A 243793-nucleotide genomic window follows, 5' to 3' on the forward strand; every position below is an offset into this window, starting at 1 on the left:
CGCTTGTCTTCAGCATCTCACTATAAAAACACGAAACATGGATGTGACAGAAACAGGAAATTATGAGGCTTTCTATCTTAGAATTGAAATTCCACAGGCAACACATAACTAACAATGAGGTAATTGCTTGAATATAGACCATAACAGGAGCAATACCCGTATTATGAAGAGGGATCAAATGATGATAACTAGAGTTTGTGGGATGTGCTTAGCCTTTGACTCTGCCTGATAGTTTTTAGGACTGTAACTAATCAAATAGCACCTGTTGGAAGCATCTGCAAAAAAAATAAAAATAAAACAAGCCATCCATGAAGTTTTTTTTCCAAATGAAACCAAACATTATGGCTCTGGTTACAATAGAGAGTTTTGTCTTCCCTTTATTTAATGGGAAGAAGGATTCTTTCAAAAATGGGGTTTACTTTCAAAAGAGCAGCATCTACACTGACTTTCTTCTTTTGAAAGAAACTCTTCTGAAATTCGAATATGCAAATAAGATGCTGAATATGCAAATTTATACCTCATTTGCATTTTCAGTTTGCCTCATTTGCATGACTCTTTCAAAGGAGGAATGCAAGTGTAAACACACCCAAAATGGGTTCAATCTCCAAAAAGGTATCAGCATCTAAGCATACCATTATTGGCACAGCAACTGTGTAAAGGAGGAAAAGAGTTACTTTTCCATCACTTTCCAGACCAAACCTCCCAACACCATTCTACCCCAAAACTCCTTTCGGATTTCTCCTTTATCCCCTGGAATTGTGTAGTTTATATAGTTCCCTTAAGTCTGAACGTACCTTATTCCAGACTCGTGCTACTGTCGTGGCTGCAACAGGACTACAATGCCCAGCAAACTCTTATCTGGAGGCCAGTGAAAGGCTGACTGGAAATGCCTCTAAATCAGCCTTGTTCCTCACTCCTGAAGAAACGGTGGTACCCCAGCCCACTTTGCTCCATAATACTTCAGTCTCAGACAGGCCCTCTCAGAGCTCTAGAGAGGCTCAAGCCCCTTCCAGCTTTTGAGGCCTCTAGCTATAATAAAAAGGGGAAAATGATGCCACATGAAAATAAAATAAGGCACCAAAAAGAGTGGAACATAATTTGATTTTTTTCTTTTAATTTAAGATATGCTTTTCTAGTCATCTTCTGTACAAATGCCCTAATTATTGAGGGAGGCCCATAAAAACATTTTGCAACACTTAAACAAATGTCAAAAAATTCGCATGTGAAGCCCTCTTTGAGCTCGCGGTCAATGCCAAATGGCCCTCCTGGCCCCCAACTTCTGATAGGGCTCTGAGACCAGGGCAAAAGTCAGAAACTGCATTATGTGTTCTTCCAAAACCCCAGCATCCTCCCTGAGACCACCTTCTCTCTTTACAATGATCACACCCCCCTTTACATAGCTGTTGCTCCTGGAACAGGGTAGTGCAGGCTCATAAGAGCTGACATTCAAACCTTGAAGGTCTAGTACATGCCTCTACATCACCAAATCAGAGTAAGTTTTATGGAGATTATGAAAAGAAAGTTTGTGCACTAAGCCAGCTGGCTGAAGTGATCTCAGATTTGATGCTCTGTCCCTAGTGTGAAAAGTTTATTTAATAATTACACTGTCTGGCATATGTTGTGACAACACAGTTCAGAAAAATATTCGTACTTCCTAGACATAGTCAAAAACTAAACCTTTTTTGTCCAACTTGGCACCCACCCCAGACTTCAGTGGTTCTGGTACAATACATCCTAATCCAAACTACTACAGGGTGGCAAAGAACTCATTGTAAAACTACTCTGCTTTGTCTCACTCTTTAGAAATAATAACAGCAACAAAACTTTGTAACAAAAATATTTTTCAGAACTTCCCTACTTTGGTATTGTAGATAAAATAGAACTTGGATATTCCAACCTGCTACTGGTTTTGAATACCAGGACTTGACCGAAACAAAACCACAACATCCTGCCTCTGTGTTTTTCAGAAAAAAAAATCATAGAATGAATGCTGAGGGGCAGTGTACTGCATATAATGAAAACCTTATAGTACAAATCTTGATTTCAGAGCTTTGTGGAATTAGCAACTAGGCATGCTGGTCAATAAGACTTGTAAATCTATCTACAGCATCTTTTAGATCAATTTCTCTTCTGATTTCTTGTACAATATTTAAAACCTGCCAAAACCCCAAGGCATTCTTTTCCTGCAGTGCCTTTAAAATAAACCGCTCAATCATCAGCAAACACTGCATACTTTCTTCCACAACCACAAATTGAGATACACATCTCCTAGAACTGGAAGGGACCATGGGAGGTCAGCTAGTGCAGTCCCCTGCCTCTTAGCAGGACCAAACACCATCCCGGGCATCTATTTACCCCAGTCCCTAAATGGCCTCCTCAAGGATAGAGCTCACATCCCTGAGTTTCACAGACCACTGCTCAAACCACTGAGCTATTCCTCACTCTTTTAAGTGCTGTTAAAGCTAAGGAGCTGAATGTTGAAAAAATTATGGCAAGTAACATCGCTCATAGTCCATTTTCACCCTTAGGTTGGGATTTTGTTGTTTGCTCTTATTTCCAAAATGGCTTCACTGGTGTATTTATACATGGAAAGAGGAAGAGAATAATTGCTATGTTATTTAAAGATATGTAGAATAAAGCAGCTCAGGTGTACGTCAAACTTTAATACCACCTAGAGTAGTTCTGGTGATATAAACTCAGGGCTTGTTTTAACAGCAGAATTAACTTAAATGTTGCCCCATCTACACATATTACCTACAACTCTGAACTCAAGATAGGCAACCCACCAGAGAGTATAAACCATTGCTTCAATTAGCACAACTCATCAGCTGCTAATACTCATGCAACTGGAATATTGTTTTGTACTGTGGTCTCTTGCTAGTACTAAGCTGACTCACATGTGTGTGACCTAACTTTGAAGTGAACACAAACCTTCACAGGGAAGTAGTTAACCACCATCTTCATAACTTGGAATGGGCTGACAGATAGTAACAGTAATCTATGCATGGCTAACAGATACTAAACACTCATGCTGTGGCCACACTAGCCCCTCCTTTCCCAAAACCAGATGGGAATAAGGGGTTTTCAAATTAGGGGGTCATTTTGAAGGCTCCCAGGCTACACTTGCCCCGTGCGTTTCGAAACCAGCAGTTTCGAAGCGCGCGCAGCTGCCGTTATGTTAATGAGGTGCTGCATATTCATGGTAGCGCGTCATTAGCGTATCCCAAAGTGCCACATTACCAGAGCCCCTTCGAAAGGAACGGCTAGTGTAGCTACAGCCTCAGAGAGGTAGCCGTGTTAATCACTATCGTCACAAAACAAAAAAAGCAGTTAAAGCTACAGGACATATTAAACGCTGATGACATATTTTAAGTCTTTTCAAACAGCAGCTGCTGCTGCTGCTCCCTGGTGGAGTGGGGTGAATGCTTCACAGTGGACATTTTATTTAATTTAGTCCCTTATACTAAATCTTCAAAAAGACAAATGTTTTCATTATTCAGAATTATTTGCTGAATAATGCAGAGGAACATATTGTAGATTATGTATTACTCTGAATTAGGTGCCAAGGCTATTGCTTACTCATGATTTGTAATTCACTAGTCAAACTAAGTGATTGGTCATGAAACTCACAATCGTTTTGCTGCACTCTGTCAGGACATTCCTAACCCCTAGAGTTTTCAAGGTAGCTGCACTAAAGTATGACTGTTCAAGCAAAAACATATTTACATCAATATTTGCAAAACACAGTTCTATGCACATTTTCATGATTTTTTTGCATGTATTAATTGCAGAGGATGGTAAATGAAAGGGGTTGCAAATACAGATTGGACCACTACACTCCAGATTTCCATCATCTGGCAACATCGGTTGTCTGGCATCCCTCTGGGCACAAGCACTCATGGGGAAAAGCCAGGCCCCATAGCCAACAACTCCTCCCTGGCTCTCCCAGAGCTTCCAGAGTGCCGCAAATGGCTCATTTGAGGCACCCAAGTTCAGGTAGTGAGGGAGAAGGGGGGGCGCAGGTTTGGACACTCAGAGAAAGAGATAGGACAGTAGAGGAGCACATCGTAACTCCAGAGGAGCACACCAAGCCCTGCAGCCTGAGGGCTGTGCTTCTAGCCCCAAGCTGTGGGTCTGTACAGCTACCCTGCCCTTCCATCAAGTGACTCCCCTCAGTCTCCACTCGGTCAGTGCTGGCCCTCTCTTGGGTCCAGAGCTGAGCACCACATCCAGCAGCAGCAAATGAGCCAGCACCATCCTCACCTGGTCCAGTAAATTTCCAGGTTTGGGACCTGTCAGGTTGCCAAGGTGCCAGACCAGGGAGATGCACCTTGTAATGAAAATTCAAATTAATGTTCTTTTATTGGGAAATATATATGTCAGTTTTTATCACCTTTCTATCTAGTTCTGCTCTGTACCGGTTGCTTCTAAAAATAAAATTGCTTTCCGGAAACAACCTTCAAAAGTTCTCATTAAACTTGGCTATGCTGACTTCACTTTCTGCTTGGTAAACTTACCTCAAAGTGCAACTTCCTGCTCTTGGGCTGACTATTACAGAAGACACAAATTAAAGAGATTAAGGGTGTGCACATCAAGTGCACCTCAGGGAGTTAAGTACTCTTGTTGAAAGCCAATGGGAATTCAGCTCCTCACTTCCCTTAGGCTGTCTATATGCTGGGTAGAAAGTGGTATATATAAAATGTTTCTTTTTATACAGGTGTAATTTTTTTAATATTGGGCAATAACAAATAATTGTGTCATTATTGATCTTTATAATGAGGTCACACCTGTATTTTAACAAATAATTACAATTTACCAAAATGGTACATTTCATGATTAATTTAGAATATTAAAATGTTTCATTTAAAATTCACTCATGGGGGGGTTACTTTGTAAAACTTAACTGAAAAAGACAAAGTCTTCAGGGTTTTTTCCCTCTCCTCTGTATCTCCCCACTTTTATTTCCCCTCCCTTTTTTTTCCTATTTGAGCACTGAGAAGGGAAGGATCAGCGAGGGGGGTGGAAAATGGAAGAGGAAATAAAGCAGGAAAAAAAACACACTAGATCTGAAAGCTAGAACACTTTTATTTTGGTCTCAAAAGCCTTTTGCTTGTTTCTTTGGAATAAAAATATGGAAAACTCCAGTGACCCGAAAAAATTCTGACAAAACTTTTGTTTTTGAAATTCATTTTCCATCTTCAGAATGTTTACAAACAACACGTGCCTGCAACGCTCAAGTGAGTATCTAGCAATTGCCTGGTTGGGAATATATTCTAAATATCGCTGAAAAATATGCTGAAAACAAATAGTGCAACATTTCCATGATTCTGCCCCATGCTGCATGAAGTATAGGGTGCACTATGCTGTTCTGGGATGGACTATTCAAACAATCCATGCAGCAATCATGCTGGTGAACTATGGTCAAGTAGTATTTAGCCATCACCTTTCCAGAGTCATATTATACACTCTGTTTTTTCTTAAAAAGTTCAATAAAGCTTCAAATAACCAACAATTTTGGCTTAAATACAACATAGGAAATGGAAAACAACATTTTAAAATTATTTTCATTGCGCAATGACATGTACCTCTCTCAGTCGTATGGTTGTCCATTTAATTTCTGGTTTTACCCTTTTCTCTTGCTGTAAGTGGAAGAAAGATGAAGTCAATTAAGTCTGAGTAGAAGGCACAGAAGTATACAGAAGCTGTGAATCTGGCTCAGAGTTACTTCATGAAAGGTCCGATTGGAGTCCTTATAAATAAGGTTTTTTTTATTGGTCTACGGTGAGTGTACTTTGAGAAATAGGTACTAAATCCTCAGAGGAATATGTAGGAGAAAGCAATGACTCCCCAAAGCGGGGAGAGGAATACTGAAATCTTATTCACAAAGCTTTGTTCCTTTTAACTGCTGGATGGCAAACATGCAAACTATGGAAAGAGCAGTGACAGACCACTGGTATTAATGGGGCCTGGATTGTTTCTTGAATGAAAGCAGAGTGCATACCTATAAAACCGGGATTTGACTATATAATTGAAGTTATTCCTGCACAAAGGTCTGATACAAGTAGGACATGGAAAATGGGGGAGTACCATTGCCCCCTCAGACTTCTGTGGAAGAACACAACTGTTTTAGGGTTCTAAGGCAGAATGTCCAAACAAGGTTTAATCTTCCTTTAGGTGACTCCTGCCTCTGCTTCTACTGGGAAAACACAAGCATGGTGCAGAGAACCACAAGTGAAAGGTAAGAGTAGCATTTTCAAGTATTAACAAGGGAAAAAATAGAGTTCTTGGGGTGACATTATTTTGCATTGATGCCAAAGCATGTGATGCTTGTCCACTTCAAAGGGGGTAAATGTTGTCTAGCTTCCTTTTCCCAGCTCAAAAACAAGAGCTGGACATTCCCTTCCATGTTCATTGAGAGAAGCGAGCAGAAACCACCAGAAATCAGACAAGGACAGACACAGAGACGAAGAAGCAGTAAGCCCCTGTGCTCCTCTCCCTAAATACAAACTGTTTGCAGGACAAGAGAGCTAGGTAATGTGGGGTTCTGTCACTGCCTGCACTGGCTCCACAACGTGCTTACCTCCAACCAGAAGTTACTGACAGGGAAATTCAGAGGAGTTATTGCTGATGACAGAAGGAACAGTAAATCCTGTCTCTTGCTGTTCTTTTGTGGGAGAGAAGAATTTAACCACTGGTCATGGAACAGTGCTTTCTAGGGTTTGGAGGCTACAGTGCCTGTCGCTTCCTGGTCTCACAGATTCAGCTATGTTGAGAGGAGCTTTCATAAGACGACAGCACCTCAGAGAGATGCTTGTCCCCTCTTTCTGGGCATGCCACCAAATGCATGGGTATGACCCCCTGGGCTTCAAGTGAAAAATAAGAACAGCATTTTGTGGGGAAAAAGAGCATTTCTAGACCTGCAGCAGAAACTCAGATGCCAGGGGTCAGTAAAGGCCAAGGAGAAGCTATAAAAGTAAAAACTTTTACTGGGGGCAGAGCTGTAAACAATATTTGATGGGTACATTTTTAATATAAAAGCAACAAATGGGTGAGTTGGGTCAAAAAGCGTGCCCTGAACCAGACCTTCTGTTTCTAATAAACATGTTATTGATTTTTGTAGGTGCTGGAGTTAACCTAGACAAATGACAGTGAGTTTCCTCAATATCCCCAGTGCTTTGTTATCCAAAACACCTGCCTACTCGTAATTAAAGTGCTTTAGAAAAAACAAAGAGACTGAAAAATCTGCTTGCATTTTTCCATCCATTACGTTCAGCTCATTTGGGCATGAAGTACAACACTTGATAGTGCACAATTTTGTGCTCTGAAAACCAAATTCATTCACATGTCTGTTACCTGTACTCACCCGCATTGTCCACTGAGGAAAAAATGTTCAACATGAAACAATATCATACCACAAAAGATCATCTCAAAGTAGTGGAATAATGTTGTGAAACACCCTGATGCTAACAATAACCGGAGCTGCAGCTATTGTGCTGTTAAAGGGATACTGTCAATTTTTTTTAAAATCACACTTCTGTATGGATTTTTATCTTCTGTTTTTACAGGTAACATCTAAGATTTCTGCAGCTGAAATTAGAGAGAAAAGTTATTTCTCTTCCTTTCTTTAGAGGCCTAGTGTTTGAGTATAAGAATGGGAACAAATCTCTTTGACTAATGCCTTAGTATATTTGCCCTCTATTTTGTCAGTGCCCATTTTCAGCCAGTCACATTTTTCCTATTATCTTAAGTAATTTGTACCTTTCTTCCACTGGCACCAGCCTTCTTTCCTCATTCATCCTATTTGATTCCATTATCTTGACCTTTAATTTCACTCCTTTTCTTACTCTTTGGGGTACGGCTACACTAGGCACTAACTTCAAAGTTAACTTCGAAGTTAGGTGCCACATCAAAGTAGCCAGTGGAGAGGCTACACACATTTACCCTTATTTCAAAGTTAACTTTGAAGTAGGAAGCCCAACTTCAAAGTCCTTACTCCATTCCCGGGAATGGAGTAGTGCCCTACTTTAAAGTTCAACTTCAACGTAGTGTGTGTGTGTGGATGCTCAACTGCGAAGTAAGTAACTTTGAAGTTATTTCTGTAGTAAAGACACAGCTTTTATGTTCTTCCTTCTTCTGTCACCGTTCTTCCTCAGGGTCACCCTCCCACCTCCTCTTCTACAACTCTCCTTTTCCTCACATCACTCAGTTCTTCCTCCCATGGAGGAAGAGAATACCCTGGGGAGTCTTATGTAGGAAAGACCTAAGTAAGAAGTTTCTTCTCAACCCCTCTCTGAAAGCCAGTGGAAGAATTGCCATCCTGGACGGTAGGTTTCTTCATTCCCTCTTGACTTTTCTTTCCTCCAGAATATAGAGTGGAGGGAAAGGTTTTCCCTGTCTCTCCATGTCTCATCAAGACAGAGGGACCTAAGCCCTAAAAAGTTTCTGAGAAGAAGCTTGATCCAGTGGATTGAGGTAGCGCTGGCGTTAAAGAATTTTGCATTCCACACTCTTCTGTTCGTGATCAGCAATGCACACTAAGGCAATTCACATCACTTCTTAGGGGATCACTTTTCTCAGTTGTGTAATAAGGATAAGACTTATCAACATGCATGGGGTGTCAGAAAGGTTAACTGGTATTTGTAAGTCAGAAGTGCTGGACATCAGGGTGCAGGAGTGTTACCATATACTCCGGCCTGAAGCAGTAGTCACAAATGAAATACATGGTTTCTGCCATCAGCACTCCCACAATAAAATCTGTTACACTGTGGCTGCACGCAGTCCTTTAAACATATGAAAAACTGGACTATCAATGTTGATCATTTTCTCCAGGCTAGGTCACTGCCAACAATGTGGATATCTGGTGGTGTGACCCAGCCAGAGAGTGGCTGGCTAGGGAAGTAGCCAACTCAGAGTGAAATGAGATAAGTGACTGGCAAAATGTATATTCCTGAGCTCTTATCATCCTGTCACATACAGAGAATAACAGATACAATACCCACTGGATACTTTACACTAACTGTTACAAAATACTGCAAGCTCTGTGAACTGGAAGAAAAGTATAGGGCAAATACCCAAACCATGTCTCCTTTCAGCGCAAAAGACCCATCCAGCCACATCTTGGCCTTGTGGCTCTTTGAATGAGCTTGCTTGAGCGTATGTGTCCTGCTTTGTTGGCATTGAAACCGTCTTGTGTGTCAGCATGAGGATGCAAGAAAGTGTCAAGGCAATTAGCTAGCCTAGATGCTCTTCTTCTCAGTAGGGGGGCATCAGCACAGAGGAGCTGTTTAAGCTGCAGTACTGCTTCATGCCATCTTCACTTTGTCTCGCATCACTTAGGAAAGTTCTTGAATAGAAGCAATGTAAGTAGCAATGCAGATGCTCTTAAATTAGTGCGGGCACTTGGTGGCACACCGCAAACATACACTAATGTTCTCCAGAACTGGTCCCTGAAGGTTGGTATTTGAAGACAGCTCCTTGCATGTGCCTATTTTCCATCTGTAGCAGAGAAGACACAAGCTATAGAGAAGCACAGTCAACAGCAGTACACACTGAAATTAATAAAACTTGGAAAGTAAAGCAGCAGGCTCCAGCTTAATAACCCCATGCAACATGTTGTCAAATGGGAGACTTGGTTCAGATTAGTTACCTTGGGTCATTTGTTCTGAGAATTAGCTAGGAGGGGGAGCATCATGGAGATAATGATCTTAGCCCTCGAGGGAAGAGTGCAACACACATGGCTCTTCAGCACACGCGCCCAGGCAAGGGCTGAGAATTCTTCAGCTGCTGCTTGTTTTCCCTGATGCTGGGTTGTTATACAGCGATACCCAAACTGGGGGCAGAGGAGATGGGCAGGGAAGGTGAGGAGTGATGGGATTGAAATGGAAATTACCTCCAGCTGAACTGAGGATGAACTCTTTATTGAAGGACTGAACCTTCCAGGCAAATCAATGAAAGCCAACAGCACGCAGCAGCTCACAGCACTGGGCCATAGTGACTGCCTTAGGGATGTGTGAGTCCTCTACAAAGACTTTAAGAAGCAATTGCCCACCCTGGAATCTCTGGTGGAGACAGGGCAAATGGGAGAGGGGTGAGCTTTTTCTTTGCCAGCCTAGAGAAAAGACTATGACCAGACTAAAAACCTGTGGGCCTACAAACGTCTTTCAGAATTCACCCCACTGAAGTGAATTGCATAAGGGCTGGTGCATCAAGATTTTACTATTAATAAAGATGATAGTCATAATAAAAAGTTGCTGCAGCACCGGGGTTCTCCCTGGGCTCTCAGTCACAGCACCCAAGCCTCAATTTCATCCACACTAATTCACCAGAGCTGACAGGGTGTTCCAGGATGACAATCCTCCAACTAAACAGAAGTCTTCCTCTTTCCCAGATCGGCAAAACTGGAGTCCAGGCAAGTCACAATGCAACCAAAGGTCTGTTTGTCCACACCAAACTAGTATTTTTCCTCTTCTTGGCCACTCTTCCTCCACTGCCAGGATTCCTAGATTTATGCCTATTATATCCAAGAGGGCAGAGCTTGTGAGGTCAGAAACACGGCCTTCTTTTTATCCCAAGTTTCAGTCCCCACATGCCACATGGAAGAGCAGACAACCAAGAGGAGCTAGGGAAGGTGCCAGACAGCAAAGCAAGTGGAATAGCATTAAGGATAATATTGCTTTTCCTATTCCAATACAGTCCCTCATTCAGCAATGAGAGGAAAGCTACTATTTCTGTGATACATTGTCGCATGACACTGATGAGCTTTTAAAAGTTACCCAGTTTTGGCAGGAGTCCTAAACTGCCAGGTGGCTTCAGATTTCAGAAAAAGTGCCTGGGACTCAAATCTTGAATCAGCCTCGAGATTTCTAGCTAATTGTAAGTGGAAAATCAGTTAATATGCATGGTCACCTAGAATGAGCACTCATGAGAACAGCCTCCTTTGTAAGAAACTTTACATTGTTTAGAGGTGACTGGTGGGGACTTAAAACTTTGTGGAAGAAAAGCAAAAGAGAATGGGGAAGTTTGAAGAGCACAGACATTGCAAGAACTGCAATGCAGAAAATGCGAGGGACACCAGAGATGTGAGTCAGTGCAATTGTCAAGAAACTGAATGAAATGCTGTTCCAGTGCACTCAGAAGAGGAGCAGTGTTGCAAAATCCACCTCCGGATTTCAAACCCCACTAAGTTTGAGACCATTCAGGGCTATGGTTTCAAGATTGTGTCATCCAGCCGTCTCAAGACAGGATATTGGGCTAGATGGACCTTTGGTCTGACCCAATATAGCTAGTGTCATGTGCTTATGTTCTTACATCTCTAAGTAACATGGCTGTTTTCAGAACCCTAGTGCATCTTCTTTCTACATTTCTTGTTCTGCCACCTTTGGGCATCCTCATTTTTCCTCTTTTCAGGGCTGATGCTTAGCTGTATACATGTGCCTAAAAAGCCTATTAAAATGGGATTAGTAAAAAAAAAAACAAAGAAAAATAGTGTTATAACAGATGGTAAAAAAAGGACTACATGCCAACAGCGAACACAATTACAAGATGTACCCAGCACGTCTCATGCATGGACATGAGCTAAGAACTACAGCAAATCTTTTAAGGCTTAAAATTAACTGGTTCAAAGACTCACCCATCAAAAAAGAACCCAGAGAGAGGTATGAGGCTGGCTGTTTGCAAGGGGCATTATAGTTGTCAAGGTCATAACATTTTATTATGGACTCAAGAAATAGACTGATAAATCCAGCAAGTCTTGGAAAACAGTTATAAAATTGCTTGATGTAATGGGAAAGGCTTTTTTCTCACCCCATCCCCTGCATCATGCTTCAGAAGCATACAAACCACAAAAGCCCCTTAGCAGTCCAAGACAGAATTGCCCCGTAAGGCTATTGTTAAGTATGGCAAAGTGGCCATCTCGTAGAACTACAGGATTGAAAAGGGACCCTGAGCAGTCTTTTAGTCCAGGTCCCTGCACTCAGGGCAGGGCTAAGTATATCCAGACCATCCTTGACAGGTATTTGTGTACCCTGTTCTTAAAAATTGCCAGTAACAGAGATTCCACAACTTCACTAAGCAATTTAATCCAGTGTTTGACCACTCTAAATTTTATGAAGTTTTCTTAACCTCCAACTTAAATGTCACTTGCTGAAATTTAGCCAATTGATTCCTGTCCTATTGTTAGAGAGAATATTTTTCTCCCATTTCCTTTTAACAGACATTTGTATACTTAAAAACTATTACCATGTTCCTCCTCAACTAAACAAAATCAATTTTTTCAACTTTCAGTCATAGATCCTGTTTTCTAGATTTTTCATCATTTTTGCTGCTCTTCTCTGGACTTTCTCCAATTTCCATATCTGTCCTGAAATGTGGCGTGCAGAACAGGACACAATATTCCAGTTGCATGTCAGATGCATCCAACAAAGTGGGTCTTTGGCCACGACTGCTTATGGTCCAAAAATCTATTAGTCTATAAGGTGCCACAGGACTTCTCATTCTTTTTGCAGATACAGACTAACATGGCCAGCCCTCTGATACTCTCAATATTCCAGCTGAGGCCCAGTCTTTGTGGAGTTGAGTGGATGAATACTTTGTGTGTCTTGCTTACAACACTGCTGCTAATACAGCCCAGAATCCTATTTGTGGGGTTTGCTTTTTTTGTGGGGTGGGGGTTACTCTGTTGCAGGGGGGCCTACAGAATTGCTGAGCCCCTGGGCAAGGTGCAGGTGTGTGTGTGGGCAGAGGAAGCAGCACCATGCTCCTAGGAGGGACAGGGCATTGGGCAGAAGGAGTGGAGCTGGGAGTTAGCATCACTCCACCAGCCCTCCAAGTGCCACCTGGGCTCCAGCTGCAAATTAAAGGCCCTGGACTGTGGCTGCTGCTTCTGCTGCAGTAGCAGCAATGACAGCCAGGAGCCCCAGGCTCTTTTGAATTGTTGAGCCCCAAGGCATTTGTCGCCTTTGTCCCCCCATCAACGGCCCCGCACGGTTGACTCATATTTAGTTTGTGGTTCACTATGACCCCCATATCCCTTTCCTTAGCACTCCTTCCTAGACAACCATTCCCCATTTTGTCTGTGTACAGCTGACTAGTCCACATAGGAAGGAACACTTGACATTTATCCTTATTGAAGCTCATCCTATTTACTTCAGACCATTTCTCCAGTTTGTCCAGATCATTTTGAATTTTAAGCCTGTCCTCCAAAGCACCTGCCACCCCACTCAGTTTGGGATCATCTGCAAATTTGATAAGTGTACTCTCTAGGCCATTAGATAAATCATTGATGAAGATATTGAAGCGAACCAGATCCAAAACCGACTCCTGCAGGACTTCACTTGATAGACCCTTCCAGCTTGATTCTGGACTACTGAGACATTTTCAAGCCCACTATACACTGTGGGCTTGTCTACACTAGCCCCCTCCTTTGAAGGGGTCACGGTAATCAGCCTGATCAGAGGAGGCTAATGAGGTTCTGCGATGCCCTCATCTAGTGTAGACCAGCCTACAGTAGCATGCTGAAGCAGGAGAGAAACGCTAGGAATGGAGTCATTATATGTAGCACTGTGAAGCCTCTAGTGAGGATGGGCTGCCCTGACTCAGGCTGCCAGGTCTACTTAAGCTATGCTGGAAGACTCACCAGCCTCTAGTAGCTGGTGCAGCAAGGGGACTGACTCAAGTTACTTCCTTATCCCTGCTTGCAGTGGGTTTGCACTTTCATGCACCTCCAACCACTCACTTGTTAAATTGTGCAGAAAGTTCTGCCTCTGAATACAAAATCAGAGCAGGTTTCCAAAAGTTCTGTTTACATCAAACCAATTCAGAGATTCAGCCCACACCATCATGCGCTGAACATGATATGAGTCTTTGGCCCTAAAGAGAAGACTAAAGCAGCAGCAGGATTTTTGGTGTTGCACATCAAATGTAAGGTCTCGACAACAGAATATTTTTATCGTAGTTGCTGCCAACATGTTAGAAGTGCGAATAAGAAAATAGCCTGTAAACATAAGACAAAAACAAAATGAACCAACTAGAGGTTCTCTAGACACTTACCATGTTAGTAAATAATCTTTATTTCAAATGCAGCAAGGGAAAATATTACATCATCTTCCTGCCATTCTGCACAAAGAGTCCCTGTTTGGGATCAGTGAATAGGAGTGTGCAGCCAGCATTCTTGTGATTGCCTGCAGGTTATGAATTTGGAAATTGGTAGAAAATTTCAGATTGAGCTTGAATATTTGCACTCATCTGAACTTTAATGTAACAGCCTAAAGGGAGTGTTGCTCTAAATTTTAAATCAGACTGAACCTGATGAAGGGCTAGACGTGATCCACAGGAAAAGGTCAGAAAAACGGTAAATGTGTATGTCGATGAGATCAGCGAGTGCTTTGATGCTGGTTTTACATTCCATCTGTGTATCTAGTTACACAGTACACAGAGCACTTCTGGTGCACTTCTGTTCTCGAAAACTCTACTGTGAACGTACGTGGAAAGAGACAGCATCTGGGCTACAGCACTGTAAAAGACTAGGATGAGTGGGATTGGTGGCTAACTGCACAGCAATTTCTTGTGCTTTCAGATGATGTTGAAAAAAACAGTTTAAAAAAAAAGGAAGCTGTCAGTTATTCAGGAACATTAACTCAGGCAGCATGAAACTAAAGACTTGCCTAGCTGACAGCAGCACATAATAGAGACCTTGACTAATCAGATATCATCATAATGGGGACAGAGATCATCTAAATGCAATGTGCAAAGGAATGCAGATTAATGTCTCCTTGGTCCACTCAGGGCAGATGTGTGATAAACAACAGCAAGTCCTGTGGCACCTTATAGACTAACAGATATTTTGGAGCATAAACTTTCATAGGCAAAGACCTGGTTCATCAGAAAGAGTCCCTTCGTCTTCGCCCATGAACACTTATGCTCCAAAATACCTGTTAGTCTATATCGTGCTGCAGGACTTCTTGCTGTTTTTGAAGACACAGACTAACTCAGCTACCCCACTGAGATGTGAAAGTCTCAAGGGGATCGCTCTGACCCAACATATCACCTGATGGGCTGATCATACAAACACTAAGAGCTGCTCAGTTCTGGGAAGGCTCAGTCCCAGGGACTTAAAGCCCCCACGTGCACAGTCCCAATGGGACCAGAACCCCAGCTATATCAACCTTCCTCTGCCTAAAAACTTTCTTCAGAGGAAGCTCAAAATTTGTTCTCTCCCTTTATCAATGAACAAGATATGCACAGCTGTTATCCCCACCCTGCCCCTGCCCCAGTAACCATTATTTACCCTGAGTTTAATAATAAACAAAAGTGATTGTATTATACATAAAAGCAGGACTGAAGAGGTTGCAGGTGATAACAGATCAAAGTAAGTTCCTAAGCAAAATAAAACAAACCATTCCAGCTAAGTTTAACACTCTAAGAAACTTGTTACCTGCAATTTCTTACCCTAACAGCAGTTTAAATCATCTTTTCTCACACAATAGACAGCCTCCCAGTTTGGGTCTGATCTTTCCCACGTACAGTCTTAGATGTTTCCAGCAGGCATCTTGGGGTAAGCGGAGGTGTCTATTGTTTCGTTCCCTGCCTTGCAAGAGATTTTGCCTAAGACAGGCAATTCTTTATATCCAGCTTTCAATCCTTTCATACCTCAGTGGAAAAGTACCACATCCAAAATGGGTTCCTGCTACATGTCTTGGAAGGACCAACCATAATCCAAGGCTTACAGCAGGGGTGGTGAATCCCTGGCCCACAGTCCAGATCTGAACCACTGCTTGCCTGGATCTGGACTGCATGGCTCAGGGGTCCCCTCCCCAGCATGTGGCCCATGGCAGGGTGGGGGCACCCTGATCCTTGCAGGCTGGAGTCAGTCAAGTCAGAGCTAGATCCAGCCCATGAGCTCCCACTCCCGGAGGAAGGGGCAGGAAGCAGCCCCATATGGCACCGCGGCTCCTGCTGCTGTGATTGGCCATAAATCCAGGGACATGCACAGCTCCATGTGTGTCCAGGGGTGCACCACAGAGAATTCCCCCCCACCCAGATTCCACACCTCTCGACAGCTCCTGTACTCCATCCCACCCAGATCCTCTCGCCCACCCACTTCCTGACCCCGCCGTCCCACCCTGCTCCAGCCCCTGCCTCCCAGACCCTCTGACTCATCCTGACTCCTCCCTTTCAGACCCCAAGCCTCCTGCACCCTTCCTCCCATCCACATCCTGCACCCTCAACCTAATCTCTGCACCCCCACCACCCAGACCACATCCCTCCTCTAGTTAGACCCCCCGCTGCCCCCAGACTGCTCCTGAACCCCTCCTTCCAGAACTCCACCCCCAGCCTGCTCCCGAACCCCTCCCTCCAGAACTCCACCCCCAGCCCGCTCCCGAACCCCTCCCTCCAGAACTCCACCCCCAGCCCGCTCCCGAACCCTCCCTCCAGAACTCCACCCCCAGCCCGCTCCCGAACCCTCCTTCCAGAACTCCACCCCCAGCCCGCTCCTGAACCCCTCCTTCCAGAACTCCACCCCCAGCCCACTCCTGAACCCCTCCTTCCAGAACTCCACCCCCAGCTTGCTCCCAAACCCCTCCTTCCAGAACTCCACCCCCAGCCCGCTCCCGAACCCCTCCTTCCAGAACTCCACCCCCACCCTGCTCCCGAACCCCTCCTTCAAGAACTCCACCCCCACCCTGCTCCCGAACCCCTCCTTCAAGAACTCCACCCCCAGCCCGCTCCTGAACCCCCTCCTTCCAGAACTCCACCCCCAGCCCGCTCCTGAAACCCTCCTTCCAGAACTCCACCCATAGCCTGCTCCCGAACCCCTCCTTCCAGAACTCCACCCCCAGCCCGCTCCCAAACCCCTCCTTCCAGAACTCCACCCCCAGCCCGCTCCCGAACCCCTCCTTCCAGAACTCCACCCCCACCCTGCTCCCAAACCCGTCCTTCAAGAACTCCACCCCCAGCCCGCTGCCAAACCCCTCCTTCAAGAACTCCACCCCCAGCCCACTCCTGAACCCCCTCCTTCCAGAACTCCACCCCCAGCCCGCTCCTGAAACCCTCCTTCCAGAACTCCACCCATAGCCTGCTCCCGACCCCCTCCTTCCAGAATTCCACCCCTAGCCTGCTCCCGAACCCCCTCCCTCCAGAACTCCACCCCCAGCCTGCTCCTGAACTCCCTTGTGCCCGGACCTCCCTGCACTCACAGCCCACTTCTGCACCTCCCTCCCTCCCAGATCATCCAATCCCCATCCTGCTCCTCCATCCACCCTCTTGCCCAGACCCCAGCCCCACTTTCAGGCAATGCCCTCCTGCACTGAACCCTTCATTAATGGCCCCACCTCAGAGTCTAGAGAGGCCCATAAAGTGCACTAGCCTGTCTCCCCTCAGCTTTGGGCCTTCTCACTTGTGTGGCCCTGACTGATTTTTCTGTGGGTCTGTGGCTCCTGACCCCAAAAAGTTCCCTCACTCCAGGCTTACAAGAAAAACTATTCACAGATTATTGTCTTGAGTACTGGCCCATTAAGTTTCATGAATACTGCAAATGGCCTTCATTAGCACATCTAGGCTACGTCTACACGTGAAGCCAACATCGAAATAGCTTATTTCGATGTAGCAACATCGAAATAGGCTATTTTGATGAGTAACGTCTACACGTCCTCCAGGGCTGGCAACGTCGATGTTCAACTTCGACGTTGCGCGGCACCACATCGAAATAGGTGCTGCGAGGGAACGTCTACACGCCAAAGTAGCACACAGCGAAATAAGGGTGCCAGGCACAGCTGCAGACAGGGTCACAGGGCGGACTCAAAAGCAAGCCGCTCCCTTAAAGGGCCCCTCCCAGACACAGTTGCACTAAACAACACAAGATACACAGAGCCTACAACTGGTTGCAGACCCTGTGCCTGCAGCATGGATCCCCAGCTGCCGCAGCAGCAGCCAGAAGCCCTGGGCTAAGGGCTGCTGCCCACGGTGACCATAGAGCCCCGCAGGGGCTGGAGAGAGAGCATCTCTCAACCCCCCAGCTGATGGCCGCCATGGCGGACCCCGCTATTTCGAAGTTGCGGGACGCGCAACGAGTACACGGTCCCTACTTCGACGTTGAACGTCGAAGTAGGGCGCTATTCCTATCCCCTCATGGGGTTAGCGACTTCGACGTCTCGCCACCTAACGTCGAAGTTAACTTCGAAATAGCGCCTGGAGCGTGTAGCCGTGACGGGCGCTATTTCGAAGTTAGTGCCGCTACTTCGAAGTAGCGTGCATGTGTAGACACGGCTCTAGATATATAAACAGGTTTGTATTTTATATTTCTAACTTCATACACAGGAATGATACATGAACACAAATAGAATATACATGTTGAGGCGATTACAAGCTCTCCAATGGTAGGTTTCATGCCACCTTTTGCATAAAGCGTATTCAAGCTAGGTATATTCCTATTAAAAATAAGTTTCAATGAACGCATGGGGGTACAACATCACAATATATTTATTTGAGAAATCACCAGTGAAAATGAAACTAGAAGAGATCTGTCACAACATTATGGAATACTCTCAGGAGAAGAAAGTCTACTGGTATAAGTACGAAGTGTACGAGGGACCACAGAAAAAAGGCAATGGTTTCATCAAACGTAAGGGTCAGTCAGCTGTACAGACCTGAAAAACAGATGTTTCTGCCGCCAGCATGATTAGGGAAAGCTCACCAGGCATTTGCAAATCTTCAGCTCCGTTTGCTCCAAGCACTGAGCACAGTTTCCAAGCTGAGTTTGAACTCTATAAATGGCCAGTGATTCCAATGTGCTCTACCTTCCAACCCACTGGAGCATGAATTCAGTGCCTTATGCCACCTCAGAACTCGGATCCCTTGTGTTAAAAGGGCATAAAGCATAAATCTCTGTCTCTGGTGGTTCTTGAGACTGGCCACTCAAGTCAGGTCAGAACAGATGTAGACGAAGAAAAGCTAGGAAGTGATGCAAATTATCTGACTTTAAAACACAGTATCATTAGTGGCTCAAATGATCCCCTCCCAGCACACTAAATAAAGGAGCCCTTTTAACAGTCTGCTGGGATGGGAACTACCGGGAGGCTGTGCGCCATTTCAAACCATAATGGCTGGGTTTGACACAGCACAGCCATTTTAAACTGCACTGGGCAGGGTATCTGTAACATGTGGTTCTTGTTCCCTTGTTTTAAACTATTGCGTACGGTGATACTTCTATGTGATTTGCAATGGGAACTGTGACAACATATGAATCATTAAACTAATCTTCATACTGGTAGCTCACCACCATCCTCTCCTCGATCTGCCTCAAGTAGTGGAGCCCAACAGTAAAGCAAGAATCGCCACACTTGCAGTTGTCATCTTGCACATTTGCCACAGGCCCCTCCGGCTTCTGTCCCTCAGAGCCTGGCTCCCCCAGCCCACCGCCAGGCCATGCCAGGCCCCAAGGCTGTGCCGCACTGAGCCCTGAAGCTGCACCACAGGCACCGGGGCCAAAGGAGTCGCAAGCTCCCAGCTGGTGCCACAGGCACCACACCTGAGAAACTATGGCAGAGGTCACCTCCACCAGAGCTGCCACGTGCTTGTTCACCAAGTGGTGGGGCTTGTACACGGAGGGGTGCCTCATGTGCTGCTCTCTTGAGCTGCTGATCCACAGTTCACCACTCTCCGCTCTCCCATTCGTCACAAGTGGCAAATGGGGAGCGTATTTGGACACTGTGGGCCTACAGTCTGGACTGCTGGCGTAGTTCATGGACCACCAATTCTTTCCTTGGCAGAGTCACTTTGTGATGATTTAGTGAAACACATTGGCCAAAGGACAAAACATGATAATGCAGATGATATTTGGATAACTTCAATATAGAAGAACCATAAACCAGCCGTCCACCCTCAAGTAAGTGACTGTGTCCTACAAACTGCTATATCTGTGACAAGCTCTATCTTGTGGTGGTGCTCTATGACAAGCACATCTCTTCACTTGGTTGGTCTTCAGCTTCAGCCTCTTCCACTTCCATCCATCCTGCAATGACACGTAAGTTCTGGCTATAAAACAAACCAGCTCATCTTCAGTGCAACGTCAAGAATAAACATAGAAATGTAAACACAGTAGAAATGCCTCGTTGTGTAAGAACCAGTATGGGCAAGAATGCATGTGTGTGAGTGTGTTATGCATTAAAACAAGACTATTTCAATGAGTGCTCATTGTTTGCAGGCTAGAAAGGTTGCACAGATGATCATTTCAGGTCTGTGTGTGATTAGACATATGAGTCTTAACCTGACATCTGCGTTACTCACAAAACAGCCATTGTAGCTATTGCAGAAATTCAGGAGCTACTGTGTATGCAAGCATGCAGCGGACAGGTACCACTTAGTGCCTCCGCTGGGCAGGCATGGTGCAGCGGTTATCTCTGATGGAGGCTGCAACTGCTAGGTGCTCCAGTGCTGCAATGGCCGGCCTCTTCCTTTGACGTGGCAGCCAGCCAGGTTACTTCCCAGGCTCTTCTCTTATGGGGCAGACCATAAACAAAACAAGGAGAATTAACACTAACCAGCTGTACTAGCCTGCCATAGGCACAAAAAAGCCTCCACTCACATCCTCCCTGCCACCAGGAAGGGAGCTTCAGGCAGCTGTTGGAAAAGGTCCTTACTTGCTTCTGGATCTGCGGGTGGAAGCTCTGTCCTCCTCACTGCTCTGCATCCCTTTTATCTCCATCTCCAGGCTGTGCATGTGTGGCAGGATGGGGCTGACTGAGAACAGAGCAGCTCTTTAACCCCTTGTCGCCTAGTGTGGGGTTTATATTCCCCACCACACAAACGTTCAGTGCCATTCAGCCACTTGATCAGAGATGATTCCGTTTACACTGGGTATTGAAATTAAATGATAGTCACATTCTATCGAGTTAGCAAGCTAGCTTTATGCAATTCCCATTGAGAACACTGGGAAATTACTGTAGCTGAACAGAGTTTCTCATACCATGACAATGCACAGAAAGACAAGTCACAAGCTATTGTAGCCCCCAGGATGTCTAAAAACATTCATTGCCCTGAAACCCTTGTAACAAAATGAGGCTTGAGAGGCAGTCTCACCTCTGTATTGTGGTGTTATGTGAGCTTGCGTTTTTTTTTAAATAAACGTAGCGGAGGGTTTTGTACAGAAAGGCTGGACAAAACGGATCTCTCCTGACAGCAGAGAATGAATAAATTCACATCGCGTCCATTCCGTATTGAATGTTTGCTAGGGTTTTTATCCGAGTCCAACTATTTACAGTGGCTCTAGTACTATGTAAAAGACTACAGCAAGCCTTTCCTAGGGGACTATATTACTATTTGGTTTTATATTTCTTTTGATGCTCCCAAAAAATCATGAGCTTCTTCAGAAGTGTCAGAGGGCATCCTGTTTCCTCCGCTGCAAATGACAAACCATGAATAACACACTCTGCTGGCTTTTTAAGAAGAGAACAAAAAACTCAAAATGCATATTTATTGCCAGTGACTCCAGCTGTTGCATTTGGCCTGTCTGTTCCTGCACGCCCCGATCTGTAATTGGTATCAACTAAACTGTGTTCTATACAACTACAGTGAATCTTCCAAATTAGTTGGTTTGGTAGGGAGAGAATAGCAGACGTGCATATAATCTCAGATCCTAATTCAAACCCAGTGTTGAAGGCACTGCCTTTGAAATGGCTGAAACTTTTAGATGGTTGCGTAGCGGGATTTCATCCCAGTGTCATCACAGCCTTGCAAAAATGCATGCCAGCATGTAAGCTACTTCACACCCACCCTTCCCGTGATGGTGTTGGGAATGAAGAAATGAATGACCTATTGCTCACCTGTCAAAAAGTATTTCTTGCCCACGGTGAGGCGCTGAATGGAATTTTGCAAGGCTGCATCAATGAGAACCACCCAGCTTGCCAGCAGTGTGCTCCCTGCACTAGGCCTTTGCAATTTAAACAATCAGACAAAAATATTAGAGGCAGAGTGTGCAATGCAAAGCTGATTTTATTTACGATGGGTAAATCACAGTGTTTCTTAGTAAGGTCAGTTATACCTGGTCAGGTTCCTGGAAGAAGTGAGCTGAAGAAGGGAGCTGAAGCCACAGAATGCTACCCCATTGATTACCGGGGCCAAAGGGAGCAAATTTATAGAAGAAAGCATAATAATGAGAGCGGCGGACTGTGTGCTTTCTGCTAGTCCCAACTTCACTGCACACTTCAGTCAGCGGTAGCCGTACAGGGCGTTCTGTGTGTGTTCACAGTGTTAAGTGGAACAAAACTTGTGGTGATAGATACATTTTTGGTAAGAGTAACTGTAATAACAGAAGTTAATTGGTTAAATAAAAAGGAACATGGAGGCGCTAGAGTGGCTCTTGCACAGAAATTTGCTAAGAACTAAATGGTGGGGAACCAATTAAGCATCATACTCCATAAGTTACAGCTCCCTATGGGATGGCTAAAATCTAACTATAATCCATAGGAAAATATACATCATCTGTGGGTTGGTCGTACAAAGAATTTGAAAATGTGCTACCCACACACACACCTATACTCAGCATTGCTTTTGTAGGGTGCAGCTAGCACAGGAGGGGGCTTTGGTAGCATTATGCAGACAAACTCCCATACTGAACGCTATGGCCATATATCACAGCAGTGTATGCCATGCAGGGAATGGGGCAGGACCCAGGACAGAATCTGCCTCTAAAAGTTTATGAGCCCAGTTCTGGAAACTCTTACTTATGCAAGTAATCCACTAAGTTCTCTATTAACCTAAACTATGGTTTCTATTCCTACAGCATCTATGCTATGTTTTCCTCTCTTTGTCAGCCTCTGGCTTCAATTTATTATCTCTTTACAGAGAGATTCCTGGGACAGCGGATAAGGTTATTGGACAGGTGGGTGGCCACTTCAGTTTGAATGCTGTGTAGCTGGGGCTATGGCTGATCAGCTAGAGCGGCAGTTCCATAGCCTTATCCTGCAAGTGAGGTTGCTTTGTCCTGGCTCTCTCAAGATGCATTGTCTCTGCTGGATGCAGCTGTCTCAGTGGCTTGTGGCTGATCCTGAGGCAGTCTCTGAGGTGACTACAAAGTCTTTCTGCGTGTATTGTAGATTTTGTGGTCACTCCAGTGGGGAATATATAGGCACCTACCAACAGTTAAACCAGAATATTTTTTACATTTTACATCTGAAGCCCTGCTCTTACATTCCTTTCCCAGAATGTTTAGCATTAGCTGTGGGTCTCATTCCTTGGGCATGGGAATGAGAGCCACATCTCTAAAGCAGGGGTGTTGGAACAGGTTATTTGGTAGGGGATGCTGATACTCCTTGAACCACACTGTAAATGCTGTGTATGACAGAAACCACTTCAAGCTGGTGGGGCAGCAGCAACTACATTGTGGAGGCTACATCCTTGGGGCTCTGGGAGGCACTGCAGAGAGAAGAGAAGCACACTTGACTAGCTGAATAGACAGCATTCACAATGACCTAAAACGAAATACATCATAGACAGAGAAATCCAAATGCATCATGATCTCAACAGCTACTGCCTTCTGAGACCCAGTTGCAGAATTGTAGTGCCACAGCATAATTAAAGAGCAATTCAGTTTTGCTGATTAAATGCGACTGAACTGCATTTTAGACATGATCCCAAATTGTACCTTCACCTTGGGCTTCCTAAGGACTCTAGTTTGGGAACACAGTTAAAGTGCACCCATCAATATTGTATGATCAAGCCATTTTTAAAAAATGCATTGGGGGAATATAGTTTTATAACCAGATCAGCCATCATGGAAGTTGTTACAGTGTAGATGGGATGAGAATAAGAACCATTGACCTCCTGGTCTTTAAGCAATCCATTATCATCATTATGAAAATCCCTGTATGCAGTAAACTCCCCATCTCACTGAGTTCATGCTCTCGCTGATACTCTTAAGTTCTCCCAAGACTCAAATGCACTCTCTCGCTCACCCTGCTTATTAATTTTACATGGCACTTTATGAGACAAGTTAATAATAAGATCCAAGTCATCCATTGTCCCGCTGTTGGGGAACCAAAACACACTGATGAAAAGCCTTGTGCCAACAGCAGCATAGTTCAGAAAATGCAGAGTTTACCCAGCTGTGTCAAAAGCTAACCAGCCTGCATCTCCTCCTCCTGGAAATTCTCCCCAGCTGCATTGAAGCAAGCAAATAATTCAGAGGACTTGTAACAATTAAAAGGAAAATTAAATTATATAAATTACTTTATTGCAATTCAGACTTCAGGATCAGAAGCTAGAATGCTGGTTATCTAACTATTGCAGATGGAGATTGATTAGTCTGAATTTAATGCACAGCAGCAGCTCTCCTACCTCAGAAAACAAGCTAGAAGAGGTGATGGTTAGCAGGAGAACACCTAACAGTGAAGAAAGTGAGAGACCCTTTTATTTACACAGTCTCAACCATGTCTCATTTCCTTGTTTCAACAGTACCACACCTGACCCCATCCCAAACTGGGCTTTTGGAAAACCATCATAACATTTTTATTTACTTCTACAACTGCTAAGTGAACTTAGGAAGAGTGGAAAGGGTTATGATAATCTTGGGGTGCCCCGGTAACAGCTCACAATGAATAACTTGTTCTGCAAACATAGCCTCTTCTCTATTTTTCAATTATTTTATCAAGACTAACTATTTAAAGTTTATTATGCAACTCTTCAGCAAAACATTTCTGTGAGCATGTTAGGCTTTGCTCACAAACTATTGCCACTCATAATCGGCCATTTGGGGTTATCTGAGTCTCATGGAGGTGTTTCTACTTCTAATTGGATGGCCTAATGTTAAAGAGTAGGTGCACCAACAGAGGAAATCATTGGCTTTTGACTCCTTCAGGGAGAAGGAATGGAGGATATGTTATGAGAAAAGGTTGATAAACAGCTCTATGGAATTTGAGGACATGTAATTTAATCCTACCAGATATTCTTTTGCAAAATAAACTCTATTATACTTGGCTATCTGTCCATCTGAGTATGTGTGTATATATAGCTGGGTAGCTTCCTGACAGCTTTATGAGTTATTTGGCAGACTTTATATTCAGTTCTCTCGTCACATTTATGCCAGGTAATTCTGGATGAGGTTTTATCTGGAAAGGTTACAGCTAAAACCTCGACTGCCTGGCTGAACTGATAGAATTTCCAGGGCCCTGGGTTCCATTTTATAGCCTATATCACAAACCAGTCAGTCACAACCATTCATCACCCCAATGGGAGGAGAAGGGGCATTCTTAGAACCATGCAAATTTCCTTTGGCCTGCTTTAGGGATGGGTCTCTGACCTGGAGCTGTGAAGAACACTGTTTCACACAGTATTTCACAAGCATACATAATACTTGTGTTGTAATATAATTTACTGTTATTCTGTTTTCTGTCATCATACAGCATGACTTGGGTGTCTGACCGGGTGTTCTTGGTCACAAAGAATTCAGTTACCTCTTGCTTGTTCCTGGCTTGGTTAAATGACTCAGGGCAAGGCCTTTGGTAGACTGGTTTGCAAAAACACTCTTTCAATATTGTCCCGCTCTCATGAATGATAATATTTTATTCTTACATATGACAAGTTATTTTCAAATTCCAGTCCTGGTTTCTTTCTCTTCTATCCCCATTCACCACAATCACTACCGACAACCAAAACTGTACATCTCAGGTGCACCTCTACACAGCCACGGCCATAAGCATGCGCTCTCTGTGTATGTCTTTGTGCCAGAGAGATTTCATAAAATGTCTGCCTGCTTAGTTAATGATAAATTCCTCTACTTGTGATTACCAGCAAATATTAGTAAAGACTGAACGTTCCCTAGCCCTTGGAACCGGCCTGGTCCGATACCAGGGAATTTGCTAGACCAGAGGAGATTAATGCTAGGCCTCCACTCTTGCCTGCTGCCTCTGGGGCACCAGCCCCATCCCTCCCCAGGGGCCTCAGGAATCCACTCCACCAGCAGACTGGGACTCCCCTCTGCCTGTCAGGGTTCTGCTCTGCTGCTCAGGATGGTAGAGCTGTGCTCTCAGCCGCAAACCACTACAGCCTGACTTTTCCTTGGTCTTGCAACACGTCTGGCCCCAGTGGACCTGTTTTTCCCAGTGAGTGCTCCAGCCATGGAGCACCCACTAGATGACCGACCAGGAGTGTTAGCACACTAGGGAAATCTAGATTCAACCTGAGTCACTGCAGGAGTGAAAGTGAAAAAGAGCCTGAGCTTGCCAAAGAGAGACATTTGCCACCAAATCTCCAAACATGGGCACCGCACGGACATAACCCCTTCCTGATGATGGGACACAGTCTACATTTTAACCTGACTGTTAAGACATGTTCCAGTGAATACACCAGACAGCATTTCACCCAAGAGGAGCCTGTCTCCATTCATACTGTGATACGAAAACACTCAATTTTTATAACATATGCAATCTGACACACCAAAACGTTTCTGTGCCTGGTTTCAGTATGTTGCCTAAGCCTCTTCAGGCCTACCGTGTCATTTTTCACCCTACAATCAAAAGAGTTGCTACTTGCACAGCTCAGCCAGGGAGCATGGCCTTCTCCTTTGATGTAAGCATACTTATTGACATGACAAAAGCCAGCTAGAGTAAACGCGCTGTCACAATGCTTTATTTAAGCGAAAGGGCAGACAATGTTACTGATCCCTGTGCGCTTCACTTAGGAAAATCTCGTGCCCGTATCTGCTCTGATTGAAAGCAGTCATAGGAATTTCATAATTTCAATGCTCCAATGTGTGCTTTAAATACGATATCATTCCTAGTCAAAAACGTACCAATGTATTACAAAAAACAAAACCCTTATTTTAAAAGCACTGATCTGATGAGTGACATATATAATAGTTTTATTGTCCTAAACCAATCATAATTCTGATCAATTCCACTATCTACCTCCTTTTCTTCTCTGACCCATGTACCCCTCTTGGTTTTCCACCCTTTCCAACAGACAGACAGGGAAAGAGGAAGAACCATCTGCTTCCAGCTTTGCTTCAACTCCCTGGTATAAGAACATAAAAATGGTCATGCTGGGTCAGACCAATGGGCCATCTATCCCAGTGTCCTGGCTTCTGACAGTGGCCAGTGCTAAATGCTCCAGCAAGAATGAACAGAACAGGGCAATTACTAAGTGTTTTCCAATCCCGGATCCTGGCAGCCAGACATTTAGGGACACCCAGAGCATACGTTGTGTCTATGACCATCTTGCGTAATAACCACTCACAAGAGAGACAAGCTGGGTGAGGTACCATCTTTTATTGCACCAACTGCTGTTGATGAAAGAGCGCTCTTCTGCAGGTCATGGCTCTCTCTTCCCTGAACTTATCTACTTATTTTTTTTTAACCCACTTATACTTTTGGCCTTTGCAACATTCCCTGGCAATGAGGTCTACAGGTTGATGTACAGTGTGAAGAAGTATTTCCTCTGGGTTTCTTTTGAAACTGCAGCTATTGATTTCACTGGGTAATCCCTGTTCCTTACACAGTATAAAAGGGTAAATACTCTCCTAATCACTGCATGCACAACATTCATGATTTTAAACATTTCCCACATTGTCATCACTTTTTCTGAGCTGAACAGTCGCAGTTTTTTTCATGTCTTCTCATTTGGAAGCGGTTCTGTAGTTCTATTCATTTTCATTATTCTTCACTTTTTCCTAGTCTATAGTATTGTTTTTGAGGTGGAATGAGCATCCCTGCCCTTCTGCCCTCTTCCTCCATGCACCTTCCCTTCCCTTGGCATCAGCTGAGTGAGCTGGAAGGGCTGAGCCAGTAAATTGAAAAATGCCTAGGCCTATCATATCCCTTGACACACTCAGACTTAGTCCGGAGGCTGGGAGTGGCTAGCTCCCTACAAAAAGTGATTTTTCCCCTTTCAGTATTCTCACCTTCTCATCAACTGTGGCCACATCCACACTGATTGAATTGGTCTCATTACCTCTGGTCCTCTGCATAAAAATGTAACACTCCCATTTTCGCATGTGTATATACCCCTGACAACATGAAGTTCTCACTTCATGCATCTGATGAAGGGAGCTACAGCCCATGAAAACTTATGTCCAAATAAATGTGTTAGTCTTTAAGGTGCCACAGGACTCTCCTGCGCACTGATGAAGTGAGTCTGTGCTCACGAAAGCTCATGCTCAAAACTTTTCTGTTAGTCTATAAGGTGCCACAGGACCCTTCGTTGCTGTTACAGGACTCCTTGTTATTTTAGCTATCGCAGTGTCTCTCAACTTTTTTTTTTTTTTTTACAAACTACCCTTTTCAAAAAAAAAAAACATATCCTCAGTACCTACAACTTTCAGTCACACATTTTTTTTTCTACCATTGCAACCCATTTGTTCAACTGTATCAGAGTAAGCTGTACTGCAGTGTAGTGTTACTGTTATGCTTAGTGGTCTAGAACTTCTGAAAACATTTTCTGAATAATTGCCCGAATATTACAGGGAAGTGTTTCTCACCCTTGCCAGATAAGGGTAGCTTTTCAGGAGTCTGATGGGAGCGCTCAAGACCAAAGTTTCACATCACTTTTAAAACCTACTTGCTTTCAAAATCGGACCTTAACATACGAAAGTGTTGCAACACACAAATACTGACAAATTGCTTACCTTTTCATGTGTACCATAAAATTATAAAATAAATGAATGAGAATATAAATACTGCATTTAAATCTAGATGTGTAAAACATGGAGCTGTACAAACAAGCCATTTTATGAAATTTGTACTGACTTTGACAATGCTTTTTACGTAAGCCTGTTGTAAAACCAGCTAGATGAATTGATGTACCCTCCTGGAAAACCTCTGAGTACCCCAAGGGTATAGGTACTGCTGGTTGAGAACCACTGAACGATAGGATTGTTTCCCTCCCATCCAGCTTCTGTCTCCTTACCTCCTCCAGTTCAGCCACTCTGGTCTCACACACTTGTACTGTGTCTCTGAAGGCCATGAGCTGAACGCACACATACCCATCTGCCCACAAGGCAGGTAATTGTACGTGCTGCATTTGGAACAGTAAACTGGATAGCTCCCACTCTGTTGCTGGCCTTCTGCCTGCATTATTTTTATTCTGGAGGGGTTGTTCAGTGTTTTTGGAGAGATACTGGCCTAAGGTTAGGGTATGGTTGGTAGGTGTACCTGCCCCTCACACTGCCTTGAAGTTCCATGTTGGCTGCTCCTGGTTGCTCACTCCTCTAGTCACTTAGGAACTAGCTTTCCAACCTCCTGTCCTTCCTGAATTAACCTCAGTCCCTTGCCAAGGGCTTGTAAAGTGGTTAGGGATCCAAGGATGGCAGGCTAAAGCCCTACTCATAAGAGCTAAGCCTCGTCTGACAGGTCACTTAGCTCGGCACACAAATTCCGCCCCCTCCACATTACAATCTTCATGCAAGCAAGCACATGACAATCAAGACAACAGCCTACCTCACCCCAACCATCACAATCTCTCCTCCCTGCACCGAGAACCTCATTACAAAACTCCTGGTAGTGGCTTCTGTTCACTGGCTCCCTGCTCCTTTAACAGCCAGAGTGCAAAATGGCCCCAGTGATTTCACCTCCCTGTGGGTGGCTGGAAGCACAAGTCTGCATGCCTCGACTTTCATTTTACCTGGTTACTCTGCTCCATGCCAGGCTACACCCCTGCAACATACAACCACCATACATTGGTGAGCTCTGTGTTCTCTGGTCTAGTCTAATCCCTTGGTGTGGACTAATAGAGTTTTCTGTGTCTTGGCTTCAGCCCAGCAAATAAAAGGTGCTGAGCAACTGCCTGGGTATCATCATGGCAAACTGCAAGTCCTAAGCCAGAGGCCTCATAGCAGCTTATCCACTGCCATCAACATTTCAGGCTAGAGGTCTCGACTCAGTAACCCCTGAGAATCCTGAGACCAACCTGTCAGAAAGACTGACCCAGTACTCTTACATAGGCCCTTCCTTAGCCGCTTGGGGCAGAGCTAATGACCTCTCAGAAGGCCATCCCTTAACATCAGTCCAAAAAGTTCAAGTTGGGAACCGGAGCCCTCAGAGAAATCAATGCCTTCAAATAAGCCCATCAAGACAGAAGCTGAATCAGTGACATCACAGATGTATAACGCCTGACATCAGGTCAATTCAGCTCAGCAGTGGCGGCTGCTGAACTAATAACTTCAGGGGGTTGCTTATGGACAGCAAACCAGAATGCTAGAGATTCGACTCAGAACCCTCAGAGAGTCTCCTACAACAGTGAAGGCAGAGGTAGCAGAGCCAAGCCTGAGCGGCCAAAAAAAAATCATATCAGGCTGAAAAAAATGTCCTGAGGTTTTAGAAAACAATACACTTTGTGTCTTAATTCACCCTCTGGTTTTTAACCTCTGAGGTCACATTTTCGAGCTGCTGCCCTGTAGCCCCAAGGGCTAGACATTTTTTAAGTAAAAATGAGATTCTCACATTATTACATAACTCCAGGAACTGGAATTTGAGGAAAAAGCACTCAATACCATGAGACCCAGGATAAAAATGTGAGTTGGTATCACTGTGTCTGCCTTCACATCAGACCAGCCAGCCAGATGAACTGGGCCAGTAATCCCACCACTTGGCATCAGCACAGCAAACTTGGAGGACACAGCTGATAAATTTAAAGATGCCTGGGCCTTTCACATCACCTCAGCAAGCTGAAATCACTTATCTAGTGATTCCACATAGGCCTGCACCTTGATGCAGACTCATAAAATGGAGAGTGCCAGCTAATAACTTCTGCATAGATTGTGCCTCACCTCCAGTCCAGCAAGCAGAAGATCGAGGCTTCTGTGAAGGTGTATGATTTCTCATCAGCCCAGCAGCCTAACATAGTAATCAGGGATTAAAAATAGGTTCTGTTAGAGACAAATATGGAGGTGATCCTTTTGGCTACACAGATGTTCACCCTAGTATCTCAGCACGTGTAATGATCGCCATAGACGTATCAAGAAACCTCTCCTCCCCCAGCTTATGTCTATACTTTCTAAGCACCGGAGAGGTTTTAGAAAAAGAGCAGTGGAGTACCTGGGAGGGAAAAGAGGACCAAGGGCAGGTCTACATTATAAACATTACACTGGTCAACTTACAGCCAGTGCAGCAGTTACTGTGTTGGTTCATTGCCAAACTGACCTCCTGGTCCTCATACTCACCAGAAGCACTTCCACCAACTTAAGAGGGGGTCGAGGGCAGTGTTCCCTTTAATTTTTCCATCTGTGGGTGGAATAAACTTTGTTATGTGCATGACGGCAAATGTGCATAGGCACCGCCAGTGGAAGCGCACGTTGCTGCTACAGACATTGTGGGCACTCTGCTCCTTAGCTGGGGGCCTTGGAATCTCTCCTGGACAGTGCCCCCTCCCTCCCCCACCCCAGCACTCAGCTTACAGGGAACACAGATCAAAGGGGCTGAGAGTCAGGCCAGGAGCCCAACTGCTCTTCTCAGCCTCAGCTCCCTGCTCCTGACTGGGAACGGGGCAACTGACCCAAAACCAGATGTGGCTTGCTCTACCTGGCTATCAGCTCCCTACTCCCCGCCAGGCGCACTGCAATGTGTAGTCACAACTGCCACAGGAGGGAAATCTTAACTGCTCAGAAAAGGCTGGCTTCATCAAAGTGGGAATAGTTTGGAAAAAGATTAGTAGCAAGATAATAGCATTCCTCTTCATTATTCCATCTGCTTCCTCCCTAGGTCTACTGCTTTTAAAACTAGGGAAATTAACCCTGGTGTCCTGGCTTAATTTCAATTCATGTGATCACGTTCAGCCTGCCTAACTCCCCTTGTTGTTTTCAGCACAGCCAATTTCGTTACCTGCCTTAAAGCTGTTGCATAATGCTACAAACCACCCACTGTTCAACACCTGCTATGTTCTGCCCCAGAGATGGCTGCATTTCAGTGGTGACAATGGAAAGATCCCATACCCACCTCACAGGGATGATGTAAGGCTTAATTAATGTTTGCAAAGTGCTTTGTGGAGCTCAGATGAAAGGCATTATAGTACGCAAAGCATTTTAATACTACATTGTGCTATTAGCTAATGTGGTGTTGTTTGTCTCCTTGCAGAGGAAAGTCAGAACCATTACAATTAGCAAGTAAATAACTAAGAGGAAAGTTAATAGAAAGGTTTTGTCTGGATAAGTGTGTAACAAATGCAGTAGTCTGATAATGCCAGTCAGAATACAAAGGATTAAAATGGTTACTCCATAATGTAATTATCCTCACAAAAGAGAACCAGGAAAGAAGCTAGAATGGCTTTCTGTGATTTATCAGACATACTCTACTTGATCAGTGAGTGAAACTGACAAAGCTCTGCTATTATACATTCAGGAAAGTATTGAAATTTCACTCCTGCAAATGGAAACTCAATTAGGTAACCAAAACATGACATTGCTATGTCATGGCAACATCTGCAGCGTTAGACATAATCCAGGGCTACTTCCATGCCACTGGAGATTCAAATGATTTGAAAAATAGAAATGACAACCTTTGCTTAAGGCAGAAGCCATAAGTCTTAGCCTGTTCCAGAGCAACACATGCATCTTTTAAAAACTCGGGGATTATCACAGTGGTGCCCATTAGCATCAACCTATTTAAGAACAGCCTGTTTTTCAGTTTTACAACTCAGCTGCAAATGTGGTATTTGGTTTACAAGGACTCAGTTCCTCTGCTTTTATACCTGTGTTTTAAAAAGTGTGTCAGCACATTTCCATCTCTTTCTGGCTATGTCTACACTTACTGGGAATGTGGACAGCTGCTACGCTATTTTAGGTGTGCCGATTGCATACCTAAAATCGATTTTGCAGCCATTGACATTGGCCTCAGTCCTCACTGCAGAATGTCAATGGGAACGCGCCTCCCGCCAACAATCCTTAATCCTTGCATCTTGCAAGGAGTTCCAGGGGCGACATTGAGCCCAGTATATGCCGCTTTGCACATGCACAAAGCGGCCCCCCAGAAGATCAAACCTAAGCGTTTGATCTTCCGTGGCCAGTGTAGACCTCTGTGCATGCACTTTGGCAGCCCAAATTGCTCTGAGTCAAAAGAATCATTGGCCTTTAGTCTGTGATGTACCACTAACCTTTGCAGGCTTGAGATCCCAGCCAGCTCCATCCTGTTCCTTAAAGCTTGAAAAGCAATTTTTCCTATGCAGTGCCTCAATTGCCTTCTGTGGGAATTGCAGCACTTCTGTTGAATAAGAATTTTACCCAGGCAAGGCCAGTGGATTCAAGCCCCCATACCACATCATGTCTATTTATATACAGACCTAGAGTAGGCTAATATGGTAAACAAGCAGTAATCTAAAACCCCCTTTATTGTGTATTTACAAAGGTTCTGTTAAAACAGATTCAACCAAAAATAAATGTGAAGTTGCAAAGAGCTTTGGTGTATTTTAATGCATTAGCTAAACACCACCAAGAGAAACAGAGCTGCCAAGAAGCAATTTGTTTAAGTTTTATCTTTCACGCTCACTGTTTATTTTAAGCGACTAAGGAGAAAACAAAGGAGCTTTAATGAAACCCCTCTCCATTTATGATAGCATGGCTGTTCTCTGCCTTCGCTCCCCTGTGCATCCTTCATGATTCTGAATCTCGGAGGATCCCTGTGTTTCTCTTACTTTAATGAACCCATCACTGAGGCTGCAAGTCTCACTCACCATACCATCAAGGAGGACTAGATTTCAATTGACTAGAACAGGGCCGGGCAAAATGCTGCCTGCCAAGCCACCAGCCTTAACCCACAGGAGCCTCTGTCAGGCTCCCGGCCTGCCCTGCCCCAGCTCTGCACTCAGAGCAGCTCTCTGAACACTCTCAATGTAGGGAAGAAGGAGAAAGAGGCTTTGCACTCTAGTCCCATCCCCCCCGAAAAATTTTGCAGGTCCCATTGTCCAGAAGCTACCAGTTTGCAGACAGACAGCACTCAGAGTATCCCTCCCCCACTCCAGGCTCACAGCATTCAGAGCCAGCCACATGTGGCCCCTGCAGCTGGTACAGGGGCACTGAAAGCAGGGACCCTGGCTGAGGAACCAGCTGGGCTTTTGCTGGGAGCCAACCAAATAAGCACCTCCTAGTCATAGCTTGCCTCTGGCACACAGCCTCTCCCTTCCCCCAGCCCTCTGCTCCTTCACCCATACCCCTTCCCAGACCCTGCATCCTCTCCCGGTCACAACCCAAATCCCTGAGCCCCCTCCTGCTTTCCTGCTCCAGGTCAACCCACCCCCCTCAGACCCTGCACTCCCTCCTACACCTCTCTTCTAGGTCACAACCCCCTCCCAGATCCTGTACCCCCACCTCCAGCCCGGTCACATCCCCTTACTCACCCAAACACCCTCCCAGATCCCACGCCCCCTCCTGCACCCCACACCATTAGCCCAACCTGCCATCTTCATTCATCCTCCGTCAAAGACACACCCCCCTCCACCTCCTCCATTAATAGCATGGAAGACTGGAACTCTTGACCACTTACCAAATTCTTGGCGTGCCCCCTTGAAAAATTATTGCCCACCCTGGATTAAAGGAAAGTGGGAGCCACTATTAAATTGTGCTAGGGAACCATGATCCCCACATTGTGCAGACCACACCATACACATAGCATGTCCAGCCCTCATGGACCAGCAGAAAAAAATTATGAGGGACCCAATTCTACTCTGTTAAATTTATGTAAAACACCGATTCAGCAAAGTACTTAAATCATGGGAGTAACACCACTGTCCAACAAGAGAATCTGCTAGTGCAGAACCTTGGGCGTGTGCATAAGTTCCCACTGAGGCAGGACTTCAATCAGTCGTAAATCCATTGTCTACAATGCATGGCTGTTGACACATGTCACTGGGCCCTGGGCCAGGGTGGGCTGCACTCAACGTCAGCCCCCTGGAAAGGCTGGGACACTGGGAGGGAGGAGCAGGGCTAGGGACAGCCAGCCCTCAGTGCTACCTGGATTGCACAGCACCTCCCCCATCCAGCCTTCAGCAGCGGTCAGACCATGCTGTGCAGGGTTCCAGCTGTCATTTAAAGGGCCTGGGGCTCCAGCCACTGCTACTGCTGCAGTAAAAGTGCCCCAGAGGACCAGTCTTAAGTTGCCAGGCCCCAGGGTAATTGACCCTCTGCCTCCCCCTGTCAGTGGCCCTGCTATGATGGGCTTTCATGAAGTTATTCTGGATTTATACCTGGTTACAAGCCTTAAGCAAACCAGATGTTCACTAGGAATATTTGTACCAGGCCAGTTCCTAGCACTGAAATTACTAGAGGAACTAGGAGTTGAGGAAGATGAAATCTGGTATTTAACTTCTGGAAACTAGCTCACTGAAATTATACACAACTATCATTGATTTGTGCTCCCGAATGCTGCCAGGGCTGTCCAGCTCCATTGTGCCACGTGTTAGTTACTGCAGCAAATATATTATGCAAAGAACACCCATGGGTCTGAAAACCCAGATATACCAAGAAGCTAGTCAAGGAACTAATTTCATACCAAATCCTAAATCCTTTTTTGCTATTTAATTTAATCAGTGCTTTAGTGTACATGGAGCTTTAAATTTCACCAATATTAAAAACGTCATAATTCCTTGCTCTTTCATAACATTGTCATCTCTGACTAACAACCATTTCACAAAATATTGCCTCATTTTCCACACAGGGAAACTAAGGCACAGGGGCTTTTCTAAAGTCACACAGCTAGGAAGGAATAGAGGTCTGCTGACTCTCATCTCTTGTGCAGTTTGAGATGTCCTGCCGCAGCACAGACAAGGACAGGCAGAGAAGAAAAGAGTGGCAAAAACTGCCCCAATGCCCTTCCAACAGCTACCACCACCTGCCCCTTCTGTGGTAAGATTTGTGGTTCCAGAATCAGGCTGGTCAGCCATCAATGAACTCATAAATAGAAGGGTGATGTGACGATGTCCGACTCATTACTGAGTGACCACCAAGAGAGAGCCTTTTCACTGGCCCATGCTGTCTCCTTAATCCTTGAAATCCTTTGCAATACTAGATGTCTGCTGTTCCTAATCTCCATTCTGTTTTATGCTCTAAACTGTCCTGTCTTTCCACCAGTCAATAAAATGTAGGTTTTTTTCATTTTTATCACATCCCACCCAGGAGTAGGAGGGACCAGCATTGCTGCTGATAAAGGACAACCTGGATGGATTGTAAATACCTCGTTGTGAGCAACCCAAGCAGTTCTGTGAAATTAACAATGTGTCAACCATGACAGAGATACACATTGCTATTTTTCAATTCAGGGGCACAAAATATGTAAACAGATGCATAAACCAGCAGTTTCTTGCTGGGATAAGTAGGGATGGTTCTATCGGATATATCCAATTAGATCATCTGCTCCATATGTCAGGTAAACAGATCATTTGGGTACAAAACAATACTTATGTAAAAGATGAAGTCACACACTGTCTGTTTGGACTCATCCATGACTAGTGAGCTGATTTCTTTACGGTATATACACTTACTGATGCAGTGTGCATACTTACTGATAGCTATTGTGCTTCCTACTTAATTCCTGATGAAAGCTCCGACATTGGAAAGTCCTCTTTTCTTTCACGTTGTAAATTACTACTTGTTCGCAGGCCTCTTTTACAGCTTGCATTTCCTGTTTCAGGAAGCTGATATGCTCACAAAATGAATGACATAAAACTTAGACCTGTACCATATCATTTCCTTGAGAAGCACCATCACTTGTTCTCATCTGAGGACAATGTGTATGGACTTTAATTATATGTAAGAGCCAGGAACTGACCAGTTTAAGATTCAAGGTTTAGATAAGGGATAAAAACAACAAACTGTGTTTACCATGTCAAACAATAAAAGACAGCACAATTTATAAATTAATCACTTGATCTGAGTGGGGCTTAAATAAAGGCAAATGATCAGGTTTTTCAGATGCTATGGTGTGGTAGGATAGCAAATGGTGATTTTTTTTAAGTTCACTCCTCTCATACCATGATCACCATTCCTTGGTCTCTCATAATCATTCATCTATGTTTCTCCATTGGGTTTTCTGCTATAATGAAGCCTAATTCACGTGTACCTCCAAAACTGCTCAATGGCCTGTCCAACTTCCCGTTATCTATTTATTTAGACACCTAATATAGGAGTTGCTCCTGAAATGAACACATGGTGGGGAAGCAGGATTGAAAACCCTATTTAATTTGAGTCTTCTGATATTTGGCTTTTTTTTAAGCCCCAGCTCCCGGAATCATGGGATCAAATGGAATCTCAGTTTTCATAATGAAAAGGCTCTAGCCTTCATGGAAGTCATATGCTGGAAAGTATGACTCCTACAACCTAATACTAGAAGGCAAATAAAATGAACCCAAAGTTTATTATTTTTAAAAATCCTATGAGTTTTTGAATACTTGGGGATGACCAAACTGGGTAGAGTCATAACAACATCTTAACAACCATCCCTTCCTATCCTCAAACAGAGATGTGACAGGCTGGATCATGGAAATCCCTGGGGGGTGTCCCCCCCAGCATGCTGATCAAGCTACTGATGCTCACCTTCCTGCTTTCTGGGGCTCTCCATCACTCTCTTCTGCTGGGCTCTCCCAACCAAGACACAGAGTTGGGGTTAATGCCCCCATGCAGAGCAACACAGACATTGAAACAGTTCATCTTAGGAGAGCTCAGCTATAAGGCTGTTGATAGCACCCAGGAAACCACACCCCAGAAAGGATCAACCCTCCCACAAATAAATTGATCTTACCCTGTGTAAATGTTTACATAGACAAAGCTCCTAAAGATGTCTGCCCCCTTTATAAATGAGAGATATGAACCTTGTTTGCTTCCCTCCTGGTAATTATTTACACTGGGCTTGAGAATAAACAAAAGCATTTCTATTAAGTGTAAAAATGGCTTTAAGTATTTGCAAAAGAAAACAAACAGATCAAATCAAGTTACTGCCTTAAAATAAACAAAAAACACCAGCTAATTTTAATACACTAAGGCTGTGTCTACACTAACAAGCTCTTTTGGAAAATCAGGCCCTTTTCTGAAAGAACACATGGATCATCCACACACAAAATGTGCTCTTTTGATCCAAACTTGAAAGAATGCAGCTCTTCTTCCAGAGGCCCTCTTCTGTTCCTCAATCAGACAGAGCACCGCCTTTCAAAAGGTTCTTTCAAAAAAAAACGTGTAGGTGCTCCAGAAGCCCATTTTCAAAAGAGCTGTCTTCATGGCATGGGATTTTTTGATCCCTGGCCCGTGGGATTGATCTTTTGATCTGCTTTTTTTTGTGTGTAAGCATTCTTTCAAAAGAAGATGCAGCCTAAGGGACTTGTTATATGCAAATTCTTACCCTAAACAGTTGTTCTTATCTCAGGCCAGAGCTGATCTTTTTCTGACCTGGACCCAGCAGCTTTGCCTTCACCCATTCCCTACAGGTCTTTGTTTCCAGAGCTCTTCATGTGTATCCTCTTAGGGTAGTCCAGTAGCACTTTAAAGACTAACTTTGTTAGCCTTTAAAGTGCTACTGGATTGCTTTTTTTGTTTTGATAGTATATAGACTAACACGGCTATTACGCTTAGGGTAGGGAAGCAACTTCAAAAGCCAGATGAAGACAAAAGACTGATAGCTTTCCATTCCTTAAGTAGACTTTCCCCCGGGGCAAGAACTCTTTGTCTATCATTCTCCACCCCTTTGAATGCTGAATTCAAGATGGAATCCATCATCACGTGGCATGGTCACGTGTCTTCCTAGGACCAAACACAGTTTGGAATTAAAGGGAAAACAAAAACCATTCACAGGACGTTGGTTTCAGAACTGAGTTCCTAAAGTATAACTAATGGCTTCATTAACACATTTAGGCTACGTCTACACGTGAAGCCTACATCGAAATAGGCTATTTCGATGAATAACGTCTACACGTCCTCCAGGGCTGGCAATGTCGATGTTCAACTTCGACGTTGCGCGGCACCACATCGAAATAGGCGCTGCGAGGGAACGTCTACACACCAAAGTAGCACACATCGAAATAAGGGTGCCAGGCACAGCTGCAGACAGGGTCACAGGGCGGACTCAACAGCAAGCTGCTCCCTTAAAGGGTCCCTCCCAGACACAGTTGCACTATACAACACAAGATACACAGAGCCTACAACTGGTTGCAGACCCTGTGCCTGCAGCATTGATCCCCAGCTGCCGCAGCAGCAGCCAGAAGCCCTGGGCTAAGGGCTGCTGCCCATGGTGACCATAGAGCCCCGCAGGGGCTGGAGAGAGAGCATCTCTCAAGCCCCCAGCTGATGGCCGCCATGGAGGACCTGGCAATTTCGACGTTGCGGGACACGGATCGTCTACACGGTCCCTACTTCGATGTTGAACGTCGAAATAGGGCGCTATTCCAATCCCGTCATGAGGTTAGCAACTTCGACGTCTCACCGCCTAACGTCGAAGTTAACTTCGAAATAGCGCCTGACGCGTGAAGCCGCGACGGGCGCTATTTCGAAGTTAGTGCCGCTACTTTGAAGTAGCGTGCACGTGTAGACACAGCTTTAGAGTTAAAAAGATTCACACTCCATATTTCAAGCTTTAAATACAAGACACACACAAGACTAACTTGAAAAATGAAGTTACATGACCTGTTTTGCATAAATCACCTTTGACTTATGCATATCCATATCTATAAACCTATTTCCTTAAAGGTCTGTCCCACAAGAGCTCATCACCAAATAAATCATTTTGTTAGTCTTTAAAGTGCTACATTTCTAGTGTTTTGTTTTATTTTCATAAAATTAGGTAGGCCCATAATAAGAGGTACCCTCATGTTTGTTACAGATGCTATGGTGACCTGGAGCAGTGGCCTGTGTATGTGTAGGTAGTCCATGGTGTCCAACGACGACGTCTTGAGTTTGCACAGGCTCATCGGTTGTGAACTCACATGTTGCTGAGGAGTCCACGCTTTGAGCGGCATGGGCATTCACAGTGGGGGCAAGGGAATTGTCTTTGCTCTGTTGGTGCAGCTGCTGTTGTCGCTTTCTTCCTTTCATGAGCATCAATGAGGCATACGCATCGCTGCTCTTCAAAGTTGTCATACGCATATCGTATGAGAGCACACCAGCCTGTTCGGTCTTTTGCATGCCGCTCTAGCTGATCTGGTTTTAAACCAGCATGAGCAATATTGGCCTTCACGCAGTCTTTATACCTCTTGGGAGGCCTACTTTGATTCCTTTTGCCCTGGGAGAGTTCATGGGAGAGGAGTTGCTTAGGGATTCTTGACTCCTCCATTCGTATGACGTGCCCTGTCCAGCGAATCTGGGCTTTCAGAACCACGGCTTCGATGCTTGTGGTTCCTGCTCTGTCCAGGACTTCCAGGTTTGTAACTCTGCCCTGCCATCGAATGTGCAGTATTGACCTCAGGCTGCGTGGGTGGAAGTGCTCCAGCAGTTTTATATGTTTTCTGTACAAGGTCCAGGTTTCACAGCCATACAGGAGACTGGTCAGGACTACAGCCTTGTACACTTTCAGTTTAGTGGACTTTCGGATATGGTGCTGATTCAACACTCGTGCTCTTAGACAGCTGAGTGCCCAGCTGCCCTGGCAGATTCTTGCATTGATTTCTTTGTCAAGGGAGCCATCGTTGGCTATCACACTGCCAAGATACTTGAACTCCTCTACTGTTTTGAACTCTGTTTCTTCAATAAAAATTGAAGCGGGGAGAGCAGCAGATCCTGGAGCAGGTTGAAACAGTACCTTGGTCTGTCCTAGGCTGATGGTCAAACCAAAGAGGCGAGTGGCATCAGCAAACGTTAACGATGAGCTGGAGATCAGATTCCTTGTGTGCCATAAGTGCGCAGTCGTCAGCAAAAAGGGCTTCAAGGATGAGCCTCTCAAGTGTCTTGGTTTTAGCATTCAGACAACGAAGGTTGAAAAGTGACTCATCAAGTCTGTATTTTCTGTAGACTCCATGGTCCAGGTCCCTAACTGCGTGGCTGAGGATGCACATGAAAAAGAGGTTCAATAACACTAGCACCAGCACATGCTCTTGCTTCACACCATTGGATATCTCAAATGGATCTGAGGAATCACCATTTGAAAGAACAAAGCCAGTCATGTTGTTGTGGAACAGGTGTATGAGGTTAACAAATCTTCTCAGGCAGCCAACTTTTGACAGGATAATCCACAGGGGTTCTCTGTTGACGGTGTCAAATGCCTTGGTCAGATATATAAAGACAGCGTACAGATCCAAGTTCTGCTCTATGCACTTTTCCTGGACCTGATGAACAGCAAAGATCATGTCAATGGTGCTGAGGCCAGGGCGAAAGCCACACTGTGCCTCTGGTAGGTTCTCCTCTTAGATGCTGGTGATCAGATGGTTGAGGATGACTCAAGCCAAGATCTTCCCAACAGTACAGAGAAGGGAGATGCCCCGGTAATTTCCACAGTCAGCTTTGCTGCCCTTGTTCTTAAAGAATGAGATGATTGTGGCATCCTTAAAGTCTTTGGGCATGTCTTCTTCTTCCCAGATGCTGATCAAGATGTTGTGAAAGGCTTCAAGTGACACTGGTTCTGCTCCTTTGAACACTTCAGCAGGGATACCATCCATCCCAGGGGCTTTGCCAGAGCTGGTCTGGCTGATTGCCTTTTTGACCTCATCCATTGTGGGGGGCAGGTCAAGATTGTCTATTGTGGGTTTCTGAGGGATCTGGTCTAGAGCCACAGGGTCAACAATGGAGGGTGTGTTGAGAAGGTTACTGACGTGTTCCCTCCACCTATTGTTGATGCTGTTCTTCTCCCTCTGAAGGGTCATGCCATCTAGAGACAAGACGGTGTAGTACTTGGCTTTGAAGATCCATATATAGCTTTGATAGCACTGAAGAACATCTTGGAGCTCTTGGTGTCAGCGTAGTATTGGACTTCATCAGCTTTACTCTCCCACCACTCATCTTGCATTTTGCTAAGTGCTGTTTGTGCCTGGCTCTGAAGATTTCTGAAAAAAATCACATTTGGAGATTGAGGATTGATCGTTTTGCCCACACAAGACTAACACACACAAGACTAACTTGAAAAATGACATTACATGACCTATTTTGCATAAATCACCTTTGAGTTATGCATATCCATATTTATAAACCTATTTCCATAAAGGTCTGTCCCACGAAAGCTCATCACCGAATAAATCATTTTGTTAGTCTTTAAAGTGCTACATTTCTGGTGTTTTGTTCTATTTTCATAAAGTTAGGTGGGCTTATAATAAGAGGTACCCTCATGTTTGTTACAGATGCTCTGGTGACCTGGAGCAGTGGCCTATATTGAAAACTTAACTGGCATCTAGGTTTAAGTACCACCCCCAGTCTGGAGCAACTCTCAGCAAGGACACTAGATATAGCAGAAAACTTCCTGGAGAGTGGATCAATATTTCTATATTATCAGGAGCAGACAGAAAAGGTTGAGCTGGGTAGAAGTTCTCAGCATGCTTCCGGTATGCAAAAATTGTGAAATGCATAGTCCCCTGGCACATTATTTTTCATTTGGATTGATTTAGTAGCACCCATAAGGCCTGTGAAAGGTCTACAGCTTATTGAATATTTGGCAGGTTTTTTTTTTTATTTTTCCCCCAACTGGTTCTTCACTCCCTAAATATTATTTGCATGTTAAGTTCTTTTAGCAGAGTTGGAGAAAGTAGATCAGACCAATGAGAGAGCTGTAAAGTATAAAAAGGCAAAAGAAGGCAGGTATCAAGGGCTGGTGGCTGGTACAGGCTTTGCAGTAACAGCTGCCTTTCACTGCTTCTTCCTGAGTCTGAGCTTGGGAGGTTGTGAAGAGATTCTTCAAATAAACGTGTCTCCTTCAATGACATGAACAGGAAAAGCATTATGCCTTAGGCTTTTGACGTGATTATTGGATACTTTTAGTTACCATAGTAATCTATTAACATGCTTAAAATGTCAATTAGATGCACAAAAGAAATCATCATGTTTTCCTCATGACCATATATTTCCACTCATTACACATACAGCTTCTATTAAAGCCTTACATGAACAGAACAAAAGAGATCTATTATGCTACTTTCCCTCTGCAGCCTTGGCACAGTGAAAAAGATTAAATTTTGCTCTTACTTGAACAGGTATCTTAAAATATAGGAATGCTGCAGACTGGAGAGATTTAAAACTTCCTGGTTCAACTTTTGAGCTACTATTTGCTAATTCACGGGCTGAAATTGAGGCCACCAGTCCAAAGCTATTGCTCTTGTCTACCGAGGGCAGAGGTATCAACAAAAGTTGGGGAGCACTTCTTCCATGATTGCTGGTCTTCCTCCCTCCAGAGCTTTCATAGCATGAGCCAGATTCATCCCCCTGTAATGCCCACGGACACCAAAACAAAACAGCAGTCATGTAATACTTTGAAGACGAACAATAAAATTTATTAGGTGATGAGTTTTCGTGGGGCAGACCCACTTCTTCAGATCTGGAGATAACGCTGTACTGGAAATAGTACTGAAAGTGAATTGGCATGATGGTTTTAAAGTGCTACATGACTGCTGTTTTGCTTTGTTAGGATACAGACTAACATGGCTACCTCTCTGTTACTACACAGAATTACAGAAAGCAGAAATTTGGTCCCATAGCTATAAATAAGCCATAACTCTAATCATGCACTTTTCTTTGTTACCTTGTCCTTTCAACTGGCTGTTGTAACAGGGAGACTTACCTTGAGAATCTGAATTACCAGAAAAAATATTTTTTGGGATTTGGGCAAGAATTCAGATACAACAGTGATTAGGGTCCTATAAAGGGTATCATAAAATCCATGGTATGCCCACATCTTGAATATTGCATACAGATGTGATCGCCTATCTTAAAAAGGAAAAAAAAAGATTTACTGGCATTGGAACAGATACAGAAAAGGGCAACAAAAAAGATTGGGGGGTTTGAAACAGGAAAGACTGGGACTTTTCATCTTAGAAAAAAGGAAACTAACAGGGGGATAGGCTGGAGGCCTATAAAATCATGACTGGTGTGGAAAAAGTGAATAAGGAAAAGTTATTTACTTGTTCCCATAACAAAAGAACTGGGGGTCACCAAATTAAATTAATGGGCAGCAGGTTTTAAAACTAACAAAAGGAAGCTTTTCTTCACCTAGTGCATGGTAGGCCTGTGGAACTCCTTGACAGAGGAGGTTGCGAAGACCAGGACTTTAACAGGGTTCAGAAAAGAACTAGATAAATGCATGGAGGTCAGGTCCATCAAGGGCTATTAGCCAGGATAGCTAGAAAGGGTGTCCCTGGCCTCTGATTGCCAGAGGCTGGAGATGGATGACAAGAGAAGGCTCACTTTGGTAATATCTGTTCTGTTTACTCCCGCTGGGGCATCTGGCATTGGCCTCTGTTGGAAGCCAGGGTACTGATGTAGATGGACCGTTGGTCTGATCCAGTGTGGCTGGTCTTATGTTCTATGTACTTAAAGACCTAAGCAGATGGAGCCAGTCCCAGACAGGCTTTAATCTCATCTCTTCGCGTCTCCAAGAAAGGAAGCCACTCTTTGCTGCGCTATACAATAACCAGTGACTATTTCCTGCCGCTTCCAAATGCAGCAACTCAGCTATGGTGGGGGACAATAGGTGCACACTCACGTGAGGGCACTCATACTCCAGCCAAACATCTTTGCAAGATAGTTTTTGAAAGTGCAGCAGCATAAGATAAAGACAAAAGTGAGTACCAACACTGAACACCACAGCTGTACAAAGTTGTGTACAGGGCTCCATTCAATCAGCTGCAGTGGGACTGAAGAGGCAGCGCAAATCCCAGAAATCATGACTCATGAAGTTCACTGAAAGCTTTAAAATGGCCTTTCTGCATCTCCCTTTGGCTTAATTGCTATTGCTGAAGGACCTATCATGGGACACCAGGAACATGGGATGCACCCACAGTAGATGGTTGTTGTCTTCCCTCTTGAGCACTCCAGATGTGGGGCTTGTCTACACTACCACCCTACTTCGAAGGGAGGATGGTAAGTAGGGTGTTGGGAGTTTATTAATGAAGTGCTGCAGTGCATTGCCATTTCTGATACCCAACTTGTGTGCATTTATTCTTTTCTGTAGGGACTGTCCAGTTTGTCCAATGTATATAGCAGAGGGGCACTGCTGGCACATGATGGCATATATTACATTGGTAGATGTGCAGCTGAATGAACCTGTGATGGTGTGACTGACCTGGTTAGGTCCTGTAATGGTGTCGCTGGTGTAGATATGTGGGCAGAGCTGGCACCGAGGTTCGTTGCATGGGTAGGTTCCTGAGGTAGAGTTGCTGTGGTGTGGTGTATAGTTGCTGGTGCCAGCAAGGTACAAAAGCCGGTAGGAGAGCACTTCAATCTCCCAGGACACACAGTAACAGATTTAAAAGTAGCTATCCTATAGCAAAAAAATTTTAAAACCAGACTCCAAAGAGAAACTGCTGAGCTGCATTTCATCTGCAAATTTGACATCCCCAGCTCAGGATTAAACAAAGACTGTGAATGGCTGGCTAAATACAAAAGCAGTTTCTCCTCTCTTGGTGTCCACACCTCCAGATCAACTGCTGGTAGTGGGCCTCACCGTCCCTGACTGAGTTAACATCATTATCTCCAGCCTTGCTCTGGCCTGCCTATTTATACCCGCCTCTGCAAATTTCCACTACCTGCAGATGACGAAGTGGGTCTTTGCCCACGAAAGCTTATGCTCATACATGTTTGTTAGTCTATAAGGTGCCACAGGACCCCTCGTTGCTTTTGCAGATCCAGACGAACACGGCTACCCCTGTGATACGTGGTTTTTACCTGACACAGGTATTTTGATCCAGTGACTGAGCTGACAGCAAGGAGCAACACCTGGTATCATCTTCTCTTACAGACAATTTTTCTTTCCCAGACTATACGTATCTGACACCCCCTCTGGGGGACATTCAGAATTTCCAGCTGAAAGCCTTGTTACTACTTCTAGTTAGGAGTCCCAATAAAATAGCCCATAAACTACAATTACTGTAGCAGCAGAGTGAAGTGTTCTCTAACATTGCTCTTATGTGCTTTGCCACAGTACAGGCTTTAAGTGTGAACCAGGCCAGCCTGTGCTACCAAAAAAAAGAGCGTAAACACTGTTTATATGGACATACTTAGATACGTTTGCACACCACAATGTGCTATTACTGAAAGCGCTAGTCATAGCTGCAGGCTGAGAAAGCAGCAGAATTCAGCACCTCTTACCACAATGATGGTTTCACAGCTCCCCACCCTATACTTGGTGCACTTGAACTTTAAAATAGAGATGTGTTTTGTAGCAGGCACAGCTATTTTTCAGTTACATCCTGCACTAGGAGAGCGCAGAGTGATTGACTCAGGTTGGAGGCGCTGGCGTGGCCAAACAAAAGAGCAGGATTTGTAAAGCAGTCTTTGTACCAAACCTGGAGATAATTGTAAGTGATTCAAAGGAAGTTAGCCAAATTTAAGTCTGGGACAATTCTTTTGGCTTTGACTGAATTGCATGACGGATGAATCTGAGCCTGCCAACTTACATTAGCATGACCAATGCCTTTGAACCAGTGTTTCCCAAACTAATTTGGCCATGGATCACTTTTGGGCTTGGAATATATTGACAGAACGCATACGAGACATACTTGGGTATGTTTGCACACCACAATGTGCTATTACTGAGAGCGCATTGACAGAATGCATAGTCAGTGGGGGGTGGGAGGGAACTGGGGGTGGGGGTTTCACACCAAAAAATTGCTGCACATAATGCTCAAAAGTTGATTTAAGAGTTAGATTTTTATTTTACAAGGAACAAAAAAACAAGAGAAAATCTGAATTACTAACTAATGTCCTTCTGATAGCAGGATGGTTAGCAACCCTATAATTCAGTAGAAAAATTAAAAATTAAGTACAATCAAAATATCAATATTACAGCCAAAAGAAAGATAGCTAGTGTCACTTTTTTTCACAAAAATAGAGAAGACAATATTGTTCAAAAAAGGACTGTCCTTTCTCAAAACTTCAATAACATTTTTATGGAAAAGACATGCAAAAAAATTAGGTATGGAAAATAATTTTAAATTTGGTGCGTTTATAAATTTATTTTTATTGAAAAGTACTAGAAAATAAAAACAAATAACAATTGACGGCTTTTTAGTGGGAGGAGTGGTTTTGCATCTCTGTTTCAGCATGTCATGTATAAAGACAACTATATTTTTAAAAATACCTACCATCTAAATACTATTCAAATACCTCAATATTTTTGATACACACAATTTCTTTTTTAATATTCCAGAAAGAAAAATATCACTAGCATCGAAATTTTTTCACAGAACACGTTCAGAGTGTGTGGAAAACCAGAGTTCTATGGAACACAATCTGGAAAATGCAGGTTTAAACTCATCTGTAGGTAAAGCACCACTTGTGACTCATGGAGGTGTAACTTACACCCCTCTACATGAAGGCAGAATGTGGCCTTCGAGCTACAATTTTTTAACCTGCACAAACTCTATAATTTGACAAAACGTTTTAGAAACAAAAACAAAGAAGTTTTATGATGATCTTTCATAGAGACATTTAGGAACCTGGCAGCACTAAACCCATTTTTTTCCTTAGTGACATGAGTTAAGTTTCTCTGAACACAATGAAATAAAACTAGTGCTTAATGTATATGATAAAGCTCCTACTAAAGTATGCAAGACCCAGTTCTATTCCTCTTTAGCTCCTTGACCTAGGAACTACCTTTTCGTCCTTTTTACAGTGCCCTGGTCCATGACTGGGGCTTTTAGCTATTACAGTAATATAAAATAACATAATACATCTATAGTATATAAATGCAGGCCTCCTGAATATGTGAACTGCTTCTTTCTAGTGCAGGACTAGTTAACCAACCATTGAGAGCTCTGATTCTATGCATTAGCAGGTTTATGGTCGCGAGTTAATTTCACCTGGTACTGAAAGGTACAACCACAGTGATTTACAGTATTCCACTGGGTTCTGACATTTAACCTACCAATAGAAAGAATACATAAATGCCTCTCGTTCCTCAATAGTGCTCTCATGTGTTTTTAAGAATTCTCTTCTCTGTTAGTTCCATAAGTTCTAGGCCTGGAGTAAAACCGTAGCTCTGAAGGAAACAGATTTTGTGATAAAGGCAAGACGAGCAGACAGTTAAATTACAGTGACTCTTCTGTCTAGGGGACAAATGTGTATCTAGCAGTTCTGGAAGTTTGTGTCACAGGCCCAGCAGTTGCACCTGAAAAGAAAACAACCACAACTTGATGTGGAAATAAAATGATTGAAAACATCTAAAAAGAAAGCCCCAATTTCATTGAGAAATAGTTTCTCCCTATCTCTGATTCAGATCATAAACACATATAGGCAGAGAGGCAAACCACAAAGCACAGCTACAAGCAAACACTCCAAGGAGTTCACAGGTTATCACAGGGGTGCGCCAAGTGGGGTCATGACATTTTGTAAGGGGCGGGGGGGCAGTACGATTGCTTCTCCCCACAGCTGCCACTGCCTCCCAAGTCCTCTGCTTTCTCCCCCACAGCCTCTGCAACTGCTGTCACCAAAGGACTGCCCACCCCACCGCTGCTGCACCGATCTGGTTGTTCAAAGGCCCTAAGGCAAGCAACAGGGCCAAGCCAGCAAGTTCCCAGCTAGGTAAGGTGTCTGCTTTGGTCCCTGCAGCCTGCATCACGCTAGCCCCCAGAAGTCCCCCAAGATGCTGGTGTGGAGTGAGTGCTGCCTGTGGGTGTGCAGGGCTGCCTTCAGCCTGGTGCTACCACCACTCATCAACATGGTGTAGCCCTGAGTCCCTTTGAGTTCCCCACATACCTCTTGGAGTCCTCCCCCCGTGCACCCTCCCACTTCAGGGCACTCCCACGAAGCCTCCTGCAACCCCTTCCTGAGCATTCCACCCACTTCCTGCATACCCTCCATATCCCTTCCTGTGGCCCTCCCACAGGTCGGGGGGGGGGGGCCCACCAGCGAATTGCAGGGTTGGAAAGTGGGGCCCAACATACAAAGTCTGCTCACCCCGGGTTACTAGACAAGCTTCTCAGAAGTGGCCATTGAAACAGAAACACCAGACCTTTGGAAGTTTGCCTGAAAGGACGATTTATTGGTTATAGCACTGGCCTATGACGCATGACTCAGGTTAATCCTCTGCATTGCCATCAGCTTCCTTTGTGAGCTTTGGGTAAGTCACTTATTTTCAGTTCCTCCTCTAGAGCAGAGAGGATTATTTCCCTGTCTCACAAGGATGATGTAAGAGACTCTTGGTGACAATGGGTAGCCAAGAGGTATATGCTGCAGAAGAGGCAAACATGTTTATCAGCATATTTGAGCACATAGACTCCTTTACTTGGATGGTATTGTCTTCCAACTTCTGTGTTCCTTTTCCATGGGTGCTAAAGGTAAGCTGTCTATTGACAGGTAGGTCATAGCCTTTGTAGCTCAGGCTAACATGACTCTTGCCTCATGAATGCTTGAAATGCCTGCTTTTTATGAGACAATTCTCTGACCCAAATTCAGTTCTGGAGTAAAGTAATTAAAACTCCCATTGAAGTTAGGGGTAGTTACATGCATTTATGTCATGGCTAATTTTAACCCTAAAAGCCTTCAAGTTTCTCTTTAAATGGGCTACAATTTAGCCTTCTATACTGTCCACAATAATGAAGCTTCTGTAGTAAGGATGTTCTCCTGAGACAGCGGTAATCAGTGGATATATCTCAAGTTCTTTCTCTCATTCTTCATTGTCCAATGCAATGGGGCAAACATCTCCTGGTGGAGGAGCTCATTATTAGCTGTCTGACTCTCACAGTTAAGCTATGTCTACACTAGCGGGCTTTGTCGACATACCCTCGGGGGCCTCCAGATTACCATGGCGTTCTGGCAACAGTAAATCAACAGCATGCAGCACTTTTGTCAACAGCAGTATCCCACTCCCCATGAGGAATAACACTTCTGCTGATGTTGACAGAGCTGTGACAGAATGCCAGTTTGGATGTTCAGGTGGGGGCGGGGGGGGGGCTTCAGGTGACAGGAAAGGTCTCCAAGGTGCCATGCAGGTGCCCTGGGGGACAATCTGGCCACAGCAATCACTGCTTTATGGTTGCCTCTGGCCCTTCTTAACACCACAGGGAGCCTGGGAAACCCTGTGGTGGGAAGCTGACAGTGTGAGAACAGCAGAGATATAAGTTGCTATGCAAACACTGCCACGCCCACACCTTTCCAGGCAGTGTTCTCCATGACACACCAGCAGGGAGCCCAAGACATGTCCCAGGCCCTCGAAGGCTCAGCTGGAGGGGTCCCAGGAGCCACCACCGGGCACCAAGAGGTGGACCCCTACTGAACTGGGCCTGAGGTACAGGCCCTCCTGGACCTGTGAGGTGAGGAGCTACTCCAAGACCCCCAAGGTGAAGCGCCGCAATGCCCAACCCTACATCTGGATGGCCACCACCCTTGGTGATGGCCCCTGCCCCCTGCAGCATGAAGGAGGTCTGGGGGCAGGTGAAGTAGCTCTGGCAGGGCTATGTCTGGGCCTGGGCTGCTGGCTTCCACTCTGGGCCAGGCCCCATCACCTGCCCCTACTACAAGGAGTTGGACATCCTGGGGGGGGGCACACATCATCTCCAACTTGCACCATTGACATGGCTTTGGAGCCCCCCTCCCCGCCCCCCCCCCACAATAGCCAGAGCCCTGCGAGGAGGAGCAGCAGGCCTCTGAGTTCCAACCCCCACTGGAGCTGGAGGCAGACACAGCCTTGGAGGTGAGCAGCAGCACCCTCATGAACCGGTCCCTGCCAGCCAGGTCATCTCTGGGTGTCTTTGGAGCTGGGTGAACATCCCATTGGTGAGTACCCCCCCCCTCCACGTCACACACCCCAGGACATGGGAGGCAGGTGCAGATGGGGCAGACCGTGAGCGTCGCCTGGCTGGCTCAGACAAGACCTCACACTGCAGTACCATTGTGTGGACCAATGTACAATGTCGTGTGCACCACCCAGACCCAGCAGACAGTCCATGAGCATGGGCACTAGCCTCCTGGGAGACTGGATGAGCTCCAGGCCATGTGGGTGGTGGGGATACTGCCAGCATCTGCCCTGGGTAGAAATAGGCTAGCCATAAGGGCGCCGGCCTGACCTCAGACACATAAAGGAGTGTGACAACCAGCACATGGGGATGCCTGCAGGTGCGAGGCAGCACCTTCTTCTGTGGACAGTGCTGTGAACCACAAGTATGTCTGTGTGGGCCCCAGGGGGGGCCAGGCTGCTTCCAGATCATGCACCACCCATGAGGGTTGCCAGACACCACCCCCTTTGCTGCTAGCCCATTTGCTGGGGGAGGGAGTGGGCACAGTGGTCAGCAGAGGCCCAGAGGTTCATGGCCCCCCATGACCTCCATAGACTGATGCCCCTCCTACCTCCATCCCAAGCCCCCCCCCCCACGGTACATATTTGAATGGTTTTGCACTTCACTTTATTGTAAATAGTTTATTTCACTGTTTCTTTTCCACACACTTTTTATTTGGTTCAGCAAACTAGTTCTTTGTGCACAACACCCACACCCCTCTTTACTGGGCAGGTGCTGGAGAGGGTGAGGGAGTGAAGGGGACAGAGTAGGTGGTGACAGGATAGGGTGGTGGAACTAAGGCCCCTGCTGTGGGGGCCTCGGGGGGGTTACTGGGGGGCTGTGAGAGACGGTCTTTCTCAGGGCCTCCAAGATCTGCACCCCGTTCCGATGGGCCTGCCAGCTGGGAGCTGCACCTAGCTACCTGTATCTGCAGCTGGTGTCTTCCCCACTTCTCCTCCATGATGTTGTGCAGGGCACAACACGTGGCCACAACTTCCAGGCAGGTGAGCAGGCACTGAGAACATGCCTTGAGGTGGCCGAAGTTGCATTAATGAGTTCCTGGGTTGGGTTCAGATGGCTGGCGTAAGGCTGCATGACCCATGGCCTGAGTGGGTAGGCCATCCCCCGCCCCCGCCCACCATGATGCACAGTGGCATGTGCACATGCCCAACTGCCAGCTCCCAGAGGGGGCCAGATGTGCCCCGCCCTCATCTTCTGTCACAGACCAGAGTTGTAGAACACGTGCCTGGCCCAACCCCCAACACAAATTTCTGTGAACTGTCCATGGTAGTCAACCAGAGCCTGGAGTACCATGGAGAAGTATCCCTTTTGGTTTATATACTTGGCCATGCCATGGTCTGGGGCACAGTTCTGGATGTGAGTCCTGTTGATAGCCCCAAAGCAGCTTGGTAACCCCAGGGTGGCAAATCTGGCCATGCCTGTGTCCCCATCTCCCTTTTACAAATGACCCTCTATAGCAGGATGGTGTTGATGGCTGTCATGACCTGCGAGGGACAGAATCTTTGGGCCCTGGCTGAGGTCCACATTCCCCTCCTCTCCCCTGAGCTCTCAGGGAGCCCCCTGCCTATGAAGCCACCCCCAGGGCAGCAGGGCTGTGTGAGGGTGGGATGGCATGCTCACCCAGGATGGGTCTTCCCCCAGCCCCATGCTTTGCACCCCCAACCCTGCTGCCCAAGGACCCCCTTGGGTAGGACTCCTCCCCCCACCCATGCCAGTACTGCAGCCTGAGAGTGCCTTACCTTCATGGGCTCCCAGAAGGGACTGCCAGCCATGCAGCCTTGTGTGGTAGTGTTCTGGCTGGCCATTTTGTCAGGAGAACTGCTGGGGAATCTGGCTGCTGTTGACAGAGCGGATCGAAAGCGATCTGCTGTGCTGTCTGGCTGCAATCTGTCAACAGAAGTTTTGTCAGAAGATATCCTCTTATAAAAACTTCTGTTGACAGATCACTGTAATCTAGACATAGGTCTAGAGTTTGGATGGGCGGGTAAGTGCTACCTTCTATCTACACCTCTCCTAAAAGAAAAGAACCCTTCAGTTTTTTAAATTAGGACAGTCAAAATAACTTATCTGTAGTCGTGAGTTCTGGATTTGTCTCTCTTATTTTAAAGATAATATTCTTCAGGCAGAGAACGCCCTTGAACATGGCAGAGGAAGTCATCAGATTAAAAAAAGGAAGAGGATCCAAGAGGGACCAAAGCTGTAGAGCCTATGGAAAGTGACTACTGTTGAATTACAATGGCTTGGTTGTCAGTAGCCTTGCATTTGACGTCATACAGCACGAAATCTCAGACTCTTTCCCTGCAGCTCCTTTAGACATCTACCTGGCACAAGCCTCACAACACAGCAAATTTTGGGGCCCAGTGGCAATGCTTTGACATTTTTGGTCATTAGTTGCTGTAAGATGCTTAAAGGTATCCAAACAAGGGAATGGAGGAATCACAGGAACAGGTGAAGTGAGGGAGATTTGAGGACACAGTCTAAATTTATTGCATGGCAAAAGCATTGCTTGGTGGGTCTCAGATTGAGTTCTGTTCCTTCATTCAACAAAACAAAGTGAAGGATGAGTAACTAGAAACTAAAGTGTGTCTAAGTTAAATAAATCCTAGAATGACAGCACAGCAGTGGTCAGCTCTGTGCAAAGTGTGGCTACAGTAACTGACATGTTCTATTCATTTGGTTTTAATTTGCAAGATGTTTTATATACATGTACATTCATTATTACCAGTGTTAAACACTAAGCAAAATCTACAGAATTTGGAACAGGGCAAAGAAACCCCAGGAAGTACACAGATGACTAATGTTGAAGGTGTTAATATTTCAGCCCAGGAGGATACAAAATAACTGATTTACAGGTTATTGCTGATACTCTGGTACTAAACAAGGACAAAGAAAAACATTTAGGCCCATAGTGAACAGCAGGCTCTACTGCACCAAGTATCATACACATACAAGAGGACAGTCTGTATGCATCTAACATTTTGCTATGAACAGAACTATTGTGCAAATTGACATGTTACTGGCATCTTCTATTATGCAAATGCTGTCTCAGGCTTGGTATAAGTGAGAGCTTACATTGAAGCCAGCCAGATTCTCACTCATTCTACAAAAGAGGACATTTTTATACAGTAAGGTTTGTGTGCATCTCCAACTCATACCAATTATGTATTTATTTTGCAGCAGATACTATATTAAGAATAGGGCACTCCTGTTAAAATGGAATATTTCCCTTCCCTAGCTCCCAGAAAGAGAACTGGCCACACAAATCAGGATTCATTAAGGTCATGAGAATTGCATCAGAACACTTCACAATGAGGGTTTCAGAAAACTGGGGGATCCTGGATTTTGACTGGTGAGTGAGAAGGCAGTGGTTCATAATACTGAACTGTTTTCCATATTGTAGAATACAGAATTTATACATGCACACTGAAAATAAATGTGAAAAAAATCTGTGCTGCCCATATATAAGGATTTTTCAAATTTTTTGTGTTAATCTAATTAAAGCCATTCCATGGACACAATGTATCAGGAAGCTCTACTTTCCATACTGGGAGATATGCCCAAACGAGCAGCTATTCTACAGACTAGGCACCTTTACTAGCAAGCAGCATTAACTCTTTGCCTGATGCCCTATTACTATCTTTTGTTTTATACAAAAACAAATAGAACTGAAATATTTGAAGAAGCTCCAAATTAATTTCCCAGTATACGATTGCTATAGAAATGACCATACAGTATTACACCAGGCATGAAAGTTGTGGCATTTAAACCGTGTAAGCTACACTTACATAATTCAACTGCAGTGACAGACACTATAAAAGGAGGCAGAATCATCTTTCAAAAAACTAATTTTAATCAAAACAAAAAATTGTTGATCATTAACAAGTTTATAAAACAGTGATTTAGTTACATAAATAAATTGATATCAGTGTATCAAATCTGAATTACTTTCAACTTCATGAGCATGTTTACATGGGTGATGAAGTACAACCTCTTTAACTATTATAATAAATAAAATGGAGAGCATGAAATAGTTTCGCTAAACAAAAATACCTACAAACATACCTCTAGCATGTTCGCTAAATGAAGGGAACAAGAGACACTGGACAACTTTTGCACCAAAACATAAAAAACTGCTTTAAAAAGCACAAGGATACAGAACCATCAGCTAAAGTAAAGACACTATACTGTAACCAAAGTTGGTATTTAATAATATAATGAACAGTTTGGTAGTTAGACCTCCAGTTTGGTTATTTTAAAGCATTAAGACAAGGCAAGATAGAAGGCTGCTTTTATTTGAGTATTCTAGAGAAAATAAAATATATTAAAAACAAACTGAAAATAGAACAGTCATACCTACACAACTTTCTGTCCTGCACAAAGTCAAAATACCTATGCAGCATATACATATATATACATACATATATATAAAATATTATATGTATATATATGTATATGTTATTTGTGCACAAAAGTTAGCTTATTATTAGCTTACTGCAAAGGCGTAATGTATCATGTCAATCATTTTGGAAAACATTTTGTCTTTTGTGTCAAAAAGGATATTTCTTTAAGTCTTTTAGGCTAGGAGGCACAAACCCCATTTCTGGCATACTGTATTCTTAATGCTAAGGCTTGCTGCTCTGGCTGTGTATTTTGTTGTCTCTCTTTACTATAGTGCCTGTTACAAGCATGTGTGTATGTGTGTATACATATACATATATATGCATACACAGGTTGCGTGTGTGTGTGTGTGTGTGTATTATATATATAAAATTTCCCCCAGTAGGTATCAGTCCAACCATGCAATCCAAAAGGTGGCTCTGCATAGATGCCCAGCATATAGTTCACCACCTGAGCCAACCCCGAAGCAAGGCGCACTTTAGTCCTTCTGATAGGTTTTTTTGTATGTTTGTTTAAAACCAAGCTACTGCAGCTTCAAGTATTTTGCATTACATAGAATTTTTTTTATAAATTAGTTAGTTATATTTTTTTCAATATTCAGACATATACTATAATATATATACAGTACAATAAATGCTCTCATTCTTTTTTTAATTTTTTTTTTTTGATAAATCCCTGAGAATGTATGTTGACAGTCGCTAAGTTTCCACATGCACAAGCATTGTGTGCCATGCTTCTGGATGAACAGCACTGCAAAGCCACGTGGTCAGCCTTCTAACTATTAGTATTTCATTTGTTGGTTTGTTTAATGATGCTGAAATGTAAGGATGATTTACAAAGGAGTAAAGCTGGATCCATTCGAGGTACTTATCACAGGATGGAGGTGTTTGGTTTGGTTTTTTAAAGCCATTGCAATATAGTTTTTTTTTTTTTGTTTGTTTCTGAGGCTGTGAACGTATACAGAAAGAACAGGAGAGCAATGTGGGCTTTTGCCACTTGACAACATAGACTCAGTGTAAACCAAACCTTTTTTTAACCTCTCTCTCATACAAAATAAGGGGAAAAAAAAGGAAAAAAAAATAAACACACAAACTTTCACAACATGACAATTTAGTTTGCAAACTCAATATAACTATACACATATAATACCGGTGTGGCTCTGTTTCTTTAAGTTAAAAAGGATACAAAGGCAGGCTCAAGTAAAAACAAACCACCCCCTCCCCACCACCCCCCAGCCCTCACACATTTTCGTCAACCAAACCGTTCACGAACCAACATCATCAGTTTCTTTTTGCCTTTGTAGATTTGCTTTAAGTTGTCGATAAACTGTGTAAACTGAATGTGTCCATCATGAGCCATTAAGAAAGTCTCTCGGGCCTTACTAAGGAACTCTATAAACTCACTATAGTGTCGAGGGCTGATGTGTGTGAGTCGTGAATGTGTTGTATTAATGTAGGCTCCAATCGTGGCATCCAGGAGTTGCCTTAAAGGGGCTTTGTCCAGTGACATGAGCTTACCAGAGTTCCTCCTTCCATGAAGTCCCACCATCCCAGGTGTGGTCAAAGTACACCTACGCAAAATGTCTGACAGCACTGTTGCACATTTGACACTTTTGACCACCAGAGGTATTATAGCTGCAAGCTCATTTTTCCCAAGGGAGTGGCTGAGCGCACATGCCCACAAAACGTCATTAATGGCAGGGTGTGTGTCCTGATTGTAACTCAGGTTGAGATGGTTCATGGCTAACGTGGCCAGCTTGTAGGCTCGCATAGGGTAACCACGATGTTCCATATACCGTGCTATAGTAAAAAGCTGCGTATAGCTCATGCCTTTTGTAGCAGCATCTAGAACAATTTGGTAAGCGGTCTCAAAAGCTATGTGATCCTTTTCACATAATGTTAGTGCAGAAAGGGCACAGTTTTGAGGATCCTTCATGGCACACTGTAGAGCAAGCGTCCTAGCACTGCTGGCCAATTTCTCCTGTTGATGGCAGTCTAGATGCAGGCGAACAATGGTGCTGTTGGACATCACTGTTGTAGCAACAATACTAGTGGCCTCAGTTGGCGTGAAAAGCGTAAACCAGTTCTGCATGATGCTATCCAGCGCATAAACACCTGAGAGAGACAGAGACAGGATCATCAACCATTGATACTCACTTGGATTCAATCAGAAACAGGCTTTCACCACGGCTTGAGTATTTTTTTGTTTGTTTGTTTGTTTTTTATTTGTTTTCCTCCAAATGAAGCCTAGTAGGTTATCAGTACTCCCAAACTTGCTATTTATGCAAACTCAAAGGAGATAACATGATGGGAAATGCACATTAAAATATGACTGTCATGCATTCCCTCTTTTAGAGTCATTGAAACTGTACAGAGAACTTGAAAAAGTCACATGATTAAGGTTTAATTTCCTTGGCATAACATCTAGTTTTGGGTGATATTTAAGATAATGATTTTTGGCTGTTAAGTGTTGACTTGTATGAGGAGACTGTTACAGAACTCAAACTTTCAATAGTTGACTAAGTAGCTCAAATCAATTCTCAAAATCTAACATATTTAGAGTTATTTAATGTTCCTTTCCTCTTTGTCAACAGTCACCTGATGGTAAGGCAAAATGCTTTAAACTATCTCAACTGCTCATATAACAAATGTCCGCTTCATTTGGTACTACAGCTGTTCTCAGGTTATGGGGTAGGCCTTGCAAAGGAGGTGAGGGACTGTTTGAAGGAAGGTGGGTGGCTTTTGGTTTTGGTGAAGAGCTCTGGCCCACGTGTCCAGGGTTCATGGAGAAAGACTGTGCATACCCAAGAGAATGGAAAAAGGGGATGGCCAGAGCCCTGGCACCTGGGCTTAAGGCTCTCATTCCTCTGCAATCCCTCACCAGGAGATGGTGAGGCTTTGGCTATCCCTGTGCTGGCAGGAGAACAAGTGTTTCACATTGCTATCCTTACTTCTGCTCTTCTACTGGTGGCAGTGCTGCCTTCAGAGCTGCACCCAGGCAGCAGCTGGTGCTCTCCTTTCTGCCTTCAGAGATGAGTGGTGCTGTATGTACTGGGTTGACTACAGACACGAAGAATGGGAGGGCAATCAAATATATTTGAGAACCACTGTACCACAGTATTCAATTACAAACAGGCTTTCAAGAACAATTATATATCAACTGATATGATCCATAACACCAGACCAGGAAGTTCTCTTCACAATACATGCTACCAATTTTTCTACTTGAAGTGCAATAGTACCATTTTATTGCTCTTGTGGGAGAGAATAATGACTGGTGGCTCCATAAATTGAAGATCATGGTCAATTAGCTTGCCTTAGTATGGCTAGATCCTATTTGCATATGCCTGGGGTCCTCAGAGCATCTGTTGGACTTTGTGTTCCTTGTGAACCCCTTATTCACGTGCAAGAGATTCAGTGCAGCCAGAGAATGCCAGATTTTCATTTAAATAGAAAGAATGCTTTACAAAACTCAGCTAATTCTCAAAGGTAGTCTGCATGATGCTTTAGGTTCTTAAGTGAATGTTTCTACCAGCATATGTGAGCTAATTTAATATGGCATGAAAAGAAGCATTTTATCTGTAGACAGGCAACTGAATAAGATGAGATATGCTTTAATCCATAGCACTATCTAGATTATAATGACCTTAGCCAAGATATAAAAGCAACAAAACACAGCAGCATTGCATGAATACGTGCAGGCACGCACCACCTTTTTGTTTGAGGGAAGAGAAAGGCAAACTGTACCTCTCAGGCTATCATCAGCATTCATTTCTCAGATAAGTAAAAGGCAAAGAAAAAGTAATCCTGGCCAGGAAAAGACAGTTAATGAAGTTCTAAAATACAAAGAGTGATCTCAGACAAAACCGACACAAATCCCTGAAAAGTGGGAACACGTTAAGTATGCTTTAATGGAGCAACACTAAGGACAATTAAAGAGGCTACATCTGTGGCAGTTACAGTGCCTTCATTACTGTAGAATCGTTGCACTTCAAAAATTTTAAGCCTCAACTCTCACGTAAGATTGGAAAGTATTATCCTCCTCATTTTACAAGTGGGGAACTGAGGCCACCAAGGAGACTACATGACTCACTATAGCCGTGTCTACACTAGCCCCAAACTTCACAATGGCCATGTAAATGGCCATTTTGAAGTTTACTAATGAAGTGCTGAAATACATATTCAGTGCCTCATTAGCATGCGGGCGGCCGCGGCACTTCGAAATTGACGTGGCTCGCTGCCACGCAGCTTGTCCCAAGGGGGCTCCTTTTCCAAAGGACCCTGCGTACTTTGAGGTCCCCTTATTCCCATCTGCTCACATGAATAAGGGGATTTCGAAGTAGGCGGGGTCCTTTCGAAAAGAAGCCCCGTCGGGACAAGCTGCGCAGTGGCGAGCCACGTCAATTTCGAAGTGCCGTGGCTGCCCGCATGCTAATAAGGTGCTGAATATGTATTTCAGCGCTTCATTAGTAAACGTCGAAATGGCCATTTACATGGCCATTTCGAAGTTTGGGGCTAGTGTAGACATAGCCTATGGGTGCGTCTACAGTAGGAACTAACTAACTTCGAAGTTAGGCACTACTTCCAAGTAGCCAGCAGAGAGTCTACATACATTTTCCCTTACTTCAAAGTTGACTTTGAAGTAGGGAGCCCAACTCTGAAGTCCTTACTCCATTCCTGGGAATGGAGTAGTGCCCTACTTTGAAGTTTGACTTGGAAGTAGGGTGTCTGAAGTGTGTTACTTCAAATTTGTACTTTGAAGAAAGCAACTTTGAAGTTATTTTTGTAGTGTAGACACAGCCTATATCTCATAAAAGAAGTCTGTGGAAAAGCAGGGAATATAACTTGCATCTCTTGACTAGCGCCATAACACCAAAGACTCTAATCACAAGGTTAGATTCAGTCATCCATACTTACGTTGAGTGATAACTTATTCTATACTGAAATCAACAGAGCTAGTTGCAGAGTATGCTACTTCTTAACATGTGTTCAGTCAGTGACCACAAGTCCACACAACTGTGCTGCACATGGGAAAAAAAGGCTAATTGCATCATTCTACATCTGGAAAGACAGAAGTATGCCAAAGCATTCAATAGTTGTTTGGGCTATGTCCGTTATCTCATACGCTCAAGAATACTGCTGGTTATCGCTATAGGAGCTTGTCCACACTACCACCTTCCTTTGAAGGAAGGATGGTAATTAGGGAGTTGGGAATTTACTAATGAAGTGCTGCCATGCATAGGCAGCACTTCATTAAGCAAATTCCCCCCCACAGCAACTTCCAAGTACCGGCACGCGTCTAGCCGCGGCGCACCCACTGGTAGTTCGAAGTGCTGGGGCATAAATTTCTGAACTCCTCAAAATTTTGAGGACTAAGGGGACTTCAAAGTTGCCCCGGCACTTCCAAGTACTAGCGGGTGAGCCATGGCTAGATGCGTGCCAGTACTTTGAAGTTTAAAACTTCGAAGTTGCCGTGAGGGGAATTTGCTTAATGAAGTGCTGCCTATGCAAAGCAGCACTTCATTAGTAAACTCCCAACACCCTAATTACCATCCTTCCTTCGAAGGAAAGTGGTAGTGTAGACACAGCCTAGGAAAAAGACTTAATCGGAAAACAATTTCCACAAGCCAAAAGAAAGTGATTTTTATTGACGCTAAAAATGTCAATCAAAGTGAAACCATCAAACCACTTAAGACAGGCTACTGAAGGCAGGACTCCTTGGACAATATCTGCAGAACGTACCTACTTCTGTTGCACACGTTACCAACCACCTCACCATCTCCCGCCGCCGCCAATTCAATGTTGATAATGTCATCCGCATCACCTATTTAAAAACAAACATGTATTTGATGGACACATAAGACAAAAGAATTCTGTGACAAAGCTGAGACAGACCACAAACAATTAAGAATCCAGGCTAGTTAGACAGAAACCTGATAGGATTTTTTGCAATTTTTCCATCAATAAATGTAATTATTTTGTTCAGATTTCAGAGTTGAAAAATGCTGACCAGCTCTGCTGGAAGGACAGATTATTTTCTGAACTACATTCTACGTCATATATTCATATTAAAACTGTAGATCTCTTGAGGCCAGATACAGGATTTTGTTTTCCTTCAAAATATAACCAAATGCTTCATTATAAAAAAAATATCTAGGATACTTGAGTATCAAAAGTGGTGTTAAAAAGATAATACGGTACTACATATATGCCTATTTTGAGAGGCTAGACATGCACTGTTTTCCTTAGACCCTCACTACTGTGATACATACTAGTATTACTGCTTAATGTGATCTGCTCTGCTGCTTAATTCTGCTAAGTCTCGAGTGATTGTTTTTGTTTCCAAAAATCAGTAATAATTTGACTTATCAGAATGAAATCTCAATTTAAAAGAAGCTCAACACACAAAGATGATCAAAATTCCATGAATGCTGCCTTCTCGTTTTTAAAGAAAGTATCTCAGTATTTCAAATCCACTTGCAAATATGCAATTTCTTTTTCACACATTTTTATATTTAAATTTGAATGTTCCAAAAGAATTGGAACTAATTTTATGAAGGATTGCTCCCGTACAAGCAAGTAAAACATGTTTATAATTTGCACTACCTGAAACTGTACTACAAGTTGTGTTAGCTAACTGTGTAGATCTCATAGAAATCCAAATGATAATAAGGAGTCCTCTACATAACAATGAAAATATCACTGAGAAAACAACATTCCCTTGTTGAGAAATATATAAATCTAAACAATACAAGCTGGGCAAGATAATACCTTTATTGGACTAACTTCTGTTGTGAAAGGGACAAGTTTTCAAGTAAGTCCAACAGAAGACACTACCTCACCCATCTTGTTTTGTTCATACATGGAGCAAAACTTCTGACATGAGAAGTTGCATCTGGCTGCAAGAAGGTCTAATCTCCTGACACCACACGGGGAGAAGTCTTTGCTATGGAGTTCTTGAGTTCTGCTTGTGCTGGCTATGTAATATCCACACATCTTATAAGCAATTATATTATTTGTATTACAGTAGCACCTAAGAGCCCAAGGAATGGCTGAAGACCTCATTGTGCTACATATAGTACAAACAGAAGACAAAGGCTGTCCCTGCCTATAGATCTTATGACTGTACTTGTCTGTAAGGTGAAGAGTTCTAGTGTATTATGCAGCATACCTACAAAACTACATATAGCCTCCTTGTACAGCTGGCTGGAATGTGTCCCACTGATTGTTCATGTAAAGCATGACTGCAGTATAGCTGATAATACTTAACCACTCTATCAGCTGGATGTAAGAAAAAAAGAACTCGAGAGCCCAGCAAAAGCCCAATCTCTTGAATTTCTGGGTAAAAAAATCTCAGTGTCAGCATTTTAGTGATTGAGCTGCCAATTTTTTGCAACCAGCTTAGACTGAAAATATTGAACATTGACTATGGCTGCGGGCAGGCAGGAGTACACCGTATGAGACAAGAACACATTCCTGGGTGCTGTCAGTTTCACAAGACATTCTGTAGCATTCTACTATCCGGTACTATAGAGGTCTATTTTTCAGATGTGCATATAGAGCTAAAGACATTGCTGAAGCCCTAACAACCATCAGTTCCAGGGAGATCATTACCGTACGATATGCATTCCAGTGTAGTACTTCTATTGCCCTAAGGACTATTTACGTAGCTTTCTTCTAGATGGAAAGCTCTGAGAATCTAAAAATGCTCCAAGGTCACTTTCCCCTCTTGCTCAGCCATAACTGTGTGGGTGACTTCTACTAGCTTTTCCTGAGCAGAGTGTTCAGAATAAAGTACATGTTTATGATACAGCATTTGCTAATTCCTGCTAGGAAGATGTCCTGGTCAGCCTATCATCAAAGTAAAGACACACATGGACACCCTGACATCTGAAGCATGCTGTCACTGCTGAAAGGCACTTGGTGAACACTCAAGATAACGCAGACTGACCAAATGGAAGGACCTGGCTTTGAAATGATGTCTTCCCACAACAAATCCAAAGTGTTTCAAATTGCTTGAGATGTGAAAATAAGCATCCTGTAGCACAAGAATCCCAAACCAGTCTTGTTTAGAATAACCCTGCCAGACAGTCCACAAGACTCAGCCTGTGGTGAAAGTACTCCAGGTAGCTAAGAAAAAGGACAGAAGCAGCTATTAGGTAGCTTAAATCTGGCCTGAGGTTGAGTATACGAACTAAACTCAAACCTGAGAGGCTGGCGGAGAAGATGAAGCAGCAGATGACCCTCCAGCTTACGGCATGAATGCTCAGCTTCTCTGGGGGCTGCTGTTGCCAGTGCTTTCTTTGAAATGAACCGGAATTAGAGGTTGGGTATGACTGTCTCTGCTATTGGAATGGCAGTAAGCCAAATCTCTTCTTAGGCGATCAGTGTATGCCAATTTTTTTCTTCAATTGTGTCTGTTCTTGAGCTAAAATAAATGAAGTCTCTTACCTCAGTTCTTGTTCAAGAACTTCAGGCAAATGTAATCATGAGTGATGCCTCAAAGTAATCATGGATACGACAGCTTTCGAGACAAGATACGCTTAAGTAATTGACAAACTTTTGGTAGTAGGGGCTTTGGGCCACTTCTCCTTTGATCAGGCACAAACTGTGACAAGTGAACTATTTCTTCCCTACGGACAACAGTGATATCCGGATATCACCACATGGCAGTTCATCATTTTAATTCTCAATGTGGTACAGGAGAAATTCTTTCTACCTAGGGTTCACCTTCTTATTCTTTCAGTCCAGAGGGGCTGAACAGACTTGATCTTTTAGCTGTGACAGTGGAAGCTGCCTTTCCACAAATAGCTGTCTGGGTCTGAAAGTAACTACAGCCATCAGGAATGAGCTCACACAAGAGGAAAGGGTGAAGCAGAGTCTCAATAATTCTCTCTAAATTTCTTGATCCATTCCTTGTGAGGGGAAGGGCAAAGAAAGCTATCTGGCTGGACATGACCTGATTCTGAATATGAGGAACTTTCACAGATGACAGTGATTTGGCTAAGTGAAAAGATGAGGGGGCTGAGACCAGAAAAGTACTAGTGGGAGCGTCCTGTCATCTCTAGGGAGGTCTGCATAGCTAAGGAAACTGGTTCAGCTTCATAAGATTTATCTTTTTCTTTCCTGGAGAAGGAGCAACCTGCCTCACTGACATATGCTTTTAACTTTTATTTCTAGGTGCAAAGGGTAACCTGTACAGTGCTGCCTGAAGGTCCTCTGATGATCACAGGAAACATGGGGTACATTATCAGGGTTCAAGCACAGAATCAATGACAGATATGGGGCAGCGTGGTCATATATGGTCTTGACTTTCAATACCACCCTTTGCTATGACTCTGACTTTGGAGGCCACAGCACTGGGAGCATGCTCTTGAACTTCAGAGTCAAGTATTGGCATTAGAATTTGGTTTTCAGAGGCAGGGCCTTGAGGACTGGCTCTTTATGCCGAGGCTGACACCTGCAAGTCCAACTGTTCTGTGCTTTGCTGGATGTGATCTTTCCACTGACTTGTGCCAAACAGAAGGGGCTAGTCTGGGAGACAGACAGAAGTGCTGTAATTTTTTCAGGCTTTTTAAACCATGCAGGGGCTTGAGTAGAAGCTAGTTGTCCATCATTTCATTACCATATTTTGGACTTTGAGGTTTAGGGTTGCACTGCTTATTGAAACAACAGCTTGTGGGAGATTCTGATGCCTCTTTCTGGCCCTGAGGACAGAGGTGTTATATACACAGCAATAGGATGTCCCCATTTATAGCACCGCCTGCCAACAAGTTCTCCAATGGATACTACTAGTAGGTTTTATTAGCCCAAGGTGCACCATCTGTTAATCCCCATGAGAAGGTAAGCAAGGAGGCCACCTGGGGAACAGTTTATTTTTCCCTACCGGTAACGAAATGCATTCACATTGCTTCCAAATACAACTTTTTAAAGAAGCACCCCTTGAAAAAACTGAACATTCAAATGCATTGGAGAAAAAATGTTTGACTCCAGCGCAACGTAAAGAAAAATGATCCAGTTAGACTAAAAGAGCATAAAAACGCCTGTCTGTGCTTTATGCCAGTTTTTCATCTTAATATTGGTCTGGTCTAAGTGCCTATGCAGCCCCAACATACAGGTTAGAGCAGCCAAAAGGGCTGGCTGCTCTAATTTACATAGATATGAAAGACAGCCTACTGGGTTTTCTTCAGCCCAAAATAACCAGATCACTTAGCTCTCTGGATATTCCTCCTCTCATGCTGAATATTATACTACTCTCAAATTGGAGTATTCCTTTAGAAAGCTGTTCTAATCTTGCACTGCACTGCTGTAAAAGGCTGAAGCTAGTGACACGTGCTACTCCTAAGTCTATATTTATCAGAGTAGTGTACAATTCAGTGAGGAGAAGGGGCTATGTTTGGACTGCATAAGCAGGTATAATTCTCTGTGACTTCGATGCAAGCTGCATCCATCACAGCAGGGCTCAATTTGGGCCAAGGACTCGCAGTCTCTTACTGCAGCAATAGGTAATTTTGGGAATACCTGAAGGCCTAACTCCAAAGAAACTTTCAAAAGAGTGATGTCTGGCAAACTGTCCATGAGTGTTGCTATTTTAAATGCATCCTGGGCAAGCTTGAAGATGTGGGATGAGGAGTGAATATTTTTCTGGATGGATTCTAATACTGTTTCCAGCCTCCGAACATCACCTGCAATGTAAAAACAAAACCACAAAACAAAACCAATTAGTTTACCTAAAAATAGTTACTAACCATGCAGATGTTACAACTACATGTGCCAGAACCACAGCAATATCAGCTAGTTTCAACTATACAAGTTCTTTTAAAAAGGGCTAAACTAAATGCACATATGAACAAAAAACCTGAGACAGCAAATATCCCTCCAGTGCCTGCTGATGTTAGCTCAGTAAATGTTACCAAGTTGTTCTAATCCAAGGTTCCTAGAACTGATCAGTCTAGTGCTGGGTCATACCATCTACCAACAACCAAACAAACTGAGTCAGACTTGAACCACTCTGTCTAGCTACTATCCAGCTGGTTTAGAAGTGCTAGCAAACCAAATGACAAACTTTAATTGTTCAATTGGTTGTTTCTTCTTCAAATACTTTTGAGATCAAAATTCAGATTCTGAAATGGCAGTTTTAAATTAACTTCATTCTGAATATGAAATAGAATATTGGAAAAGTATGTTGAATAAAAATACATATTCATTTTATTAACAACACTACCTTTGGCTGCTGTTAGCATAGTTGATGCCAACTCACACTGCTGAGACTCAATGTGACTTAATGTGAACCAACGGGGATAGCGGTTTGGAACAACTGATGCAATGTGGTGTGAGCGGGACATATCTCCTGATGGAGCTGTAGATTCCAATACTAGCAACCTGAAAATAGGAAAGAACACACAATCTTTTCACTCTATCATCATTGTAACTAGGGTTACTTATGAGCAATCACAAAGCCACAAGAGCACTCTGACTTCTTGTACAAAGTGTGCCCATTCAGGTGTAAAAGCTGTAGCGAGCGAGGTCCTTCCAACTAAATATTTAAAGTTGATTTGCCAAAACCCTAATTAACCATTAGTCACACATATCTGACACATGTGCCTTCTTAAGTATCATTATAGGAAAATCAGAATTTAGAATCAGAAGGGAAATTCCACTGTTCATTACTGAGAACCGTAGCCATTAGCTCAGTGATCCAAGTGGCTGAAATCTTTCACTTCCACTTCAGTCTGAACTGCAGCTCCCACAAATGAGATCAGACAAATTTAGTGACATGGAGAGCATGCAAATATTTCCCAATATGCCACACATGCCTTGTATGTGAGCTTCCTAACAGAAAAAGTGTACAATGAATAGCAGAGATTCTCAAACAGACTTCTGCATCTGAGGTAGAGTCAAAATCCAAAAGAAAAGATTACATTTTACTGAATTGCAATGCAACATTTCTTTTTCATTTTGTTCCTTGGCACACGAAGACTAGACAAAACATTTTACACAATAGCATGTCTAGAGGAAAGCCCCTAGTTTTCACGTATGGGACATTATTTCTCTCTTTTGAAATTACTTCTCTGATACCAATGCCTGATCCTGAGGCTACAATTTCCATGGGTTTACGTTAATCTACAACCATCACACTTACAAAGGAACATACATGTTCTGTGTAGGGACATTGAATGAAAGGTTTGGGAAAGTAGTTACAACAGAAAGGATCATCCACTATGCCTCATGACAAATTATGTGCTAGATAATCATCATTAGAAAAGATTAGGTTTTATTTTTTCTGAACAAGAATACTTGTCCTCTTTTTTTGTGCTCCAGATCACGAAAATTCTGGGTATATTTCAAGATGCAAAAGGTTAATGAAATATTGAACAACAACCACAAAAAGAAAAATCTCTCATGCAAAGCTCCATCTCTTAGCAAGAGTTAACAGACAAAGTCACTGTATTTATGATTGGCCAACTCTTATGTTTCCCTTCTTCTAGCTCCCCATCTATTTCCTTTCCTCTCACATCACTCTCTTTCTCTTCTCTGCTTGAGCAACAATGGAGGCCCAGAAATGGCTGTGCTGAGCATTTGTGCATTGTTTCCCATTTGACCACTTCTTGACTTTCTCCACTGCTCCAAAACCTACGAAATTGAGACACCCCAGTGATTTGGAATGCTCTGTCCCTATTCATGGAGTGCTCTTTGCAGATACAACTAAACTCCAGTGACCATTTAGGGAAGCAGGATGCAGGAAAAGTGACCTGCTGCCCTCTCAGCAGCGAAACCACCCCAGCTAAATCATCCTTCTTTTATGTCCCTTCCATTAGATAATGCTTGGGTCCCCAGCCCTTGGTCCAATGTGTCCAGTCTCCCCTTCAGCAAGCAGAGACTCCCTCCAATAATCCTAAGAACGAAATGGTTGGTAGCTCCAAAAAGCAGGTCCTCCCACTCTGGGTAGATTGTTATTGCTATTTTTTGCACTCAGTTAAACATTTGTTTGTTTTTGAAAGGAATGAATGGGAAGAGGAAGTAAATTGTCATTGCTCTGGTCAGGAAAGAATCTTTGAAATTCACTGTATTGAAACATTAGGTGATGTAACACATATATTGAAACAAGTTATCTGTTCCCATATGCAAGCTTTTGGGCTCTAAAAAGTCTTTCTGTTCTTTAGGTAACTGCAGCAGGGTATTTGCTTCCTTTTAAAGAATACAGAATCTATTTGTGATACCATTGAGATTTTAGAGAAACATGTCATCCCATTCTCTGCAGATTTCTGAAACATACAAGAGCAACTTCAATAGTCTTACAGAATGAAAAATGTCATTCTGAACCTATTCAAGGGTATTTACACTGTGTTTAAAAATAAACTCTTCAGTTAGTAAATTTTGTCAGGTAAGGGGAAGGAAAGAAAAGGAGGAAAAATTATTTGCATACACACGTGTACTCCCAAAGGTTACATGCAGAAAATGTGAAACCGATTATTAGGTTGCAAGCCCCCGAAAGGTCAGCTGTGTTCACGTGATATTCTTCATGAATTATAAAACATCACAACAGTCAAAACTGCAGCTGATAGGAAGGCCTCAATCAGATGCAGTCAAATATATTTATTATTCTGTACTTTTTTCAAATCTCATTTTAAAAAAAGCAATGAACTCTTTCATAAGCTTTTGTCTGAAGCTGCCTTCTGATTAAACATGACCTACAACGGATTACTCCCAAAATCCAGAAAATAAAATCTATTCCTAATTTGGGCCCAAATTCAGTGCTCACGATGCAAAGAAAACTCAGTGGATACCCAAGCAAAATCCATAATGGTTTTGAAAAAGGAAGTGTTCTACATGTACTGAAAGACTGTTAACTTGCTGCAGTTTGAGTTCTCTAAGTAGATTGCCTCTGGAGATCCACGTTCTTGTGTCAGATAGCTTGGTGCCACAAATACTAAAACGCCCAGACAACAGAAGATGTTGAGAGTAGCAGACCCAAGTATATAGAAGACCCAGCTAGATAGAAGGGACAGTGGCCCAATTCCCCTCTATTCCTTTCTGACCATTCAATATATTAAAGGAGAACTCCAGTAAATATGGAGAGTAGTTGGTGAGTATACAGAGACAGAATAAGGAGAACTCTAGTAACAGGCATGTAACCCTTTCTATCTATAGTAGACTGTGAAGACTTTTGTGCATGGGAGACTGACTAGCAGTCACACCACCTAGAGACAGGGCTAAGTTACTTTGACTTTGAAAATACCAGCTTGTGTGAATACTGAAGTACAGCTCTTCTGAATGGTACTAAAAGAAATAGGAAATATTTTCATTTCTCTCATGACCACCACCTGCATCGAAGGGAACAGGCCACCGGCTATCTGCTAATCAGCTAGTCCCTCTGCTTTATGGAAGGAGTCAGAGCTCTGGTATCACCATGACACCTACACTCATTTAAGTGTACAGTAAACCCTCAAGATATGCGCAATCAAGTTGTGTGTGTCTTGGGTTAATGCGACTGCTGCCCCAACAGAAGCGGGAACCCGCTCCTGTCAGGGGTGGCAGCCGCGAGTCAGGCGGACATCCCTGAGGGCAGTGAGGAAACCGTTCCTGTCAGGGGCAGCAGTCTGACTCTTGCCACCCCCGACAGGAGCAATTTCCTGCTTCTGTCAGGGGTGGTAGCTGCTGCTGTCAAAGATGGCCGAGTGCCGCCTCTGACAGGAGTGGTATCCTGGTGGGGGTGGGGGTGGGGCAGCCACAAGTCAGGCTGCCACTCCTCCCAGGAAACCGCTCCTGTCAGGGCAGCAGCTGTGAATCAGACTGTCGCATACAACAGGAGTAGTGTCTTGGTCTCCCGAATAGTGGAGAGCTGGGAATCAGGCAGCAGCCTGGCTCCCAGCTTCCCTCCACTTGCAGACCTGGGAAACTGGACAGGACAGCTGCCCTAGTTAGTTTCCTGGCTCCAAGGAGCAGAGGGGAGCCTGGAGCCAGGCTGCCCCTGGTTCCCGGCTCCCCTCCCCTGGCTGGAACCGGGAAACTGAACCGGGCAGCAGACTCGTTTAGTTTCCTGCCCTGTTCAGTTTACCCTCTCTGAAGAGGAGGGGAGCCGGGAGCCAAGTTGCTGCCTGATTCCCAGCTCCTTGCCATTTGCGGACAGGGCCCACAAGCGGCAGGGAGAAGGGAACCAGGGTGCTACTCTGGGAGCCATGAAACTGACCAGTCCTGTTGGGCTTGTCAGTTTCCCAGCTCCTGCAAGCCCAGGGGAGCTGGGAACCAGGCTCCCCTCCCCTTGCATGAAAATTCAAAGGTTTACTGTATTTATTTTTCTCAAGTCAATATAAAATAAGTTACTCTCTTTGGATTTGTACCAGCAGTTAGAAATATTTTTCCTCATATCACATAAGTGCTTCCTTTGTTTTTAGATTGATTAGAGAAAAATGGTATGTCCTGGAATTTTCTCATTAAAGGAATTCCTGGAAAGTGATGAGGTATGCAGTAAAAGACAGAACAGGGTGTGATGGGATCACATAACCTTTATTATTTGCAACACTCATGTCCCATTCACAATATAACAAATACTACCATAGTGGAACTTCAATTTTAGAACACCTAACGAAAAAGAGGCTGTCCATAACTCTGAACAATTACTACGATTTTTCTCCCAAACTTTTACAACTGCATGTTGACTTAATACAGCTTATCAATTTACTATTCAGAAGAAAAATGTTGCTCTCTCTTTTTTACCCCTTTACATTTAACACAGTAATGTACTATATTTGCTTTTTTCATTTATTTTATTTTATTTTTTTCCTGATTCTGCCCCTGCCTCATTGTGTGCTTCTGGTTCCAACTGAGGCATGAGGTCGTAACTCTGAGGTTCTATTGTACTATTAATAAAGTCAGACAGCAAAAGGAGAGAAAGATAACTAAGGTGACAGAGGGCCCAGTTCACCCATCAGAAGCTGCAGGTGGAGCCAGATGAGTTAATGAGAAGAAGTTCTCTCATGCTGACAACGCTCATCTCCACGGAACTGAGGGAAGAGCTTTTTAGTATTGTTCATACTGAGGTGGTGGTTGATAAAGTAGCAATTGCCTCTCAGACTGAAGAGATGCCTCATGCTAACATTGCTGAATCCTCAAGGATTTAGATATCAATTTGGTCTTCCTGAATCTCTTAAACATTATACCTGTTTTTCAATCCAAAAAGGTCAATGTCTTCAAAAAAAAACAAAACAAAACACCACATCTTCAGCCATGACTTACACTTCTGCAGAAAGTCCACGATCCTTACTCAGAAAGACAATGCATTACAGCTGTTGACACTGATCTTGCCAATACATCCAACATGTGGTACACTGCTTGGGGAGAGAGATATTCTGACTCTTTATGGTGGGCTTTAGTTTTTCAATTTTTTCATCAGGTAAGGAGTAAATGAAAGGAAGAACTTAAGCTCAGGTGTAAAAATGATCCCTGGCAAGCACTGTACGAAGTGACAGTGCAGCAACAGAAGTAGACTTGCATCTCAACCGGTCTAGTCTCCTAAAACTTTATTTTGGGGCATCAGAAAGCCTCCTGTAATTTAAATCCTAAGCTATTAGTGATTGATTCATGACCAGATAAACAGACATATTAAATAGTAGCAAATCAGCAGGGTCAGACGGTGGTCACTCAAGAGTTCTGAAGGAACTCATATGAAACTACAATGCTACTAACTATGCTACGTAACCTACTGGTTAAATCAGACTTTGTACCAGATGATTAGAAGGTAGCTAATATAATACTTAATTTTTAAAAAGGCTCCAAAGGTGATTCTGGCAACTACAGGTGTGTAAACTTAGTTTCAGTACCAGGCACATCAGTTGAAACCACAGTAAAAGAACAAAATTATCAGACACATAGATAAACATGGTATGTTGGGCAAGAGACAACATGGCTTTTGTAAAGGGAAATCATGCCTCACCAATCTATTAGAATTCTTTGAGAGCGTCAACAAGAACATGGACAATGGTGATCCAGTTGATATAGTATATTTGGACTTTTCTGAAAACTTTTGACAAGGTCCCACACTAAAGGCTCTTAAGCAAAGCAAGCAGTCATGGAATAACAAGGGAGGTCCACTCATGAATCAGCAACTGGTTAAAAGATAGGAAACAAAGTAAACTGTCAGTTTTCAAAGCTGAGAAAGATAATTAGCAGTGTCCCCCCAGGATATTACGGGACCAGAGATGTTCAGCATATTCATAAATTATCTGTAAAAAAGGGTAAACAGTGAGGTGGCAAGAGAGGGTGAGCACTGAGATGGCACAATTTGCAGATGATACAAAGTCACTCAAGAGAGTTAAGACCAAAGCTGATTACAAAGAGTTACAAAAAGGGTTCTGACACAAGTGGGTCTACAAAATGGTAGATGAAAATCAAATTTGATTAGTGCAAAATTATGCACATATGAAAATGTAACCCCAACTACGAATGCAAAACTATGGGGTCTAAATTAGCTATTATCACGACCAAAAGATCTTGGAGTCACTGTGGATCGTTCTGTAAAAAACATCTGCTTAATGTGCAGCATCAGCTGAAAAAGTTAATGTTAGGAACACAAACAGAAAATATCAAAATGCCACTACATAAATCCACGTTATTCCCACACCTTGAATACTCTGTGCAGTTGTCCATCTCAAACAGACATTTCTGAATTGGAAAGATATATAAAAGGGCAGCAAGAATGATTATAGGTATGAATAATTTCCACGTGGTGAGATTAAAGACATGAAACAGCTCATCTTAAAAAAATAAAAAGGGGAGAGACAACTAAAAGCAGATATATGACAGGTTTAAAAAATCCCCATCATAAATGGTGTGGAGAAAGTGAATAGGGAAGCATTATTTACCCCTTCACATAAGACAAGAATTAATGGCCACCCAACTAAATTAATAGGCAACAGGTTTAAAACACAGGAAAATACTTCTTCACACAATGCACAGTCAACCTATGGAACCTATTGCCAGGAGATATGGTGAAAGCAAAAGCATAAATGGGTTCAAAAAAAAGAATTAGATGAAGGGTAGGTTCATCAATGACTATTAACCTCACACTCTAGAGCTGTGGCCATACTTGGCCAAAACTTTGAAATGGTCATGCTAATGGCCAAACTGAAGAATACTAATGAGGCACTGAACTGAATATTCAGCACCTCATTAGCATTCGCATCCTGCCAGCTGTGGCACTTCTAAAGTGCTGCTTTTGAATGCACGCAGCTCGGCGTGGCTACATGGGGATCCCTTTTGAAAGGACCCCGCACATTTTGAAATCCCTTTATTCTCAGCTGAGAGGAATAAGGGGATTTCAAAATGTGCTGGGTCCTTTTGAAAAGGACCCCCATGTAGACGTGCCGAACTGCGCATGTTCAAAAGCAGCACTTTCGAAGTGCCACAGCCAGCAGCATGCGAATGCTAATGAGGTGCTGAATATTCAATTCAGCACCTCATTAGTATTCTTTGATTTCGCCATTAGTATGGCCATTTCAAAGCTTTGGCCAAGTGTGGCCACAACCTAAGTGTCCCTAAACCATCAGCTGTCAGAAGCAGAGATGACAGAAGATGGATCACTTGGAAGTGCCTTGCCCCATTCTTTCCTTCTGAAGCATTGGTGCTGGGCACTGTAAGAAAAAGATTTGAGCTAGATGGTCCATTGGTCTGACCCAGTAAGCTCATTCCTATGTTCAGAAACTTATAACTATTACTTTTGTAAATCCCATCATACTTACTTAGGAATATTTATACAAATGTCTAGGATTTTCTGGCATTTTGGAAAGCACTTAGCTTCAATGCAGATTGTAGCAGTGAGTTCCACCAGATTCACTGTGCATTGTATCAAAAAGGTATCCTGCTTTATCCATCTTAAATCTAATGCTTTTGAATTTCCTTTGTTCTATTTAAAATTTAAAAATAAATAAATACATAATCTCTAATTTACTAGAGAATGAACCATTTCCTGTTTTATATACATCCAACAGGTCACTTTCCCCATGGCCCCTCTCCTCTCTAAACTATATAGCTACTACATCCAAAATCATTTAAGTGAGTTGCAGCGTCAGTCACTCAAGAGCTCACTCCAAAATGCACACACATACACACACGTAATGCTCATAAGTGTTTTTAAATGCTGTGACCAGAACTGAATACTGCGTGCAAGCTAAGCAGACTCATTACTGAGTCACATAATGGAAGCACAATACACTTGAACCTCTTTAATCTGGCAACCCAGGGAAACAGGGTATGCCGGACCTAGGAATTTCTCGGACTACGGAGGTCAGGAGGGTTTGTGAAGGAGGTGGGCGAGGGGGCACTTACCTGGCACCCCACTCTGGGGCACATTTGGCTCCACGCCCCTCCCTGCTCCAAGGCACTGTGGAAAAACCTTTGGAGTGCACTGCTGTTCCTCCCGTTGGCAGAAGGGAGCTACTTCTTCCTCCTGCTGCCTGGGTCCCTACAATGCATGTTCCTGGACCAGGGAGATTCAACTATATTTTCAATATTAAACTCTTCCTAAACCTACAGATTTGTTTAGCTTTCTAACTACTGTTGCAAATTGTCAGATGTCACTGACTGGTGGGAGGAAGGGCAGCCAGCCGCCAGGCTCTAGCTGGAGGTTACCACTGGCTCTGGGCTTCGTCAGTGTGTGAAATTGACAAGAATGACAGACAACATAAACAATGCAGTGTCTACACAGACACCGAGTCACCCTAACTACACCGACACAAGCCCTGCACCTCTTGGGGAGGTGAGTTATTATAGCAGGATAGCAAGGCACTTATACCAGGGGGGAAAAGGCTGTAGTGCATACACTGACATATTTAGATAGATTAAGGCAACTTATGTCAAACTAAATCTGTACTGTAGACCAGGCCTTAGTTTAGGACTCAGAATTGGGTATAAGTAATTGAGATTTTTACTCACACACACTGAGTTTTATTTGTCAGAGTTGAGCAGACATCTGGTTTAACTACAGCCTCCTGTCATTCCTGGCTTCTTCAACCTCAATTTTTGTCATCTGCAACTCTTGCCATTTTATAGTTTGTACCATTCTCCAGATTGTTAATAAATTTATAAAAGCACCACTGCTAATATGAATCGTTGGGCGTCCCACTATTATCTTCATTTCATGTTAAAAATGGACCAGTTAATCATATTCCATTCTTTCTCTTAGCCAGCTTCCAATCTATGGCAGAAGTTTCAGAATTCATCTTTCAACCACTTAGCTTCATTAGCATCTTTTGAAAGACTCTATCAAACACTTTTTGATAGTTCAAACGCATTGATATGAATAGGTTTTTTTTTTTCCAATTTATCTGACAGCTGCAAGGAAATGCAATAATACACAAAAGCTGTGTCTACACGGGCCACTTACTTTTGAAAATACAAGGTCCTCTTTCGAAAGAGCGGAAGGAATGTTTACATGAACAATGTGCTCTTTCCAAAGGAAATTGGAGGAACGCGGCTCAGGCTTCTAAATCTGGATCCCTGTCCTGTATTAGGAAAAGCACCCCCTTTCAAAAATCTTTTTCAAAAGAAGGTACGTGTCGATGCTCCATGGCCAGCTCTTTCAAAAGAGGAGTCTGCCATGGTGCTGGCCAGCCGGAGGGCAGTGTTGTCCCCAAGGGCAGGGCCCTGAGGTTCCTGATCAGGGACTGTAACGCTGTCCTTTTCTCCTTTCACCTGCACCATTTGAGGTCCCACAGAGTCCTGTGCCCTCTGTGATGTCAAAGAGCCTCCTGGAGGTGGCGGAGAGGGGCCAGGAGCCTCCAGCAGCTCCACCATGCTGGGCCTGCAGCTGGAGAGTGCAGTGGTGTTTGGGGGAGGACACTGGCAGCCTCCGACATGCCGACGTGGCATAGCAATGCCTCTGGCTGGAGGAGGCTGTCCTGGCCTGGTGGATGTAGGCCTGGGACCACCTACAGTCCCACCTGGAGGGCATACATGAGACCCTCCAGGTGCACATGGGCAATGTGGCCCGCCTCCTGGCCCACCATGCTGCACTCCCCGCCGAGTCCCCCACCGCACCCTTCAGTCAACCCCCCATCCCATGCCCTATGTGCTAGTGCTTTCTACCCCACCCCAGCCCCACCACAGATCCTGAACCTGGGGAGGGAGAGGATCTCAGGGCCAACAGTACTCTCAGCCTGCTATTCCTACCCCTGAGTGACTCTCCCAGCTCTGGTCCCTCCCTGTCCCCCTCCCAGGTTAGCCCCCTCCCCCAACTATAAATTGGCCTGGTGACTGGCAGCAGCATCTGGCTGCTTATACCCGGGCCCAGACTCGGCCACCCACCCCTGGATGAAGGTGTCCCCCTTGCCCTCCACAATGTTGTGGTGAGTGCAGCAGCTGCCCACCACCAGCAGGATGTTGCGCATCCTGACATCCAGGCAGGAGAGGCACTACCACTGCCCCTTCACGCACCCAAAGGCCCGCTCCACGACATTGCAGGCCTGGTTGGGGGAAGGAGGGGGTGGAAGGCCTCCAGGGTGGGGTCAAGGTGGCCAATATAGGGCCACACAAGCCACAGCAATAGAGGGTACACAGCATCCACCACCATGCACAGTGGCATGATGGCATCCCCAATGGGGAGTTCCCACTGGGGGATGTAGGCCCCAGCCTCCATACACTGGCACAGGCCAGAATTCCAGAACACCTGGAAGTCCTGTGATCAGCCTGCCCAGCCCATGTATATGTCCATGAACTGGCCTTTGTGATCCACCAGGGCCTGGAGGACTAACAAGCAGTAGCCCTTATGATTAATATAGTGCTGATGCTGTGCGGCAGGGTGCAGATGGGAATGCACATCCCATCCAGGGCATCAAAACAGTTCAAGAACCCAAATGGTGAGAATCCCCTGAAGGCAGCGCCCAGGTCCCCTGACGTGGGCAACTCAATGGAGGAGCACCGCATTTATTGTCTGGATGACCTGCACGGGATGGAGGACATGCGCTCTCATGAGGGTGTGGCGGGGAGTTCCCAACCCCTGCACCCCTGCCCCCTCACGGCCCCCTGCCGCTGAGGGTCCCATTGCCCAGGAGCCCCCTCTTTGCTCCCCTTGGTGGGTGTGTGACCCAGGTCTAGTTTACCTCCATGAGGACAGCTCCAATGGTGGCCTTGCACACCCCAAACTGATGCTCCACTGAGTGGTAACTGTCCAAGGTGGCCAGTTTCCAGATTGCTATAGCAACCTGCTTCTTGAGGGGGACAGCAGGCTGCATGGTGGTGTCCTGGTGGCTCAGTGTGGGGGCGAGCCAGTGGCAGAGCTCCTGAAGGTCTCCCTGCTCATGCGGAAGCTCCACAGCCATCTGGCATTGTCCCATTGCCCCAGAAGCAGCCGCTCAGACCAGTCCAAGCTGCTGGGATGGCTCCACAGACACTGGGGCATCTGGGGGCGGGATCCAGGCTGGGGTGGAGAGCTCCATGTCCCTGGGGGAGCTGGTCAGACTCCCGAGGAGGAGGAGGTGGCCTCGATGACCGTGCAAAGGAGCTGTAGCACCGTGTTCTCGACATCTGCATTTAAAGCCAGGAGCAGATGCTCATTGTCCAAGCTGCTGAGTGCCAGGTTCTGCTTGGCTTGGGTAGCTCCGCAGGCCTTGGCTTGTGCAGGGCGGTGATGTTTGGGAGGGGCCCTTTAAGGAAGCGGCTGCCTGCGGGCCCCGGAAGGGCTTGGCAGCCATGCAACCCTGTCCATGGCATCTCTAGCTCTGTTCCTTCGAAAGAGAGAATGTTGCCATGTGGACGCTCCCTTTCAAAAGAACAGAGTGGTCTTTCGAAAGCACGGATTGAACCTTTGATCTGCTTTTGCTGTGTAGTCGTGCACTCCTGAAAGGCTAGATTTTGATTGCTGTCATTCAATTTTTAACCTTTCAAATGAGGGCTCCCGTGTAGACACAGCAAAAATGATTTTCTTTTGCAAAGTACTTCTGGCTTGTTCCCTCTAAACTGAGCTAATCTATTTGTATTTGTACAGCTGTCTTTAAATGTACCAGCTAGTTAACATCGTACTGCCTGATTTGGCTTCCTGGGAATTAAAGAACATTACTATCTCTGACAGAGCACTGGTAATCAGTAGCTCAACCTGTACCCTGGTCATTGTTTAACCAATTGGGCCCCAGTTGGGACCTGATTAAGGAATGGAGTTCCTGATTACCAGACTAGACTGGTGCTGGATAAGGAATGACCTAATCAGCCCACAGATCAAAGAGCACAGGGAGAAAGTTCAAGGGAGAACAAGCAGGAGACAAAAGAGAGAAAATAATTAAAAACAAAAACAAGAGATGACAGGGCCTGACAAAAGGGAATTCTCTGGAAGGAGACGCTTTTCTTCACCCACAGGAGGAGCGTAGTAAAGCAGGGATGGGGAGTAAATAGTATGAGTGCACTAGTAAGTACAGCGGGGTGGAATGAAATACTGTTGAAAGGACAAGCACACTGAGATCCCATCATATTGAACCCAGAATCTCTCTTTTTTTAAGTGGTTAAGTACCAGAGTACTTTACCTAGACAGAAGACTTAGGATAAAATACATTCCTAGTGGTTCTTGCACAGACTTCATACTTCTGATTAGTATTAAACTATTTGTATTGTAGTAATGTCCGGCGGCCCCCATCAGAATCACAGCCTTATTGAACTAGGCGCCGTACAAAGAAGAGACAGTGCCTGCTCTGAAAAGCTTACAAACTAAGACTGAAATTCAGTGACAAATGAGAATGCATCCATTTCTGTCTGAATATTTGTATGACAATTTCTAAGATACTCCAATCCCCAACCTAGAATTACTGATCCTAGGTCATTATCCTTTCTAATAACACATTTTGAAGAATATCTTTTTGACTAAAGTAAATTCTTGCAGCCTGTCACTTACACTCTTCTTTGTTCCCAACTTTGTTTCACTTCTGCAAACAAAATATTGCATGGGACTAACTCAAAGGTATCCTCTCTTCTTGTGTGCTCTGGAACTAGCTTCAGCAAGCAATTACTTACTATGTCAGACTTCTCTAAACCATGTCCCAAGCGATAGTTAACCAGTTGTGCAGATTGCTGAAGTGACTCACTACTCCTTCTTTAGATGTTTTGGCCCTCAACAACGTGCAGCAACTCTCCCAATCTCAGATCCAGAGACCAGGAGCACCACATCAGTACTAGAGCTGTATTTTTATGACCCAAGAATTGCCTCTTTATAGAGTCTACAGAAAGGATCAGTGCTTAAATTTCTTCATAGGTTTTGTTTGCAGTAGCATATTTCTAGGTAGCACTGAATCCATGACAATCCAGATAGGGCCCATTATTGCACTGCACTCGAATGGAGACTATCCATTCAGCCCATTCACACACAGCTGTACTGAGAGGTAAACCCAAAGCAAACTGAGCACATCCTTAGGCATGCACTTTCTGCAAATACTAAAAGTAGCTTGGATATTGGTCCTTCAGATGCTTTTTGCAGCCTGGAATCCAATTTATTCCAAATTTCAGTCCTATCATCTGTCTGGATGCGTACAAGTTTTTTTGTCTGCCTCAATACCATGTAAAGAAACCTGGTCTGCACTCATGCATCTGATGAAGTGGGTCTTTACCCACGAAAGCTTATGCTCCAAAATATCTGTTAGCCTATAAGGTGCCTCAGGGCTTCTTGTTGGTCTGGAGTACGACACACCATTATTTTCCTTAAAAAACTGTATTTTTAAATCGACTCCATGGAGTGAATTTGTCAAACAATAAAAGGGCCTGGGGAGAACAAACAGCCCTGCAGAACAAAATACACAGAAGAAGGTCCTGTCACCTGCCAACTTCAATGGTGAAGTAACTTGAAGCAATTTGAGTCATGAACCCCACAATTACCTTTCACACAGCATCCACATCAGCAAGAGGGATGCCATGATTGCATCACTCATTGGAGCAATCACTGCAGCAAGAGTGGGAATGTCAATGCACTTTACAAATAACTGATTTAACCCAACACCACTGAAGTAAGTAATTAATATGAATAGTTATGATTGCCTTTATGGATGAAAAACCTGAGGCATATAGATTAAAGTAAGTTGTCTTAAGCGTAACAGATCTGGTAGCAGAAGAGAGGTCTGACTTCCTCTCTTCAGCCACCAGACCTGCCTTCTCATAGGTTAATCAGTTTACAAAAAATTTTTCTGACTTGGAATTCTGCTTCTCTTTTTCTAGCTGAGGTCTGAATACGTACCGCATGGCTCTCAGTGCAGTTTTGTATGCCAATTCAGCATCATGAGGTAGGAGAGAGGTGAAGAGATACTTGGCAAATGTGTGCATTGGAACACTCTCTCGATGGATGATTTCACCTAAACCACTATATGGTCCAGCTGTGAGAAAGAGAGAGGGGTGGGGAGGGACATATTTTACAGATTGTTAAAAATAACACCACCACCTTTGGACCTTTAATAAAAAAAAAAAAAAAAAGTGTTTAAATTATAAACTGGTATTGTACCCAGAAAGAGAAATGCCCAACAAAAGGGGAAAATATTCCAATAGCCCTAGGATGCTGAGGGACTTACATATAATCAGACTCAAGCTCTTGCATGCCAGTGGTAGATAAAAACATAAAAGAAGAGGAATCCTGTTGGACTTTTCGGAAAAGTCAGAGGTCACAGACCTCTTCTCAATTTAGAGATTAATTTAAAATCTTTTTTCCTCAAGTCTATCTTTAAAATCTATCGTTTAAGTGACGTTACTTTAGGCAGTAGCCATATTAAAGAAAAGTACATGTTTTACACCGAGAATGGAGCCTCCCCAATAGCTGAATGACATGGAAGAAGTTACTGTTCAAATTTTGTTTAAACATCTAACACTTCTTGAGCAGCAGCAAAAGAAGACTGGAACACATTTTACACTAAGTCCCCAAAACATCAGTTTCTAACGAACAGATGCCAAATATCACAAGACTCATGATAAAAAAAATCATGACACAGCAACACTGAGGACTTACAGTTAAACCAAACAAAAAATTGAAGACGCACTCAACTGATGTGATTATAATTTTAAATCACTGCAGGTTTTCTTTATATGCTGACTCTGGTTGTGCCTACATTGTTTGAATGTACTGAATTCTTTGCAGTCAGGATTTCTCAGCACACAATAATGCAAGAACTGCCTACCCATTCTTCATAACTATGCACTCGACAAGCATATTGCTATTCATTTAACCTCTACAAAATTCCTGCTATGACCACTTGCTTATTGCTCTCAGAAATCACGAAGAGAAACAATTATCTGAAAGCCTATCCTTTCATTTACAAAATGTATAACAGTCACCAGGGAACGCTTGAGATGCTACTCCATCACACAAGGTCACAACACTAAGTAAATGGTGTAATTCCAATGTTCAGAAGTGCAAGCGATTGGAAGGACGTAAAGGAAGTACACAAACTATGTCTGCCACAGATCCTGGCAGATCTCCTGTTACTACCTTCAGAGGCCAGTTTGCTGTTTCACAGGCATAAGGGATGAGGAGGGGAGAAAACTCCAGAAACAGCTGGCAAGAATTCTGGCTCCTGTTTGGCTGGTCAGATGCTGGGATTTAGTGTAGCCTCAAAATTGTACTGGATTCTCATGTGTAATCTTTCATTCACAGTATTTTTCAATTTTACTGAACTATCTGTATGGAAAGATTTTTTCCCTCATTGTTCTGGGGCAGTGAATTTTACACCCACATTTAGTTATTTTTCCCCTCACCCTTTTCCCCCACAGCCATCACCACCAGAGCTGAAACAACAGATTTTTTTGATTCACTAAAACAAGCAGAGAATTTTTTTAAAAAAAACTTATGTTTCAGGCTGAACAAAAAAACCTGGGCTTCACTAAATAGAGTTCTTTTTTACTCTTCTAAAACCAGAAACAATTTCAAATACAGATGAGAAACTGAAACTATTTGGTAAAAATGCCCAAAAGGAATGCTTAGATTTTTTGAAAAGTATGGGTATTTTCCAACAAAAAAAAAAAAAAAAAATCACTTCAACCAATTAAACAAAATTTTGCAAAACTGTTTTACTCTACTCAAACACTCATTTTGCTGTGAAAAAAAATGATCCTGAAAAAATTCTGGATAAGGGATAGTCAACACAGATTTGTCTAAAACAAATCACATAAAACCAATTTAATTTCCTTCTTTGACAGAGATGCTTGTCTACTTGGTGGGGGAAAATGGCATACTTGATATATCTAGACTTCAGTAAGGTTTTTGAGGCAGCTCCCACATGATGGTCTAACAGGTAAACTAAGGAAATGCAATCTAAATAAAATTACTATCAGGTGAGTGTACAACTGGCTCAAAGAGCATCTTATCAATGGTTTGCTGCCAGACAAGGATTCGTCTAGTGAGTTTGTGCAGGTGTTAAGTCCTAGGCCTGGTACTATTCAATATTTTCATTAAAATGACTTGCATAATGGACTGTGCCTATAAAATCTGCAAACAACACCACACTGTGAAGGATTGCAAGCACTTTGGAGGGCAGGATTAGACTTCAAAATGACTCTGACAATTTGGAGGACTGAAATGAATCCAACAAGATGAAACTCGATAAGTGAGTGTAGTACTTCACATTTAGGAAAATTCAAATGTACAATTACGAAATGAAGAATAAATGCATAAGTGATAGTACTACTGGAAAAGACACTGGTGCAACATAATTAATTGAATGAGTCAATCCGGTGATGCAGTTGCAAAAAAGCCTCTCAGTTTGGGGTAACAGTAAGACCTCAGCTGTCCAAGTTCTGGGTACTGCCCTTTGGGAAACATGTGGACAAGTTGGAGAGAACCCAGAGGAGAACAAAAAAAAAAAAAAAAAAAAAAATAGAAAACCTGACCTATGAAGATAGGTTAAAAAATCTGGCACATTTAGTCTTGAGAAAAGACAACTGAGGGAGATCTGAGAACAGCCTTCAAGTACGGTAAGGGCTGTAATAATTGTTCTCCATGTCGACTGAAGGCAGCACAAGAAGTAATGGGTTTGACCTGCATCAAGGGAGATTTAAATTAGATCGCAGGAAAAGCTTTCTAACAATGAGAGTACTTGAGTGCCGGAACAGACTTCCAAGAAAGGTTGCTGAATACGTATCAGGGTTTAAACACACACCACTAGGGGATAGTTTAGGGTTATGTAGTCCTACCTCAGCATAGAAACCTGGATGTGATAACTTCTTAAGGACCATTCGGGCCCTACATTTCTACATTTCAAGGATTTCCTTTGAAGCCCTTTCCTCTTAAACACTCAACAAAGTATAAAAACCATTACACTGCTCACTAAAAAGGAGTCTGAAGCAATATATTTTAGGTCTTTTTAAAACTGAAGTCTTCATCTCAAAGCATGCAAGTAAATGAGTGTGCAATTTTGCACATTTTCAGCACTTATTAGAGTTGCAAATAACATAGTCATGACACTCATGTGATATGAAATGCACATACAGTTATTTTTCTCCACAAAATTTCAGCCACAAATAATCAGTTTATTTTTCACAATCCACCCTAAACATGAATACTTTTTATGTTTGGCTACGAACTTATGAATGTCACTTCTATCAGAACTATAACCAAAATGTGCAATTTTTGTTTCTGCACCAATGGCTTTAAAATGAGTCATTTGAGCCATATAATCTTGGACAGTGATAAAACCTTAGTTAATTTACAAGGGCGCCAGTTCTTTTCAAATTTCAAGACTGTTGCTATCAGAGAACAATTAATGCTTTATCCTTTTCAATGATGCTGTATTTTGAAGTAATTTGATTTTATAATTAGAGGTTTGAAGGAAGATCTTTAATTGGAGCTATTATACTTCTAAAAAAATCTTAAACTGTAAATAAGTCAACTTTGTTAATAGTTAATACGTATTTCAAGTTACCTTCTAATAGGAAGACTGCTTGCTTACGAAAGATCTTCACCAGTGTATCATCCAATTCAATTTCCTGTAGCTTAGAAATGAGCTGTTCTTCATTTCGACAAACCTTCTCTTGTGCATACAAGCCATCTGGCATTATTCGCTGCTGCCCCAGACCTATCAACGCTACTTCCACAGCCAGCGTTAAATAAGATTCCCCTTCTTCTAAGAATTTGTGTGAAGGCAGGTGCTGATACTCCAGAGATTTGCACTGTCCCAGGTTCTCTGTAAAGGGTTACATAATGAATGATATATCACAAAGCATTTTCATCAATAAGTGGCCTGCAATCTGATATTTAGAATTTTCTAACTGTTTTAATTACCAATTTTTAAAAAGTTAATTCACTAACTTTGAAAGGTGCCCCTAAAAGAATAAAATAAATAAATAAATAAATAAATAAATAAAATCACTACAGATTTGGTAACTATTTTCAAATATCTTTCTAACGGGTTAAAAAATACTTATTCTAGGTCTATTTTATATGTTTCTCAAGAAATTGAGCATTTTACTACCCTTCCTCTTCAATGAACTTTAAGGAAACATTTGCTTCAAAAGCAGAGCATTCTCTATGAACACATGGCATAGTGGATGAAGTAAATAATATTTTTAATGAGCGTTAACTGAAACCAATATTAGACATTGCTGATTACTTCAAGCTTGAAGAATGCCTGTCTTTTCACAGGGGGAGGGATAGCTTGGTGGCTTGAGTGTTGGCCTGCTAAACCCAGGGTTGTGAATTCAATCCTTAAAGGGGCCATTCAGGGATCTGGGGCAAATAGATTAGGTTTGTTGCTTTGGACAAATAAATACTAGATTCTACTTCTAAGGGATTACTGTAAGAATAAAAAAAAAGATGGAATATCTAGGTGTAATTCATGCTGTTTTACAGGGTTATATTACAGAACTAAACACAAAGGCTACATCTACATGGGCAGCCTCTATCGACAATACTGACCTTTTGTCGACAAAGCTCACAGAACATCTACATGCATAAAGCGCTCTGTCCACAGTTTGTCAACAAAACTCAGCTGTTCAGCCCATAGTGTTATGCCTCTCCCTCATCAGATAAAATGCCTCTGTCAACAGTGTTTTGTTGACAGAGGGGGCTTCCAGTTCTTTGGGCAGCCCTATTTGCAGAGCTTCCAGTCAGCTCTTCTGTTGAGAGGGGGCTGGGTAGTCTGGCTGCTCTCTGTCAGAGAGGGTTGCTCTTTCGAGCTGCATTTATGTGTAGATGTGATCTGTCGAAAGAGGTACTGCCGAGGTTTCTCTGTCGACAGCGTAGACATGATCATAATGAATCCTACTTAACGGACATCCAGGTTTAATGGACAGCCCTTCCCTCCCATTAGTCCACTAAATTGAGGGTTTACTGTACAGTAAATTTGCAGAAAAATGCATTTTTGTACACATGGATTTGGCTTGAATTTTGCCAACAGTTTTGGCTAAAAAGCCATGCAGAATTTTTTTCTGGCAGGTTGATCTGTTTTATTTTGACACTTTCAAAATAAACAGTTTCAACATTTCACTTTGAATCAGCATTTCTGGAAAAAATGGGTTTTTATTTGGCTGAGGAAAAATATTTAAAAAATTAGTCTAGGGTTTTTGGTTGAACTTGCTTTTCTTCAATAAACTTCTAATTCTGCACTCTCTACTTCTGGAAAAATTTTAAATTGGGAAAAGTAAATACAGCAAATACTTTTAACAACTTGACTTGCATTATATGCTTTCTAGTAAAAACTCTCTCGCAAAAGCAGTCTCCCTTCTCATTGATACAGTTGTCTTCTACTTTCTGATAGATACTCACCTGTAGTAACGATGGTTCTTTGAGATGTGTCCCCGTGGGTGCTCCACAATAGGTGTCGGGCTCGCCCGGCACCGCAGATCGGAAATCTTCCAGCAGTTTCTCTTGGATCGCGCATGCGCCAGCGCGCGCCGCCCCCCTGCGCGCCCCCGGCCGCGTGCACAAGCCGGTCCCCGCCAGTTCCTTGACCAACCGCCTTGGATGCTCCTGAAAAACACTAGACAGAGATCCGAAGTGGGGAGGATGGGCGGGTGGTGGAGCACCCACGGGGACACATCTCGAAGAACCATCGTTACTACAGGTGAGTAACTTCTCTTTCTTCTTCGAGTGGTCCCCGTGGATGCTCCACAATAGGTGACTACCCAGCAGTAACCCAAGTAAGGAGGTGGGTAATCGGTTTATGTGCAGCTTGCCCCCGAGAGGACTGCTGTCGACAGACGGGTATCCTCTCAGAATACCCAAGGCAGGGCATAATGCTTGGCGAAGGTGTCACAGGATGACCAGGTCGCCGCTCTACAGATGTCTGTTAACACGATGCCCTTGAATAAGGCTGTTGACGCCGCCACCGCCCTGTTGGAGTGAGCCCTGGGCGGGGCCAGCAAAGGAGTCTTTCGAAGTTCGAAGCACATTGTTATACAGGGCACAATGTGCTTTGAGATTCTCCAGGAAGAGAGACCTTCTCCTTTTGACCCAGGAGCGAGAGAGACTAGAAGCCTGTCCGTTTTCCAGAAGGACTTAGTTCTGTCTGTGTAGAAGGCCAACGCCCTCCTCACATTTAGGAGATGCAGAAGTGCCTCCTTGCCGGAGCTGTGAGGCTTCGGGTAAAACGAGGGTAAAACTATTGGCTCATTAAGATTGGACTCGGGAGAGACTTTTTTTTTTTTTTTTTTTTGGAACAAAGGCTGGGTGCAGCCTTAAGGTTACCGCCTACTTTGAGAATACTGTGCAGTGCGGTGTTGCCATCACTGCCGCGAGCTCACTCACCCTGCTGGCTGACATAGTTGCAAGGAGGAAGGTTGTTTTTATCGTAAGGAGACGTATGGGAACTGTGGCTAATGGTTCAAAAGGTGGACCTGATAGCGTGCTGAGCACCAAGCCCAAATTCCACGATGGTGGAAGCGGTTTCCGAGGGGGGTACAGGTTTACCAGCCCCTTCAAGAACCTGGTAATGATAGGATGGGCGAATATCATGGGCCCTTCCTCTGTATGCCGAAAAGGTTGATATAGCAGCGAGGTGGACCTTCAGCGAGGATAGAGAAAGCCCGCCTCTCTTGAGGTCCAATAAGTATTCTAATATTACAGGTATAAGAAAGTCAAGGGGAGCTAACTGCTTGGCGGAACACCAGGCTGTGAAATGAGTCCATTTGTGCTTGTAAGTCCTCCTGGTGGAGGTCCTTCGGCTACATTCCAGGACTTGTTGTGCTCCCTTTGTACATGTGCTCTTTAAGGAGCTGAGCCATGGATTAGCCATGCTTGTAGGTGCAGACCTTAAGGGTGCGGGTGCACTATGGACCCTTGAGCCCACGGGAGTAAGTCCGGCGCCACCGGTAGAGGGAGTGGTGGGCGGTCCGACATGCGCAGAAGCAAGGGAAACTATGAGTATCGTGCGAGCTCTCTCCCTTCTGGCTTTGTGCAAGACCTTGCGAATAAGCACTGTGGGGGAAACGCGTAAAGTAGGGAGCCCTTCCATGAAAAACATGAATGCATCCCCCAGGGACCCCTGCCCCACTCCTGCTCTGGAGCAGTGCTGGGGACACTTTTTTTTTTTTTTTTGTACTGGGTGGCAAACAGATCGATCTGGGGAAACCCCCATGTATGAAAAATGCGCTGTAGCAGATCGGAGTGGATCTGCCATTCGTGTGTGATTGCAAAGCGCCTGCTCAGCTGGTCTGCATTCACGTTGTGCGCGCCCAGCAAGTACGAGGCTTTCAACGTTATGTTGTTGGCAATGCACCAATTCCACAATCGGAGTGCTTCCGCACATAGGGCACGGGATCGTGCTCCTCCTTATCGATTGATGTAGATCATAGTGGAGGTATTGTCGGTATTGAATCCCGACTACTTTGCCATGCAGGTAATCTCAAAAATGTTTGCAGGCATTGAACACTGCTCTGAGCTCCAGTATGGATATGTGCAGTGTCTGTTCTGCAGGGGACCACAGCCCTTGCGTTACCCTGTCACCGATGTGCGCTCCCCATCCCATGTGGGAGGCGTCGGTAGTAAGAAAAATAGAAATTTGTGGTTGGTGAAAAGGCACCCCCACTAGCAGATTCTCGGGGTTTTCCCACCATGCCAGGGATCTGCGCACCTCTGTTGTGGGCGACACCACCCTGTGGAAAGTGTGGGATGCCGGTTTGTAAATGCTCGCCAGCCAATGCTACGGGCTTGGCATGTGCAACCTGGCATTCTGTACCACAAACGTCGCTGCCGCCATATGGCCCAGCAGCTGTAGGCACGGTAAGATCGGCACCGTGGGGCTGTATGTAATGACTTGCACCAGCGAACTGATTGCGTGGAAGTGGGTGTCGGGTAGGTACACCCTTGCTGTGATACAGTTTATGCGTGCCCCTATGAACTCTATATGTTGTGTGGGTTCGGACTTTGACTTTGCGAGGTTGATGACTAGGCCCAGCGAAGAAACGTGTCCGCTGTGACGCGTATCATGCGTGAGACCTCTGCCTTCGAAGTCCCTTTTAGCAGGCAGTCGCCCAGATATGGGAAAAATAAACACCCCCTGTCTGTGCAGGTAGGCTGACACCACTGCCAGGGTTTTGGTAAGACTCTGGGGGCCGAGGAGAGGCCAAACAGAAGAACCCTGTGCTGGAAGCGCTCCTGGCCGACCGTGAAGCGGAGGAAGCGTCTGTGTGCCGGGTGGATTGTTATATGAAAGTAAGCATCTCATAACTCAAGTGCTACAACCCAGTCTCCATTGTCCAGTGCCATGAGTATCAAGGCAACTGTGATCATCCGAAACCGTTGCTTGCGCAAGTAACAGTTGAGGCCCCGAAGATCTAAGATGGGCCTCCAGTGTCCCATTTTCTTCTCCGATAGGAAGTAGCGTGAATAAAAACCTTCCCCGGGAATTATTCCGGCACTCTTTCCACCGCACTTGTGAACATAAGATGGGTCACCTTCTGCTTGAGCCTCGCCTCGTGGCAGCGCCCCTGAGGTGAGGCCTGGTGGGAGGCTTCGTCGGTGGAAGCGACTGGGAGGGGATCGCGCAACCATGGCTATGATCTCCAGCACCCATATGTCTGTGGTGATCTTTTGCCATTGGGAGTGGAACGGTCTGAGGCGATGATGGCACATGAGATGAGAGTGGCATTGAGCGAGGGTATTGATAGTGCAGCCCCTGACATACCCATCAAACTTGTTGCCTTTGAGGCCTGACCTGAGGGCATACGGCTTTGTTGAGAACGTTGCCTAGGGGTTCTGTACCGTTGCCGCTATTGATAGCGCCCGTGGCCGTAGCCCCGTTGATATTGAGCACGCTGTGGTTGTAAGCGTAGCGTCTTTGCTGAGGACAAAATTTTCCCTCCTGTATGGGGGACTATAAATGCCCGAGCTTCTAAGTGTAGCTCTCGAGTCCTTACCGGAGTAAGGGACCGAGTCGGTTGAGTCTGCAAAACAGCTTTTGTGTATCAAAGGGAAGGTCCACGATCTTCGCCTGTAGGTCCCTCGAGATACCCGATGTCTAGGGCCAGGATTCTCTATGCATGACCACTGCTGTAGCCGTTGAGCGTGCCGCTGTGTCCGCCACGTCCAGGGCAATCTGGACTCCCGTCCGCGATGCTGCATAGCCCTCTTGAACAATCGCCTTTAACACCGGCTTTTTGTCTTCCGGGAGTGAATCCATGAGGGGAGTAAGCCCGGAGTAATTATCAAAATTATTGTTTGCTAGGTGTGCCCATAATTTGCCATTCTCAATAGCAGGATAGGAGAGGAATATACCTTCCTGCCAAACAGCTCTAGCTTCTTAGCATCTTTGTCTGATCCCCCGATTTGTACTGAGAAGCCTTTGACCTCTGCTGGGACGACCCGACCACCAAAGAATTTGGTTGTGGGTGACTGAAGAGGAACTTCATGCCCTCTGCTGGGACGAAGTATTTCTTAACCGCTCTCCCATTCGTAGGCGGAACAGAGGCCGGAGTCTGCCATATAGTAATGGCTGACTCCAGAATGGCTTCATCCAGCGGAACAGCAATTTTGGATGAAGCCGGGGGTCTCAGATTTTTCAGGAGTTTGTGATGTTTCTCCTGCACCTCTGCCGTTTAAATGTCATGCATGAAAGCCACCCTTTAAAACAGCTCCTGAAACTGTTTAAGGTCATCCTGGGGAGAGACATCCCCGGGGGCCATGGCCTCGTCTGGGGAGGATGAGGAGGAACCCCTAAGGTAAACCTCCCTTGAACCCTCGGGTTCCCGTGGGCGATGACACACTTGCTCGCTGGAGGATTGTGAAGGAAAGTCTCGGGGTTCTAAATTTAATTCCCCTTGAGACAACTGTGTTTCTGTCCCCGATCGGGAGCGCCCATGGGGGTATTGAGCAGCCGGGGGTGGGGACCTGCCCCTGGGTGCAGGCCTGTGGTTTGTCTGTGTCCAGCCTGATAGGGACGACCATGGCAGCATGGCAAGGGTCCGGAGATGGAGACCTGGACCACTCATGGGGTGTGTACCCCCAATGTCTGGGAGAGCGAGACCTCCGCGGTGACACCGATAGAGATGAAACTGGCTTGTGACAGTACTCCAGGGGGATCCAATCCCAGAAAATGGTGAAGGTGGCCCAAGCCGTGGTGACATCGGTTGGAGGAACGGAGAAGGCGGTTTTTTTTTTTTTTTCCTCCCCCTGATGGGCCGGTGGAGACACAGGCCTTCGGTGCGGCGTGTGTATCACAGGGGGAGGGCTTGGTGCTAACAGCAGCGCAGCCCTGTCCAGAAATGGACTGCCGTGCCGGGTTTTTGATGTTGCCTTGCCCCTCTGCTGCGGGGCCGGCACTGCCCCCTCCGCTGCCGGGAATCTCGGCCCCGCTGTTAGCACCGCGCTCGGCACTGTCAGCTGCGGTGCTGCGTGGGTATCCCCCTCCGGTGCCTGCAGGCTCCGTGCCTGGCACCCCTGCACCACTGGTGCCGCGGGGGTCTGTGCCGCCGCCTGAGTATGCGGCCGGTAGCTGTGTGCTCCGCTCGTCCTGCTCGCTGCAGATGCACGGCAAGGATTGAGCCAGGGAGAGTCTCCTCTGTTTCTGCACTGGGGGGGGGAGGTCAGAGCACAGTGAGAACGTGGCCGGGTAGCCTGCAATTCCCGCAGGCGTCAGATGCCTTCGCTATGCCCCACGGAGGCCGGCATAGCTTCACAGCATGACTCACGCTGTGTAAAACCTGAAGAGGCCATTGTGGTGAGTCCTTTATTGTTAAGAGGGTACTTAGCACTTAATCCGTGCCTTTCCTCCTCAAAGAGTGATCACCAGCCTGCGGCAGCGGGAGGCCTAATGGCCTCTCACGTCCGCTCTGTTCTTCTCCGCTCCTCCCTTTTTCCTTTTTGCTGGTATTCTCTTTGTCTTTGCTTTCTCTCTTCTTTCTTTTTTTTTTTGTTTAATAACCGAAAAAGAACAAATTACACGTGGAAAAAAAACACTAAGTAAACTGACTCTGGCCTTAGCCTGAGTTGAGTCCGTCTGCAGCCGATGGCAGTTGAGAAGGAACTGGCGGGGACCGGATCGTGCACGCGGCCAGGGGCGTGCAGGGGGGCGGCACGCACCGGCACATGCGCAATCCAGGAGAAACTGCTGGAAGATTTCCGATCTGCGGCGCTGGGCGAGCCCGACACCTATTGTGGAGCACTCATGGGGAACACTCGAAGAAGAACTCTCATTCTTACCTACTGCAACCTTAATATGCCCAGTCTATATGTGTAGCTGAGACAGTTGCATAAAGAACTGAATGGAAGCTCCCTACTGCTTTACAACATAAAACAAAAGCAATTTTACCTGTGAAGTCTGGGAAGCCATGGAAGCTTTCATCATCCACCCTGCAGGCTTCCATAAGGCTACTGAAGAGGGTGCCAACTGGATCCAATGGGTGCCCCACCCAGCCTTCAAGATTAGTTATTGAGGTTACTCCTTTGTGGAGGAGTTCTATAAATAAGTAATGTTAGAGAAACATAAAAAGATAGTTGAGTTTTAGCAATTAACACTAAAAACAAGACATTTTCCCAAGAACTCTGTCCAACATCCATAGAATTCACAATGTTTGATGTTAAGTATTCCATTTAGTTCTGTTCTGCTTCTTGCCGTCCCTTATAGACATGTAAAGGAAATCGAAGATCTCATGCTGCTCTATTTTCCGCATGCTCCAGAGGGTTGCACCATGGGTCAGAAGTACCAAAAAGACACTAGGAATGAAAACTGTTACTTGATAGCCATGTAGTCCTCTGAGTGGGGGAAAGGGAGGAAGCACCATAGCTGGAACGTTGTAGTAAAGAGGAAACACTTCTGTGAAATAAATGGCTGTTACAGCTTCATAATCCAGAAACAGTGCAACAGCATTTTTACATTCTAAGTGAATCTGATAGAGCTGAGAGAAATAATAAAAACATTTGAAGTGTTCCATTTTTATAAATAAAATATGAGCTTATCTTGCATCTAAATATTTATTAAAGTAATAAACTCAGGATGACAGCTTCTTTTAAAAAAATAGTCATGGGTTTAAATTAGGTATTGTAGGAAAGAAAAAAAACCTGCCCTTTAAATTGACCAAGTGTGGTTTCTTGTCATTCTTAAATTCAAGGCAACAAATTCCTCCATGGATACTTTGTTTCATAGCTGTCAACTATCAATCAATCAGAGCATGAAAAAAAAAATTATTGTTTAGCACAGAGAACTGAAGGAAATACAGCTGTGATAATAGAGGTTATAGGGTCCCCAAATTCCTTTTCTGCAAGCAACATTCCCATGACAGTAGCTTCCTTTTGATTGCAATTCTAAACTTACATTTCCCCTGGACATGTACGTACTGTGTAAACACGTGAGATTAGAGGCCATACCGGTGCAAAAAAAAATGTAACTGTATTAAACAAAAAAAAAAAACAAAAACCCAAACCCTCACGCAGTGTAATAATTGTGCTCTATTTCTCCACTCCAAATACCCTTGCAGATGCAACTTGCCCTGTTCTATTTCACCAGAAAAGCATCATCTCTTTAGAGTAATCAATAATATGCTATCAAAAAACCAAAAACATAACAAAAAAAACCTACCTAAAATAAAACATTTGTTCCACGAACAAGTAGTGTGTGTGAAAGTATACATTAAACCATAAAAAGATTACTGTAACAATCAAGGATTCCACTTGCCAACATTCTGACCCCTGAATGACAACCTTGTACTTGATTATACCTATTTTTTACTCTATTTATGATCTTCACTTGCCGTATCGCAACAATCAAAGGCTTCAATCCTCCAATCAAGCATCCACGCATTTAACTCAACTCATGTAGGATGTATTAGCAGGAATGTTGTAAACAAGACACAAGAAGTATGATAATTCCACTACTCTACTCTATGCTGCTCTACTTCAGCTGGGCTATCTTGTCCAGTTCTGAGTGCTATATATTGGGAAATAGGTGGACAAATTCGAGAAAGTCCAGAGAAGCGCAACAAAATGATTAAAGATCAAGAAAACAATCTATGGGGGAAGTTTTAAAAAACTGTTTTGATCTGGAGAAAAGACAATTGAGGGGGACATGACAGCTTTGGAGTAAATTGCCTAAGGAGGTTGTGGACAAAAAACACTTTTCAGAGATGGTCTAGATCAATGTTTTCTAAACTTTCTGAGACCATGGGAAAACCAAACAATATTTTTATGTGGAACACCTATGAACATTTTCTTAAAAAAAAAAAAAAAAAGTTGTTGTCAGACCCCCCTCACCCCCCAACAAACAAACAAAAACCAAAATTAAGTAATTTCATCAGGTAAAATACCAATGAAGAAGCAACATGGTATCACATTTTAAAAACAGAAAATATATACCATCAGTGTATGGTATCAAAAAGTGTCAGACACTCACAGCACACCTATGAGTTGTGCATGGAATACCAGCGTTCCATGGAACATAGTTTAAGAAATACTGGTCTAGAGAATGCTTAATCCTGCCCAATGTGCAGGGGCCTGGACTAGATGACCTCTCAAGGTCCTTTAGAGTCCTAGAATTCTATTTGAACAAACCCACTGGCATCAATGACACTACTTCATCATGAATAAACCTACATAAATCTGGTGTCTGTGTGACAGGGACATAAAACAAAACTAAGGGCAGGAGTCAAGTCTTCTCTTGCACTTATGAACGATGTCTAGCACATTCTTCAGTGCTCTGAAATATTACATAAAAACCCCAAAGGGAAAAAACCCCAAGAGTTACAATGTAAAAAAATAAAACACCTCAAAGTAAAACAGTGTTCTCAGCTGTTCTTACGCAGGACGGACCACAGTTGGAGCAACTGTCTCACGGACAACAACAACATCCCTATGGCAACTGCAGAATTGCTTCCATGGAAAACACGTTAGAAAATAATTTAGTATATTTTAGCTGTCTAGTTGGGCAATTTAGCAGCTGGAAATGAAAAACACTAGTAGCATGTGACTAGTCAGCTGCCTGCAGACCACCAGCAGATTCTCCACATAGCAACACTGATGTGCACTCTCCCTCTCTCTCTCTCTTTCACACACACACACACACACACACACCTGCACCCTTTATCTCAGTATGGAAAATGACAAAGCCAGGGGATGGTGAGTGAACATGTGCTACATGGTAAAATCTCACTGAAAATTATGACAAGTAATAGTAACAGTTATTTGCTCATACAGAGCTTTTTATCTAAGCCTGTCAAAATACTGCACAAACATTAATGAATATACTTTCACAGAGCCCATCAAAGATCAACAAGTACCGTTAGCCTGGTTTTACAGTGAGGGAAACTGATGGCACACTGCAACTGAAGGTTTACTTTTTCAGCCAAGTGTCTACCCAGGCTTCTCTTATACCTTCACATGTTTTTTTTTTTTTTTTGTACTAACACCTTCACCTGCTTTAAAAGTTTAAAAACACATGATTGCACACAGGTATCAGCATTCACCATGCACAGGTGGACAGGCAAACAAAAATGTAGATAAAGGGTCTAAAAAACGCCTTAAAACACAGGATTCCTTGGAAGACCTGAGAATGGAACTCAGATTTCCAGTTTCTATTGCTGTTCCATAACAAAACCACCCCTCTCCTCCCTGTATACGCAGTAGCCTGTTCAGGCCCAAGCCACACCATTACCTCTAACTTTCAACTCAGATTAATTTGAGCGGTCAAGGACCAAACAGGCCTTTTGGAGGCTGGACCCTTATGAGACAACTCCTTTAAAAATAAGGATGAGGTAACGTTGTGTGGGACAGTGCAAAATTACATTAGAGACAACAGCAGTGCTTAGACAAATTCTTTCCAGTAACATTAATTCAGCATCCTTCACAAGCACTAAAACTTATTTTGAGAGACTCATTCTACACTAGATATTTCTTCAATTATTTTGTTATCCTATCTCAAATATACATTGTTGAAGCTGAAATTTTCTGGGGGAAAAAGGGACAAACTAACAACTCTCCCCAACTTCCTCCCTCTGTCCAAAAATAAATAAATAAATGAATGAATGAATAAATAAAAAGCTCAAATCACACACAAAATGCTCAATTTTTTAAAAAAATAACACAAAAGCAATATTGGTATTGTGATTTGTCTGAATTTCCTGATCAGGATTTTCTTACACTAAGATCATTACAAAGAGAGACAGGAAGATACGGTCCCTTGCCCTAAAGAGCTTTCAATCTGATAAAAGGCTTAGCCATCCAAAACATGACACTTCTAAATGGCCAACTAAATTGGTAATGGAGAGTTACTAGAAGCCACCTCCCAATTCTTTAGCTTTTTATACACCTTTTACATGCAAAACTCCATACCAGTTTTCTGGTCACCCTTGTAATATCCTTTGCCCTTCTCTTTCGCCTGACATTTACCTTTCTTCTGAGTCCGGAACATGTCCAGCTGTTTCTGCTGCTGTCTTCTTAGTGTATTAACAATAGCTATTGCTAGCCTCAGTGCTTCTCTTGGGTATCCATGAGATCGTAATGCATCAACCCTTGCACAGGCTGTAGGAACATGTTCTAAAACAGAGAAGATAATTGGGAAAAAAAAAATACTTGCAGGCCCCTCTTTTTTATTATGCAGCTTGAAAGGTTATTTATTTATTTATAAGCTACGTGAAGGGACTTAAAAGGTTATTTCTGAATGAACATTTGAAGGGAAGCTCTGTTCCTATTTCCAGGCCTTCTATTCATCTTCCCATCACCCCCCAAAAATAATGCCATAGAAACTGAACAAAGCAGCAAGTCATGGAAACGTCTTTCCGGTTTAGCCACTTACCATGCCAGAGGGGCCACCCGTGAGAGTCAAAGAGCGAGTTTTCAGTGTCGTCATGGTAACAGTAGTTGGTGTATAAGTCGCTGCTGATAATGTGCTGTAAGTGGCTGTCCTGCCAGTGGAGATCGCATGCCTCGATAGCTCGAGTGAACACTGTCCGATGCGGTCTGTTTGATGAATCTGTCATTTTCACACATACAGAAAGCTGTCACCCACTTTTATTTATTCACTTTTGAATAAATCATTCACGCTGTTTTTCAGTCTTCCTGTCTCATTCATCCCCTCACACTTGTGGTACCCTGTCTCCTCAAGTAGTAAACCACAGATGACATAGTCCACATACTAAATACTAGATAAATCAGATGACATTTATTTCACTTATTCACTTTTCCTTCAAGAGGGAAAACAAAGATCTACAGTCATTAAACTAATGCTAAACAGTGCTTTGTAAAGACAGCTATCAAATCACCTTCTATTTTAGCAATGCATATTGAACACCCCTACTAGCCTGATTAAAAGGCCATTCATCACACTCCCCCTTTCTTCTTCAGGCCTGGGGGGGTCCGGTATCATTAGCTTCTACAATGTCACTTCAGCCACATAACTCTGCTGAACTACAGGCAGCATACTGGAGGAGAATTCAGACAGGTCTTGCTTTTTATTTTGTTTTTAAAGTGACAATGTGTGGTTCTAAGTATCAGAGGGGTAGCCATTTTAGTCTGTATCTGAAAAAGCAACAAGAAGTCCTGTGGCACCTTATAGCCTAATAGGTATGTTGGAGCATCAGCTTTCATGGGCAAAGACCTGCAAATTGCATCTGATGAAGTGGGTCTTTGCCCACGAAAGCTTATGCTCCAAAATGTCTTAGTCTAAGGTGCCACAGGACTTCTCAATCTAGTTCAAAATACATGATACTAAAAATTACAGTGCTGATCTGAATTTGTACTGAAAAATGCCACATGGCACCAGAATCCCATTGCTGCCATGATGCTGGTCAGAGCTGAAAGTAGCATAAGAAGTTGGGCTGAATGTTAGGAAATACACCAATAAAAAACTTTGTAGGGTGTTATGTGCTGAAGGCTGTCCTCCCCACCCCCATCTGCCTGGCCCATTTTTCCTGGCTACAAGTAGAGATTAAAAGCTAATCTGGAACTGAATGAAATCTGACAATTCCCTTCACAGGTTCTCTTTCAAGAGATTGCAATTGATTCATGAGAGATGCCTCTCCAGTTCACGCTTTTATCTTTTTCTTGCACAGGCATTAAATTTTGGTTTTCATAAAAATATTGAATCAACATGTGTTTCAAATATTGTAGACACGAGGCTTCCCAGAGCCATGGTTCTGTATTGCGAGATTATCTTTTTATATTAATAGAGGTCTCGTACACATGGAGAACATTTGTGCTACCTTGGTCCTTAGCAAAGCAGCATCCTTTGCCCAAGGAAGGCTGGAAGGGACATTTTTCAAAGCTGACCGTCTCTCCTAGATTAACCATAGGGACTGCTGCAGAGCAACAAGGCTCCTCCCCTGTTCAAGAAGAGTGTCTTGCCTCTGCAACAGTCCCAGTGCCAGGAATAGAACCGGGGATCTCGTGTCAATGCTGAGTGTTAACCACATGGTTGATCCCACAAATAGATGCTTCATTTTAACACATCTGATTTCAATAGGGTCTCTTTAAATAGATACTGAAAGCTTCACAACTGAAGAAAACATCTAGTTCAGAAAAGCACACCAACAGTGACAACAGCTTAAAGAGCAAGCAGAGATGATGAACTTTCAGTACAATTCACGAAATTAACCTCAATACAGCTAAACACAGAATAGATAAGACTAACTTTTTAAAACCAAAAATGGATGGAAACATTTTAGGATGCCTCTGTGTTCAAATATGTTACTAAGTAAATCCATTTAACAGCTCCCCTCCCCCCCAATATTCCTTGCAAAACTATCATTACAGAAATGTATTTATCCTCCCTTTACTTGATACTCGTCCATCCCAATCCCACCCCCAAAACAGAGAAAGTTACTTGTCCTAGGAAAGAAAATAGAATTTTGCAGGGATATATTCATATATCGGTTATAGCATATGTTACAATTAGTGCACCTGTTCAGACTCACCTTGGTTAGCATTTGCACCCTGAGGCAAAGCATTGGTTAAATTGGGCAGCTCGTTTCCATGGTTTCCATCTTCCCAGGGACAAACATCCACTCCGTTCCATTTTTTCAGCTGTTTTAGCCAACTGGCCTTCTGTTCCAACTTGCAGTGAGGATTCAAAACTATGCACATCCACAGAGCACCTGATTTTTTTAAAAAATGCACAATTATCTTTTCTATTCAGAGAGCAACAGCCAATGGCTAATTTTAAAAGCCTATGGAGTTTTACCAGATGGTATTTTAATATGGTCTGTTTTCCCCCCTGCAAAGCCACACTGCTAGCCTCCAAATGTTGTCTAATGCTAGAAGACAATGAGTTCCTGATTCAGCAAAATGGAATTAATGCAGCCCTTTTTCAACCGTCCCAAATAACATTATTAGAATATAGCAACTTTCTACTGAAATTCAACATAGAAAAAGATATAGTAGGACTTCAAATGAAGTATATAAAATATCAGTTTACAGGGAAAAAGAAAGAATCCATACCACCCATCCTTGTATTTTAATTCTAACAGAGGAAGCAAGAACATCAGTTTAAACAACGCAAAAAAGAAATGGCAGGAGTATTAAATAGAAAATATAATTCTATTTATATCCCCACTTTACACTGCAATAAAATATTCTGAAATTGACAAATATATTAAACACAAGTATGCCTACACTGTACATATTTTTATAAACACCCAGCCACCCACCCACCCCTCTCCACATCTTCTGGATGTATGAAAACATACCAAAAACTCACACCCAAAATCATTTTCAATCACATTTGGATTTGAGAAATTTAATACTCAAAATTGCATAATTTGTAATACAAAGACTTATTTTTACTGCTATTACTTCAGTAATTAGGTTGAATTGTTGAATTTGTTTTACATTCTCTCCTTACCTACCTCACAGACAAAGCTAATTGGTGCTGACACTTCACACATACCATCAGTTCAGAATCTGACTCCCTGACTCTGTAGCAGGACATCCAAAATACTTCTAGGCCTGTGGCAACAATTTTTAAAAGGAAGCATTTTTCTCTGGATCAGCTGTTTCTTTATCCACATGACCTCTGACAGCTGCATGAAGACATCTGAAAGTGCTGTCCAGCAACACTTCATTTGTACATTAATTATGTACTTTCCTTTCTATAGGAGATATACGGAATTGCCCCAAAACTTCATGACAGATGCTCAGAAGAGAGAATAAAGATCCAGCTGGCTCAGGTGGTTAGCCTCTAGTCGCCAAATAATAGCTTGTTAGTAGGCATCCTTCAGTCTGCACAGACTATGGATCGCGCCCTTTAAAGTTTCAATTTAAGACTTCATTTACAGTGTTTATTGTGACTATAAAGACCCACACGAGAGTGACAGTCCTTGCTGCATATCTCGCAGATGTAGTGGGTGTCTGGCAAGTCCTTATTGTGCTTTCTGTGTGCTCGCTTCTCCTCTGCTAGCTGTCTGATCTTCAACTCGCCCTTCTGAAGGCCCTTGTGTAACCCCTGCCTCCATCTGCCGTGGTCGTCTGCTAGTTCTTCCCAGTTGTCCAGCTCGATGTCTACCTCTCTGAGGTCTCTCTTGCAGACATCTTTGTAACGCAACTGGGGGCGTCCGGGGGGTCTTTTGCCAGAGGCTAGCTCATCATAAATGATGTCTTTTGGAATCCTTCCATCGTTCATCCTGTGGGCGTGGCCAAGCCAGCGGAGCCGACGCTGCCTGAGGAGGGTGTGCATGGTTGGGATTCCAGCTTGCTCGAGGACGGCTGTGTTGGTAACTCTGTCCTTCCATGATATTCCAAGGATGCGCCTGAGGCAGCGCAAGTGGAAGACGTTCAGCCTCTTTTCCTGGCGGGCGTACAGGGTCCAAGTCTCGCTGCCATAAAGGAGGGTGCTGAGGATGCAGGCTCTGTAGACTTGCATTTTGGTGTGAGTGTACAGCTTGTTGTTATTCCACACTCTCTTGCTGAGTCTGGACAGAGTTGTGGCCGCTTTTCCGATCCTCCTATTTAGCTCAGTCTCCAAGGACAGGGTGTCAGTGATGGTGGACCCGAGGTAAACGAGCTCGTGGACAACCTCTAACATATAGTTGTCAATGCTGATTGATGGGGATTCAGCAACATCTTGACCAAGTACATTTGTCTTCTTTAGGCTGATGGTAAGCCCAAAGTCCTTGCACGCTTTGGAGAACCGATCCAGCAGTTTTTGAAGCTGGTCTTCTGTGTGAGACACTACAGCAGCATCGTCTGCGAACAGCATGTCTCTGATGAGGACTTCTCGCACCTTAGTCTTAGCTCTCAGCCTTGCAAGGTTAAACAGTTTCCCATCAGATCTTGCATGCAGCAAGATGCCCTCTGTTGAAGATCCAAAGGCATGCTTCAGGAGGAGTGCGAAGAAGATCCGGAACAATGTCGGAGCAAGCACGCATCCTTGTTTGACGCCGCTCCTGATTCTGAAAGCATCCGATAATCCGATAATAGCTTGTTAACTAAGGAAGTAAATGTATACCTAGAACATAGGCCGTCACACTACATTGATTCCTATTAGCAATTCACCATGTTATATGCCACACGCCAGGGTAAGGGAGCAAATTCTTAACACTTATTAATGGTGAGCCAGTAGTAACTTCAGGACTGATCCTAAACTTACAACATAAGAATTGGATTTTCTATTATTCTAGCATAGCAGCTAAATAAAAAAGGGCAAGCACAAAATTTTAACCACTTTATGATTATTTTAATTTATTCAGCAAGGCTGCATAAACAGCACTGAGAATTACAGCCTATCCTACCACAAAAACTGATTTATGGTATGCAGGAATGCAGAAACCAATCAAAACCAGTCAATGAAAAGCAGGGAAACACCGGGAAAGTTAGTGAAGGCCTACCAGGGTGGAATATCAAAATATTTAATTTCAAGTCTTTAATTTCAAGAGGGCAGCTGGGTTGTGACTTTAATGCCTCAGTAGCTGTGTTCTCAGAAATATTTGATGTCTGTTAGATACAAGGGTTAATTATTATATTGACTCCTTTACACAGAAATCCACGTGTCATACCAGAGGTTATATTACATAATTTGATTAAATCCCACACTCAGAACTCCCCCACATGCCACTTAAAATGTTAACTCCCACTGACATCAATGAGATGTGTGTGTGTCAAGCTTGCAGGATTGGGCCTTCACACCACTTTCAAGATTAACAGATTTCCTTCAGGAGGAGTGTCAGAAGGAATTCCCCATCTGGAAGAGAGTTGAGCAGACAGACCCTGAGGTTCCACACCCACAGTACTACAAAGGGCAATGTTTTTGTGGTGGGGCATAATGCCAGAACCCCCACTCCTCACCCAGGGGGAAAGGAATGCAATGGATGGGGCTGTTTCTACCTTGTTTTTCTGGGGCAGCTGCTCCATTCTGGGTATTTCAAATTGACCGGTTCCTGTCCTAGTGTAAGCCGCTATTGCAGCGGGCTTCTAAGGAGGAAGATGTTTAGTCATGCCTGCTCTTTACCCATCAGCCAATCAGAAGGAGCCATGAAGCTGTTCTTCCTATTTCAAAACAGCAGCTGGTCTGCCTCTTCCTACTATGATGGACAAGCTTTAGGAGGCATCCTCTTAGATACCAAAGCAAAACACAGGGCTTATTCTGGTCTGGAAACTCCCAACTCCCTTCTACCTAACAGAATCCCACATGGGGCAATTCCTGACTGCCCCACCTCCCCATAACCACTGCTTATTACAGGTAACAGTCAAATAAACATAAAAAGAATTACTGTTTGTGTGGAAATATATCTTATCCCATCCCAGACTCAGGGAAAAAAAAAATTAATTGAGAAATATTTCAGCAGACTTCTTAATGAAAAGATTGCTGCGTACAAAAGAATCTGCACTAAAAATAGCACTCCTGTTCTCCAAATAGAATACTCCTACAATGAAGAGAAGTTGACCAGTGTGGCATAATGAAATCCAACTACCAACATGACCCACAACATAAACAACTGCTGCAATGAAGACCAATAAAAACCCAGTCAGAATATGTAGAAATAGAAAGGGACACAAACTAAACACTCCCTACAGTGGCCATATTCTTTCCCTCAGAACTCTGGAGGCATTTAGTCCAGGCGAGAGTCCCTCTCATACAGGACTTAAAACAGACACTCCAACCCCATACACTATGGAACAAAAAGTCAAGCCTGGAATCAGATGCTGTACTGCGTCCGACCTCTTTCCAATATGAAAATCTCCAAAATGCAAAGGCAAAAATATCACAAGCCAATATGCAATATTAAGTTTTTCCCTGAAGATGACTGGATGATAAGTCATGTTGGGACTGCAATATGATATTAATTCCACACAGGAACAAATATTAAAACTGTTACATCCCAGTGAGGCATTGTCTGTTCTGACTCCACAATAATCCTCTTGACCTGAATGAACCCAGCATTGCCACAACAGACCTTTGATTCAAAACAGTATCTTCAGGGATGTCCCACTGCCATTTGTCTCCAGTACATCTCATCCCACAGAAAGATATAACTGTTCTCTACAGTGCTTGGTTTCTTCATGCATACAGCCAAAGGCTAGCATAGCTACAGTCTCTCAACTGATACTCTACCCCAGAGCCAAGACTGCACAAATGGACAGTGTGTCCATGGTGACGCTGGATTTAAACAAGTAAAATAGAAAATAGCATTATTAAAGTGCTCAGTTACTTTAACAGTAGGTGCTGTAGTAATTAAACACTCACTCACGGCACACACGTATTCACAAACCATAAAAAAAAGGAAAAAGGCATGTATACAGACTCTCTTTAGTGATTAAGTATTACGTAGTTCTCATAAATCCTATTCCATCTCAGCCCTTCCCCAACAAATAGAAAAACCCCACCTAATTTTACTGGGTGGAAACAGCATGAGAAACTGAAACTTCAGCCTACAAGACAGGACTGATTATATTAGTAAAAATAAATCTGTTTTCTCTAAAATATTGTGAAGTTCTGTCACTGATAATAAACAGCTACGCTTGTGTCAGTATTTTCACAATAACCATTTTCAGTAGCTTATAATCACTTGTGTTTGATTGCTACAGACTGAAACCAGGAATAGGGTTTTAACCAAGCGCAATTTTTATTAAAATATATTACACTATTTAAATCAATGCTCTCATTTACAACATTAGAGCACAAGTATCTACACACAAGTTGCTGTTTTTGAATGTATAAAGTTTCTATGGTAGCTTAAGTCAAACTTCCATTTAAAAATTAAATTTCAAAAACTGTCAACCCAGATTAGAACCCAAGTGTCACATTTACTATTTTCCACTGTTAATCACCTGATTTCTTTGGTTAAGAGTGGCTACTGTACAGGGGGATTATGTCAGCCACATTGCCTCACCATACCCCTTTTGTGAGTCTATTGTGGAAGCATTGTTTTAGGATACTTACATGTTGTTACATACATGCCACATGGATGTTTAGAAAATTGAACTCATAAGCTTTCCACATATGAACTGGCTATAATGTCAGAAGTGGCCGTTAAGATAGGGAAAATATTTACATGTTTCACAACCTAAATGACTATACAGTATCATATAAACTTTATAATCCAAACATCCGATATAAACACTAAAGCCTGCATTAGAATAGCAACAAGGCTGTTAGCAAAATAATGGAGTCTAGCGTGTACCACTTTTCGTCCTCAAAGGCAAGTTCCCCACAGTCATTGGTAAAACCATCACCTTCCTACATGCAGTAAGAGGTCTTCATTAGAACAAAAAGTAATCAGAAGCCCCACTGGAGAATGATCCAATTAAACTACTGTTTTCATGGTATGGTGAAGATGGCTGAAGCACTTACTTTATCATAAGAACCCCAAGGAAAAGTACTTGCAGTATTCAGTCAGAACAGAATAGCAATTTTATTCATAAAAACAATTCCTTGATGCACTCTGGTTTTTCTACAGAGTCTTCAGAAAGAACCTGCAATGGGTGTTGTGTTTCTTGGAGAACAGAATGTTTCATTTTGCTCTAATTCATTCTATTACTGAATTAAACTTTGATGTATTGGTCTTGACAAGTGCTTCATGCTGATTGTATTGTGTATGATAGTATAATCACTCCCCATGCATTTTACACTAGCTGGCTGATTAATGCAATAGATTACCTGCAGCATTGTTATCTTCCGCACACTAAACTCTGTGCGTGTATGTGTTAGGGAGAGCACAGGTGTACTAGGAGGATGCAAAATGCACAGATTTCCAGTTAATTTCCTTCCCTTCTTCTCTTCCAAGACCATTCAACAGCCAACATTCCCAGTGTCACAGGAGCAAGTGCATTCTAGTGCAGAGAAATGGAATCTGAGTTCTATACTTACCTCTATTACTCACTCACTGAACCATGCACAAATTACTGAACTGTTTTGTGCTCGTATAAAAAAGCTTTAATGTGGACTCTGTCTCTAGCCTAAATTTCAGTGTCCTCAAATTTTAATACCTACGAAAACACCATGCACCTCATGATTTAACATAATTGTATCCCTTGTCCTCTTTTCTTACTTAGATGCTCTGTTCCATCATCCCTTACTAAATTTTACCTAGTTTATGCTCCTAGCCTGCAAACTAAACTGACCGCATGGAGCCCCACTGACTTAGCCTCTGGGACTCTACATAGGCGCTGTGGTCCACTTAAGCAATGCAAGGTGAGGTTTTGTTTTTTCAAGCAAAGCAGTGTGCAAGATCAGGACCAAAGATTGTCGTCTCCTCAGGGCACAGACTAGTTACATCTATCAAATTTCAGTAAAGGGACTTACTTATGATTCCTTACAAAAATTGTTCATTTTTATCATTTACACAACAAGGGGAACAGTTTTATTTACTGAGCTGGGAAAAAAACGCTGGAAAGTGTTTTCAAAGAAACCCACTGCTTTACTTGCCTGGCATTTGTGACCTTTTTTATTTCCTAGGTCACACACATTCAAAGTAAACTAACAGCTTTGCTAAGATAAGAGCAAACAAATGGTTATTAAAACCAGCATTTTGCTTACATAAGCGAACAGCACCAACAGAGATTCACTCAGTCCTTATCTCTGACAATACATAAAGGTGCTACAGGTTTAGCTGTACACTGCAGCGAAAGGCACGCGGTGTACACACTTGCCAACATGGCATGCAGATGTAGATAGAGTGAAAGGCTCTGGCGACAGCAGGACACTACTCTGCCAAAAAAGAGCTGGGTAGACAATAAGGTGCTGCTTGGGGATGTACAGAGCCAGGTTAAGGTATATACCTTAGGTTCAGGTGGGACTGGCATTACTCATCTAAGCCATGCTTTACAATCTGCACTGCCATTTACATCCATGTTCCGGTCCAGATGGGGTGGGGAGGCAAAGGGGGCAGTAGTCCCCAGGCCCAGCCTTTCAAGGGGGCCCAGAGGTCCAGCTGCCACCACTGCCAAAGTAGCAGCAGTGGCAGCTGCAAATCCAGGCCTCTTGGAATTGCTGTGGCCGTACAGCTCTGGTTCCGCAGGAGTGGGGTCAGAACCATGGTCCTGGCAGCATTGAGGACTGAATACCCCAGGCCCCGTCGCTTCCAAGGCTTGGAGCTGGACCACCCTCCCACCCTGTGCCAGGGCCAGCAGTGGCTCTCGGTGGCACTACTCCTGTTAGCTGGGTGTGCAACGTATGTACTACATTCTGCATAAGTGTAAATGTACCTATAGATTATAAAGGAACATGGTCAATGAGTCCTGCACCTTACAGAAGCCAGACCTTGCTGCATGGAGCTGTGACAGGTACTTCAGGATGACAGACATGGGGCCTGAGATGGTGGAGTATGGCCCCAAGAGCACCAGAATACAAACCACTTCCATTCTGCCAGGTAGGTGGCCCCATGGAAGGCTTTGTGCTTGTGAGCACATGAGGTCTATGGGGTTTAATCATGAAGCTGCCAGGCCATGAGGTGGAGAGATTGGTGGGAGACCAGGTCTGGGAACTGCAGCAAAGGGATTGGGGTGTCCACTGTAAGCTCCAGAAAAGTGGTGTACCAGTGCTCGCATGGTCACACCAGTTTTACCCGTAAAATGGCTGACCTGCCCATGCGGATTTTGAGCAGGCCCTTATGCACAAGTGAAAATGGTAGGAACATGTATCACGTATGATCCAACCATGACAGGAGAAAGGTGTCCTTGATGGAACCCTGGCTATAGTTCCAGAAGTAACAGAGGCTCTGGCACTTCTTGCTGTTCTGAGTGGCAAAGAGACTTTCGCTACCTCAAAGATGGCGAGAATGACATGTAGTCGGATGGACCATTCATGCTTGTGGAAAGACCTGCTGAGATAGTCTGCCAGCTCATTTTGTGATGCTGGGAGATATCTCGCTTTCAGGTAAATGGAGCAGACTGTGTAAAACTCTCACAGCTGGGGGCTTCTCAACATGGGGCCTGTTTTGTTGCCCTATCTTGCTTGTTTATGTAAAACACTGAAGATGTATTGCTCATCACAAGACACCCACACACCGACACCACAGGTGCGCCCAAAAGATGTGACATGCTAGCCAAGCTGCCCACACCTCACTGATATTGATGTGGAGTGAGAGCTCATCACAGGAGCAAAGACCCTGAGTCTGCAGGTCTCCCAGGTGCACGCCCCAACCCAGGGACACGGAGGATTGGGCTGTATAGAAGCAAATGACCTTGCACACCTCTTGCTGACTGAGCCACCAGTCAAGGACACGGAAGACCTGCACTGGACAGTTACCACCAAATCCAGATTATTGCACCCTGTGTGATAGGTCCCTCCTGGCTTGATTCGGGTGAGTTTGAGTCTCATCCTGGGTGCTGCATCACATATATGCAGGACACTAAGTGCCTGAGATGTCTCAGGCAGCCCCTTGCAGTTGTAGTGGGGTAAGATGTATGGTGTCTGAGACTGTTGAAAGCAGGACTCCGGAAGGAACACCCTGGCCTAAACAGATTCCCAGCACTGCTCCAATAAACTCTATCATTTGAGTCAGTACCAGGTTTGCCTTGAGGAGACATACCATATTGTCAAAGGTTAATTTCACCAGTCATTTCTAAGCACCCACTGGGCCCTTGGAGCACCCTGAAGCAGCCAATCCAAGTTTGGATATATCTGTACCTGCTGTCAACAAAGGGAGGCTGCGACAACTGACACATACGTGGTAAATACTCGGGGAGCTGTCAACAGGCTGAAGGGGATGATAATGAACTGGCAAATTTGACCACAAACCTGAGACACCATCTGTGATCAGGACATAGGGTTATGTGGAATTAAGTGTCCCTGAGATTGAGGGCAGTGTATCAGTCTCCTGGATCCAGAGATGGAATAATTGTGCTCAGTGAGACTATATGAAAACTACAGCTTTTTTTGAAGTGATTGAGACCTCAGAGGTCAAGGGTAGGTCTGAGATCCCTTTTGGCTTCAGGGATTAGGAAACAGGAGAGACTACCTTGCCCCTTGGGTCTTCAGGAACCACCTCCGCTGCCTCTGCAGTGAGAAGTGTTTGCACCTTCTGGATGAGCTGATCACGAGAAGGGCCCCTGAAGAGAGATGTGGACAGGGGTGGATGGGAGGGAAGGCAGGAAAGAACTGGAGAGAATAGCCCTCTTCAAATCATTCACAGGACCCAGTGGTCTGAAGTTATATGGGACCAAGAATAGTAGAAGTGGGATAGACAATTCAGGAAACAGGGATGAGGATCCAGTCTCTAGTCTGGCATGTAGTCCCCAGGCACATTCTCAAGGGGTCCACTTAGAGCCCAAACCGGTGCACACCTGCTTGTGCCTGCCATTCCTACTGGACTCCCTAAAAAGTCCTCTTGAGACAAGGTTGGTGGAGACGGTGAGAGGTCTCTGGTTTCAAATGTTTCAGTTGAGTAGCTGGGGTGTGTACCTTCAACATAACCCTCAAGTCTTTTAGCTTACACAGCCAGCCTCATGTCAGTTTTCTCCACAAAGTCCCACTTCAAAGGGCAGGTCCTAAAGGGTCTGCTGAACCTTGGACTGCAAACCCGAGGCCTGCTGCCATGAGCTCCTCCCACGGGCTATGCTGGAGAACAAGGTACCGAGTCTTCAAAGTCCAGTGAAAAGGTGCGTACCACCACCCTGTCTCCTCAACAGTAACCCCAAACGGCTCCCTGAATTCTGAGGGTAACAGCTCCCTCAATTTCAGTGTGGAGTTCTCGGAGCTGAAACTGTACCTGCTTAAGAATGCCTACTGGTTAGCAGTCCTGAGCTGTAAGTGCCCCACAGAATAGACCTTTCTGCCAAAAAGGTAGATTCTGGCCTGCAAAGACTTTTCCTGCAGCAGGTGTGTCATTTTACCCAAGCTGGTCAAAGTGAGTGTGGGGCACAGGGCACAGTCAAGCTGGGGCAGAGGCCAGCAACCTGTGGCTCTTTAAAGACCTTCTTACAGCTCTCTGCCCTGCTGTGGCTGAAATAATGTAACTAAACTGAATTGGTTTAAGGGCTTGCAGGATGGATCTGTCCATTAAACCAACTCAACTTAGTTCCATTATTTCAGCTGGCAGGGCAGGGAGCCGCCCTCGCTACAGGTGGGGGAAGTGAGCAGGAAAGTGGTGTGTGGGTGTGTGGGTGTGTGTTGGGGGGGGGGGGGGCAATTCTGACCCTGCTGGAGCTGCGCAACTGCGCTGAGAAGGAGGGAGAGGTGCCAGCCACAGAAGAGCAGTGGCGGTGTGTGGAGTTTGTCCTCTCAGGCAGGTTAATCCTGGGGGTGGGGAGGCAGATTTGGGGCTATTTTGTGTTCGCCCCCCCCACCCCCGAACATGTAAAAAATTGCTACCTAGCCCCCCATGAAAAAAGGTTAGCCACCCCTGCTCTGGACTTTGGATTAAGTCCTTGCTGTCTCTGCCTTTCCAATTCATTCACCGCTGACACTACCAATGAGCAGGTGTGTGCGCGAAGTGTGTACAAATATTTGTACCCCTTAAAGAGGATAAGTATTTCCTTTCTACACCCTTGGCTGTTGGTGAAAAGGAGGGCCAAGGTCTGCCACAAGGCCTTTGAGTTGGCCTGGATGGTCCTGATAAGTGGCAGGGCCTCTCTGCATAGACCTTCGGGGGCCAATATATCCATCAATCAGGTTGGCTGGCCTAGATCCCTGGCACCTCGACTCTATTACCACTGAGCCCTAGTGGGTACAAACAGCCATTATGCTGGCTGTCGCATTGTGCCCACATTGGGACATCTAAGGGCTACCCAGCACAGGTTCTTGCATAAAGAAGTCTAATATGCCTGAAAATCATTTTAATCTGAGGCTTCAACACACTTGTTAGTGCCTCAAATTCTTGATTTTGCAGCAGTCATTTTAAAACAAAATACATACATGAATCAGGTGACAAACAGCAGAAGTGAAAGTGAATGACAAAGTCACAAGGAAGAGGAGTGTCACAGACAATAGATATTGTGGAGAGTCATGGCTGCTATAGTTGTCAAAAGCAGTCATCCAAAGCTATGCCTTTCCTATGGCAAAAATCTGTTTACGGTACTAAAATCAGAAATAGTTTAGTAACTCCTGCAGCATAAATTAGTCTACGACACATTTATATTTGTTAGTGTACTAGTCTATGAAATGGCTGATATAATTTAATGGAAGTGCACATGAAGTGCAGACTTTTTTAAATAAAAAAAACAGCAAAACAACCAACTTAAGAGTGAGTGACAGTCTGCAACATATGGAGAGTGAAAAGGGATTTTTCTGTTCATGTTAGCACTTTATTCTTCAGTTAAAAATGCTGTACCAAATACTGGATTATTCTTAAGAGAAAGGAAGCAACATCAATATAAAAGCTGAGCTTAGTTTAAGGCATCTCACCACCTCAGGAATGCACAAATTTAACATTCTTCTTTCAAGTCCCTAAATTTAGTTGCCTGAATCCATACTTAGGCATCTAATTACAAGCAGCCTTATTTTCCAAAGGTGCTGGGCACTTACAACGCTCATTGACTTCAAAGGATGTAAAATGTCAATCGGAGCTTCAGATGCCCAGCGATCTTGGAAAAATAAAGCCACTTTTAATTCGGTACCTAAATATGGATATAAGCAACTAAACGTAGGCACTCAGGTTTGAAAATTATGGCCTACATCTGTCCATTGTAACACCACCATGAAATACATGGGAGAAAGGGAATCTTTCTGAAGTATACTAGTATGGTAAAAGATAATACTGGCCTTGGAGCTGCAGAAAAACAAAAAATACTGGAGTGACTATTTAGCCATTGTAAATCTTGTTCATGGTAGCATTTAAGTACTTGCTAAATTTGGAGTCAGGAAGGAATTTCTCTTGGGGCATATTGGCAGGAACCTTAACTGTTTTTGTCTTATTCTGAAGTACTGAGGAGAGGTCATCTGTTTGAAATAGCTGACATACCCATTTCAATTTCTTTCCTGTAACAGCATGGTGAAGAGCCACTACAGGCATTCCTATCTGCTACTTTAAGATTTCTGTTTAGCCTAGGTTAAAAATTATATCCAGCTTGGTTTGTCCACGATTATAATGCAAATTTTCTCCACAGAATACATGAAAGAACCTTCAAAGACAGGAAAATGTTCAACACCTTGAAGCAACTGTTTCCCCAGGGTAAAATAGTAATTAAACCCTAGCCAATTAAAACCCATAATGATAATGTGTTTAAATTAAATGCTAGTTTGGGAGCATAAAACTTACTAGAAAAAGTAAATTTAAAATGACCATTAAAAAGCACAAATGGTACAATTTCTCACCTGATTTGAATTTGTTCTAGATTTTTTTTTTAACTTCAAGATAGCAAGTTTTTCTAGTACTCCACAATATACACATAATATATTATGCACCTTTATGGCTGAAAAGTACATGTACACCTATTAACAGAATGTTAATATCAATACAAGTTAGTTTAACTACAGCACATCAAAACATTTTTACAAAACAACCCACCTGAAGCACAAAATACCAGTATCTATGAGTAAAAAACTACGAGCTAATCTATGAGGTAATAGGGACAGCAAAAGTCTTGCTACACAAAAGAGATACATGCTTGGGAGTAGCCCTTCCACTAGGAACAGTGACTCCTCACTTAACATGGCAGTTACATTCCTGACAAATGCTACTTTATAGCTGGGTCTACACTTTCCCCCAACTTCAAAGGGGGCAAGTTAATCAGGGTGATGGGAGACTACTAATGAAGTGCTGAGGTGAATATGCAGCACTTCCTTAAGCTAATTCTGGGGAGTAAAGGCAAAATTTTGGGGAGTGAAGGTACTTTGAAGTAGCGTGGGCACTTCGAAGTGCCTGCGGATACACACATGGCGGCGTTCTGAAGTTGTCACAGGGGAGAATTAGCCTAATGAAGTGCTGCATATTCACTGAAGCACTTAATTAGTAATCTCCCATCATCCTGATTACCATGCCCCCTCCAAAGTTGGGGGCAAGTGTAGACAAGCCCTAAAAGAAACAATGTTAAGCAAATCCTATTTTCCCATAAGAATTGATGTAAATATAGGGAGGGCTGGGTTCCAGAGAAATTTTTTAAGCAGATAAAAAACCAAGTCTATACATATTCACACATGCGGTGGACAGAAGTTGCTGCTTGAGGAGTCAAGCTCCCCAGCCTGTGGCCTTGCCCATACTCCAACCCTGCTCCTCCCAGGTTCTGTTTCCTTTCCACTGTCTCCCATGCCTCTCTGCCCACATATTCTAGCCAAATCCCAGAATCCAAAAAATAACAAATGACATTTGGAGGAAAAAACGCTCTTCTGAAATTTCTTTCTAAAGAAAATAGAGTTCATTTTCCATCATATGCTAGACAGAAGACTGGACATGCAGAAGGTACTTAATTAAAAGCACTACATTTGGGCATGAAAAACCAACAGGTCTTTTCATATAGCCTGAAGTTTGTCAAATTTATTTGCAAAATCTTACTAATCAGGGCTGTTGTCCAGATAAATACAACATTAAATATTATGAAATACATGATCCAGCCCATCTCTGTTTTATGTTTTCTTCATCAGTACACAAGCTGATTTTATGTTTTAAATATAGTTAAGCCTCCATAAAGTAATCATTCCACATTGCTACATATTAAAATTCACTGAAACAAAGATATTATTTTAAATTAACCAATGAGAGCAGTTTAGTGTGTTCATAATAACAAAGTTCATAGCTTTTTTGAAAAAAGAGAACACTAATTTTTGGGTGATTTTCAAAACATGTTTATGAAGTTCAACTGTAAGCTGATGTTAAAATAAATTTCCAAACATTTTAAGCACATCAAAGGATTTTAATAGAGTAAAGCACTGATTTTGCTGTAGGTGTCTCTTAAAACTAGTTCAAATAATCAGAAGTAAAAGGGAAACTCATTCGTCCAATCACAGAGAGGTAATCATGTTAAGTCTGTATCTTCACAAAACAAAAAAGCAGTCCTGTACCACTGACTAACAAAATTATTTATTAGATGATGAGCTTTCATGGGGCAGACCCCCTTCTTCAGATCTGGAAATAGCATCAGCACCCCTGTTTTCTTCATCTCCCTCCCCATGGCATGGGAAGCAGAAAGACGCCTGGGACCAGCTTCAAGACGGAGGGCAAGGAGCAGCATGGCAATTGGGTGAGGGGCAGGAGAACAGCTGGTGGCAGCTGCTCAGCTACATCCTGATTCTAAGCCCCCCCGTGAGCACAGGTTGCTCTTACAGAAAATCTTACAAGTAGTGACCACAGCAGGAGGCCAAACAACATTATAAGAATGCATTACACAAGTCTGAAAGAGCATGTGCTCTTGTAGATAAGCAACATAACATGTTGGGGACCATGTTGAGTAGGAGACATGAAGAGTTGCAGGGATACCTCCCACGTAAGCTTTACACTGTTGTAAGACATGAGAGTGCTTCACATTTAGCAATATTAGTCAATGAAGAGTAGTTGAACTGGTAGTTGAGGTTGGGATTGATACACGAAGGCCATGAGAGCAACCCCATTCCTGCTAATGTCAATGAAAACTGAGGGCATACCAGGAGCACCTCAAAGATCAGAATCAGAGGAGTAATCGTGTTAGTCTGCATCCACAAAAACAACAAGTAGTCCTGTGGCAACTTACAGAACAACAGATTTTTTGGGGCATAAGCTTTTGTGGGCAAAGACTCACTTCATCAGATGCATACAGACTTTCCATTGCTTTTTCAAAGATCAGAGCCATTGTAGGGAATAGACAAATCCCAGTGGTAAAATCTCAGCATCTTAACTAACTGAATAGCCATTTTCCTGTCTCACAATAGCAAGAACCCTCTTGGCAGACCCTCCCTCCCTGGGGTAGGGCACATGTGGAGAGCCATCGTGCCTTTGGTTCCATCAGGAAGTCGTCTTTTTTTGTTTTAAAAAAGTGAACTAAACATTGTTTTAAACATCAAAGTGAGGGGAAATCTACTAGAAATGTTTGTTTTGAAACATGCAAATTGTGTTTCTTTACTGCAAAGGCAGGAAAGCAGGTGGAAAAAGATACTGAAAATGGTGGATCTGAAAAAAAATCTGATCCTGTAATCTACGTGTTGACAAGCTGTTGGGCTCCATCACTCCATGAAGCAGTAGATACTTGTCTTGGATTCTTCTACTTGACTGCTTTCATCAGATTAAGCATCTGGGATTTAATTTAACAGTTTCAGCTTTATTAAGCTGTCACAAGAACGGCCCCACTTTGATAACAGTAGCTGCTCCAATTATGGCTTGGTTTAGGGTTGACAAGTATAATGATTCATTCGTGGCACATGAGAAGCAATAAAAGGTTGTTTTGCATTACAGTTTTAAAAATGTGGGCACTTTTTTCATTTAATTTGTCACTTAGCTTTTGCTAAGAGGACATTTAAATTGCAGTAAAAGGCAAATGGGGCTTTTAGTTTAAATGTAATCCCCATATTTAAATGATCTGTAATGGCGTAGTGTTCGAGTGGGAACACTATTGTCTCACAGTGGGCCCTGATGGTGACATGTGACATTTGTATTCAGGTCCTGTATTATCCATGTGGCTAAAGGGCTTCCAATTTCATTTCACAGCCAGAAGCCTGCAGAAAACACCAATTAACTTGCAGATCCCATTTGCCGACAAAACTCAGCTTCTTCTCGATGCCTGGCATCTGGCACTGCTCAGCATTTAATTCCAAAGCAAAGCCTTGAACCAATGTGATCCCTGGGCTGGGGCACAAAGTCAAATTTCCCCCTTTTATTAAGAAAGAAAATCTTTTCACTTCCATAGCTCAGAAGCAACTTTTATTTAATTTTTGATGGATGAATATTAGAGAATTATTACTGAAGTCAAACTGCGTGGACTTTTTAACCTAAGGATACAGATAATTCTTCCAGAGCAGGAAGAGGGCTGGCAGACCTTTTATTGAAATCAGAGAACTCGGTGCAACATGCACCAGCAGACATTTACTTGAGGGTACTATAACCATCTCCTTATTTCTCTATTTTATCAATGTTATTTAATGACAGACCAAAGGGGTTCATATACTAATTAATAAATTTGGCAATTTCACAGTGTTGCTCAATGTTAATTGAGGGTTAAACCTTCTGAAATCAGCATGCAGTATTTACCTACTGACTTACCACTTAAAACAGCATAATGCCAGATCAACACTCTGAAAAAGTTATCTATTTGCCTTTGCAGGAGGTGGGGTGTACTGAATGTATAAGTCATTAAAAGTTCTACCAATCGGTCTCGTCTTAAGAGAAGTAAATTAATCGTAACATGCTACATTTGTAATTTTGATCTCTCTAATGGAATGTATTTTAATTACACTGGAGACCCTTTCAGGAGTTTTTTGTTTTCATTGTATTCTTTCTAATCACTTTAAATAACAGCTTGCAGCTTAATTCTAGACCTACAATCCAGAACTCACCTGTGTGACCCTCCCAGGTATGTATGTTTTGGATGGTGTTAACCTTGCAATGTATGCCAGAATAATTAATAAATATTGTCCTGCCCACCAGCTCCAAAACTTAAGGGTCACTCCTGCTAGCACTGAAATCTAGAGGAATTTTACCACAGACGTGAATGGAAGCAGCAAGCCCTCTTCTCTGTCTAACTTCTTATTCCAATTACTATGCTAGTACCCATTGCAATAAAGGAGGCATTGATTAAGTTGTGATGAAAGGCTCATTACTCAAGTGACCCAATCATGGAATGAAGCTTATTACAGTAAGCTTAAAACCATATGCCCAAAATAAAATTGGAAAAAATGTCCATATGCCTAATGGTTTGTAGGCTACAAAATTAAGCAAGTCTTTTTTAAAAAAAACACATACTTCCACTGTATGTGCTAAAGTCTTTCATAATGACAATAAAAATGTTAATTATGACATCAAATAATCAAGACTCAGAGCTTAATCAACATACAATATTTTAAAAACCACTTGAATGTCACAAACGCTATCACAAATATTTGCTTCATAGATGGAAGGGGAAAATTCTAATTTGAATATACCATTCTGAAAGCAGAGCGCTGGGCAGACAAAAGGTATGTATGCTGTTATACCCTCACATACAGCATGCCTAGAGGAAAATAATCAGACATGCTTCTGATTTCAGGAGGGCTGATCAAATTTGCTATCTCTCAGCATCTGAATGAATTCTCCCTTCCCATTGTTGCCCAAACAATTAGCTGCTCCTCAGTACCACCTTACTTTTAATTCTGGAGCTCACCTGTTCTTCTTTCAGGCTTCCTAACACCCTTGTCTCCTTTGATGCTAATACTTCTCACTATTAAACACGTATACTCTTGAGTTAAACTAGCTTGAGGTAAAGCCCTTAGGGAAAACAAGACAATTGATAGTATCCACATGTCAGCAGGTTAAGACTACATATGATTAATTCTGAAGTTTCAGAGAACATTCCAGGCATCAACAGGAACAACCCCATTGATTTTGCTGACAACTGGAAAACTGGAAACATCTGATTTCCACAGTGTCCACTTGGTGCTACAGGAAAAGGAGAACTGTGACATTGGAGATAACTCAGCTACTCACTCACTCACTCCAGCTCATTTACGTATTTCAATGTCTTTGGTTGAGTCAGCAAATAAAACTGCAGGTCAAGACTGAAATGACTTGATAGATGAGGGAGTGCATGAGTTCAGAACTGACGTAGTGGAGAATACTTCAGATCAGGAGCTACTATGCCTAATTAGAAGTAAGGATGGCGATTTTCACTGTTACTGCCTGCATACTATGGTTGACTCAGACAAGATCCATTTTATCTTTGTCAAATTGTTGTAATTCATCTACACATGTCCTATTTGATGCTGTAGACAGACACATCTACTTGTAACACCAGATCGGCACTCTCAAGGGGTGACATGGCCAGTGCAGGGAGCGGAGTGAGGATGAAGGATACTACAGGAAAAAAGTAAATGATAGACTCGGGGTATGACCACACTACAGCTGCAGACTAGGAATTTCCTACATTGATTAAAGCATTTTTTCTCCACCAATGTAGTTAAACCATCTCTCTGAGAGGCAATAGCTAAGGTGACAGACTTACCTGAATCTACACCTGGTATTACAGCAACTTAACTATTACATTCAGAGCACAAAAAATTTCATAGCCCTGAGCAACATTATAGGGCAATCTAATTTTTAAGTGCAGACCATGCCTGAGTTACTCTTCGATGTCACAAAACAACTTCTCAGGCTCAGCATCAAATGGGCACCATCAAGAGGAAACCATTAAATGAAAGAGAATTAAGACAAGAGCAGAAAGCTCAGATGATTAAAAACTAAGGTTTAGTAGCAGCATCCTGTAAAATTGGCCCTACTCTACTTAATATTTTTATCATGACCCAGAAGAAAATAGTGAAATCAAGAATCAAACAACAACAACAACTGGGGGAGTGATAAATATTGGACAGGGCAGATTACTGATTCAGAGTGATCTGGATTGGTTTGATATACTGGCTGTAATCAAACAGTATGTGATTTAACATAAATAAATCTAAATATATACATGTACAAACAAAGAATGCAGGCCATATATGTAAAATGTGGGACTCTTATTCTGGGAAGCACATACGCTGAAAAAGATCTGCAATTCACAGTAGATAATCAGCTGAAATATGAACTCCCAGACTGATGTTATAGCCAGTAAAGCTAATGTGACCCTGCAATAAATAAGCAGGGAAATCTTGAATCAGACCAGAGAGGTTATTTTACTTCTGTATTTAACATTGGCATGACTGCTGTTGGAACACTGAGTATGGGTGCCCACAGTTCAAGAAAGGTATTGATATATTAAATAAGGTTCAAAGAAGAACCATGAGAATGATCAAAGGATTAGAAAACATACCTTACAGGGACAGACTCAAGTAGCTCAATCTATTTTGCTAAACAAACAGCAGGGTAAGGAAGACTGTATTCAAGTTGCACAAGTGTCTGCGTGGGGCCCTTCAATTCAGTGGAGAAAGGAACAACACAATCTGATGGCTGAAAGTTGAAGCTAGACAATTTCAGACTGGAAATAAAGGTATTGATTTTTGTCAGTGAGTGCAATTAACTACCACAACAATTTATGAAGATTGTGGTGGATTTGCTGTCACTGACAATTTTTAAATCAAGATTAGAGGTTTTTCTAAAGTTATGCACTAGGAATGGATTTTGGAGGTGTGCTATGGCGTATGTTATAAAGATGATCAGGCAGGGGATTGCAATGGTACTTTCTGGCCTTGGAATCCATGACACCTCTACATAACACACCATATCATTTTAATTTTTTGCATTTACCCAGTTCATCCCAGAGCTGCCTATATTTGTCAGTCATCGCAGTGCCTTGTTGCCTCCAAAGCGACAGACGTGGGTCAGCCATGAACTGTTCTGTTATTAATGTCAACATGCGCGCTCCATTAGAGTCTCTCATCTTTAACATCTCTCGCACCTAGGAAACAAACGGTCTCTTAATAAAAGCTGGAAAAAAGGAGAATTAAAATACTCGTTAAATAATGAAGTTTATGTTTAATTTCTCCTCCTCCTCTTTGAGACACCTATACTATTAAAAAACAAACTCACTATCAAACGTTTTAAATGAGAACTTTACTACCTGGAGTTCGTTCTTGAACCGTAACAATTATTTTAGATCTCTGTTAATGTTCCACAAATATCTATTCTGAACAATATAGACTTACATTAAAATGTATGTCCCCATGCATAATACAAATGGTTTTTCAAAACCTTGGGGGAAAATAGCTGGTGATGATAAACAAGTAGTTTTTAAGGCATATCAAAGTTATGCTCCACTGCTGGAGAATTTTAAGTAACATAATGCTGTACTAAAAAGTCCTAATTTATTTTGAACATGACTGCATTTTAATTAGTTAACTAAATCAAAATGGGCTAGACAGAAGAAAACAGAAAGGAAAGAGACCAAACAAACCCCTACCTTTGCAAAAAGCAAATTGAGTTGCTTCCCTGATCCATGGTATCCACCCTGGGAGAGGAAGAGTTTAACTTGCTCCTGGACTTGTTCTTCATCCAAGTGCCAACAGTTTTCATCATCTATGCTAGCACCTGCTGTTGGGTCAGGAGCACCTGCAAACAGCCAGAAAAATCCTGTACTTTACACAAAGATTATAGGTTCATGTAGGAGGAGGGATAAAGCAAAATATATCAGATGTACAGAGAAATTTTGGGATTTGGGATCTTTTCTGTTTGGCTACTACAGCTTTACACTATTTAAAATATTTTAAAGATTTTTCTCTGTACCCTGATCACTCTGAGGAAAGGAGAGAAAGGGGCTCCAGGTAATACTATTTAATAATTAAACCTGTTTAATGATGAAAACCTGTTTAATTACGAGAGGTTTTACAATAAGAAGTTTCTGTAATCTGACATTTTCTGTCTGTTCCATGCAAAAAACATACGGCATGCAATATCCAGCACGTCTACCAGCAGTTTTATACCTCTCCCTGATCACAGTGTTCTGTTGACCAAACTGCCATGTAGACACTCCGGGGCCCTTCTAACAACAGGCAGGGCTTCTGGTTCACCAGGCAGACCCGTTTGCAGAGCTTCTGGTCAGCCGTTCTGTCAAGAAAGGGCCAGGCAGTCTGGCTCCTCTCTGTCGACAGAGCAGATTGCTCTTTCAATCTGCTTTTATGTGTAGATGCAATCTGTCGACATAAGTTTTGCTGGGACATCCCTTCCAACAGTAACTTCTGTCGACACAGGATTTTTGTGTGGACATAGCCAAAGGGTTCCATGTTCGTGGTCCAAGTGAAATACTTTCAGTTACAAGATTCTTTTTCTTGCCAGAACTGCCAAAGCACCTTGAGGTTCTAAAACCATGCTGCTTTTTCCTTTCCCCCTCCTTGTAAACCTATGCCTATAAGAAAAACTTCTGCAAACCAACTTGCTTCCCTTAGTATTTCAACTGCAGTGTCTTCAAATAATGTCTTCCATGACACCTGTTAAACACCCAGTGCTTTCCATAAACTTGCGCAGATGTAAGTGATTGATACGTAGTGGACAATTCTGTTGATGGCCATGGAGTAGATCACCTCAGTTCCTCTAAACTGTAATAGCTCTGCAAGGCCAACTAAATGAAGAACTGCAAATGCAGTAGAAGAACTCATGAATAAGCAAACAAGCATGTATATACGGGGGGAATAGATCTCCTGATTAATAAGCATTTTACATACTCTATGCCCTCACTGCACAGTTAATTTGAGTACACATAGCTAGAGAGTTAAGTCCTTAAGTTAGCTTATTTTGAGTAGCCACGGTGAACAGCACTCACTTTAGATACACAGAGTAATTAGATTACTGAACAGTGACCGTGTAAGCAGTTGACAAGTTACGTTAATACAAGTTTTAGTCTGTAACAGATCAGGCAACCTGAATTGAAGGCACCAGCACACTCAAGCTTGTGGATGTGTGGATGTAACTCAAGTTGGGGCAGCACTCCTTTATGTGCAGACAAGTCCAGAGTCAAACGCATTTCTTACACCTGTCTAGATTAAAGATTTATAGGTAGGATGTTAGACCAGGGTAACCCTGCTGAAGAGCTAACACCTTCCACAACTCTAATCACAACAAAATAACTACTTTAGAACATACTGAACTGGTTGAATTAAAGGCTTTCCCTTGACCAGTTCTCTTGACTTTCCAAAGTACAACTGCTTTAGCTTTTTGCATTCTAGCAACTGTTCGCAATTCAGCTATGTAACTAGAAACATTTCACCTCTTAGGCTATGTCTAAACTAGGCAAAACAAGTCGACTGCACATATGCAATTCTAGATACGGCAATTGCATAGCTAAAAATGATATATCTGCATTCAGCTTATGTGGACGTCCCTACTGCAGGTTGTCAACCTCCCTTACGCATCATGAGGCATACACTCAATTCAACCCATACTCATCATTAGGAGTACATCAACTGTGACCCCTGACAGGTTACGCATCATGAGGCATACACTCAATTCAACCCATACTCATCATTAGGAGTACATCAACTGTGACCCCTGACAGGTTGATTTTGCATGTCCCTACCAGACTGGTGTGGAGAAAGTGAATAAGGAAAGTTGTTTATTTGTTCCCCTAGCATGAGAACTAAGGCTCGCCAGATGAAATGCAGGTTTAAAACAAACAGGAAGTATTTCTTCATACTATGCACAGTCAACCTGTGGAACTCCTTGCCAGAGGATATTGTGAAGACCAGGACTTTAAACAGGGTTCAAAAAAAACAAGATCAGTTCATAGGTCTATCAACAGCTATTAGCCAGGATGCATAGGAATGCTTTCCCTAGCCAAGGGGTCGGCAACAAAATAGCAAGGAGAGCCATTTATTCCAATTCTGTAAAAAAACCTCAGTAATTCAAGAGTCGCGATGCATGTAAAAATGAGCTGGTCCTTAACAAATAACATCAAACCAGACTTTTTTGTAACCCCTATTTTAAGAACAGTGCACACAATGATTTGTAATGTGATACATGTTTACTGCAGGATGTTCACAAACTTTTCGCATATTTTATTTCCTCACACTTTACGTGTGTGTTTTGTACAACTGTCTTCCAGACTTTCACTCCTGAGCGCACTCTCTCTGGAGGATGCTAGGTAGAGTTACCCAACATTCTGAGATCACATATCGTTTGCTATTTAGATATAAGTTATTCATTTTGGGGCTTTTAGCTGTTCACCATCTATCAAAAATAATCAGGAGAGATTTTTTTCCCCCACTTTGCATATATGGCATTGATAGCCACAAAGAAGTCCCTAAAGAGCCGCAGATTGCAGACCCCTATCCTAGCCTCTGTTTGTCAGAAGCTGGAAATGGGTGACAGAGGAGGGATCACTTGGTGATTGCCTGATCTGTTCCCTTTGTGGTATCTATCACTGGCCCCTGGTCAATTGGTCACAAGACAGGTACCGGACTAGATGGACCTTTGGTCTGACCCACTAGGACCGTTCTTATGTTCTTATTAACTGGGGTGTAGATGTTCTGGCTTGGGCTACAACATGGCCTCTGAGACATGATGAGGGACGAAGGTCCCAGTGTCGCAATTAAACACTGACTTATGGTGAGACACACAAGACTGAGTCATCTCAGGCAGGCCAGTCATTGTAACTGCAGCTACAGACCCATCTTTCTGTAACCAACACTATCAAAATAATACACTAAATGGAAACAAAGGTAACAATTCAAATAACTTTCATTCAGCATGTGCTGAGAAGTTTAGAACATAAGAACAAAAGAATGGCCATACTGGGTCACACCAAAGGTCCATCCAGCCCAGTATCCCGTCTGCCAACAGTGGCCAATGCCAGGTGCCCCAGAGGAGGAGAACAGAAGACAATGATCAAGTGATTTATCTCCTGCCATCCATCTCCTGCCCTTGTACTGAAGGCTAGGGCACCATACTTTACCCCTGGCTAATAGCCATTTATGCACCTAACCTGCAAAAATTTATCAAGCTCTTTTTTAAACCCTAATAGAGTCCTGGCCTTCACAGCCTCCTCCGGCAAGGAGTTCCACAGGTTGACTGTGTGCTGTGTGAAGAAAAATTTCCTTTTATTAGTTTTGAACCTATTACCCATCAATTTCATTTGGTGCCCCCTAGTTCTTGTATTATGGGAAAAGGTAAATAATTTTTCTATATTCACTTTCTCCACACCATTCATGATTTTATGTACCTCTATCATATCGCCCCTCAATTGCCTCTTTTCCAGACTGAAAAGTCCCAGTCTCTCTAGCCTCTCCCCATACGGGACCCGTTCCAAGCCCCTAATCATCTTAGTCGCCCTTTTCTGAACCTTTTCTAATGCCAATATATCTTTGAGGTGAGGAGACCACATCTGCACGCAGTACTCAAGATGTGGGCGTACCATAGTTTTATATAGGGGAAGTATGGTATCTTTTGTCTTATTATCTATCCCTTTTTTAATAATTCCTAACATCCTATTTGCTTTACTAACTGCCGCTGCACACTGCGTGGATGTCTTCAGAGAACTATCCACTATAACTCCAAGATCCCTTTCCTGATCTGTCGTAGCTAAATTTGACCTCATCATGTTGTATGTGTAATTTGGGTTATTTTTTCCAAATGTGCATTACCTTACACTTATCCACATTAAATTTCATTTGCCATTTTGCTGCCCAATCACTCAGTTTGCTGAGATCTTTTTGTAGTTCTTCACAATCCCTTTTGGTTTTGACTGTCCTGAACAACTTGGTGTCATCTGCAAACTTTGCCACCTCACTGCTTACCTCATTTTCTAGATCATTGATGAACAAGTTGAACAGGATCGGTCCCAGGACTGACCCCCTGGGGAACACCGCTAGTTACCCCCCTCCATTGTGAAAATTTACCATTTATTCCAACCCTTTGTTTTCTGTCTTTTAACCAATTCCCGATCCATGAAAGGATCTTTCCTCCTATCCCATGACCGCATAATTTACATAAAAGCCTTTGGTGTGGGACCGTGTCAAAGGCTTTCTGGAAATCTAGGTATATTATGTCCACTGGGTGCCCCTTGTCCGCATGTTTATTAACCCCTTCAAAGAATTCTAATAGATTAGTTAGACACGACTTCCCTCTGCAGAAACCATGCTGACTTTTGCCCAACAATTTGTGCTCTTCTACATGCCTTCCAATTTTATTCTTTACTATTGTTTCTACTAATTTGCCTGATACTGATGCTAGACTTATCGGTCTATAATTGCCAGGGTCTCCTCTGGAGCCTTTTTTAAATATTGGCGTTATATTGGCCGTCTTCCAGTCAATGGGTACCGAAGCGGATTTAAAGGATAGGTTACAAACCACTGTTAATAACGCCACAATTTCACATTTGAGTTCTTTCAGAACCCTTGAGGTTTAAAAAGAGGACAAGTTCTCCAGAGATTCTGAAATTAAAAATTACAACTTCAGTTCTTTGGATTTAATTTTTTCACGACCATTCTAGCTATGCCATGCATAAAAGCTTACAGATGGCTGAAAATCTGACTGAATCACTTGAAGCAAGTTCCTTCTCTCACTAGTGAAGAGGCACGTGGAAAACAGACAGAAATGTGTCTCATACTCAACTGCTAGTACCTCAGAAAGCCAAAATCTTACACAGCTTGGAGTTCCTAATGCCTGAGACCAAAAGAATAGGAATCTTGTGTGGACTGTATCTTTGTGTAGGTGTTTAAATTGAGAAAGACTGTGTCCTTGAATAAGAGCATACAACTCCCACTGCCTTCCGCGTGAGCTGTATAGTGCATATGAAGTGAAAAACTGAGCCCAGGACACTATGGAAACCAAGGAGTGAACAACTTGTCTCTAAAAGCGTTTCTCTTTATTCTTTTCATTTTGAGCACCTATCAATCCAGTGCACGACATGAAAGAAATGTTGATAAGTCTTCAGTTGCAGAAAATGAGATAAAAAGGGAAATCAAGCCACAGAAGAACAGGCAGCACAGCTGTTGCACTAACTCAAGTTTGCTGTATCACCTTGCAAAATAGCTTAAATATTTCATCGCTCTAAAACACACAAAGACAACGACTTAACGCTTTGGTCATTTACAAAGTACATAAAACAGAAAACTTGCTTTTAAATAAATTGTCTGACAAATTCAGACAAATTAGTTTTAGTTAGATTTAGTTGCATTAAAGCAATTTACTAAGCTGTCACAACTAAACTTCCCTATTTAGGGAAAAACAAATTTCCTTCTGGGATTTTACTGGTTACATTTTATCACAAGCTCGTAAGTCATTCTGTCCCATACTGCTGAATTTCAACAATACAACTGTAGATTCTCCAGTAATGACATTCTGCCACTGGAACATTGGTAACAGCTTGCCCACAACTACAACAACAACATTACCAGAGTGCCCCAGTGGAGGAGCAATGAATAGAGCAATATTGATAGAGAGTTCTCCCGGTGAAGGGGGAGCAACTAGGTGACCCCTGTGGTGAGTTTGTTGTTTTGTGCTTGGTTGTTTGACGTGAATAGTGTGGCCTGTTTAGGGGACTGTGCACTTGTCCTAGACTGACAGTTTGCTAGTGAGAGCCTTGCCTACCAAACTTTGCATCCTGATCACAAGGGGGCATGGCTAATTCAGAGAGAACAGTGGTTTTAAAAAACTGCTCCTAAGCAACCAGAGGAGATGGCAGAAAGAAACAGCAAACAGTGGATTTTCCAGAGAGAGAGAAATATGAGAGCCAGATATATCTAACGACCATGGTCTAAAGCCAGTGCTTTTTTTGTGCTGGTACTTGCCAGTACTGAGTACCAGCATCTCGGTAGCCACAGCCATTGGGACTGGCTGGGAAGTGGGGCGGACAGCCAGCTGAATACCAGCTCCTTTATTTAATTATTTATTTAAAAAAAGCAAAAAAAGGCACTGTCTAAACCTAAACAAATAATTCCCTCCCTCCATAAAGAAACACATACAACCCTCCCCCGGTCAAAAACAAAACAAAACAAAAAAACCAACACAACATCACCACCTTTGCAAGTGTAAAAATAATGAAGCACAAGTCCAGCAGAGTGTGGGCTATCCACTTTATTGCAGAGGATGAAGCCTGTTCAATAAGTTGCCATGTGGGCACGTGTGCACTTGATGCAAAGAGCTCATGGTCCTCAGAGATTATATATGGACTCATGAGAATAGAGTGGCTGAACTGCAGGAGCTGAGAGAGACATAGGTACATAGGTAAGCCTCCCTGTGACACAACAGTATGGTCTCACTCCCGAATGTGGCAGCTTTGTACTACTGCTGACTGTTTAACCCTTGTACTCCTCATGGAGCACAGGCCACCTACAAGTGCCTTCCACTTCACTCTGTCTTCGGACAAACATTGTCTTAGCAGCGCTGTGCTGGGGAGGCGAAAAAAAATTCTTGCGGAAGGACTACAAGCTGGAGAAGAGAGGCACGCGTGCACACACAGAGAGCGAGCGAGAGAGAGTTGGGACCCTCCTTCCAGATGTTGACAAGGCATCACTTCTCACTGAGGAGCTTCCTCTGAAGGAGGTGACCCCAGGTTATTAGAAAGATAGAGGCAACAGTAACAGGGGATTCCATTATTAAAAATGTTGAGAATTCAGATTGTGATGATAAAGAATACCGCCTAGTGAGCTTTCTGTCAGGTGCAAATGTTGCAGATCTCTCAAGACATCTAGACAGACATATGCAGTGCTGGGGAGAAATCAGTGACTGTGGTACATGCAGGTACCAACCACATAAGGAAAAGCAGAGAAGTAATGGAGGCCAAATTTAGGTTGCAAAAGCAAGAGACTCAAGTCCAAGATCCCCTTGTTACTATCCTCTGAAATGCTTCCAGTTCCATGTGCAGGGACAGTTAGAGAGGCAGAACTGCAAGGTCTCTATCCACAAATGAGATTGTGTTGGGAGGAGGATTAAGTACCAGAACGTTTTGGGGAAGCAGGATATTACACAGGAAAGATGGGCTCCATCTAAAACAAAGTGGAATCAGATTTCTGACATGTAAAACTAAGAAATACATAGAGGAGCTTTTAAAAACTAAGAGTTAGGGGAATGTTGACAGTGCATGAGGCAGCACATAGCCCAGATACACACATCTTTTAGGGTTATTTATAGCCCCAAAAAAAGGAGAGGACAGAAGTTGATAAACTACAGGCAGGAACGCAAGAGAAACAATTAAACTATGAGTTCCATTCAACTACTTTGCAAGAAGGCACGTAATTAAATACTGACAGTTGGCTTTTTTTTAATTAATTGCAAACAAATACTAGACATCTAAATAAAAAGAAGGGCAAACTTTTACTGTCCAGTATAATATGAGGACATGGATAGAAGCATAAAAATTCGTGGAATGATGATAATCAATGGGAGATGGTAAAACCAGGACACAAAATACATAGGAATGACAGAGTAGGTCATGCTAGTGGAGAAGCGGTACTATATGTAGAAGAAGGCATAGAATCAAATATAGTTCAAATTTTAAATAACTTTACTATAAAATCTCTATGGATAAAAATTTTGTGCTTGAATAATAAAAGGTGTAGCAGTAGAAATACACTTCCCAATCACTTGACCACAATGGTGACAATGATTGTGAAATACTCACAGACATTAGGTTGGGTACAAAAACAAAACCCAGTAACACGGGGATATTTCAGTTATTCCCATGTAGGCTAGTAACATGTAACCAAAGAGTGGGTTGCAGAGATACAACTTCTAGATGGAATTAATGTCTGCTTCCTAGAGCAGTTGAAGTAATAGCAACCATAATGTAATTAAATTTAACATCTCTCTGTAGGGAGAAAATATTAAAATAATACACCACAGAACCATTTAAGCTTCAAAAAAAGGTGATCTACACAGAAATGAGGAGACTAAAACAGAATAAAAGGAAACAGTAACAAGACTGAAATGCAAGCTGCATGGAAACTTTTTATAAAAGCCATAATAAAGGCTCATATTATATGCATACCTCCACATCTAAAAAAATAGTAAGAGAACTAAAAATGCCTTCTCTGTTTAGCCATGAAAAGAGGCATTTGCAGAGACAAACACAAAAAGATATCTTTTAAAAATTGGACTTGAAATCCTGAGAAAAATAGAAAGGAACAAACTCTGGCAACTGAAGAAGTGTAAAATATCATCAGGAAGCCCAGAAAGGATCTGAAGGGCAAATAGCAAAAAAACCCAAAAATTAAACAATAACCAAAAAAAAAAAAAAAAAAAAAAAAGAGAAAGAAGAGCCAGCGGAGAACTGAGGTGCTAAATATGTACTCAGGGAAGACAAGACTGATAAAATTAAAAACAGAACTAATTTAAAGAAAAAAAAGCCAACTAAAAGGTATGTCCACATCTTGAATACTGCATGCAGTTCTGTTCACTCCATCTCAAAATGAAGAGAGATATGGAACAACATTTACGAGAAGAGAGTAAAAAGAGTGGGACTTGTGGCTTATAAATGACGTAACTAAGAGAGGTATGACAAAGTTCTATAACATCATGGATGGTGTAGAAAAAGTGAGTAAGAATATGTAACTCTTCACATAACGTGAAAGAGGTTGGACCAATGAAATTAATACGCAGAATGTTTAAAATCAAAACAAAAAAAGAACTTTTCCACAGGTTGAATGTGAATGTGTAGCTCATTGTCAGAGGGATGTTGTGAAAGCCAAAAATATAAATGGTTTCAAGAAAGAAATAGGTAAATGTATAGGCCCTTTAATAGCTTTTACCCAAGATGGTCAAGGACACAACTCCATGCTCTGGGTATTAAAATCTCTTACTGCCAAACTGGGATTAGGGGAAAGGAGATGGCTCATTCACTAAATTCCCGTTTTATTCTGTTCACTCCCTCTCAAATGTCTGGTACTGTTCACTGTCAGAAGACGGGATACTGGTTTACATGAACCATTGCAGAGTAAGTATGTATGGTCTTTCTTACGTTCCAATTTCGGCTGGGTTGTGGTAGTATGAGTCTGAGTACAGCAGAGTGATCCTATCAAACCAGATCCCAGGGTTGTTGACATTTGGTTAAAACAACTCCATCTTCAGAGAGGTTATGAGGCTTGGAATGATCCCAGATTAGAACTGATCTGCCTTTTGTTGCTTTGAGTGGACTGACTCAAAAGTCTCCAGCTATAAGATCTCCAAGTGCACCCACACAAACAACAGGTAAGCATTCTGCAACGAAAGAGGAGTGTGCACTCAGGGGTAGGGTAAATGGAGGCAATTCTAATGCAAGTTAATAAAAGTTTTATTGATGACTATAAACTATATTTTTAAATAGTAACAGAGAGGAAGCCGTGGTAGTCTATATACTATCAAAACAAAAAAGCAGTCAAGCAGCACTTTAAAGACTAACAAAATAATTTATTAGGTGAGCTTTCGTGGGACAGACCCACTTCTTCAGACCATAGCCATACCAGAACAGACTCAATATTTAAGGCACAGACAACCAAAAATAGTAATCAAGGTTGAAGAAGAAGAAGAAGAAGAAGAAGAAGAGGGTCTGTCCCACGAAAGCTCACCTAATAAATTATTTTGTTAGTCTTTAAAGTGCTACTTGACTGCTTTTATATTTTTAAATTGAATGAACTGTCACCCTGCTCATTTAATTTAGTACTGACATACTGTCCATTCTACCACATTTCCTTAAGATAAGTAACTTGTTCATAATTAACATGTTTGATTGGACCCATTGTACAGATTCTTTTAAGATTGCTCCTGGAGGCTCCCAACACCTGCCATTAAATGTGCAGGGTATCCAGAGGGATTGCCATTTAATCTCCTTTGCAACTAAAAGGCCTGCTATAGAGTAAGGGGACTGAGGACTCCCACCTATTCAACATCACCCTGGGATATACAGTACCTCTTTTTCTGTCAACAGGTGCCCAGTCACACAGGTAGGTGTTGCCTGCCCTCCAGGAAGACGAGAGGTACATTATAAAGACAGCTGTGCAGCTGCCTAAGGTAGCACAAGGCCCAGACAATCATTGGCAAAGTCAGGGAAAGATAAAGACCCAATGCCAAGAGAATGCTTCTCTTTTGATTCAATGACTCCTGAATGCACAGTCCTTAAGTCTCTAACGAAGTATGTTTATTGTTGGAAGGAGCACAGAACAGAGACCCTGAAATTCTCAAATTTAATCCTGCCACTAACACCAACTCCCTTTCCCTATTTGTAAATTGGGGATAAATATTACTTATGTGTTTCAGGGGTGTCATGAGGATTAATTAGCATACATTTGAGCTTGGCAAGTGAAAAGCACTATCTAATTATACAAAATATAAAAACCCTGCAATTAAACGGTGTCAGTTTAGACACTCTCATATATTTGTTCTCTCCTCGCCTCAGGCTTAGTTAACTTATGTCATTACTGGTCTTTAAAATAGATCTTATTTAGTGCACTTATGGTAATCTTTCATTTTTATATGCGCATGTGCACAAACATTCAGTGAATGAATCAGGGAATACATTTTTAATTTATGCCTCTATGTCTTAAGAGAAATATTTATATTAAAAACATTGTACATGGCCAATGTTTCAAACGTTTGTTATGATATCCATGAACCAAATTATGTCAGAAAGATGATCATCCCTTGACCTTGCCGAAAACACCTCAAAACAACATGGCTTGAGATTCTGAATTAAGTTTAACCTCTGAACCGAACACAAGTGTACAAATTTCACTCCAGAAGAACGATATCTGACAGGAGAGTGAAACAAGGTACTTAGACTTCTCTTTCAAACCTGCAGTTACTAGGGTTGTTACTTTCTGGAGTCTGGCACAGGAAGAAAGGAAGCCTGTATAGGGCAACCACACAGATGCTCAAGGCTCCCACACACAGAGAGCTGCCCCACTCCCAACCCTAGTCTCCAGCCTGGTGGCCAGGGGAGGAACTGCCTTCACCTTGCCCCTCTACCCCAGCCCAAAGGCAATGGCAGCCTGGCCCCAGACCCTCACCTGCTGTGAGCCAGCCTTGGAGTTCCCCTGCCATGGCTGGAACAGCCAAGACTGCCCCTCCCTGCCCAGGCAGCCCAGACCTAGAGCACCCCCCTCCCGCCGATGTGGTCTGAACCTAACCCCTCACACATGCTCTGGCACCTCACCCTCTGTCCCTGCCACAGCCCTTGCACTCCAACCCTCTGTCCCAGCCCTGAACTCCTCATCCCTGGCCCCACCCAGAGCCCACACCTCCATGCAGAACCCTCACACTCCTGCACTCCAACCCCTGGCTTCAAGCCTGATCCCTTTGCCAGCCCCCCCCACACCACACGCATATGACCACCATACTGGTGAACACAACAAAAGTCATTTCTCACAGGGGCGGGAAAAATTAAAGGGAACACTGGTGCAGACTACTTAGGAACTGTCATCCATCAAATCTGATTGAAATCCAAACAAAATTTATGTTTCAAAACTGTACGCTCTCCACAGTCCTCACTGAAATGTAACCACATATATTCTATCTGTCAAACCTATGCAAACCACTTATTCAGAACCATGCTTCAGTACCTTCCACATAGATGCTTAAATTTGTGAAAATATTAAAAATTAACTGCAAATCATTGAACACTTCCAGTATCATCCATCGACAGAATTAAAGAAGAGGATGAGATGAAAGCAAGGAAATAAAACTTCAAATAAAATCATGCTTTAATTTGGAGTATGCAAAAATGGAATTGTTTGAGTCTATCTAAGTGCAGGGATTCTGTATGCTTACCAACACAACAGTCTAGTAATTAACTTTTGTAAGAGTACTCAGATTGAACCAAATTACTTTAGAAGCACCACTGAATTATATCAAATGAACACATTGTCAAATTAACTGTCACAATGATATTATATATTTTATCTTAAATGCTTCATACTTGTACCTGAATCACTTCATCTGCCAATAAATTACAAATACTTTTTGGGGAAGAGTACTTGTGCCTATTTAACTGTAGTCAGTGGTCCAGGAATACAGGAACTGCCACCCTGGATTAACAGCATGTTCCATCTAGTTGAATATCCAATAGTGGCTAAAAAAAAAGTCTTACATGAAGAGACAGAAAATATTTGGTCAGTGTATTTTAGAAAAGAAATTATTAAGAGGGAACCCCAAAATTCTGGGGAACAGGGGCCATCCGGAAGGGGGGTTTTCTTCCAGAAGATCCCCCAGGACCACGTGTCTGCACACATATTTTGGAGTCCGGAAGAGCTTCTTCCCGACTCCAAATCATGGGGCCATATGCTAATGAGCCATGGGACATCTACATCCACACCTCATTAGAATCTTCCAGATGGCTCATTACCATGCTGCTTCCAAATGAAGTGGCATCTGTGGATGTAGCCTGTGTGTCCTAGCATTTTTACCTGTTTTCTTAAGCTAACCTGCATACTGAACTACGAACTTCATTGAGCTGTTCATAATGATACCCAACATTTTTTCCTGTCATTTGTATTTATGGACATAGAGTTTCATCAGCCATTGCGTCTCCCGTTCACCTGGCTTGGTTAGAGCTCTCCAGAGTTCCTAAGAATCTTCTCTAGTTTTGACTAATAAATATTGTTGTGTCTTCTGAAGTTTTTGCCACCATACTGCTTACCGCATTTCTCCTAGAGACTCAATATATAGTAAACCGCCACTTCCAGTAGGAAACCTCATGTCACCCTGCAGTTAGTATTCTGCTTCCCATGATGAAGAATTACTGCTCTTTATTTTCTGTCTTTCAGCCAAATTCTTATCTAGGATAATAAACGTCTCTCCTCTAATGATTCTGTAGTGTGTGTAGAGGATACCCCCCTACTCCTCAGTCTCTTGGCTAGCAGGTTCTCTTTTATCCAACCAAATCACACATTCAAAGAATACTATCACACTGGATTCTACAAAGGAAAGTTGTCTGGCTAATCTACTGAGAACCTACCTATATCATTTTCCAGGTGTGTTTTTTAAAAGTCTATTGTTAGAATTTTGATCCATTTATGAAATACAGAAGGCTTACTGGTCTATAATTTTCTGGATCACAGAGTCTTTTATAAAAAACACAGGTACAATATCTGATACCTTCCAATCCTTTCGTGCAGTCAAGTTTCTTAATGAGATTGCATGATTTCTCTTAGGCATTTCACAGATAAACTCCTTCAATATTATTTGGTATATATCATCTAGACCTAGAAACACTTATTCCACACCATTTAGGACAGAGTGAAATATACCATATGCCCGCTTGAAAGTTACACATAAGCCATATATGTTTCTGCAAATGGAACAAACTAGGACAGCATGTTAATTGTACTTATTCAAGAAAGGGGAAATTCCATTTTTTATTTTCTCACACAGTCCTTCAAAGAAATGAACAAGTGTTGGCAGGTATACCAGATCTTGAGATCTCAGTTCTACATTCCAGGCCATATTTACACCAATTTTTCTTTTTTTTCCTGGCATTACTATGTTGGTCGGGGTGTGATAGGGTGTGATTTACAACCCACATACTGTATAGCTAGCTGTGGCAGCAAAAGCCCATCAGATAGGCACATTGATATTGGCAAAATGGGACTTTGCTGATCTAGCTTATTTCCGCATGCGTGTGAGTGAGAGAGAGAGGGGGGTGGGGCAGGTGGGTGTTGGAATGCTAGAACTCGCAATGTTGCACTTATGAGGTGCATCCATGCCAGGAACACTCTGCCGGTATACCTATACCTTTGTCTTTTTTTTTTTTCGTTTTTTTTTTTTTAATGCAGTTGGATAGTACCATGCACTAATGTTTCAGATACTTTTATTTTTAAAAACTTTTTTCTAGTTAGCTAAATGATTGGATGTTGGGTTATCATTACTGATGGCACTGAGACTAGATCCATACACTCATTTCTCCAGCAGTCTCTCTACACCACATTATAAAGAGAAGGAGGAAGCAAAAAATATATTCACCATATTCTGCACAAAACCAAATTTATTGCAGATGGACAATTATACAACTCACCCTCTTAGAGACAAGCTTACAAAAACTGCAGAAGTATTCCATCTTTCCTAGGAAGGATTCACAAGGGATTCAAACATACCTTTATGGTTCATTCTGATGCTACCAGGGGCATTTGAGAGGGAGTACTCCTACTGAAAAAGGAGCAAACACTAATTCTTGTGGTAAGTGGATGAGCCTGTGTATCTGCTTTTTTCTTTTGGCCATGTTTCCAATGCTAACACTGCTCCTGGCTCCTCCACCCTCACCTGCATCTGCAAAGAAACCAAGCATGAATGCCCTATGCAAGTCCTGGTATGGATATGCAGAGAATGTGGTCTGTATTTCTCCACACACTGACTGCCAGGCTGGGTAGATCATCACTGTGAGAGGTAACAAGAAGTCCTGTGACACCTCAAAGATTAACAGATACTTTGGAGCATAAGCTTTCGTGGGCAAAGACCCGCTTTGCATCTGACAGTGGGTCTTTGGCCACGAAAGCTTATGCTCCATAATATCTATTCATCTATAAGGTGTCACATGACTTCTTGTTGCTTTTGAAGATACAGACTAACTTGGACACCTCTCTGATACAGTGATAGGTGTAGTCTCAGGGGGACTTGTCTTGTGTCCAGTTCTCTTCAATATCTTCATAAATCATTTGGATAATGGCTGAGAATATACACTTTTTAAGTCTGCAGAAATACCAGAGTGACTGCAAGTTCTCTGGAGGACTGGGTTAGAATTCAGCATGATCTTGACAAACTGGAGAAATTGCTTCATAATCGATAAGATAAACTTCAATAGAGGACATAAGCAAAGTACTCCACTTAGGAAGGAACAGTCAATTGCACATACGCTAAATGCGAAATGACTGTCTATGCTGGAGTACTGCAGAAAAGGATGGGGTGGTTATAGCAGATTAGAAAATAAATTGGGGTCAACAACATAATATTGTTGCCAAAAAAAAAAGCCCACATCATTCCATATATCAGTTTATTAGGAGTGCTGTAAACAAGACTCCATGCTAATCAGCACTGGCAAGACTTCAGCTGTCCTTGTTTTGGGAAAGATGTGGATAAAATGGCAAGAAGTCCAGAGGAGAGCAAACAAAACAAAACAAAAAAAGAAGCCTGAAAAAAATTAGTTTGCTTAATCTGAGGAAGAGCTGGCTAAGTGGGGACATAATAATACTATTCAAGTAGGTAAAATGTTATGAAGAGGAAGGAGGTAACTTTTCACTTTAACCACTGAGGATAAGACAAGAAGCAATGGGCTTAAATTGCAGCAAGGGAGATTCAGGATACCGGTTAGGAAAAACTTCCTGACTGTCAGGGTGCTTAAGCACTGAAATTACCTGGGGAGGTTGTGGAATGTTCATAATTGAAGATTTTAAGAACAGGTTACCTGAACACCTGTCAGGGATAGCCCAGGTAATGCAGGCCTGATCCTCACTGGAAAATTAGGGTGGTATAACTGTTGCTCTGAGATTTGAAAAATCCAGACCTCCCACCCCAGTGGAGGTTAAAATGGCCTATATCCCCAGGTAAACAGCAGTAAGTCAATGGAAGAAATCTGTTAATCAAACTACCACTTCTCAAGGAGGTAGATAACTATGCTGACAGGAGAATCGCTCCTTTTTGCATAGGTAGTTTCTACTCTTAAGTGATACACTGGATCAGTAGTGCCACTCCAGTGTTTTCTGCATCAAAATACACTGAGGCAGGATTCAGTATAGGACTTGATTAGATCTGCTGAGGTCCCCTCTGGTCCTACATGTCTATGATTCTATGGTCTGTGGCAGACAAAACCCTAGCATTGCTAGAAAAAGCTACATAACAGGAAAGGAGAGGAAATTCAAAGATTCCAAACACCAGGGACAGCACCATCGTCCATCGACCAATTCACTACTTCTCCAGGGTTTTACCAAGCATACAGAGTGAGAGAATCCAGTGCTCCGGCTGGAGCGCCCCTAAAACATCTACAGTCTTTGTAGGCAAGAGATGTTGATCACATCCAGATCCAATCTTTGTCAAAAAGCAAGTAACTCCTTAGAAGAAAGATATCTCAACAATATTGAGGGAGAAAAGGGGAGAATGCAGACCGCCATAAGATCACTCTCGGTTTACGAAGAGGTGTAGGATGGCACTTTAAAGGCAATCCATGCCAGCATCAGACTGGGAGGTGATTTCTGCAATTGGTGTTCTAAGCAGTGTTTATCAGGGTTCATGGTTATCTTAATATAAAGGTGGCCAGTGAAGTCCTTGTATATAATGTTAGTAAACACTGGATGGCAATAGAAATGCAGCACACATAATTTTGCATTGGAAACAGAGTATATCACATCGGGTTTGAAAAAAAGGAAGTTTGTTCTTGGCACTACACAAGTTCATTTTAAGGACAAAGGGGATATGACAGACTGGATAGTGATCTTACTCTTATGCATGTGAACACTGTTAAAACTCAACTAATTGTTTAAGGGGTTTTTGGAACCGGTTTTTATATTTTTCAACATAAAAAACTGAGCAAAGACCAATTAAAACTCTCTGGATTTGAGAATACGTACAGCTGGAATACTCTTTGCCTGCTGTGTATTTGAAAGTCTTACATTTTTGTAACAGAAATGTATATCTACTTTAACTTGATAAATATCTTTTTTTTAAAAATCAGGGATATAATTATTTTGGGTTTTTAAAACTCTTTTCTGATAAACTGACATCCATTCTTGTCAACCATTCTTGATTAGGTGTAGTGGATCATTCGTTTTCAAAATGGATTTGAAGTTGGGTTTCCTACTCATATATTCCTGCCACTGTTTGATTACTACCTAATTACATTGGCAATTAAAATAGGCTTATTGCTGTAGTTTTCAGGCAAATGTAATAGCAGTGCACACAAGCCGACAAATATTTTAGTTTTGTAGATACTCTGAACCCATCCTACCCATATGCTTGAATGAACACTTTCAAAAGCTTATTGAAGTGCTTTACCACCTTTGTTTTCTTTTATCCTTATTGTTTTTAAAACTGATACTGAAGCCAAAACAAACATTTAAAGGAATGCTACAAGTTAAGCACTACCAATTGAAAGGGAAACTCACTTCAAACTGAAGACAGTGGCTGTTTTTAACTCGGCCAATGTATCCAGGATTAGCCAGTTTTAATTTTGCATAGCATCACAGCTTGTTCTACCCTAGCTTCACCGTCTAGCCCCAATACTGTTTCAGTGTCACTGCAGAGCTTCTCTTTTTCAACATCTGCCGCTTTGGAGAGGATTTAAGACGCTTGGTGTGCGTCTGCTCCAGCTGTCCTCTTACCTCTCTCACCTTTTCCCTTTCAGTATCTCTCTTGTTCACCCCCTGTCCGATCACTGCAGGCTATGCCATTAACCTCCTGGCTACTCTGACCCACAACATGGATGTTATCTTTCACTTTTCTACTCCCTTTCTCCAACCACCATTTCCAAATCTTTCTGCTTCTTCCCCCTCAGTGCCAACAGAAGTCCTTTATTCTCTCCACCTTCACAATCACATCTCTCATTCAGGGTCTCCTTGTAGTCCATCTTATTTAACCCTCTCTCTCTCTCTCTCTCTCTCTCTCTCTCTCTCTCACACACACACACACACACACACACACAGCCAAAATGTTGCTAGTAAACTCGTATCAGTTGATCATTAACTTCTTCGTCTTCCTGCTGACTCTTCCATGCAGTAGCCTATAAAATACAAGCACCTGGACAACACTTTCAAAGCTCCACTTATTCCCATCATCTTCACTGTTCTGCCTTGGCAAGTGTCATCTTGTCACCACTCCACCGCTGCTCCCAACTTCAGCATTCTGTCTGATTCTCGCACAGTCCCCACTGTGCCTTCTTCTGTGTGGATCCCTATGAACAAGGGATTTCTTAAACTTATCTGGAGGGCCCGCCTATGTCCACACATATGTCCATCTCACAGATCTACTTGTGTTGCCAGCAGTGAATCACGTTGGCTTATACATGCAAACTGTCTATTGTTATTTCTTTCCCTCTTACGCTTATATACTTGTTTGTCCTTGGATTGAAACCAATCCACTTAAATGCTCAGAAAGTCCTTAATACATATTGGGCACTACAGCAGAACAAAACTAAGTGGTACTTTAATGAACAGAGTAAATCCGGTATGTTCTCCCACTGAGCAACTGCACCTAATTTTACCGCAATGGCTATGCCAGAATATTTTTTTCCCCAATTGGCCTTATATTTTTAATATAGTACCCTTTACCATTTCTTTTCCTGACTCCAATGAACACCGCCCAAACAAAGGGACTGTAGAATACTTAATGAAAGAAAAAATAGTAATGACCAGTAGCGTTGACAATTGCAATGATCCCAGGAACAAGGGGTGGGGGGGTCTGGTCCCTATGTCCCCAAAAAGGGAGGGGCCAAGGATGGAAAAGGGCAGGTCTTGGGATAATAAGCCCAGGACACTCTACCCTTCACCACACTGAGGCATTTCAAAGAGGCCTGGATCTCCAGCCACCACTGCTACTATGATGGTGGTGGGAGGTCTGAGATCCACTGAAATCCTGGGCCTGGGGACAGCTGCCCCCTTTGCCCCTCTCAGTGGGCCTGGTAATGACTATTTGTTTTTTTGCTTCTTTTGAAAAGAACCTTAGAAATGAAGCTATGGATAAGCAGAATTTCTAAGATTAACATAAAAGGATAATCAAAAAACATATTCAGAATGTTTACTGCAAAAAACAGGTATCCTTAATCAGACAGTCATAGAAAGAAGAGCAGAAACTCGTGGTTTTTGAATGAATTTATAACTGTAATGCAGACCAGATTACTCTGCAAGAGAAACGATATGTAAGTAATAAGAGCGATCTATATTGCAGTATTTTATGGCTATCCTGGTGTTAGGAAACAAGCAGTTTTTTTTTTGTTTTTTGTTTTTTTTTTTAAAAAAAGCCAACTTACAGTAATGGCAGTACACGATCCATGTTTACATACATTACTGACTGTTCTTCCAACTCCATACCAAAAACAAACCAACCAACCCAGAAGGCTCCACCCCATACCTATAAAGGAGGAACAAAGGTAAGACAAGGAAAAGCAGTTGTTAAAACTTACCATGGACTTGATTGATTTCTGAATTCTGAGAAAGAATTTCATCTGCTAATTTCTGAGCTGTTGGCAAAACTTCTGTGTGGTGCATTGTGATCAAATACTGTACAAACTTTTGTAGTTGGTCTCTGTTCATTTGAAAGAGTGTCTCTGAAATGGGAAGATGCAGTTTGACCTGATCTGGCTTGCGGATCCGGTATAAAGAGAGTGCCACAACGTGGGCACAGTAAAATATGTCCTTGTTTCCACAGCTACAGGTCACTGAGGTAATCTTGCAACGATCAAAGCTGATAGCTACCTTGCAAACAGTTTCTGGCTCCGATTGCATTGCAGGATCTGTCACTGTGCCGCTCAAGTGGAAACCTGTGCAAGAAAACAAGAGACCTCACATTATTCGGTAAAATGCTATAATCTCACTGTCAAGTACTTTTTTTAAACAAAGAAAAGCAATTATCTACATTCGAGAAATGCAATGTATCTCTTTTAAAAGAGTGAGCTAGTGTTCATGGTTAAATATACAAAGTAAGTTCTTCATTGTTTTCCAAATGCCTTTTCCACATCGTGAAGAAAGCCTACCGATGCAGTCAAAAAGCTTTTCAAAAAGCATTTTTCCCCTTTGTATGAAAGTTCACAAAAGTGTGGTAATCAACAAAGAATGATCATTCTGGCAAAAGAAATATAGAATGAAAGAGGCTGATCACACCCCGGCCAACCCACCCCAGTAACCATGCAAGTTCTTACAGTAATAATTTTTTTAAAACTCCACAGGTAACAGACCCATCTACTAGCAAGTTTTAACATTGCATTGCACGAGAGAACTACTCTCTAACCTTATGGAGCACAGGCCTCGTCATGAGGAATTCTTGACAGCTAATTTCTGCTCTAACACTGACTTGCCATGCAAGGGTACGTCTACACTTATCGGAAGACTGACATGCTGCTGGTCAATCTTACAGGGTTCAATTTAGTGCGCCAGTGGAGATGCACTAAATTGAACTGTCGTGGAGCCACCCTTGACCCTGATGCTCCTGGCAGTCACAAGAGTAAGAGAAGTCAATGGGCGAGTTTCTCCTGTCAATCTCCTGCTGTGGGGATGGCAGCAAAAAATTGATTTTAGATGTGCTGAATCCATCTACGCAATTGTTGTAGCTGCATTTGCATATCTAAAAATCAGTTTCTCTCTCCTAGTGTAAACCTGGCCAAAGTCACTTAACCTTTCTGTCTTCATTTCATCATCAGTATGTTGGAGTTAATTCTGCCCAGGAATGATGTAGTAAAATTATAGTTAATGCTTGTGTGGCACTTGGCAATGAAAAGTGCTACAGTTACTAAAATACAGGAAAAGTTACCTTTCTAATTCTGTGCTAGAATTAACCTTTTCAAATGCTTAGAAGTTTGTATTATGAACTTACATTCCCCTGCACTGTGGTGGAGAAATGGGAGAGAATAGGCCAGTTTTACATGGAAAATTAATTTGCTTAAATAGATATTTACAGCAAGTCCCCTCAGCCCCCCAGGTGCCTGCTGCATCAGTATTTCATTATTACAGCAGTTATACTTCTGGGAGTTTGTGCTCAACCCACCTTTGTTTTTCCCCTCATGAAAACATGACTTTTTTTGATCTGTTGACATTTTATCTTCAATATTCTTTTAAGCTGTACTTCAGCTTCTTTGTTTTGTTCATGAGCATGGAAATAGGCTCTGTGTGTGTGTGTGTGCGTGCGTGCGCATGCGCGCGCACACAATGGAATTCACCCATTTATATAAACAGTAAATTTGGCTCAGTAAAATTTCTCCAAGACACTGGGATATATTGAACAGTAAATGCCATATATTGGCATGAGCACTGGAAAAAGTTACTACCATACACATTTACTACAGCTGAGGGAAACTATCAAATATTTTTTAAATTTTTTAAATTTGTTTTAAAAATGTTTTTCTTTAAACAAATATTGTTAGTAAAACTGAAGCACCAAAGAGACACTACGTCAGCTGGATACACCATGACGCTGGCCAACGATGTTATATCTACAATTGTTACAAGAAATCCTTCAAGTTATGAGAACTGAAAGATAAGAAACACTCCCTATTTTGTCCACTTGTATACACTGTATATTGGACATGATTTTGCACAAATCTGCATCACTGTTTGGGTTAAAATAATGCCATTGACTGTGATACCTTCCACAGTGAAACAAGCACACACTAACACAAAGTTTTCCAGGATGATATTTGCCCATTACAGCAACAGTAAAGCTGACACTGAAAGTAAAAAGAGAGTAAAATCTAGAACATATGGGGCAAAAAATGGACAGGGAAAGAAGTTCAAGCCTCAAATGTTATTTGTGCTGTTGCAGTTAGATGCAACCAAAAGGCACTTAAATACAGAAGAGGAGTTAAAACTCCGTAACCCTGGACTATTCAGTCTCAAATACTGAATTTAAAGCTTGATGTGTTGCTTTACTATAAATAAGCATTTGTAATGTAGTAGTGTTTGTCAGCTGCTTTTATTGAGGGAGTCTTCTTTTATGAACTTTCCCCATCTACTTTGGAGCTACTTCCATTCTCTCTCTATGTACTTGGACAATATCTAGAATTTGAATACCAACAGTGATGCAGGTTAGGTTTAAAGAATACCATTCTCCTCCTGCTGACATCAGCTGCAGAACTCCCATCAATGTCAACAGGAATATGGCCAAAGTGAAAGAAAACGTGCATAGCTTTTTGGAAAAAATCTGTGCTACAAAAGATCTTTCTTAATGTTATCAGTTTGACTTTGAACTGCATGTAATTAATTCACCTTTAAATAAATTGTTTTCTTGGGAAGACAAAGAAATATTTAGATTTAAAATAAAAAAAACAGTAATTGACAGAATTTAATCGTACTGATACTGGACAGACAGAAAACCAACTCTTTCTTTTTGGGAAATCGTATAAACATTTTCCAATAATTCAGTAAATGCCAACATTAGTAATAGGATGATAGTCTGAACAATGGGAAACATAGTAACACATTACACTTACAGTCTGACAGCAGCTTTAAACAAAAAGTCTTTCACAATTTTACTGTAGTCTAAAATACAGAAGTTCCCAATCAGCCATGTCTTAACATATTAGTATTTAAATTATGAAGCAATATTTTTCCCCTTTTCTCTTCTAACAGCAAATGGAAGAAGTTGAATATATAGAGCCTAAAAAACTTAACATGCAGCAAGTTCTCTCTTAGAAGTACAGTTGGGCTGTAACAAATTTATCAAATGTTGCTCTGTGTTACCTTCTGAATGTGTCTTCCACATCAATGCAAAATTCTCAACAGTGAAATTCATTTGCTGCTCATTTTTAATTCCTGTGCAGGTTCACCCTGTTAAAAGCTAGCCATTAAATATCCTACAATTGACCTCAGAGCACTACATATCTAATTGATAGTTGGTAGCAGAAGTAAATAGATTTGCTATGCTTTTGGAGGAAGGAAGAGCTACTACAAACTTTACATTTGCAATAATGTATTTGCTTGACAGGTGAAGAGATGTCTATAGGCCTTGGAAAAGACCAAGGAACAGCTACTCCCAGTGAAGCTCCCAGTGATACTGGCTGTTCACTGCTTTTGGAGCCCCAGGTGATGGAAAGCCTTTACCACTAAAACACCTGTAATACCTCTTCACAGTACTTCCTCCTGAAGCTGCAATTTGAATCTTCTTCAAAAGATTTTTTATCTTCCCTGATATTAAATTATTATTTATATCTACCCAGAAAACAGAACAACACAGAAACTAGAAGAGTATTCTTGATATTTGTTAACCCATTTTTCACAGTCTGACAAAAGGGTTCAAAACAAAGTCTACATTCATGGCAGCTAACGTATCTATTGGAGCAAGCATGTGTCAACTTTCCCCTTCAGTTGTTGCAATTAAGTGTTTAATATGTTCAACAATAACATAGGATCAATAACTAAGGCCACCCTGACATTCTGCAATCTACAAGAGTCTTGCATTTTTGAAAAGTGTGCCTATCAAGTCAGAGCATTGAGACACATGTCAAATATAGCTCATTTGCTATGCAATTCCATCTCTGTTTAAACATTCATTCCCACGACAAAACATTTACAAACGAGCTATCTGACTGCAGAAAAACAGTGATATTAAACAACCAAAATTTTCAGGTGCTATATTCTAATGGAACTGCATCATGAAGAGCCATTAGAAATGAAAATATGAAGCAATCAATGCAAATTATTCTGGCTCTTTCAACAGCCAGTTTATAACTATTACACACTTGTACTTAATACATCCTAATAAAAAAAAATCCAGAATACTATATTAAACATTGCGTTTCCGTTGATCCCTCATTCCCAACTAAAAATCATTTCCACCACCATTTTATACAGAAGTATCCTCAGGCATACTCAAATTTTATATTCTGTGTTTATGAAAAGAAATTTGTAGAAAATAAAACAATGGCACATGATGTAAACTCCTGAACAGGTGCACTTAAGTCTATGACAGGGTTTTACATTTCTGTTGCTCAAAGATATAGCAGGATTGTAGATGAAGGCAGGGAGAAGGAAGTAATTTAGCACGATTTTTATTTAATTTTAAATCTGTAACTAGTCTAGAATTTAAATACTTTGAAAATTCTATATGCACAATGGACTTGAGCTGAGCACTTCAGGTACCATAAAATGGTCACAAAAATAAAAATCTCTAAAATTAAAAAGCCTGTTCCAAGTGCAAAAGACACACTAATTGATGGCATAATTAGGCACACTGGCTCCCCTTAATAATTTCTGGAAGAATACTGTCTCCTGGAATAAGGGGATTTTGAAGTTCCAGGGGTCTTTTAGAAAAGGACCCCTGTCTGGACGAGCCACACAGGAGTGAAACGCGGCAATTTCGAAGAGCTGCAGCATGCTAACAAGGCACCGAATATGCATTTCAGTGCCTCATTAGTAATCTTCGAATTGGCCATTTGCATGGCCATTTCAAAGATCTGTGTTAGTGTAGACACGGCCTAAGTCCCATTATAAGAAAAAACTACATCCGAATTATACAAATTAAAAACACAACTTTACAATCAAAAATTCAGATGACAAACCATTCTGAACTTCACTTGCCTGTTTTATACAGTTACCAGAAACTTTTGATTAAAAATACAGCCAAAGATCACCATCGGGTGTAGATTATTCTTTATAGAAACTAGAGGAATGTCAAAACTGGATTACTGAAATATCCTGAAGTTTAAAAACTGATTTTTTTAATAGCTTGCTGTAATGTGCCTCTACAGAGCACCATGTTGTAAAGGCAAGAATTTAAATGAGCCTGATCTTAGAAACAGGAATTTTCTCTAGAGAAACAGCCCAATGTGTCGAATCCCCTCTTACTCATTTTAAAGTGGGTTCATCAGAATCATACCTTCCATCTCAAATGGTTATTTAAAATGGCATTAGGTAACTAGTTTGCAAGTGAAGACAGGAATACTGTATCTCCGGGCACATTCATTATTATATAACAAGTAAGCTTTTGCATCACCTCCCCAGTCAAACCACCTCAAAATGCTTATGGAAAATAGTTCCTGATTGTTTCTAATAGCCACGCCTCAAAACTCTGTAACTGACTGGTTGTGATTTGGTTGTGTGTGCAGGCAAGAGTTCAGACCATATTCACCACCTGTCCAAATTATCCTTAAAGGGGAAATGGTTTTAAATTAAAGGAATACAAAAGACAGCTCCTAAAGTAAATTTTATGTGAACTTTAACATACCCTAAAAGAAACAAATTCAATTTCCAAGTCAAAGGTTTGTTTGCCCACATTCCTCCTGGAGCTAATCTAAATGGACAATTTATAAACCAGAAGCTGTTTAAAATGGTAACTGCTTACAGCCATAGTATTTTGAACACGCTGGCATAAACGTAACTTGGAGAAGAAATGTTAAGAAACAGCACGTAAGATGTTTGTTGTACGCTACAAACATTTAGTCTGAGGTAGCTTATAATCACTGCTGCACTTCTAGGTAAACCATGAGACTTTTGCATCCACCTGTGAGTAAGGAGGGCAGCTTACTACTTGCAGCTTGGAGAACAAGAGACTTAGGTCTCACCTACACTATCAAGTTAGGTCAAGGTAAATTACCCTCTACTGACCTACTTGTATGTGCGTCTACACTGATACTTGTCTCTGAACGAGTGCCCCATTACAGTGATACAGTAATGCCACTTCTCCAAATGGCCATGGAGACAGTCAACTTATTGACATTAATGCAGTGTGAATGTAGAGATTGCATGACCTATCCTATCCGTAACAGTCCTCCAGCAGCTGCCTCACAATGTCCCTTTTCCTGAAATAGGCATTGGTTTGGTCATGCCCATGATCTTATTTTCATTAAAGACCACCACAGGGTTACACTGATGTCTTATTAAATGCCATTATTGGATTAAAGGGAAAAAGGGAACTAGCTTTCAAGCACACACAAATATCCTTCTTAACTCATACACTTACACAGGTAAACTCATGCAGGTGAAAAGTTGCACAGAGACAGAAGAGGAAGCCAAGGCATAGCAGGTCCCGTGTGTCTGTCTGCAGACACGAATCCAGGGCAGTGAGCTGACTGTATGACCCTTGTCAGCTTGCTCCCTTGTTGTCACAGTACTCAGGAGCACTCAGTACGATCCATCCTGGGTAGACGGGGAGAACTGCAGGCCAGGGGCCTGGGCCATCTCCTACCTCCCCAGCCAGCTGAGACTAACTCCTGAAGTGAAGGCAAGAGAAACCCCAGTCTTACAGCTTTGCACCCATCTTTTTATATGTTTCACTCCTTAGCTCTTGCCCTGTCCCACTGTCCCAGGATGGTGCATGACCATGAGTCACCAGCTGTTAGCTGGTGAGACCTGATGTTCTCTTGATGGGACCCCTCTGTCTTTCTTGGATAGGTTCTTTCACAAGGCTCAGCTCCTGTCCTCTTGCTATTGAGGTGCTGCTGGCAGCTGGCTTTGGGGATCAATTCCAGTACCCACACCCCACATCCACACTTTCCTCACTCACAAACAAAATATAACTATATAGAACAAAGCTAAAACAAACCACAAGACTTATTACCAACATACTTATATTCTTACACAAATGCCAAGATACTACTTATTAGCTACGTTATTTCTTACAGAAATTCAGTCCCTTATGACGCGATGTTACATATCTCAAAGGTTATATAGGCAGTGACTGTCACAAGGCTTACAAAAGTTACAAAACTTTAAACCAGCAATGAATGAAAGATAGAGAACTTACAGCTGTCTTGTGCTGGACTGAGCAGAAGCTTTATACAACAACTATGAACTTAATTGCCTAGGATTCACAGCAAGGAAAAGCACTTTTCCCTTTAAAAAAATTCACTTTTTTTTAAAATATCTTTTCACAAACTGCAAAGTTTGCATGCACACAAGCAATATGCTGACCACAGCAGCCATATGCTAACATAACTTGTGCCAGCTGAAGGTGGGAGTTTAACTATCCAAAACTTAATGGTGTGCATTCTAAAATGAAGAGGCGACGGCTGCAAGGCGTTCCTCTCGTGAGAGAGGAATGCAAATGAGGGAGCCCAACACTGCAAATGAAGTACTGATTTACAAATCTAATGTTTCATTTGCATAATCTTGCATGATCGCATTGTCAGGAAAGATTTTGTAGGAAAAAAAAAAAAAAAAAACAGCTGTAGATGGGGTTCTGTCAGCAAAAACCCCCTTTATCAAAGACTCTTATCCCTGAAAAAATGAGGTACAAGGGTCTGTCGACGAAGGGGGTTTTTGCTGGCAGAACCGCATCTACACAACTGTTTTTTTTTTCCAACAAAATCTCTCCTGACAGTGTGACTGCAGGAGATTATGCAAATGAAGCATGAGATTTGTAAATCAGTGCTCCATTTGCAATGTCAGGTTCCCTCATTTGCATTCCTCTCTCTTAAGAGGAATGTCATGTAGATACAGCCAGGGATTTTATCACCAGATTACAAGGGGAGACATCTGAATTATATTGTTAGTCTTTAAGGTGCTACAGGACTTCTTTTTTAGCATTGGGGGAGTGATAAGAGAAGAGGAAGAGTAGTTGCAAAATACCAGCATTAATATTTTGTTGAGCAATAAAGGTATTTAGGTTAACCTGAGCATGAGAAACCCTTTGCTATTCCAATGAGTCAAGATGGTGCTCTTAAGTATTTAGCAGAAAATTTTGCCTACTAGTGTTAAGTATGCTTAACACTAATATTGTTAAAAACCAAACACTGACCTTCCATCAGGAGATTTGCTGCAGTCTGCTTAAAAGCAAACAGCCACTCGCATTCCTAATAATGGGATATGACATTTTCCTTTAGCTAAAAATCAATGGTGTAATTATGACAGATGAAAATGGTATTCAGCAGCTCCTGGAAAACAGGAGGCACTCCAGAGTACTTCCAAATGTTGCTGTGTTTCCACCCTTTTCTTCTGCATACCCACCTTAATGAAATAACCCAAACAATTTGTTACAAGTCTTTTTGGGCCTCTCAAAATAATTAAGAATTAATGGAGGTTTTCTGGTTGTTCTTTAAAAGAAGTTATCTCCTTACAGCATGTTGTAAATATAATAGCCAGAATATCCACTGAATTCTTGCTTAAGTTTTATAACAGACTCATAATGGATGCAGCAGGATGAGGAGGAGGAGGAGGAGATGCTTTAAAAGTGTTGCTATAGCAAGCTCTTTGTGATAGATTTGGAATTGTAGGTGCAAAATGCGATGTAAGTTTCCGCAGCACAGACGCTCACTGTGACTTCCTCAAGTCATTACAACACATTCCAGAAAAAAATAAGGAAGAACGACAATTTCTGAACTGCTTGGTCAGGAAAGCTTATCACTAAACACCACAGAATTGCAAGAACAGTCAGATAAGTATCTGTTAAACCTCACCAGCACAGCTGAGTCAGTGCAGGATAGCTGTTGCAAACACTTCACAGAAGGGCAGTCTCTTTCTAACTGTGTGATGCCTAACACAATGGGGCCCCAATCTGGATTGGAATATTTAGACCCCCACTGTAATATAAACAAAGACATTGTAAGGATGCACACAAAATGTTCTTTATACCACAAATCAGATTAAGAGCACTAGCATATAAACATTAATCCACACAAAAGCAACTGCCTTTCACAAAATCTGCTCACAAGAAGTTTCTCCATATCATGTAAAATAAAATCCCTTTCTGGCATACAAAAAAAAAAAAAAAAAAAATCAGGATGATCTCAAATTCTGGATGTAAAATCTACATCAAGATTTTAATAGGACCCTGTACCTTGGGCAGCCACTCCTCCAGCCAGGGAGAGCCCCACCCCCCCAGCAATGCAGGGCTGCAGCCCCATTCCTGGTTTCCCTTGGCTTGGGGAGAAGCTAGAAGCCTCACTGGTGGGGCTGCAGCCCGTTCCCAGCTCTCTAAAGCCTCATTCCTGGCTCCCTGAAGCATGGGCAGTAGCCAGGAGCAGGTTTTCAGCCCTGATTCTGGTTCCCCGAGGTGTGGAGAGAAGCCCGGAGCCTCACCCACTGGGCTGCAGCCATGTTCTCAGTGCCTGGAGACATGGGGCAGCTGGGGAGGTACCCAACGGGGGGGGGGCAGCCCCGCCCCTGGTGCCCAGGTCATCTGGCGAACCCCACTCCTTCCTCAGGGCAACCTCCCCTGCAACCGGGGATCTTCCCCATGGGGCAGCAGCCCTGTTCTGGCACCCCGTGACATGGGGCAGCCAGACAGCTGTACTTGCTTGACAGCCACAGCCAGGAAGCCTCCCCGACACCCCAGGGTGTCCCATATTTGGCCTAGGGAAATATAGTCATTCTATTTAAGGGACCTATGAGAAGTCAAATCAAACTAACACCAGTTGCAGTTGCTAACTGCGCTCAAAATATAAATGCTGAAGCACAGCCAAGTTTTAAGAGAGACTACAGTGCTCACTACACCCAGCTTTAGGTCCTGGGAACCCAATCCACAAAGCAGGGTACAATGGTTCCCCCACCCCCAACAACAAAGTACTCATACATTTGTGCCACTATTAGCTAAATAAAGGGGTCAGAACAGCGCTGCCACTCTGCCATGATGGCAGACTACAACTCACAGCTCTAAACTGCCCCTTAGATACTTCAGAAGGGATTTCGGAAGTTTAATTCCAAAGAGTAAAGCAGGAGCCAGACACATAGCACTCAGGTTACACTCAGTGGCTTTGTTTTACAAGTGACCATTCTTCTAAAAATCAGTCATTTACATGCCTTGAATGAGTTGACTTACCAGAGCTGTGTGCCCAGTGCCAGGAAATCCTTAGAAATGTACACCCTCTGCTTTAGGGTATCCTAAACCTTAGTTAATCAATTCTTTTCACCACCTTAGCACTTGATTCTATGTCATCCCTTTCGTCCCTTACCTTGCTGGGGGATGGTGAGGGTCAAAGGCAGGGGAGGGCAACAACTAGCCATATCCACAGTCAAGGCTGATTTGCCCACGTTAACCCAGAATTAGTGACCCATTTGCCATTTTTAGAACCCATTACACAAAGTAAATTTACTTGGAAGATGAACTGTCTGCTACACATCTCCACAAACCATAGGGGACAACAGTAGCTACATATCAGCCTGCTGGCCTTGTAAGAAGTGATCCAAAATCCAAATCTGAAGGGCAGAGCCTTCAAATAAGTGCAGTTAAGAACTCCAGTCCCACAAACTGAAGAACACTAAAACACAAGAGTTTCCTGTCCAGAACAATAAGGTTTCAGATTTGGCCTATTCTGGTGCTTATATCCAAACCATAATCACTGTACCTGAAAGCCTGATCGTGCTACACCGGCTAAACACCCTTTTGCTAGTTTAGGGCATCTGCAATAAAGCACAGCTTATTTTTCATTCATTAGTGCATCAGATGAGGAAATCTAAACTCTCTACAGACTATAGCACAGCAAGAGCAAGAGCCTATACAAGAAGAGTTTAGGAATGAAGAGAAAAAAAGAGGAATGTTAACAAGAGAAGGGGAAAAAATTACTGGGAAATTAACCAAAAATCAGCTTAAAAAGCAGAACTAATTATGCATCTAAAAGGAAACTGGAAGTGAACCAAGGAACATTCCAAGTTCTCAGAGGAATAAAAAAAGTCTACACTCATCAACTGGTTTGCTTTCAAAAAGCATTTATACAGAATTAAAAATTCAATGTGAAGATGTGGTAATTTTTCTCTCACAGGAAGATGGGTTTTGGGTTGGTTTTTTTTGGGTGTTTTTTGTTTGTTTTTTTCCCCAGCATCATAGCAGTGGACTAGCACATCCTTGGAGTTTTAAGAATAGATACTATATTGCAGCTTCAGTATGCTTATTGTGAATCTGACTGAAAAGGATTTTAAAATATGATAAATCAAAAAGTATGAGACACTGGAATTTTCCACTAAGCTGATATCAGCTGAATAATTCTGTGTTCTAATAATGAACTTCAACAGCTGGGTTCAGACAAGTTTAAAATTAAATACTGATTAGTCTTCTATGACATCATTTCAGAGGGTGAGCAGAGGTCCCAATTTTATCTAAGCCAAGATTACAGCAAAATAACCCACAATAGTGTAAGAAAAGTATCTTGCATTGGTAGACAGATGGAGCAGGGGTGACATAATATAATAGGGCCATTTTCTGTAATTTCATCATATGCCACTTAAAGAACTGAAAATCAGGTCCTTAAAAATACAGAGATGTCTGCACCACAACTCTGCCGTTGATTTCAGTGATAGTTGTAATGCTCAGTACATCGGGGGGCGGGTCATGGAATCTAGTCCCTAATCTGTCTTCAAGGTACCACCTAAAAGAACAAAAAAGCTCCAGCCCTCTTTTGGCAATCCTCCCTTTTAGTTCCACCCTATCAGCATAACTCAGAGGAAGGCTCTGGGCCTCATGCCAAAGTGTATTCAGCTTTTAATACAAAAATCACCCAACAAAACCCATCATCATCTCTACTTCTCTTCCAATATGAGGTAAAAGATTGTGTAATTTATTTTGGAGTAATACAGAGAGCCAAGATGTTCCGTGACTGCGATATGATCAGGCTATTTTTATCTGTTGAAAAAGGTATGAAATAGACTGTATACCACAACAACTTAGTTTAGGTTACACACATCAAGACTTGCAAGGTACAGTAATTCATCACCTAACCCCTCCCACGCACATAGCCAAACAGGCTTCCTTCACTACTAATATATGTGGGAGTTCCAAGGAGCTGTGAACATTAACAACCACTTCATTTATTTGCTTTTTTCCACTTGCTTCCAGTTTGATGCAGAACCGACAGATGCCCGATAGTGCTTGCTCTACATCATCTTCCTCCAGGCAAGTTTCAGCAGCTCAAATTTGTAAAATCATGTTACAGAAGGATGTGTTCCTCCCATGGACTGCAGCAGTTTCAAGACTAACTGGATAACTGCCCTACACATATATTTGAACTCTCAATCTACCAGCCTAGAAATACTTCTAAATTAAAAAATATATATATACACACAGAAAGGAAATAGGGAAGCAACAGAAGCCTCTCAGCACTTTGCTTATTCAGAAGGAAAAGAGGGTGGTTGTTTTTTTTCTTCTTTTTTGACTTTCTCCCCTCATCTGAGTGGTAGGAAAAAACCACAAAAAAAAAAAAAGCATATAAACGTCAGATTTACCTATTTCCTATATCTGTGCGTATGACATGGTGGACCAGCCACTGACTAAGGGACAGGAAAAGCTTACCCAGTTTTTAATATATGTTCTCTTTATAGAGCAAGATGTCCACCTACCACCTTTTTCCCACTGCAGTGTACAAGCCAAATGCTGGCTTGCCTGTGTATAAGAACAATCTCTCAATCTGAACACAAAGTAACAGACGAGTAAACCTCTTCCTGAATTTACCCCCCAAGAGTTCTGAAATGTTCCACCATTAAAAGCACATCTCTGCACGTCCTGCTGGTTTCCGTTGCTCATATGCTCTCCGCGCTTCTCGTCTCCCTTCGGTCTCTCCTGGACTATAGAGCTGAAATTAGCTATTCATTACATGTGAAGGAGCTTCACATAAAGCAGCACCCTGCTGAGAAAGACTGCTACTTTACATGTCAATTTCAGAACGAAAGCATCTGCTACCTTACTAATATGTATATTTAATGCTGCTGCATAATGTGCAGAATTATATGCTGTTCATTGCCTGTTTGTTCTGATATTATGTGCTCTTAAGTAGCATTATTCTAAATTATTCCCTTTGAAAAACATTGCACTTTTTATTAGAACTCCTCCTTAGTGTTCTTTGTACAAGATCCCCTCCATGAGCGGCTGGCAGATGATATAAGACCAAAAAACATGAAGCAAGGTGAAGTAACTAAGGCTATGTCTACACGTGAAGCCTACATCGAAATAAGCTATTTCGATGAGTAACGTCTACACGTCCTCCAGGGCTGGCAACGTCAATGTTCAACTTCGACGTTGCGCAGCACATCGAAATAGGCGCTGCGAGGGAACGTCTACATGCCAAAGTAGCACACATCCAAATAAGGGTGCCAGGCACAGCTGCAGACAGAGTCACAGGGCGGACTCAACAGCAAGCCACTCCCTTAAAGGGCCCCTCCCAGACACAGTTGCACTAAACAACACAAGATACACAGAGCCGACAACTGGTTGCAGACCCTGTGCAGGCAGCATGGATCCCCAGCTGCCGCAGCAGCAGCCAGAAGCCCTGGGCTAAGGGCTGCTGCCCACGGTGACCATAGAGCCCCGCAGGGGCTCGAGAGAGAGCGTCTCTCAACCCCTCAGCTGATGGCCGCCATGGCGGACCCCACTATTTCGAAGTTGCGGGACGCGCAATGACTACACGGTCCCTACTTCGACGTTGAACGTCGAAGTAGGGCGCTATCCCCAGCTCCTGATGAGGATAGCGACTTCGACGTCTCGCCGCCTAACATCGAAGTTAACTTCGAAATAGCGCCCGACGCGTGTAGCCGTGACGGGCGCTATTTCGAAGTTAGTGCCGCTACTTCGAAGTAGCGTGCACGTGTAGACATGGCTTAAATGTGACAAGTTTCTGGCCTGCAATTGTTAATGTAATTTATTTTGTATTTTAGGTCTCACTTTCCTACATATAGCTTTTACATGTTTTAATATGAAAGGACACAGAGAATCACCTCTCAACCGTTATCGGTAAACCTTCCCTAAAAACTGTTGTTTTGCTGTGAAAAGAGTGAATGTAGCATACTCCCTATTATCTGGGCAGTACGAAGGATATGGATTTTACTGAGATAATTGGGATTTTGAATAATCAAGAGGGCAGAAGCCTTTCAGCACCAGCCTATCCTCCTCCAAAATGGGGGAGCTGTCCTCCTTCTCACAGATCTGTCTGGGACTTCTGCCCTGCTCACTCATTCCTCTCACAGCAGGGCTAGCGAGGGCCCCCATGGCTGCCACTGGGCCAGTGACCTCCGATTTCTGCAGATGCAAAGTGCAGGGGACGGAGGGTGTTGTAGTCCTAGTGGGACACAGACCACCAGCCAGGACTCTGCTCCCCAAGATCACAGCCACCATTTCCCTCTGTGCCTACAGGAGTGGGATGCCAATCGGTCCCACGGAACTGCAGGATGATCACTGCAGTTCTGCTGTCAGTCGACTGCTCACTCACTCATCCCCATGATAGTGGGGATCCCAAAGGACTTCCTATACTGGTATGGGAGCTCTTCAGCAATAGGTGGGCCTCCCCTGCAGTCGGGGTCTCATATTGACCCCACAGACCTAGCAGAGAATGACAGAAGGGGCAGAGTCCAGAGTGGAGGGGGGCGAGGCTTCACGCAGTCAGCCCTGGCCCCTCCCACGACACTGTACTCTGCAATGTTTCAAAGGGGTCTGGAGCTCTGGCTGCCGCCACAGCTCTAGGTCCCTTTGAAATGCTGGGTCGGGGGTAACTGCTCCCCCCCCCCCGGCCATTGGCAGGTCTGCCTGCCTTACTCAAATATCTTCCTTGCCACACTGCATGAGATACACGCTGGAGAGGGCATTTATCTCAGGTATCTCATGCTTAGGGAGAAGACAGGATTCAGATAACACCGTGGGTCAGACAGAAGGATTTTGGGCATATGACTGTGTACTGTTATCATATAAGGAAAATGGCAATTTAGCAGAGTTAGTCTGTATCTTCAAAAAACAACAAGTCCTGTGGCACCTTATAGACTGACATATAATCTTCACTGGGTTTTCTTCTGGATTCACAAAGGTCATTAGCTTTCTACGCTATGAAACCTACAGAAACATATTACAGCTGCAGTGGGCAAAGAAGGCTACTGCAGAGACCACTCATGGGGCTCATTCATCTCAGTGCGCTGCAAGACTGTTGTAACCAAGGTGGTCTCCTGGGATAGAGTAGTTTTGCTAACTGCACTTCTATACCTAGATTATGTGGGATGTGATGTGCTGACTGAACCATAGCAGTGCTTGGACTGGATGCTGAGGGAGTGCACAGCTCTCACAGCCAATGTCATGTGAACTGAGAGCAGGACTTGCTTTACGTGCTCCCTCTTTAGGCTTGTCACTCTGGTAAAACTGATGGAAAAAAAATTATGCGGACAGAAACCAATGGAATCTGGCAACCCGGCATGTTGGCAACAGTAAAAAGACTGTCTTGTGGCCCTCACATAGAACCCGAATGGATTGCAGGCCACCCACCACTATAATATGGTGTATTAGACATGATGACCAACCACTATTATATCAAAGAATATTTGGAACAAAAAAGCACAGACATTTTAGCTAAGGAATAAGAGAGATAAGCAATTAAATAGGACACCGGGGCACAGAAGTTTGCATATATGCTCACTGGCATCTTTTAACCCACATCTCTTATCCATGAACTTCCTATTTAAACCAATAAAGGGAAAACACCCCGGCATGAGACAAACTTTTCTGGGGATTATAAGAGGACACAGAAGCGACAAAGTACCCAGCCCTCTAATCTGAAATACAGTAGTGCTACTATGTCAGGATACAAGGTCAAACCATTGATATGAATCACTTGTTTCAAAGTCAGCTGATGCTGGAAGTAATGGGAAGCTAGCACAGCAAAGGGAATGAGAACATTCTCCCATTACCAGCTCATGATGTCCTCTGGGAAAGAGTGACTGGCTTGCTTTCAAGGAAGCAATGATCTTGCCCTTTATTGACCGGTCACTGAACAAAAAGATATTTAGCTTACACCCATTTTTCATATTCCTAGGATAAGTGAACTGAGTCATAATTAAACTTTACGAAAAACTGAACATGGATTATTAGAATTACTAACACACACCCCTCTTAAATTACGTACTACGGATCATTGCAATGTTAACAAGGTGACCAACCATCCTGTATTTGTCAGAGAGTCCTGTATTTAGGATGCTAAAAAGGCATCCCACCTTATTTTTTAAAAAGGGCAAATTGTCCCATATTTAGGCCTCAGGGGTTGGGGGTGGGGCCAACAGCACCCATGGCCGTCACTTCCCGAGGGCTGGGAGGACAGGGAGCATGAGCTCCCTGGGGCTTGGTGCAGCTGGGAGGAGCTGCCCCTCCCCACCATATATCCCTGTCCCATATTTAGACAGGGAGATATGGTCACCCTAAATGTTAAAGAAATTGGAGAATAGGCATACAGGAACATATGTCCACAAGCTGCAGAGGTGGCACTGTCAAGAGCAGAAAACTGTACCTTCCTATAGCTTTAAGTTGCAAATAAATATGGATAAGAGAAAACTGCCTGTTTAACCATCAAAGAAATCCCAGTATAGCTTCCATTTCTCCACTACCAGCACATAGTAACACAGAACATAGGATTGGAAGGGCTCTTTAGATCATCCTGTCCAGTCCCTGGCTATTGCAGGCAACCCCATCACATAATCCCATTCACAAATTTTTCAAGCGCCATCTTAAGTAATTAAGTTGCTTGTCCTATTCCCGAACCTCATTCTTCAATGGTCAGAAATAGTCTTCTAATTCACAGCCTAAATTTATTAATGGCAAGTTTATATCTGTTATGTGCTAACATTGTCTTCTAAGCTTAAAAGCTCTTCTCCTTTCTGGGTGTTTATCCCTGATGTATTTATCGAGAGCATTCGTATCACCTCTCAGCTTCTGTTTGCTAGCTAAACGAGGAAAGCTCTTTAACTCTTCGCTCATAGAACAGGCTCGCCATTTCCCTGGTAGCCCTTCTCTACACCTGTTCCAATACAAACTCATTTTTACCGCACCCAACAGTTCATAGCAGTCTTACCAGTGACTTGTAAGGTGGCAAAATAATTACTTATCTAAACACCTAACGATGTGATTCTGCCATTTCCAGGGCCTCACCACATCCTGCAACAGATGTGCTCAGATCTCTCCCAACCTTTGCCATTTCCAACTGACGAGCTCCTTGTTTACAGCAAAAATTCTCATCATTCCAAAGTATGTGACTCTACACTCTGAGGTATTAAATTTCATCCGCCACACAAGTCCTATAGGTCATTCAATTCCTTCCTCTAAGTCTTCCTATCATCCTTTGTATTGATGATGCCTCTCAACTTAGTTATCACTGGAAAATTTAATCAGCACATACCTCCTTTTTGTGCCCAAGTCATTAACGAAAATATTGAGTAAGACTGGCCCCATGCTTAGTCCCCCAGTAACTCTACTTGTAACCTCTCTCCGGCCTGAGAGTTTCCTTTGCAGCACATCCTGTTGTCATCTCTTCTGTAGCTATGGTATTTTTTTAACCCACATTGGTCCTGCACTACTGAACATTTTTGAAACTGATGAGGAAAAAACCCCAAAGTCATCAATGAACATTTGCAGGAAACAAATATTGTGTGAGATACAAAGAGTAGAAAGGACATACCACCAATACAAGTCAGATATCCCTCAGGACCTATGCAGTCCCAAAGCAGGGATTTTGCCACACCAAGGGACATCAATGACCTCCTGCTGGCCTCCAACCCTGGCTCATTGGCTGCGGCTGGTTTCATGGCCCAGGCTGCTGGCTCTCTGGTCCCAACTGATGGCTTCCCAGCTGCTGATGGCCCTATGCCACTGACCCAACCCAGCAGGTGCTCTCCGATCACCAGACTCCCAGCTGGCCCCCAGCACCAGACCGTGGATGTTGCTGGACAAGACAGTCCCAGATTTCACAGTTTCAACCTATACCAAGCATTTTGGATCAGTTAGTAACCTGGGTGTAAGCCAAATATATTTTTTGTATATGTATAGGTCAAAGGTAAAGACGTAACCCAGAGGAACAAACAAGGGAGGCTGTACTTGCAGGGTGGGAGACCATCGCGGGAAGCAGTGCCCCTGAGAAAGACTGGGGTTCTGGAAGATAATCAGCTGAACATGATTTCCCAGTGTAACACTCTGCTTAAAAGGGTGACTGATATTTGAATGTATCATCAGAGGAATGTCAAGTAAGGGTAGAGGTTATATGATCTCTGTATTTGGCAAAGGTGCAACTGCCACTGGAATACTGTGTCCAGTTGTGGTGTCCCCAATGCAAGAAAGATGTTGGTAAGTTGGAAAAGGTTCAGAAGATAGCCACAAGAACAACAAGAAGTCCTGTGGCACCTTCCAGACTAACAGATATTTTGGAGCATAAGCTTCGCGGGCATCTGATGAAGCGGGTCTTTGCCCATGAAAGCTTATGCTCCAAATATCTGTTAGTCTATAAGGTGCCACCGGACTTCTTGCTGTTTTTGAAGATACAGGTTAACTTGGCTACCCCTCTGATAAGAATGATTAAAGGATTGAAAAATATGCCTTAGAATGATGGACTCAAGGAAATCAACCCCATTGTGGTCAGTGTTCCTTGTAAGCTGTGCACTTGTACTGCCATTCAGAAGAGATTCATATGTCATCCAACAGATCAGCACAGCACACACAGGATTTAAGTTTCTACTGGTGGTGCACAGCGGCATGTACCTTGGTGCACATAAAAGTTTATTCTGCACACAGAGAGAAAAGACTAGAGAGAGAGACCAGACCACTGATTCTGGTTAATAAAGATGTGATACGATCACAGTCTAAAATGTATCCGCCTGAGAAACAGAAGTATTGAAGAGTTCTTCAGTATAGGAAACAATATAAATTCAACATCTGGAAGCTGAATGCAAATCGGTAACTTCTTACTGGAAAAAAAGACATGATTTGATTGTGGAGGTACTTAACCACTAGAACTAGATAACTCTTACCAAGAATAATGGGGGATTTTGCATTATTAGCAATCTTTAAATAAAATGAAGTTTTTCTAAAACATATTGTCTAGCTAAACTGGAACTGATTTAGGGATGTTCTCCTGTATTATACAGGAAGTCAAGCCTAGATTTTCATAGTGGTACTTTCAGATCTTATAAATCTATGAGTCTGTATTGCTCTGTCCCGTAAAAATTATTTCCAGACTACAGAAGTAAACATGACTAAATAAACCTGCCTGATAGAACAACAACTCAGCTGTATTTCTGGTAAAAGAGAATTTTTATACTCCCGAAAAATCAAGCTAGTTTGAGAAAACAGATTGTTGGATTTTGATGAATCCTTGAGAATTCTCTGACAGATTCTGCAAGTAATATGGTAGTACTGAAAAAGGCATAAACAATATCTTCATAAAGATGTACATGTCATGGATTTCATTTCTGCCCAACCAAGCTCTCATATTTTGGACCAAAGGAAGAAGCTGTGGCAGAGATTGTGCAGGATGTTTCCATCTTTACACAATTTGGCCATGAAAGCTTTTTATTACAATTACAATTGTTGTAAACAAACTATATATAGTAGTCCCCCAAAGGCACTGGCAGCACCTACACTATACAACAGAACAGTGGTTTAGTCTAATGATTACTTATGAGAACGAAGGAAATTTCACACAAATCTGTACTAGTTCAATACGAATACCATTACTTGTTTATTTTTGTTTATTCTTTTGAAACATGATGTTGAAAATTACAATCGTAAGATATGGCAGCAAGAAATGCAGCCAACTGATTTATTTCTTTTTGATCAGCAATTCTCAGGTTCAGAGCTCTTGAGTTGGATGTTTATACTGTGAGAACTCCTTTAAAAGACAACAGAAATCTCCTTGTCCTTCCCCAAAGGTGGAAGAGAGTGAAAGGGAAAGTCAACAATCCTCCAGGTGCCTGTATAGCTCTAACATTTCAGTGAAGTTCCAGAACTCTAAAGCGTGGGGGCCAGGCAGCAAGTAACTCCAGCGCAGGTACAGTGCTGACCCGGTGCCTATGACCACCCTGAAGAAAAAAAATAGGACCCTTCTCCACTAAAGCAGAGTATGAAACCGTGGTGATGGAAAGAGGCGTGGGCAGGATCACTTGCACAGAGGCAAGGCTATCCTTGTTTGAGCATGTTCAGTATGCTGATAGACCCCAGTGATTTATGTGGTCAATCGGGTTGTTCACCAGCACTGGTAAGCTTATCACCAGAGCAATCAAGCTTGCTAGATCAGTTTGCTTCAATGCTTTTTGGAAAACTGGAAGGGGAGTTCAAGGTGGCAGCCAACGGCTTGTCTACATGATCCTGTAGTTGGAACTACCTGGGTGTGAATTGCTATGCACGCTAGTGTACAGAGTTGTAACAGTGCTTTGTGAGAACAGCTGGCACCAGCTAAAAGGTATCTAGCTTGTGCTGACTTGGTCCTGTTGAAAAAGGACTATACTAGCGTGAACTAGGTCCATTTTAGCTTGTAGTGGCACCAACCATGAGACATTGCAGTGCTGCAGTTTGGTGAGCTCTGAAATTTGCACCTTCATGATCTAGACAGGGCCACTCTGGTATGTCATGGGATAGAAGTTGACTTACCTTACCCTGCACGTTCAGGCTACTTAGATGGTCTGCAGAAACAGAGCATCGGTTAATACTATCTGTTATGCCGTTGAGAAAAGCCAGTGGAAGGTGTGAGCAGAATGGCAGCTGGGCTGAGCAGCAGAAACTCTAGGAGGCTACCAGAAGGAATGCAGATTCAGCACACAGGGTGCTCACACTTCCCAAAACAGGGACTGACAGGTTTCAGTGACTGAAACTGTATTTGCAGTAGCAGCATGAAAAGGAAATTTATACTCTGCTGCTCTTACTAGAGAAGCAGGCCTAACTGGGCTGTGAGCACAGCACTGAGGATGTCCAACAGACGGAGTCTTAACTCAAAGGATGAAAGGAGAAGAGCATAAGCTTCTTCTCTTAAAATGGAAAGAGCAGCCAAACCCATGTGTATGGTCCAGGTCACAAGATCCTTATATACAGGCTTAGCAGAAATAGCTTTGGTTTTTTTTTTTCGTTTTTTTTTTTTAAACCAGTTCAACAGACACTATCTATACTTATTCTTAGCATTTCCCCCCCCCATTTTTACTGCTACACATTTTCACAACTGTGGGAAATTATGGGGCGTTCAGACACTTATTTAATTATAGATGTGGATTCAAAAAAGAAAACTATAACCACTCTAAAATTACACACAGTATCTTTAAAATTAAAACAAAAAAGCAGTCAAGTAGCACTTTAAAGACTAACAAAATAATTTATTAGGTGAGCTTCCGTGGGACAGACCCACTTCTTCAGACCATAGCCATACCAGAACAGACTCAATATTTAAAGGCACAGAGAACCAAAAACAGTAATCAAAGTTGGCAAATCAGAGAGCAGAGGGGCGGGGTGGGGGGTGGGAGAGGAAGTCAAGAATTAGATTAAGCCAAGTATGCCAAAGAGCCCCCATAAATGTCCCAGAAAATTTGCATCCCGGTTCAAACCACGTGTCAATGCATCGAACTTGAACATGAAAGAGAGTTCAGCAGCCTCTCCCTCCAAAGCAGACAGACTTTTTTGTTTTGATAGTATATATACTAGCACAGCCCCCTCTGTTACTACTTAAAATCAAACTAACATTCTCTAACAGCATGTGGTATATGGAAATATTTTTTCACATGTAGGTACATGTATGGGGGAGAAAATCAACATTTAACAATTCAAATCTAATCCTTTTAAGCCTACATATTGTGAGAAATGACAACAGCCAATTTAAGTGGGCTTTTTTGCTTGTTTGTTTTAATTATTCCCATTAAAAAAACAGTCTTCCCATATCAGATAAAAGACATAAATGCGAGTTACTGCCAGAAATAGATCATAATAAAGGAAAAAAAAAACAAAAAAAAAAAAAACACCCATCATTTACTGTCTGTACATGCCTTAAACTTAGATATAAAATACGGAAGTTAACTTTTTCCTCCATCTATTGGGCCATATTTACTAGTGTTCTCCTGCTGCTTTGTTCCATCTGGGCCGTGTCTACACTAGCCAAAAACTTCGAAATGGCCACGCAAATGGACATTTCGAAGTTTACTAATGAAGCGCTGAAATACATCTGCTCATAGGAATAAGGGGACTTCGAAGTAGCTGGGGTCCTTTCGAAAAGGAACCCCATCTGGACGAGCCGCGTCAATTTCGAAGTGCCGCGGCCGCCCGCGTGCTAATGAGGCACTGAATATGTATTTCAGCGCTTCATTAGTAAACTTCAAAATGGCCATTTGCATGGCCATTTCAAAGTTTTTGGCTAGTGTAGACGTAGCCCTGAAGTTAAATCTGGTCCATTATCTTCTAAAACATTTAATAGTAACTATGAAGGTTTTACAGTCCTTCAACCTAGCTTATATACTACTACAATCAGAATGAAATTAGATAAGATAAAATGATGCAGTGATCAGGAATAAATTTATATACAATGAAGTGCCTTGGACATTCACTGCCTGAAAACTGGAAAGCTTTTTCCTATACTGGTTCTTCCAGCCTTAACCAGCTGGGATATAAACAAAATGATTTTCCTCTTAAAAGAAGGGAAAATAAGACTCTGTAAATGACTTTATAAGTTTGTTTGTTAAGCCAGAAACTATGATTTTAAAATGTAATCTTTAACAGTTGCTTAAAATATGCATAACCAGGTTTGGAACAGTTATCCTGATTTAGTGCAAAAGCACATCTGCTTATGTGTAAGTAAATACTCTCTGACAGCAATTTGGATCATCTATCAGAAAGAATCAACTGCAAGCTTAATAAGCATTATTTGTATTCCACATAATAGTCTGTTTATTCTTTCAAGCCAGTGCAGTGATAAACACACTCAAACTCACCCATTGTGTACTAAACCTGAGGTACCTAGGTAAAGCACAGCATATTCCAGTTGGATGCTTCCCAGCAAAAATATATTACTACCATCTGGTTTAGGAGGCTTTGTTTACCAAAACAGTAGCTGTGCACACACTGCAGCAGCAGCTCTAGTCAAAAATTGCAAATGGTTCCATTTAAGTTACAACTCTCAAGGAAAATCAAAATTAACACATTTAACATAGTACATTAGTACCATATATATTTATAGGATTAGTTACTAAAACAAATACTTGACCTTAAGAAAAAGTAGCATTGAGTGTACGCTGCATATTGTTTTTGTTAGTTCCAAGCACCTTATTTCTACTGAAGCAGGAAAGGAGTGGGAAAGAAAAGAGCAGTTATTCAAGAATTAGTAAAGAGCTAGGTCAGTGGTGGACAACCTGTGGCCCACAGGCCACAGCCAGCCCAGTGGGGTTCTATGTGGGGGCTGCAAGACATTTTGTTTACTGGTAACCATGTGCAGGGTTTACCAGATTCCACTGGTTTCCCTCTATGTTGTTTTTCCCCTACTGTTATTACTTAAGTGATACATAAGTAAAGTAAGGGTACATGAAGTGAAGTGCATGCTGATTGCACACAAGATGGACCGAGAGCCATGCACTACCTCTGCATCCAGTCAAAATGCTGCTATGGTTCAACTGACACATCCTACAATTCTAGGTCTGCAAGTGCAGTTAATAAAACTACTCTGTCCCAGGACGTTGTCTTGGTTATGACAGGCGTGTGGCCCACTGAGATAAAAAGAGGGCCACTCATGCAGCTCACTTGCTATCCTAGGTTGTCTACTGCTGAGCTAAAGGATACATAAACCTCAGTTCTGTAACATGTAATTCCCTCATGGACATATCAGACACTGTAAAACTAGCAGTGCATAGAAACCATGAGATGCAGCTTCAAACCACTCAGGCTATGCAACCATTTATAAAAATCTCCCCACCCTTCAAACCAGTCCCTTGGAATCTTGCGGGCTGGAGATTCTGAAAGGGGCTGGATGCTGACAGCTTCCACTGGGACTTTTTCCAAAGTGAGAGAGGATCGTCCCCCAACATAGTTATACATATGCGTATATATGTTATGATTAATCTGAAGTATAATGAACAATGGGAACTGGGAAGAGTGGGGAAGAAAGGGGAAATATCATGAGCAGTCAGAATTTAAGCTTGGAAAACAATTTTGCGTATCTGTTTTCCATTCTGAGGCACGGGGCATTGGAATAAATCAGGCCTGGAGGTTACAAATGTAAAGAATCATTGTGACCAACACGGCATGACAGCACAGGGTACAATCTCCCAAGCCAGCCGCAGGTTGATTAAAACATTTTCAGCACTTGTCAGTATTTCGACATCCAGTATGAACGAAGCCTCCAGGAAGACTCTTCACTCTGATCATAAAGATGCCTAGCACACTTACACACCCTTAATAGGAGAGAGGTTAATGTTAAGGTAGCTATTAATATTTTAAGTTTGTCTTATTTCCAATTTGCTCTTGTTTAAACTTCAGACAACTGCTCTTAATCCAGAATCTCATTTCACTTACGTGCTAGGATAACCTTGAGATGGAGTTTATATTTCACATAAAGGGGACGTTATCTGCTTGCTGCTGGCATTTGAGCCCTTGAAGTCCAACATTCTTCTCCTAGTTTAATATAACAATTCCTTGCAGAAACACTGCTTTCTGAAGGTGAATGGAGACATTCCAGATTGATAAAGCATTTTACACTTCTGAACAACTCTGCAGGCTGTAACTTTGGAGTCAATGTCCTAAAGAAGGATCTCTTTGACCTATTTCACAGCTGGGGCAAAGGGTTTGCAGAATTCCTTGTGCCAGTCTGCCCACATGTGTTAGTGTTTTACAAATATTTTTGGTAGCACTGTTCAAGTACTTTTCATTTTTATTTAATCTTTGATGTCAGATATCTATGGCACCCTGGAAGCACTAAAGTGCTTTTGAACTAGTGTCTATAGGGGACAGCATCTGGTCATATTATAGTATTTCACAAATTTTACCATTCCTTGGCCTCTTGACTGAGGAGGAAGTTTTTGTAAATTACCTGGGTCCATCAGATTTCAGAGGTGGACCATCATGGAAAGACCTTTTTCTTGCCTTTAAGTTATGAGAGTTCTCATTGCCGCCTAGCAAAAAGTAGAGGTCCAAGTGTAAACAGGGCTGTAAGTCTTGGGCATTCTGGGTTCACAGCCAGGCCAAAAGTTAGGCAATTAACCAGGACAAGCTTGTAACAGACAAAAAATTAACAGGTTTGGCATGAAACTAAAAACTGAGGAGATACTGAAAGTTTCCCAGGACAACAAATTAAGGATTTTACTATTATGCTCAGTAATCTCAAGTCTCAGAAGATGAACTAAGGATGTAATTTTATGTATCTTCTCTTCTTCCATATCCTTGGCAAGACAAATTTGGATGAGATTGTCTTTTTTCAAAAAAAAAAAAAAAAATAAAACATCTCAAAGCAAAAAAGTAGGTCATATTCCGGTCTGACCACAATTCCTTTCATGTCACAGCCAGTGTTCCATCCCCACAGGAAAAGTTTCAAGTAGTCTGGTATGGCAAAGTTGCCATACCAGACATTCACACTGTTGGAGAGACAAGAATGGTGCTGATGCACAAAAACTTAGTATCAAAGAGACACCATCTATCTCCTCACCTCACCTGCCAGTTCCCCAGTAGGGACCTCTACGGTAGGCTTGCGCTTTTATTAAAATGGCAAAAAACTAAATGGTTTATACAGAAGAATGTTAAAACAAATCTTTTGAAAGAGCTCACAATTGTCAAATATGAATGCTTAAACTGTTTCCACCTCCCCCTTCTCTCACGTCCATTGAGATGAAACAGCAGTTCATGAATAAAATATGCCCTATAAGTGGGCACATAGAAAATGATCGCAAAGATTACATTCAATATTTACAAAATTATTACTGCTATCTATCCCAACACCTAGCATAACTAACTATAAGAGGTTACTGCTCTGTACGTCAGACTTGCATCACTCTAGAAAGGCCTCTTTGAACAACACACAATACTGTCTCAAAACAGGATGACAAAACATTTTAAAAAAAAAAAAAAAAAAAAGAGGGTTCTATGACCCCAAAAGGCTGGGGAAAGACATGGGTGGGGATGAGCTGAAGTACCACTCATAGGATTTTTTTCTAACTGTTATTGCATCTTACCTAGGCAGCTAGAAAACAGAACAAAATTACCATATTAAACACACTCATTTCACTATTATCTTATTTTAATCCTACTGTGGTGTAAGTTAATTTTAACCCTGACCTTGAGATACATATCTCAATTTTAAAAAAGGACTAGAAAAGGCCAAAGAGAAACCAATTTTAAGAAACCCTTTAGCTACCCTTAACTCTTCTTTTGCACACAAACCAACTATGCCATACAAAGTAATACCAGCTTGGATAGCTATGGAAGAATGCATTATTCCTGTCCTGTGGTCTTCACAAGCAGAAACCTATGGTTCAACCTGCAAAGGTTGTCTAGAGTTTACCACCATATATCTAAAGATGCATACTCAGCCAGTTCTCCTCTTTTGCTAAATTCAAACACAGTATAGGCCAAAGTTTAATTTAATGTTGTTGAGAAGAGGAAGCAAAATTGTTTTGAAATTCTCTCTGAAAAGCAGGCTGTTGTATTAGAACAAACAGCAGCTTGTTTCTATCGTTCCTTTGTTTGACAAGTTTAGGCTGGTTAGAAAGGTCATTTATGCCTCAAAGCATCAAATTAACATTTGAGGACATGAATTTTAAAAATGGCTGTTTGCTTCTGCTCTCTGAATTGCTAATGCATTAATAAATAAATAAATACACACATATATAAGACCTAGCCAGGCTCCCAAAAGGAAAAACCCTTTTCCTCAGGCAAACAAAGCACTGATTTTATGTCCATGTCAACCAAAGCTCACTATATCTTAATTAAGCCTTGTTCTGAACAAAAGAATTACGCGACTAGCTGAAATGGTGTCATACTCATATAGCGTGGAGGTAAAATTACTGTTTAATTACCAGAGAAGGACTTTTTGGTACATCATATAAAGCATTAAATAAGATTTACCCCTCTATTTCCAAACACTAGCAACAGAATTCACAATTTGAAATCCCCACTGAAATACAGTAACGGAGAGAGAGCCGTGCTAGTCTGTATACTATCAAAACAAAAAAAAGCAGTCAAGTAGCACTTTAAAGACTAACAAAGTAATTTATTAGGTGAGCTTTTGTGGGACAGACCCACTTCTTCAGACCATAGCCATACCAGAACAGACTCAGTATTTAAGGCATACAGAACCAAAAACAGTTATCAAGGAGGACAAATCAGAAAAAAAATGAACGGGAATTTTCTGAGTCACTATAGGGGCTTGTTTGCATACTTGGCTTAATCTAATTCTTGACCTTCCCTCCCCCCGCTTCTACCCCTCTACTCTTTGATTTGCTCACGATCATTTTTTCCCCTCATTTGTCCTCCTTGATTACTGTTTTTGGTTCTCTGTGCCTTAAATATTGAGTCTGTTCTGGTATGGCTATGGTCGAAGAAGTGGGTCTGTCCCACGAAAGCTCACCTAATAAATTACTTTGTTAGTCTTTGAAGTGCTACTTGACTGCTTTTTTCCACTGAAGTACGTTTTCCACAAACTTGTAACCCTTTAAATGTATTATTATTACTACTACTTACTACTACTACTTACTACTACTACTAGTTACATCTTACAAAAATAGAAGCCCTGGTTTGGTAAAGCTCAATTCTCAATGAAAATCTTAATAATGTTCTGTATTTATATTAAAGGAATGAAAAACCAGTAAGGCAAGACTTATAATAATTGCCTTTCCCAGATGTTGACAGCTGTAAGTATTTGGAAAAATGATTTGAAGGCATTAGTTTTTCCTACCAGAAAGCTCCAAAATTACCACTGATCTGTGATCAAGCCTCTAGGACCATCATGTTTTGTACAAAGTCCAGCACAATGAACTTACGCAATGCACATACTTAACAACCATAGACATTTATAAAACTGAAAGTGTTTCCACATCTGAAATCCACAAAAGTGTTCAAAAATTCTTAAAAGCAGGATCTATCTGAAAATTTATTTCCTTCAAATAAATCCACATAATTGGACTACATATCTATTTTTTTTTACTACCCACAGGCATAGATTGGAACACAAACTTTTTGTGCCATCACTCTTTGCCAAATAGCAGTCTTGTTACCTCAAAGGACTCAAATGTTAATCAGTAAACATTGAAGATGGAGTTTCAGTTGTAATCAACAGCCAGACATCACCACCAAAGAAGTCAGATAAGAGTTTCTCAGACACTGAGGAAAACTTATAAAGACTGTCTTCTCAGACACCATCCTTGCTACTGGGACTTCAATTATAAGAAAGAATAACCAAGAGCCACAGCTACCCATAGTTGTAACATGTACGGGAAAACACTGCCACACAAGATTGCTCACACCTTTGAATTAACTCAAAAAGCAGAGGTTATGGGAGACTGACTTAACTGGATGACAGATTTACACTGAAAAAAGGATTTATTCTAGATAGCAATCTCCCTGGGAAAAGTTGCAGAATGCCAGCAAGAGTCATCCACAACTCCTTCGGGAATATCTCCTTGAGTGATAAACTTCTGTTCATGAGGATAACCAACCCCACATACAAACTTGCAACAAACTGTACAAATCTTTTAGCCAAGAAAAACCTCGAAAATAAAGTTCTTCACCTCCCTATTACATCTGAGGTATGAGAAGCAGAATATAAGGAGGGTTAGAGTACCAACCTCCTGCTGAAATAGGAGCTAGACACTACACAAATATAAAGACAAAATATGTACACAACTCCACATCTTAGAAAAACTACTGAATCATCTAAAGGTAACAAAGTTGTCAGTATTGCACCTCTGAGAGCTGTTTGCAGAGACATCAGTTTACAGTAAATTTATCTCGAATTTTGCCAAGACAGTAGCTTGCATTTTTTTTTTTGCAAACCCATTTTTTGCAGCTAGGAAAAACAGTTGTTTCAGAGAATTAAAGCTCTGTGAAAATGGGAGAACAGTCAAAACCTGTATCTGTCTCCATCTACTAATGGGGTAAGTTCACCTGCTCATTTGCATTGGTACAGAATGATGAATAGAGACCAGTTTAAAAAAAAACAACCCAAAAAAAACTAAAATGCTTTCGTTAACGGTTGCTTAGTTACATGCACTTAAGTTACAAAAAAAGTTTCACTAGATAAAGATTACAGGGATAGTATTATTACCGTATGACTATTTTAAAGAAGAAAAAGAAAGGCGGAAGAAGAAGCGACGTTGTAGGACTTCATTGTTTCCAACAATATGGAATCATATGAAGAGCAGGCAGTGCTGTGATATTTGTCAACATGGTAAATATCAGCACTCTTTGCTGCCATACGCAGACAACACCTCATTGTAGATTAAAGTGGTTTATTTTATTTACTGGTTTAAGATTACATTTAATGTCATAAAAACAACTGTCAAATATGGAGAATTGTGCATATTTCAAAAAAAAAAAAAAAAAAAAAAAAAAAAGTCTGAAGCACCCAATAAAACAATTTCCATCTTATGTAGATGTTATGAGTCCCTGAGCTTTGGAAGGGTCTGCAGATTGATTAAGGCTGTGTAACACAACAACTCAGTGTGGGCTGAACATCAAATTTTTAGCAAATTCATCAACCAACACTTGTGTTCTGGTCTTATACTTCCAGAAAGGGGCTACGGGGTTTGGAGTGGGTGCCATATGAAGAGAGATTAAAAAGACTGGGACTTTTTAGCTAGCTCAGTTTAGAAAAAAGACTGAGGAGGGATATGACAGAAGTTGATAAACTCATGACAGGTATGCAGAAAGTGAATAAGGGCAAGTTATTTTCTTGTTTACCATAGCATCAGAACTAAGGGTCATCAAATGAAATTAACTGTTCATAGGTTTAAAAATGAACAAAAGGAAGTTGTTCTTCACACAGCACAGTCAAGCTGTGGAATGCCTTACCAGAGGATGTTGTGAATACCAAAACTTTATCAGATTTCAAAAGAGAACTAGATAATTTCATGGAGGTTAGGTCTATTACTACTTATCAGCTGGGATGCGTTGGAATGGTGTCCCACACGTCTGTTTGAGAGAGGCTGGAAATGGATGACAGGAACATAAGAATGGCCATACTGGGTCAGACCAAAGGTCCATCCAGCCCAGTATCCTGTCTACCGACAGTGGTCAGTACCAGGTACTCCAGAGGGAGTGGACCAAACAGGTATTGATCAAGCAATCGCTCTCCTGATATGCATCCTCAGTTTCTGACAAACAGAGACTAGGGACACCATTCCTTACCCAACCTGGCTATTAGCCAGTAATGGACCTAACCTCCATGAATTTATCTAGATCTCTTTTAAAACCCTGTCAGAGTCCTAGCCTTAACAGCCTCCTCTGGCAAGGAGTTCCACAGCTTGACTGTGTGCTGTGTGAAGAACAACTTCCTTTTATTTGTTTTAAACCTGCTGCCCATTAATTTCACTTGGTGTCCTCTAGTTTTGACATTGAGAACAAGTAAATAATTTTTCCTTGTTCACTTTCTCCACACCACTCATAATTTGATATATCTCTGTCATATCTCCCCTTAGTCTCCTCTTTTCTCTTTAATCTCTCTTCATAAGGGATGTGTTTCAAACCTCTAATCATTTCCTAATATCCTGTTTGCTTTTTTGACTGCTGCTTCACACTGCCTGGATGTTTTCAGAGAAGGAAACACTCAATGATTCCCTGTTCTGCCCACTCTCTTTGGGGCATCCAGCATTGGCTGCGGGAAGACAGGATATTGGGCTATATGGACCTTTGGTCTAACCCAGTATGGCTGTTCTTATGTTCTTTAACTACAAAGGAACAATTTACTTTATTTTGCAGAAAATTACATTTTCTTTCATCAATTTTGTCTTATTTCTTCATGACCAAGAAGAACTATTAACAGAAGAGATTATGTAAACCTCTGCTTACGAAGTTCTGACAACATAACTGTGTGCTGATGTAGCACAGACCTAGTACTGGACCTCCTACTAGCACAAGCAGATAATTACGAAGTCTATTAAATGGCACAGTAGTTTTTAAGATATAGGTGACAGATCTACTTTACTGAGCCGGAAGGCTGATGATTTAATCATTTGTGCCATTCTGCTCTTATGGATTAACAGTTAAAAATCTGAAGATGAAAAGAAAAATCAGAATGGAGTTTGCATTTAAAATTAGTATCAAAAATAGACATGTTACAGAGATGAAAATAGATAAAATTGTTCACTGCCTTCAGAAGCTAAAAGGACTTCAAAAATATTAACAAAAGCTTGACTCACTCATTGAGCTGCGGAACTGCTGATAAACTCAAGACTTTACTAGTATTAGAAGTGATTACAGTTCAGTTAAATAACTGCCCCTTTAAAAGCAGCAATGGTCCAACTGTTCACCCATTGGCAAGTTTGTGTTCTCTGTAACACTTCCTTGTATTGCTCACCAATGATCCCTCTAATCTTCTCCACCCAGAGCCATCCAGCCACCCCAACTGTCCTGTGGATGAGAGGGACCAGAATATTAAGGGGCCCAGAACTATGGCAGCAGGGGTCACTGGTTGCTTGCCTCCCACTCGTAACGTGGGCAGCAGGAGCTCGGCAGCCTGCTCCTCTCCACACCACCTGCTTCTCTTCGGTGGTGAGAAGAGGAGCACATGGCTCCATGTCGCTCCACTTCCCATCATCACGAAGAAGTGGGATGCAGCAGAGCAGAAGGGTGGTGTGGCAGCTAGTGCTCCCACAGCCTGTGGGGTGTTGGTGGGGGAAGGTGGTAGCAATACCTGCTTCCGGGGTGCCAGTCCCCATAATCTCCCAAGCAACGTTGCTCGGGGAGAACGGTGGATGAGGGCAGAGCAGGGGTGGGGTTGGGGAAGAGGTGGGATGGTGGGGGAGGTTGCCCTGGGCCACGCACCTGGGGCACTGGGGAGGACTGAGGTCACTTCTACCCCTCCAGACAGCCCTTTCTCCACCCAAGTGCAAATTTTTTCCATCCGTATGCAGAATAATGGATATGGGCACTGAGGCATGTGCTAATGCACACCACCAGTGGACACAAAAAACCTAGCGGTGGGCACTCTGCTAATCAGCTGGACACCTGCACAAGGCAAAGCTTATAGGGAACCCTGCCAGTGAACACTCAACTCTGAAACTGCAATTCATAGGGCAGCATAATAACATTTCCTCCTCCCCTCTCACTGCTGCTCACAGGTGAGCCAGAGGACAGGGAAATCAACTTTTGCCTTTTCTGTCATCAACTAGAGCTCTCTGAAACCCACTTCATCCCTACTAAACCCTTGATAGAGTACCTCACTTGTCACAGCACAATTAACTTGTCACACCCCCAAATTTATCTTCGTCAAAAGTCAATTCCACTGAGCATCACGGGCAGATAGCTTAGTTATATTAAATTTAGAATGTTCCCTGGCCACACAAACAACATGCAGGCAATGAGGTTTTAATTGCAGCTACTTTCTTATCTAACCAAATAACTGTTCTTGGCATAGCTCAGCTCTCACATTGCACTCCCCTGTCAGTATGCAGCCCAGCGAAGGTAATGATCCAACCATCAGACTGAATTTGGCAATGAACCCTGGCTATGTGCCACATGAGGCACATTGCACATACACTAAGATGACTAGTTACATAAGACAAGGCTGCTAACAACTCTTATGCTCAGAGAATTCAGAAGAAGGACAGGCCCCAGAAGATCAGGATAGTCACTGACCTGATCCTATCTGTTGAGAAAAGGGCTCACACTTTTATCAATCTTACCTTCAAGAAGAAAGTTATGATTGTAAGAAAGTGATGACAGCTTCCCTGTGATGAAACCTGAGGGTAGAAGCTCATTAGCATGAAGAATTAATTGAGACTTAAAGGGAAACAATGAAATTCTGTCCTGAGCTCCAGTTTTGTATATTTCTTTTACCATCAGCAATCACCTGGACCTGGGGGAGTTCAGAGTTAAATGGAGGGAGGGCAAATCAACTCTTTCCAGTGTAACTAAGCCTTACTATGTAGAATTACTGCCTTTATTAAGCATTTAACATTCAGTTGTATCGTATGAAGTAATGCAGAAGACTAGTTAAATTCTACTAGAGTTTAAGGAAAGGGGAAGGATGGTCCATTAAACAGGAAATATGCAGCAGACTGACATTTGCGAGACATATTTTCTAGCAAAAGAAGTCACAAACAGGAAAACCTAGCTACCAGGACAAAGTTCAGTTTGAAACATATTAACAAAACTAAGATAAACATGATTTTAGCAACAATGCTAAACATCTATCAATACAAAAAACCTCCAATACTGAGATGCTGGCAACAAAGAAAACGATCATTCACTGAAGTCACCATGTGTGCACGCACATGGTCTTACTTAGAGGGATTCTCCCATTACATCCGTTTCTCCAGAGGAAAAAAAAGACAACTGACACTGCCAAAAGTTACCAGGGTCTATCTCCTGCTTAAGATAAACTTCTAAGGACACAGTTACACTAGTGAGTTTTGCCCACAACACCAGTAGAACATCCACACACACAACACGCTTTTGTCAACAATTTGTGGACAAAACTCAGCACTTTTGCCAGCAGCGTTCTGCCTCTCAGCCATGTGGCATAATGCTGCTGTCAACAGATTCTGTCAACAAAAAAGCTGTGTGGATGCTCCGGTGGGGCCGTCTTTTGACAAGCAGGGCATCCAGAACAATGGGCAGCATTGTTTGCTTTGCTTTCAGTTGCCTGTTTTGTTGAGAGAGCAGCCAGGCAGTTCAGCCACTCTGTTGACAGAGTGGAGTGCTCTCCTGAGTGGTTTTTGTGTGTGTCCGTACTCTGCCTGACAAAACTTCTGTCAACAATCTCCTCCGACAGTGACTTCTGTCGACAGATCACTGTAGTGTAACCGCAGCCTAAAAGTACATCCATGCTCCAGTTCTGTTAGCTTACACACACTCTTACATCCTGACTTCATTTGGACATGTAGGAAGGTCTAAGCTCCTTTAACAAACAGAAGTGCTGCACCGCACAGGATTCCTGCATAGATGGCATTGCAGCAAGATGTTTCCCCTGCTCATATGGGAAGGCGCCTGTTTCTCAACAAACCATCTGCAAAGTCATTGAAAATGACTCACTGTGACAAAGGACATCATGATGTAGGTACAAGATGCATTGCACCACCATCAAAACTAAGACTTCCCTCTTCAAAAAGGATGTGAAACAAATGTGCGTGAGGTGGCACGGGAGGAGGCAGAATATCAGTCTGTAAATACTGGTGAAGGTCTAAAGCGCAGCCAGGGATATTCTTCATTGTTGGAGGCAGGATCCAGGACCACATTATAGCCTGATTTAAAAACACACACGCACGCACGCACGCGCACTCACTTTAGTCTTAGTACACACCAGACTATGATTTTGTTTTTAAATGCAGACTGTTCAAGCAATTTCCATTTGCATTAAACAACTTGTCTTTCAACTTGGTGAATTTCACAGCAGTCAGATGCTTAAAATTTCACTTGCTCATCTTTCTGCACCTACAAGATTTTAAAGGTTGCCTCTTATTACCCATACTTGGAAACCATCCAACCCTGTGGATGTGCTGAAGCAGGTTCAGCAGAGGGCAACAAAAATGATTAAGGGGATGGAGCACATGACCTATGAGCAGAGGCTGAGGGATTTGGGCTTATTTATTTTACAGAAGAGAAGACTGAGGGGTGATTTAATAGCCGCCTTCAACTTCCTGAAGGGGAGCTCTAAAGAGGATGGAGAGAAATTGTTCTCAGTGGTGACAGACAGAAGAACAAGGAGCAATGCTCTGAAGTTACAGAAGGAGAAGAGTATTAGGAAAAAACTACTCCACTAGGAGGGTGGTAAAGCACTGCAATGCGTTGCCTAGACAGGTGGTGGATTCTCCATCCCTAGAAGTTTTGAAGTTCCAGCTTGACAAGGTCCTGACTGGGGTGACTTAGTGGGGGCTGATCCTGCTTGAAGCAGGGGGCTGGACTAGATGACCTCCTGATGTCCCTTCCAGCCCCATGATTCTATGATAGTATACCAGTATTACAGGCAGGGTATGTGTGTCTGAAGTGGTTTCATACTGCCCACTTCACAATACTGCACTGTGTTAATTCTATTTTATGCCATTTTGTAGCCCAAAAGGAAATCCATTATAATAACTACAATACGGGGAGAGGGATTTGATTTAGTTCAGGCCGGGGGGGGGGGGGGGAATGCTAAATCAAAGCATCAGGGCTCTAGAGTCAGCCCTCTATTCCTCATTGTCACAAAGAGTAAGGGAGGTCAGTGGGAGTATTTCTCCTGTCAACCTCCTGCTGTGTGGATGGCCAGAAAAACAAAATAAAAATTTATCTATGGTACATTGATTCCAGCTATGCAATTGTCGTAGCTGAAACTGCACATCTTAAACTGACTTTTCTGCCAAGTGTAGATCTGGCCTTACACACTTCATTGCCAAAGTACTGCATGGTGGGTGTGACCTTTAGCACACAGCAGGCTGGACTGTGTAGTGTCTCAAATAGTGTACAACCTAAACAGACCAGACAAAATGTGGAAGAAATATGATGACACAGATATATAATTACTTGACCAAGATTATATAGCACTCCAGGGAAACAGCAGTCCAATCCTCTACTGCTGGCTAAGTAACCTCATGTTTTATTTTAACTCTGAGATAAGGTATTTTACATAGCAACATTCAGGTATTTTCCCCTCCAGCTGTGAGCCTCAACTGTATCTTATGGGGGTGAACGTCACAGGTTAGTTGTGCTTTCTGTGAAAAAGTATCTCCTTTTATTGGTTTTAAATTTCCTGTCTTTCAGTTTCACTCTGTCCTCTTGTTCTTTTATTCTGACTAAAGAGTGAATTTACTGATGCTATCTACCTTCTCATTATGTTCCCATCTGACCTTATTGCCCCTGTGAACAGCCTTTTTGGGTTTCACATAGAGTTTTCCCAGCCTATAATTTTTATTAACTGTCTCTGAACCCCTCTTACTCTCCTATATTTTAAGTCAGGATGATCAGAACAGAATAAGGTAGTCCAGTTTCAAAGGCACCATTACACTTACACAATAGCATTAGACTATTTCAGTACTTTTAATCATTCACTTCTTTATAAGCATGCTCGTTTAACCTCATCTGTATCCTGAGTAGAATCCTGTATTGAGCAACACTGTCTCTCAGTTTTGCAGAGGTCAGCCTAAAACGGAGACTGGATACAGAATGCAAGGTAGTTCAGGAACAAGGGTAAAGCAAAAGGCGCAAGGTAACCATTTAACATTGGCTAAGCCAATACCAGAATATCATAGAACCCTCTGCAGTCAACAGGTCTCTTCAAAAGCTGAGGAAACCATTAAGTCAAATTGACTTTACCTTGACAGTCTGCACACTTGAAACTGAAATGTGCCTTCTTTTTTACTCTCTTCTACAATTTGCAGCTTTTCTGTAAGTATGAAAATAGTGTTACTTCATCTTACTTGTATTCTAATATTGTGCATAGCTCTTTAAGGAAGGAAAAAAAAAAATAAAAAAAAAATCAAAACCCCCACCGTTTCAGAACTGGGTCACGGAGCTGAAAAGAACAAGATTCATAAACTATTCAGGTTTGAATCGGCAAGTAAAGCATAAAATTTGTTTTAAATAGCAAAATTAATCCTTATGAGGCAGCAGACGTTAAAAAATTAATCTTGCAAACAAATTGGTTTCTAGAGAACATTTTTCTCCCAATTAAATGAGATGGAAGCCACGATGATCAGAGCATGCTGACATAACTAAAAACCCTGTTCCAATTCTTCTGACTCCAACTCACATCTCACAAGGCATCTCTTTGAACAAGTGAGCCACATGGAAGAACCCATCGCCACAGGCACCATGACCCACAAATGACTATCTGAAACCAGAGCTCAATGCATGTGCCTCATCAATTTTTTTGTTTTTAAAAAGAACCGAGCGTATGAATAAGTAGAGATTCAGCTTATCACACTATTTTGTGGAGGAACAGGGAATGCTACAAAAATATGCAAGCTTAAATTCCCCCTTCTCCCCATACAAAGAACAAAAACAGACTGACAAGCAGCCATTTCAGTACCAGCAAAAGGAAACCCAGACTGTCTCACCCCTCCCCCAGCCATGCCGAGAACACACGCACAGCCACCCACACAAAGCCCCTCCCATCCGTGCTGTCAGTCTGGCCTGGCCCTCAGCTGAACTGCCTGCACTGACGTCAGCTGGCGACTGAGGCAGCATTCCTAAACAGTTCAGACAAACCCACTGGTGGGAAGCTTAGAAAGCCCTCAGCTGTAGTGAAGAAGGCAAAGGCTTGGCTGGAAGCCAGACTACTGAGCTCAGCATTTTGTAATGCACTTCCTTTTTACTTAACAGCTTGCATAATGCCTTAGCCAATTCCACCTTTAACTCTTTCTTGACCTAACTTCACTTTTTTTTCAAGCTTTTTTAAACCAATGCTTTCAAGCTACTAGCCCAGGATATGCAATCCAGCAGTTTCTAGCACTACGAAGCAGCAACTTAGGGTAAAAACAGGAAGATTAACAACCCTACTCCTCACAAAGCTAAATATGGAACACCAAGAACAAATAATTTGCTACCTCTGTTGGCAAGAAATTATACTAAAGAATGTGAGAAATTCGGAACATATAAAAACAACTCCAAAAACAAAGGCAGCCTTAACTCATAGGTATACATATCTCAGAGCTGGAAAGGACCTTGAGAGGTCATTGAGTCCAGTCCTCCACACTTAACAGCAATTCTGTTCAGATTTTTCAAATCTCTACCTCACCTCCCCCCACCCCCAATCAAATCTAAGTACTCTGCTAGATTTTTCATTGTCACATTTAAAAACATCACTTCCAACAATACTGTTGCATCTGTGTAACAAAGAGAAATACTTGGCCTTATTTGTCCTCAGGCAGCACCCATTAGAGTACAATTGAGAGGAAGATGTGGTCCTTGCTCTGATGGAAGATAGTATCCAATTTAAGATTAAAAACAAGTGACTAAAACTGGTGTTGAGGGGTAGACAAGGACAGTAGAGGTAGGCTCTACAAAGTGATTTTTAAATTTTCATTAAAAGTTAGAATTCATGTAGGCATATTTGTATGTACAATGTAGACTGAATTTAAATTTTTCATTCTCAAAACAAAAGACACACACACACACACACACACACACACACACACACACCCCCCAATAAAACTATGAGACCGGATATTTCTCACTTTAAAAGTCATGATGATTATCATGGAAAAGGTAAGTTGCCTTAACCCACTCCACCTGCACTGTTAAAGGAAGTCTAATTTTAGACATCTGAACTAGTTTATAGTCTTCCTTTATAAAACTATTAACATCGACTTTTTCCATCATACCAAAAAAAAGAGGTAAAGTGTTTTGCAATTAACAGCAAAACAACAAAATGTTAAAGTCAAATTCTGATACTCTTAATGAGCTTTCTACCACTTTAAATTATTCCTTTGTAAATAGGTAGTTTAGAAGTAGAACAAAACATGAGCAAGACTGGAAAACAATTTAAGGTTGCTGGGGTGAAAAGACTTGTGGTGGCAGCTGCAGAAAGCATGTGTGAGGAATCTATGTGAAAAGCATGTATTTGCAACCTTCCATTTTGCAATAGGTACTTAGCAAGAACTGTTCCACACCCCCTCAATCTCATCAATATCGTATGTATGTTCCACACCAAAACACGTTTACAGGGTATGAAGGGGTTTACTTGCTTAAGAAACAAACAATACAAATCATCTAAGTGTAATAGTTTGACTCAACTATTAAATATTAAAACTGGCTTCCTTTTATTTCTGTAAGGAAAAAAGTAAAAACTAGTCACCCTAAAAATCTTTTGTACAAACTTTATATTTATAGAGCTTAGAAATAGCAGATTTCTCCTAACAATGAATGTTTACAAATCTACAGCTTCAGGTCAGATAATGCACCTAAGCAATTTTGTGAGAGAAAGTTTTTGTTTTTCTTGTTTTTGTTTTTGTTTTTTTTTTTTTTTTTTAAAAGGCTTCTCTAAAAGTTTGCTATGTTTAAAAAAAAAACAAAAACAAAACAGAGCAGTTGACTGTGAAAGGGTTTACTCAAAAGTGGTTCAAGGCCATTGGAGAAATGGAGTGATTATATAGAAGATACCGTCTGCAGGCTGAACCTCTCTAGTCCAGCACGCTCGGGACCTGACTGGTGCCTAACCAGAGAATTTGCTGATCCACAGGAGGTTAATATATTCTAGCCACATTACCAACACTTCCACTGCTTACTGAGCTCTAAGAAGACATTTAGGGATAAAAGAGCTAAACAACAGGACAGAACACTGAGGCTGTGTCTACACTAGCCCAAATCTTTGAAATGGCCATTTCAAATATTACTAATGAGGCACTGATATACATATTCAGCTCCTCATTAGCATACCTGCGGCCGCAGCTCTTCAAAATTGCCGCTTTTTGCTGCTGCACAGCTCATCCAGATGAGAGTCCATTTAGAAAGGATCCCTCCAACTTCGAAAACCCAGGACCCCTCCAACTTCAAAATCCCTGGGATTTCGAAGTTGGAAGGGTCCTTTTGAAAAGGACCCCCATCTGGACGAGCCTTGTGGCAGCAAAAAGCAGCAATTTCGAAGAGCCACGGCCGCTGGCATGCTAATGAGGCACTGAATACGTATTTCAGTGCCTCGTTAGTGATCTTTGAAATGGCCATTTGCATGGCCATTTCAAAAATTTGGACTAGTGCAGACGTAGCCCAAGAGCCAGAACTGGTGGCTGTAAACAAACTTTATGGGACTGTGGGAAACTTGGCCACACCCACAATAAGTGGTCATCCAACTAAAATCATACGTGATTACAAATGAAAGGGGGCCAGAGTGGAGAGGTTAAACCTGTACATAAAACGTGAGAAAAACAGGCTGTTACTTTGACACTGTGACCATCATAATGTTTAGATCCACAACACCACCCACTAATGTTCATGGGCTTGGTGTTTATATGTCAGCTTGTCAGTCTCATTCACCAAGGGAAAGAAAGGCCATACTGCTTTGGGGGAAGTCTATGTTACAGCAAAACCTGTGGCTTGCCAATGAAGTAAGACCAACATTTCCCAAAAACTGTGTGCCTAAAGCTAGGCATTTAAATAGTGATAGACCTATCCATTTTTGAAAATGTGCTAATACGCCTAAATGTGCAAAGCTTATAGAAATCTTCACTCATGGAATTATCCAGACATTTACAATTCTATGCCTATGCTTTTGCTTCGTTACTGTGCTAAGCCATATATTTCAACTTACTTTAAATTTCAGAAATAGAACACTAAATATTCAAAGTTATTGAATATTTTATTTTTGACTAGGAGGAATTGACTTACAATATTAAAAAAAAAAAGACTGAAAATATGCTGACTATTGTGTCTGACTATTGGCCTTTTTTATAAAGTCATGTTGGCAACTAATAAGGTTTATTTTTATTATTGTATTAAATAAAATAGAGTTCTATCCCACACAGCAAAGAACACTTCATGCACTAAAACTTTTCACTGCTATCTAGGTCACAGTCCTCAGAAATTGAGTGACTTATTTAAGCAACATAAATCCTTTTATACTTTTTTGACTACCACTTTTCACACTACATAACTGGAAATATCACTTTAATTCCTTAATATGGACTCCTAATAGTTAAGAAAATATAATTTATAGCGGCATTACATTGGCAACCCTGTAAATATGGTTTGAAAACTATTTGCCCTCTCTTCCACAACAATTGGGCATCCTTCCCTATCAAGCATGGAAGCCTAAACTATCATGTTTCTCCAAAACCTAAGCTTTACAGCAAGAGCACAAACTGCACATGTACAGCATATTGACTAATTACATAATTAGGGTATGTGAGCATTCAAATATAAATAATATCTTGTACCTCTACAGCTCCTTCTATCTGAGGATACAAATATCTTGCAAACATTATAGCTGGATATCCATTAAGTTTGTTAGAAAGTACTACAAATTAATATTTTATCTGAATGTGCAACTGATGCAGGTATCAGTAAATATAGTGAGTTCTACAATCTTCAAAGGCACTATGGTATTTATTTATATATGAATTCCCCATAGCTACTATAATTGCCACACCATACATATATTAAAGTAAGATTTTAAATCAGCATACACAACAGACACACGGGCAGTTACATTTCTTGAGCAGACATAACTTTTGGATTTCTTGACTTGAAAGAGAGTTTGGTCTCTGTTTTATTAATGTGCAAGAAAGCTAGATAACTGATATTTAACAGACATTTGAGTTGGACATTATCTGTTGCTTCATCTAATCTTCTCTGCACCACTGTAGAATAGAATTAATAATTTATTCATGATCATTAATTTGCCATGACATTTTGCCTGAAATACGTCTAATAAAGGACATAACTATTACAAAGTGCTTTCGACTACTGAGCTTCCACTCTCCTCCCCTACTTTTAGGCTACCAGTTTTGTTAACCTTTCATATACTACTGAAAATAGTTCCCATCACTCATGTCCTTTACTCCCTGTATTTACAGTTATATTTCGTGATAAATTATCTTTGCTGGTAAATGACTAGAAGATGAATAATTCAGCTAAACAGTTCACATTTCTAGACAGCATACTATGAATTCAGTTTTTAACGGCTCTTCAAAAATTTCCTAAGGCATGTATCATTTGTTCCTTTAGATTTCTCTAAAGTAACAATTAGTTCAAAATGTCAGAGAGGTAACCTATAATTTTTTTATTTTGTATTTTATTACTTCTTTCCATTTATAACAAATAATCCCTTACAAATATGGACACATTTCACATGTAAAACAATGCTTATCTTTTTTGAGCTGTCATGCACTACTGTAACAACTGAGCACCCTCTATATGGAAAATAAATCTGCCATGGAGAGGACCACAGTGGATTTCATACAATCTGGTTCATCTCTGCTTTTGAGGAAGATATCAAGTTTAGTTTCAAAATCTGAAATTTTGATCCATGAAATTTGTACTCATGTTGTATGAGCCTCTTAGCATGACATATTAAGCACATTGTACTGCTGCTAGAGAAATTGGATAAAGTAAGTTTGTCATGGTACCCAAATACGAAGTTATCTTGAATGCTTTCTGGAAAAGAATCATTATCCCGTGAGAGTACTGCATACAGAAGACTACTACGTCATATAAATGTATATAAAATACGCATCAGGTATGACATGCTAAGTAAGCTGGATTTAAATGGATGGCTTGAACACAGCAGACAATTGCCTAATTAAACATTCAGAAGATGGCTGGTTCTGTGACATAACAGTAGTGGTTACAGTTACCTATTGTATGTTAACTCCAAGCTTACAGTAAAAAAAAGTGTCTCAATACCAGTGCTAACAACAATTGTGATTTTATCGTAAGTCTTGCCATATCTGCCACTTTTTCCAAGCCCCTTCAACTTCTGAAGAAATATTTTTAAAAAGCTCCACTTCAATAGGAAAAAAATGGTCTGGAGTTCTTTTACTTTGCTTCAGGTTTGAGCAGGATTTACATTTTCAAGCTTCTCTCCATATAGTTGCAGAAAAAAAGTATGAAACTGTGAACCTGAACATCTCAAACTAGAGTCCATTTTAAAAAAAGGAGGCAAAAAATAAAAGGTAAGAATTCCACGCATTTAAAGCCAATCATGACTTTTGGGAGACCTGATTTAATGTTTAGAACACTTGCATTTATGACACTAATACCAACTAAATGTGTGCATATTTAGTATGCAACCCCCATTCATATAATTTATTACACTCGTCCTCCACACTGTTCCTCTCCCATTGATCATTATACCCATGTGTGTTGCACCTTCAGTTTGAAGCTTTTGGGAGCTAAGACTGCATAGTACTATAACTTTGTACAGCAGCTAGCACTCGGGTGGGGGGTCTCCTATACTTATTGGGGCCTCATACAAAACTTTATAAAAACACAAAAGTACGTGTTGGGAAAACAAAAGTGAGACTTGGCCTTATTCCCTGGGTCTGTAGGGGTATGAAACAGCATTGAGCCTCTGAAGAAGGAAAATATCGCATGGCCCAAAGGCATCTCCCACATAGCTCACTGAAAGAGCAGTGTTGAAGAACTCCAAAAGAGAGCTGTTCAGTCCTCCTCCACTGCTATGACAGGAGCTATCACAAAGATCTTTGTGTAGAAGTAGCATGGAAAAAAAAGAAATCCAGGGAGAAGGGGAGTCAACGGGACACTGACAACCCAGAGGATGGAGGTGAGGGGGAGTTACAATTCAGGTCTCCATTAAAAGACAAACACTACATTACAAGGCTCTGCCTTAGAATGGAAGTTCAGCTACATTTAAAAATCTAGGCCTTAAGTTATTTTTAAAAGACACAATTTTTACATTAACTAACTTTGATAGCTAGCAATCCCTTTACAAAGTTCTACCTATCAGCAGATTTAAATCTGAATTTTTTTCTATTTATGCAGCCTAGGGCTTGACTATTTTTCATGCTAGTTCTAAACATGGTTTTAGTCTTGACATCTTGATATTCCTTCGTTTGTGTGTTCAACATACACGTGCTTCTTTGAAACCTATAATGCATCTACTTGGAACCTAAGGAGAGCAAGTTCCACTTTACCTCACTTGTGTCCCCAAACTAATCCTGCCCTGTGAATTTACACTGATACTTCAAATAGGCCTTGAACTACCAATTGTCTTGATTCTGTGTATTTGCAAGATAGAAAGTATAAAACTCATCTGTGATACATTTAAGACCCTTTAACCAAATTCTGTTGCCCACAAGACCTCATTACCTAATAAATAAAATTGTTAGTCCTTAAGGCGCTACAGGATTGCTTGTTTTGTGTGAAGCTACAGACCAACACAGCTACCCCTTGGAGTCTGTTTCAGGAGTTCTGCAAGCAGGGGCTGAGAAAATGACAGAGGCAGATGTTACAAGCAGGGTAACAGCGTTGAGGAGGAAAGAGAGAGAAGGTATACTATTCTCTTTGGGGTCCAGGAACCACAAACTTCACTGTGCAAGGTGGACAAATGTTCCTCTCAGCCAGTCAAGACAGAAAGGAGGGCATCATGTCATCTGTCTCTTCCTTCATAATGAGGAGAACAGCTAGGAGAAAGCATGACTGTTTATGACCTTGACAAATCAAAACAAGACACAGATGCTATGCAGCACAGTTGTAGCAGTTGCTCCAAGGATATTAGAGAGAAGCTGGGCGAGGCAGTATTTTTTACTGGATCAATTTCTGTTGGTGAGAGAGACACACTTTTGAGAACATGGACTAACGAAGAGCCACGTGTAAACTCAAAAGTGTGTCTCTCTCACCAACAGAAGTTGGTCTTGGTCCAATGAAACATATTACTTCATCCACTTTTTCTCACTCAGTTGTACTGACAGTTCCCAAACCATGAAAAAGCACTGAAGTAAAAAAAAAAAAAAAAAAAAAAAAAAAGGCCACCTGCAGAGCAGGTAGGTGGGAGGAAAAGAACATTCTGCTGCGAAGGTTTTTGTTTCAAAAGGTTTCATGCCCAGTCTAAAGTGGGTGGGTGGAGGAGAAGAGAGTAATTAAAGGGCCAGAAGGGAGAAGCTGACTCAGGTTTATGTTCTGCAAAAAGATTTTCTGCCTTAGTACCAACATGCAACAAGAGAAGGACAACAAATTGTTCTGCTAATATTAGGTGAGGTGACAAAACTGGCATAACGTGGATAGCTAATGACACAGATTTTTGAAGTAAACTTATTTGGCAACCCATAATAGCTCAGCTCAGCACACCCAGCTTATTTAAGAAGTGCCAAAGGTGGTTCTTCAATAGATGGTAAAAGCACAGTGAAAAAAGCTTTCAGCATTATTTAATTTTAGCTCCTAGGCCTTATAAAAATAATAGTAAGAATACTTCACTCAGAATAAAGAACTGGCTGAACCAGAGTACAAACACACATACATGCTGGACTTTGTCCTCCCTCTCTCTTGTGCGAGTTAAAAGAAAAAAATCCCCACAGTTCACAGCTAATTTGCTGGTGTGGCATGAAGACAAGTCCTTAGCACTCCCACTGTGAACTGCTTTGGCATTCAACAGTGCAAAGAGTACCTCTGTGAACCTTCACAACAGCTGGGACATATGTAACTCTATATTACTAGTTTGGTACAAGGCTTGATCTAACCCTTATGTTTCACTATGAGTTGTTTCTGAGAAAAACTATTTGGAAAAAATAGTTTCACAAGCCTCTGCTAAGCACTAAAACTGTTCTGAAATGTCAAGATCACACAATCACAAAATAGACAAAACCAACTTACGTGCACCCTTCAGTTTATTCTGCAGAAGACTGTACAAACGACATTTGTTTATTAGACTAACCAAAACCTTGGTTTCTGCCATCAGCTGCCACCACCCATTCTACTGTTACACCCATTCTACTGTGCATGTTCTAACCTGCAGTGAAACGCTGGCTGCTGAGAACTGCAAGACTAGAGGTTGAAGCAGCACAGCACAACTTCAATGCACTCATGAATGGCAGGAATGCAGCAGAAGCATGCTACGACCCAACACAGAAGCTCCATAATAAAGTAGGAGTGCAAATTTGTTCTGATATACGTAACTGTGGTTAGAACCAGTTATACCATGTATGGAAACCGACAGGTAAAGAAAAGACTTGAGGAGAAATGGATGGTTCTTCTTCAAACAAACTTCATAGCAGTGATCATTCATAAGCGGTTACCTGACTCCCTGTGTCTCATATATTATATACATATTCAAACAGACATTCGCCTGTAACCAAGTTTCTGTGGAACAGTAAAGAACATTTAAAAATTTCTGATCTGCACCAAGAGAAAAGAAGCTAGTTATTTAATCCAGGAGTGAGAAGTGGGGGCCGGGACCCTCAGTAGGATGTGAAACTTCAAAAGGGGGGCAAAGCATGACTGGCTGCTGAGTCTCAGTCTTATCCATCTCATTAAAAAATGTTGAAATATGTCACTACTTTATGTATGCATATTCATATTTATATAGCGATTAATAAGGATTTGGCAAACTACAGACTTATTTTTACACATGCTGAAAGAAGGTTTGGGTTTTTTTTCCCCATGAGACCCTAACCAAAATTCCTGTTGGTTTGGATTACACTGAACTGGTTGCTGGGGAAGGCGTGTGTGTGTGTGTGTGTGTGTGTGTGTGTGTGTGTGTGTGTGTGTGTGTGTGTGTGTGTGTGTGTGTGTGTGTGTGTGTGGCTGCTAATTGCACAGACAAAAAACAGGGCCCCGTAAAGTTTGTCCACCTCTGTTTTAATCTGTGGTACAGCCCTCAGCCATTACAAATGTTCAGTACATTGAAACACTGCAGCAGGACTGCTGAAGGACAAACTTGATTCACTTGACTTAAACCCTTGTACTTCGAGTGGAACATAGGTCACCTACAAGTCTCTTCCACTTCACTCTGTCGTGTAACAAAACTTAAGGTGCCTTCTTGATGCAACAGTACTGAACCAAATAAAAAAGGATTGGCAGTATCACATATAGCAAGAGCAGGGAACCTATGATCCAAAACTGACCTCAATCCTGCCCGCATGTCCCCCACCACCACCCTCAGTGGAGTGAGTCTTGCAGAGTGGATCAGGACTAGCTGGGTCTGGAGCCTCTACCTGAGATAGGGAGGAAGCAGCACTGCAGGGAAGCGTTCCTTCCTGGAGGCACTGCCCTCCACTGCTCCTGTTGGCCAGGAATGGTGGCTAGTGGGAGCACAGGGCAGAGCCTGCAGTGAGAACTTACCCACAGCACACAGAACTATGAAAAGACATAAGCACCCTCCCTGGAAGCTGTGCCGGACAGGCACCTGCACCCCTTACCTAGACCCTGCACTCCCAACCCACTCATGCATCCCAACCCTGACCCCTAGCAGCCCCCAACCACACACTGAACCCATGATTGTTGGCTCCACCCTACCTTCTGGGGGTGAGGGTGTGTCTCACAAAATCTGTTAACCCCAGACCTCCAGGAGAGTTAATCTGGCCCTGGGAATGAGCCATGAATCTTATCTTCTCCTGCGCCTCCAGAGCTTGAGGGAAGTGCAGAGAACTGTCTTTTTTTTTTTAAAAAAAACCTGCTTCTCAGTTGGGGGCCAGACCTATGAAGGTTTTTGTGCCAGATTTGTTGTTGGTTTTTTGCTTCATATCTACATGTGGAAACCCACAAAAGGTTCCCCATCTCTGACATATAGCATCAAGAGAAGTTAACATGACAAAAACAAGTTAATTATAAGCTCCAAATTCACTACATTGCAAGATGTTTAAAGAACACAGTAACAAGGCTGTCTATAAGGCCATTATCAGCAAATTGAAGGGAATCTCACTAAACCATTTGATAGAACAGAATGATTCATAGACTCCTAAGCTTTTTCAAAACACTGTACCTGTTCCAATTAAAGGTTAAATTGGGAAGGGTTCTTGGCTTCTGAAATTTCTGGTCCAAGCAATAGCTATGAGCCCAGCAGACAGGGGATTTGGTGGGATGGAAGAGCATCAAATTCCTGGTTCTCCTTAACTCAGGGCGGGAACTAGCTATAGTGTCTTCACCACATGAACTCCCTATCCTGAGTCTAGGTTATTCTGTGGCAGGGTGCTCTTGTTTTTCAGAAAATGATGTCAAAAGCTCGTTTCAGCTCCAAGAAGAACATGAAACTATCCGAAATCTCCAAAGGTTACTACAACAGGAAAACCATTTCCTACCTCGCTCAGCCCTGGACCACAGAATTCTAACTCTTGATGCACATGCTTGTGGTGGTGCCGTTGCAGATGCAGCGTATGATGTATGTTGCAATGGAAAAGGGGTTTTTTGCCCAGATGTAAAGTTTTTATTTGTGTCTTCCTGTCCCTTAACAGAAATTACTCTAGCTGAGTAAAGCAACACTGCAGCCCCAAAGCATTCCATATGGTCCTCTCACAGTCAGCAGGCAAACATTTGCTTTGAAGAGCTTTGGATGGGGTTCAAAGCAGACTAACAAGTGAATCTGGCTGGGGTGCTTGACTGAAAGGTAGAGCAATCAGGTCAAATACATATAGACAGTGCCTTTGTCATCAATTAAAAAAAAAAAGGGGGGGGGGGAAGAGAGAGAGAGAGAGAGAGAGAGCGCGCCAGTACTCAGCCAGCTCTCCGCTCCTCCCTCCCCACCCAATCCATTGGTTGGGGCTGCTAATACTCAGAACTGGCAACTACCGGCACAAAAAAAGCAGTGCATATAGAAGACCGAATTATAGCCTTGTAGGATTGTGATGTGGGAACAGACCCAATTAAGATTAAAAGGTTTTTTTTTTGTTTTTTTTTAAACAAATGATTTTAAACAACACAATCCAAGTGATCCCCAAAGACAAGACATTCAAAGACAATGACCATCAATTTCACTGGAAGAAAAAAAAATTCTTAAATGTTTAAAAGCTGAAGTTCCCTTCACACACACACTGAAGTACCAACATCAGTAGAGATTTGTAGGGAATCTTATACAATGAGATTATACAACGGCTGCATTCAAAATTTCTACTGAAAACTCACTCCATCTTACAGTGTTTAGGAGAGGTGTGGACTTGTAATGGAACACGCAAGGATTTAAGAGAGGCTATAATAGGGTCAAGCCTGGGAGCAGTTAGCCAGATGCTGCCGAGATGCTAGCTTATTACAGTTACAGAGTAAAGCCTACACCTGGAAACCCCCACGCCCCACTGAAAGTATTTGTCTTTTAACCAAAAGCAGGAAATGGAGAATATCTTCTCTCACAGATTCCTCCATAGTTAGAGTAAAGCAGAAGTCTTCCTTCTTGCTTTTCTATGCAGGCTGCATTTTAAACCAGTGGGAATCGTAGCAACCACCCCTTAAACATGACCATTTCAAAAGCTGTGGTACTGACTTGAAAAATATGACCTTTCCTTCTTCTCATTTGAGATAAGAAGTGGGAAAAAAAGGAAACACAGGTAAAGGCACTAGCCCTGAGTTGCTGAAAGCCATTCCCAGAGAGAATACACTGAGATGTTTGTATGCAGGTTTACTGAAGCAATAGATGAAAGAACTACGAGGAGAGAGGAAGAGAATAAAGTCTCCAATAGCTTTACTAAACATCTGTGGGATCCACAGGATCATCCCTCAACAGAACACTGCTTCCCATATCTAAAGCCACTGGAAAGATGAGGACAATTAAAACTACTCTTTGCCATATTAGCATCTCATCTGCTTGCAAGAGTATGAAGCTGAAGTGTCTGTCTTGGTTGGCTGACATCCTGGGATGAACTAGCAATCCGTAGCTCAGGCACAGTTCCACGCTATCAGACACCTTGTAAAAGTCAGAAAGTCTTCAGAAGCTCCACTGCAGAACCAAAAATAGCTGAGCCTGCATCAGCCATGCTGCACTTTTTCCAGCAAGTAAGAAAGCAAACATGACCAGCATGACTACAGGGAGATAGAACTGGAGGTTCTGACCTCCCTAACAAGAAACATGGGGCACTATGTCTTTCGCTCTGACATCAACCAGCACAAAAATTCCTTATGCCCGATTTTTTTCTGGTCAACCTACCTATTTGTCTCTATACCCCCGGCTCTTCTGATATCACCTAAATGCCTGTTTCACTTATGCTGTTCAATCTCCTTCCCCAGAAATTTACTTCTTTGTTTGTAATATTTAAAATTCTCCATTGTGTCTTATTTTCATGAGGGTTAATTCATAGAAACATGAGAAAGGTGCAGGAAAACAATGTGCCACAGAAAGAACATGGAGCTGGCAGACGGAGAGCTATCTCACCCTGAACTCATCTCACAATGGTGGCTCCTGTTCTGCTGAATTAGGCCCAACTCCCTGCTCTGGGTGCTGCAACCTGGCCCCTGTGGATACAAAGCTATTTGGATTTGGCATATCCACTCCTCTGTAATTGGACATAGGGGAACAGATGCACCATACCTGAGTGGTAGTGTGGTCCCATGCGCTTGTTTGCAACAACACTCAGTTTGGGGACATTTCAAGGACTTAATTAAAACAGACAGTTTCTCTAATCAACATGACAAACTCATAGCCTTACCTATAGCACGCCAGATCCTCCTACATACCCATGTTAAACCCTCAGCCATCCCTCCAAAGCATACAGTCTAGTTTTTGACAAGATGCATCATATGAAGCAACAAAGCAATAGAGGCGATAGGAGAGAAAACAGAATAGTTATACATCAGTGAGAATATATAATTAGTCCGATATGTTCACTCCCTAGCGGAACATTTTCTTTAGAAAAAAAATAAGTGAGCAAATGTCATTTCTTAATGACATGGGTCTTTAGAATGCATTTGAAAAATAGTGTAGGTTGACCCTTAGTTTTTGAGCTCATTATCAGGATGGGCATAAAATTTCAACCAGTCATCAGTCGCTTTCATGATTATGAGTGCCAATGTAACCCACAGACCTGTGTGTGGTTAACTGTCCCATGTAGTGGTACCTAGACCACTTCACAGAGAAAGAATAAAAGTGTTCTTTACAGCCTAAGCTAAGAACCAGCTGTCCTTTAGCTCAAGCTGTAGAGGCGCCTGCACTAAGGTCCAAAAGCCCCAGGTTCTAGACTGACTGTAGGCACTTACACCAGTATTAAGTTACCATGCATTGAACATAACAATTCTGTGTCATTTCACAAAAAAACAAAAATCATTTGCCTGTTGCATCTTATCCAGCGCCTTCATCAAGGCAAAACAGGATTCCAAGGACTCAGGAATAATCAATATCATATTATAGGCAGACCAGGTAAGTCAAAGATAGGTTCTTTCTTCATGCTTCTGTTCATTTGCTTGCCACAGAAAGTTCTGGTCACTACCTGCGTAAGTTGCAGTAAAGAGTATTGAATCATCTTGAGTCCACTTTAATCAATAGAAGTGAATTTATAGTACAGACAGGCGAGGTCTTCTCCTCTGTCATTTAACAGTCTCTGGGGGTCATAAGTGAAAATGCATGGGGATTTCAATAAAGTCTTCAATGATGTAAACAGATCTTCACAAGCATCAGAGGGGTAGCGGTGTTAGTCTGTATCTGCACAAACAACAAGTAGTCCTGTGGCACTTTATAGACTAACAGATATATTGGAGCACAAGCTTTCATTGACAAAGACACACTTCATTGGACCCTAACCCTATGGGTTCTATTCTTGCACTTATTACTGAAGTTCGGTTGACATGTCTAACCAGAAGGCACCTGAATATTTATTTTGAAAAAAAAAATAAAATCTGAACAGATACAGGAATTAAAAAAACCAAACAAACCACAAATAAAACAAAAACAACAACAAAATATACAAATCCTATACAATCAAAGCTGATCTATAGATTAATTACAGTAAACAGTGAGAACGCTTGGAAAGGCTAGACCTAAACATCTACATTAACTTTGATATGCAAAAAAGAAGTGTATACAGGGAAGTTATTATTCAGAATTTCACAGATGCAACAAGATATACCCTAGTTACCAAGACAGTAGTTAAAGCTGAAACCTTTGGGAACCGGCCATACACACATGGCATCACCTATCTATGTGTATTATGCAACACAACTCACAAGGCCAACCACGCTTTTGCGCTAAAAAAAATAAACAGGATTTCAAATCCACATACTTCTGAACTGTTATTCCAAAATAAGCAGAACATGAACTACATCAAGTTGCTGGCCCCATGACGAACTAAGAAAAGAAAAATGGACCCTGGAATTATGCTTTAGACCAGGCGTGTCCAACCCGCGGCCTGCGGGCCGCATGCGGCCCTGGACAGCTAGTAATGTGGCCCCACAAGATCATAAACTTTTAACATTATTATGTGATTTATATACATTAACTATATTATATCTTTTATATGCGGCCCAAGACAATTCCTCTTCACTCAATGTGGCCCAGGCAAGCCAAAAGGTTGGACACCCATGCTTTAGACAATGAAGGTCCCTTTTTAAAATGAGGCTCTCCATTACTTTATGAAATGAAACAACATTTCTATGTTAGGTAATTAATGTGAAAACCTCAAAATCATGTTATTTGCAGATACTGCAGTACCAAACAATTCACCCTATAATGTAGTTTTAAAAGTAGAATACAACACAGCAGACCTGAATTCCATTTTAAAGCAGGATAATATGCTATACCAAATCCTTTCATTAAGCGAAAAAACAACCACTCATGAGTACTCTTCCCCCCTCACCTGTATGAAATCCTCACTGCGAAACACAGGTAGGCCACTGCATACAAAGTCATAATTGCAGATTATTAATGGTGACATGTTTTTATGCCAATTAAAAAGAAAAGCACCTAAACTCAGAATTTAAAATAATTTTACCCCTCAAATCTAAGTATGTTCAATTTTTTTTAATTTATTATAACAGAGGACTTCAAGCTACAAAAAAAAAAAAAAAAAGACAAATTGAATAGTTTATTTTAATTGTGTAGCTTTCACCATGCTCTGCATATGCAAACCTACATAAAAACATTAGGAAGTGTTCCTCTTCTCACCATCAAAAGAAATGACAAAGACTCTTGCTTCGTGAATGTAATTTTCAAGTCATTTAAAGGACAGCATTTGTTTACAGAATATCACAGGATCCCTGGAAACATGAAGTTACAAAAAGAGAAAATATTAGATAGCGTGTGCATGGCAAAGAGGGTAACAGGTAGAAGAGAACAGAGTAACACTGAAAGGGATATGTAGCCTCTGTAGATCAGTGGTTTGGTTTCAATCCCCAATAGAACAACCCTAGAATGATAGGTGTTCTGTTTTATATCAATCGAAAAATCAAGAGGTTTTTAGCAAAATGTTTGTAATAACCCTTTAGATAGGCTACTGAACACTTAGAAGAAACAGCCAAGCGATCATCACAAGAAAATTCCCTTTTCCACCTACCACCATAACTTGTTTCACTTAACCAGTCCTGACTACTCAGCTTTAGAGAGAAAAAAACAGAAATCAGCACAAAATAAACCTTGCATCACGCCCTAAAGATCAACAAATCCAAAATCTGGGAAAAGAAAGGGGAGAGGAATGCTGGTTATCTCCAGCTGTTTCTACTGGACAGTGATCCCCATCATTAACAATCATCACAGAACAAGCACCCTTGCATAGCAATCTTGATAAAGAAACTAAGGAGACAAAATTATTGTCATTTCTAGAGGTCATCCCTCCAGGTCAGAAAAGTGAGGCAGAGCATCAGCAATGCCAAAGTGAGCTATCTACTGTGATTAGAGAAACTAACCCAGCATTTTTCACAACCTACGTATTCATTCTTTCCTTGAATATGATAAATTTCAAGCCTTGTTCTGATTTTAGACATTTACTAGAGCATAACATGAAACAGACCACTAGAAATTTATATTCCTCCAACTAGTACAGAAGCCAATGCACTACCAAGTGGTTTCTCCTATAACTGCATTAGACTGCAATTACAAATTGTCTGACATGCTTGTTTAAAAACAGGAAAAACCTCCGATTTCAAATTTGGCTGACCCACCGGCATGTTAAGGTAAATATCAGATTGCTTTCATATTTCCTCATCACCGAGTGCCAAAGCTTGTGTAACTGATGCAAAGGCAAAATATGACCAACATAAGGGCGGAGACGTTGCAATCAACTAAAGTCACTCAAAATGTCCCTTCAAATACAAAGGGCTGTGCCAACTCCCAATTGATTCCCATTGTTTTCTCTAAGGCCAGGTCTATACTAGGCAGTACAGTCGATTTCAGATGCACAATTCTAGCTACGGCAATTGTGTAGCTAGAATCAAAGTAGCTGAAACAGACTTACCTGACTGTCTTCACTGAGGGAGGTTGACAGGAGCATTTTTCCCGTTGACCTCCCTTATTCCTCACAATAGCAAGGAGTACAGAGGTCGACTGCTGACCCCAGATAGATCGACTTCATGCGTATCTACCCGACTTGAGAATCAAACTCCAGAAGATCAACCCTGACTGCGTCAATCTTCCCAGAAGCGCAGACATGCCCTTAGGTAGTCAGTATGTGGCATCATCAGGCATTGAGGTGGGAGAACCATTCTACCCTTCTCAGAGCTGCAGACATACCCATTCTTGCCAGGGTTAGTGACAGACTTTGCTGGGTCCTGGACAATGTAGTGTTGGGGACCGGTTCCATGCCCCTGCGCAGGAGGAGCAGGGTCAGGTGCAGCACACTGTGCTGCACCTCCCCCACCCAGCCCTCAGCACTGTGTGGCGCTCCAGCAGCAATTTGAAGGGCTCGGAACTTCAAGTCCTTTTAAATCAGTGCGTAACTGTCCCCTCTCCCACACTGGCAGCCCTGTTTCAAACACAATAAGGGTGGAAGATTTTTTAACAGCTATAAATCACATTTTTAATTTTAGTGTTGCTAGATCTTTAGCAATTTGAGACTACAAAATTGAAAAAGTTAATGTCTTACACTTGTTTCTTTAGTTACAGGAGTTTCAGATTTTATTTACTTTTTCTTTCCCGCTGCAGTGGTTCATATTTATAAAGCTCAAATCTGTTTAAAGAGGACAAGTCCAGGACTTAATTAACATTCTTACTGAGGACACCACAAACTCAACACAACACTGATCAGCAAACAGCATGTTTTATTTGCAACCAACACCACTTTTCAGCTACACTGAACATCCACAAGTCAAGAAAGCCAAAATGTTTCACATCAGTATCTTCTAGGTAGGAGTACACACTCCACCTGACTTCCCATTAAAGTAGAGCTACTCAGGAATTTCACAATTAAAATGTTCTTTAATTCCATATTTAACAAAAATGATTATTTGTCTAAACCTAAACCAGGAGTCTGCAAAGTATGCCTCCAGAGCCACATGCAGCTGTTTAAGCACTTTTTGTGGCTCCAGACATTATAATTGCAAAGTAAAAAAAACCTTCCTGATTATTTTTGATAAACAGCAAATGTCTTAAAGCCCCAAAATGAATAACTCATATCTAAATAGCAAATGACATGTGATTATGAAATGTTGGATAAGTCCCCCTACTACCCTCCAAAGAGAGAGACGGTTCAGGAGTGAAAGTCAGGAAGACAGTGGTACAAAACACACACACAAAGTATGAGGAAACAGAATATGTAAAAATTTTGTGAACATCAAGCAGTAAACATGTATCTCATTACAAATCGTTGTGTGCAAGCTGTTCTTAAAACAGGGGTTACAAAAAGTATGGTTTGATGTTATTTACTAAGGACTGTTTCGTATTCTCATGCATTGCAGCTCTTGAATTATTGAGGTGTTTTTTTTTTTGTTTTTTTTTTTTTTTTTTAACTGATTTGGAAAAAAATGTCTCTTCTTGCTACTTTGGTTGCTGACCCCAACCTAAAAACTTTTCACAAAAGTGAAATTTTGATTTAAGTTTTGTTGGGAATGTTTCTTAGGACCAATTTGGCATCAGTGTTGTCTTTTCAGTTCAAAGATCAAGTCCTTGCTCTGCCTGGTTCGGAGCAGGGACTGAGTACTCAGCTATTCATACCCTAATCAAGTGCCTTAAGCACCCAGCTACAGAATCAGTCTCTTAATGCTCATTCTTGCAATCTCCTTTGTTTCAGCTGTTCAACTTTGTATAAATGATTAAATATTGAGAAGGTCAATGAAAGACTAACTTTGCGGTCAGATCTTTTGCTGGGGACACGGGCAACCTAGGCTCCAATCTCTCCCTCTCTCTCTCTCCCCCACACACACCCACACACGTCTTCAGAACTTCAGAAAAGTTTTCAACGTTTCTGAAGCTCAACATTTATCACAAAACAGAACTGCTCATTTCGCATCAGCCCTACTCCAAATCCCTTTGATCAAAATCTCAAAAATTAGACCTCAATGCATAAAAAGTCCTAATTTCTTAATGTACTGAAAATCTGAATAGTTGCTACAATGTTAACAGGGGAAAAAAATTGCTTTGAGATGACAAACTTCATGCTAGTATTGAAAAAGTTTAACAGAATTTTGGCTCCTGATGCTGCAGCCACTTATGCACATATGTAACATTAAGCTCCTATGACTGGTCCAGTGAGCATTTCAAGTAGCTGCTGCAGCACTTGCATCAAATAGCTGCAACTAAATTATTTTCTTTATTTAGTTAAGAAGCCACATCTATGAAGATATTTACGTACTTACATTTACAAGTAGACTTTTAGTGCTATTAAAAGTGCCTAAGCAGGTTAGGTGCCTAACTTGCATAAAGACTTTTTCAAATCTCATTCTAGATCAGTCTATAACTTTAGACACTTTAACATCTTTGTAAAAATCTGACCCTTTAACTCTTCTATTAAATTAAACTATGAAACCCTACCAGTATTTTAAGTGCATAAATTTAGATTTAAGTTTCATCTAAAATTGCAGTAGCACACATTTTCAAATTAGTTTCAATAAGCCTCAATCTTATTTAAATAAAAACCACAAACACTAGGGTTACCTATTCACTAACAAAAGTCAATTACTTCAATAATCCTGATTTACCCTGCTCCATGGCTAGAGGAATTTCTAGAAGTGTGTTTATTGTGAGAACATCAAGAGAACTGGAGTAATATAAACTATTAAAACATCAAAAAATGAGACTGCTACACCTCAATATCATGTAAAATAGCAACTAAAATTAGAAGACATTGCCAGACCCTCTGAAGAACTAAAGTTTGAATTCAACCACCTATTTTACAATGCATACTTATTCCATGTGTACTATGTCAAGCACATATAACATATCAAAACTATTAACACTTGGAATTCTTTATACTTAATGCCTCAGTTCTATTTTAGTTTTTAAATTGCAGTCATTACCACGATACCTCAGTGTCTTTCAGAAATGCACTGAGAGATCACTAGCATCAGCTATGTGAGATTTTTCCCTCCACCTCCTTTCTTTTTCTCTCCAGGGAAAGAGAAAGTTGTATGTGTAGGATTTTGTTTTGTTAAAACATTTGTTTATTACAAGTCTGCTGTGCAAGCCAAAGAGGAAGTAATAAACACTGCATCTGGAATGGGAAGGAGTGAGGTTCCTTCAATCTTACTGGGAGGAGTGGTCCCTTGCAGCACACTGTTCTGGTTTTTCCAAAGAACAGAAACCTCAACCACAGTCCTCTGCCCAGGTGTTTAGGTGTTCCTTTAGGAACTTTGGGATTATATTATTAATCACTTTTAGGAGAAGGACAAACACTAAATTTTACTCCAGATTCTATGGGAAGCAACTGCAGTGAAGGTCTGATGAAGTGCCCATAGACACAGACTTCTGCTCCGCCTTGGGGAAGCTCAGCCACCCCACCACCACTCCCAGTCCTCTCCCCACTTCAGCCCTTCCCCTCCAAGTCTCTGCCATTCCCCTTCCTGTCACCACCCCTCAAAAACGCCTTCCCATGACCACACCCCATCCCTGCTCCTCCCTCTCCCTCCCAGAGCCCCTGAACGCTGTAAAACAGCTGTCTGTGGCAGGCAGAAGATGCTGGGAGGGAGAAGGAGGAGATCAGCTGGCTGCCAACAGTCAAGAGGCCGTAGAGGGAAGGGAAAGGGGAATAGCTTGCTTACTGGTGGGTGCTAAGCACTGGCTGATTCTTCCAGCACCTATGATAGTACCTATTTATTACACATGCTCCTGTTCACCTAAACTTATCGGCACAGTAACATTGTCTTATTAACTAGTGTGATGCACTACACCTGCTAGTACTCTGCACGTTTTAAAAAATGTTCTCACCTCCAAACCAAAGCATTAAGGTGTAAAGAGCTGTGTTTCATCTCCATTAGTTATAGTTACCTCCCTCCAGCAGCAGGATTCTACAACCCTACATATAATTGATTGGTCTTATCGTAATGGCATGACATAAGTGCTTACAGATAATGGAAGTTGGGCAGGTTATTAAGACCTGGGTCATCCCTAACACTGGGTCACTAGAGAAGAGAAAGATACTCTCAGGCCAAATCCGCATTTGTATGAAGGACCTACTCTCCTTCCCATATGCAAAGCACTCTAATTTTCTAGCTCATAGGTTTAAGTGACAGAAATTTCAGGAAGAAAGGGTTAGCTCTTAAGACTTCTGCAGGTATGGATATCTCAGTTTCATATCAGAGGAAAACCCATCATCTTGACTGATGGCTAAGAATCTCAAAATACAGTATTACTGGGAAATAGTTCCCTGGTGAGATTCAGTTTGCCAGGCCTGTGGGTTTCAACTTTCAGTCACTCATTTATTAAAACAGAGATAGTAGACCTGATCTGTACTAATAATGATTAGAAAAACATTAGAACTTAATGAAGATTCCAGCAAGGAGTGAGTTTATCACAGCAGATGTACCTGGTGAAATACAGGTAGAAGTTCAAGAGGAAGAGGGCAGGAAGGGGTTGTTCTGCTTCCCCCCACCCCTCACTTTCTATCAATGACTTTCACTGCCCAAGCAGCTACCTCAGAGAAAAAGCTACTTCAGGCCAGATTTTTAGAAATATTTATGTACCCAAAGATTCAGAGAAGTGCTCAATGGGACTCTCCCACAGATGTGAATGGTACTTAGGGCCAGGTGCACCTTGGCTGCTAGTAGGATTTTTGAGAGCACCTAAGTACCTAGGTTACTTCTGCAAATGAATTAAGGTCATTAGGATAAAATTTTCCTAACACACCTACAAGCCTGATTCTCACTTGCATTAGGATTGCTTCTCACCATGCTGGTAATTCAAAGGGGATTAAAGCACTCTTTAGAACCCCTATATATTTCCAAGTGGTGTAAAGCAGCCTTAACAAAACTCAGAATCAGGTCCCAAGCCTGCAGAGATGCAGAAACCTCTCAGCGCTATCCTTCATCCCACTGCATGCTGCTCTGTTTGGCAATGACTGTTCAAGGACTGAATATACTGCTTCTGGAGGGCCCTCAGACGTGTAGAGCTTTCAGGCAAGTTCCAAAGTTTCTGTCCACCCCAAAGCAAGTGCTTATTTCCAAAATGGTGCAATCACAGTTTTTAATTCAGCTAGTCATATTGGGAAGGAAGGCCTGTGAGGCCTCTCCCATCCTTTCTGTCCAGCACGATGTGCAAGACCTTACGTGCACATCAGACAGGAAGATACCGTAATGGAGAATTTGGGCTATGTCTACACTAGCTAAAAACTTCGAAATTGCCATGCAAATGGCCATTTTGAAGTTTACTAATGAAGCGCTGAAATGCATATTCAGCGCCTCATTAGCATGTGGGCGGCGGCAGCGCTTCAAAATTGACACGCTCGCCGCCGTGCGGCTCATCCAGACAGGGCTCCTTTTCGAAAGGACCCCACCTACTTCGAAGTCCCCTTATTCCCATTTGCTCAAAGGAATAAGGGGACTTCAAAGTAGGCAGGGTCCTTTCGAAAAGGAGCCCTGTCTGGACGAGCTGCGTGGCAGCGAGCCACGTCAATTTCGAAGCGCCGCCGCTACCCCCCGCATACTAATGAGGAGCTGAATATGCATTTCAGTGCTTCATTAGTAAACTTCGAAATGGCCATTTGCATGACAATTTCTAAGTTTTTGGCTAGTGTAGGCACGGCCTTGGAGTGGAAAGTGAACTTTTTGTTTCCTTATTCCTTTGTGCTGGTGCAGAATCTGGGACCGTTAGGGCATGGCTGGCTCTCTGCATGGTACCTAGGCAACCTAAAAAGCTCAGCTGGGACCAATGAGCCCGCTCCATGCAGCTGCATTTCCCGATTGGTCAGGAGCGCCAGCCTCTACTACTTCAGCGTAGCAGCAGCACATGGCTGCTCAACATGTACCATGCAGTCAGATGTGCTTCTGGTGCTCTTGTCCTCGCTCCAGACTCTGCTCCAGCCTGTACCTGCTCTGTTCTGCCTTCTGATCCCTGGTTACACCTCTGGCTACCACGCTGGCTTGCACTGTTGACTTCCGACAGCATTCCTGAGCTTCAGCTTGGCCTCTTGGCTATGAGTTATGATTTACCCTTGGATAGGTGACTGATCCTTTGGTTCTTCACCTGAACTGCAAACCTTACCAACATTCAAGATCCTGCTTCAATCCAGAGGCAAGGGCCCACACTCCTGCAGCTTATAGGAACAGAGAGCAACAACAATGGGAAGGATTTGAGAGGACACGTTTGCATGAAAAGAGTATCTGCCTAGAGCGCTAGCGGCTGGAACCCCAGATCTCTATTCCGAGCTCAGGTAATACTGCTCTGAATCACTTCAAAGTTGTGTTTATTGTATGCTAAGAGATTCACTCAACCCTAATGTACAGGGAGTGTTGCCTTGCAGCAAATTAAGCTCTTCTCCCACTGAAAGGGAAAGACAGTCTAGTATCCTTGGTCTCTATGGCCGTGTCTACACTTACAGAAAACTTCAAAATGGCCACGCTAATGGCCAAATTGAAGAATACTAATGAGGCGCTGAAATGAATATTCAGCACCTCATTAGCATGCCACATGCTGCGACACTTCAGAAGTGCCACAGTTCACTTGTCCACAGCTCGTCTACATGGGTGTCCTTTTCGAAAGGGCTCCGCCAACATCAAAATCCCTTTATCCTCAGCTGATAGGAATAAGGGGATTTCGATGTTGGCAGGGTCCTTTTGAAAAGGACCCCCATGTAGACGAGCTGCAGAGGAGCAAACCGCGGGCGGCATGCTAATGAAGCGCTAAATATTCATTTCAGTGCCTCATTAGTATTCTTTGATTTGTCCGTTAGCATGGCCATTTCGAAGTTTTCTGTAAGTGTAGATGTAGCCTCTAGGTTACAGTCAGCTCACCTATCCAAATGCAGTGAATAGGAGCAGAATTTTCTAATTATCTTTATGGCAAAATTTTAATTCTGAGCATACTATGTTTTAAGAGGCTTATGTACACCAGCCAGAGACCTATTCTAAGTCAACAACTTTGCATGTATGCACTATACCCTTTAAGAAAAGGATCCTAAAACATGACAATCTCTTGAAGTTTATGGATGACATAGTTGAATAATTGCAAAGTAGAGTAATTTAAAAGCAATGTAAGAAGCTTAGAAAAAATGGCTGTAACCAATTTTAGTTCATTTTCTATTGTTCAGTGAACACTTTAAATCTTATCCTCTGAAAAAGTAATTCTGAGGCCTAAAGACTGCTGCAACTAAGCTTAGTGCGTATTTCATGTAACACACTGATGTAGCACTGTGCATTATTTTGGGAGATTTTCCACAGCTGTTCAAGACTGAACCAAAGACAAAACATTAAAAAATATTTCAGCATATTACATTGTAAGAAGATTTATTTGGGTATGTTAACTGATTTTGGATATGCTGTTTCTTCATGTTGTAGAACTTAACATCAAGTTCAAAAATATTAACAAATTCACCATGCACGTATCCTTTTGTCTGAAATCAAACTAGTCAGGTAGTTAAACAGACACCTCCTATTAATCTTCCAAGTATATTAGTATGTATACTAAAAATACACTGTCTAGATAAAGTCACATGGGTAATTTCCTGTTTAACACTACAGTATTATTTTTAAACCCATCAATGGGCTCACATATAGGAGGGTGACATGAAGACATCCTACTTGTTATCCAGTGACTGCCAAGATTTTAAATCTCAGTTTTTGAGTCTGTTTGCTCACCTTTTACTATGATGGTTATAAATGAAAGATTTTCTTCATCAGTCAAAATAAAGTTACTTACCTTGGGCAAGAGGACAAGTTGAGTTTTCAAATGCCGTGTTACATGATTTTATGCAAACTTTACTTTTTACATATCTTTTAGATAGGACATCAAAACAGAACTACTTCTGACTCTCATGTAATAGCACACTGCTTTTGTATTAGTATTTCCTATAATTCAAAAAAACTGCTACTAAGTTCCCTTGCCCTGATAAGCATTCTTCCTGCTCCAAAATGGGAAAAAAAGGTCAAATGAAACATATTAAATCCTGCAATTTTAGGCACAAAAATATACTATTCCTTTAGAGTTTTGCTGTTTCAGATTGCTGCTGTGATTCTCTCTCAAAGTGTGGGACAAGAAAAGAGTCCCATACCTTTTAAAACTATCAGGATGAAACTGATTAATACACACAGCAACAAATGATTTTAAGCAAAGAAAAAGACATGACTGTAGAAAATGGACAAAGTATCTTTCTCAGGTTCTCTGGGCAGAAGAAAAGTGCAAGTAAAGCTGTAAATTTTATGTACCATGGATGTGAAGAGGGGGGAAAAGTTACGAAGGAAGCAAACCAAAATATAGGCTCACAAGCATGAGGCTTTGATTATCCTGAAAGCTTACTTCTAAAGGATTCCAACATAAAATTCACATTTTGAGGGAAATGTGACAAGCACTGTATAAGGATAGCTGGAACAGCTTTAAAATTTTTCTTTTAAAAGGGTGGCTGCTGCACTGACTTTGAACAAAAAGAGTTCTAGGTGTACTATGGCATTCTGAAATCCTAAACAGCCATCATATGCAGGTTATTTTTAAAGGGTGGGAGGAATAATTCTCTGCACTTGAAAGCCATGGCATTCTTTGGAAACTGCTGTTTCCAGATATATTTTTAATTTGCAACAATCATGCTGCCAGCTGCCAGGACACTTGTGTGCCTTTTAAAAAAAAAAAAAAAAAAGCCTTTTTCCTTCTTGCACCAAAGGCCTTTGTTCTACCCAAAGAGCCAGCTCACCTTACCTCTGAAAGCCTCATGAACTTTTGTCAGCTGTTCATATGGTAAACAGCTGAGATGTATGGAAAATTCATTACTGCCAACTGAAAACTCAGAGCAGGCAGTGAGTTCTTGCATTTATTCTGAAAGATTTCTTCAAAACACACATTGAAATTTAAATACAAATTTTAAAAGGTTTTCATCTACCACCCATATACATGGTTTCTGTCTGAAGGCTCTCAAACAGAAATGATAGTCAAACTAATTAACCCCTTGGTGCAAAAAAGACAGGATCCTTGCTGATAAGTGCTAATGTGAAATACAAGAATATTGGCAGAAAGAGCACTGAAGGACTCATTGGCACATAGGGGTTAATGAAGGTCTTTTGGGCAGTCTGGTTCTCACTACAAGTCCCACCCCACTTAGTGTTTTCACACAGATCTATCGCACTGAGTAGACGTGCGCCAAGGTTCAATGATTAAGCAGGAGAAAAAGGGCTTTTATAATGTTAAATACATTAGGGTATGATCAAGGAATGTAGTATGTCAGGAATGGAATGTTTTGAGTGGAATGGTTAAATGCCAAGTCAGAATAAGCAGATTCCTTTTAATTATTTGCATGTTTCTCAACCTTTAAGACCATCTGCCAATAAGGGTGCAGTTCTAATTTATGAGATTTAATTAGGGTTAAAATTCAGCATCACGCTGCTTGTTTGTTCAGTTAAAGTTGCTGAGGAGTACAACTATCACACTTTCTATGGTGATATTTGCTGTTCATTCAGTCTGTTTACAAAAAAGTTATATTCATCACAACATCAAGATTTAGGTTTGTCAGTTTAATTATTTCTAGCACTGTGTACATATTCAGAATCCCACTGGTAATTCAATAACTCTTGGTGTGTGAGCAATTACTACTTTGAACATAACTTTGGGAAATGGGGGGTGGGGAAGTTTCTTCATATCATCTTGTAAGTAATTCCTGCTAAGCTGTCAGGAATGCATGTCAAACCTCTACTGGTTGAAGGATTTAATACACATCTGTGCCTTGGTTTCCTTTACTGAAGAGGGTTTCTACTTTCAGGAGGCAACACTTCCAAATTCAAAAAGATATTTCAAGCTGGCTTCCAAATCTGGTCCTCTGGCTTCCTCTAGCACATTTTCTATTACCTTTCATAATGAAGTAGCCACGGGACTAGGGTTTGCATGTGTTTGTCTTTTCCTCATTATTGTTTATTATTATTATTATTAATTATTGTTACTATTGCATGGAAAAAAAAGGAGGGGAGGCTGACTGTGCACAGTTAAGCCTTTCCTGCTCAAACAAAGGTACCTCACTCCCACACGATGACTCAGAAGGCATTCTCTGTAGCAGAGACTGCTTCTGGTGATGCAGCGTAAGTCACCTTTCCACACAAATGAGAGGCTCCTTAAGAGCAAAATGATAGCAGGGTAAGTCAAATAACATTCCATAAGAATAAAGTTTCTTACTGGGGAGCAGCATATATTGTTTTTACATACTTACTCTGGTGTTCCTCAGGATAGTTTTTGCTTAAAAAAAAGGCAAGGAGCTCTCAGATCTCATCCTCTCATTCCGCCCCCCCACCATTAGGAAGTGCAATGGTTGATGCAGGTTGGGAATAACTGCCACATACTTAGAAAAGTGTTTTAAACCACTCCTGTTTGGAAGGCGTTGACCACCTGCATTCTTTATCCTTTTGTCTTATCCTTCTGACCGAGTCCAGATTTATTATTTGGCTTTCAAATAACCCAAAAGTCAGTTTTTCTAAGTTGCCAAAGTTTGTGTGTGTTATACTGGTATGGACAATGCTCAGGAGGTGCATCTTCTCAAGGGCACCCTAAAGAGATTACTGAGCTCTATCAAAGATAATAGAGCAGACTAACATTAAATCTCTGTGGAAATTCTCAGGGAAGCATCTACTGGAAAAATTTAACTCAGAAGGCATAAAAAAATCCTATGTGACTGGTTTGTCACTTAGTACAGATTGAACCTCTTTAATATAGCACCCTCAGGACCTGAGCAGCACCAAATGAGAGAACTTGCCAGACCCTGGGAGGTCAATATTGTCTAGCAACATTAACAAAAATTTCACTGCTTACTGGGCTTTTAGAAGACATTTAGTAGTAATTTACAGCAGAGTAAAACCACAGAACACTGAGAGCCAGAACTGATGACTGGAAACAAACTTTATGGAATCATGCGCAACTTTGCCACATCCATGATAAGGGGTCATCCAGCTAACTAAAATCATGCCGGATTACGGATGTTGGCGAACTAGAGTTCTGAATTAGAGAGGTTCTACTGGTAGAAACAATTTACCACATTTCTCTGCTCTACTCTCAAAAGATAAATTTGCATAATTCCCCCCCATGCCCTCCAAAATGCCTATATACAGAGAAACCAACTAGAAATGAACCAGATCTGCCATTACAAGAACATAGTATGTGACAGGGACTCCGAGCTCTGAAGTCAACCAGCATCACAGAGATTAAAACTAATAATTACGAGGGCTATCAAGCAATTTAAAACAATCACTATTAATTCCACTGTTAAACCTAACAGAATGATTATTTTAATATTTTGAAGGTATTCTACAATTTTTCAAATATTGATTTCAATTACAACAGAATAAAAAGTGGCAGTGATCACTTCATTTTGATTACAAGTATTTGCACTGTGAAAATATAGTATTTTTCAGTTAACCTAATAAACTCTGTAGTGCAACCACCATCATAAAAGTTTAGTTTTCTAATGTAGAATTATGTACAAAAAACCTGCATTCAAAACCAAAACTATGCAAAATTTTAACACCTACATGTCCCCTCAGTCCTACTTCTTATTCAGCCAGTCCCTGAGACAAATATATTTACATTTGCAGGAGATAATGCTGTCTGCTTCTTGTTCACAATGTCCCCTGAAAGTGAAAACAGGCTTTTGCACGACACTGCTGTAGCCAGCATCGCAGATATCCATGAGCCAGATGTGCTAAAAATTCATGTCTGTCTGTGTTTCAACCACCATTCTGGGAGACATGCATCCATGTTGATATGTTCTAGTCAACAGCAATCCAAATCAGTGCAGACCATCGCGTTCGTGTTCATTTGCATCACCAGCAGAAGGCCGATTTTCTTTTTTGGTGGTTCAGGCTCTGTAATTTCCATGTCAGAGTGCTGCTCTTGTAAGACTTTTGAAAGCATGCTCCACTCCTCGTTCCTCTCAGATTTTGGATAGCACTTCAGATTCTTAAACCTTGGGTCAACTATTGTAACAATCTTTAGAAATCTCACAATGGTACCTTCTTTGTCTGGTGACAGAAATCTGCAGTGAAAGTGTTCTTAAAATGAACAAGATGTGCTGGGTCATCATCCGAGGCTGCTATAACATGAAATATGTGGCAGAAAGTGAATAAAACAGAGCAGGAGACATAAGATTGTTCACCAAGAAGTACAGTCACAAATTAAAAAAAAAAAAAAAAAAAAGAGCATCGTCAGCATGGAAGCACGTCCTCTGGAATGGTGGCTGAAGCATCAAAGGACATGCAAACGTTTACCATATCTGGTACATAAATACCTTGCAATTCTGGCTACAAAAATGACATGCAAATGCTTGTTCTCACAGTCTCATTATATTTGTAAACAAGAATCAGTATTTCCATGAATATAAATAAAATTGTCTGTATTAGTGATTTGCTGAATAAGATGTAGAACCGAGCGCACTTGGAGGCTCTGAAGTTTTACACAGTTTTGTTTGAGTGCAGTTATGTAACAAAAAAAAAATCTGTTTAAGTTGTATTTTCAGAACAGAGCTTGCACTGCAATACTCCAATAAGGTGAACTTAAACAGTCGTTTCACTTTTACAGTGCAAATATTTGTAATTACAAATAAACACAGATTGCATTTACAACACTATACAACGCATATGAAAATGTAGAAAAACCTCAAATATTTAATAAATTTCAATTGGCACTGTTTAACTGTGCAATTAAAACTGCAGTATCATTAATTGCATGAGATATCTGTGATTAATCAACACCTCTAATACCTTCAATAATTGTTAAATTGTCAGGAGGCCAAAAACTAAACAAATTGTAAGTAGTCATTTAATAGTTTTGTAAGGCAAATCTGTCCTCTCAGTTAATTTCTCATCACTTGTAGTGGTTATTTGATCTGGGAGCTCTTTACCCTTCCTGTTTAAGCCCTTGCTTGATACTTGTGCTGTGTCTATACTAGAGAAAGCAGTCAACCACTGATACCCAATATTAGATACACCAATTGCTTAGCTAAAATCAACTTATTAGAGGTCAACTGCTATGACTGTCTACAAAGAAGGTTGATGGGAGTGTTCTTCCTGTTGACCTTACTTAATCCTCACCACTCGCAAGGAGTTCTGGGGTTGACTTTGACCCTGGAAAGTGCCATTTTGCACATGTGTGAAATAAAACCATTGAAGATCAACCCTAAGCAGGTCAATTTTCTGTAGTGGCATGGCTGTAGGCTCAGTCTGATGTTTGATTGAGCAATGGAAGTACTGCCAAACTTTTTTTTTTAAAGGAAAAAAAAAAAAAGCTTCTGAAGTTGTTTTTTACCTCTTACCAACAACTAAGATTACTGCATCTTGTTACTCCAGTTTTTCTTAATTGTTTATGTAGGTCAAAATACTTTATTTTATTCTTCTTCTGAATGTCTATCTGAAACACAGAAGAGAAGGAGGGCAAAAGCGTCACTGTAGAACTACACAAATTGGCAGGAGACCAAGAGAACAGATGAGGTATCCGAAGCTACTTTTAATTCTCTTTAAACGGAACATTTCAAGTTGGTGCTCCTTTAAACAGCCAGCCTTAAATAAATCCTAGTAGTTGCCATACACATACTCAACGTCAAACAGATGTAATAATCCTAAAATATGCACGTATGAGAAGAGCCAGATAACTTAGTAGACCAGCCAGCCAACTCCGTGCAGTGATGAAGCAAGCTAGATAAACAGACTAAAGAGCTTTACCTCTTACCCAACAAGAAATATTTGGCTTAGGAACCAAGAATACAGCACCATGTATGGTTGGAGATAACAACACCCTTCACAGAAATTAGAAAAAGAAACTAAACCAGGGTGGGCTAACTGTGGCCTGAGGGCCACATGAGACACTTTGTTCACTATTTCCCATAAATAGGGTTGCCAGATTCTCAGATTCTGCTGATTTCTGTCCACATAGTTTCTTTCCAACACCTACCATGCGCACCCCCCACTCCCCCCAAAGATATGCACAAATCATGAGCGTTGATCTTGGGTTAACATGACTGAGTGGTGGGGAGCTGGCACCCAGCTTCGGGCTACCAGATGCCAGCTCCTGCGCCACTCAGAGGAGCAGGGAAAGTGACCAGCTGCTGCACTGGTCAGTTTCCCAGCTCCTATCAGGGACAGCAGCTGAGAGCCTGACTCTCCCCTGCCCTCCCTGACAGAAGCGGCTGCCACCCCAACAGGAGCAGGGAAACCTTGCTGACTCTTGCTGCCCCAAAAGGAGTGGTTTCCCCAGGGGTAAGTACAGCGCAATCCAGGTCAAGTATGGAACTGGTTAGTGCATTTAAACATATTCATAGCTAAAATATTTTGAGGCCTGATTTAAAGTCATAGTGAAAAGTTTACTTAAGAATAGAAGACAGGTAGCAAGTTTATTACAATGGACTGCTGAGGCCTAACACATCAGTGTTTGAGGAAGTGTTCTGCTCTGGCAACAGACATGGTCAACACATTTCTTTAAACCATTAAGCTTGTTCTACGAAGAATGTATCCCCTCCCCAGAAAAATGGGGTGGCAGAGAGCACTTTGAGGGAATATGAATAATTGGGACAGTTTCACTTTCCATCAAGTTGAAACTTACAGCACACTGAGGCTGCCAAATCAGTTATAAACTAACATTACAACGGTCTCAAAAGCAACAAGTATCTGGCAGATAGTTTAGCTTAAAATATTGTATTTATGGAATACAAAGACTAAGTATTGATCCCGGTCCTTAATGAGTACAAAACCTTTGTGCCACTACAAATTCAGAACTGCAGACATGTATAGCTGGAGGTGGTAGAAGCCCATGACCTTATTCATGAGAACACCGCTCTAAGCACCTGAGAATTGAGTGAGTCAACCTTGAGCATTAATAATCACAATTATCAAGACCATGTATTATTACGGAGCTTTACAACAGCCTCTCTGCTCCCCTAGGTAAATTAGAACTGCAAAGTATCCAACAGCTCACATGGTGCTTTCTGCTCCTGGAAGAGGAAAACCCCACCCCCCGGTTCTGTGCATGGAGCTGTTATGAAAGAGATACATTTCCTAAGTGCACAAGTGTGGGATTGTGGTAGGAGAGATGTACACCAGGAGCGCACACCCACCTCTCAGGTGCATGTATGAACAACATGCTCAGTCTGAGTCCATGCGTACAAGGCATGACACCCTGAAACTGGTTCCCCATTGTACAGTAAGGGTGAAGGGGGAGAGGTGAGAACACTCCCACACATCCAATACCTTTATACAAAGAAAAGACAAGGGACCTTTCCCAGACCATTACTATGAAAAGGCCTCAGGAAATAGAGGAAGAGTTATCTGTGACAGTACTTAGAGGAAACAATCCACTGTTTACTGTAGATGAGCTTACTTCATAATTTGGTGAGAGCTGGCAGTGAGCGGGGGAGGGGGGGGCGGGGAAGGAAGCAGTTGCCTAGATTCTTTACTCTCCAGCGGATGTTCAGTTCTGCTCATTTTCACTCTCTAACTTTGGAAGTGTGTATCTATATTTTAATCAAACAGCAGCTTGTTGGGTGTAAGAGTTAGAAAGGAACTAAAAAATTCATTATTCAAATTGTCTGCTCAAGTTAAACAGTAATAACTGTATGCCCAAGGTTTATTATATTTTAAATTTTGCCAAGTGCAAGGTCTTTACTATCACTAAGACTTTGTGCAAGGATGTTTCCCCATCTGCAATTAAACATTCTTTACAAGAGGCTCAATTCTAAGTCCTGCAAAGTGGATGGCATTTTAAGATTTGTCATCAGTTGCTAAAGCTGAACTGCTGTATCACCTGGTTTCCCAAACTAGGGGGACTGAAGAAATTCCAGGGGCGGTGGGCGAGGCAACCCAGCCCCACCCTCCAGTTATTTCCCCCACTCCAAGAAAGAGACCATCTTTGCTTCTGGCTCTCATCTCCTGCCATTTTATGTGGGTGACCCGGCACAGCGGCTATAAAAAGCAGGCAGCCGGCAAAGACCCATGTGGAGCTAGCTGCCTCCTAAAAAAGTGAGCGAGTGGGGGTTGGGGGGAGGAGGATGGGGTTAGACGGGGGGCTGTGGGTGCCTGGCTCAGGAGAGGGGGATGGGGTAAGAGCAGAAGGCTCGTGTTGCCTGGTTTTGGGGAAGGGGAGGGGCTCGAGCAGACAGCTTGTGGCTCGTGGGGCTTGGTTGGGTGGGCAGGTGGCTGGCCACGGCAGTGCAGGGCTTGGTCGGGCAGCTCTGGCAGTGTAGGGCTGGCATGAAGCTCAAGCAACTGGCCAACTGGGGCTGCACCAGGCACCCACAAGTGGCCAAGAAAAACTATTTGTGCTCATTTTTAATTTTAAATAAACACAAACTTGATATAAAAATATTTTAAACTACAAGTTGAATTTTTTGTTAAAGGAGGGGTTGGATGATGGTAAAGAAGAGGTGGGGGCAGTGAGGGTTTCTCAAAAATAAAAAAAAAGCGGGGGGATGATACCGAAATGTTTAGGAACCACTGCTGCATCATACTGAAAGAAAACAAATGCCTGCATCAATTAAAATGTCTGGGTTTAGCTAGAATAGCTGCACATAAATTTCATCTAAGCCCACTAAAGTCATGCCTTGTATTTGTCCATTACTGCACATTACACAGGCTAAGGGACCAGCTGTTGAAGTTAACATTATTCCTCTTTCCTGTTCTGCTCTTGCTACAGCTCTCTTCTCTTATTGCCCTTCCCCTTTTCTCCAACCCCTCCTGCTTGTCCAAATCCCATAATACCTTCATTTCTCTTTCTGCCGCCTCCTCTCTGACAAGATCTTTCTCAGCATCAGTCATGCCAAAATCCCCACTAGTCCCTTTGCAGCCTCAGACCTGATTCCAGCCTCCAGTGTTTTCTCCTCCTTTGATTCTTCTGGAATGCTTGTTCCATATTAAAAACAAAAAATAAAAAACATCCTGTCATTCATGATTCCTTCCATCCCTTCCTTCCACAGGGAGCTGCATTTCCCTTCTCTGACACAGTCTTTGCAGACACCCTCTGGCTCAGCAGCCTCCTCCTCCATCCTCCTAGCCCTACCCTCAAAACACCCTTGTAACATCATGCTGGTGATAAGAGGCTTCTCTAATGATCCTGCAGCTGTCACTCCTCCCCCCTTTCTCATTTATTTTTCCTTTAGAGAGGGAACCCCTCCCCCTTTACCCACCCACCACTTCTCTTCATCTCCCTGTTGCCATTACTGATTACATTACATGCACAGACTATGTTCTCTTGCATTTCAACTCGTAGCTCTCCTTTGCAACACAACCCCTCCCCCTCAGTTTATTCTTCTCTGAGTCCCTACTCTCCTGCTTCTTTGCCAGACAGTGCTGGAGCCAGCTCTTTGTGGACCCTCATAATACTTTTGCCCCACACGCTAATGCTCCCCCCCATTTCAGCGGATCCAGGCCAAAGCAATGGTTTAGTCTGTATACAACTAGCAACGGCTCCACCTAACCTAAAACAATGGATCGAATTTGCTTTCTCACCAAATAGGCAATACACAGATCTTGCCTTCACTAAAAATGGAATGAACACTCTTTCCACTATAGTTTCCCCTTCTGACCAGCTCATCTCCAACATTACTCACATTCCTGACACCCATTTTTCTTCAAGGAGTTCCCTCCTTCAGTGTTCATAGATAATCTTTTTTCTATTTCTTTAGTCACTGTATCTTTTTTTTACTCCTGTGCTCCTCTACTCCATGTCAATCCATCCTTCATCCTAGCACCACCACCCCAATCTCCATTTTCTGCAGTCTCATTCTCTTGTTGCTGAGTAACTCTGGCAGAAGTCCTGCAAACCTACTACCTTTCCCACTTATCCTCCTAAAAAGTACTCATTTGCTCCTCCCCACCTCTTCACGTCCAAATTCCTCAGAACATACGGTCTATTACTGTAAGGAATGCCTTTCGTCCAGTTCTGTTTTTGACCCTTGATCTGGTGTCCATTCTACACTCTGCTGAAAATACTCTCACTATCCTCCAACTTCCTGGACATCTTTCAGGGTTATGTTCCACCCTCACACACATCTCTCTCTCAGGCTGCATCTACACACGCTGCTTCTTCCGAAAGCAGCATGGTAATGAGCAGCCTAGAAGATGCTATTGAGGTGCAACTGTAAATTTTCCATGCCTCATTAGCATATGGCCCCATGATTCGGAGTCCGGAAGAAGGTCTTCCGGACTCAAAACAGACATGCGGCCTGCGGGGAAATTCTGAGGAACAGGGACTTCCGGAAGGAGGATTTTCATGTCAGTGCCTCATTAACATGCCCCTCCGAAAGGAAAGGGCATGTGTAGACACAGCTTATCTGGCCAGCCGCAAAGATATCACCCTCCTCTCTGGGTCCTTGCCCCTCACCTCTACATTCAGCACAAGATTTCTATTTTTACCCTTAAACACCATAACTTAGTCTCACCCTAACTCACTGATGTAACAAACTACTAAGAGATCAATACCTGTCTTCCACCCAGCTTTCACTGTTCCATCTGCTTCTCTCAAATGGCTCCATACTTTCTCCCATGCACAAAATACTCTGATAAGGAGGACAAGGAAGAGGCTGCTTGGATTTTAAGAATCCCTCAGCATTATGACAGAGAAGAGCTATCTTACTGGTCCTAGTAACAGAGAGATAGCCGCGTTAGTCTATATTCTATCTATCTGTTACTATTCAACATGCAAGGCACTACATTCAGCAGTCTTACTGATCATGGCTGGAGCAGCGAGAAGCTACAACTTTTCCTCCACTCCTGACCTCTACCTGTCACCAGAAAAGTAAACAATACTTGAAGCTAGTAAAGCTGAGCCAATCCTTTCTGAATTCCTTTAGAGGATAGGGGATCTAAAACTACGCAAGAAAGGGATTTTGCCACATTTGAGGAGGGATCTGTTGTACAGTGCTCTTCACCATAGCAAATGGGGCCTTTGGGCACTACAGTAAGGGCTTGTCTACACTACCACCTTCCTTGAAAAGAAGGATGGTAATTAGGGTGTTGGGAGTTTACTAATGAAGTGCTGCTATGCATAGGCAGCACTTCATTAAGCAAACCCGCCTCCCTCGCCCCCGGCAACTCCGAAGTTTTAAACTTCGAAGTACCGGCACGCATCTAACCGCGGCTTACCCACTGGTACTTCAAAGTGCTGGGGCAACTTCAAAGTACCCTTAGTCCTCAACATTTTGAGGAGTAAGGGGACTTCGAAGTTTTAAACTTCAAAGTACTGGCACATGTCTAGCCATGGCTCACCTGTCGGTACTTCCAAGTGCCAGGGCAACTTCAGAGATGCCGGGGGGGGGAGTTTGCTTAATGAAGTGCTGCCTGTGCCTGGCAGCACTTCATTAGTAAACTCCCAACACCCTAATTGCCATCCTTCCTTTGAAGGAAGGTGGTAGTGTAGACAAGCCCTAATACTTACTGCTACAAATAAGCAATAGGTGCCATAAAGAGGGTGGGAAACAGCATTTTCTTCTGTTTTCTCTTTACAGCTTGATTTTAAGCCATTGGCCACAACCTGCTGAGAAGGGAGATAAACATAGATCAGGCTGCAAAAGGCTCAATGTCAGACACTAGGACAAATGGAGTTAAGAGTTTCGTTTCACAACAACTTCAGGGGGCGTGTCTATAGTAGCTGAGTACAAGTTTTGATTTTGCTTCCAATAAGATGGATGTATAACTGGCCATCAAATCACAGTGGAGTTCAGCTAAAAATTAGTAAATTATGAAGGGCAGGAAAACAGACATATCCAGTCTAATTGTGGTTCTACAAATAGAAAAGAAAGAGCAAAGACATTGTCCCCCTTGGACCACACCTTACCGCAGACATCACCACACACCCCACAGTTCATAGACAGTTAGGAAAGGTCCATCACTTCATTACCTTGTTCTCCAACTCCCATCCTGCATGCCTGCTTTGTTCCTAAATCCTTCTGTTCCTGCCCCGTGACTATTTAATACTACTGCCCAGACATACAGGGAGTACTGCAAAGCTGCAGTTCTACCTGACAGGTGTCAGTGATCAAAATGTATTTTTGTACATCGATTTTTTTAAATTAGCACTAACCAAATCACCCTTGTTGCCTGTTGCCATCAGGCTGACCCAAACATCTGTTAAGTCCAGCCTTCCACTTCCAGGCACCGACTGCTACTTCTATTGAACTGGCACATTCAGCTTAAGTAGCCTCAACCGAATGCACCAGTTTAAGACAGTAAGCCCTTGATTGCATGGACCCCTATTTAAAAGGCTTTGAGAACAGGATGGACACAGAGTGGTTCTCAAGATCTGCTGGAGTCTGTAAAATCTCGCCCCCAACACACACACACACACACCCAGCCCCGCAAAACCCCCCAAAGTTGAGACTTACTGCTGACGCAGCCTGGAGGAGCCACCACATGCTCCTTTCCCCATGGGCACATGGGCAGACTGGCATACATGCCCCACCCCTGGTGAGAGGGCAACACGGCAGCTCCAGCAGCAGCTTCTCCAGGCCATGTGGTGGCTCCTCCAGCTGCGACAGCAGGGGTCCAGCAGCGGTCGCTCTGAGTGGCAGGATTGGTTTTTATTTCTTTGGGTGGGGAACTGATGCTGGCAGAGCCTGGCATGGGTGGGTGAGCAGTAAACCTCACATTTAACAGACTTTTGGGAATAGTGGACACCCCCCATTAGCCTGTTAGTACTAAATTGATCAGTACAGTAAACTCGTGATCTATCAGAACATACAATGCCTTGCTGCACACAAAAGCTAATCGGCCCTGTTTTTATTTCCAACATCTCTCTGTATGAACAGGCACAGGAGTGAAAGCGAAGTTTCAAACTACTGTATAAACTACCTATATCAAGTCCAAACACTGATCCAAATTATAATGGACTTGATACTCTATCCTCAGGCAGTAATTCTAGTCAGTCTCAGGTTTCAGTGTACAAGCCAAATCAATGGAAGAAACTAACTAGTTTTTGCAACTACAAAACTGCCAACTGTCCAACTAGTTGTCAGTCAAAACACAATCAGTTTTTTAAAAATATTAATATTCAAATTTTACTTCATAAAGTAATGCATTACACAAATTATATGTCCAAGTTTCCCTTATTCTGAACTTGCCTAAACAGTGAATTCAGCAAAACGTATTAAACATGGAGATGAGCTATATTTTAGCTTTCTTTCTCTGACAATTTTGTTAAACCCAGCAAATTTATGTTTTAACAAAACCACTCTCACTCTCCCAGATCACTGAGTAGTGTCCCTTAGATACGCAAATGAAGATAAGCACTATATTTCAACTACTATTTTAAAAGTAATCAATAGCTTACTGTAACATTTGTAATAAACCTTAAAAAGTATCTTTTCTTAAAAAAAAAAAAAGAAATCAGGAAAAATATTTGTAGACAAAGATTGGTTTTCTAGTGGACTGTTAATGTGCCATTTCTTCCACCATCATTTCTTTTCAAAACTGCAGGTTAACGACAAAGGTGGCTAAAGCTCTGAAGTAAAAAAAAAAAAAGTTTGTAAAATAAGCTAAAACCACAACATTTGCATTTATACTTCCCATTAATGAAATACAAGTCAAGCTATTTATTACTGAATGTGAATTGATGCTATATGAATTGTAGACTGGTCAAACTATCAAGCCTAAATCTAGAGATTAACTAAATACTAATCAAACTCACAGCTGCTACCGAGAAGGATAAGCTATGAGCTGCTTTTATTTGCTGAACATAACAGCAGCATGAACTATGCCCAGAGTATATGGCCAATCATTTTAATGTAGGGGAAAACCACAGAACAGTTACTTTAAGAGAAATAGGAAATGTTAATTTAGCAGTTTCAAACATAAGGAACCAAATACTCAAACCTTACAAATATGAAAGACAACCTATACCAACTGTTCTTGATAAAAAGTTTTATAAAAAAATATCAGAAGTTAGAACATACATAAACCAATTCATTTTGATTCATAGTAGATTATAATCGTGGTATTTTTCAGGCTTCATAAAACAATTTTGCTGGTTATTTAAACGCTTACATGTTCTCTAGTTCATTAGTCAATATAAACTTAGACATTGCAATAAGCTGCATATACAGCATACAATTAGTACTCTGTATTTGTGCAACTACTGGCGCAGTCAGTAACCACCTAGCAGTTCACCTTAGTACATGTATGCGTTTATTACTTCATAGAATTCACAAATACTATTCAAAATTTGATTTTTCCTGTTAGCAAAGTGGTCATTTGAATGTAATTAACTATTGCCCTCCAACAACTAAAAGGAAGCAGACAATAAACCTATATATTAATCCCCATTTCCATGGTATACCATTTTATATGCCTTCCCTCCATCATACTTTCATATGATTCCTGAACATAGTAGAGGTCTGACACCAATTAGCAATGAAAGATGACTTATGTAAATAGGCAGGTTGTTAAATAAAGCAGGACAAGAGGTAAACCACCTGTCTTTTTAGCACATTAATTCAGTAAATGAGCTCCTGATTCATCTGATCAGCTAGGTCTACAAGTACAAATTTAAGATTACTGACAGGTTCTAGTGCATCCTTCCAATTAATGTCAGACCCTCTCAGCCATTGCCCATGCATTTTCAATACAAAAATTTCCAGCTATTTCTAAGACTGTCAAATGCACTGACTCACAACAAGAAGCTGAAGGCCTCAATAAAATAAAATAAACTATTAAGCTCTGATTTTAAAAGTGTGCGATGGTGCGGATCACTTCACAATTATTTCCTGGAAACATACTGTAAATTCAGTTAAATGAGATTCTTCTTCGCCATAGTTACATACTTTCAACTTCATGTTCTCAAATTTTCAGAAGAGATACGTTTTAGTTAGTGTATAGAAAGCCTACATTAAGAGAGGCTAAACTACATTGAATTGCAAAGTTAGAAATGCCTTTTTTGTGAATTTTATCAGTTCTGACTTAATCATGAAGCAATAATCTACACTTTAGTTACTATTAGCAGCTAAACTTACCTTCTATGTTCACATAATTGGTGAAACCAAATAAGAGTAAAATTATTTAAAGCTGGTGACTCCTATTACAAATCTTCCAGGCACTTGGATTAATAATTCAACCAATAAAACTAAAGCCTGCATGTGCATTGCTACATAATCTCAAGAAGATGTGGCAATGTATCACGAGGACATTATGTAAATCATGTTAATTGGCACATTGCTAGAAGGGGGATGCAAGCCTGCATTACACAGCACAAGTAGATATCGCCAGTGATCTAGGTCAATGATGGTTATGAAGCTATGTCAAATGATAGATGCATATCCAATAAAGAAAGAAACATTTACATGCACAGATAACATTAGACAGCAAACCAAGAGGACAAGTGAACGTTTACGAAGAGACTTCCCTAAACAGAAGAGCAGTTATTAGGTAGTACTCAAGTATCTGCATGCTATCAGACTGACTGCATTCCAGGCAATCAGAATTCACATTTAATCTGTACCTTTTATAAAGCACTTCCGGAAAGCTCTCTAAAATTTACAACAAGCTCCTTACATACACAGCATATTATTTACTGCCAGTTCACAGGTAGTTAAACTTCTTCCCAAAGCAAGTCTTCTAAAATAAAAAATCTGAATGCCTGCTACTTCTCCAGTTTCTTTATAATAAATTTTCACCAATATTTTGAGACACAGTTTTCAAAATCAAGAATTACTGTTGCATCACAACTGGATCAGCTGGGTAGGTTACATTTGAATGCTAACCCACTATGTAGAAACATTTTGTAAGTGGACCATCCTTCATACCTGCAGCCAGTTTCACTGCTGTACTGTGTTTTTTCCCCACTGTACAATCAAAACACCGCTACACGTATTTCACTTTATTATATATTTGAATGCATCTGTCTTTCTGTTTGTTCAAGAGCTCCCCTTAAACTGTAAGAGCTATGACCACAAACTTAACTTAAGCCAAGATCACAGTTCGGCTGTGCTTGGAGAGTGGGAAATGCCTGAAATCCCAGGATTTCCCAGAGCATGGAAAGGGAGGGGCACTGACAGGAAGGATGACATAGTTCAGACTCACTAATGGAGCAGCAAGTGTAGGGAACAGCAATGCTGCAGAGTGAGCAGTGGGGGCAGCTGCAGTGGAATACAATGGCCATGTGCAAAGAGGGCTCTTGACCCTGCCTTCCTCTGGATGGGTAAGTGCCCCCTCCACCCCCAGTGCCTGACAAAAGGAGCGCTGCTTCTCCCCCACAACCCCATCAGCCAGCCCTCCCTACATGCTGGGACCAGAAAGCCCATTGCTGTATCCCGGCACGAGCCTCCCTGTTTCCTTCCCCTTGGAGCTCAGGATGGGACTGGGCTCAGGGCCACAGAACCCCCTAAGCCCCCACAAACCCCCAGTCAGCAGCTGATCTCGGGATGGAGACTGCCCCTCTCAGCTCACCCCATGGCCAGCCCCCCACTACAATAGGAAGCGAGACTGGGAGTTGCAGTCCAAACCACCCCCACTTTCAAAAACAGGCAGTGGGGGCCAGAAGCTGTGGCCTGACCCAGCTTCCCAACCTGAGAACAGGCAGGACAGGAGTCATGGGCCAAATCTCTCCCATCACCAGGGACAAGTGGTGGGGGCTGGGAGCCACAACCCAACTGCTCCCCACCCCCGAGGACAAGCAGAGGGGCTTGGAGCTCTGGTCCACACTGGCACCTCCATCCTCCAATGACGGGCAGTGGTGACACGCAGGGGGTGGGCCAGCAGTTGTGGCCCAACTCAATCCCCATGCCCACCCAGGAAGAGGTAGGCAGTGGGACCAGTAGCAGAAATAAAACCTTTTAGTTAAGGACCCACCCAATACCAGGTATAGACGCTAGTCAAATTATATACACGGTAAAATATATATTAAAAAAACTTAAATAAGTCACTGAATTTCAAGGAAGTTTATCTAGCCCTTGACTTTCCAATAGCTTCTCAATTTCTGCACAACACAGAAAAGACAGCACACTTGTAACTGCTCATTTTTGAAAGTTAGATTGCAGAGGAAAAATAAGCCAATCAGCTACTGACATGACAACCGGCTCTAGTTCCAGTATTGCTACATACCAAAACATCTGATGATATGCGGAGCTCGTATTTTCTTAATCAGAATTTGAGAGATGGCAAGTTTTATAATGAAAATGGTCTTTTTGGAATTCTTTGGAAAAATCTCAAGCTTGGGAAACAATCTGCTATCAATGCAAGTGTAAGGTTCTGCCTGTCGAATCTCAGAGTACAAAGTCTGTTTGCAGAGCAATGATTCTGCAGGAGGAGGACTGCCATGGAACAAGTAGAAAAGAATACTAGGTAAACCTAAGCTAGAAGAAATGGTAAATGATTTCATCAGGTCAATCCAAATAATAAAATATATTTCTATAAAACTGGCATACAAATGTTTGGATTGGATATTTCCATTAAACAATCAATTTGTGTATAACAAAAGTTGTTTTTGTTTAAAAGAAAGCATTTGAACTTTGTGTGTCTTTACACAAAAGTAGTGACAATTTTCTATTAAAGTCATACTACCATTAATATTTATGTTATAAACGAATAGCTTTATTTTTGGGCAAAGTTTCTGGCACTTCAAAAATGACTTGAAAAGACTCTTTCAAATAAATGACCTATCAAAAGAAAGATTTAGTTTTCCACATTTCATAGTTCTTTGTTGAACACACCACTACTTTCTCTAGAAACATTTCAAGGTTAATAAAACCTGTTAAAAATGTCTGCACTCACCATGGGGGGGGGGATGGAGGGAGAAGAGAAGGGGAAGAGTTCCATTGTTCCCTAATCAATTACTTAGATTTCCAATGTAAGAAGGAAACTGAAATAAATTCAGGTTCTCTTCCCTTGAGGCAAGAGATCTTAAAAAAAAAAATCAGTTAATTGGTATGTGTTCTTTATGTGAAAATACTGGCCACCACTACTTAACCTGTATTAAGAATTCAAATCACCTAAGACATTTACAATTTAAAATTTTCATAATTAGGGTGGTGAGTTATTTAATGACAATTTCAACATCTAAGTTAGTTTTTAGAAAACTTAAAGAAATTGCCAATATCGGGTCCAAATATACAAAATAAATATCCTGAAATCAACAACTGATACCTGTTTTCACTGTTTGGTGGCCCATTTGTAATGACCCTAATTCAAAATCTAAATCACACAATTTATTCTCCTATAAATCCTTCAGCAGTATTTTTCTTTATTTGCCTATCATCTATGGAAATATTTTTCATCTGTTTGTATATGTTTAGTGACATTCACCGATACAAATCTTACGTTACAGACCTAATTGCAGTCTTTACTCTGAAACAAAAACAGTCAAACATCACAGCTATGTCTACACTAGCCCAAAACTTTGAAATGGCCATGCGAATGGCCATTTTGAAGTTTACTAATGAAGTGCTGAAATACATATTCAGCTCCTCATTAGAATGCCAGCAGCCCCGGCACTTTGAAGTTGACACAGCTTGCAGATAGGAATAAGGGGATCTGACACAGCCTAACAGCAGATAGGAATAAGGGGATTTTGAAGTTGCTGGGGTCCTTTCGAAAAGGAGTCTTGTGTGGACGGGCCGCGCGGCAGCGAGCCGCATCAATTTCGAAGTGCCATGGCTGCTGGCATTCTAATGAGGCGCTGAATATGTATTTCAGCACTTCATTAGTAAACTTCAAAATTCGAAGTTTTGGGCTCACACAGACATGGCCCACATGTTTACTTAAGTACCACAGTACTGCATTACACAAGTTGCAGATTATCTCCTTTAATCGTATATTCCTAAGCAAAACCATTTCAACATCAGGCTGACTGCTACAGGAACCCTGCTTGTATCTTTTGTCAAGTCAGCGGAGAAACACTTCCCATTTAAAGGGGGCAGGTAGTTTTATGTATTTTTCCCTTTCCTTTTTTTTCCCCTTGCCACATAAAAAGTCACTGATGATGGACAATGATGGAACTTTAATTAAAAAAGAGGAAGCTGAAGAAGTGAGTCTTATCCACAAAAGCTCATTACCTAATAAATAAAAGTGTTAAGTCTTTAAGGTGCTACAGGACTACTTGTTTTGTGTTGTGTTTTTTCTTTTTTAAATTTAAAAAAAAAGTGAAATAGAAGGATTATGCTCTATTTTGGAGATTTTTAGCTAAACTGAAGGAACTACGGATTTCAAAAACGGCTGAATATTATTGCTTCAGCCATCTTTGTTTAGATAAAGAGTGACATATCTGCAGATTTCAGTTCATAGCACAGCATGAAGTTTGTTTGGAAACTTTACTGAAAATATTCAATGTGGCCTCTCTCAGTCAAAAAGTTGTTCACCGCAATGCAGTTGAAACTCAAACAATTAAAGTTTGAAACAAAGGCAATGACATTTGTCTAACTGGCTCTATATTCTAACTGGCTCCATGAACCTAGGGAACAAAAAATTGACAATGGTCTTTGCAATATAGTAGAGAAAAGAATAACAAGATCCTCAACATGGAAGCTGAAGCCACAGAATTTCAGTCTGGAAATAAGTATCACAGAGGTAGCTGTTTTAGTCTGTATCTTTGAGAACAACAAGAAGTCCTGTGGCACCTTATAGACTAATTTGCAACTTTTTAAACAATGAAAGTAATTAGTCCTTGGAGCAATGTACCACAAAATGTTGTGGATTCTCTATCATTGGTAATTTTTGAATCAAGACTAAATTTACAAAAATAGGCTACAGTTCAAAAAGGAATAAATTCAGGAGTCTGAAGTAGATGACCACCGCAGTCTGTTCTAGCCTTAAAAAGTTGTCCAAAAGTAGAAAATTAACAAAGCATCTAACGTATTAGATCCATAAAAGGATTTGAAAGTTACTGACTATAAATAAATTTAGGAAAAATTGTACAAAAGGAATGAGCTGTATAGTTTTATGAGGCATTCTGTTATAGGTGAAAACACCAACTTGTGTTTTTGACAGCCATTACCAAACAGGGGCTCAGGTATGCAGGTATTTGGTTTTGTTTTTTTTTTTTAAAAGTTAAGCTTTAGCAATAAAATAGACCATAAAACATCCCAGTCAGGAAAAAAAAAAGTTTCTTCTCAGTATGACAAAAATAAAAACAAAAGAGCAAGTCCTCTGAAGTTTATTTAAGAATCCAACTAAGGGAATATATAGAGTGCTTGATGCATCATTATATACTGCCGAAACCAAAGTAAAGTTTCTTTGGAGATAATTACATTCCTCCAACTTAATCTCACAAGTTTTCACTGTCTAGAATCCAAGCTTGTTCATTGAAGAGACCTCGTCTGAAGTAACCCTTTTCAAAAGAAGAATAAGATAGGTTGCTGGCTTACAATATCAACATTAAACAAATTTTATAATTTGCATTTTTTCTTCTCCAGGAAGACATCTCCCTACCATTCTTATCTATATTTATTATTACTTCTGTGATTATCTGTAAATGCCTTTAACAGAAGCTAATGTGAGCAAGCAAGGACCCACAGAGAACATTTACATTTTACCATCTATATTTTCCTCTTGCTTTGGGCATGTCTTCCAGTTGGCCAAGTGAACATTTATTTTCTCGGCAGTCGGTCAATCTGCCCTCCAGATTTTTAAATATACTATGCACATGTTGTGATGTTTGGATTGCAAATGCAATTTAGTGATTTAAATTGTTTACAATGAAAATTTTTCCTCTCTCTGTTTTTGTTTTTAAGATGTCTCTCCCTGCAATCTTTGATCCATGTTCTCTCAGATCTTCTCTCTCACTCTTGATCCAAGTATGATTTTTAAACTGACAGATTCTCTTTCAAGAAAAACTCTTTGAAATAACTTATACTTATAAATGAAATTAACTTAATCACATCCAGTGTAATTACCTTTTAAATACACTAGTCAACACTAGAGATTTCTTCTTGGATTATTTAAGAATCTTTATACAATTGCCATCAAGTAGGCTAGTGCAAAGTATTCCTTTCAAATACAGATGTGAGACACAGTGTTACAAAAATAGAGGTTCCTTATAAAAAGGCACCTAATGATAAGCAGTTTTAAAAGAAATGGATAGTATAGACTGAATACTTCTAATACATATATTTATGCATTGGGAGACCTATTCTGCTACCCTAGGTGATGCCAACTCCATTCTCCAGCCATTACAAACAATACAACTCATCCCAATGGAATTGCCTGTGCTTACACCTTTTTTGCTCTGGCAGGAACATTTCAAATACAAAATCCTTACCAGCCCGATTGACACAATGTTCCCAAATTACAGAAGTATTGAGGATACTCCCCTGTCTAAAAGTTTCTACTACACCCTACAAAACAAAACCTCCACCCCATCAGAACAATTGACATTGTGTTTCAAAGCACTGGTTTTGATACACTGCTACTTTTCAATAGCTTCCCAAAAGAATTGTATTTTCAACAGTGTGTTCAGCATTTGTTTGAAGGTTATTTAAGTGTTCCAGGAGCAGCAGTCAAAAGTTACATTGTATTTATGTGTATTTTCTTTCTTCACATTGACCCTTGCCAACGTTGCTCCTTGCCCCTCCCCTTTTGAGGCTATACAAAAAGTTATTTTCCCCCCTTTCACAGCTACTCACTGAGGCCTCTTCTACAGCTGAAAGCAAGCAAAGCAAAGCCCATGCTGGGTGTCTGTCTCTGAGAGAAGATTGCATCTTTTATTTATCGCCCCTTGGCTTTATTTTCACAGTGAATTCCTGGCTTAAATGTAATCAGCCAAGAAACCCTCCCTATGTGCACTCCTGTCATTCCTCATTGCATGCAAGCAGAATCAAGCACTGGCAAGTGGAGGTGGGGGGGGGGGGGGGGGCGGTGAAGAAAAGAGAGACATTGCCAGTACTGCCAACCAAACCAAAAGAAAAAAAAACTGGTTTTGCCACCACTGAGGATATATGGATGTGCCTCAGTCCCTTGGAAAAGAGACAGAAAGCCAAAAAGTAAGATGAAACTTAGATTAAAACAAAAACAAAAACAAAACCTCTCAATGCTGAACCTCCCTCTAGGCAGAAAGGGCCCTGAACCTAGTTAAAAAGCAACAGTCTGCCTTTCGAAAATACATGACCATGCAGACGTGACTTTTGTAGCTTGACTTCAAATACCAATCAAAGGCAGACAGAATTAAAACAACTGTATTTTCTCCAAAGACGGCAGTGAGGCAAAATTACGAGATCCAAAACTAAATAGATTTTAAATTCCACTGGGTCGTTAGGATCAGAAGCTCCACACCCTTAAATCTTTAAAAACAAAACAAGACATAAATAAAAGGAGAAAAGGGATCCAGTTGTGTTTAAAATGATTTGGAAGAAGAGGGAATTGTGAACTGCTGTGCTGTTGGTTTCAGTCCGTTTAAAAATGTCATCACGTCCTGCTCAAAGCTGATAGCTTGACAGGGAAGAGAAAAAGCTCAGGCTTAAACTGCATATTGGGGAAGATTATGCAAGTCTGTTTGAGGGAAAATGGAATTGTGCAGCTTTAAGTCATTAGTCCTTCTTCCCCTTTGTCAAATCTTCACTGTTTTGCAGGCAATGAAAAGATATAAAGAGCCTCTTTTGTTTGGCTTCCCCTTTCGGGGGTCTGGCAGCAAACTGAAAAGGACACAAATAAACATGAAAATGAGAACAAAGTGCCAGGTCTTCCTCCTCCTCCGCCACCGCAGGGACTTGCCTCACGGCGATGGGAGATGCGCAACTGACAAATAAAGGCAGCTAAGCCCAACGCAGCCAGGGCTCCGGCTCCAGCAGCAGAGCCCCTCTGCCTGCACGGAAGTTTTATGGGGCGACGATAACCCGGCTGGCCTCAGGGCAGCGGCAGGGCCCGGACCGCCTTCCCAGCGCCACGGGCCAGGGAGGGCGGGTGATCTCCGCGGCCGAGCGAGCCAGGCAGCGCGGGAGAGGCGCCCGCAGCCTTCCCTCAGGAAAATGCGAGCCGGCCATGGAGCCCCTCCGGCTCTCTCACTGATGGGCCTAACCCCTCCCCCAACCCGGCGCCCCCTCCCCCGAGCCTTTTAACTCACTCGAGGGGAGGAGCTGGCTCCGGAGCTCGCTCTCCCGGAGAGGGCGCGGAGCCGCCGCGGGAGTATTGTTCCCGGCCAGGCGAGCACAGCACAGCGCTTCCCCTTTCGCCGCCGCCGTCGTGCAGCGGGGACCGGCCGCATCCCCGCGCGCCTGGCAGCACCCCGCGTACCGCCGCCCCCCCGGAGCCAGCCGCTCCCCGCCCCCCGCGGCTGTCCTGGCAGCCGGAGCTGGCTCCGCTCGGCGGCAGCTTTCCCACCCACCCCCTCCCCGCAGCGCAGCGCAGCGCAGCGGGGCTGATTCACAGGCGGCCCCGGGCTCGGCTCCCCCGTCGGTGCCTTTGTTCCCACCCGGCCCCGGCCCCCTCCGCGCCGGGGAACCGGCCCTGCCCCTCCCCGCCGGGGCGGCTTCTGCTGATTCATTTCCTCGCCCTGCCCGGTCTGCGGGGCACAGGCGGCGGCGGCGGCTTTGGCATCGCCTCTATTGTAGCCCCGGCTCCGGCGCTGACCCGGATCGTGGGGCGGCGCGGGAGTGGGAAGAGTTACAGGGCCGGGACCGGACCGGACCGGACCAGCGGCTGGGGAGAGTGCGGCGCCGAGCAGGGCAGGGCGCAGCTCGGGCAGCGGGAGGCGGACGGCAGCCGCCCGTGGCCCGGCCGGGATGCGGAGCGGGAGCTGTGCAAGCCGGCAGCGGGGCGGGGAAGGAGGCGAGCGGCAGTACCAGGCCCGGAGCCGGGCTGCTGGGGCAGGGCGGCAGTGCCCCGCCGGAGCGGCGGCGCGGGTCAGGCCCGGGCGAGGGCTGGGCCAGGATCACAGGTGGGTGCGTGACAGGCTGGCGGCGGAGCGACGGACGGAAGGAGGGAGGGAGGCGGCGGGTGGCCGGCCCGGCTCCCTGGCGAGTGACTCACCGACTTGCAGGACGTTGTCGACGCAGCCGCCGTCCAGCAGAGCGATGCCCCTGCGGAAGGGCAGGCGGGTCTCATCCGCGGCAGCGGGGTCCGCAGCCCCGCCGGGCGCGGAGCCGGCGGCGGCCCCCCCGGGGGCGGCGGGGTCCTCGGCGCCGGTGTTGAAGGAGGAGTACATGCAGATCTCCCTCTCGCTGCGGGGGAAGGACCAGTACACGATCCTGCGCTGCACCGGCTCCGGGATGCGCTCGAACCGCTCCTCCACCCGCTGGAAGGGCCACTTCTCCGCCACCTTGCGCGCCGCGATGTCCAGCAGCGACTCGGGGCTCTGGGTCTTACCCAGCGGCAGCAGCCCCAGGGCGGCGGCGGCGGCGGCCGCGGAGGAGGGCCCGGCGCAGAGCGCCCCGCTGCCGGGGCCGCCACCGCCTGCCCGCTGTCCGGGCCTGCACCCCGAGCCGTAGCCAGGTCTGCAGCAGAGGCGCTTCGCGGGGGGAGGGAGCTGACCGCGCTCCGCCATGATCGCGCCGCTTCTAAGCAGACAGCGGAAGTGGCTGTACCCTATAAACGGCACCAGGAAGAGAGAGCCCGACAGCCGGGCTGGCGGCCCCGCCCATCGCTGCCATGTATGGACAAAGGGGCGGTGCCTGTGGCCTCACCTCCCGTCAGGGGCGGGGCTATGCAAATCGAGGCCAACAAACATAAATAGAACGGGCCCGGCGGTAGCTGGGTGCGCGGCTGATCAGCATAGATTGCGGCTGGGCGGGGCCTTCTCTGTCGACGTCACAGCCTCGCCAGCCTAGGCGCGCCCTTCGCGTGGTGGGAAAAGGGGGTGGGGCCGGCACCCCCCCCCGCCTTCTGTGATACCATCTAGGGAATGGAATGTAGGGGCGGAGCCGTCGCGGCCTCACCCCGGTGACCGCCGCTGGGAAAGCAGAGGGGAGCGGCAAGGACGGAGGAGGAGCAGGAGTGGCGGCGGCGACTACAGTACTGAGCGCAGTAGCAGAGAAATACGGTAATGGAAGCGGAGCTGCTGCCGGACTTCTCTGTCCGTATCCCAGTGACAGCCCCCGCTGCGGGGTGGCGAAGCCGCCCGCCCCCAGCGGCTGCAGCCCTGGGGCTGGTAAGCACCGGGCCCGCAGCGCTGGTGGACTCTCTGGCTGGCAGCGCTTGCGGGGGACGCCACGTGCGAAGGAACTGCCGTGCAGTGCCGTGTCCGCCCGCCCGGTCGGACGCGGGTTGTTGCAGGGGAAGCGAGCCTGGCGCTAGCACTGGCTGCAAATCCCATATCTGAGCTGGGACGGCCTGAAGGGCGCTACCCCGGCAGGCGGGCCAGCCTCTCGGCGGTGTCGCGCCAGCCTGTGGCGCCGAGAGGCTGGTGCGCGTCTGAGGGCGCCTGGCTCGGCTGCGGTGCCGGATAGCCGCCTCCAAGCTGCATCCCGAGTGCTGGTTAGGGAGACATCCTAGCCTGGGGCCGAGTCTCGGCCTCCGTTCTCTTTTTGCAGACAGGGCTGCGCCCGGCGCCTCTCTGCTCCCCCAGGCTGTGAAGTGCCGAGCGGGGGACTGGTTGTGACTCTTCGAAGTGCGCGTGAGCCCCTAGTCTTCCCACCCCCAGCTCCTAGCCCGCGCTGGGGCCGCCTTAGCGCGGCTTTTGCGCGTCGGCCCTGCGCCCTCGGACCCCACCGCGGCCACGCGTGGTGGTGGGTTACACTAAGTAACGAGCCGCGACTGGCCCAGAACGTGCTGGCCTGTTGCTAAAAACAAGCTCATAGCCCCATTCTAACCGTGGCGGCTATTAGAGAAACTGCGGTAACATGCTGCTTGTGGCCTTCCGCAGCCGGAAGCGGCGGCGCGCGGAGGCAGCACGCGCAGGAGGAGCGGGGATAGGCGCTAGAGCGCAGCAAACAAACCTTTAAAAAGCGCAACTCTGAGCGGGCCTGGAGTGTGCCTTGCAGGGTCCTAGGGGCTGTTTCCCCTAGCTCTGCGGGGAGAGGCCATGGAGCTACTCCGACTGCGTGCGGTTTGCACCCGCTGTCACTCGTTGATCGTGGAATTCTGCTCCTGTAGCTGTACGTGCACAAGCTGAGCAAAGAAGAGACTGGAACCATACACGTATCTTTTCCCAAAGCACAATTGCTAGATACACTAATCTCCTTATCTGCGCCTTAAAATATTAACCAAGATAGGCAGTTCCTATTGGGAATGTGAACGTAAGTGACCTACCTGCCTTTAACGAACAGTGCCCCACCATCCTGCATTACAGAATTTCTCACTTCTAGGTTAGGCTGAGGGCTAGGCTAGGCTAGGCTGGGGGGGCAGGAAGTTAGGTGTAGCTAAGTAGTGGGGAGGAAGTCTTTAAAGCATTCTACATAGGATGAGTAGTTTGAGGGGAGGAGAGATGTTTCTGATTAAGGCATTTTTTTCCTTTCATAGAGCAAAGAATCTCTGCATCCTTGCATAAGCTAGTTCAATTTAAGAACAGCTAAACATGGAGCAAAAAATGGCTTCCTAGGGGAAGAGGTGGATTGTATCTTGAAGAATGTGTGTATATTATAGCATCTGAGATTTGACAGCTGCCTTAAACAATCTCATTTCCAAAGAGCACTCTGGTTTCTTCCCTTGATGACTCCTATGGAAATCTATATTGTTCCATGACCCTTTTAGCCTAAAAGGTCAATGCAGCAACCATTTTTCTGTCAAAATCCTGGATGCATGCTGGTGCTGATTAAGATCAGGTTAAAGCTGTAAACCTTCGTGTACAGCCCATCTCGGAATCAAGCTCCGGCATCCCAATATGATAGGCTTGATGCTACAACCCACAGTGAGCAAATTATATGCAGTTAAATATATTTACCTTGGTATTGACAAAGATCCATAAAAATACTGGTATAAACCATCTGCTATGGTTAATTTTTAGCAAATGGTTTAATGTGTAATGTTAATGTTGCAGTCCCCGTAGCAAGCAAAGTGAAAGCTTCCATTGTTGCATTGTTCAAAACTGGATCCTCCTAATCAAATCAAACAACCTTTCTGGAACAAATGTTAGAATATGCAAAAGCAGACTCAAAACTAGAATTTGCTATTCACAGTTTATATCTTTTTGCCACCCTTTCTCTGATTTAGTAGACCAAAGTTTTTCCTCACCTCTGTTAACTTCACTGGAGATGCATCGGTATTAAAAAAGGGCAGATCTTTAGTAAACATTAGCATCTAAAATTATTGTACAGTCTCTATAAAATATTGATGTGAAAACAATGGAACTAATCAAAAATTGGAATTTTCTGATGGAAAATTTGTTTTTTGTTTTTTTTTGTTTTTTTTTTTTTTAAATAAAACCTAAGTCAGGATATGGGTCAAAATAGTTACTTTTCACAGAATAGAATGTAAAAGTTTCTTTGTAATTATCATTGCTTTGATTGAAGACTTCTGAACAAAATATTTGGACACTCCTGAATAAAACATTTCATTTTGTCTCAGTCCATCACTGAACAGCATTTGTCTTGGCTGCTGTGGGCTTGCCTCTGCGGAGTTGTAGGTCAAGTGCTTCATGCCTTGATTCTCCTCTAGGGACAAAGCTGCCCAGTCAGACTACCACTCCCATGAGATGCTGCAGCAATTCAACCAGAGGGGCACTGAGCCCTACACATGAGGGAGAATGGAGGACATAAAGTACCAGAGTAGATCAGGCAAATAAAAAGTTAACATTTAACTCCCAGCTAAACATGTTTGGTTCCACAAACCAAACTATTTTGATTTGGGGGACAATATTTTAATTTACCCTGAACACTTGTAAACTCACTGCAGAAAATGCATTTCCTATTGATTGGCTCTAATGAGAGGTTTTTTTAATTGTTTGCTTCTTTATTTCTTTAACATTGTCCATAATAACCAATGGAAAAACCTGAATGTTAAATTATGGAAGTATTTTAATTTTACAATTTCTTTTGAAATAGCCTTGCCTTAATTTTTAGAACAAATCTCTCTCTAACTTGACAAAAACAAATTATAGTGGTAGTAATAAGACTTCTTTAAGAAAAGGATGTCAGACTAAAGTTAAGCAGACCCTGTGGATCGTGTCAGCTCTGCATAATGTAGTCATATCTTACTTGACATGTTTCAATTGTAAGATGGTTTTCTTTAAGTTTCAAGCCCTTGAGGGCATGAAGAATACACCTCCTAAATGTGCCCTGATGAACACATGTATAGTGATGGAGTGTGATCCTCCTGAGTGTGCAGACAGCATGGATCAGCTACTAATAGGTGTGAACCCCATGCTTCCCATTAATCTTGTTTAGATATTAACTCTAAAGCCAAGCACAATGTTAAGCAAAGGCACCTTAGATGCACAGTCCCCCTGGAATTTCAATCAGATTTGGGACCGAAATACTGTAGGGTGAGCTTTTTTTTTTTTAAAGGAGCTGAAATATTAATTATTGCTCTGCGTATTTGAGCAGTGAAACAGAAGTGAAGCCCATGGGTGGAGGACTAGCAGTTTCTGTAAAGAGGGATATGCATTAAAAAAAAAAAAACCCTGGTGGGGAAGAAGGAAAGTAGCAAAGAGGGACAGCAAAGCAATTGCTGCAGGCCTAAAAGGAAGCTTTTTGCATACTTGGCTTACTCTAATTCTTGAACCCCCCCCCCCCCGCCTCTCTGATTTGCTCACCTAGATAATAATTTTCTGATTTGTCACCCTTGACTACTATTTTTGGTTCTCTGTGCCTTAAATATGGAGTCTGTTCTGGTATGGCTATGGCCTGAAGAAGTTGGTCTGTCCCACAAAAGCTCATCACCTAATAAATTATTTTGTTAGCTTTGAAGTGCTACTGGACTCTTTTTTTTGATAGTTCTCACTCAGTACTGAATGTGGCAAGGAACCGAACAAGTAACTGAAATTTAATCATTCCCTAGGGATGGTAATACTGTATCCTCAGTTTTTGTGCAAACGTTCCTTCGACATCAGTGGGCATTCAGCTATAGTTTGAGAAAAGCATCATCCTACTGCTCCCAATCAGATAACCGTTACCTGGAAGCAACTGATCCTTCTGCAGCAAGGTCCTGCATATAGTTTTGTTTTTTAATAAACTCCACACTTCCATGACTAGTTACTAGCAAATAGTTGCTATTTTGTCTAGTCTGTTCCTTTCCCCTCCCTACCACTGATGTCTAAAGGCATACTTAGCTTATGAATAAGTTGGTGTCTAAGAATGTTTACCTTCCAAATCAGAGGAGTCCTTTTTAATAAGATGACGGGAGTATGCAAATCTCAAAAGGTAGCACATGCAATCAGACTAAGGAGAGGGAAAAAAAACTTTTTCCAAATAAAGCTCAAATTGCCCAAACCTACCGTTTAGCCTGAGTAAGCAGACTTCCATAAATCAATGGGGAATTTGCTTAATAATCGGCAGCATGATATGTCTCTATTTTGCTAGCCACAATACCATCTCCAGCAAATCTTCAAATCAGGAGAAACAAACTTAAATTATTTGAGAGCATCAAGAAATACATCTGGGAGACATGTATTGCTTTTTAATGTACCTGTAGAGGAAAATCTTTAGGAAACTGTTACGGGAGACAGCACAAGCATTTTGCCAAATTTTTATAAAGCTTTGACACTTCTAGTGGAGATAAAAGCTGAAAAATAAACAGCTTGTGTATCTTGGGATATACTGTAAAACTCAGAAGAGAATTTCTACCTGCTTGGGAGGTGGTAGTTCTAATGAAGCAGCAAAAACATTAAGGCATTACAATGCTAACGTGAGACATAATTATGTATATTTTTAAAACTGACTTTTTTAAATGATCTGATCGAGTCAACTACATCCTTCCCATTAGCTCACACATATGTAAACACTATTCCCTGACTTAAATGGTGGTTCCCAATTTGTTGTAAAGTAGATACCTGTGGCAATTTAACTTGCTTGACGGGTGGCGGAAGATGGCCAAATAAGTTCCACTATAAAGATTCAAAACCCTGAACAGTGACAGGTGTCATCAATATGTGTTTCTCTGTCAAATGACAACAATGAACTATGAAGTTTTTTTATATTAAACCTGGAAAAATTCCTAAACTCCTTTAAGAAACCCAACTAATAGGTAGACTGGGTTTCTCCATCAGCTGCTTTTCATTAAGCCCAGAAGTAATAGGGACGTATACCCTGTGTCTACACATGCCCCTTCCTTTCGAAAGGGGCATGTTAATGAGCGGGTTTGAAAGATGCTAATGAGGCACTGCAAGGAATATGCAGCACCTCATTAGCATAATGACAGCCACAGCCATTCGAAAGTGTGGCTTTTCGAAGCGTGTGCCGCCCATTGAGATGGGACCTTCCGAAAGGACACCTCTCCCCACCAGTTTTTGAAAGCCCTTCTTCCAATCACCAGATAGGAAGGGCTTTCAAAAACTGGGGGGGGGGGTCCTTTCGGAAGGTCCCATCTCCAGGGGTGGCGCACGATTCAAAAAGCCACACTTTTGAATGGCTGTGGCTGCCATTATGCTAATGAGGTGCTGCATATTCATTGCAGTGCCTCAGTAGCATCTTTCAAACCTGCTCATTAACACGCCCCTTTTGAAAGGAAGGGGCATGTGTAGACTCAGCCATATAGTATTGAGCCATGAAATCATATAATCCTAACTTACTGTTTTTTGGGTCAAGAGACTAAAGTTATTGTAGAACCTTACTGTCCATTTGTAAGTTTTGAGGTTTGGTTTTCTTTGCCTAAAACTTTTGAGGATATGTAGGGATACCTTAACTGAGCATTTCCTGGAGCATTTTTGTTGGAGTGCAGCTTTTAGAAGGCCATATTTTAAAAAAGTAGTTATATTTTTGTAAGCTTATTTAAGCCAAAGGGTACATCTTCGTAGCAACTCATAAGTAACTTTAAAATTGAGAGACATAGCTCTACAGAACACAAGGTTGAACAATATTTCTAGTCTTCAAATAGTGTCACTTGCTACTAGTAGTTGTACGATCCATGGCTTAAATGACACAGGTTTTTTATTTTAAAAAAAAAAAGCAAGCACCATTACAACTGCACTTTTTTTTTTTTTTGTGGTGTGCATCATTCAACTACAAATTGGAGACAATACCAACAATGGAGAGTAGAGGAAAAATATGGGGTGGGGGTGCAGAACTAAATTAGAGGGACCTGGAAAGTTTGGAATGAAGATTACAACCAACGAATGGGACACTGAGGACTGAGACAAGTCCTACGTTCAGACCAAAAACCAACCAGAAAAACAAAGTAGTGGAGAATATAATTAAGTGGCTGCATCTAAGAGTTTTATCTTCTCCCTTTTAAGAATTTTTTTTTCATGTACCTAATCACCATACTGGATATAAGGAAGGTGGGGAATTGTGAGAGATGATACACATGGAGTGAGCTCTTACCTCAGTAGGCAGGACTAAGGGTATGTCGTGTGCTGCAGCTGTACTATGCGTCTGGTGAAGACTCTCTGTGCTAATGAGAGAGAGCTGTCCTGTTGACATTTAAAAAGCTGCCTCCAACAGAGGTAGAGGCTGTGTTGGGAGGAGCAGCTCTTATGTGCACTAAGATATGTACAGGTGTGCACAACCAGTAGAAACAAAAATCCAGGTAACTTCTTTAAACTTATCCTATAGGTAACTAATCCAGCCAGGACAGGTTGGTCATCTTAGAGCTTGCTACTCAAAGAATGAAATATAAATAAGAGCTCAGTCGAAACATGCTTGGAGTGGATGTGAGTGAGTGATGGGGAAGGGGTCTTTGCAAAGAAACTTGAGTGGTTTTGTGTTTTTAGCTTTAGTGTTTGGGGTGCCCAAAGAGTAATCTAGCCTGTCTGTGGGGATAGACTGTGAATAAGCTACTGATTTGGCTTGGAAGTTCAGAATGCCTCTCAGGGTAAACAGAACCTGGGATTTGGCAATCTTTGTCAAAGGTGGATGCCAGACGCTGCTAAGCTGCCCACCTGTTGCCCAGCCTCAGTTCCCTGCAGCCAGCTGAGAACCTGCTGGCTTACCCAAGCTGTTCTATCCCCCCCGCCCCCACACATCCCCATAGCTGTCCAGCCAAGAAGCTGGCTGTGTCTCTCCTAACTCCAGCCCAGCTCTCTCTGCCCTGGAGAAAGGTTCACCTGCCTATAGTTAGAGCTGCGATTGGAAACTGCAGCCATCCCATGCTGAGAGAAAACAGCAGACCCAGCTTCTGGCCAAACAGTTGATACGAGACTTTGTACCAAAGCACTGATTGGCCAGATGGATGAGCTAACTGGCTGCATCGCCTGAAAACAGTCATGAGGCTGCCCATGGAGCAGTTGTTTGACTGTCAACCACTGATCTTCCTCAGGTCCATGCCTCCTCAGAACAGCAGTGTGACAGAGCAAGGGGTGAAGAAGGGCACCTGAACATGCTGCCATTTGTGCATGCTGTGCTAATCAGCTGGGTGGCACAGGAATGTTTCCTGCATGGCCATATATGAACACAGCTTATTGGGAGCACAGGGTGTGTAACCAGTGTTCCTTGTAAGCTTAGTGCTTGGCTGGCCATCCAGGGGAGATTGACATGCTACCCAACTGATTAGCACAGCATGTACAGATAACAGAGTATGTCTTCTACTCATGCTGCACACCATCCAGATGTGTCTTAGTGCACACACCATGTATTCCACACATGGATGGTTGCTTTGCTTGCTTTAAGCAGGGAGATGTCTGCCGGTATGTTACCCACCTGTGGAGAAGTGTAGCATAAACAGAACTACATTTCCGTAAAAGGAAATTTCTACCCCTGGTGGGAATGTGGTGGTTTTTTTTTTTGTGTGTTTTTTTTTTTTTTTTGTCCACATGTACATCCTCTATCCTATCCCCTCCCTCGCCATGATTAAGATGCTTGTTGAGGTGAGTTCCTTGCAAGGGTCAGCAGGACAGTGAGTGGAAATGTTGGAAAAGGAGGTTGTAAATTACATGTAGCAATGTAAGAATCTGATAAGAGACTTGTCTTTTGGGTGTGTGCATTGTGCTCAGTAACCAACTTTGATACCCATCTGAGGCACTGCACAGTGTGAAGAGAGAGGATTTGGTTCATGAAGTGCTAAAACAATCTCCAAGCGAGTGCAGAGGTTGGGAACAGCTCTGGGAAAGAAAGGCAAGTTACTGCAAGGACAACCAGGCAGGAGACAGAATGCATGATGAGGGTAATGGAGGAACAGAAATCCACCTTGCGTTGGATAACTTTGGGCATTTCAGAGACACCAAAGCACCTGCAGTACCATTAAGTATCCCTTCCTGTTGATATACTTGGCAAGGTGAGCTGGCACTCGAACAGGAATGTGTGCCATCTGTGGGGTGGGGTGGGGGACTCCCCAGTTGGAAATTGCATGTCTGCAAAGCCAGCGACTGTTGTGCACATTCCTCAGAGTCATGGTCTACCATAGCAGAAGGCAAATTATAACCCTACACGCTTGCAGCACTACAGCTCTAGCTGGTAGATTTCCCCACTCCAAACTGATTTGCAACTGACCAGTAGCAATTGGGCATCTCCAGCTTCCACAGACCAGTTGCCACATGCTTCTCCACCGAGAGGGCAGCGCTCATCCTGGTGTCCTCGCACCACAGTTCAGGGGCCAGGTCAGCACACAGCTCCAGGATGGTTGATTGTATGCATCCTCAAGTTCTGTAGCCAGTGGTCTTCAGTCCATGCCTACATGATGGTATGATCCCAGCAATCCATGTTAGTTTCCCTAGCACAAAGAGATGGTCTACCCTGTATAGCTGCTGTGAGTGCCAAATGTAGTAAGTTGCTAGTGCATATGGACACCATGTCAAGCTCCTCCCAGTCTTCTTTCTCTGTCAGTAAGTTAAAGATGAACTCTGCTGTCATGTGTGGAGTCCTAATGACAGCTAACAGAGCAAGCAAGAAAAGTGTGGGATCCATTCTTTTTTACTGTAGATTTTTACAGCAGAAAATGGCAGTTGGTCACGGGAAGCCCCTGAACAAAGATGTTTGCTAGGATGTTTTGCACAGTCCCAAGGTATCCTGCGCTCTCTTCTGTGGTCCCACAACATTTAGTAACAGATGGTGTCACCAGGCACTGTGTGAAACATTCCCACAGTGCATTGATCCTGCTGTTGACGGGGCGCCAACGATGTGGACACAATCTGTTGACAGACATACTTCTGACTTTTTTGGCAACTTCTGTATGTCAACATTTGTTTCCTCAACAAAACTTAGTAAAGACATACCCTTCGAATACTGAACAGTCTTCTAATCACACAGAGCTTTCTAGAAATATTCAGAATATTTTTGAACCATATTTTTTCCAGTGGCACTGCCATATCTTTGCATTGTAACTGCTCTGAATAACTCCACAAGGGTAATTGAGTAAGGCCAGGTCTACGCTAGACTTTAAAGTTGATCCTAGATACACAGTTCCAGCTATGGCAATTACATATCTGGAATCTACTTATCTGTGGTAGACTTACCTCTCTATCCTCACTGAAGGAGGTCAACCAGGGAAACTCTCCTACCTCCCTTACTCCTCACAAGATTGAGGAATATGGGGCAGACTGTTGATCCTGATAGTTTGATTTCCCACATCCCCACTGGGGTACAAAATCAAACCCCAGAAGTTTAACCCTGACTGGGTTAATGTACTGTGTAATGTAGATGTACCCTAAGACTAGCTGTTGAGATAGCAGTGATTCACAGTCATGTGAAACCAGGATTGCTGTGTATTCTCACCCATTGTAAACTGAGCACATGCTTGATTTACAATGACTGAGAATGGATCATGGGCAGGAACAACTTTCTTCCTTACAAAGCACTTGGTATTGTTTGCTTTGGCTGGTGGGGTAACTTTGCTTACTACTGCTGGGTCTACTGTATGAAATAAGGATCACTGTTAAGTAGCAAAGTGAACATGTACAATGAAATCAGGAAGTGACATTTTGGATGTCGCCTGAACCTCCTAGATCTATTTGAAAAACTAAAATTCTTTAGTCATGACTCTGCATTGTACTTTGTCTGTTCTCACTTGCATAAATTTTGTGCCTGACAAACTGAAGTTAACCTAAACTGTAAAATTATTTTGACTTTTCCCATATATGTGAGCTTGAAAACATTAATGTCCTACTTAAAGCAGAAACAATCTTATTTTTGTTGAAAAATACAAGTTGATTGCTTTTTTCCTTCTACTAAATTGACAAGTTTGCTCTGTGTGTTTGTGCACACTCTTCAGAAGTGGGTCTTACCTACGAAAGCTCATTACCTAATAAACTTGTTAGTCTTCATGGTGCTACAGGACTGCTTTTTATTTGTGAACATACAGATTAACAGCGCTACCATTCTGACTATTCTTTAAGTATATCGTTTGACTTTTATCACTGGTACACTCTCTCTCTCTCTCTCTCTTTAAATACATTAATAGCTTCAAGCAGTTTGTTGTGCTTGGGTATGTATGAAATACTGAAAAGCGTCTTCAAAGCTTAAGCTTATTTCTGGCATCAGCCATCCTCCCTAAAACATGTGACAGCGTAATCAGTGCAAATTTCCATATTATTAGTCCATTACATGAGCAGTTTCCCTCTTCTAGCCTCTAAGGAATACCAGTATAGAATCTTACTTTTCAGAACATATTCTATACAGAAAGTGATAAAATCCAGTAGACATATTTTTTTCTGAATAGATGTTATGTGAAGTTCAGATATGGCCTGGCTGAATAAGCTATTTGCCTTAATTGCAGTTTGTGTCAGTGTGAGTCTAAAAAAAAAATAGAGGACTAGCTTCTTACGATCATCGCACTAATTCCTCTCCTAAAAATGGGTTCCTTTTTTGTAATCCCCAGCTTCCTTCCCCCTAGACTACTGCATCATCCCTTTATGCTTCTTGCATTAGACCCCACCCAATGTCTGCTGTGCTGTGGTAAGCAGCATATTAATTCTTGGCAGGCATCTCAGTGCATCTGAAGGGCATGCAGGCTTCAGACACATAACTGCTACAAAAGTAATCTGTGTGCCCAGCTATTCCACTGTGGCGGAGGAGGAAAAGAAAGTTACTGACATGAATAAAATGTGAGTTAAATGAAGTGTGGGGGCAGGGCAAAAATCAACTGTATAATTAACCTCCTTAAAGCATTAAGGCATTTGAAACCTTCCTAAATATACCATACTTGTATACACATTTCTCTTGACAGTAGAAGTGTTTTTACTGCTGGAATGGTTCTACCACAAGAAGCCCTACTCTGGTTCCTCAGGAAGATGGAAGTTTAGTAGTCAGGATTTACAAGACAGTAACTTCATCAACCAAAAAAACAATGGGAACAACTTCCTGTTTAGACTTTAGTCTGATCCATAGTGTAGGGCTCTATGCTGCTTCCACCACCTGTGTAATCTAGTCAAAACAGCTGTAAGTTGGAAGGGAAAATCTGTACTTGTGTTGAGTAGCTGGTGCTCCTGTTAGTCACCGGACATGTATTTGGAAACTGATCCATCTTTACAAAGAAGGTGGGGGGGGGGGGGTGTAAATGTCACTTTTTCTGGGACGTAGACAAAGACATCTTTATGCTGCAAACTATGGAAGCCAGTGAATATCTGAGTCTGAACATGAGTTGCAGTTATGTTTTCCAAATGTCCATTTCAACTTTATCCCCTTCCTCTCATTCAGGAAATAATGCACACATGTTCAAAGAGTCTTATAAATATTCCCCGCAAAACAAAAGGGCTAGTAATCCTCATACCACTCCCCCTCTATGATAAGCCATGACCTGTATTACCCTATGTTGTCTTCAGTATTTGGTTTCCTGCTCTTTTTTCTCCATCCCATCTTCAGTTACAGTACTGTGTTTTCTGCCATAATCTGTCTCATCGTCTGTGAATGGTTTTCAGCACTGTATTTACTAGCTTATCCTAGCAGAGCCTCATGTCCATAATTCCCTCCCCTCTAACACAGGATCTGGGAAACTTTGTTAGACACTTCAGAGCTAGAAGATAAAACGTATTTGTCGTGTATGTTGGGAGAGGGAAGACAGGGATGGGGTCCTGCAGCAGTGCCACTGAGAAACGAGCCTGGCCTGAGCTATGGCAAAGGGAGAGAGGGGGAGTCCTAGAACAGCACTGTCCCTGCATCTTTCTTCAGGGGCTCTTATCTTTCATACCTTCCTGGGGCGGATGAGGATATGAAGCCTGACTGGAGGGGAAGAAGCATTCCTCTTCTGTTGTTCACCTCAGACTTAGCTGCCAGAGTTCTGAAAAGGCAATTGGGGGCGCTAGCCACACTAGTCCCCCGGCTTGGAACAATAATGGAAAGAGATTCCCTTCTCTTCCCAGAGAGGCAACAGCAGGGGCCTTCCTCCCCAGGAATCATAGGGGCAATAAAAGGGTCTTTCCCCTGTCTAATGGAGAGGTAGGGATATCAGCAGGCATCTTGCCTGTACGTAAACCAAAGCCCCATCCACCATCTTTGAACTTCGGCAGAGGGCTTTGTGTGGCAGGGAGACAAGTGCAGTGAATCAAGTCTGTCTTATCCAAGGAGCTGGAATGGTGTCCTGGGTTAACAGACCCTTGCTGGCTTCTACAAGGTTGGAGTACCCTTGCTATTTTGTGGGTCTTCACAATCTGCTAAGAGAGTGAAGTGTCACTCATCTACAACCACAGGCTCAATGCCCTCTGGTGTCTGATGCTTCCATCTTTCCCTGTCCAGTGCAGAATGGATTTGTTTCTGTAGACTAGCTCCCCATTCCAGATCTTCTCCATCACCTTCAAACTCCCTTGCTTTAGATATTCTAGTCACGATTTCATTCTTACATTCTAGATCATACATCATATTGCTCACCAGATACGTAAACTTCCCTACATTCTCTAGTTTGATCACCATCTACGCTGATTGTCCTTCCTATTTCCTTATCTCCAAATACCATTCTTTGTTTTATTGATATTCATAATCAGTCCGTACCACTTCCCTTCCTTGTTTATCACCTGCACTGTTCTCACTAGCTTCTCTTCATCTTCCTTTAACTATATCATCGGTAAACCTCAAGTTGTTAATACTCATCCCATGCACCAATATCCCTTCTACTTCTTTCTTGGTCTTGTCCATTGCTCTCCAGGTGCATGATGAAGGTACTCGGTGATACTGGATCCCCTTTTCTCCTACCTCTACTTGTTCTAAACCAACTTCCCAATTCAGCTTTCAGAAGTTGAGTAGATTTCAAGTCTTGTGTCCCATGAGCAAACGCTTGATTATATAGTGACCTTGTTCTTGCCTTCAAACAACATTTTAGGGCCACACACCAGCTTGCTGGGAGAACTACTTCTGCCTGGGAGTCACGACTAGGGATGACAATGGCTGCTATGCAGCATTACTCATGTCCTTTTGAGGAATAAGACTGGGAGCAAAGAGCCATACTTGCAACTGCTATTGACTTGTTTTGTCATATAGTCTGTGTCTCAATTTCCCTACCCATAGATGCTAAACAGTTGTGCTCTTACATCTCAAGTGTAGGTGAAGTAATTAGGTTGTACAGAATGCCCTATGCTTCTGTTCCAGGAAAACCTTCCTGTGCAGATGCATAAAGAAAGTCAGCTATGTAGAACACAGGAATCGGATCATACCATCACCTCTGCATAGGCCCTGCTGATTTCTTGTAAGAGATCTATCTGGGTTAATGACAAACATTTGTGTTCTGGGTCCCAAGCGGAATAGAGGCTTGCTGACCGCATCCAGAAGAGGGAATGGTGTATTAGACAAGCAGTTCTCTAACTTGCATATCCATTAAGGAAAGTTGCCTTTCTGTGCCTTTTCATGGGGGAAGGGAAACAAGGGTCCAGTGCTCTCCGCTTCATCGTTAGTGTGAGCAAAGGGGCACTCTGCACGTCGTAGAATTGAGACTTGTTCATACAGTAGTTTGCTATCCTGCAGTAGCAAAAGAGCTAATACAATAGCAAAATTCTACTAGGCTGTGTCTAGACTAGCCCCCAGCTTTGAAGGGGGCATGGTAATTAGGGTGTTGGGGGACTATAATGAACTGCTGTGGTGCATATGCACCACTTCATTTGGCTAAATTTCCCCCATGGCATCTTTGAAGTGTGAAACTTCGAAGTGCCGGTTTGCGCGTAGGCATGGGTACTTCGAAGTGCCTGCCCTACTTTGAAGTCCCTTTACTCCACAGTACTTCATTGGTTAACACCCTAATTACCATGCCCCCTTTGAAGTTGGGGGCTAGTCTGGACACAGCCCTAGTGTTTTGCTTCGTCCTACTTCTCTTCATCTGTGTATTGAAAACTAGGAGAAATTCTAGGCTCACCTGAAAACAACTTCCTTCCTGTGGATTGATCCATTACAGTAGGTTTTCCAGCTTTGATTGTGAACCACACTGGCATCAGGGAATAGACACTGCATTACAGGTTGAACCTCTCTCCATCCACACCCTGCAAACTTGACCGGTGCTGCACGAGGGAATTTGCTGGACAAGGGGAGGTTAATATTTTCTAGCATATTACCAGCACTTTCACTGCTTAATGGGCTCTTAGAAGACATTTAGGAGTAAATTACAGCTAAGTAACAGCCAGGACTGGTGACAGTAAACAAGCTTTATGGGATCCCAGGAAATTTGGCCACACCTATGAGAAGTGGTCATCCGGCTGACTAAAATCATGCTGGATTATGGCGTTTGCTGGATGAGAGAGGGTCAACCTGCATTAGCTTTGGGGCCTGTCTGAACCAGTCTTGAAATACGTGTGCAAAGGAATTGTTTAACATGGTAATGTTGGGAAGTCATAGGTAGGAATATGGAACGGTGTATGAGATGTAAAAAGTTGAGAAGTGTCTGAGTGAGACCAGCATTACCAGTAGGAAGTGTGACGGTGGGCTTTGTTTTTGTTTTGGGTGGGGGGGTGCTTTGTGAGAACTACAATAAATTCTTTCATATACAGCATTCTATTATCCAGAACTCTCAAATAACTGGCCCTTTAACCATAAGTAAATTTTAGTTATGTTTTCCATGAGTACAGTAGAGTGAAAGTAAATACAGATAAATACAGCAGATACAGTATAGATTTTTACAGGGTACACTTTTACTGTTGGTAAATAAAATACTCTGCATACATTTGTTGCTTAGTGTCTAATCTTGTTTTTCTTTAGTGTTATGCATTGCTAGGTATAACTCCCTAGTATCCAGAATATTTGAGCATCTGGCATCCTCCCAGTTCCAGGTCTGCTGGATATGAAGGAGTTTATTGTATATTAGGGCTGTCAGTTGCATTTAACTCAAATTAATCATAGTTTTAATTGCACTGTTAAATTTTTGGATGTTACTACATTTTCAAATATGCTTATTTCGGATACAATACAGAATACAAGACTTACGCTGATCACTTGGTATTTTTGATTACAAATATTCATGCCATAAATGATTAGTATTTTTCAATTCCCCACATACAAGTGCTGTAGTACAATCCCCCTCAATCCTACTTCTTGATCAGCCAATCGTTCAGACAAACAAGCTTGTTTACCTTTGCAGGAGATAATGCTGCTTGCGTCTTATGAACGTCGCCAGAAGGTGAGAAGAGACATTTACATGGGACTTTGGTAGCTACCATTGCAAAGTAGTTATGTGCTAGATAAGCTAAAGGCCACATGCTCCTTCATGCTTTGTTTTATTTTTGAAAATATTTTTTACATAATTCTACATTTAAATTCAATTTTCCTGATAGCGATTGTATTGCAGTACTTGTACAAGGTAAACTGCAAATACTTGTAATAAGATAGTGAGAACTGTACATAGTGTATTTGAAATCAAGGTAGTTGAAAACCAGAAAACATTAAATTAAATAAATGGCACTATTTTAATAGTGCAGCTAATAACTACTTTTAATATCTTGACAGTCCTAATGTTCAATTTTAAGCCCAGGTGAACACCCCTTAGTTGTAGGATGGAAAGTCAGGTGGTAAAGATTAAAATTGGTGGCTGGTGTCCATACAGTTTGTCATCTGTGGTAACATTTTGGAAAAATGCCATCTAGTGAACATAAATGATTATCGGGAATGCTGCACAGAGTGGCAGGAAGCTGTGTAATGCCAAGAGGCCAGCAATGTGTTTGTGGGAAAAGTTTTCATATACAGCCCTTGGTGCAACTCTGCAAAGTTGAAACTAATTTAAGATGGTAATTTAGTTGAATAGTATTATGCAATTTGCCTGTAGGAATGGCATGAACTAGAAGAGCATTAGTTTCCCAACTTACTTTAAATTTCATACACAATTATGCACTCCCTTAAACTAGTTCCCAACAATGTGTTCCACAATTACTTTTGTTGTGGGGGGAATCCCCAAACTCAAGTTTGGCTCAAAAGAGCACCAGAGCCACTATACTTAGGGGAAATTTATGGGTCTTAGGCTTGGCCTACACTAAGAGATTAGGTCCAATTTAGCTGACTTATGTCAAATTTCTAAGGCATCATTCCACACTACAGGGTCCATTTTGTCTACTTTAAGGATTCCTACAGTTGACTTTTATACTTCTGCTTGCACCTCTGCTATGTCAAGACTTGAGCTACACCTGGAACTCTGTACTACTTTCCCTTTTCCTAGTGACACAAGCCCTACTGTGCAAGGAAAAATTGACTTCACTGGTTATGAAGGAGTTGGGCCTTTTCTGCTTAGCTGCAACCTATGCAGAGCCTTCCCTTATGGTTGGCAGCTTCATGTTGTCCTGGACTGGGGATTCTTCTGTTGTCACCACCTTTCCTTAAAATTAAGTGGCCAATAGTTTAAGACTGTGCTCTTGTCCTCCAAATTAAACATATACCCCAATTAAAAGAGAATAAGTAAATTAAGAAAATGCCACCATGAGTGAAAGAGGAAGAGGCAAAAGTCTTTCAAAAGCTTGACATCACGTTCTACTTAGGAAAACAGGAGCATAAACTCTGGCATGTCAAGGATAAAAGTACAATTAGACAGGTAACAAAAGAATGAAGAGCAACTAACTGCAGAAGCTTTTGGAACAACTTATTCAAAAATAGAAGTCAGTCACTGGGAAACTACAAGGTAGTCATGCAAGAGTTCTGAAGGAACTCAAATATGAAATTGCAAAACTACTAACTGGTGTGAAACCTGTTGCTTAAAATCATTCTCTGTACTAGTTGATTGGAGGATAGCCAATTGATGCCCTTTTGAAAAAAGAGACTTTGGCAGTGATCCTAGCACTTACAGGTTGGTAAGCCTTAACTTGAGTATCAAGCAAAAAATAGGACTTCAGACACAAATCAACATGGTTTGTTGGGAAAGAGTGTGTGGCTGTCTATACTAGAAGCCTCTGTCTACAGAAGTTACTGTTGGAAGTGATGGTCTAACAAAACTTCTTCTGTAGGCAGATCGTGTCCACACATAAAAGCAGCTTGACCTTTTGATCTGCTCTATCAACAAAGGCCCGCCCCCCACCGGCCCCGGAGTGTCTACACAGCTTTTTTTGTCAACAAAACTCATCTTGGGCTTTGTTGACAACCTGTGGAGCATCCACACACAAGTTTTGTTGACAAAACACTAGTGTAGACATAGCCCATATGTCCTTGCAAGGCATGAATTTCCCTTTACGAATCTATTAGAATTCTGAGAGATATAAATAATAGTGGACTCTTTTGAAACCCTTTCATGAAACCCCACAATAAAGGCTCTTAAGCAAAGTAAGTGATTATGGGATAAGAGGGAAGGTCCTCTCGTGGACCAGAAGCTGGTTAAGAAGTAGGAAACAAAGGGTAGGAATAAGTGATCCATATTCAGAATGGAGAGCTCTATGAGGAAACCAGTAAATACGAGAGTCCCTCCCCGCCCCTAGGATCTGTACTAGAACAAATGTTCAGTAGATTCATAAATGGTCTGGGAAAAGCAGGAAAACAATGACAAGGCAAAGTTTGCAGATGATACAAAAATATTCAAGATACAGTACAAGCTTTATTATTCAGTATTCTTGTGATGCTGGATAATAAAATGTGCTGGGTATTTGAGCTGGGTCCAGCAGCTGACCCTGCTGTACTGTCTCCCCCTGGCATCTCCACCCCCTGCTGCCAGGCATACAAGTTAAATGAACTTGCCAGTTATCTGAGTGCTGGATAATTGGGCTTTTATGGTAGTTTAGTCCAAAGCTGACTGTGAAGAGTTACAAAAGGCTTTCATAAAAGTGGGTGACTACATAACAAAATGGCAGATGAAATTCAATATTGATAAAC

General features: G+C 42.4%; 1 protein-coding gene across 1 annotated transcript; it reads right to left on the reverse strand.

Annotated features, from left to right (window-relative positions):
• Nucleotides 1-54638: 54638 nt before the first annotated feature.
• ZSWIM6 (zinc finger SWIM-type containing 6) lies at nucleotides 54639-225126 on the reverse strand. Its single transcript, XM_074995537.1, has 14 exons — nucleotides 224613-225126; nucleotides 138526-138882; nucleotides 118927-119075; nucleotides 118275-118425; nucleotides 98487-98666; nucleotides 96371-96547; nucleotides 95965-96111; nucleotides 91898-92044; nucleotides 84077-84337; nucleotides 80410-80545; nucleotides 66433-66590; nucleotides 65730-65893; nucleotides 60951-61032; nucleotides 54639-57323 (listed from the first exon to the last, which is right to left on the reverse strand). Exons 1-14 carry the CDS (start codon nucleotides 225124-225126, stop codon nucleotides 56461-56463), a joined length of 3486 nt encoding a protein of 1161 aa, XP_074851638.1. The 3' UTR covers nucleotides 54639-56460.
• Between the last annotated feature and the right edge of the window lie 18667 nt (nucleotides 225127-243793).

The sequence above is a fragment of the Carettochelys insculpta genome, chromosome 5, assembly GCF_033958435.1.
Source record: "Carettochelys insculpta isolate YL-2023 chromosome 5, ASM3395843v1, whole genome shotgun sequence".
Lineage (NCBI taxonomy): Eukaryota > Metazoa > Chordata > Testudines > Carettochelyidae > Carettochelys > Carettochelys insculpta.

Bases quoted from the DNA above. Each gene is read 5' to 3' on its own strand.
- ZSWIM6 (XM_074995537.1), bottom strand. From the start codon at position 225,126: ATGGCGGAGCGCGGTCAGCTCCCTCCCCCCGCGAAGCGCCTCTGCTGC. The intron at 119,076-138,525 runs GTAAGTTTTAAC...GGCTGTTTGCAG, and splicing joins AGAAATCAATCAAGTCCATG to GTGCTCCTGACCCAACAGCA. The intron at 65,894-66,432 runs GTAGTGTTGTTA...TTTACATTGCAG, and splicing joins TATGCTAACAGCAGCCAAAG to GTGATGTTCGGAGGCTGGAA.